This window comes from Plectropomus leopardus, chromosome 18 (genome assembly GCF_026936395.1).
Source record: "Plectropomus leopardus strain MGB_pleo_1.0 chromosome 18, ASM2693639v1, whole genome shotgun sequence".
In the NCBI taxonomy this organism is placed as follows: Eukaryota; Metazoa; Chordata; class Actinopteri; order Perciformes; family Serranidae; genus Plectropomus; species Plectropomus leopardus.
Window position 1 is genome coordinate 13,359,149 of NC_142193.1, and position 234,949 is coordinate 13,594,097.

The 234,949-nt window shown below is 38.3% G+C and overlaps 2 protein-coding genes and 1 long non-coding RNA gene across 3 annotated transcripts; 2 read left to right on the forward strand and 1 right to left on the reverse strand.

The window, feature by feature from the left end:
* Positions 1–5,246: 5,246 nt before the first annotated feature.
* On the forward strand, positions 5,247–178,417 carry LOC148186448 (uncharacterized). The gene is made up of 4 exons (XR_015774836.1): positions 5,247–5,450; positions 68,136–68,209; positions 94,050–94,102; positions 178,291–178,417. It is a non-coding gene; the product is annotated as an uncharacterized LOC148186448 (long non-coding RNA).
* Positions 84,078–176,664, reverse strand: elfn1a (extracellular leucine-rich repeat and fibronectin type III domain containing 1a). The gene is made up of 3 exons (XM_088069242.1): positions 176,099–176,664; positions 116,941–117,034; positions 84,078–90,906 (listed from the first exon to the last, which is right to left on the reverse strand). Exon 3 carries the CDS (start codon positions 90,529–90,531, stop codon positions 88,162–88,164), a length of 2,370 nt encoding a protein of 789 aa, XP_087925368.1. The 5' UTR covers positions 90,532–90,906; positions 116,941–117,034; positions 176,099–176,664; the 3' UTR covers positions 84,078–88,161.
* Positions 178,418–231,263: 52,846 nt separating the features above from the next.
* psmg3 (proteasome (prosome, macropain) assembly chaperone 3) lies at positions 231,264–234,341 on the forward strand. The gene is made up of 3 exons (XM_042505608.2): positions 231,264–231,421; positions 232,355–232,583; positions 233,682–234,341. The coding sequence occupies exons 2-3, from the start codon at positions 232,365–232,367 to the stop codon at positions 233,832–233,834; spliced, it is 372 nt and encodes a 123-aa protein (XP_042361542.1). The 5' UTR covers positions 231,264–231,421; positions 232,355–232,364; the 3' UTR covers positions 233,835–234,341.
* The last annotated feature ends 608 nt before the right edge of the window (positions 234,342–234,949 follow it).

Below are 234,949 nucleotides of genomic sequence, written 5' to 3' on the forward strand. Positions count from 1 at the left end.
GTGGATATGTTCAACTTCTGCTTGTAAGATGCATTCAGTCTTTTTCAAAAGAACTTGTAAGGTTGGCAAAACACCTTGTTCCTTGTGCAACAAAAGCATGTGGTTAGGTTTCAAAAAAACATTATGGTTTGGCTCGACATTCATGCGGGAAGTGAACAGCGGGCTCCCAGGTGAAAGTCCGGGCTTTGTTGGAATAGATGTGTGGTTTTCGACTGTATGTAATTGGACAACACAACATTTTACTGGATGACATTGTGTTTCACTGCAGTAAAAGTTAAACCTGGTTCAATGTTTTTACCAGATGACCTTACATTTGTGAGGGGGTTTGTGAGCCCTCTGCATTGGCATCATAAAAGTTCATGAAAGTCCATCCAATAGTTGAGAAAATATTTCATTTTGGCCCAAATCTTGTGTAAAAATGAAATGATTGAATCAGTGTCATGGCTGCACAGCTCTCTTATTCTTGCTGAAATATTAAATGAAAAAACTTAAATTCTTGATGTGAGACACAAACCTTCCTCCTGGTGTACCTGGCATACCTGCCTATTTACTAAACCTGATATCCACACTTGTAGCTCCATCATGCTACATAAATGGCATACTACTTCTCCAGCTGGCTCCAAATGTTGGCACTCTAGGTAATTTGTGTACCGATTCATCCATTATGAATATACATTCATTTGTGGGGAAAATGGGCTGAATTCTTTCCTATTTCTCTTACCTCGTAGACAGACTGGAGACCAACAAACAAGTTCTCATCATGCAAAACCGTCCACTGAGTGTTCTCACAGTCTTAATGGCACAAGTCAGTACAACAGGCAGATCGACTGCAGGGCTGAACTTGAAAATAGCAGCATCTTCCACACGCAAATATTGGTTATCTATTGGAAAGAGCAAAATTATATCAAAATAAGTACCAAAAGTAACCCGTCTTCCCCTGCAGGATAGCGGCACATTTTTAACTTGATTCACAGCTGAATTGGCGGAACACACTGATTGATTATTCTTGGCCAAAGTCTTGTGTGTTTTCATGAGGCGGGAAATCTCCAAGCCAGCGGTGCATCGACGTTCAATGAAATCCTGTTTTCTGTGCGTTCATCCAAATGTGTGAGTCATGTAGCTGAAAGTTGTCTCTCATCACAGCATGTACAGCGGACCACCCAGGTGGTTACACACACACACACACACACACACACACACACACAATAGTGTAGTCCATCACTGCTGTTGATTATTTACAAATTTAAATAGTTGCACAGAAAGCAATTACAGGTTTAAAAAAAAAAATGAAATGCCACTATTAATCAATTCAATTGTGGACAGGAGCAGAAGAGGAGGATAGAAGTGATGATCTGGTGTAATGTGGGACTGATGGTGCTGAGCTGGAGTCAGTGCACTGCCAAGGTGCCGTGTGATTTCAGTGTGTATTTGTTTTTAAATACTCTGTCAGGGATGATTTATGTGGCTACTTTGATAGATATTTTGTTGAGATTCAGCAGCAGAAAATCAGGCGGCATTATCCATGACAAAATTTAAATTAGCTTATTCTCCATCATCACAGTGGATGTGCAGTCGAGGTGACAATGGATGAGTAACCTATCATCGGGAGGCCAGTCTTAAACTTGGAGACAAAAACAAATCGACTCTGGTTGAGCAGTTTTGAGTAACACCTTAATTGCATTTCTAAACATTGCGAGACAGCTGAAGTCTGCACTAATTCTAATGTTTTATTGAAGACAATTATTAGCATTTAAGCTGTGTAAATCATTTTTGTATTAAAGTATGAGGAACCAAGGACAGTAAATATAACTGGGTAATACATTAATATATGATTGACATGTATTTCTCTACTCCTCTTTCCAATTTGAAGACTGTTAAATCATGTTTTGGCACATTTTGAGGGCATATGAATGTGAGACAGCAGTTATATGATTGGTCTTTGGAAGCTGAAACTCAAAATGGGACATATATTTCATGTCAACACACTGATTTGTATCAGGAGTAATGTGAAACACCCCTCTTTTATGTCTCTCACTCAGTCTCAGCCATCTAGACTGTATTCATCCATTGTGTCTTCGGTCTTTAAAGATTCTCCTTTCATCCATACTCCAACTGAAGCAGGTGTTAAACTAGTTGTCCCTGTTAAAAGCACAGACTGTCCTGTCCCCATGGCACAGCCAAAGGCATCAAACAGCTAATTCAGGTCAGCAGTCAGGCACTCATCCCATGTATCTTTGGCAGTGATGATAAACGAGTGGAGCTTTGTGTGTTTAATGGCATGTTTAAAACTTTTACAGGTGGGTTACATCTGCAGATGACCTTTACCGAAAGTGCGTGGGCTGCAGACTGTCTGCTTGATCTTAAAATTCAATTTAAAAATTAAAGCTAAGCAATACATGCTGTTCCCCTCTACTGAATGTTTTAGCCTCTTTAACTGGCAACATGGGGCAGCTTTTTTTTTTAGCTTAAATGCTCTAAAAAATCCACTGTACACTACCTGCCCAGCACCAAACAGCAAACAGACACAGCTGGAAACTCATTTAGCAGCTAAAGTACCAGTTATTTCTCTCAGAGTTGATGGAGGCCAATTCAGGGTTTAAGAGGGAATTTTATGCTTACAGCTTGTTGGACTGCCCCCAAGTGGCCAAAACAAACTTTGATATATTTTTTTTATCAACAAAAGAATTGGTTAATGGTAGGTGCCCATTCATGGTCATGGTTTCATTTTCAATGTATACCTTTTCTACATCAATTTATGGTGTATTTGTCAGGTGTAAATGTCCTTTGCTCCTTTCATGGTTGAAGGAGAACATATTCGCCAGCTGGTCCACCTTAAATTCCACACCTATGTGTAAATTATCTAATTGCACACTGTGAAAGCCAAATGTCTGCAATATATCAAAAAATGTTATATTGTCATTTCAACATCCAAATGATAAAATGTAAAAATGCAGATTTGATGGCACAATAAAATGTATGGCTATAGGCAACTTTATCTATATAGCACAAATAACTGACAACGAGGTGCTTTACACACAAAGAATGAAAGGAATCAAAAACAAACTTTCAACGACTGAATAAAAAGTATACAAATTTGGTGGTATTACTGGCATAAATTATAAAATAATGACATAAAAGAACAAACAAATGTGATAAATACATCATATAAGGCTGCAGAGGATAACGGGGTTCAACATTATCTATGTTTTGATGTCCTGCTAGGTGAATCGGCAGTGTTGTGCTTCAGGCATAATTGAAACAAAAGATTTTCCTGCTTGCATATTTGTGGTTTTAAAATAAAAAATCTTTGGGAAGCTGCTGTGTTATCTGCTTTGGCTTGATTAACTTGAGCTTCTTCAATTTCTGCATTTAGAGGATATGAGAGTTGAGAAAGTCAGCACTGAGCCTCAATAACTTGGGCCTGAACAGATTCAAAGCTTTTTTCAATAAAGTCAGGAAACCTGTAACTCATCCTCAGGGCAATAGTCTCATTATATTAAAGTTAAAATAGTAATTTCATCCCTTTTTTATGTGATTTCTGCTGAGGTTTTTGACTGGAGGAGGCGCTGATGCTCATATTACAGAGATAGATTTGAATAACTGCCAAGTACAGTTATTACAGTGAATGTAATGGCCATGTTATCTCTGATGATAAAAACTGGAGGAATTCTTGCTGTCTTCAGCATGCCACAGACAGCTCCTTTGGTTGTGGCAAATTATGACTTTTATGTTTTACACCAAATCCAATAATGCTAGAGATTTATTTTTGCAATAACAGCACAATGCTGTGCCATTACAATGCATCCGTGTCTTCATGTGAAACGTTTAATTTTTGGCTAATTTGTGCCACAATTGAGGAGATATGAGCAGAAACAGTTACCCACAAAAAAAATGCAGGCATTAATAGTTCTTTGTGTTACAATTTTGTAAAACTGTGGCACCACTTTGAATTTAAGTTTTCACTAATTATCTCCACAAATAAAGGCTAATGCATATCATAATTGGTTAAAAACAAAGAGCAACCTAAACTCATCTGAAAGAGGGAAAACAATTGTCTTCAGGCTGAGCTTAAATGGGGAAAATTCCCCATTAAAATGCAAAATAATGAACAAACTTTGCTGCACATGAACTGAAGCCTTGGTTAAAACAATTATGAACCTAATTGCCTACCGCGTTTCTACCACATTACATCATCCATTTTCCATATTAGAAATGACACGCTAATCTAGTGCTCATTAAAAATAAAACCTAAGCAGGCTAGTTGGGGATTATTAAAAATATTATATAGAAGAATGTTGTAAATCTCACAGCAAACTGCAGATTAAGTCTTAAGGAGATTAAAGTTAATTAAAGAGATGCTGTTTACCTGTCATGTTGTGCTCCTGAATACGCTGTATTATACCTGCACATATTTTACACTACATTTATTGCAGGTACAGTCTCTTATTATTTCCATCATTTTTTTTGACTAAATTTGGAAATGATCTACTGTAATTCTTCATTTTAATTTTCTTTAAGCGCAGTTTAAGGCAATGTCATTGCTATAATTTCTCTGTTACTTCGGACCCATATGCAGTGATCACAATAAGGGGTGTTATGATACATTGATCTAGATCGATATATATTGAATTTATATCATTTCAATAATCGGTTTGTGGATATAATGACTAAGTGGGTAAAGGCAAATAATAGAAGAGCTGGAACAGCCTGATAAGTTAAGAAACTTACATGAATTCACTGTAATGCAGTTTGTACAAACATGACAAATACTATGATATCCAAAATCTGACACTATATCCTTTATTAAGATATCCATGTAATATCAATATATTGCCCTGCTCTTACAGTGCAGACATGTGACACACCATAAATGAAACTCACCCTTGGCAAAAAGGGCCTTTTTAACCCGTTGAAACGTGAGCATATCTGAATTATCTTAAAAACAGGGGGAGAAGGCAATGAGCAACATAACAAAACATGGCTAATAAAATAAATAAATACGTTTCTGATCTGTAACATAATTCTAAATATATAATTATAATGTAATATAATTAGAAACATTTGCCATTTTTTCCCGTTTTTAAAATTTAAGTTTAAATTAAAGATTTAAACTTTTTTTTTTCTTTTAATCAAACCAATTCCCCCAGGTTTTAAAGGGTTAAATTGCCTAACTTGTAAAAAAAACATCTGCAGGTGGCACAACTACACTAATGCCGATCCAGGGTTGAAGGGGTTAAGATGTCGAGGCCTCTCAGGCTGTGTGGTTGGCTGCAGCACGTGCAGCACTTCATATGGACGCTTTTTGAGGAAATATTTGTGGTGCTCCTTGCTATTCGGATTAGCTGCGGACCTCAAACTTTTTTTCACGCCTAAAACTGGACGTTTCTTCTGCTGTATTGGACATGTCCAAACTTCTCAGCAAGGTGGACAAGGTGCAACACGTCAGCAAGGTGAGCGCGTGTATCTAATGTCCTAAGCTAGTTGACAAAACGGCTACAATATTCACCCCTTTTTTTTTAAAACCTCTTGTAGGATTATTTCGACTGACAGCCACTGTTTGAAAGGTCAAGAGTTTACTCTCCATCTTATAGTAAGAAAATATTCATTTGCTACCATTTTTGCTGTTTGTTTCAGTGACTTCTGTGATGCTTGTTGTTGTTTTCTGGCCATTGTTTTAGCATCTGTTGGCTGCTAATTTCTACTCTTTCTGCGGTGTTGGTGCTAATTGTGTCATACTTTGTTGTGCTAGTTGAGCTTATTTTTCGTATCATTGTAGTTTGGTATGTCTGGGATGCTTTCACTGTGTTCATGCTAGTGTTAAAAGTGCTGGCTAAGTGACAGTATTTCCTGTGTTTGTTGTTGTTGTTGTGGGTTTCTTGCTGCAGACTTTGGGCTCCAGTAGAGGAAACACTGAGTGTTTGCTTCAAGGATGCAAACGTTGTTGTCTTGCACACAGCCTATTGACATATAATTATTTCTTCATCTTTTGGATAGGTGCTCATTTTTTCCCCTACACACTATGCAGCTAAGTATTAGAGAAAACATTTAATTCATTTTCAGTGGCTTTATATGACAGTTTGTTTACTCTTCATATCATAATAACATATAAACTGCTGAGCTTCTGTTTTATGGTGACACTGCTGATACATTCAGCTGCACTCTTTGCCAGCCTTGATCTGGCAGTCATTGGTGTACTGATGGTCATCTGCAGCTTATCATCGCTTCATAACATTTCATAAGACTATCTGCTACAAACTGTGAATATTGAGATACTGTGAACAATTATCTGCCTCATAGCCTGCGGCTGCATATCAGGTGGGATCTTTAGATTTATGCGCCCATCTCACATATATAAGACTCCATAAACTCGACTGTATTTAATGCAGCATTGTATCTAAAGCAGTATTGATGCAAAGTTTATTATTGATATTTTCCTGTCTCTGCTATGCAGAGCAAGGTGCATGTGGGTAGTGATGAGAGGGGAGAAAGCCTGAAAGCATAATGTCTTCAGTACTACTCTGTATTCACTAATTAATTCATTCCATGTAAGTTTGCTAGTGAAAGTACAATTAACTACCCATAGTTCATCATATGTGAATTCTAATACAGGTTTTATATTCTCATAACCCAATTAAAATCTTTTTATATTTTAATATTAATATATTTTTTATCTTTTCATCCTTCGTATTGATCTAAAAAACTTTGCAATGTTTAGTGCGGGGCTACAACGAACAAATATTGCCATTCTAGTGTAAACTGCTGATTATTGTCTTAATCAATCAGTTGTTTGGTCTCTAACTCATCCCATCAGGAAATAATGTAAAAATGCCCATTATGATTCCTCAGGGCCCAAGTTGAGATATTCAAATGACTTACAAGTACTGTGCAAAAGTCTTAGGCCACCTTAAACTTTGTCATTTTAGCAAGGTTGTAATGATCATAGATATTTATTTCTCTGTAGTTTTATTTTACTAAAATACAACCAATTGAAAATCTATTGACTAATCGATAAATTAGTTGTGTCACCTATTGTACCATCTGGTAAGTGCAATATAGTGGTGCCTTTGACTGAATAGGAGTAAATGAAGGACAGAGAAACACACCACAGTACAGTAGTTTGTTTAAGTACAGTAGAAGCAGTAGGTGTGTTTGTGGAGTGTCTCATGCCTGTGTGTCTCATGTCTTTATGATATGATACAGTATACAGTATTAATCAAATATGGTAAGAAATAAGTTCAGTACTGACGTTTGTTACATGTGTAGGTGAGTGGGTAAGCTATTCAACTTCATGTGCATCCAAATACCATAGAATCACATTTTTACACTCTATTTATTAAAATAAGGTTTTAAAATTCGCACAAACACATTTTTAGGCCTATGCATTAATGATAGCAGTGGCTGGGGGAATTGTGGTTTCAGGTTATTTGTCAGTCCGTCCTTCCATCCCATTCTCATGATTGCAAGGTCTCGAAAATGCCTTAAGGGAAATGTCCACTTGGACTCAAGGACAAACTGATTAGATTTAGGTGATCAAAGGTCACTGTGCACTTGTGTCTGTCACATTCTCCTGAATGCAATATCTTTAGACGGTCTTAAGGGAATATCCTCAATTTTGGCACAACTGTCTACTTGAACGCAATAATGATCTGATTATAATTTCATGGTGAAATGTCACTGTGGCCTCACAAAACATGCTTTGGGCCATAACTCAAGAATTCATACTCAAAATTTCACACAAATTTTACAAAGTTTACTGTGACATCTGAATGTTCTTCAGAAACACTGGGCATTATTCAACACCAAACCTTGTGAACAGAAGGGGAGACATTACTCTTGGGTGTCCACCTTTAAACTGTACTGATTGTATAGATGCTTTGTGCTGCCTGGTTAAAGATGTGTGTGTGAAGCATCCACGTTTCAGAATATGCAGATTCTTGGCAGCAACATCTAATGCATTGTCAATTGTCATGACTACAGATGAGTCTGGACAGACATGGCTGTAAACTGTTAGTGCAACTTAACTGGTTTGTAGAGGCATAACCGTAAGGGGCTTCAGCAGCAAAGCTTATCAGTGGACTGTATGTAAATACAATTTTATGTATAACTTTTGTTTCTATTATGTTAAATGAAGTCATCCTCATGCTTTCATCCTCGCCCCCTGATGCACCACTGAGAGCTGTCACAAAATTGTTCTCTTTGTTGCTTTGAAGAACAACAATAACTCATGAAATGTGAATGAAACAACTTTAAACTCTCCTCTACATTATAAAGGCATTCTCACACACTGGAAAATATAACATTGAAAAACTTATAAGTATATAGGATATTACAGTGAAGTGACTAAGATTTGTGTTTACCTTTAATCTTTAAGTTGCTTTATGGGGGACATTTGGGAAAAATGTTACAGAAATAAGTGCTTTTATGTATATAAAGTGAAAAACAACAAAGACAACAACAGCATTATGAATGTGTTGAATGTCTTTGCTTCTGATATTGCTTTCTGAAAGCATACTTTGAACTTTTTTCCCATAAACTTATTATGTATGCATTGACACCATGAAGAAGTATTGTGTATCAGAAAAAGAAAAAGCATAAAACCAACACAATTTTAATGAAGTACATTTTCAGTGATCTCAGGACATTTCCTTTCAAGCTTGGAGCATCTTTTGCATTTTTAAAAACTGGACTGAAGAGACTATCACGAATGGATCCAAGAGCAATATATACAGTATTCAGTACAGCTGCAGAAAACAGAGAACAGCCTGAAGGATTTGTTTCCATAATTGCCACCCAATTAATGAGCTAACTAAAACAGTGTGTCCTGCAGCAGTTTCCTTTGCTTTGTCCTCAAATTCGTGCCATATTAAGTTGTGCCTCAGTTCAAATGACACATGTCCTTTGGAAGATAAACATTCCCTTTATTAGTTTATGCTGCTGGCCCATTAATTCCTGCTTGTTGTGGTGTGAAACAATCCCCACTGTATTTCTCAGTCCAATTAGACAGCAACCATTTCATATTTTCAAATGCAAAATATGCAAAAGTCTTTAATATCACTTTTGCTGTTTAACCAAAAGGATTAATAAAGAATTTCCTCTTCCATATTCATTGAAGCTCCACTCTGGGGCTCTAAAAGTTAGAAAAGTAATGACAGAGTTGCTGGTTCAAATCTTCAGACAAGCTCGTAAAATTTAGGCTGGGAAGACGAGTGACAAATTCTTAATCCACTGAGCTGCTGCTGAGCTCAAGTCAGATTTGTTCCAAATTTATGTTATTATTAAGTATCTCCAAAAATCAAAATGTAGATACATTTTTGTAAAAACAACAGGATTACCCAATTTCTTTGTGATTCTTTTATTTCTTTTTGTTTTAAATATTGAGTGTTGATGTAGTTAAACATGCAAACACATTACAAAGATGAGGTTTGCTTGAACTATTCTACCGTCCAGTGGCGTTTAAGATGTAATGACAATTGCAATGTATGTTGGATTTCCCATCATCTTTTAAATGTTCTTAATGGGTACCAATTTGTGCAACACTGAAGCTGCAGCATGTTTTTTAAAATCTCTTACCATGGGTTTCAGACTTTTCTGTGGCATGAAAACATCACTCATAGGTGTGAAGTCTTTGCAAAGATGACTATAAACATTGTGACATTGTCACTTAAGTTAGAATATGTTGTGATTTTGTACCGTAAACCTTTTCTTTGTTTTAGATAATTTCTATAAGTCTATGGCATCCTTCATTGAGCTACCATGCTTTAGATAACAAGTGACAGACATCCAGGTCTTGATTTGTTCGTGGGCTCGATGGACGTGCTTTTTAAAAACATACTTGTAAACTGTCTGGATGTCGTATGTGCCAGCATCTTATCTGGTCATTAAGTTTCGTTGTTGGAGACATTGTTTTAAGTAAAGGTGACAGGGTATCAGATTATCAGTAGAGACAACTCAGATGCTAACAGTTGTTGTACGCCTTCCTACAGGAAAATGTGTTGTCCAGGTTGTACAAAAGAAAATGAAAAACATGTTTTTTTGCTTGTTATCTGCCTTTTAATGAGAGCACATGGATTTCTAATAGTCAGGCAAGGACACAGGCATTGCACATTATGATAGATCCTTGTCTCTCTGTAGTGTTTACTTCAAGTATGCTGTTATCAAGAGCAGGACAATATGTCCACAGCTTAGAGGACAGACACAGTATACAGGCCTGCTGCATGAAAAACAGATTACAGATATCTGCCACTACATTATAATGTAGCAGATCATATCAGAAAGTGTTGTTGTGTGTTGTGTGTAAAGAAGTGTTTTGAAAGTGTGTTAACCCTTTGAAACCTATATCAACATCAGTATTTTTCTACACATTTGACAAGCATGTAAATGTGAGCAAAGTGTATTGAGTTCTTTTAAAACATTAGAAAAAAAGCCATCAGCAACATGGCAAGAAATATCCTGAAAGGTACTTTAAAATTTTGTGACAAGAGATGACAAGAAAATGACCTGAAAATTAGTTTTAAAAGAGAGTTCTTGTTTTCCTCAGCAGCACATTGAGGAGTTTGAGATCACAGCGTGGATAACTGATCTGCTGATCAAATGGATGAGAGGAGCAGCTGCTGGGCGAGTGAAAACAAACGTTTACACCCAGCGCAAAAAAACGCTTAAGTTTCACTTACACCACGCCTGCCATTCTGCTGCCTCGTCTGTGCCTGCTCCACCTGTATGCTCCACGCTTGCTCTCAGAGAGAGGTGCAATCAAATTATGGTATATATAGTCTAGTAGCACACCTAATGATGGTCCACCTCAAAAAATATAAAATCATCCATGGTGGCGGATGTTTTAAATCTGTCAGACTGACACAAATAAATGAATATGTGGGAACCTCTGGTCACCTGACATAGTGACCACAATACCTATTTAATGCCAAATCATGATGTTTTTCTTAACCTAAAAGCTTTTTTTTGTTTCCTATTTAACATGGTAATTTTGGAGCCGATCTGTAACCATTTCATGATGTAGGGACGTGTTAAAATTGCAACAGTTAGGATGAAAATGTGAAATACGTTGCTTTGGGGACGGTCATTTGAGTTGCTTTGGAAGTCCGTGTAAGTCAACCTATTTTATTGTCAACGTATGAGGGAGCATTATTCCTTATAAAGTGGCTTCAGTGGGCTTTGGTTTATTTATAACAATAATAACAATAAGTACCGTGTGGTCTTGTTCATGAGTGAGGAAAGGATGGAGCAGGAGATCAACAGGCGCATCGTTGCGGTGTCTGCAGTAATGTGGACTCTGTCGTGGTTGGAGGGAGCTGAGCCGAAAGGCAAAGCTCTCGATTTACTGGTCGATCTTCTTTCCTACCCTCACCTATGGTCACAAGCCAGATGAGGTGGCTCGGGCATCTAATTATGATGCCTCCCGGACACCTCCCTGGTAAGGTGTTCAGGGCACATCCCACCGGTAGGAGACCCCAGGGAAGACCCAGGACACGCTGGAGAGACTATGTCTCCCAGCTGGCCTGTGAACACCTCGGGAACCCCCGGGAAGAGCTGGATGAAGTGGCAGGGGAGAGGGAAGTCTGGGCTTCCCTGCTTAGGCTGCTGCCCCCGCGACCTGACCCTAGATAAGTGGTAGAAAATGGATGGATGGATGGATGGATGGATGGATGGATGGATGGATAATAATAGATTTTATTTGTAATGCACTTTACGTTTGAAACAAAATCTCAAAGTGCTACAAGGTAAAAGCATTAGCATAAAGAATGGATAAAAACAACCAACATAAAAGCATATTTAAAGGTCATATAAAAATTATCAGCATAAAAGCAAGAAGAGCAACCAGCAAGAAGTTACTTAAAAGTCATAGGTTCTGTAAAAAAATACTATACTATATGTCATAAGTGTGCAGTGCTTGACTAGATCAATGACAAACGCAGGTGGAGGTGGATGAAAAGGAACCCTCCTGTTGTGTGACATTTGACTATTCTTGTTTATTTTCATTTGAGCTTGTTTTGTGAAAAATCTTTCATTTCTAAGTTCCTTGTAATTCATGACAAAGTTGAGTAAGCACCACATTCTCTGGGTGGAAAAAACATCTTGCAGGCATTTCTGACCAGAGCAAGAATCTACAGTAATCTCACGAGCTGGCAGTCTTGTCATGTTGCGTTCTTGATGGGATTCACTGTTAACTATTCATATTGAGTGTGCAACATCAAAGCTAAATGTCTGTTGGCTTCACCTCCCACATATCTATATAAGGGATTGTTCCATCCCTCAGTAAAGAAACTAAAACAGGCAAGCATCACCTTTCGCAAGCAGTTGTGGTTAACAACAGTGAAGAGGACAAAAGCATTAAATAACTTGAGGGATCTTTAATTGGATCGACTCAATTGTGCCTAAATACACTTCCTCAATTTATGACACCTTTAAAGTGCAATTGAGAAACACAAAAGTGATCAGATGAGAAAAGTTTTGGCTGATATAGAGCTCTGGGATGTAATTGACTTTGTCTAATTGCTGCATTTAGACACTCAGTGTGGTTGAATAGAGGAGAGCAATTGGAAAGAAGGCATGAGCTGCAGGTGCAGTGGGAGAAAGCTCAAGTGTGACATCTTATTTCCTTTGTAAGAAAAGTGCTACTGAAAGAAAATGTGTTGTTTCGTTTTCATTGTAGATAAAATTATATTATTGTTATCAAAGTATCTGAATATGTACTACAAATGCAGCTGCTGCTACTACTACTACTATGACTGGAGTTATTCCTGTTAAAACTCCATTTTTCCCCCTCAAATGATATAGACAAAATGGAAATGTCACCTTGTTACTGAAATTGTACATGATTTGTTAGAGATGCTGTCTGACAGTGTTGTAAATCTCTTGTCTTGTGTTTGTCTGAGGATAATGTGAACATCAGAGAAAATCCTCTCAGCTGGTTTTGTTGCTGGAAAATGTTTGTGCAGAATGTATCATGCACAGATGTAAGGAAAAATACATCATTTCAATGAAACAGTTATTTATATTCATGCAATCTTTGCGACACATTGACTGGCTAATATTAGCCTATTTGCTGTGAGCAGAAATACAACGAAAAACACAGACAGTCTTTTCTACAAACATCAATGCTGTCTGTCATTTCCAGCTTCCAATGTTTTCAGTGTACTGCAGCAGTTCACAAAATTACAGCAGGTATCAGTGAGCTGTTTAACCATTTAGATAAATGATTGAGTTGCTCTGACTGGACCCTTGAGGTTCAATTACGTAAATCTATTCATCGTCTAAATGGAAAGTATTGATTGAATTGACGTTAATGTGAGGATGTCCTCGAGAAGGTTGCTTGCAGAAAGCAATGATTCTTGAGCTGTTTACCACTAAGGTACCAATGATTTTCCCCACAACTTTCTAACTTTGTGAACATGAAGTGATAGAAATAAGCTGTTTTGTAAACTGACATAAAGCACCTCAGGGTTATATGATATCCTGACTGGCTAAAAGAACAAAAACAAAACAAAAAACAGTGTTGTAAATTTACATTTAACTTAAAAAGCAGACGTATTTAGGGCTGCAGAATATGTATCATTTTTTAAATGTTAACATTGCGAAAGACTGGGATTTTACACTCAGGCATTTTTTTTTTAAATTGTAAAGAGTATCAGTAGAAAACTGCACTTAAAAATGTCATTCTTTTATTTTCAAATATCAGTGCCTTTTGTGTTCAGTTCGATGTTCTAGCACAGTGCTCCCCAACTGGTCCAGCCACGGGTTCCAGATTTCTCTTTATTTATTAGTTCAGTGTCCACACCTAAGATAAATTACCCCATATTTAATTTTATTTCACAAAATGTAAACAACACTTGGACTTATAACATAATTAAATAAAAACATATTGCAATAATAAAGTGCTATTACCTAAAACTTAGTAACTAAATAGCACTGTAACCAAAAATCTGCATATTATTGCTTCAAGACCAGTGATGCTGCAAAGGCATAGCATGTCAATAGGCCAAATAATGCCAAGAACAGGGAGACAGAATTGTTGCTGTCCTGGAAAAAACAAGTCAGCTTGATGAATGAGTCCCTTAACAATGTCTGTAGGTCTGTACTTCAAAATTTGACATGTTCACAAGTCACTTTTGGTCCATTCAGAATGGACCTGTGACTCACAGGAATGAGACCTAAAACCAGAAATAAGCATTTTTGCACTCCAGGTTCCCCAGTCTGAAAGTCAATGGGCTTTTAGTTAGATGCCGGACAACCTTAACACAACCTTAAGAGACCTTCACATTTTGTTCTGCCACTCATGAATTTTGTAGCTTTTATGTGTCCTAAAAAAAAGATGGTTGCTAACAAGTGGCTAAATGAGACGACAGAACATCATTAAGCCAAATAGCCTTGTCGTGGTGGCAAAGTTTTACTGCTGCCAATTGCATTTAAGATTATGTTGCTCAACAAAATGTGTAAGTATCATAAACGTTTGTTTGCCACAGAGCTTATTTTCTGCAATAATCAATAATCCAATGGAAAAATCCCATCTGCTTTTTGTTGAGGGAACCAGGGCGACTCTAACTTTCCTGTTGGCTTGCAAAACAACATCATCCCTGCAGCACTATACTGACAGCAGAGGCAGAACTGAGTACACTTTGATATCCTTCATTTTTGTTTCTTCTGGATTTGTTGACTGAAAGCCGGAGAAGCTGCAGACACTTTGCAACTGGGTGTGTTTTAGGAGGGAACAAAGTTCTTTTTGAGGCTGTAGATGATATACATGCTGCATAATCTTCTCTGTTTATTGGATTTTTAGACATGAAAGAGAAAAGCACTTTGTTAGACTGCATAAATGTGCTTTGTCTCTGTAAGGTATCAGTAATGAACAGTAATTTTAGCTGAAGGAAAAGACGATGCTGACATTGTTTTGGGAAAAAAATAAACTTTTCAAGTCATCAGATTATTAGGAAACTATAAAATATAAGGGGATAAACACTGAAATAGAAGCCTTGCAAGTTCTTTTTCTTGTTTTAATCTGAATAAAGCCTGCACGCGTCAGATTTATCTGCTTTGTTCTCCACTTTTGATGCTTACATAATTGGAGTGAACTCAGCTCATTAAAGACATAAGCAGCCGCTTTAAGCTTGATGACTAAGTGGTTCTCAGCTTGTTAAATCAAAAACTGAAAAAAATCACAGCAATTTGGAGCTATATTTTGTCAGAGAGGAAAGGTTTTAGGTGAAACAGAGGCCATCAAAGATGTACAGTTTCAATAAGTCACGTTGGTGAAAAGTCAAAAGTTTAACATTGACAGGCTGAAATATACAGAATGAAAAGAAGTCAACATCCTAACAATATTTTTGACAAAGCAGTAGTATCATTAATATCAAAGCTAATACAGTTTCAGGTTAATATCCTTTCACTCTAAAAAATGTTATTTAAAAAGAAGAAAATCAGGGCAAACTGCAGAGCCAGATGATGAAAGTACAGTGCAGCCTTGAGCAGCTTAGCAGAGCTTAAAGGTATATTATGATTTTAGGATTTTCCCCAAAAAACAATGTATAAAAAGTCAACCCACTAAATCGTCACTTATGACCCCCTAGAAGTGTGTGGTGGTGTATTTATCTACAAGGACTCTTTTTTTTCTCTTTTTTTGTTCTGTTTGTGATGTTTCAGGGCCCAGCGTGCATGTGAGGTCAGGGCTTTATAAAAAGGTGGTGGCCGACCATAAGCAGCACACATTTAGAGAGAGCTATGAAAATTGCAGACACAGTGCCAGAAAACTCTGAAAATATATAGCAAGGTGAAAGGGCTGTCGGACTGAGCTCGTTCCAAAACTAGTGAATCTTAGTTATGCTCTCGCTGGCGACGCCATTTACAAACAGCAACCTAAACCTGCTGCATAGTATTCATTTTAAAGAGAATGAGAATTGGACTTGTCAGGAGAGCAACAGCAAAGCTCCGTATGAATGATGATGTCGCTCTGTCACTGCTGCATGTTTAAATAATTAACTGTTTGCCAACAAAGGTAAAGGGGATAATATGTCACTGTTGTGTTGGCCCCACAGTGGCCCCAAAATCTGTTTTAGCAGCTTTAAAGTACAGCAACATCACCATTAGATTATTATATAAAAGCACCTACAATGAATGTGCATTAAGTGTGTGATGTAGAAAAGTAGTCTTCAGTGCAGTACATGAAAACAAACCTTATAGTGAATCCAGAGAAAGAGTTGCATAAGCTGCAGCCAAGTTTGTTCTCATTGCTGTTCCATAATTGTGTAGAGTTCATTGCTGAAGGAAGTAGAAAACACTAAACAAAACAGGATTTCACAGAAGTTTGAAGGGCTCCATTGTACCCGTATATATTTATATTTTGTTTTCGTGAATGGCTCAGTGTCAAGCATGTACCTCTAAAGGAATACAAGAAACTGTTCATGGACATGTGAACTTGAAAGAAATTGAGTACCAAATGGTGTTCTTGGAATAGGCATTTTTCCAGCGTCTGTAAAACCTTTTATACACAGAATCACAAGTGTATCATTAACTGGCAGCTCGCTCCAACATATTATCACACTGGTAGAGTGCTCTGAATAGATTATTCATAGTGGCTGATAACTGTGTGGGATGTCTGCGCAGGAGTGGGGATAGAGGAAGGATCCACGGAACGACGACCAGCAGCTGATGTCTTCATCACATTTACAGCAGGCGTTTATTTGAGCAATCATACATTTTAGCAGTTACCTCAGGTTTTTCCAATAGCGCGAGTTTAACAAGAGGAGAGTAAAATAATGGAAGCTCCTTCATCGTCCTCAGGGTAAAGTGACTAAAGTGGTCTGAATCCTCCGTCTTTGTTGAAAATCAATCATCTAACTGTCAACAAATCAACAAATCCATGCAAGTCAGAGTAGTTAGAAAAGCTGTGTGTGCCCTTGGAAATAGAGCAGCAACAATTATTTTCATTTTCAGTGAATCCAGGGCCCAAACTGCATGTTTGAATAATAAAACTCAAAAATATTCACTTTGCAATGACAGGAAATTGCCAGTTACATTGGTAATTGCTGTTTTCTAATGATGTATTTTCAACTAACCTCTAAAATCTTCAATATTGCAGTCTTTTGCAATGTATTTATCGCACAAGTGGACATCGTGATAACAACAACAACAACAACAACAACAACAACAACAACAAAGACATATTGTGCAGCCCTAATATTTATATTTGAGAATATTTTGAAGTTATTTTAATATTTTGTCTAGTTTTTTAAAGGGTCCTTTAAAGGGTCCAGTGTGTAGTATTTAGATAAGTAGATCTTTTTCATATTCATACTGTTTTTATTAGGGATGCACGATAACTGTTTTTTAAAACCGATACCGATAACCGATAACTTTCAGCTCCTAAAGGCCGATACCGATAACCGATAACACACACATATACCTAAGATCATCTGTACATTTTAAAGTCTGTATTTATCCACTGCGCGGTCAGACTCATCATGCTTACAGGGCTGACATCACAAGTCCATATATCCATGGTGAAGCTCATGTCTTTCACGTTGTTATCAATCAAAGTGTGAATACATTTGGCAATCGCATCATACTTAGCTGGGAGGCACACATCAGAAAAGTAGCGGTGGCTCGGCAATGTAAACCGTGGCTCCAAGTGATTAATCAGACGAGAAAAGCCTCTGTCCTCGACCAGGGTGAAGGGCTGGTCATCAAGCGCCATCATGTCCATGATTAAATCTTCAATAGCCTTAGCCCGTGGGTCATCTTTGGAAAACCTCTTGGATTTTTCGAAAGCCTCGCCGATGTGTCTAAGTCCCGGTGGCTTCTTTGCGGGTGGCTTTAAGTTGCTAACGTTAGCTTCTTTAGCAGCCCGGGCGTCCTCATACACCTCATACTACAAAACTCAGTCGAAGCGGTGGTTATGTTTCAGGTGGCTGATCAGGTTTGAAGTATTAAAGCTAGTGCTAGTTCTCCCTCCTCGTGGAACTCGCTTGAAACATTTGTTACAAGTAACCAGCGAACTGTCTTCTTCGGAAACTTTGAAGAAGTCCCACACAATCGACGCCATGTTCTTTGTTTTCGTAAGCACGCTGCTGCATGCTGCATTCAAGGTGTAACGTAAATTCCCCCGTTCCCTCGTTTGCTAGTCGTTCTTTCGACCTTTTTAAGTTCATGTTTCTATTTTTTATGTGTAACGTAGAAAAATAGTGTGGATATCAATTTAAGTCAGCAACTACCAAAATTATGACCGAGTTAACAAGTTGTTTTCTGACATGAGGGGGTATTCTTGATTTTTCCCAGTGAGAGAGAGATTTTCTGATTATGCCGACATCACGTGAACGCAGCATTCACTGCAGGCCATTCGGGTCTCATAGTGGGAGCAAGGCACTGCCGTGCTGACAAAAATATTCATGATATCGGACTTATCGGAATTACGTCATAATTTCCTGTTATCGGCCCGATAATTATCGGCCCGATAGTTATCGTGCACCCCTAGTTTTTATTAGTTTACAATCACCTGAAAACAGGAATTGTGTTTTTGTTACTTTAGAATGAGCTGTCTATATCGACATCGACATATCGTGTGGGTTGTTTTCCATAGAGTTCACCATGTTGTTTCTACGTCAGCTTTTTTGTGTTGGCCACCGTAGTTCTCTTACATGCTTTTGGTACACCGGGGAAGTTTCAGGAGATGCGACTACATCTTACACACAAGACCCTTAAATTTGTTTGTAAAAGAATGTTGACCAATTAATATTGTGGGGCAGTTGACTCTTGTAAAAAAACAACACTAAAAGTCCATAGTCATGCTGGCAGAGGAGGTCTCAGCGGACATATGTGCTAAATGCTAACATCAGCATGGTAACATGCTCACAGTGACAATGCTAACATGCAGATGTTTAGCAGATATAATGTTTACCAACATACTAGCATGCTAACATTGGCTTAGTAGCATAAAAGCTCAGTGTACTAATGTCATTAGTTTTGCAGGTATTTGATCATAAACCAAAGCATAGGACAAATTAATATTTGAGTCATATAAAAGTCATATAATCACCATAGTCAGAGGGATTCATTGTCTGGAAACCACAAATGTGTGTAGGATTTTTTTAATGTTTATTCATATTTAGATATTTTACAGGATAAGTGAAAACTTTGGCCTGCTGGTGGCACCAGACAAAAAGTCCAAAAAGTTACACAATTACTGATACTTAGCTGGCAATGTGACCAAAAAGGCTAATGCATTTTATCTTGTTACACTGTTACATTTCATCTTCAGCGTTTTCCTCATTTTTTAACTTTTCTAAATGGATATGTTAGCGAAATTGTCTTAGCGATATCATACCTTTAATTCCCCCTGATTGAGTCAAATAAAAGGAACATTTTCTGCTTCAACATGCAACAGCACTGCTCATCAGTATTCGTAAAGCATTTGGAGGGGCTAAAGGCTTTGTTTGAGATGTAATCACGTCTCAAATGAACGCGGCAAAAGGTTTAACTATGATGCTCATCGGAGGTCAAATGGAGACACTCCCTGAAGATGAAACAGACAGGTAAAGGTGGCGGGTGACACCAGGAAGACCATGTAGGTGCATTAAGCTCTATATCAGGAATACTAATGCTGAACAGCGCCCTGAAATTCTAATTGTGTTCCTGTTAATCAACAAGACTGACAACAGTCAGGGCGAGCTCTAGAGGACTGGGAGGAAATCTATTAACATACAATATGTTGTTGTGCTTGTTAAAATAATGGAAAAGCTTTTGGGTGGGGGTGGCTGCAGTAGGTGCATTGTTCTCCTCACTGTTGCTTTAGTTAATTGCAAATCCGAAACCCTTTAAAGCCTTATGCAAGTTTTTGCAGTTTGACAAGCTCCATGAAGACTTGAACTCCACACTCCTGATGAATAGTGTCTCTGGGTAATCCTAATTGAACATATATTGGCCATGCAGCTTACGTTGTTTTGGCACTTATTAATAGCATGCCGAAGGAGAATTCTAATGTGGTTTCTACAATTGAAATAAGAGATAAACAAGAGTCTAGATCTCTTCGGCCTGCCGAGACCAGTAATGCTTGACTTGTCACTACAGCTCCTCTAATTGGGCCCTAGGTGAAGACAGAATGGGGCTTTAGGGACTGACTGGCTTTATTTTTCAGATCTATTCTTATAAAGCAATAGTGCATTAGATTTGAATGTCTTTGCTCTCTAATAAAAAGTACTATGGATTGCAGTCTGCTATGGAAATGAGTTTTAACAGGGTATGAGCAGGTTTGAAAAAGTCTTGTTTTACTACTTTTCTTGCCTGCTGTAGACAGTATTATTAGTTACTATTTTTTTTTGTATGTGCTTGCGGACTGTCATAAGACATTAAACTTCAGCAGTATAAACTACAATTGAGACTAGTGTGACTAGTGTGATTGTGCATCCAGGAGGCTTCTCAGCCTTTTTGTGGACTTTGAGCCAGCACAATCACACCTGTAGTAAACACTGCTGCTACTGCTAGGCAAAGTAACTGGGAACCTCATCACCTTTTACAATGTCAGTTTTTGCAAAAATTTAATAATTTTGTCGTTGGCTAATCCATCCATCAATCCTCTGCTGTTAATCTTGGCCCAACTCATGTTAACTGATGAATTATATTACTATGAATTATTGGTATATACAACTAAGACGTACTGACAAAATGTGATATAAGTCAAGAGATGTATATAATTAAATTATTGTAGGCCCAATTGTCTGTTATGGTATTAAACAGCATTCTATGCGGTATTAAAAGGTCTTGAAAGACTTTGACTTAATTTGGTGAACACACTGTAGAAACACTGGATAAAGACTATTACTACTACTAGTAACATACTATGCATGTAGGTTTTGGAAAAAATGTCGAAATTGATCCAAATAACGTATGTCCTGTTTCTTTTAAAGGAACAGTTCCTTGCCCAAATGAAAAAAAAAACCAAAACCTCTTACCTGTAGTGCTTTTTTAAAATTTAGGTTGTTTTGGGTGTTAGTTGCTGAGTGTTGAAGATATCGGCCGTAAAGACGTCTGACTTCTCTTGAATATAATGGAACTAGATGGCACTGTAGGTAAACTTAACAGCAATGTCACAGTACAGAAGGAAGCATGCATCTACTCATCGCTCACCTAGAACCACTGAGCAACATTACATCTCATCTGAAGAGGATCCCAATGATATGTATTTTTCGTGCTGTCTCAAGTGTCTCTTGAGTAGATGGGCATATTCGACAGAGGACAGACATTTCTATGCGCCATATCTCCAACACACTTGGTGCAACTTACACCAAAACAATCTAGATTGTAAAATAGCATCACAGTTTAGAAAAAAAAAATTTGGGTTGAACTGTCGCTTTAAAATGGTAGGAGGGAGATTAATGAAAATAGACAGCAATATGTGATTAATTCCTCCTGTTTAAACTGAAACATACAGACTCATTAAATCCTCTGCTGGAGTATATGTAACAGAGCAAACTGTGCCTGACGTGGGTGCTCACTGCTTTTGACAGAACGTTCACAAGCCTGGGTCCCAGGGGTGCTGTGCAGAGAGGCTTCACCACCGTGCCTCATCCTCTCAGTAGACAAAGACAGCAGAGAGTGGCAGCCCCGAGGGAGGGCCACTCAGTCCTGTCTGCTCACTGGCCAAGGCACAGACATGTACTGTCAGATACGCCTTTCCACTGGGTAGCCAAACTTTTGTGGTTACATGAGACTACATGACCCCTTTACCCCTTGTCTTTGTAGACTTTTGGCAGGTTTTGAAATTTTACCATTTCTGTACCCTCAGGTTCAAACTTGGGACAGAGAAAGTGTGAAACTGTCACAAAGGTTGATTTGAGGCCAAGATAAAAGGTGTGACCATGTCCTCTCCTGGCAAACACAGAAACCTCCTTTAGTGGGCGTTGGAAGCAAAAATAGCTAAAGATATATGAAAAAAAGAAAACTCAGCAGGCTTTGTGGTGTGGGTGTATTGCTGCAGGTACCGGTAAAAAGATGAAAATCAATCCAGAAGAATCAGTTCTGTGAATTTTAAGGCTTAACAAGTGACAAAACAGCAATTACTGTTATTATGAGACAAGATTTAAAAACTGTTTTAGAGTCCTTTCAAATCCCTCATATACAGTATTCATTGCCTGTACCCTGAGACACTACTGGTTCACACAAATATGAAAACAATCTGTGTTAATGTGATATTCAAAGAACTCATGTTTTGCAAGATGAACTAACAACTGGATGTCTTTATTTTCTGATAAATACTGGCTGCACAGCTATATGATGGGGAAATGTACATTGCTATTTTAAAGTAATAAATATTTATTAGAGTCAGAGCTGAACAAATCAGGGTCCAAACTGAAACTGGCAACAGAACTCACCGTTCTCACTAGGGATGTGTGTGATTAATAGACTAGTTAATTAAATGTTACTACCTCCTCCTGCACCAAAAACACTATTTGGCTAGTGTTGTCATTAAAATTATTGTAATTTATGAGATTGTGTTTACCCATCGAAAATGCCATATAATATTCAAGCACTTTTCCTAAAGATTCAGGGTTTCCCACACATTCATTTATTGTGGCGGCCTGCCACAGTTAAAACATCTGCTGCTAGAGAGGGGACACAGAATGATACAAGGGGACATACACTCATTTAAAAAAGAGAGAAAAAAAGAAAGTTTGCTGTTATCGCTCCCCCACCTCCCCCCAGTTCTAGTCCACTAATCTAAGTTTAAATGTCAGGGAAATAAGTCATTAGGAACAGTCCTAGTCACTCGTGTGTGCCTCCCCCATGCATTGCATTTTTGGGCCACTACCCTGGAAAAGTTCAAGCTGAACATTTCAGCAATGTCATGCATTTCAATAATGTTACTCTGGTCAATTGCGCTGCTCCACTGACAGGTAAAAACAGTGCACAGCATCTGTAGTGGCTGTCTTAAGTGCTGTAAAAAGTAAGTCAAAGGCCTGAGGAGGCTAAGTGTTTCATTAGGGTTATAAAGTTGGCACCTCTATTCAGAGCTGGTTTACTGACATGGGCCCACAAGCGTCCTGGAGGCTCAGCATTTAATTCTGCAACCTTCATACCAACTCTGGACACTCATTGGAGCTACAGCATGCTGTATTTACTGCCGTGTATTCCTTAAGGTTCAGAATTATCCCACACTATATTAAAACTAATAATCCTCAAATGTTACATCAGTGTCAGCAACAGTAGGTTGATGGGCAATGGACTAATGACCCTGCTGCTTAAAGGGTCCAGTCAGCCATTTAAGTTTACTGTTTAAAATTGTTGCTCCAGCTGTCATTGGTTAGAGGGATGGCTTACATTTATAGGTTGAAATGGCTTGTCCAGCAGTTCAAAAATTGCACGTCATAAGCAAGCAATAGGATTAACAATGCAGAGAGACTAAAACAGGGGCTGTGGCCTACTTCAGTTCTTGCCTTTACAACTGTTCCATCGAGACTGTTTTCCTGAGAAGAACAGCAACATCATGTGTCCTCTTGTTGCCGTATGAATAATGATTGCACAATGGAGGAAGTCAGGTGAAATTATTATAGTGATGAAGTCAGTTTAGGGAGGTTGTGGGAGTGGATTAAAATAGTATTTCACGGATATAAAGAGGATCGTCACATAAAACTCGGGTGTCCATGCAGTGGAAAGATGAAGATTCTTTTGAAATTGTTTCTACATGACCAGAGAAAACAGAGAAAAGGGCCTGTTGTACTGGCTTTGGCTTTCAAGAGGTAGAAAACCTACAGCTACCAGAATGCACTGCACCGTACCAGACCAATAAACCTTTCCGCTGGTGGGTAAGTCAAACTCATCTGTTTAACACAATAGTGGCCGCCTGGAAACCAACAATGTCATATTTCAGTTAATCAGTGAGCTAAAACATGCAAATATTTGTGGCAAGAAATAGCCAACAAAATCTCAGTTTATCTATAATCAGTGCTGCTTTACCATTTGATCTCAGTTTTGTTTCAGCCTCAGTTTTCACTGCGCAGAAAGCAGTATGGCACCCACTTTCTGTTCACAAACTCTCGCTAATACAGTTAAACAGGGCATTATAATATTTTTTTCTGGAAAACATTTAGGCAAGAAAAAGGCAGTGCAGTTTTTCCACATCATACAGTTTTGTTGGCGGGGATGGGGGATTATCTAGGCACCTGTTAAATCGAATTTATAAAATGAGTAAAATATACCTATAAGGGTTCAATACAACAGCAGACATTCAGACATTAACATAGGAGACAGCTGTTTCCTGTTTTTAACTGACAGTCTTCATTGTGTTTTTAAAAGCATAATCATGTTGTTCACTAACCTTAACCATATGTTTATACTTAAATCACGATGGTGAAGGTGTAATTTTAATGAAGGGATGGTTTTAATCAAAACCATAACTTTCCCTAAGGCAAACCAAACCTAACAATAGCGTTGTTTTGAACGACAGATTATTTATGTCCTGCTGCTTGATAGGAGCATCAGATCAGTTAACATGTATGTGTCATCCTAGAGGACATGGATAAACAATGTATTTTGTAGTTTAATTTGAAGGACTTGTTGGTAACATAAAGTTAAAGCATCTATCTTTAACTGTGACATGTATTTCCACATTTTTGGCCCCAAACTGTCCAACTTTGGGTCCAGACACATCAAAGCTGACCCTGATCAAAGCTTTGATGTCGTGCTAAGAAATGCTTGTAAAGTTATAGATAGACATTCTGAGAAGTTACTGCTCATACATTAGTTAAATGCACGCTGTGAGTGGCAGGTTCATAACCCATGCAGAGCAATGTTGTCGCAGAGTGTGCAGTTTCAGCATTTTCAGCCTTTCAGACTTTTGTTTCTTGATGTCAGTTAAACATCTCTGATATGTAATCTTGCCAAAACCAATTAGGCTACAGCAAATCTGTGTCTTGAATTCCCACATCAAAACGGAAGCACTCTTCCGAGACACATGCCAGGACTGCAGAGTTAATTAATCCCAGCAATCAGAGGTCTGATGAAATAAGAGCTGAATGTTGCCCCTCCCAAGACAACTGTTAACAAAGCTGTTCTGCTCTTATTAGTTCTGCAAACTGCTTATCAGACAGCTCCAAATCTAAATCCCAACACACCATTTTTTTTCCATCAAGTGTTGCTCTTAGGAACTGAACTGAAAAGTATGATTGTTTACCTCAGGATCACACATCCCTGTGGGAGCTGCATTTATGGCAGAACATGCAGCGTCTATGTAGCATCAGATCTTTTATTGCAACAGCCTGTTGCGCACATTGGAGTACAATTCGATATTGATTCAGATATGTGTGTTGATGTCAGAAATACCCAGATAATTCATTAGAATACCTTCTGATATATGTTCAATAAAGTGTGCATTAACTGTACTGATTTAGAACAAACTGACACCAAAACTTAATTTATCATTACATTATTCCTTAACAAAAAATAAAAATAAAATACATTTAAAGTACAGAAAAGTACACATTTTTATGTGAGCCAAACTTAACAAAAGTAATTAAAATATATGCAGGATTTGTCAACCTGCATTCGTTTGTGATCCACAGCTTTAGCGCGACTCAACGAATCGGTAATTTTATTCTTTGCCAACACATTTAATAATCAATTATAATCGATTTTATCGATTCGTTGTTGCAGCCCTACTCTGTTATATTTCATTTTATTGAAAATATTTAGTCTGAAATCCAATTTTTCTTAAATTTTTTGTTCATTTCTAATTTTTTATTTTGCAGTTTTCTTTTTCCCTAAAAATGTTTTGCAGATTTTTTAAAATCTTTTAAAATGTTTGGTTATGTTTTTAAAAACATGCCTTCTAAACTTGTGGGTCACCACGAAAAAGACACTTTTGATCACAGCCAGAAACTGTAAAATGAAAATTATTATTGAATCGTCAAATTTCCAGTGGTCCCTGAACACATCATGTGGGACCAACACTTCATGCATTTTCCCCGAGTCATTCAGGAAGGCTCAAGGAGGACATTTTTAGCTTTGGGGATGTTAAAAAAACCGAAAACAAAACAGCCAACCCCCCTAGTTGTTAGTTGTTAGTTGTTGAGATATTGGTTTCCTGCAGCTTTAACTTGGCCGAATGTGTCGCCTGCAGTCTGTGGAGCTGAGCAGTGAGGGTGGACTCCTGCCATTGGAGCTGTTTGCTGTTGAGTAAGGACTGAGCCTCCTTAAGAGCAATCGCAAGTTGGTTCTTGTCTTTTTTGTCTTTGTCCAACTGCGCCTGAGAGGCCTCTTTTTTCGTCCTCCACCTGCTCCAACCGATCTTGAAGGAGCTTGAGGAGGGAGGACTGCAGCTCATGATTTTTCTGAGCTTGACTTTGCTCCACTTCCCTGAGGCTCTCCAGGTCAAGCTCTGCATTGGTCCTGGCTGTTGCACAAAACTGCAGTATCTAAGCAATCTCCAACTTCGCTGCCTCCAGCTGTCTCAGAAGGGCGCATTTTTCTTCCTCAGCCTGTGCCGATTTGTGCTGAAGGAGCCTTATGATGTGGGCCTGGTGCTCAAGGAATATTTGAGCTTCAACACTCAGTGTTGTTATGAGCATCTGCGAGAAATCTCATGTTGGTCTGGAGCTGCGACCTCTTGGTGTCCAGTTCCCTGTCAAGTGTTTCTTTTTCTTTCTTCGTCATCTCCAGTTGGCTGTGGAGGTTGCTGAGGGTGGTGAGTGTCTCCTGTTAGTGAGTTTGAGCTGGAGCCAAATGCTGCTGGGCTCTCAGGCCACAAATCTCCTTCAGGAGCTTTTGTTTCTCTTGGCTCCAGTCGGCACTCTCCCTCTTGTCTTGGAGCAGATCCAAAGTATGCGCGAGGATGTCCTCCTGGACGTCCAGGAGGACTCTCCCCTCAGTTGAGCTTTGGGTGAGTGTGGCCTCGTAGTCACAGAGTTCACACCGCACCTGCTCCTCCAATGTGCTGAGGTAAAAATTCATTGGACTTTCCATCTCGCTTCTATGAAGTGAATGTGTTGACTTTTGTGACATCTGTGTTGTCTTGTCAAGTGTCTTCTCTGAAACTGATCTCGCTCTGGATCTCTTCTCTCAACTGTACTCAAGCTAAAAATGTGAGCTTAATCGCCCATATACATGTTGCTGTGGCAACATGTTTTTGTTTATGTCAGTGAAGTTGTTTGATATTACATATTAAATATGCAGATGACAAATATGCAGATTCTACATTATACTAATCTAGTCCATTCTTTCAATACTATGAAATACCATACACTACATTACAGTTGTGTACAATTTAATGTCACACATTTCTTATTTTGGGAATATTATATATTATTATATTATTATAAGCCCCTATCAAACATGCACCTATATATTTAAATAAGATGGCAATTGAACATGTTGCTTTCATGTCTGAGTGCCACTTTTACGTTAAAGTCCGAATGGCAGTCTTACTAGGTTGGCCCTAATAACATTTCTGTTTCACATTCGACAGCGCAAGTCTGAACACAATTTGAATGCCATCACATTAACATAAAGACAGCAGCACAAGGTTAACCATGCAGAGAGAGAGAATGAATATGCATCATCAGCGCAATAAATGTAATATTTCAATCAGTGCCTCTTATGCACAAAGAAAATAAAAACAGTTTGCAGTCTCATCGCAGTTCACATCAGTCGACTGTATTAAAAAGTATTTTTATATTCATTCCTACTGTGCAGCTGAATAAATGAATATGCAGCACAATGCTTTACATACAGCATGAGAGCCAATGGAAATTAGATTACAGCCCTAACATAACAGCCTTTCATTCAGTGCATGTGCACTTTCGAATATTATAAAATCATGTGAGTATGGACTCTTTCCGTGAATGTGCTGTCATGTGTAAATGAAGACATTAGGAACATTAAGGTAAAAGTCACCTGTGACTGAATGATAAAAATTGACTGCACCCTAACAGGGAAATGAAGCCAGTAATGCTACACGTGTCTGGAAAGGGCTATAGCTAGAAACTTAATTTTCTGTATCTTGAACGAGCCATTTTAATAAATTGTTGCTCATGCGAGCGTGCATTGCACATTTCTTTTAAGGCAATACAAATTTTAACCAATTTGCAGAGAAGACTGTTCCTAAACTCAGCTTTTTTGAAAGCCACCTTTCTAAAGCTTTTCTTTGTTTTTGTCAGGTTTCTTTTGGCCTCGTTTGAAATTTCGGCTTCAATCAGTTTTTTGTCTGCATTGCCAGATAGTACTGAGCCATTGTACATTAAAAAAAAAAGGAAAACAGTTTGGCAACAATGAGACTACTCATATTGAGAAAAAGAGTGGTTATGCTGTGAAGCTGCAACAAATACTTTGAGAAATTGTGATCCAAATGGTAATTGTTTTCAGATCTATAATAAATCACTTTTACATCAGTATTAAATACATTTGGAAGCAGTGTTAATGTGATTGTAACTGCAGGCAGTGTAGATGTAGCCTGTAAACTTAATTTATTACATTTTGCAAGTGAAGCGCTTCCTGATGTTTAGTGTCATGTGAGTAAATTCACCGGTGCTCACTGTTTGGTGGAACAGGCAGCTGTGTCTCTCACTCCATATAGTTTATTTCATACAGATAAAACATAAACATTTTATGTTTTATCTGTATGCTTTATTTTTTTAATGTCACACTTCAGACTGTTTTCTTTCCAAAGTGTTGTGAGCCTAATTTATCAGACAAATTCAGTTTTTGATAAAGATGGCCACTTGATTTTGGTTCAAGCTAATCTGCTTATTTCTTAACGTTTATATAAAATTTTGAGGCATAACGGGTGAGAGAAAACACACTGACACTTAAAATTAACGTAATTCCAATTCAAACACTTCAACAAATGTGGGTCTTAATGGGTTGAATGACAATTAACAGCATTTGTCAGCTGTAAAATCTGGAGATTAGCGCTTTGATATGAGTCTTCAAAGCATGATGAGCCGACTAACCATGCTTCAAAGAGGCCAAATCCTTTGTGTCAATTGCAGGTGCATTTGTTAAAATCCTGCTGAATCGTTTAATGTGTTAAAAGGAAAAGTCTTGAAAAAAATGATGAAACGAGAATGAATGCCTTTATGGTTGTATATCTTTGTGAACCAAAGTTTCAGTTACAGTTTACATCCATGTCTGACTCATATATAGCCATGATTGTGGACATTACTTCAAATTAAATCTGGATGTTGCTGCAGAGAAGCTACATATTTTGGAAACATGGATGCTTCACACACATCTTCAACCTAGAAGAACAGAAGATCTATACAGTCAGCACAGTTTTAAGAAAGAGCAACCAAGATTAGTGTCACCAATTCAGTATCTGACCAAATTTCTCCCCTTCTGTTCCTGAGTTAAAAAGTGTGGAATAATGGCCAGAAAACATTATTACGTCACAATAAAGTTGATCTATGACCTTTTGGTTATTTGGACGTTTGTGCCAAATTTGAGGAAATGCTCTGAAGGCCTTCTTGAGATATTGTGTTCTCGAGAATAAGACGAAGAAGGTGAAAGTGACCTTAATCTGTGACCACCAAAATCAAATCAGGTTTTCCCTGAGTCCAAGTAGATGTTTTAGATATCGCATTCTCAAGGATGAGACAGACGGACAAACTATGAAACATAATGCCCCTGGCTATGGCTGTTGCCAGCAGAGGCATAACTAGAAGGGCAATTGAAGAGTGCGGACCTCCACCAAGGAAAACACTCCAGTCCTTTATGACATGCTTCACCTTTCATTTTACAAAACAAAACATGGCCAGCATTCCCTCAGATATCGTGGTGTACAGATATGAAATTATAAAGTTCACATTATCAAGTGCTCATCATCTTTCAGAAATTTTGCTTTCTGAATGAAGTTTGAGCAACTACATAAGTAGACTACCCCAGAGGATTACTTGCACTCATGAATGTGGATTGCGATTTGAAGTCATCATATTTCTACAATTAGTTATATTTTGTCGAACTTTTCTGTTATCAACTGGATTTTAAGATGTATGGCATTTAATATGCCATGGTGGAAAAAAAGACGTCAAGAAAAGTTTTAAAAAAATGTGTGTATCCATTCTGTGATTCAGATCTGCTTCAAATTTGAGTGGGTTCTCCCTTGGCCCATGCTTAACCCGTACACCAAGCTTCATGAAAAATGGGGCAGTAGTTTTTGTGTTTACCTGTTGACAAACTAACAAACAACATCAAAAACATTACCTATTTGGGGTAAACTAAAGCCAGACAATCAGCATCCTTAAAGATGAACAGGAAGCTAGAAATTACTCTCAGAGATGTGAAACTGGATCCTGTGTATCAGTTTGAAGCTCTGCACGTCCCTGAGTGAAGCGATGTTATGTGGATTCAATCAGTGATTCTGATGTCTGAAATTGGCGTAGTTGAGAGCTGACACTTGCATCCATGGCAACATAGGTCTGGTGTGTTACAAGTATATGAATTTATATCATAGAGTAAATAATTCATTCTGATTAACCTTAAAAAGCCACACATATCGCCTCATTTTAACGCACTTACCCAATAATCACATACATTTTTCTTGATAGAAACCCAATCATTGCTATTTTACATAAAATAGCTACTTTTCCCAGTCTCAGCAATGGACCTTTCAACTTAATTATGTTTTATTTTCATCTTTACCTGAAAAGTGCTGTCTTTTTTTTTTTTACTGCAGTATCTTTGATGAACAGTTCTGGTGTTATCAAGATTACTCTTCTCAAGTCTAGTGAGTTATCTTTAAATAAAAACAGCTAAATGATTAGTTTATATGAAAATACAGAGTAGATGGAGTTCAGAGTTTCAGCCCTATGTGACATCTCCCTCATAAGCTGCATACAGCCCAAAAAAATCTGAACCAAGACTGTGAGACAGCTTGTATGTATGCAGCGCTTGCAATGGTGATTTAATAGGTCTTTATGTGAATTTCTCTTCTACCGACAGAACAGTTTGAGATCTGTTTGTGTGATGCTCAAAGGCACCTTGACAGTACTTATTAAGAGCAGAAACCGGTGTCCCTTTCACTTTCATCACACACATTTTGCCATTTGGGATTTGTTGCCAATGCATAAAGCAAACAAAAAATATTGCGAAAGCAAATAGCTGCCAGTGGTGCAGATAAAAAAAGCCTACCATTTGTAAATGACTGTGCACTTCCATCTCCTCGCACAGCAATACAAATCGTAGTTGTGAATTATAGGCCCCAAGAAGATCATAATGAAAGCTCCTGAAGACTATGTTTAGTATCGTGCTCCCATAAGGCCATGCTTTTCACATGTCAGCAGGCTATTATTCTGAACGTAATTGGGATAAAGGTGGATAGTGATATCAATATTGGGCGTACAGGCTGAGAGGCGGCAATAAAGCTCAATGAGCAACATGTCATTGATAATTGTGTCTTTTATCACTCTGCCGCTGTAACATGTTTTGATGTATTAAACCAGAGTTTTCCCTCTATTGTAATCATAGTGTGATTATGGGATCAAATGAAAGAGATATAGCTTAAAGCAGTCCTTCAGTCACCATTCCCATTGTGTGATGCAGGAAAACTTGGGAAAGTAAAAACACAAAGAACAGTCTCTAGTTTGTGCTCGGGTTCTCTCTGGTGTATATGTGTACCTGTCAGGGTTTTTCCCTTTTTCCCACCGACTTTCATCGTTCATGACATGACGCACCGGGGGCTAAAGACAGGTTTTTGTGTCCTGAGTACAGTTCGACAAGGGAATAGTTTTTTAGGCTGCAACACTAGAGCAGACGAGAGTGGGTGTTTCATTTTACAGAGTGGTAAAATTTCTACAGAACAGCCTGAGATAAAACACTTGAGAGCAGATAAAAGTGTTTTTGATCTGAAGTGAAATGGCACATCAAAATATAGTAAACACCTACTGCTTAACGCGTTTGCTTTGCCGTGCATATCCACACTTATTATACAAATAGTGCCTTCACCTCAAAAATTCAGCATTAAAATGAAGGTCAGTGAGGAATTTCTATGTAATGTTGTAAATCATCATTCATCACACCGTATGTAGTTGTGATATGCCCACGAAAAGATGTAAATGATATACATTTATTATTAGCTTATACAATGCCATAAAAGAAATAAAGTGCATGAGAAAATGAGTTATAATGATGTGTTCAAACAGGTTTGTTGCCATTTGATGCAAGAGAAGCAAAAGAAAAGCCATGCTACTGTCTCTACGACACTTTATTTGTTTACCTGTGTAATGTTTACACTCCTTAATTTAACATGTTGGCTTGCTAACATAATAATAAACACTAGACACAGAACAGCTGACACTGACGGGAATGTCATTATTTTTGCAGGTATTTGGTCATAAACCCAAGTATTGGGCTAATTGGCATTACCCGATGAAGGCGCTAGAAAAGTCAGAGATCACCAAAAGTATTAAAATTCATCCTCTTGGGGACATGAATGTGTAATGATTTTTATAGCAATCTACTAAATACCTGCTGCAGGCACAGATTCAGAATGCAAAGGTTCCTGGGCCAAAAAATACTTTGTCTGTCTTTGACACATGCTCTACTGTTTGGCCAAAATAAATGTATTCTAGGGTTTTTCCACTCATTCATTTATTTCTGGCAGCCCACCATGATCAAAACATCTGCCACCAATTGACTGACTATTTTTGGAGCTGCACCTTTCATTAGGAGCTAACCCTAACCCTTAGTATACTGTTAGGTTATTTATTGCACCACACTGCCAGAGTGCAGAGTGTACTCTGGGCACAGACAGAGCAGTAGAATGTTAGACGCAGTGAAAGTGAAGCAAAGCCATAAGTTGCACTGGGTCTAAAAGTTTGCTGTCAGTCACCTCACTGCAGGGGGTGCTCCTCTCATCCATCGATCTGATCAGTTCTGACCAGATAGGCAGATCAATTATCCAGCCTGTGAAGAACTCATAAAGGGTTTCACAAAGTTTCAAGTTTCACCAAGTTTACTGAAGTTTCAAGGGTTTTTTTTTTTTTTATTGTGAGCAGTTTCACATTATAAAACAGTGTGACTCTTTGACTCCTTAACTGGCATCAATCCAACCATAACTTCTGTGAACCATTGCAGCCCTAATTAAGAAGTGATCAATGTGTATAGGAACTGACAAATAATGGTAACACTAAAAATGTATTATTGTGGCACCAAAATGTGTGGTAAAAAATTTGAGGTGCACTTAATGTGTGTGCTGGTGCACCTAAATGAAAAAGTTGGACGCACCAGCACAACCAATGTAAAAGCCTGGAGCCCTGAGTGAGACTCAGATCTCTCTTGTCAGAACGATACTTGTGATGAATTTGAACAATGGGCAATTAATGTATCATGATACAATTCCCAGAATAAAACTGCTTCCTGTGAGTGTTTCACAGTGTATCTGTGACTGGAAAATTAGACAAATGTTCTCTCCACTACACCATGATGTTAGTGTTGTCAGTGCTGTTTGTTTGCTTGTCCTTTGCTCAGTCATAGATCCATTTATTCTGTTGTTAATTTAACTACTGGCTCAGCTGCTCAATCATTTTGACAGGAAGCTGTCACTCAGGAGGTGCTTGGACCCTCATTCATCCAAGTACGGTGCGGGTATTAAATTATCTTGAACCTGGAAGAGCTCATTTGTCATCTCTATTTAGTTTTGACGTGGCATGACAACCATGACAGAACATTATTTGTCCTGTAAATTAGCAGCCAAATGCTTCAGAAACAACAACAGTTTAACGAAAAGAGTTCTACAAATACTAATCAAGCAGCTATTTGTCCAGAATGAGATCAGGATTGAAATGCGGCTGTAGGGTTTGGATGGAAAAGGAGAGAAAACAAAGTTAAAATTAGGACATGGATTAAAACTTTGGTTTTTGAAATCATTTTGATGTGCACTTTCACCCAGTGTTGCATTTTTCTGTAATTATCTTCATTAAATATTTATGTATAGTTATTTATGAAATGTAAAGCCTGCCACATAGCTGTTCTTTCTGTCTTGTCATTTTCTTGCCACTGGCAGCGTGAAGCCCCAGTAGGGGAGAAGAATCAAATCCAGCAGTCCTACCTACGCTTCAAGAAGGATGAAAATCAGGCACTAAAGGCTGCCTCTAATGCCTAGCCTGTTTTTCAATAATCATCCATTTACACCACAATCTGTTTAAATATTCTCTGTTTGACTGGAGCCTGCTATATAATGTCATAAAGATATTGTAAGCTTGATTCACACCAATATGAATAGGAAAGGATAAGGCTCTCTCCTGGTCTGTGTGCACTGCCTTTCTCTGTGCAGGTTTCTGTGGTTTGGAGAGTGTATATATACTAAAATCAAATTGCCCATTACCTTGTGCAACACAAAAAATGATTACACATGAACAAAGAAAAAAAATCCAAAAAATAAACAAACAAAGAAAAATAGCTGATGTCAAGATGTTTTGCTTGTTTCCTGAAGCAGAAAGAACAGTAGGAAAATGGCAAATGCACCTTGCTGTAAGTATTAATATCTCATCAATGAAGCAATACTTTAAGCTACCATGCTAGCTGCCTGGTTCTATGAATGACAATGCCGATCGGGTGGATTGTGTACCACTTTGGTTCAGACTGAAATATTTCAACTAGGGATGTTTTTTGGCCTTCATCCTGCTCTGTGTACTTTAGTATTATGTTCCTGCTGATAAAGAGTCCAATCAGATCTGTTTATTATGGCAAATATGTATCTGACACATTGAAATAACAGCTGTAGCCTTCAAAAGTAGGCCTACCGCTGAGGAAACAGTACTTAAGTTTCAGCTTCTGAAATGATTGATGAAATCACATTTATGTGTGTATGTGTGCAGGACATCTTCCTTCATGAGGAGTCAGACAGCAGCTCTACTCTGCTCACCGCTATGTTAACATTTAAGAGAATGTAATTAATATTCTTCTCATTAATAATGTATTATTTTACCCCCTTGCAGCCCATCTGCAAGTCCCTGTGTGTAACTAGCTGAGTGTATGCATGTTGTGAACCCGTCTTTGTAGGCGCATCTTGCTACCTGAGTAATGTGCCCTTTAAATAACAGGAAAACCCTGCGCCATTCTGACTTTAGACCAGATTTTTGTTGGACAATGGAATAAACGTTTTCTGCTGCCTCAAATCGCAATGATGTGACTGACCACACGTCATTTTAAGACCTACACGCCTATGGGTGCACAGATGGCCGCAAGTACATCTTGCACAAACTTGGGAACTGGCCGTAATTATGACAATTGTGTCAGTTAAGCAATAGCTGCTGCACGCACCGCTTACCGCCAGGTGTATGATGGGGCCTTCAGTCTTATGGATGTACAGTGATTGTTGCTGAGAGATGCTTTTTCTTATGTCATAGACAGTTTTCGGCTGAGTATAGACACTGGGCTGCAGAGAGCACAAAAACCCTACAACAGCCAAGTTTTATTCAAGTTACTCACTGAATTAATGCTGATTAGTGACGGCTGACCTGCCGCCCACAACATTAGTAATTTTAACTAGTTAAAATGATTGTTAGTGCTGGCTAAGCTACACAATGCATTACATTACTTTGGGGTGAAAAGGTGCAAGTTGTTAAAGGGTATGCATGTGTTTAATTCTAAACTAATTTGGTTTAAATTTCATTTGCCATTTATTTCTTTTGCTTTGCAGTTTCAGAGTTTAGAGAATTGTGTTTGCACCATTTTTTTCATGCATTCTCTTCAAATGACTTCTTATAGTTTCCCTTGTGATGTGTTTATTCTAAATTAAAAGCAATAAAAGTCACAGGTTAAGACGTTCATTGACTCTGAAAGCCTTGTGAGCCACGATTTCTGGTCTGACATGATAACCAGCAGAGCTGATTGAGGGGGATGACCTTCACAAATGCTTATCCAGGGCTGGTGCTCAGGGCAACCTAATATTGGCATTGGATTATTCCTACATTCCTAATTAGTGCGCTTGGGCTTTGGATCAGGCAACCTCCTTCAAGGAGCATCCATGCAATTATATTTATCACAAATCTAAATCTAAACAGGCTGATGGACAAAAAAGGCTGTTTGTTAAGAAGGGATTGGAAATGGTATTGATCTATGTGGTGAAAATCTTGCTAGCAGGTTGCTGCACATATTAAAACATAATCCAGCTTCCGACCTGGACCCCATTTCCCCATTTTTTATTTTTTTAACATAGTACAGTTCATTTTAGAGCTACTGCAACTTCAGTTTCTTTGAAAGAGTGCACAGCTCTCAGCACTCTCCTCAAGGGCCCGCATCTCGGAAAGCAAAGACAAGTGGCTCTATAGTGGAGTGATGGTGAGATTTGGCCAGAATTGCTCTGCATGATTAGTGCAGGCTGGAAACTGAGCGTTATCCCAGACTCTTTTGTTGCATGATACAGTAAATGAAGGAACTGCATGGGTGAGTGATCAGCAGCAAGTTAAGATATCAATAAAAGTGTTCAGCGTGATTCTTGCAAGGATTAGAACAGGATTTACTTCAATAAAAGCTCTGCTCCTGCCACATGTACAGGCAGTTTACACCATTATGTACTTTCAATGAGTTGGAGGGCTAAATCTGACAGGATCCTTCCCTGTGGATAAGAAGTCTAATGAGAGAGGCCTAACTCATACAGTGAACAGAGGAGAATCACATATACTTGACCTTGTGGGGCCTTTTTAATGAGGGAAACCTTTGAAGAAGTAGACTAGCACTCCAGTACTTCATTAAACTTAATGATTTCCTTTAATTGCACTTAAAGGCTGAGCAATAACCCTTTTAATCAATGGGATATCTTATTTTTCACCTATTGACAGTGAGACTGGGAAGAACGTGTTGAATGTACTTCTTAAAAAAACGGAATACCAAACATAAAGTGGATGATAATGATCATATATTACTAAAATTGTTTCTGCCAAGTCATATGAGACACTAAGATAATTAAGCTGTCTACCAATGACTTCCTTTTAAAGGTTCAATTTGTAGGATTTTGAGGGATATATTGGTGGAAATAGAATAAAAAAATCTAAGTATGTTTTCTTTAGTGTATACTCACACAAAAATAAGAATCGTCATGTTTTTGTTTACAACAGAAGAAGCCGTTTATATTTACATATGGAGTAGGTCCTCATCTATGGAGTCCATCTATGGAGTGCACTGCCATATTTCTAGTAGTAGCCTGGAACGGACAGGCCAAACACTGACACTAAATAGGGCTTTTTGTGTTGTTAATGTAAGTAACAGCTTCTCTGCAATGAGCAGCATCAGAAAAAACACAGATGTTAACGTGAAACTGGTTTATTTAGTGTTTTTACCGGCTTAACTCACAGAGTCTGTATGTTTTGGAGAGGAGGAGACCTCTGCAGATACTTTGGCTCCCAGTAAAAACCACTTTAATGGATCTTAAGTTAACGGAGACAAAGGTGTGAGTACACAGTAGCAGGGGCTGCGTCAGAGAAACACCTATTTGCAACGTGAGACTGCTTTATTAGTGTTTTTACTGGTTTTAATCGCTTGGTCTGTTTGTTTTGAAGAGAAAGAAACCTCTGGGGACACTCGAGGTCATGTTTTCTGTGGTTGCAATCTGCAATTCTCACCGCTTGGTGCAGCTAAATTCTATGAAGGCCACATTCTGCTCCATCAGGCATATTCTGAAATGTTATCGTAGATTTGTTCATTCTCTTTACTTTGGTCCACAGCACTGAGCAGCCACAGAGCTTGCATTTGACAAGGAATTTGTCAAAATGATGCTACTACCAATAAATCTTAGGCTCTATGTAACAGTATCGAAAGTGGTATGTTTGATTTACAATGGCAACGCTAGGTTCTTTTTTGGATTAATTTTCATCTTTGAGTAGTTTTCTCACTTGGTTAACCTTCTGACAGATAAACCTCTACATCCAAAGAGAAGCAGCGTTGTATTGGATCAGAGCAACACTTCTCTGAGTCTGAGTTGATCAATCTTTGTCAGATTGACTGAGTTAACAGTAGCCTGGAGTGTGCACCTGCGACCAGGCTGCAGAGATTACCCAAATGTCGCTGTTCATCAAGGCAGAACTGTTAAAACCAGCAGGACTTGTTTTGTGTGAGTCTGCCTGGTTGATGAGAGGATTTCCAACTTATCGTTTCCTTCATGTATTTAGTGCATCTTGTGCAACACACAGGAACTTCACATTGAGATTACATTGTTCAACTCAGACGAGAGGCGTGAATGACTTGGAAAGGTTCTAAAACGTGGAGGTTGAAGGAAATTTAGCTCCTCGCATGTTCTCACCATGTTTGCAAGGGCTTCCTTGGAGTGCTTCAGTTTTCTTTCCTTTTGTATCAGCCCACTCTAGCTTTTGACTGTGTTGCTGGCAGAGTTCAACAGAGCTGTGATTTGGCTCCGTAATGCTCCTGAATAGGCAGGTTGGTCAACTGCAGAGCAGAAATTTTCCCACAAGGATCAATGAAGTAACATTATGCAGGCTGAGCTTTGCAATTCAAAGAAATGATTAAGAAGTGACTTGGCCAAAATGTAGTTGTATTGATATAGTAGGTTTTATATGGAAAGCCTAGATTTCTGTTAACACAAATTAAAAATGCTTTACATAATGTAATAGGTACTTGGTGAAGTTTTGAGATATGGAATTGGCTCATAGACTCAAACAGCATTTACTCCAGTGTGGCTGGTAAATAATATCAGTTTTATATATAATAGCTTAACAAAATTCTCATAAAGCAACATAATTGAATATTTTTTTTAATGACATGAGATAACAATAATTTAATTCACTGGTTCGGTCACCCAGAGAGTATCAGATGACAAAACATACATAAATTAGACAGCAGACAACAGATGTGAAGTTAAAAAAGTGTATTTTTATATATATTTTTATTTGACTGTTGCATGATGTCCCCAATCTTCGTTCACTTACTTCACTTACTTGAATTTTTACTACATTTATTAATGTCTTGCTCTGAGATGTACAATTAATGGCCCACACTTGTACGCATGTCTTTTATCAGACCACCGTCTGTTACATCCCCCCGAATTATTTCAACTGCATTTGTTTTAACATTTTTAAATATCCTCAATGCCTTAAATAACTCTTTGTCTCTTATACTTTAAATACTCACGAACATCCAGCTCCTCTCTCTTTGTCTCTAAGAAATTTGGGACACAAAATGCAATAATTGGGACACTTATGCTACCGGTGAACTCTTAAGCTTAATTACAGTTTGCTGGATTTTAAAAGGCATTTCCTGAGTATTTGCTGCTGTTTATTGAAGAATATCTGCTTAATGAAAGGGTTCTTTAATTGTGAAGGTTTTGCAGATGAGCTACATATTTTATTATGCGATAACTGCCAAGAGACTGCCACCATCTATTGTCTAGCATCTTTGACTGTTCACCATAGGATCTAGCTGTCTTTATTTCCATTAATTTAAAACCTAGGGTCATTATTTAAACACCATCTAATGTGGATTATACCTTATATTAGCCAGGGCTCCAGAATAACTTTTTTACATTGATTGCATTGGTGCACCAGCACAAAATTAGGGTGCACCAGAAAATTTTGGGAACATAGCAGTATCTTTAAATGCTAAGCAAACACTAGCACTTGGCAGATTTTGTTACTAGTTGCACTCTGACGCCCTGTTAGCACTCCTGCAGTGTATTGTACTGCAGGAACTGAACTGAATAAAATATTAATTAATTCAGATAAGGCTAATACTGGCATAAAACTAGTAATTTAATCTCCAAAACATTTTTATTATGGAAGCAAATAATAAAACATGCTCTAATGCCCACATCATTTATTACTTATGGAGGGCATTGTTTAATTGTGCATCAATTACTGAGTGAAAAACAAGTGAAAACATTTTAACTGAGCCTGGTGCAGTAGCACAGTGAGTGAAAATAACAATGGAGCTAAAGCACCACTGTGCTCCTCTCTTAGTATGCATCTATCGAGGCTTCTCTCTAACATTGTTCACAGAGTAGTGTCTATTTGTCTATCCCCTACATCAGACTTATTTCACTTGAGCACCGTGTGCTCCCTTTGATTTGTAGAACTCCAACAAACTGTCAAACACATCTTGGCGTTATCTCTTTCCATTTCACAGAGCTCCCTCCTGTTGTGCCCGTTGCAGTAAACATCTCTGAGCAGTAACTTCGAGTCTCTGCTGTTGTAATGTGCAACTAGGGAGCAACTCCGAATTGCAAAGCGCACTGTTGTTTGTGTTCTTTTAATGTGATTTTGAAACATTCTTTACTAAGGGTCTGCGAGACCAATAAATGCAATGTCAACAAGAGTAATGGTGTTATAATGTGTCTATAAATATATAAAGAGATGTTTGCCTTTGATTTATTCAATTAATTGTCTTGAGCTGTTCAACGTTAGATTACATGGGAGGAAATAAAAGTCAGAGCACAGATATGTCCTTGCTCCCAGAGGGGCTCTCATAGTTGGTCTGACTTTAAATGCACCACAGAGATTGCAATGAATATCGGCTCTGTTGGAGCTAAAATCTTAAGCGCATGCCTCTGCTGCTGTTGGAAATATATCATGAGCCATATATTGTGTGACCTTAAACCTGTTGAAGCAGCAGAGGCTGTGCAATGAATAGATGAGGGGTAGCTGCTTAGCATATGCTGTTTGCCTGTGCTCTGGACTATGATGTCCAGAGGCCTTGTTCCAAAAGATTCGAGTACCAGACAGCCGTAGCCCCTCCGGCTGTGTTTGCTTTTGGACCTAACTCATGTGAAATTGATGCGTGGAGGACACTGATCCATGCTGAAATGGGACAACACCCGAAACAAATGTCAAAAACATTCTCATCCGTGCCTTCCTCTAAGCGCCACCATTTTTCTTATCCACATCTCTGGCAGCTACGAGAGGTCAGGCATTCAAATTAAAGGGGCACATGAAGAGTAAAGGGCCCAGTTGTAGCAAGCCACGCATGCTTCATGAATCACGGGTAAGCCAAGCACGCAGATGAAAGGAGTTAGCTTCCTCCCTTCAGGGATATCTGGCACGGATAAGAATGTGCAGCCATATAATTCCTCCCAGAGGACCCTCTCAGCTCCTACATGAGTATTACAGTACAGCTCAACAACAACATGACATGTTATTTCTTAATCTAGCAGATCACGTCTGTGCTTGTGTGGTTTCTTTTCACAGAAAGTCATATGTGTATTTTGTTATTTGTAAGGATTTTGGTTTCAAATTAAGGCAAGCTAGCAGCACTGACATGGTCTCAGGTGTTACTCTACATTCATTCTTTCTCACGTGCAGACTGTTTGTTAGTTATTCATCATCAGAAATGTTCTCTCGTATCAACTGTTTATAGCACCTGCAGATGAATGAAATCTCCAATGTGTAACTTACGATAGGTCCATTAAATAGCATTTAGTAATAATATGTGAATGCAAACCCATTGCAAATTTTTTTTGCTCATTTGAAGCATGCTGTTTTTAAGGTTTGGGAAAATATATAGACCAACACTTATTTTGAAAACTACTTTTAGCCAGCAATGTTGCTCTATGGAGGGCAATGTTTGTTGGCCAAGCTTTAACCTAAACATCGATGTTAAATAAATGCCCCTATAGAGTGCTGCAGGAATTACTTAATTTGTAGGTTAACACAGAAGCTAGCTTAGTGCTGGTTCCCCAAAAAAGCCAATAGGATTCCACTGGATTTTGGATAACAACAGAAAATATGCTCTGTGGCAATAATAGTGATATATGTTTTGTTTTGCAAGATAATCTTCACAAATGACCACTTTTAGAAACACAAACAAAGTAACTGATTGAGGCAGCAGTAGACCAACAGCTCCCATGTTCAAAGAGGTAAATTTACTGTTTTGTCAATGGAGTGTGGCTTTGAAGAGAGGAGAGAAACGTTTCACTTTTAGTTCACTTACCTGTTGGAAAGGGCTGTGTGTTTGGGAAGTACTGATAATATGACCAGTTAAATAAGACTTGGATTATACTGCACGAGTTGAGTTGAGTTTACTGCTGTTAAGTGCAGACCCCTTTTACTTTGAGAATGCTCTAAATTTCCAGATTCTTAGTTCACTGTAGCCATTTGAGAAATATGTTTTCTTCACAAAAATGGCCATTTTGGGTACGAAGTATTCCTTTAAAATGGTATTCAACCATCTCCCTACAGTTTCCTTAGTCTTTATTGTCTAACTTTTCAGCCTCCACAGTGTAACACTGTTTAGACCCAGTGACCCATTGCGGTCCTCTCATCTCTGTATCTGAACTGATGCTTTACCACCTGACAGCTATTGTTTAACCCAGTCTCAATTTCATCTGTGCAAGTAATTGATACTCAGTCTGCGAGCGCCCAGTGGATCAGAGCATATAGCAAAAGAAATGACTTAGATTATCAGATCTTGGAAAGTGTGTTTTTTTCCCCAAAGAGGTCAGAGGCCATGATCAGAGTCAGTACAAAAATCCTGGACCTGACAGAGATTCACTGCCTTGGGTGGCCCAGTAGATAAACAGACTTACACTGTGCAGTGTTGGACCTCCAGGAAAGTCTTTCAAAATACTTTTTATCCTACAAAGATCATGCACATGAAGAAACACTAAGCAGTTGTGTTGTGAAATAATATCTTTCTATGTATTATGTATTATATGCTAATGAAAATAATGACATTGATATTTGAGACCGGCTGTACAAAGCCAATGCTACGTTGTTGTGAGAGAGAGAAAGTAGTCTTTCCAAAATTTGGCCTGCTGTGTGGAAGCATTATCACCAGCCATCTCAGTGCATGGCTGAGTTTCCTGATGAAGCTGCCATTGCCTGAGAGCAATGATGCAGTTTGCTGGCAAGCAAGCTTTTATGTGATGGCCGCTGTATCAGCGGGCAGCAGATGACAATCTTGCCTAGTCAACGCTGAAAAGGATAATCAACTCGCTTATGGCCATTACGAGAGGGAACAATGCAAGAGGAGAGACGCAGAGCCTTTTTAATTATTAATACTCTGGCAGAAGCCTTTTCCATGTGGGCAGTGTTAACCTGCTGCTCGGCCATTCTCAGACAGAAAGTCACCACAGGAGGTTCTCCTTCCCTAATGTGCTCTGTAAAGTGGCACTGCTCAGACCACAGAGAAAACCCATTTTCTTCATCATTGTGACGGGATTCATGTAAATCCTTACTGCCCCAGACACTTGTAAACTGCCGTCTGCCACCAACACAGAGAGGAACTCATTTTGATTTCCTGTTTTCTTTGTTGTGCTCTCTTTGTTGTGTTTTGAAGCTTTTGACATATCATCTTAGCGAGAATATATATTAACATAATAATGACAATATTTACATAACCGAGCTTTGGTGAGATATACGGCATTTGATATTTTAGTAAGAAGAGCTTTGTTTAACCCCAAAATGGTGCTAAAGGAGCGACATCAAACAAATCTCCATGTGTAAAAAAAAAACCATTTTATTCAATAGGGACAAAAAAAAACCCAAATTGGATAGAATAAAAGCTATTTAAAAGCAGCAAAACCAAAGGGGGACTTGTGGGTTATTAAGATGAAGTGTAAAGAGCCTAAACACAACATTCACGTCATGAACCAGACTGACTGAAGCTGGTGAAGACCAAAGCGCTAAAGCCCACAAAAGGTCAATGCAGTATGCACATGTGCCAATTCAAAATTAATGTGCGCAGTGCAGATGCAGCCAACTGCATACCTAAGCTTGCAGTGGAAGAGGGTGGACTGGTCACCTTAGTTCCCACCCGGATAGGACCCTGTCTGAGAACAATAAAGAGAAGAGGCAGGTTTGACAGATGGCTGGGTCTGCATATAAACACGTCAGCAAAACAGCTAAAAACCTCTAAAACCAAAGAAAAGCTAAAGGTGGATATAAAAGACACTGGCTAAACAGCAGTTACTGCGAAAGGAAGAAAAGAGCATAGGTTACAGGGTACCAGCCAACTACAGTAAATACCTGCAGTGGGATAAATTAACTGTGTCTGTTACTTTCGCTGATCACCAAACAGTACTCTTATCACATCCCTCTGTCTATAAAATAGCATGTTTATACATGTGTGACACAAAACCGGATAAGATACTTGAAGGGATAACTCAGCATCTTGGGATATATGCCTACTTGGTTTCTGGCTGGGAGTTAGATGAAAAGATGTGTAGCTGGAGCCAGCGGACGGTTAACTTAGTTCAACATAAAGACATAAAGAGGTAACTGCTAGCCAAGCTCTGACCAAAGGTAACAAAGTCTGCCTACCAACACCCCTAAAACTCACCAATTAACATGTTATAGTTTATCTTAAAATTTGTACACAAAATCAATAGTTCCTCTTGTCAGCATTAACTACCTGGAGTCTCCAGTGATCGCCTGGCCACTGCTGAGAGCCAAGACATGGAGTGGCACATAACCTGCTCTTAAAAGCACAAAGTTTATTTTAATATTTCGGATACGTGATTATTAGTGATTGGTTTTCATCACCCTTGGACAGAGCAGGCTAGCTGTTTCCAGTCTTTATGCTTAGCCAAGATAAACTACTGCTGGCCCCAGCTATACATTTACATATCACACTACTCTCACTTAACTATTGAGGAAAAAAAGCTTATTTATAAAAAGGTCTAACTTCGTTACTATTTTGTTTTTGGCATCATTGTAATGGCTGTGTGTCCAATTTATATCATTCTGTGTCCTCTCTAAATTCAGTTGGGTTTTTTTTCTGGCCCTTGAATGCAGCACAGGCAGAGATCTCTGTGACTTCTTTTTTTTTTTCCTCAGCAGCAGTTTGTCATTTGCAGGGTGGATAATTTGTTCACAGCTGATCAGATCACATCAATGGATGAGAGAAGCAGCTGATTATAAGTTAAGTGAACTTTTAGACCCAGCAGAATGAACGGTTAAGTTTCACTTTCAGTGCGCCTGCTGCACCATCTCTGCCCCAGGTGAAATAACTGAATGGTACACTGTTTACATCCCAATAGTGCTCCTGATGAACAATCCAGCTCCAAAAATCTATTTGTTACGGCAGCATTTTTATTTGCGGCGGCTGCAGGAATGTGTGGGAAACCCTGAATGATTGATGTTTAACAACTGTTTGGACAAAGAAAAAGTTTACAATAGAAGATGTGAAATGCAAGTGGTGCATCAAAAGTTTGTAATTTGCACCACCATATCAAAAGATGATTGTCTTACCAATGCTGCTCAGTACTAGACAAAAAATTGTCACTATAATGTCAGTATTCTACATATTCGTGGCTCTTAATGCAGACATATGCCCATTTAGCACAAACCTTTTGGCAATTAAAAGTCATTCTCAAAAAATCAAATTGTGGATATGTTTTAGAATTGATCCCCTCAGGTAATACTGGAGATATCTGGAGGTGACCACTGATATGTATAAAACTGTTTATTAAATTTTATTTCAGAATCAGCAAATTGTGATTGAAAATATTTACAATGTATATATTAAAAACAAAACACATCCTAAATTAAAGTACTCCTTACAGCTTGTGAACATAACACAAAAAATGATAACTTCAAGATCATAGCTATAGTTGTGAGTAACGTAAGAGCCAGAGAGGAGCCTGTAACTACGTGATGTCAGATGAAGCAGCTGCCTCACCGGCTGACCCTGCAGGGTAGCAGGAGGCTCGGCCCCCGAGGTTAATTAGCCAGGACAGGCTAGTGGTCTATCATGCCCTGTGCAGGAGTTAGCATCTCTCTGTCTCCCTGACAGCAGTCTGGCAGAATATTGACATAAATACACATCAGGATGTCCTTTGTTGTAAATGGTGTTAAAGTAAAATACAATACAATTACTAAAGTCTGGAGCAAGCTAGAGGAGAAACATGAAAACCCTAGTGACAGCTCAATTATCCGCACATCAATCAGCAGGGGATGTGATTGGTTCTGTAAATGGAGCTGGAGTGATGTGGTGTGGTAGATCGATGGCCCAGCGGTCCACTTCTCAGACAAGTCCACTGCCGTCATCGTCACCTCTACCCCCCACAGAGCTGCTTGCATCCTGTTTCGTAACATGCTGATGACTTAAAAATAATGCAGATTGTGCAGAGTGTAAATCTTTGATCGCATCGTTTTGTGTCAAAATTAGATGTGTACACAGATTTTTTTTTTTTTTTTAAACAAGGAATCTGCAGATCTGTGCATCATCCTGAAATTCAAAGTAAAGGGCTGGTTTGCTGCACAATTTACATGCAATAATTTTTGTTTAAATCATCTTGCGATGTAAATACACATAATTCATGCTGAAAATACAAGCATAATTTCAATCGGTTTCTGATTCAAGTCAGTTTGAAAGGGAAAAATGTGTTCAACTGATAAATCAAAGCCAGCAGAAAGGTAACAATTGAAGCAGCGTACTATAAATCAGGAATGGGGCTTTAAATTAAGTGGAGCTTTCCATTAAATCTCACAGTTAGGTTAAAACTTGCAAGAACTGATTTTTGTTATTGCAGCTAGACAGAAAAAAAGTTAGGGATATTAACATATCATCACCTTTAAAGTTGATATGGCAGACTTGTTAGGAAACATTTGCTTATTTACATATCCAGTACACCCGGGGAAACATTGTTATTCATTCGGAGGCTTTGTGGTCACCTTGTGTATGCAAGTCCAGTATTCATTATTCTTTATTTCTTTCTCTGTCTTTGGTCTCTACCGACTCCTGAGGGAAATATCTGGCTTGTTAGCTGCATAATGCTCCACTACATTCACCAGCTAGTCTCTAACTGTGCCTGTCTGCCGTTTGGTGCTGGGCAGGAAGTGTACAGTGGGTCTTTATTGCATTTTCACTGATGGTGCCAAAAGTGATGCTATTAGAGTGATATAAGTGAACCAAAACAGATAAAAAAAAACAAACAAACTGTACATCATTCAAGCTGATTGTCTCCTTCTTTTATTTGGAACTCCCTAGGGTGTCCCACACATTAATTTTTTGTTGTGGCAGCCTGCCACATGTCAGCATTCACAACCACACATTGATTTTCTATTTTTGGAGCAGTCTCTTCCTTTCTCTTTCTCTTTCTCTTTCTCTTTCTCTTTCTCTTTCTCTTTCTCTTTCTCTTTCTCTTTCTCTTTCTCTATCTCTTTCACTCGTGTACGCACGCACACAAGGCGTGGGCAATATGGCCGTAAAATATTGTCACAGTATTTGAGGGTATTTTCACGATAACAATATTCTGGACAATATGACAAAAATACTGTAAATATTTTGCTTTTAATTTCAAGAACAAATAATTGCAACAAATTATGTGTTATAGATGTATATGTGTGAAAAACTGGAAAAAGAAAAGCTGTTTTCACATTGTCATGTGATATTGTATTATAAAATAATCTGCTGCTTTATAGCAAAAATCTTCTACAGTTGTGTACAGAAACAAGTTACACATTATTATACATTATTTGTAATCATATTTCAGCCCATTTATGGCCGCTGAATGTGTGAACTACTGTCTGACTGTTTGGGCGTAAAAGGCTGGTGCACCAATTGTTAATTGTGAGGTCCAGGATGACATCCGTACAAGATCAATGTTATGTAGTTCGATTTCATAATTGCCAAACTAATTGCCAGTGGTTACTAATCAGTTGACTTGTCTGCCACAGTGTCATAAAAATCCATGAACTCTACGTGATATGAATAGTCCTCTTATCTTTATGATATAATTTTCTTGTGCATACTTTTAATGATGTTTACAGAGGCCCATTTCTTATATCTCATTGCGTGTTTTCTTGCTTTGCCATGGTTTTTTTTTTTGGAGTGTTTACGGCTTTGCGGAAAGGTTTTCAGTCAGCATTAATGTGATGGTAAGTATCATATAAAAGCTGTAAAATCCTGAAAGGGCATCCTTGAGGGAGCCCATGAGTGGGATGTAATGGTTTAGGTAAGAGGCAGAGCTATACATACTAGTTATGGGAGGTTGTGTTGAAATGCCATTATCTATCATGGCTGGGAATGGAGAGCTTTCACACCCATTTCTAATATTATCACCCCGGTCCTCTCTGAGTTTTCAACATCTCTCTGATGTTCTCTTCTCTTGTACATCACAGAGAAGACAAGGGTGCTTTTAAGGAGTAATTTGTCCTACACTTCTTCTTTTTTTCTTATTTCATTTTGGACAGTGACCCCAGGCCCACTGCTCCTGTCATCCGAATTGTCTTTCTGTTCATGATCATCTCTTATAATAGGATACGCTGGATTTTTAATCTGCAGTTGAACAAATAATTCTCGTCTTCCCGCATTAGTCATCATACTCTTGCTTTAAATGCAACTCCTCCCAGTTAATCAACCTTGTTCACGCATGACGCTCCATCACTCAGCTGCTGCAATAAGATAGGATGTGTAGAAAATGGCCTCATTAAATTTTACAAAAGTCTCCATCACTGAAACAAAAACAACACATCCACAACCAATTTGAAAGCGTTATTCTCGCCTCCTCCATCAGAGAAAAACAAACTTCTACTTAAATAATGGAAAATGTTTGGACAAAAGTGTCTCAGCTTTCTGGATTTGTCACACATAATGTACCTGTTTGAAAAGTTTTCAAATTAGGATTCTGAAGTTTAGGATGGTGTTTCCGCCTTTCTGTGGGTGATAATCAAATGCAGCAGGTGGTGAGGAAATGTGCATCTTAGCAATCATCTCCATTGATATGTGTTAATAGCTCATCAGGCTAAATTGTACTAATAACTGCTTTCAGGAATCATGATTGCACATACTTCAAAGTCTCGATGCCTAATAAGGCTGTGTTTAATTCCTGAGCCGTGCATCTATAAAATGTTTTCAGAACCTATGCTGATGTGTGAGAGATAATTGAAATGTAATCATATAGAGTGAAAAGTGAAATTGGTGCTATTTTTGTTTAATAGTTATATATCCTAGTCTTTGGCTTGCTCACAATTACATCGTGGCAGATGCAGATTAATGCTCTCTCACTTCCCAGCAGTCATCTACTGTATTTTTCATTGAATTTAGTGGCTGCTGCACCTAAATCTGAATTTAGCCTCAAGCTGCCAATCCTTGTTGGCTGCATGCTTGCGGCTATGAGCCTCACACACCTGTGTCATGGACCAGAGCTGAAGCTCTGCCACATCCTGTCATTCAGAATTATTCTGTGGCTTCTTTCAGTCGGAATAGAGTGTTAGAGACAGACTATCTTGATGTTAATGTACATACACAGCATGCAGGTTTGATAAAAGGCTTTATTTAGCGTTCTGTGGGTGTAAAGAACACAGAGGGCTTCAAAGCAAAGCACAATGTCTGAGTGAGGACTGCAAATCTTAGAAAGATTTCCTCTAGACACATTTTAAGACATCAGAATACTTTGCTCAATATTATGCTAAATCAACAATTACTATCCGATATGGTCTTTACACAGAAATGTATAGCTATTTAAACATTCTAAGAGGTACAGTTTTCACTGTTTTTAGGAAAATCCGGCATAGAGTCATACAACAGTAAGTTTTGTCAATCATCAACAAGGCCCCACCAGAAGCATGAGGCAATGTGAAAATATATGCAGAATCTACCAGAGATTCTGCATGTATTTTCTTATTTTGCTCTGTTTGGGACATTCCTGTGCACAGCAAACAAGCAAGGTCAGGACTTTATAGAAAGGTATCCACCAAGTGGCAGACTGTAAGCAGCACCTATCAAAGAGGCGCCTACGGAAAATTAAACAAAAGAAAACCTTGCAAATGTAGTGAAGTGAAACACCACAGATAAAACAGATAAAACTCTTTCCAAAATGCAGGTGATTTGGGTTTGGCTGTCACTTTCACTTCACTAGCTATGCCGTTTACCAACAGTAACTGACAATTCCTGCATTGTATACCTTACACATGCAATAAATCGTGTTTTTTTTTGGCCACTTGGGGGCAGCAGAAATAAGTTGTGAATACCAGGGTTTCCCCACAATCATATACCACCACAATATTAGCATTTGTTAAAACACGTGATCTTCTAGTTTTGAAAATTGGCCTCTCTCTCTCTCTCTCTGTCTCTCTCTGTCTCTTACCCTCTCTCGGAAAGAGCGTACTCTAGGCACAGACGGGCACCCAAAGTGAAACTTGACCGTTTGTTAATTAGCATAAAAAATCTACCACTTTTTTGCTTAAAACAACAATTCTTTCTTTTTAGTGGTTGTCGTCTTGCCAACATACTTCAGATGAGACCAGCTGTGTTCCCATGGGAACAGTGCAACCTGCAGTTCAGTGCTGGCTCTAACCTGTGTAACGGCAGCTACAGAAAGATTTCGTGCCATCAGCTTTCATCACACATATAATCTATTTCTATGGAAAACAGTGGAGTAAAAAGGCTGCCTTACATTTATCAGATTTTTTTTAACACAGAATAAGCTAAACATTAAATTAATCCACTAATATAATATACAGAGTTATTATTCTCATTAAATACGTGAGCCTTGTATAGCTCACCTTCGGCCCTTTCTTTTTAAATAAGATGAAAACACTTTTTGTTGACACTGTAATCACAGTTTTATTTGCCGCAGTAGCTGCACATGCACAATTTCCACCAGAAGCTAGTCTCTCACTTCCTCAACAACACCGCCTGTTATATCTGCAACAGAAGCAAAGTGTTCAACTCTTCAGTCCATCTGCTTTCATTAAGACAGAGTGGTGCTCTCACCTTCCACAGTAATTGACATGTTGGTGAGCAATGACTTACAGTGGAGAGTATAACAGACAGGCCAGCTGAAGGGAATATCAAGAAGTAATCAATATCGATAGCAAACATCCCAAATTAGAAGAGCAGACCGTTGGGGGGTGTCCTGTTTAACAGTCTGCAGACGAGGGCTTGGAGACTTAGTGGGTAGCACTGGGAGTTTTAATAACACAGAATCAATGAGCGCTGCCCGCAAACCTTTCACAGTGAAGTTATTAATTGGAGAATGAACAACACAAAACTGTCACCGCAGAGTTGTGGGCTTCCAGCAATTTAAACAGGGTCCATTTACCAAGGCAGGAAAGATCCCTGGCTGCTTTGTGTTAATGTTTCATAGCGCTTAGCCAAGCTGCCAGAAGACTCTCTGTTCTGTCTTTAGTTAACGCTCATGGATTTGGAAGCAGTGGAAAAATTCAATCCACGGTCTCCTGTGTAAAATGTTGTTGTGAGAAGTATCCAGCAGCATCTTGTTAGTGCTTTACATGATGTAGAGGTTACAGAGTATGGGAGCTTTGTCCTCTGTTATGCTGTCAGCCCAACATTACTCACCAAACAAAGCTATGTGATTTATCTCAAAATCTATTATCAAAATGAGGAAGCAGAAACCAGGGCTCATAATTCAATTGATGCTTTATGACATTTGTTATTGGGAGCTGAGGGCTGGGAACACATATACAGATGCTGAAATATGGCTGCTGACAGAGTTGCTAATAGAGCTACTGGCCTATAAAGTTAAAACACACACAGAGTGCCCTTACTTTCAAAGTAGCCAGCTGAGCGTGGATGAAAGTGACAAAGTAAATGAGCTGCTCGGTGTGTTGTTTAACAAAGCTCAGCCGGCGCACATGCATGATGGACAGGCACTTGTGGATGTAAATATGGGAAGATGATATTTGGAGCAGCACCTCCATTCTGTGCACGTCAGCTTGTGATGCGGCTCAGCATTGTAGCAAAGAAAAATTATTAGCCCGAGGCATGTTATCATCACATTCTTTATAGTCGAGTAATCTGAAATCCTTTTAACAGTTGACCATCTTTGAACCACCGTGATTCTTCTCATTTCATTTGTCACTTTGGATTTAAAGGGGCTCTCTCACAGTCTGCAGAGTAGAGCACGTTCACTGTAAAACATCCCAAGAGAGTGTGAGTTCCCCCCATGAATGCTGCTAAAGCCAAGGTTAGACTCTGTTTAACCCTGCTTGTTGAGGACGGGTGAAAATAAATAGCTTTGTGCTTGAGATGCTGTTAACACAAAGACACAAGAGAGACAGACAATAAGAGGTGTAATACAATACTTCTGTCCTCATTCATTCAGGGGTTTTTTTTTTTTCAAAAACCTGTCCTTTGATTGTAAAATAAATTTGAGGCTATAGATGAAAAACGGATTCTAGTCAATGTATACATCCCTGGCCAATTAAACTAACAAGCAAAAAAATAAACAAAGCTGCTCTGTCTTTGAGCAACTAGTCTGCAGATTACTAAAAGTTGATCAAGGGCAGCTGAGTTTTGTTGATGGAGCACAGGGGCTGGGCAATGGCAGGAACGGCTATTGCTGGTTGTTTTTTTTTGGGCAATTTTGGTCATTTAATTACATTTTTAAATTTAATGGTCGGCCTCTTAAGAACAACTGTGAGCTGTTGCTCAGCAGGCAGAGTGACAGCAGAGAGAAACAGCAGGGAAACCATAATAATTTCACACTCAATTCTGTTTTATTTAACTAAACCAGAGTTGATGATGGTTGGAAAAGTGGAAAAATTAACCAAGCTGGCTCTGATGAATTTTGTTTGTGATAAGTTGAAAGTTTTTGACATTTAATCACGTTTTATGACAAGGCATTTAAAGTTGACTCGGTAAAAGAGAGAAACCTGAATTCAGAAGTTGCACAGTTGTAATTTTCTGTTTGATAAGGAAAACAGCTGTAAGAATTTCCCTTTGTGACTTTGCTTATGCATTAGACTGGTGTGTGAGTCCCCCATACACACCTGTGAGGATGTGTCAGCACTAGCAATGGTGCTGATGGTTGCTTGTTTCAACATTTTGAACATATTGCCCAACCGTAGGGGATACATATGCATTACCATCACACTGTGGGTTTCGTCTGATTCTTGTACCACTGACATCACGTACTGACATTTGTCGACCTTAAATCAATTTTACGCAATAATACGCAATAATTGACTATGTTGGTAATCTGGTCTCTTTTATGTAAAACAAATGACCCACAAAGCCCCCCTTTTGATTAAAATGAATAAAAAATCGATATCTGGCAAATTCCATTATTTTCAATAAAAGAATCTGCATCAATAGAATCTTCAGCTCATTATTATTGTTGGCATATCTTGACATAAAATGCATATGAACTTTAGGGCTGCAGCTATTTTTATTCAGTATTTTCATTCGATTGATCAGTTGATTATTTTCTTGATGAATCATTTCGTCAATGAAATGTCAAAAAAAACAAAACAAAAGTCCAATACAATTTCCCCAAACCCAAAGTGACATCTTCAAATTGCTTGTTTTTGTTTGGGTTCAAAACTTATTTAATCATTTTTTTTAATCATATAAGACAACAAAAAGTGACAAATCTTCACATTTAAGAATCTGGAACAAAAGAAGTGTCTACGTTAAATAAAATATCAGTAGGCGTCAGTCTGCACACATAAATCCATTGGCCAAGTGGAGCCTTCTGTGATATTACAGTCTTGTTTAGTTGCGGTCTTTGGTGTCACAACAGTGTGTAAATAAATGAAGCAGACTCCTCTGTAAATGGAGCAGACACTCCCATCTCTGTAATTTCAAAGACTGATTAGAAATCTGTTATCTCCTGTGAATTGGCCATTAACATTACAGATGTCCTGTAATAGAAATTACTTTGAGGACAATCTCTCTGAAGACCCAGGCTGTGTTGAGAGAGCTTCACAGCGTTATGAAGAGTCGTGTCAAACTCGTGTGTTTATGTTGTTGTGTGCTTGTTTTGTTTCCACACTGAGGCTGCGTGCACCATCATGGCTGAAGCCATTAATCTTCCTGAGTGTGGTAATGAATGCAGCCTAGCCGGTCTTAACTGTTTGATGTTCAAATAATTAGAGGGTGACGATGCCTGAAGTTCATAAGGCTCATTAGAATTGTAATGTCGAGTACAGACGAACCAATGCACTTCATTGTTTTTTTTTTTATGAACGCTGACACTTTGTCATACATTCCAGCGTGGTTAGGGCAGTTGTTGCCGGTGTGACATACACCTCACCCCCGTCAGCTGCAGAAGAAAGCCCGATGAACTAAATGGGCCTCAGGCTTCTGTCACTCGGCTGATCTGTTGTTGAGACTGAAAAGTAGTAGAGGTGAGAGGGCTTTCAACGAGTGACACCGAGTTCAAATACAGAGCTCAGAATATAGTTTCAGCATGAATTAATGCCACTGTGCTTGAGGGAATATATATAAATGGTTTTTATGAGGGCCGAAAAGGTCATTGCAGCAAAATGTGGGCCAGCTGTGTGATGTTGAAACAACCCGGAGTGGTAATTTCCTGAGAGACGATGTACTTAAATGCAATGTCAATGTTCGGATAGTAAACATAATCGTATTGGCAGATTTGAAAGGACTCCTATGTAACTGAGATGGCTTAAAGGTCCCTGAAAATGAAAAATGTCTTTTCCAAAGTGTTACCCTGTGCCCCTGGGTGTATTGCTCTGCTGTCAAGAAAAAATGTCAAGAAAATACATGTATTTTTTTATTTTTTCTTTTTTTTATGTCAAATGTTTTGTCTTTTAAATGACTGATTCTGCACTCCTGGCATGTGACAGATTTTGGGGTGAATGAAACCTGCAGGTCTACCTTCGTTGTAAAGTCCTTGAAAAAGTAGCAGTAATTCAAGTTGGAGCTTTACTGGATCAGTTCAAAAAAAATTCTCATATTTAAAGCGGATATAAACAATATTTTGCAATAACAGTGTATGAAACAGGCTTTACATTACCCGACATTTGCCAGCGTTTTGCCAAGTGTAACTGTCCGGCAGATGAAAGTGTCAGTGACCGAAATGTCTGGTGGAAAATATAACAAGTAAATAAATGAAATCCTTAATACCATAGTAAATAGCCTCATATTGTGTGACTTATAAGATATGTTGCCATGACAAGTAAACAAATAAACATATAGTCTATTATGCAGACCAGATTTTAGGATTTTCATGACCGAGTGATCTATTTAACCCTATAAGCCACGCAGAGTGAGTCCCTCCCTCTTCAGAGCATACATCACATCTGTGGCATCCATGTTTTTCCTCTTGGTGTGTTCAGTGTAGTTAGGCGACGACATCATGTATCACGCTCTTCGGGAAGACCTTTAGCTCATTGCAGCTTTCCCCGTAGATCAGACAGGAGATACACTTCACTTCACCACGGCGAAGCCAGACGATGGATAGCTGTGATTTCCCGGATGTGTTCACGGAGGACTTCACAATGATGTAGGGTTGAAACAGAACGAGATTTTCAACCGTCCTAGAAATGATTGATTAAAATATGTGTAAACAGTCAACTAAAATAAAGGTGAGACTCTCAAAACTTTAGATAAGCAGATTGATAGGATAACTATCAATTTTCAGACCATATTATGCGTTGGAACCAGTGTACCACTGCAACCCTACGATAAGTCCTTTTTCTCCTGTGTGTGTCACTAACTATATTTCTGATAAGTCACTCTGTTAAATAGACCGCTTCTTCATCTAGCTTATTTCAAGTTGTTTAATTTGATGTGTTTTATTGCTGTTTTATTTTAGGCTATTATACGGCTATTTAAATACACGTCTGTTCCGTTAGTTGTTGTAAATGCTGATCATAAACTCTGGTATCAAATGGAAATAATTAAAATCAATTTGAAAATAGTATCTGCAGAGAATTGTTACCCAAATCTGCCCATGTGTCTTAGGTGTCATATAGTCAATTTGACAGACAGTCAAATATTTGATGTCTTATATATATGGCTATATTCTGTTATTTAATGTAGTTCTATATATATTGTCATGAAGTGGAATCCAGTAAGATGCGTCAGTTTGATGTCCATCAGAAGCCACAGAGCTAGTTTATTCTATGGTTGTAATAATGTTTGACATAAATATAGTAACTTTGAGATATTGAAGTGGATTGTAGTTTTCTTTTTTTTTAAACCCAAAGGAGAGGGTCCAAAGAGAATATTAATAACACAAGGGTGGGTGTTGCTTTTTTTTTTATAAAATGAAATGTAGGTTAGCCTTTCCCTACCCCAATAATTTCCACAGTGCCTTATGCACATTGTGTGATCATTGTGTCAGTGCATTTCTTTTTGTGCCATACATCAATTTTCAGTTTTTTGAACACAGTGTTTGTTTAAATTTTCTATAAAGAGTGAGCTTGCGTGCCCGTTCTTCAAGTTTTTGTTTTCTTTTCTTTGTGTGTGGCTTTTTTTTGCCTTTATTTGACAGGACAGCCTAAGTGTGAAAGGGGAAGAGGATGATATGCAGCAAAGGGCCCTAGGTTGGATTTTAACCTGTGGCCGCTGCAGTAAGCATAGCTTAAGTGCATGTGGTGCACGCTTTATTGGGCGCCCCTGCATCCCTATTCTTTAACAGCATTTAGCGTAATATTCACACAGTTACATATATCCACATCTGGAAGTTGCCTGGGAGAGCTACTGTTTTCTTGTGTCTACTACAGACTAATTTTTTTACTCGGCGGTGTGGGGATTCAAAGTTGTAACCTTCAGAGCAGTGTATGTTTACTTTTTGTTTAGAGGGTGAGCTTGCATGCTTGTTCTTTATTCGCATTGAGCTCAATATTCACATGTACAAATATCCACATCTGGGAGCTGCCCAGGAGAACTATTGTTTTCTTGTGTCTACTTCAGACCAATTAGCAGCTCCACTGGAGCAGTTAGGGATGTTAATACTCTGCTCAAGGGCACTTTGACAGTTGTCACTGAGGAAGAAGAGAGCGTGTCTGGTTGAGTTTTTCTTTTTTTTTTTAACCAGGCGGTGTAGGGATTCAAATTTGTAACCTTCTCTAGCCTGTAGCTTCATACTGCTTCCTGCTGCCTTCATATTAACCGTAGAATATTTGGGACATTTGGGGAAAAATTGAGCATGCAAAAAATGTGTTTATTATAATGCTTCAAGACATACAATACTTCCCAAATTCACATAGAAATTATTTTAGGCCTGCTGGGGAAAGAATATATTAGGTTTTTTTCTTAAATTTTTCAAAGAAATTCCTAATATCATACTTTTCAGATAACAATAAGGGAAAAAACAAAATAAGGTTAAATGTGTGCTAAATGTGACACTAATCTTGAAGCTTCGCTGACTGTATGAATCCTCTGTGCTGCCCGTGTGAAGATGTGTGTGACGCATAACCTTTTTAAATTTTTAGCATTTTTGCAGCAACATCCATATTGGAAGTATTCTCAACTGTGATGGCGAAATATGAGTTGGGACAAACACAGATGTAAACTGCACCTTGAGTGGTTCGTGGAGGCATACAACCATGAGGCAGTAATTTTAGCTTAAAATATCTCTTTCATGCCAGTACAGTTTCTGAAAATGCAGAAAATATGATCTGCAGCGTGCAGTTTTTGTGGTTTATCATCACACCTTGCTTCCACCTTTGCCTTTAAACAGAAACATGTGGTTTTCAGAAATAATCAATACTGTTGTTTTTCTGGAACACAAGAGGTTACTTGTCAGGACAGCATAACCTTAAGTCAGTTTAAACAAACACCACATGTTTTAAAAAAGACAATCTCCATCTACACAAAGATCTATAAGATATGCCGTATTCATTAAAAAAGGCCAGATGTAATTTTCTATGTGCCGCTTAGTGAAAGCATTGCAGAGTAGAGTGAGTCTGTGGTTCTTGTATTCTTCGGAGCTCGGATCTCTGAGGTGGAGACCTGAGGTCATAAGCTCAAATATAAGAATCAGACAACCTTGTAATTTTTACTCCCCAGTCAGTTTTTATTCCTCAAACTGGAGCTGCCAAGCCTGAGAAGGTTAAAACTGATTCAGTAAAACAAGGTCATCATTTCAGCACACACGCTTAAGCAGTTTATTTTGTGCAGAGAAAAATAAACACTGCCGGCCTTATCAGAGATCTGCCCCGGTATTTGTCTCTAAGCAAGTCCTGTTCACAGCCACATCCACCACTGCTCCCATATATCCACCAATTCAATATCCTGGCCTTTTATTATAGTGGGTGTTAGATTATGGTACACGAGCACAAGGGAGACGTGGGAAGTGACCACAAAGAAAAAGTGAGAGCTGGTTCATGTCAGGAGTCAGATAACTACTGTGAATCTTTAAAACTGCCTGTAAATGTCATGGGGAGAGAAATAATATAATGCCTCTTCTTTGAACAATTGCCTTTTTAGTCAAGATTTGTCCGACACATTGACTTTATCAAAGGCCACCCAACATATTGACAGTCACGGTTTAATCCCTCACGAACAACATTCTCACAAGTGCAGTTTTAGACAGTGGGTGGACGTGCTCAATGTTGTGAAAAATGTGCTTTAATGTTTCTAATGGCCTTTCATTATAAAGTCATGAGTACTTTGACCATCTTGTTAGGCAACATGCTGTGCGATACCAGGCAGTGTATGAACCCCCTGTTGATCAGAGCCAAATGAAGTGATGCATTTTCATGTAATTGCGTTCTCATTTGCAATAAAAAAAAAGACTTGCATATTTGTCGGTATCCACACATGCTTTGAGCACCAAGCTCTTCACAAGAAATCTTTCAACAGTTTTTCAACTTTTATCATAAAAGCAACAACATATTATTTATACGTTACTTTTACTACTGACAAAGAGATTTGTTTCCAAACTGGCAGTATTTATGATTAAGCCACTTTTCCCCCTATACATTTAAATACTTTGAGGACACATTAAATTATTTTGTGATTGTAGGCAGGCTTACTATTTCAGTTTGATATGACAACAAATTCTCACTCCCAACTCATCAAATACCGATATGTGATCAGTGGCCCATCAAGTCTGAATATGATGCTTTAGGTACCCCTCCTGCTCAGTTTTGGATGTTCGATCTAAGTGCGTCATCATTAAAATAACTGTGTTGGCTATTACGGGACACGTAAAGCTGTCCCCAAGGTGAAAGTCCAGAGTTTGTTTGATCCATTCACCTCCATTTCTAGTTAAGTCCAAATATGCTAATAATTAATAAAATTAATCTAACAAGCTGAGAAGACATTGGGAGACGTTCCAGACAAGCATTTACATTGGCCCAATCCCAGTGTCCACACTTGCAGATTCAAGGACTTTGAGGTCCTGCGAAATCCTTGAGGGCTTTGGGCTGTCCTGCCGCAAATGGTCCACTGCATGAGGGTTAACTCACAGACATTTTAAGCCCTTTATACACACTATCCGTAATTTTGCATTCATGCTGACTTTGCCTTAAGGAATAACCCACAATTAATAGTGTTGTGATGTTAAAACATGGGGTTACCAGGGAAAGCCCAGAAGCATAAAAAAAGGAAAAAAGCAGGTAAACAGAAGATGGGCTCATGGGTGTTTAGCGTGGCATATTGGGTGCGCTGGTATGCCTAAATGTACAAAGAAACACTTCATTAAAAATGATTCAAGATGGTACAACTTTTACAAAGTTTCGAGCACTTGCTCTGCCCTCAGCCTTTTTTCAGAGCAACAGCTAGGTGTTGCTTTGGCTGAATGGCTGTTGCACCCACTAGTAGTATATCCAGACATTTTTTTCTTTGAACACAAATTCTTGCTCGCTTGCTGCGTGTTTGGAAAAGGTATCAAGGTTTGAGATTGGGAGTTTGTCTTAGCCTTAGCCTGAAGCTCTAAAAAATGGCTGGCACATTGCTCCACCATTACTAAACAATAAAGAACAAAACAGTTGTTATGCCCCACCCCCACCCCGTTGCTGTAAGCTTGTTTATGAGTGCCCACCAGGGCTTGAAATTAGCACCTGTCAACCCTCCAAATATGTTTAAAAATTGATCGTAGTGAGTAGTGTCATCAGGTTACCAGCCAGCTTGGCAGGTGATGAATATAAAAACTGATACTTCTGCAAAGGTGCAACAACAGTGGACAAAACAAAGTGCACTATGCACAAAACAGGGGAAGTGAAATATAGATTGCAGAGGGTACACGTTGGTTATCTTATAAAGAGAGTTTACATCTGAATGTGTAAGTTTGATAACTGGCTGATGATTACCAATAATGCCATCCACACCTGCATGTGGAATGTAAGAAACTCAGTGAGAACTTTTAGGGCTGCAAATAACGATTTTTTTCATTATTTATTAACTAATACCAGAAATGCCAGAAAATAGTGAAAAAAGACAGCTCTTGTTTTCCTGAGTCCAAGGTGACATTCTAGGTGTCTTGTTTTGTCCGACCAACAATCTGTAACACAAAGATATCAGGTTTTCAATTATACAGATGGTATAAATTGTCCCCTCATCTTGGCGTCAGCTTTAGAGTTACCTTAAACTACTTTATATTCTGCTATGTGTGTTGGAGAATTTAAAAGCAGGATTAAGGACTGTTTGTGCACTGAATGTACATGTCGGGTTATTAAACACTGCAACGTTTGTTGTAAATTGGCTGTTTATGTTTGTTTTTCTTTGCAAAAATGTTATGCTGTTAGTTTTAAAGATTTGCTGATTTCATTGGGCCTATTCCTAGTTAAATAAAGGTTAAATACATGAAAAAAAAAATAAAAGAAGAAAAGTAGCAAATCCTAACATTAGAGAAGCTGGAAGCAGAGAAGGATTAGCAGAAAATAGCTAAATCCATAAATTGATTCTCAAAATAATAATTACAGATTACATTTTCTAAAGAACTATGAACTTTAATGGCTTCAGCTGTAGGACCTTAAAATAGGTCTCGTAAAACAACAAAGGGATCTAGCAATAAAAATACATGACATTTCTTTTGCATATCAGACCTGAGAGTAAACATGCATCTTGTATTAGCTTATACATCACTTGAAAGCATTCAGGATGTGCCTTCAAGAAATTCATGAACCACAGCACTGAATACAAGATATGATGGATTTGTGAAATAATATTTTTCTTTTGAGTAAACAGAAAAATTACTCAGACTCTGCACTTACATTATTGTCCGCAGGTAAATATACTGCCTGCCCCTCAACCTCAACTTTCAACATAAAAACATTGCTATAATAGACCTAAAAGGAGAAGGCAGCTGTTATATCTTTTCTATTCATTGCAACCTGAGCAGATTCTCTTATTGGAAGAAACGTGATTATTTTCTCGATTCATACATGTCAGTTCACAGTTCTGTGCATTGGCCTGATGGCTTCACAGCATGCTCACATCGTGGTTGTGCAATATGAAACAGTGATAAGACAACTCCATCAAAGCTATATGCTGTTATCTGAAATTAATCAACAGCCCTTGAGTCATTCAGAATCAAGTATTCGTGGCGACCGTGGTATGAAAGTGTAATGAAATTTATTAGATCTAAAATGGGTGTGACCCTCAAAGAATAACACCATAGTTATTGGTTTTTTTTTTCACATCTCAGAGGATGGAAATGGCTTTTTATCCTCCACAGACATTTTTAGTTCTATTCACTGCTGCGCCTGAGGCTTTCATCTGAGATGTATTTACCTAATATCTTTCCAGTGCCTACACGGTGCATTTGAAACATTTAGGAAATTTAGGTTCCTCAGAAGTTTGTCAGAGTCTGCAGATATGAGCATGAAGTGAGTTTTGCTATTTTAGTGTCTGCAAGTGGACTGTGCTGAGGTTGAAAATGCATTTTAATAGTTGCATTTAACCTGCTTAAGAAGGCAACGCAGTGGATAAATACAGAAGCTGAAAACATCGCAAGAGTAATTACCACATTTTGAACCTCAGTCCACCTACACTTTCTTAAAAAGATGGTTGCCAGGATCCAAAATATGAAACTGTTCTGTTCAGAGAGCTGACAGACACAACAAATCTGTCAGACTCAAAGCTCCTTAGTGACTGACGCACTGACCTGAACAATAAATTAAAGGCAAATTAGTTTTCCATGGCTCTGTTTGGGTGACAGTTGACATTAATAAGGAGGATTTAGTCAATAACTGTGCATCATATTAGCAGAAGTTCCAACTCTCTGTGTCACTGTTGTTAATTAGTGCGAGCAGTACATTGGCCTGAGCTGTGCTCGGGTGTTTCAGTTATTTTCATGATGCACTCTGTGATGCATCTTGTTAACATGCAGCACAGTGTTTGATCTGTAACTTTGCTTAAGGGTTTTAGATATAAAATATTTTGCACATCTGAGTAAAAACTGATATTGTGAAAACACTATTCCCCATGCTAATTACCCATCCTAATTACTGTAAACGGTTGGGATAATAAATGTGAGTTTTAATTATGTTGAACACGAAAGTCTGAAAAAGTTTCCAGGTGAAGTTTGCAGGTTCGGCTCGTGTTTGTGTTAGCTTCCTCTCAGTAGACCTGTGAGTCAGAGTTGCAGACTCCAATCCATCTTCTTGCCCACAGATGTAAAGGCGGAGGATTTGTCTTTGTTAGCCCTGTCACACACTGACAGTGTGTGCAAAGTGTTTCCTGCCTTTTGCCCACTTTGTAGCAGTTGTAGGTACAGACTTCTGTCAACCTGAATACAGGTGGGAAGAAATATTTTGAATTATTGTTTGGCCTTTTGACATTTTTTTTTCAATCTGTGTATCTGTATTTGATTTTTGACTGTATTTGAGGCCAAAAAGAACATTTGTTTTACTTTTCAATAGAGATACATCAATTGCAATTTTCTTTGCTGATTATAAGGTTTTAATTTCTTTTTGCTTTGCTGATTAAGATGTTGCACAATTCCAATTTTCTTTCTAAGAACTATAATTAACACCAATAGGGCTGCCCCTTTAAAGTGTAAGATTTTTTTATTTCTACTTGGTCAGTAAGCAGTGTACTTCTGAGGATGTTTTGATATAGCAGCAGTGCAGAGTTAGCCTTCTGCTTCTTAATGGTAAATTTACAGCTCACAGCGATTTAATACAATACAGTCTCTGGCTTTTGTTTGATATCTGCTGTATGCAAAATATGTTGTTGCACATTTCCGAATCATCTCGCTGAACCCTGTTTAGACTATCAAACTTTATGTGAAAAAAAAGGAAAGAATAGTTGAATATTTGTATCAAAACAGCCAAATCTGATTTGACTGAGATTAGTTTTAGTCGTGTACAATCCAAAACAGCACTTTTTTTTTTTAAATGATAATTCAGTTGTGTGCTCTTAATGAAACTATCATACAATTAAATAACTTTTTTAATTTTTTTTTTTTCCAAAACTGCACATTGCATGTACTTTAACTCTCACACAAACAAATCTCAAAATAAAAAAGTGCACCAGGTTACTGGACAGATTTTTTTGTATGAAAATGAGTTGCAGTATATCCCACTTGAAAGCCAGTATATGTCACTTAATCTGACATGTTTTGCTTTCCCAAAAGCAATTAGGGGCAACAGATCTATATATGCTTAAATTATATATTATTGTTCACATATCAGGGAAGAATAATCAATTAAAATAATATTCCAAACTCTATATGTAGGTCTAGTATAGTGACTCAACTATTTGTTATTTATCTAAACTGTGTGTTTATTTATTTATTCAAGGAAATCTATTAATGATTCAGTATCTATTTATAACGTAAAGGTGTGTGTACAGTATATATTAACTTCCACTCCTGTGGCGAGTGGTGTCTTCCTGCCTGCTCCACATAATGTGCATGGAGGAGAGGAGAGACTCCTCGCTGCAGAGGAACAAGTCGATGCAATTCCTCTGAGCAGCGTGCATGGGAATGAATTAGAACTTTTTCCCTGTTGGTTTGATAAGTCCCTTTATTTATCACTGGGTGCTTTTTAGAAACAAAGTCACCAAGAGGGTCTGAAAACTTGTTAACAAGGGGGGCGTGTCAAAGCTTCTGTATCTGACAACCTGGGAAAGATAGAAGATTGCAGCAGCTGTGAGAATAGTCCATTAATGTGGCATGTACAATTGACCAGGATTGACTGTATCTGAGGTCACTGGTCATGGCTGACAAATCTGAAAACTGACTGATTGTGGTCACCACCTACTTTAATGCAGGGTACACACCTGTTATTTATTAAACCCTGAAGAAAAACATGTTAAGGGGAATATATCTTAACAAAGTCAAGGTTAAAACGTACAGATTGCCAGACATGCTCGATAAGTATCACTTCTGTTTATTTTGGATGGTACAAGGGGTAGAACAAGTATCTTTCATGCTGTTACATCTTTTAGCAGGTAGTCTCTGGGGAAAACAGAGTGGCTTTGACTGTAATGACTCCTGACAATTTATCCACTGCTCTTCATTTGCTTTACTAATAAGCGTATGTCAGCTGTTTGTGAGTCTCATAATGGTTGAAAATCTAGCAAGGGCAGCGTTTATTTGTACCATATCAATGAATATTCATCTTTAAAACACATAAATGTGATATTACAGCTGTTTTTCAATCCCTTTTACCGCCACAAACAGCACATTAAAAACACTTTTTTCACTTTTTCGTATTATTAAGTCAAATAAGGCTTGAGGTAGAGAAAAAGATATTCAAGACACATAATGATGTTCAGGACCAATGGCCTAATTTTCATAGAACTGCAGTGATTGTGGCATTCAAGCAGGGTTGGGAACATTTGACGTGTTATTTAAAATGATGGATTATGATAGAGAGGCAGCTGTGTACGATTTTTAACGACTCTATGAAAACAACAGGACCTGCAGGCCGTGGTGCCTGAAAGCCATACTTAAGTAAAAGTAAAAATATCCTACCAGAAAATGGCTTTGGTAAAATTTAAAGTCACCAATTATTATAAAGTCTTAAGGTAGCTGATATGTACTGTGCTTAAAGTATTATATTGAATTTACCTAAATATTGAAAGTAAAAGTAAAAGTAAATGCTACAAATAAACAAGGAAGCGGTTAGAATTTTGACAATTATAAAGTTTATATCTGCATAACATGTACACCACTTTAAACACAGAGCTTGGATTACACTTGAAGAAAAACAGTTTTTTTCCAGTTTTTCCTTCCCTCCCATTCCTTCATTCATTTTATTTAAGAAATCTAGTGAACTAAAATGGAAAATTAACAAAAATATAAAAACTCAATACTACTACTCCCAAAAAATATTTAAGTACTCTAACAAAGTATTATTACTGCTTTACAATCCTCACTGCCTGGAGGTAATGTGCAGCAGATAAAACACTACTAGCTTCTGTTTCCTGCAGACTGGAACACATCGGAATTTCTTTCATTCATTTGTGCATTCATTCATTCAAACCCTTCTTTCAGACCTAGAAAATCAATTGAGGAAGACCTGCTACTGTCAAAAAACAATGTATAAAAGCTGAAAGTAAAAATACAGGATAATAAACATGCTCGATGTGTAGTTCAAAGCATTTACAGTCAATTTAAACAAGATCCAAAATTGGGCATTGTTGTCATGTTTAAGGTCTGTTTCAGATTATACCATTCATAAATTGCACTGTAAGAGAAAGACATGATTCAGGACCTGTTGAACAACAACCCTTTCTGTGAGTGAGTACCAGGTTTATGTTAGCTCAGTGTTAAAAGGAATGACATATAGTGTGGAAGCATCTGTATTAAAGCGTTATAGATGAATGCGAACAAGTGCAAATAAAGAACAAAAAGCAGTTCTTAGCTCAGTGTCTGATACTGATTTTGCAAAAGATGCCAGTATTTTGCAACATTGAAAGTACGCATGAAAAATTCAAATAGCCTAGTGCAAAGTTAACAGACCCTGCTGAACAAGACAGATTAACCACTGGAAAATATGTAAGAGCCTCTAGTCAAAGCAGGTCATTGAAAAATGTGTAACCCTGAGACGGATGATCTGCTGTCGTGAGTGCAGCTACTGTGAAGGAGTTTTAATACGTACTGCACACAGACCAAATCTGTGTGCACAATTGACCAAGAGTCCAGTGGTAGGAGTAGAGGGGGCTGTGAATGAGGTGGTCATTTCTTAACTTGTGTGCATCACACTTTGTCTAACGAATCGGACACTTTCAGATTGCTTTATTGATAATTGCTGTAAAATTATATTGTTTTTAACTATCTAAATTTAATTTGGCGTACTTGTTAAAGCTGGTATTAAGACAGCTGTGCTCATGTAAACACATGCCACAGGATACCAACAGTGTGCTTGAGGTCATGCTTAAAGCATAACCATTTAAATCATATGTGAGTACTGGCGGTCTTTCTACGTTTGTGCTTTTTGAATAGAAATCACACTTTTTATATTGTGATATTTATTGTAAATGACATAATAACCAATAGTCAGCAGGTTGTTATTAGCTAACTGTCATGACCAGAAACTCTCAGCTCTGGTTTGCAGGTTTGTGGGTCGGGTTTAGGACATTGATTAACACATATGCATGGCAGAGTGGAGTGGTTTTCATATTGGTTGGGTTTAGTGCAAAAACTCTGATCCATGCTAGTGGCTAGTAGTTTTTGTTCTGACAAAAGAATAAAACTCAAATGTGTTCCATTTTATACTATATAAAACAGAAGAAAACAGAAAACACTGAAATAGTAAAAGCTTGAACCAGTATATGTTTGTCATTTTTGCTTGAATGATGACTTAAATCCCTGTTTCTAAAATGGGGGTTAGTGGAGTACTCCAGGGGGTAGGTGAGATTTAAAAAAAAAATATTTTTCAAAAAATAGCAGTCATGAATAACTCCTAAAAAATAATTATATTATATAAAGTTCAGTAAAACATAAATCTAAGTTCATACGTACTTATGTTCATACATAAGTTATACTCAATATTCAATTTCAATATCCTTAAAAACCCCCCGATTCAAAACAGGACAGTTTGACCCAACCTGTTAAATGCCAAGACACAAACAATGGAGTCGTGGTTGAAGCGTAGCAGCAATGCTGCTGAAAACACGGAGAGACAAGTGACAAAGAAGGTGAAACCAGAACTGACGAAATACCATCAGTATGCAGAGGATTATGTTTTAATGGGATTTACATCCACGTGTTGCAAACCCCAAATTTGAAAGTGTTTTTCAGTTACAATGTTGTTTAATAAATCAGACACTGATTGTGCAGTGCTGTGTTATACCCCCTCTTTTTTTTCTTCCAAAAATGTTTTGCGCTGGTACGGGGGTACTTGGCTGAATAAAAGGGGGTACATCACAGAAAAAAGTTTGCGAACCACTGACATAAATGAGTGATCACTTATCAGAATTGTTTGGTATACTTTCTGTGGACTAATCAATGAATTGCTTAATCATTGCAGCACGACATTATGTGCTCAAGTAATCGATCCTAAGGGTAGTGCTCGAGGGAAAGCTTATTGATTATCCAAATCATAGCTTAAATAAGCTCAGTACATTTCATGACAAGTGACGGTTTTGGATAGTGGTGTTTATGGAAAGGCCAACAGTTATTCAGGGCAAAAATTAACCAAACAGAACAGATTTTTTTCCACTTGGTTCCTCTCTGCTGCTCTCCCCGACCTGTCGTCTGGCTCTGTCCAGCTGTTTTTGAGCAGTACGCAAATTAAGATCAACCAGCTGGGCACACTATACTGTCTGCACTGTTTTACAATAAAGTAATACTGGAATGCTCTCAGTGAAAATATCCCACTACGGCTGGATAACTGACCCAGTCACTCAGATCCCATCTATAGTGGATTAGTCTGAAAAAGAATAGAGGACTGGGATCAATCACTTGGACTGAACAAACACATATCTAGACTTTTTTTTTTGTTTTTGTTTTTTTAAAAAGAGAGTAGTCTCCTGTTCAGTTAGTAGGCTAATGGCAAAACAGTCTCTGAGTGTAGTTGGGGAACATTAGGGACACAGGGGACAGCAGAGAACAGGTGGATCTAATTGTCTTAATCACATCCTGCGCTATCTTGGCACTGATGACATTGACTTGTGTTTACATTGTTATTCTAACTTACTTTTTTATGTGACATAAATGCTGAAAGGAGCGATGTTTGTCATCAACTGACCTTGTTTGATACTTTTCTCACAACCAGCCCTTTCTTAAATAGCTGAAACAAGAAAAGCACAGGTGTAACTAATAATATTAACAATGGATCTGTTACATTTCAGTGCTCCAGTCTTCCATGCCCTTGAGCCAGCACGCACAATTACTGGAAATTGGAACTAGAGCACGTACATGGAATTGAGCCATGATTAATGCCATTAGTTAGTGTATGGAAATGTCTAGAAAGGTATATTTTGGATCATTGTCAGTATTATATGTGGAATTGCAATACTAGTGCATTTTGTATGGTGGCCCTGGGGTGTAAATAACATCGACATTACAGAAAACACAATGATATTTAAAAGAATATCTTTGGGAGTTGTTGTCAACTTCTCCTTGGAACCGTTTGGACGAGTTGTGCCTTCAACTTGTTATCAAAGAGCCAGATAACACTAACCCATAATTGTTCATCTTGCAGACTGACGATCCAACCCAGGCAGAGAGCCAGCATTCACACTATCAGGACCCGAAAACCAGAGCGGCTAAATGGAGGTCAGCATTAATTTTGTTATTTACACTTGTTCTTTTCCCACTGTGACTTGCCAAAATGTCTTTGATGAAAAAGGCAGTGAGGCAGTGATCCTGCTGCAAATGTTTACAGAGATTTTGAAGAGCCGCTGACTCGTTAGCATCAAGCAGTCCCAAGAAACGTTTCTGAGACTGCTGCTACTAACAGTATTATATTATATTGCAGTTGAGTTAATGTAAACTATAATTATAATATTAATAAATGTTCCACTTCTCCCCAAACAAAACAGCTAAACATAGCTCTGTGTTTAGCTCTAAGACGCCACGATAAATGCCATCAGGACTTTAAACATTGACACTATTTTTACAGCATTCAGTAACTCCGCAAGCACTCCCATCAATGACCTTGTGCTCATGATTTTTTACACATAGTGAACCTTCCTGTGTAGAGTAGCTCTTTTTCTAGTAAATTGTGGAGAATGTTCCCAAACAAAAACACATAGACAAACAAAGACACAAAGCTACAGAGCCCGGCAGTGGCGATAGAAAGAAAAAATAAATACATCCAGGCCACGTTTTACTAGTCCCTGCTCAAGAGATATAGTTTGTTGCCTTAATTAAATCAAATTATTGTGACATTTTGGTTAATTGTGTGCATGAGACAAGTGTGTGTACATAGAGCCTTCTTAGCACACCCAGTGCTACTCTGCCTGACTCCCCTCTGTAGTAAACTTCAACATCATGGGTTACAGCAGGCAGATGACCAGTGGCTGCACTGAGTCTAACCCGTGTAACAGCAGCAACAGAAAGTTTGCGAATCTGGTGAGGAGTTTGGGTGGTTTGGGATCAGTCGCCAAGCATCAGAGTGAACTTTCTGTTGCTGCCATTACACAGTTTGACGAAGCGCATAGTGGCCAGGCTCCCTTGATCAAAGGGGATTAGAAATGGGATGGTGGGATCAGAAAAAAAACATTATTATAAATGGGTGCATGAGACGCTGTGGCAATCATAGCTTATCATATTCAACACCCTATTTAATCACAAAGTCACAACCAGACATCTACCTTTAGGCTATAGTAATTAAAAATATTGAGCTCCAGGCCATATTAAGAAAACCTCATTAAAAAAATATGATGTATGCAGCTGTTACCCTGGTTACCCAGTGTTCAGGATTGGGCCCCTGAGTGGAAAACTGGCAAGAATGGACACTCCCAAGAGAGTTATAAGCAGAGTGAGAAGCTTCAAGTGATTCACCATTTTTTATTTATTGTTATCGAGCTGTGTGAACAGTTTTAAATCATCAACACACCTGTTGATGTGCAGAAAAAACTGTAGAACAATTATTCAAAACATCATGTGGGATGGGTAACTAAACTCGGGGTGATCTGTGGTTATTTATTTGATGGTTGCTGCACAAAATGTAACCATTAGATCTGCAGTGTAATTCTGGTTTGACAGAGCGAAATATAACTTCACTCAAGCAGCCTAAATTTTGTTGGAGTTGGACTTTTTGTTCTGTTTCTTTGCATATACACTACTTTTTTGTGCATAGATTGCATAGAGAAGTCATGAATTCATCTCATACAAGCAAATTAACTAAAATATGGCCATGATTAATTTGTTGTTGCTCTTTAGCCATTCTCGGACTCCAAACAAAGCTGCAGAGGTTCACGACCTGGTTTATTGTCATCTGACTTGTAAAGCCATGGGAGGCAGATACCCTCATACCTTCATGAAATTTCACTGGTGTAAACAGTATATGATGGTTAAAGTGTGCGGCGCTAACCTCTCCTGCCTGATGGCGAATGTGCTACTTACATTTGAATTTCAGACTAATAACAGGCTACGCAATAAAACCCCACAAAATGTTAAGAGACTAATATTCTGACACCTATTTTCCTCATAGGTCAGCCTCTCGGTCACAGAAGACTGAGCAGACTTAATTGCCTCGTTAACTCATAAAACACACTTCAATCAAACACAACAGAAACGAAATAAAATTCCCCCAAAACGTCTTGGTTACTCTTGCTAGTAATTTAGTTAGTAAGTCTACTATTCCAGTAATCACCAGCTCCAGTTAGGTTGAAATAAATCTTTAATTCACCAAGTAAAATGTAAAAAACATGCTGTTATTCCCCGCGCTCTCTCTTTTTGCTGTGTTGGCCGCCGGCTGTTTACAGCCCTGTAACTTATCCATCCACCACTGTCACGGTGTCTTTCAGCTCAGTTGCCTGCTCCATGAGTAGAGACTGGAGACTTAGCTCTGGTGGTATGTGCTGTTCACTACATACAGTGAGTTTAATAGAAAGAGGAATGCCTGTTTTTATGACAGTATTGAAAAAAATGTCTTTGGGATTTCTAAATATGATAAATATTGGTAAACCGTTACACTGCAATACTGCCCAAACCAAGCTGATAGATATACTGGATGAGAGATTGTTGATTAACTTATTACTTTCTGGATCCATGAGGTGTGAAATTTAAAAGGTTTTTCACAACATACTAAGTGCATTATTTATACATATTTCCCCTTTTTGGCTTTTAAATCTCTCTTGAACCTCTTTGAGCTATACTTGTTTTGAACTGGCACCACTTTGTCACTGTCTTTTTAATTATACAATTAGACGATACTTTGTATGGTAGTTGAGCTCGTTCTCATTTTCAACCTTAAAAAAACAAAATCAGTATTGAGACTGAAGCTAACAGTACTTTTTCTGTGGTAAGGGAACAAATGAATATAAAATGGCAAATCTTATGAATATATCAGTGTGAAATCTTCACAATGCACTTACTGTAGCTCACACATTTTCATATATTTTAGATGGCTCTCACGCTCCATACCAATGTATTTGACTGAGGATCATGGGGGGCTGGAGTCTATCCCAGCATGCATTGCGTGAGAAGCAAGGTATACTGCTGGAGAGGTCGCCAGTCTATCGCAGGGCTAATACATACAGACAGACAAACACATTCACACTCACATTCACACCTACAGGCAATTTAGAGTTTATTTCACCTGACCTGCATGTCTTTGGACTGTGGGAGGGAACCACAACACCCGCAGGATAAACATGCAGACACGCTGAGAACATACAAACACCCTGGCTCACACTGAGATAGACACAATAAAACAAATTCTTATTCTGTTAAACTTTTGTACCAATCCAAAAAAGGGTGAAAAGGTAAAAGTCCTTAATAATCCTTACATTTTTCTGCTTTAATTTCACATTAGCACCATTTTTTAACTCATCAGATAGAATCCTAGAGCACGTAAAACCTGAACAAAATGTCTTTTAACGCTTTTATTAGAAGTAATGAATTCATGCACAGCCACCTACAAAAGCTATTTCCGTAGAATTCAGATTTCTCTGCATGCCAAGGGTGTAAAATGAAGAACAAGCTTAATTTCAGCCACAATGCATACTAACACACCATTCCCTGCTCTGATGCATCTAATTCTCTATTCAGCAAGAGTGTTGTTGTTAAGTAGAATGCAGAGGAGGAGGTTCAGTCCAAATTATCACTTGTTTTTTTTTTCACACTTTATCCTTCAAACCAGTTTCTGATGCAGTGACAAAGCACATTCTGTAGACCAAACATGCAAATATACAAAGTGCAAAGTCTTAAATGTTATAACTACAGTAAAATTTGAATGTTTGCTCATTTTATGTGTTGGAATATTTGGCTCAGTGTAAGTGCAGTTTGCATATACAGTATTTGCATACAAAGACATATAAAACAACCACAAAGAGATGTAAACACCGCTGAGATGTAAAGAAACTATAAGCGGATGCAAAAACAAACAAACAAACAAACAAACAAACAAACAAAAACTACCAAGATGTGCATAACAACCACGACAAGATGTAAACTAAGCACAGAAATGTAAAACAACCACAAAGTGACACAAAATGGCCACAAAATGTCCACTGAGAGATACAAAACAACTACCAAGATGCATAAAATGAGCACAGAGAGATACAAATGACTTGAGAAGCAACACAATACTGAAATTATGCAAAACAATCACAAATTTTCAACAAAAAGACACATATGACTACTTTAAGTCTTGGCATCTTGCTCCCCTATTGTTGTTCAAGGGCTCATTGTATTACAATCTGTTCATGTCTGTAGGCTATTTAGGTTACACACACACACACACACACACACACACACACACACACACACACACACACACATATATATAAGTAGATGGGTATGGTCCGAGCAAGCAGGCTCTGTAGTGGGCTAGAAAGTAGAAGAGGTTATTTGTTTCCCTATTTTATTTCTCTGGCTGACATTAGCTTTGAGTTTTGGATCGCTTTATCCCCCCCTTCCCCGAATGTGAATTAGGGTTACTTTGTGTTTCTGTAATTGTCCAACCTTCTGATGGGCTTGAAACTTGTCCAGAGTGTTTCTGGGCCTTCAGCCCATGGATGCTGAGATAGCTGTTAACCCCCATTTAACCTGTGGGCATGGAACATTAATGAGTGAATGAAAATGTATTAATATCAATACAAACAGTTGCATCATACTTGATACAAATAGTAAGTCTCTCTCATTTTGATTCTGTGCAGATGTTCCATTCATGTTCATCAGCTCCTTCACTTCCTAATGTCTCTGTTTTTGTTGCCATCGCACTCTGATTAATGCTCGGATTCATACGTTAAGAAAGAAAGAAGGATAAACAGGAGTAGTTAGTGTTTGTGCAAAATATGCAGCAGTGTGAGAGCCCCTGCTAATGAAAATCATGGCGCTTCCTTCCTTTTCTGTGTGATTAAACAGTGAGTAGAATTGGGATAATAGAGAATTGTTTCTCACTAAAGGGAGAAAATAATGCACCAAAGCGTCAAGTATTCAGAGAATTCTTAAAATGCTTTTAGCGTATGATGAGAAACGCCACTTCTTAATGGATTGCAATCTTAGCTATTTAAAAATCATGAAGCCTCTGACTGATTGCATTCTCTTCTGCACCACAAAGTTATTTCTCATGCCAAAAGCTCCAAATTTTAGAATTGATAATGATAAAAAAAAATTCAGAACAGATTATAAAGGTTAACATGTAAATACTTCCAACAAAAACTTCAGCTCAGTACTAATTAGCATTAGTAAATGCTGTAATAACCATTAACTAACACAGTTATCACAAGTCAGCAACTGATGGTGCTCATGTTAATATAAATGTTAATTCATACATTATTTAATAGTATATAAGTTCACGTTAATTAACAATCATTTTTGAAGTAATAACCATTAACTAAAAGTTAACTAATGTGTGAAGGGACCACTTCCTAATAGTCATTCTGTTAGATAAAAAAATTATTTTAGAATAAACTACCTGCTGTATAAATGTAATTAAATGTGGAGTAGGTCATTCTGTCAGGTAAAATATCAATTAGAATAGACCACTCAGTTAACTGTCAAATAATGGCTGGTACTACATTAATGGATGTTAATTAATGTGTCGTTGTTATGGCTGTTTAAATAAACTATTTGGTAATGTATGAATTACCACCTTAATTTACATGAATACTATTAGGAAGTGATCATTTGACACAATAGTTAACTGTTAGTTAATGGTTATTACTCCATTAATTAATGTTAATTAAAGTGAACTTGTTATTATTGTAACAGCTAATAGTCTGTTTATATACTATTGAATAATGTATGAATTTACACCTTAATGAACATGAACACCATTAATTAATGATTAGTTGACATGGCAGTTAAATTAATAGTTATTACAACATTTACTGATGGTAATTAATGTACCCTTATTGTAAAGTGTTACCTTGTGCTTTTATTTCCATCTGTCTTCAACAGCACTCATGTAGATATGTGATTTTTCCTTTTAAATACATGAGATGTTGTTGGACATCACATTGATAGTGGTTATAAGCGCCTTTCATTGACAGTGAGTGACTCATTTCATTTCTTAGGCATCTTCTGAAATAAAGTCCCTATCAGGGCAATCAGTGACAGCTTCCACAGACTTTATGATTGCTGGACAGATTAGAGGACTGTAGTATGCATCAGAGCCTCATCCAGGAAATAACAAGTGCCTCAGCAATCAGAAACACATTCCCTAGGAAAGGGGAAAAAAAGTCACTGTGATTGCAACGTTTTGAGATTAAAAGGCATCACACGGAGGACATAGCTATGGTGAATTCCCAGCTGAGACAAAAGTACCAACAAAGTGTGACAGAAAGAAATCTCATTTTGTGACATCATTGCTCAGGATCTGACATTCACCACATGGCGAAGCAGCAGGACGTCAATTCACTCAACCTAGTGGATTGTTGCTCATGATGAAAATGCATGGAAGCTGCAGCTCTGCACACATGGCCCTGAAACAAAATGATTTAGTCCCTCAGTGAAATGTTCCCTCATTGGGTTTCATCAAAATCTTTGATGCATTTTTGCATAAAGTTGTATGGGTCTTTGATAAGAATTTTTGCATTCTTTTATACTGGAGAATATAAAATAGTTTATTCATTAATTGAGTCCTTTTTCACAGCAGACCCTTTGACCTATTATCTCAGGAAAAGCAAAGGGGTAACAACTGACAATAAGATACGTAGCAGTGTTCTATTCAAGTTTTCCAATAAGATGTGTAACAGTGAGTCAGCATGCATGGTACCAGGACCCTGAAGCTAAACTGAAATGTAAAATGTCAAATTGTCTGTTATAAAAATGGCCTATGGTTTCATTCAGTCATTATTTATACATAGACCAGTACAAACACAATATCTACACTTGCTAGTTTACTGAATTGCCAGTAAGCTTTAAAGCCACAGTTGGGGAATATTTTTTGTGATATTTGCTGAAACTGTCACTATATTTACACAGTATTACATGAGACTGATAATCATTGAAAAAAAAAAATCATCTTCTCCTCTCACTGCTTCTAGTAGCATTTGCTAGAAACTACCATGGTGCACAGAAAACAACCAATCATAGCTGAAAAGTCTCTAACACAGCCGTCAATCATGTCATTCACTACTCATGAACTGCGGTCAAACTGTCAAACTAGGCAAATCATATATGAATCAAGATTCTGTTACTGTATTGCCTTTTTCTGACCTCAGTTTGTGTTTTCAGAAACAGATTTTAGTGTATTGTAATATGAGAATTTTTACTCTAGACGGTAAGCGTCATGTCTCCACTATCAATATACTCATGGGACGCATATTGTGGGACACACACAATATTTGAGCGTCACATCACATACTATCATAGAGTGCATTTAGTAATTTTATACCTATCACTGTTGTAATTTTTCCTTAGGCAATGTGAGGGTCTAAGGACAGAGGAATGTCGTATGCTGTAAAGCCCTCCGAGGCAAACTGTTTTGTGATAATGGGCTTTATATATAAAATTGACTTGACTAGACAGTGTTTTGTTTCAATTTGACTGTAACCAGCATGGTGGCAGGTCACAAACTTTCATTTTACAGCTGCAGTTAACTAAAATATGTTCTGAAAACATTTGAGGTGAGAAATAGGATGTGCAGTTATAGAATCTTGATTCGTATTTGATCAGCACTGCCTAGTTGGACAGTTTGACCGCAGTTCATAATCAGTGATTGACATGACACCTGTCAGACCAGATAATTAGTCATAGTCATAAACATAGTCTGTTTTTGTGTTTGTTGTGGCCTGAAATGCCTGATTTCCAGCAGCTTTTCTAAAAGCAAGTTGTGATATTTTTGGGCTTTTTTTTTAATCGTAAGAGTTTGTATTTTTGTAAAGTTACATAGAATCACATCATGATATGATGTACTTTCAGAGCCAATGTTGGTATAAAATAAAAGAAACATTAAAAAAAATCTAAACTAGTGCAAAGTTTTATTTGTCATATAAATTAAAAAGCAGTGAGGAAGATTAAGAAACAGTGAGGCAGACAAAAATTAAAGAGACTGATCTGATTATAAAGAGAGGGATCGACATGAAGAATAGGCTACATTACAGAAAGCTGACACGGATAAGAGAGAGACAGCTTCACCGTCAGGTGAGGAGGAGTCAGAGTTGTGGTGATTGGACAAAATTGCAAGGCTGTGCAGAATTCACAGGGATTGCCATATTTCCCAATAAAAGGGACTGGGTAATGCCGTTAGAAGCACTATGAGGGCAATAAAGTAGGCGGAAGAATATGATTTTGTTCTCAGATTATCTAATGACAGTTTCAGAAAATATGACAAGAAGTTGTTTTTTTAAATAAAAATTACCAATGTTTTTCTTTGACTGAATATGACTTGTCTTGAGTCAATAACATTTAAATCCATAAGTCCCCATGTTTTTTGCACTTCCAACAGGTAAAAGAAGTTTACCTGTTAGAAGTGAGCTGTTTGCAGAGGTGCAGTTAGAGCCTGTTGTTTGCAGCTCTTTATCTGACATCTCATTGTGGCTGTTTCTGCTTTTACTTTCCTCCCTGCAGTAGGAAAACTGACTAAGAAAGTCCTGCTGAATTGGTAACTAACACATTTCAGTTCCATTCAAATTCTTCACATTAAAAGACCCCTTTTCTTTTGTTATATAAAAAATAAAAATAAAGTGAAATTCAGCAGATATCTAATGCTGAGAACTTAACACGGAGACTTTTAAAAACACGTTTTTCTCTAGTGTCCTGCACAGGCAGGAGATGAGTATCGCAACACACTCTTGTTTCACAGGGACAAAGGGGACATGTCTTCTCAATATCGCCCGACAATCTAATTTGCTATTACTTTGCTTCACTCTTAACACCCCAGCAAAAAAATGACATTGGATCTAGGCAAATACATTGGTCTCTAGTGATTGGTAAGGGAAAATCGAATCCCCCTCCCCTATGGAAAATGAGTTAGAGTGAATGCATTATGAGTGAATGCGATGTCAGACTGAAGATGGAGATGGAGTGTAACGAGTTGACAGATTGTTGTCTGCCTGATATCCGGCAAAAAGCCAATAGCTCATGTTTATAAATATTGACTGAACTTTCTGGGGCCATGGTTATGACACACTGGAATTCTAGATTTAGGTGTAATTTTCCTTGAACTAATGTTTTGTGAAAATGTTCATTTTAACAAATTAGTTACTAATCAATTCCATGTTTTTAAAGCAAAAAAAAAAGCAAATGGCCTTCGTTTGAGCCACATTGAGTTTCAAAAGCTCTCTTTATTTTTTCTATGTAATTATAAGTTTATGGCCAAGTAGACTCCCAGCCTTTAATACGGGCCAATAATTAACATGCGCCTTTTAAATGTGGTGAAAGGAAATGAACTGATCCAGCCTATTGAAAGTGTGTTCAAGGGAGTCCTCACCTCTGAATTGAGTGGTAAGCAAATTCATAAAGCTACAAGGAGGAAATAATTAAAGCCTAAAAGCTTTTTATCTTCCAAAAGAATGGAACCATTGATTTTTTTTCCCTTTTTGCTCAGCCTCTTCTCGTTTGTACTTCACTGTGATCAGAGCAGTCTTTGTTTGGCAGGGAAAAAAAACAGAAGAGGACCAAAGATGTGGGGAAGAGACAGGCAGGCTCATTATTATCGCCAGAAGCAAAAGTTCCAGGAACAAAAGTCATGTGACCCATGTGGGCACACATCTTATATTTTCTAGTGTGTGAAGACTCTTTGATTCGCTCTCACTTTCATATCATAATGAGCCGTTCGGTCTCTCCTGCTCCAACATGTATTGTGCTCAGCGGTTCCTCTTCTCTCCTCCAGTTGTGTTGACTGGTGGTCCCTGTGACCTGCCTGTGCACAGCGCTCATTTGAAGGATCATTCACTTGGTTCTGCTGGGCGATCGCTGGATTTCTCGTCTTGAGCTGCTGTGCGGCGTATTAATGAGCAGGTCCTGGGTTTGCCTGGCACATCGGAATCATCCATCAGCATAAATCTCCTTTAACAAGAATGAGGAATTTCAGCCCATCAACATGAAACCACTCATAGATCACAGGCTTCAATGCCCCTTGGTAGACACATGAAAGATTCATTCACAATGTTCTTTCTTGGGGGATATACGCTACAGAAGTACATTACATCACACACTGAGCCACATGTGAAAACGTAATCATCATATGTTATTAATTTTCAAAGTCTATTTGAATTTGAAACACGAGTATATGAATACGGGGCATTTCCCCCTGAGTCCATGCAGGTCACAGTCAGTGCTGAAAATGCTATTATCTCATTTGATCACCCTCCAAAGTGGCTTTATGTGAGTTCGATCTGTTAATTACACCAGCTATTTGAGCTTTGATCTCTGTGCAGATCTCATTTTATAGCCCACTGTAGATCCTCTGTTCTTCACAGATGATCACCTCTGTCCAATTAGACATTGAACTTGACAAGCGCAGAGAAACTTTTGGTGTTTCCTCCCCTCAAATACTTTAAACTCGGTGCTTTAGTCACGCTCTGCTGACAGCTGATTAATGCACTGTGTGTGCCACGTCCAGGGATAGAGGGTCTCCTTTGCTAAACTTCACTGAAAGGATGACAGGCAGGGTGTTTATGTGCAAAAAGCAATCTTTCTTACAGGGAAGAAAGGTTTTGGAAAATGTCATGAAATGAAAGGATTTTTTTTTGTGGCTTGTACTCCACCCCAGCTATGGACATGATTATTTGTCTTTTCACAATGTTGCTCTTCTGGGGAAGAAAACCAGAAACAACATCAACGAATGCGTTTGGGGATTAGGTTGATCTTTTTTTTTTCTCATTATTATCTAGCTGTTATGCTGGTGCCCCTAAAACTATTTGTTAGTCGGGGATCAGCATAAACCCTTTGGGTAAACCCCCAGTTCTGTGATCAGCATACTGCGCCCTGTTTTCTCAACTGTGACATGTTGGAGTACATGTGCCGTGTCTGAAATTACTCACTGGTTCTCTCATTCTTTATTCCCTACTACATAAACTCTCAGTAGGTTATTTGATGGAGAGCAGATAATGTTGCACATTTATGAATCATCTTAAGCTTCCATTCAAGAAATTATACTCAACACAGTCCTACATCAGCTGGGTGTGGTCAGAGGAGCTGAAACTTCATAACAAGGCACCCTGTAAGGCTCATGATTCATAATTCATGTTGTGTGTTGACTGAGTTGCTGTTTACAGAGACAGCAGTGCTGCCCAACCAGGTGGCAAGCATTGGTTATGCTTTGGGACTACAAGTCAGGTCTTGTCTTAGAAGTTTGGAGGGATTCAAAGGTCAAAGGCATCTCTGCTGACCCTTCTACAAAGTAGACCATTTTCTATGCTGTACCCAACTCAGAATTATGTCACTCAAATCTGATTTTGCTTTTCAACAGGAGTATTGGACTATTCATTCCTTTTTTTTGCATGCAGAATTCTACAATTGTAATAAGGTTTGGTGGGATGTTCACAATGACAGCAACATTCATATTATAATGTAAACAATCCAAGTTAGCCCTCTGAGCTAATGCATGCTAACTAGGCTGACAACAGACTGGAAATGTGCAATGTGTGTACTTTTTTTTCAACACCAGATATCAAAGGCTAGAGACTGTATCGTATTAAATTGCTGTGAGCTGTAAATTCGCCACTTGCAAGCAGCAGGCAGAAAATAATGTTATCTCAGTGCCTGACTGTGCAAAGCCTCTCTTTCTCAGGGCAGCCCCCTCCGTCCCATTCATACTCACCCTGACTCTGGGTCCGCAGCTGCCTCTAACAGAGAGCAGTGTGAGGAGTGAGGCACCCACCAGAAAACCACAGCAGGGTTTCCCACACATTCATTTATTTGTGGCAGCCTGACACAAATAAATCATCTGCTGCCACCAATAGATTTTTGGAGCTGGACTGCTAATCAGGAGTGCTATTTTAATCTATATTTTTTTGGCTTATTTAAAGCACACTTGTTCTTTGTGCTGGGTCTAAAACTTTGCTTTCACTTACATACCTTCACAAACAGCTCCTCTTATCCCTTGGTGTGATCTGATTAGCTGTGAAGGAATCTACAGATCAGTTATTCACCCTGCATGAGACACACTGCTGTGGAGGAAAAAATAAGTCACGGAAACTTTGCCTGCTGTGCTGCATTTGTGGACCTGCAAAAACATACATATGATAATATGACAATAATTTAAAAAGTCCCCCTTGTCATCAGCTACCACCACACATACACTGTCATTCTGTGGGAAACAATGGACAGCTCAACTTAAAGAATCTAAGTTGACTAAAGGATTGGTGACTGATAAATCAAATTTCAACTTTGGGGGGCCTTAACACTTACTGCTAACTGACAAATGTAAGAATGCTCATACACTAAACTACTGTTGATGTTAGCATTAAGTTCAAAGTACTGTTGTGCCCAGCCTCACAGAGCTGCATATCTTGCCTTGTTAAATTAAAGAACACTGCTGTGACAGTCAGCAGGAAATGTAGAGCTCGGACACTTGATCGTCACTGACTGAGTTGCACAATGGAAATTTTTTGCATCTATAATATGAGACATTGTCAGATTGTTAACATAAAGAAATGTCAACAGAACTTTATTCATTCCATTCAGTGCACTAATGCACAAGTCATTGGTTTCCATAGAAAAACTGACATGACACTTTTAACTTGATCGAGAAAGGAAATGCCATAACAGTGAATGGCATTTCTGCATTTTGTTTAAGCTCATCATTATCAATAGTTGAATTATAATCATAAACTGGCAAATAACAAGTTCTGTATAGCTGTAAAACTTTCCTCTCCTAGAGGTCCATCCAGCTCTGCTCCTGTCATACAGAGATTAAGTGAGAAGTTACGAGTTGAGTCTGTGTGTAATTTCTGCCTTAATGCTAACCTCTGTTGTTCAGTGATGTGAGTAACAACAAATCAAAGTTGACGCCTTCCACAGTCTCTCCCCTTCATTTCCCTCCAGGCAAGACGAACAAGCAAATTGCAATAGAAAGGCAGCAAAAACAGCACTGTAAACACACCATCGATGGCTGAGGTGAGTGAAGCAAAGTAAAGCAATATGGTTATTGCTTTGTTGTAGAAGTTCATTGCATTTTAGAAAGGAGAGACTGCTTTTAGCTTCAGGTCGTGAACTGTTGTTCTTTTTCGGGAGAATTAGAATTGGCTGAAGTTTGTTGAGGACAGAAAATGTATGTGAAGTAAGTGAGACAGTTGGACTTCCAAACAACTTAAAAAACATGGCCTTGACCTGCTCCTGTGATTTTGGATGCAGCCTGGATGTGCACCTTGGCTTGTTTACTTGGTTCGACTAATCAGCAATCCCTGCAGATGTTTACTACTCCTATTATGCTTCCAGAAAGCAGAAACAGGACGGAGAAACACATAGAATCTTTAATATTGTGATTTTGACGCTGTGAAGGGGCCTGAACTTTTGCTTTTAGTCAAAGGTGGTATAAGGACACAGAAAAAGCTTTCAAAAGAAACCTTTTACCTTCTGCCATAGTCGCAACTGTGAATTCATGACAATGGCTGAGCCCCTGCTACATGCTGCTACATTGTGTCATGGTCTATTGAGGCTATTCTGAGTGGAGAAAAGGGTATTTGTGCTCCTTTTCTCCCTGCGTGATTGGTGTAAAATGGCAAGGACAGACACTTTGATTTGAAAGCATGATATTCACACCTTACATTTTGTGTTAATGTTTTCAATACCTGATAATAATGTACTGTCAAAGATTTTATCACAGGAAATATCAAAAGCAAACTTCACCATGCTGTCTTAGAAAGAAAAATACTTCCCAAAACAACATGGGTTCAAAAAATACTAGGTAGTTTTGTGAGAATGAGGTCTTAATCCAGTTGTTTAGTACGGTCATTATTACCCTAATCACATTAAAATAGGACGAGGTAGTAATGGAAACATGTCTGCTGGTTGAAGAGTTTATATTAAAATAAAAATGAGGCTGACAGGCAAAACATATATGAATGGAGATTATGTGATTTTTGGGGAGGTCTATATTGGTGCGCCATCACCAGTTTACCTGATTTGTGTTCAAACTCATGCTTCCAGGCCCTTTATAGCATGTGATGACATGATGAGCCATAAAATTACAAATGTATAGGGTAAAAAAAATCTCTCAGCAGAGTCACACTGTTAATGTGTGCAGCAGAGAGCAGGGTCTAATTACTCTAGAACAGGTTCATATTTAAGTCAAAGGGTCGATGTGTAGTGTAGATGATTTGATTGGATTGTGAGGCACCTTACTGCATAAATTTGTGCATTTATGGGGAAAAATGGCAGTGCAGGTCTGGGCATGTTTTGCTTAACTGTGTTAAAGCATACGTTTCTCATGAAATAATGGAGGGGTTTGATTCATTATATTTGAATAGAAATCATACAAAATACCTACATGATGTGTATAGTGCCAACTCATGCTCTATGTTCACTGGATGCAGCTCTGTCATGTTCTAGTTGTTCTTTGGCTCAAATTTCATACTTGTTCTCTTATATGAAAACAGAAACAGAGAAAAATCTTTAAATTAACAGCTATGCTATGTTGTGAATTCAGCTCAATTCAGTTCTCCATTAAAAGACTGTGTTTGTAGCTCAGCATTGCTGTAATAGCATTTTCGATCTATCAACAACCACTGATCAAAATGTCTCTGGATGCAGCAGTTTAGACCTACAACCAATCAGAGCAACAAAAGATGAGACGCAGTGCTGAGCGACTGACAAATAGAAACAGTCTGCAGCATCCAGAGGTATGCTGTGATGGTGTCAAAATGTCTGCGACTGAGTGTTGCCTTTTTTGCAAATTGAAAATAGTGCTTCAACAGAAAGTCTATTAAATTCTTAATTCTTAATTCTTATTCTTAATTGTTCTTAAATAGTGCTCCTCTTTACTTCCTGCTTCCTGTAGTGTCCACGGTGCAAAGGAGCGGGAGTAAAAAATCACGTCATCACTAGGAGTGTAAATGGCAAGTTTGATTACAATATGTTATTATATCGATTATTTGGGCAACGATACAATATGCTGATGTAACAAAGTCTGTCATGATACACTTTCAGGTCAGTTCAGTTCAGGGGCCTACAACTGGTATCAGGCGATATCAGTAAATATCCTTATTTTTCTCAACTTGGTTGCTTGTCATTTTCTGCCTGTTGCCAGGGCACCAGCACTATTTGAATGCTTAGGAGTGGTGCAATTAGATGAAAATGGGCAAAAAAAATAAAAAGATACGTCATAGGAATGTCAAAACAAAGATGTATCTTAAAGATGATGATATATAGTGATGTTTTCACTTTACATCAGCAGTATCATTGATCATTGATTATTGAATTGATAAATGGATCAACATTTATAAATGATTAAATCCCCAGTCATCACGTATTGTGTGTAAAGCGTGAGTTCCCTGCAAGTCGTCAGTCTTTGTGTCAAGCACGCCCTGTATTCTACAAGTTAATATGTTTAAATACAAAACAAAAAAAAAACAGGCATGCAGTACAGAAATGACAGACAAGGTTTGACTTAATTTGGAATGAGTAGTTTCATAGTTTGTCCACCACAGAGCGCTGACAAAACGATTTGTCCGATAAAGATTGCCTTGCTTAGCTTGTATCTTAGTCAAAATTTTAAAAAAAAAAAAATCACCGTTCTCATGGATCTGTCTCATAATTGCATAATTGTGAAAAAATATTATCAATTGATATATTATTGTTTTTTTCTTTAAACAATAATCAATATTAGTATTTGCCTCAGAAATCCACTTTTAGTAGGGCAAGCATAGACCTGGCTCACAGATAGCAGAGTTTAGAAAACTGATGAGCGCAAGATGTTCATGTCCTGGAGCCGATGAACATTCATGCTCCAGCTAGATGGCAGCACATTGTGTCCGGCAGCTGCGACAGAGCCTGAAGGCGACGCAGCCAGATCCATGGTCAATGGCCGTTAGCCTTAAAGGTGATTCTGGCCAGAAGTCATAATAAAGATGCTGGTGTATTCTGTATGTGCACCCTTAACTTTATTTCACAGTACTTTGTCTGAAAGCAGATAACATAGTATTAAGAAATAAAATAAAAAAAACACATTTTTGTGCTCTTGTTTGTTTTGATGCACTTGAACAACAACTGTTGATCTTTCTAAAGGTTTTTATCAACACTCTTATTAGACACAGAAGTGCTACAATATGCAGTATAAAAACATGTTGCTAAATAGCTAAATAAACTAGAAACCTGACAGCTCTCAGAAGATACTGAAATGCTTTTATAAAAATAACAACAAATGGAGACTTGCCAACAGTATCAACATTGAAATGAAACAAAAGGAAATTTACACTTGTACACATATCCCAAAATCTTAAGGCGGTTGAAATATTAAGTCAGACAACCAAGTTAACACTTTATAAGGTGCTTACATAACACATTCACATCAGGCTCATGAATGCTTCATTTCACATCAATGAATAATATCAGCGTCATAACACACTTACATGAAGTGGACGCAGCATTATGACACAAAAATGATAGAAATGGGCTAACCAATGCCTGCAGTAATACTTATATACTCAGTGTCTAATGGGACAAAAAAGAGTTGATGAAAAAAATGTAACCATATAAATTCGGTCCCTCAGGTTCTGCTCTCAGATTGCAAATTCTGATCGTCACATCAACACAGTTCATAGAGTAAGTCTGTCCTGCTTTTTATTCACATCAAAGCGATTCATATTTTTTTCCATGCAAAAGGCTGTTGTTGCAGCTTTTTAAGCATGCAAAATATGCTATTTGACCAAAACTAAATTTATTTGGAAAAATACAACAAGAAACTAAATTTACAAGAATGGTTTGCTCAATTCTGAAAAATGTGAGCTACAAAAAAAATGGATTATCATCTGACACCTAGACATACTGGTTGTGTTTTCTTGGCAAAGTTAAATCAGAATTGTGGCTCCATTAATCATAACAAAGTGCAAATTGGTTTTGTTTGAATTTATTAAGAACCACTTTGTTTCTGTCCACTTGTTTTTAAATGCATCCTCAATATGGACATTAAAAAGAACCTGAGGGGGAATGCCGCAAATGCTTTTTTAATCACGTCATCGTGTTGCGCCCTCTTCTCTTATGCAATGGTTTAATGCAGGGGTGTCTAATTCATCTTAGTTCATGGGCCACATACAGCCCAATTTGATCTCAAGTGGGCTGGACCAGTAAATCCATTGCATAATAACCTATAAATAACAACACCTCCAAATTGTTCCATTTCTTTCAGCTTAAAGAAGAACAAGTACATTCTGATAATGTTTCCATTTCAACAGTATGTCTCAGTTTTTCCCCACTCAGTCAGCCTACTACTCACTGTCATCACATATGCATTGTCCATATATTTCCACTCCTGTTTAGTAATTCTGGCATCATCACACCAAACTTATGTGGCAGTTACTAGAGGGCAGGTTAACTGTTCCCCTGCCTAACAAACCATTAACAAATCTACAGTTTTGGCAGTGCCCTAGCAATGTTGTTTTAAGATAGAAGTCTGATAGAGTTTCTTTTGTCCTGAAGATGTTGATTGACAATATTCTGCACAATGTACAGTATATTTAAATACGGTTCTGTGTTTAGAGATGTGGTATGGTAAGGGTGCTCTGAGGCGACATTTTACCTGAATTAGGTTTCTCACTGTTGAACTTTCTCCTGAAACATTACACCACTTACAATCCTTTCTCACTGGACGTGATGCGTCAGTGAGCAACCATCAGATTGTTTCAGTGTTTTCCAATGAAGATGTCAAACTGCTCCGTGCATCAACGAACAGGCTAAGTGACATTTCGCTTGTTTGAAAAACCACTCGCCCTGTTTATGTTTTGCAAAAGCTTTGCACACCTTCAAGCTTTTTTAAGAGCTGTACCAAGCTATTCCTTAGGCTCGCTCTGGGCTCAATGGGCTTGCTGAATGTTGTTGTCACTCGTAGTATGTTAGTTTTCGTGCTCAATCCGCCAGAGTTCACTCACTCACTGTATATCAGTAAGAGATGTCAACCCTTACATTTGCACCAATATTAGGTATACAAAGTCATCCAATGAGCTGGATTGGACCCTTTGGTGTGCCATATGTTTGGCACTTCTGGTTTAATGGCACCTGTCTGCAGAATTTGTGCCACCACCTGTTGTTGGGACCAAATAATTGCACCAAAGTCATGGATAAATGCACACGTTAAATAGCATTTTCTTTTGCTGTTTTTTTTTTCTGTGAATTTGGTTATTTTCACTAAATTAGAATGGAAACTTGATTAATGAGAGCAGAAGAGGAAAATTTAAAGAAACCTGCTGTGGCTTAGGGAAAAAGTTAGCTTTGCTTTCTAAAATTGTGAAGTTACAATTCAGGAATATTTATAATATTAGAAGTTGAGACTTTTTAAATTTCTCTGCAGACCCAGAAATTACTGACGTGAGACTGAACTGAGTAACCTCAAAGAGCTGTTTTTCTGCTTATTGATGATACATCTGGACCTACATTATTACAATTCTTCAAATGAGTGGGAGAGTTGAAATACAAACTTATTTCTCATTCGTGAATATGCAATGAGTCATCATGAGCCCGTCTGGAACAAGTTATACCAACATCTTACAAAGAAAAAGCGTTAATAATTACTCAAAAAATTTCATGATATACAAATTCACAGCCAGTAAGTCAGAGGATTCAGTTTCACATTCTCAAATTTTACTCTAGCACGTTGATATTCGTCTGGTACGTAGCTTTCATAATATACAAAAAGATTCAACAGCCTAGCAGTTAAAAAATCAAATGAAACCTCTCAGCAAGCAACAAGGCCCATCCGAACAACAAACTACTTTCCTGCATTTATCGGGTCAGACATTATGCAATATAATACACTGGAAGAAATATTGAAGCAAAGGAAAAAAACAAAACACAGTTAATAGCATTAAATAAATATTTCCGTACATAAAAGCTGCCATAGACAGATCAGAATATGTATCTGTTACATTCATCCATCGGGCTCTCCTGCAGGGATGAGCAGCTGTCTTTACCTTAACAAGCGGTGACAAAGTACAGCTGCCTTCCCTTTTAAATGTTAGTGATTAATAGTAGGCTTTCAATACTATATCCTGTATGTGGATATTATTGTTCCCCAATGTTTTCACTTAGTAACCGATACAATAAAAAAAGGAAAGAAAGTCAGCATGGACCTACTGCTGTATGTTTGTACGATTCCCAGACCGTGCAGAAATATTGTAAACATTTCAGCTTTTTCTACTTTGGTACTAAAGATACAAATGATGGTTTGTGAAACTGATGATTGAGACTTTTATTACAGCATGTAATATACTGCATCTTTCCTGCATGAAATCTGTCAGATTCCATCCAGTGAGTACTGCGTTGTGTGATAAAGGGGACATAAAAACTGAAGTTGTCTGTATGTTTTAAATGCATGTAAAAGCTTTTTAAAAAAGAAGAGAATAAAAAAGCAGGCGGTGACGGTTAAAATGACAAATAAAGTGGCCGTTCTTCAGCAACAAGTTATTCTAAATGAACAGCGCTCCTTTTGATAAACCTGATTCATCCACTAATACTTATCCATTTACACAGCAAACATTGCAAATATAGATACCCATATCTGTACATAGTGTTGTTGAATTAAATATATGCAGGGAGGGAAGAAAACAAAAGTTCTTTTTGAATGAAGGGTCCAGATAATTCCTCAAAAAAAAAAAATTGAGGCTTCAGTAGACATATCTTCATATAGTAGTTTCATATTACACAACAGCAAATCCACTGTCACAGGACTTGGCCATGCGATACCCAAAAACCTATAATCCATTGTAACATATATATTATTAATTTGCAATATATTTTCTCTTTAATAGATAAAAGTTTTCCCGATGAATGCTTTACATAATATGACAAATTTAAAGACTCTTTACCCCATTTTCCTCATAGTCAAAAGAGAATGTGATACACGTGAGTGAGTAGTTGATTATAATATGGAAGTATCCATTGATTTAATTGTCAGATGAGGTTCTTGTGTCATTTCTGCAATGTATGGTCCATTTTAAAAACACCTAGAGAGGTTATGATTTCTGTTGGGATGATACGCCTTTCCAGTAGTCTAAAATATCATGCAGGTCCTCATCCTTTGCAAACTGGACTTTCTTACGCAGTGCGTGGCCCGCTGCCATGTATTCCTCATCTTTGTGCCGCTTCCGGTGGAGTTTGAATCTCTCCCAGATGCTGTGTGAGGGTTTGCAGTAGTATTCAGGACTGGAGGAGTAGCTTAGATTGTGATACTGAGATGACAGCTGGGAATACGCTAAGTCTCTGGAGCGGGAGTGAGTGAGAGGCTCCAACATGGAGGACTTGTGGCTGTCAGGTCCTTCAAGCTCCTCTATCTGAGCATCGGGATATGAGTGCCGGTGGTCACTGTACTGACGGATCTTCTCTGCCTCGGCCCTCAGGATGGCGGCAGCTGGTGTTACAGTGAGGATGGTCTCTCCTGTTGGGGAGGTTTTCTCTATGTACTTGGATTCAGAGCGATAAGGCCTGGGGCTTCGCATGGGCCCTCCTGTGGCAGTGCTGGGCCTCTTTGGCGAGGCATCAGAGGTCCGATGCCTTTGCAGAGAGTGGTGATAGCTGTCCTTATACACTGGGGACAGAAGGCCAGATTTACTCTGCGGGTGTTCTGATATCAGAACGAGCTGGGGCTCTGCAGTGGACACTGCTCCAGATTTCCCTTGAAAAGAGGTGGATTCAGACTTCAGAGCATCTATACAGTTGTTAATTATCTGATTGACTTTATCCACCTCTTTTGCAATGGTGGAAATCTCTGCCACTGACCCCTGGCTATTCCCAGCCATCCCCATGTCACACTCCCTGCGTTCATGGTGATCCACGCTGCGCACCTCCATGTAATTCCCTTTCATCATTTTAGGAGTATCGCTTATCTCTTGAAATTTGTACTGCTCCATTTCAGCTGCAGATGGCAGGTATGGCATACGTGCCATGCTCTCACCGGCCAACAACTGCTTCTGCGACATTCGCGATATAGTCCCTCCCTCCAGTTCTTGTCCATATTTGAGTTCTATTATATTTTTCTTCAGGCTACCTGCTTTTTTGTGCTTCTCATCTTGTTGTCGCTTTCTTCGCAAGCAATAGTAGACCACACCCAGAAAAATGACCATGCTAAAGAGGCAGCCCAAAATTGTCATAATGTAGTGAGTAGCAGTTGCATTGTTTACAGCTCTATCTTTTCCATTCCAAGGGCCAGTAGTGATTGTCAGACAAGTGTGGTTGTGTCTAAGAGAATTTCGTATCGAAGCGACACAGTAAGTGTAGTTAGTGTGGGGTTTAAGGTTTTTTATTTCAATGTCCTCTTTTATATCCTTCAGGTTTTGAATATCTGTGAAAAAGCTGTTGTTGTACAGAACCAGGATGTACATCTTCTTGTAGGGGTAAGGAATCTGAACTGTGATGGTGGCAGCTGTATTGGATACTTGCTTTAGTTTCATGAAAGGGTTTACTTCCACGTCGTTGTAGGTTGTACTGATGGTAATGTCTTCTGGTTCTGTGCCTGAGGGACAATCTTCCAGCCCACAGAGTGTCGAGTCCGGTGGGGGCGTTGTAGGCTCAGTGGGCATAGGAATAAATGGTGTCACATAGTCATCTGTACACACAGTGGTGAGCATATGAAGGGCATTTCGATATGTTGGGTTGTTTGGATTCTGGCTCAATAAACTATAGCCAGAGACGCCAGGTGGGGAGTCGCAGACCATCCGCTCATTTGTCCTGTTGGGGAAAACTGAGAGCCATTTGACAAAACCAAGTAGTTCACACGAGCAGTTGAAAGGGTTGGTGTACAGCTCACAGGTTGTCAGTTTAGACAAACTGGTGAACGTGGACCCATCTAACTGCTGAATCCGGTTCATGGAGAGGTCGATGTTCTCAATGTTGGGGCATTCCCAAAAGGCATTGGGTGTCACAGTCTCAATCAGGTTTGCCTGGAGGTAGAGGTACTGCAGCTTTCCTAAACCCCTGAGGATCCCCTCTGTCAGGTTCCGCAACTTGTTGAAGCCCATTTGAAGGACTTGTAAGTTAAACTGAGCTGAAAAGGCCCCGTCCTCTATGTAGGAGATTTCATTCTTTGTCAGGTTCAGGTAGGTCAAGTTGGCAAAGCGACTAAGGGCAGAATAATGGATACTCTTGATTTTGTTTTCATTCAGACGAAGGTCCACAATGGTGCTGTTGATATGCTGTGGGATGGCCTCATAAGGTGGTTGGTTTTGGCTACAAATCGCAAGCCATACAAAGCCCTTTTCACCCTCAATTAACCAGCAGTCTCCATTGACTCTGCCAATGTGAGTCAAATATACAATGGCTACAGACCAAAACAAGGCACTCATCACCATGCCTAAGCTGCAGGCCATTGGTGCTTCTCTGAGAGTCATGTGCAGGGCCAAAAAAATGAGGAGGGGTGATACCGTTGTGGTTTCAGTGCAGCTGAGACGATATTGTTGGAAAATCAGCTGGACGTTCAACTGTTCTCCGGGCCAGAAACAATCCTTTTATTTGTCTCCTCCTCATTGATGGATGGTATTGTCCCCATGTACCAATCAGAAAAATGTGGAGAATCTGCCCTTACACTGAGTTTCTTTCATTGAGGTTTGCCTGCAGTGAACTTGTGGTGAAGCTTATGAGATTCCACTGCCTCAGGTTGGCTTGTGCTTTTCTCCTTAGAGGTTACCATCATTAAATGGTCTCATCTTTTTGTTTCTGCCACTGTCTTCCTTTCTGGGTCTCTCTCATGTGTACAGAGACAAAACCTGCAAAAGACAAGAACACATAGTTGACGTTAATTACGTTCTATCAGAATAAGAAATACACAGCCTTTTTAAAGTTTGGAATCACCTGTCACAAAAGCTTTATTCAGTACAGTCAGACGTTTGATCGGAGTACTCTATATTTTTGAGTGGTCTTTGAAGAAAGTCCTCTTTACAAATAGATGTTATTTTGCATGATGGTTGTGTTCGGTACATGGAGACTGACAATCCAAAGGGCTTTAATAATCTGGATTTAACAGGTGTGTTGCTTTTGCAAAGCTATTCTTAAAACCTAAGAATACAAACAGAAGGTATGTCAAGGATTAGCATATGAACAGGAAATATCAACTGAGCTTGCTATGGACCAAAAAAAAAACCAAAAAAACCCCCCACAGTTTAAACCTATTAAATCCAACCCCTGAGTTAACTGCAGAAGGCCCGAAGAAAAATGGCTTCCTTAAAATTCAGAGCCCAATTGCATTTTAGTGGTTCGGTATTGATTGAGGGTCACTTATAGTTTTCTGGACTGGAAAACAAATTCATACTCTTAGTTCCAATAGTGTTCTCCCTTTTCACTCAACACTGGGGCAACCTTGACTGACTGCTAAGTTTTAATTATTTAAGTCTTCTTCTTATTTTTGAGCCCAAACTATTTCAAATGCAATCAATACATTTGGTCTCTCAATACACTGTTTTTGAAAGCAGCAATCATTTAAAGGGAGAAGAGTGTCAGTTTCGCATATGTTGATATTAAAATTTGAATGAATGGATTCATGTTTACCGCATGCTCTCCTTGTTCATTCCCCAACAATTATTTTGTACACAATTTAAGAGGTGTTTGCAGTCCCTGTGGCAGATTGCAATTTCAGGAAACTGTTGGCCAATTACCACTTGACAGGTTGGGGAAAGCAGGGTCCCTGTTTTCACACCATTAACCCGAGGACTGTCAGACACAACTGAGGCAAGCCAATGTTAAGAAGCTGCATTAAATCAATTTTACAACACCACATAAAATGACGCTTTGGATCAATGTATTTAGGATTTTCCTCCGAAAACCCTCGTGTGTAAATTAAAATCCATTTGAGCACTGATTCTACAAAAGAATAGAGGGAAATTGAGCATGAGGTGTGTTTACTAGATGATCCCAAATTAAATTAAGATCTTTTGCAATGGTTGTAAAAATTGTTCTCTAATTTGCAGAAAAGAAAAGACTCCCCAAATGATATAGTCTTTTTTTATGCTTTTCATTAATCTTGCTTTTTAAGTAAAAAAAAGGCATTTGCCATCCTGTTTATCTAATCAGTGTATATAGTTGCAGTTACAGGTAAATGGCATGGGTAGGCTGACAATGATTTTCTTCCCTTATTATTAGACTTAAGGCAATCCAATATAATTATTATTTTTATATTTTTATATTATTGTTTATATTTTTTCTGAACAGCAGCCAATGTTGCTACAAGTTGGCAAACTGACCCTTTAATTTCAGTTTCACAGGAAAATATCTATCAAAAGTTTGCTAACATTAGCCACTGTAAGCTCCTGGTCATACTAGACCTAGTAAAGTTACAGAAGAAAACACCTGAGTAGTGTTTCCCTTATATACATTTGGAACATCTCACCTTATGCAATTAACTTGCAATTAACTTGCAATTATCCCTTCTCTAAGCAGAGAAGCCAGAGTCAGTTACAAGCGAGAATTTTAAATCAAACAACCACAGATAAGGGTGCTCTGATCGATTGACTACCATCGGAATTGGCAAATATTTGTTCACAGAAGTTTGACGGCCGATCAGACGAGCTGATCAAATGGCACAACAAGCAACACAATGTCTCTACGTGCCACTAAAATGACTTCACTGGTTTGGCTGCTCTGACAAACAGTAGCTCACTGAACTTTCACTGTTACATGCATGGTTTACTAATAACCTGAAAATTACCTCACCTGCCTGTCCCAAGTGCATACAAGTTGTCGCTCTCTCCTCGCTTGTCACACACACATACACAGACACACACACTACACTGAACGCCTCTGTTGAAGCTATGATACACTCAGCTGTTTTCTGACAGAATTTACATTTAGCTTTATTTTATTCTGTATTGTACCCACATGACCGACATGGCATCTTTATGCATCCCAATTCTTTATCTTCTGTATTTCTGCAGGTTTCAACTTCTACTAGTCTTTCTACTTCTATATCAATTGTTTATACATGCACTGTCACAATACTGACTGAAACACTAGATGTCAAACGATACATCTGTCCCAACGTGCAGAAGCAACTGTGACGACATATTTGGGTATGAGAAGCGTTTTATTAAACATAATTCAATATCTGCAGCTGGGTACAAATATGTGTCTAAAGTCGGTCTTGGTATGTGATAATTTTTGAAAGACTGCACTAACCAATAATGATGTGTTTTGAAGCAATTTGTGGGATCGATTTTTAAAATACAGCAAGGGGATATTTATACTAAATTGCAGGTTGAATGATGTTCTTGTAAAAGAGTAGTTTGTTAACTGTTGTGATTGTTAGAGGAAGGATTTTATGCACAGAGTATTTAAGAGATGCATTGTTATCAGTTGAGCAGTCATTATTTCTAAAGACAAATTAGACCGTAGCAAAATGAACATTTCTTTTTTCATAGATAAAATACAATAACATATGTAAACACTACCCTTCCCTAGGGGGAGATTTCAGTTATTTCCTTATTTCCTGTTCAATGTCATTTCCACCACATTTACATATCTAATGTAGTTTAGCTTAAAGAAATGACAATATCAGTAAGTCTAATTCATGAAAAAGATCAAAGAGAACATAATTAGTTTAAGTACATGCATAGTTAGACATCCTCAGGACAGGGGATGAGAAGGTACTATTGTGTGTTAGAGTACATGGCTCTTCACAACAGGGATAATCACTGTTAGAATAGAATAAATGTGACAGTTTGTGGCAGAGAGAATATACTTCAAGTTGAAAAGCCCACCTGCCATCATGGACCTAAAGGCCAGTCCTGCTGTCATTTGACCTTTTTCCAAGTTTAGTTTTTAACATTACAGTCACACGAGTGTTGTGGTTTTCCCCATCAAACATTAAGTTGGGAAATAAAATTACTAATTTGTCCTCTTTGTTTGACCCTTTTAACAGGATAGGTGTCAACTGAGAATTAACGTCAGTTCTGAGGACAGTGACGTGAGGTGGTGAGTCCATTCTCAATGTATACGATTCCTTGAGGGTAGTGCTTTCCAAGTGGTCCAAATACGGGGTCTGGATTAAATTACCATATATTCAATTTGATTTTACAAAATGCAAACAACACATTGGCTTAGAACACAAAGAAATAAAACAAATTGTAAGAAAAGGCAGAAATGGCACTTCAAAATAAAAGCTTTGTGGCGTATATTCACTGTACTTCTTATAGTGTAGTTTTTTTTTCTTTGTTTTTTAATACAAATTTTACCAGCTCATAAGTCAATTATGGTCCATTCAGACCTGCCACCCACCTTTGGACTGCAACCCACCAGTTGGGAAACACTTCTTTAGACATACTAAGCTAGGTTTGGTGTTGGTTTTGAGTTTCCACTGTCCATCTTATTGGGGTTCAGTCCCAGGATCTTCTTGCTGTGAGGCAACACTGCTATCAACAACTGTACATCCCAATGAGAAATCTGTATTTTCAACTGTTTTATATTCCTAAACAAACTAACAATTTGACAAAAACCTATATTATCAGAATAGGGATGCTTCATGTTACATTAGAAATACAATTAACAGAAAAAAAATAGCTAATAACACAATAAATCTTGCTATTAGGGGAAAAAGGCATTCGAGCTCTGAATCATCTCTAACAGTAAACACTGTGCTGTATGCTGATAAACTGATATATGGGACATGAGAGTGTAAGCTGAAGCTTTGCATATTTCACTTAGATTTGAGTTGGCCCACAGGGTGAGGTTATACATGTGAATCTATAGCTTAGCCTATTTGTGATTTATATTCCACACATTTAGTGTAAATGGAAAAGCTGGTATATCTTCAGTGCCAATTCACTATGTCTGCCTTCCAATTCCCACTCTTGCCAAATGTGGTGAATGAATGAATAACACAACACACTGTTTTCCTATACAGTGCATGTATGGAATAAGCTCTGATATTTTGTTCAGTGGCAGTTGGCATTTAGATTTTATTGAGAATATAAATGTCACAAAGTTTCACAACTAAGGGCAGACTCTGTCACTTAATGTCAGTGGTGTGCAGCTAACTTCAGGGCTGCGTCCATTGCAGAGGGTTGGTAAATATCAAAAAATTCCAAGGAAAGTAAAAGAGATACTTTGCCAATTTTCAGCCAGCTTCATATCAAAACAATGTGGATAGTATTTAAGTGCACTGTTTAGCTGTAATATGAGAATTTGTTAACAGGAAGTGGGTACCTTACTGTTTCCTGCACTGTCAAAATGGAGACTGAAAATACTGCTACAAGCCGGCCGCTATATTCATTCCTGTGTCAAAATTATGGATGTGTAAAGAGAACTGGATACAGCGTTGTTGGAGGGGCCCCATTGATTTGTATGATGGTTGCTCAGTGGCACATGAACCCAAAATCGTTTGACGTACAAATATTACCCAGATGATTGGCAATGCTTCCACAACATCGGACCCGCTGAGCAGGTGCACTAGAGACTTTTGCTGGCCAAGCCAGCTAACTTCAAATTTAGTGCTCAGCTAACTTGAATGGGCAAAAAATTGATCCAATTGTAAGGCTGTTGTAGATGTTCTAATTGTTTCTGGACTGAATGGATCAGATTCTAACACTAAAGTAAGTTATTTTGCAGGGGGTTGTGAAGCCCAAAAATTAATTTATTCACCAGTTTACAGACATCGCTTTCACAGTGCAAGTATATGGAAAAAGTGTTTTGGGGCCCAATGGCATCACGTAACAGACTCAGAAGTCATAATTCTACATTTCAGCCACTCTGAATATTGGATTTAATGCCCGGCACACTTCATGGGGGCCTGGTCAAAATGGAAAAGCTCTACTTCATCTCTTGTCTCAGCTTTAGCGTTTGTTGGTTTGGTGTGGCGCAGCGCATTCTGGTAGTTGTAAGTTCTCTACCTCTTGAGCAAACATGAATGCCACAGTCTGTTTTCTGTTTTCTCTTTTCATGTAGCATTAATGTCAGAATTTGTTGTGTGTTTCTACTATGAAGACAGTTTTATTAAAGGACCATCTTCCTAGCTGCGATTTGGGAACATTTAAACATAGTGAACTTATTTGGGAGGAAAATACATATAAAAAAAGCAATACTAGGTCTTATGGTAAGTTTTGGTTAAATGTATGCCCATTTAATTGAACTGTAACAATGGACTGCATTCAGCAGCACACTTCATAATGTGCGTGACATCATATTAAGTTGGATTTCAGCTAAATTTCAATCCTCTGCATGCAAAGAGCATTCTTCCATCAAGTGCAAAAGCTCCTATTTGTCTTAAATTTTCAAAGTACCCTTACGCTTTGCAAATTTGTGTTTTCTTAGAATAGCAAAGTAACTGCCCACCTTACTTAATATTACTCTGCCTCTGATTTGCTTACCCTGACATTCTTACCCTAACCCTAACCAATCCCACTCTTTTTTGCCTAAACCCAACCCATCCAACCAAGGAAGGCAAAGAGTACTAGCCAATCAGAGGGAGAGTAGGGTGAGTCATTCTAGGGAACACAAAATTGTATCCCCAATAGTGAAATTGCTAGCTAACTTACTCGCCACAAGGCATATTTCACACTGTACATATATGACAGAGTAATGGATTTATTTGGCAAATTACTGGATTTTTGTCTTAAAAACATTTTGTTCATGAACAAAGGGTTTATTCTTTAGAGGGTTAATGGATTGATGAGTTGATTTTCTTTTCTTTTTAGTGAGAAGGATTCACATGTCTATGCTTGACTTGGTAAAATGTGTGTTTCTATCTGCATATGACATGGTAAATACAGTTGAAGCAAATGCCCCCTTTATTTCCATTTTAGTCCTGTTACTACCCTTAAATACCCATTGCCCCCAATGTGAATATCCGTGGAATCTTGCAACCCTTGTTTGCATGCACACTTTAAAAGTGGCCCTAGTTTCATTCAAAGGCACATAAAAGGCAGCATTTTAAGATACAATTGAAGGGCGATTTTGCTGCAAAGAAACTGTTTTTTCTAATTGCCATTATCCTTGGTTCACATTGTGCTAACAAATTATCTGCAATTGGGCTGAAATGATCAAGTAAAAACACTGGTCAGCTGTTCAAGTGCAGATAAAGAGGAGAAATAATGCTGTTTTGGAGGACACTGCAACAGAATGCCAAAGGCTGCCATTACAAAACCACCTCAATGACGACAAAAGAGCAGCAGCAGAGGAGCATTGAAGAAAAGAACACTCTCAAAGCCCCTGAGAGGAATGAGCTTCCAAATCAAATGTTCCATGAAATGAATATGAAAAAATACAGCTCTGCAGAATATCTGGCAAGGCAGAGGATCTCTTAAAAGAAAAACGGTGACTTGTTATTATTCCCCAGTCTCTGACCTTTATCGCAAATACCGCATGGCAGAAGCCGAGCTCATCTGACCCGATCTCCACCCGCTCACAGCGTGCTGCTGGTACAAGATCCTTCAGCGGTTAAATGGGAGTTTAAGTTAAACCGGAGAAGTCTCCTCTCATTTACAATGCACTGGCTGTGTTTTGTTTGTCCACAGTGACTCACTCTAGTGAGCCTCCAACTGATTCACTGCCTTGCAACTGAAAGCCATGCATAAATTACAGCCAGGCTAGTTTCCTGTGTTAGGGTAAACACAAATACACAAGTATGCTCACAATGATAGGTGATACTGTAGTTCTGGCATGCCAGTTTTGAATTCAAACGCTGTATCTTCACTGTTGCGCACGCGTCTCAATGAATCCGCAGCTTATGCCAACAACAACAACAACAACGCCTGTGGTGTTGAACCGTTAGGGGAAAAAACAAAGCAACCAACTACATTAAAATAAATTTTTAGTGCTTTGCTTTCATGCAAATCACCTCATACTGTATATGCAGATCTTCAAATGAGCCTAAGGCATCCAGTGGGGTATGTTGCCTTATGAGAGCTTAGGTCTATTTGCCACCACAGACCCACTTTCCATAATGGCAGCAATCTGTATGGTCCAGTGCTAGCCCTGAGTGCAGCAGGCCAGAACACCCAAGGCATCAGAGCTGAGTATATTCCCCTATCAGACACAGGCAGCCATTCCACAGTCTCTTTTCCATTTAGGCTTTATGCGCTTGGTAATGAAGGCTTTTCTTTTTCTTTTCCTCTTCTGTGGATAACCTATTGAAACCCTGCTCTTGAAGAATGATTCAAACACTGCCTTGTAAATTTTTGTTCCAGCTGCTCTGGGCCTGTTCATACTTCACTTATACTCTGTAAATCACTGGGTTCACTTTTTATGAAAAAGGGCTGCAAAACATCACAGAGACTGTAAATGTTTAGAGACCGAGGTCTGTCTTTAACGCAGGGGGGGTTCAGGCGGCATGTAAAGGAACTATTTGAGCAAAGAGTCTTACTTTTTTAGAGTTGTTTACTGAAAAAGAGTTTGAATGTTGACATGGCCTTAAAAGAGAGGGTTGAAGTAGGCGTTGTGATAGTGACAGATTGGATTTAAGGGGAATCTTTCAGATGCAGTGGCTCTCGGTGTCTGGCTGAAGTCTTTAAACGTGAAGCAGAAGAGTCGCCCTTGCTCACACAGGGCCTCAGGGGTGTGTCTTCACCACAAGAGCCAGTGCTTCAAGGCAAACTTTGACAGGAGCTGCAGGTGCCACATTGAGAAAAACGATCTTGAAACTACTTTGTCTCCCTCTCCCCATAAACAGTCATATATTGTATGCAAACCGACAAGACTGCACCTTAACACCCTGTCTGGCTATCTCTGCCTCTCAGTCCCCCTCTGTTTGTCAGGGTGTTCGTCCAAACAATTTTGCCGTGCATACTAAATGACTATTTTTCTGTTCTATCTCCAAGTGTCTACAGAAGTGTAATATCAAAGGATCAGTTTTTTTTTACAGTTTGAGGCCCTGCTTTTTCTTGTTTCCCCTCGTGCTTCCTATCTTGTTCTTTGTCACGGTGAAGGTGCCTCAATCTCCGTGGACCCTCCTCATCCATACCAATGACTGCCCTTTATTTGATGTCATTGAAAATGCATGCACTTCTTGCTGGGAAGAATGAAAAAGAAGTTAGGATTGGAAACCAGAAGTAGAGAATCAATTGAGTTTAAATGGAACTTCTTCTCTTGGGGAAGGAAAACACTGTGCTCATTGAGGTACTGAATTGCTTTGGAGGGAAGGAGAACGAGGGCACATATGCTTGAGTTATATCAGAGGATATTAAACTCATACATTAATTACTCTCAGAATATTGCCTGGAATAGAATAGATGGTCTCTTCATTGAGTACTTTTTTGCTGAAAGTTCTGCACTTTTTATGCCATCAGTGATATACTTGTTGGACTTGGTGTGTATTTTTCTGTAGACTGGCGCTCAGCAATTGGAATTTAAGTAGGTATTACCTAACTTCTGAGTGTTGGATATTGCATGCCACCTTGATTCTCTGAATTCATTTGTTTTTCGGACAAAGCCTTTCATTCCTGTATGACAACTGGAGTTGCTTTCTCATATAAAACAGAGTCAGAGGAAGCTTTCAGCACAGTTTTCATCTCAACATGACCTCCCGAGGCTGAAATAAAGTGGTAAATGTAGCGATAAGGCACTGCATTTGGAGTTACATAATAAAGGTGATTTGAGAACATTTGAGAACGCGCATTTCCTTTGCAATGTTTGATTTAAGAGCATTGGCCTGATTCCCCACAGTATAGTGAGAGCCTTTCTCCGAATTTCACCGGAATTGAAACCTGCAATAAAGGATTTTTTGGCCACCTGGGGGCAGTAAAAACAAACCAGTATGGCAAATACTGCTTATTTGCACATCCAGCAGTTACTTAGCAACTGTGTTATTCACGTAGAGTCATGTTTCTGTCCATATGACAAATGTTATTCCAATTTTCATTCTTTGTGTGGTTCTGTTTTGGGTCTCTACTAACCTCTAGAAAATATTCTTCATATGTATGCAGAATCTATATGATTTGAATAAGAAGTTTTCTGGTTTTTATTTGTAATCTGAGTACTTACCATTCATTTTTGAACCGCAGGTGAACGGTCTATGTGGAGTAGCGGGACAGTTGGCTGAAATGCAATCAAAGAATCTATCTTCTGATGAGGAGTTTAATTGCTCAAATGCATACGCACATATTAGTAGAGATTAGTCAGAATGAATGCGACACAGAGGAAGAAATCTTTTCCCAGATACTGGCTAACTGCATTCCTCCTGAATTATTGGCCAGCTGCTATAGAGGCGAGTAAACAAAAACTTTTAGACTTAGTGCAATGAAGAGTTAAGTTCAATTTTCACTGGCCCGATTTTCTGCATCTCAATCTGAGCCCATTACACCTCTTGCTCAGAAATTGTGGTGCACTGAATGATCAAATGGTAAATATTCCAACAGTGCTCCTAATTAATGATCCAGATCGAAAAATAGAAAATGAATAAGTAGCAGCAGAGGTTGTCATCATGGTGGGCCGCCACAAAAAAAAATGACTGCTCGGGAAACCCTGATCTGCCTTTTTGTGTATAAAACAGCTATTGTGGTACATTTTATCTCATCACAACATCTTTTTTAAGAACATTTAAGACTGTTTTGATGTTGTTTTATAGAAATTTGATGACGAGAAATTACTTGCCTACTGCAGTGGAGTCTTGCTAGCTCTCGTCTGTACACAGTTAGGCAAAATGGTGGCCTTATTCTCAGTGTTTTTTATTTATCATCACTGTATTTTAGCTCCTTGACATTTGTACCTTAATACAACAGTTTACCAAAGGTTTGTGTAAATGCAAAAAGAAAAAGCATGTTTGAGTGAGTGAGTTACGTTATTAATTTATAGTCATTTTAATGTTTACAGTAGGGACGTTTCACTGCAGTTGTGTTTGGTTGCTGTTCAATGACCAAAGATAACATAATGCATGTATTGTTGTTAATAGTTCATGTATGTGTTTATGTGAACAGCAAAATGGCAAGTGGTCAACAGCCTGGCTTATTAACAGTGTTAAAGTTTCTGATAGCAATTTTGTTTGGTGAAGTTGCAATACACATCACAACCTTAATGAACAAGACTCCAGCAAACAGACATGTATTCCAAAGCTGCAAGTCATTACTCATCTAATTAGTTTAATATGTGAACACCTGGTGTGTTGCTAATATTTATACTCTATCAGAAACCAATCTAAAACAATGCATATACACTTTTTGTTTTTGTAATTTTGCTCTGTAATCAAACATCCTAGATTTATTGAAGTTTTACCAAGATAAACAAAGGACAAATAACATCCTCTCGCTTCCAATTAGCACTAGTCCCTGCTAATTAGCTGCAAATTAGCATCAGGATAATAAGTATTGCTGAGGAGTGGATTGATCTCAATTAATGCTGATGATACATTTGTGCCAAATGTCAAATAACCGATCCTTTTTGGATAATTAAGGCCTTGAGTGCAAAGGTTGGGCTGATACAGATATGCACAGGCTGAATTTGAAACTGGTCTATCGGAAAGTTACATTCAGCCCACTTACTACTTGGTATTCCACACAGGTGTCATACTTTGTAAAACTTTAAATGACTTACTGCCCTGCCATCTCTTGTAAATTCCCAATATCTCACTCTATTGTTCTTCAGTGTATCAAGAGTCCTTCAGCAGGCTCATGACCTAGTATGATTCAAGCTTAGACGAGAGCAAAAAATCTCATTACAAACTAAAAGCTCTACTTTGGGTGACACCTCTTATAAAGATGATAAGCCATGGAGAATGGCGTGGAATCACACCGCACTGATGGAGACAGTTGCATCACTGAAACCCTGCAGAAGAATTAAAGCAGCCTGGCGCATTAGTTAGCAGAACACAAGGAAGAAGAAAAGTGCATCCTGCTCAGTCTTTCACAGTTCTTTCTTAAAAATGAATGCTGTGATCTCTGCACTGTACCTAATTCTATAACAAAACCATCACAGTCCAGCACCACGGGATGCATACTGAAAAGGAGAAAAGGCAACTGGGCTATAGAGAGCATTTATCAAAGGGACAGGAGCAAAGTAGAGTTTAATTTAATTCGCTACGTTTTAGAGTTAAGATACAACTTGGAATAACACCTGAAGGTTTAAATGCAATTTTCCAGGCCATCAACTGACCATCAACTCGGCACGTTATTTTGGCCTCCAAGCCAAAGCATCTGGCAGCAATGTCTCTAGCTGCTGACTCATGACATGTCCAACTTAAGTGGGGGATTCTGTGCAGCTCTGAGCGTGACAGAATTTATGGAAAACTCACTACTCTGGTGAATTTAACTGGATTTCTGGATGTCAACTTCTTTACGTTTTCATTAATATCGTATATTTAGAGAATTGATAAAAGTTCACACATGCTGATAAGATCTGCGATAAGACTCGCTCTCCTTATCTTTGTCAATTACCTTGCCATGCTGAGCCAAGGTTTCCCCACCAATTAACCTTCAGTAAGGGACTGCAGCTAATTCAATTATGCTGTACTGCAGGACCGAGCTGCTGACTGACAGGTCAACTTGCCTCACTGTTCTGATTGGCAGGCTGTGAACAGTGAAGCAGCCATTCCCTCTGCTGAATGTTTATATGTGTCTGACAGGACAGGATATCTGACACATATGAGTACAGGCCATTATTACTTTGAGATTATCTCCACAAAGAGTCTAACTCAAATGATCTACATTATGAAGAGTTAACTTGGCTTCAAGGGAATTTTACATTTTTATCTTCCTACCCAGAATATGCGTTTTAATTCGGTAGCATGGTTCTGCTCGTGTGATGCTTTGGAACAAATCTGAGCTGGAATTGCAAAAAAGAATTGGTTGGAATGGGTGCTGTGCCTGTGGGCCTGCCAGCCCTTACAAGTGCACTTAAGTTACCACCAACTCAGTTTGACTGTAGCTGCATGTGGCCATTAAGTCTGAATATTGTCAATTGGACTGTTTTCGCAATGAGTCTCATTTGTAGAGATGCAACTTTCTTGGCCGATTCAGAGTATTTCAAAGTCTGATCTGACAGTTTTGATTTTTGATTTCCTGATATGGCGCTAATTGTTTTAGTATTTTCCTTTCACTTACATCAAACAGTTAGCATTTGCTTTTCTGTGTTATTCTTTTGAGCAACTTATCAGTTCCATGATTAATACAGATTTGAGCGGTCGAATCCAGTCTGCTGGTTAGCTGAACAGTGTGGCTTTCAAACCATGAGCAGCACACAATGAATTACATCTAGTTTCCTGATGGTCTCAGTAAGATAGAAAATGTGTCTCGCTAGTTGCTTTTTAGAAATGAAGTCTCAAGAGGGTCTGAAAAGTCGCTAATAAGGGAGCGCAGTGAAGCATCTGCATGTGACGAGTCATGGCTGATCAAGCTGAAAATCGGCCAATTCAGGCATATGCCAATCATAAGACATATAGAAATGGGCCAATTTTACGCCAGATGTATGCATTTTTGTTCATATAAACACATGCAAAAAACACAGAAACAACTTTACTTTACCGTGTAACAAGTTTACTTGCAGGGTAGCGCAAGTAAACTTGCAGTTAGGGGTGCATTTCCCCATTTGCAGGTGCTTAGAGAATTACACAGATTCTTTTTGTCTTTTTTGGGCAAGTGTTGTGGCTTCAAAAACAGCTCAATTGTTTTTTGAACTTGCCAAAGACTGTCTCTCCGCTCACACCCCCTGACAGAGATACACAGTTAAAATTTACTAAACTGGCAGTAATCAGTAATCCATCTATGGGTGGTGCATTAAGCTTGTGGTGGGGAGTGACAGCAGATAGAAGCAGGAGCAACATGTTCATAAAGCAAGAGTTAGATACATGAGTTTGTTAAATGAATGTGTGTGTGTGTAGGTGTGTTGTGCTCAGAGAGATATCATCTGATTTGGGGGGGAATAATGACTTTATCTTCCTCTCTGAACCTACAGTATGAGCTCCTTTTACAGAAGCCAAAACGAGTATTAGAGTTGGACAAGGTGACAGGAAAAAAATCAATTGGTGCTAGCAAGGATTTTAAGTCCAATTTTCCTGGTGCTCCAATTTGATCCATCTACGATGAGTGCTAGAATGAAAGGAAACAAGGGGGAGGCAAATGGAAACAACCATCTTGTGTGATGGCCATGTTGAGAAATAAAACTGTCTCTGCCTTTGAAAGGGAAGTTATTGTTTCTGACAGGGCAAATTCTCTCAGGCTCAATAAGGGGCAGAGAATGCAACAGAGAGCTTCGGCTTTACTATCACAGGAGTGAAAGGTTTTTTGGTATGCCACAGAAAGCAAACTGTAGACTTGAAGGAGATCTCATGCAAGATGACAGGTACACCACTGGGAGGAATTTTATTTCAGTTAGGTCGGAGAAAGGAACAAATAAATGCTTTAAATGCTAATAGACATTAGCGGAAATAAACAGACACAAAATGCTTTGATGACTCTGTGTCAGAATTTGCATTTTTATTGCTGTTGTCCATTTGAATTTACCTCCATAAATCCACATGGGGGACAAAGGAAGCTTTGCTGATTTTGAAGAAAAGAACAACAACCTTTTTTCACAAAGGAAATATATTGTAGTGTGCATGCTGTAAACAGCAGTTAAAAAGAAACCACCTTGTGCTTGAGTAGCTCTCATATGTGATGCTATAGTTGTCACAGCCATAACAATGCCATTCACGTTTTTTCACACATCTTTCCTCACTGGCAGAGATTTTATGAGAATACATCATTCCCTATTTAAAGGAGCAGAAGCTTTAATGAGGGTTTTAACAGCAGGTTCCATCTCCAGCATGGATAATACAAGACCTTCGTAAAAAAACAACCTTTTCTGTTTCACAGATGCTCCTCATCTGCATTTCCTTTTTGCACACTTGTTGTAAAATACTTGTACCAGCGTGTCTAGTCAATAAATGTCAAATGTGTCATAACCCACTAAGGATATGAGGCAGAGGCAATTAACATTCTACAACAAAGTCGAAAGGTCATATGACAAGATATATTACATAGTGGACAGATGCCTTATGTGATGTGATTAATCATTTTGGTGATGAAAGCCTTCTACTTCTATCAAGCCCCGTTGAAAGGCTACACAGTTTTTTTTTTCACTCTGACACATTCAGACTTTACTGTGCTGTTAAATAGATGCATCGTTTTGTAAAAAGTGAAAGTCTGAAAGAAATAACTGTTTAACCATGACTTTTATCAAACTATTTAATCCATTTATGCATAAAATTTAGCCTACTGTCAAGCCTTTGCTCACTAACTGGTATTTAAATGCTGTCAATTGCAATACATAATGTCCAGGTGTTATGACTGACTCAATATAAGGACAAAAAAAGCATCATAATATCTGTTTTACTGAAATAGTTAGGTACCCTACAACATTTCCATATCCATCCTTGTAACTACACAATTAGCCTAACCCTCTGTGGTATGACGGGTATGAGGGGACAAGTACCCCCTGGGGTCAGGCTGTTCTCATTAACTGTTCATACATTTTTCTATGAAAAGTACAATGCACCCAAATTTGTATATATCCCACGTAATTTGAAAGGCTGCGATCACTTTACAAATGTGCTAATGGGAGTAAACAAGGAGTACTCCCAAACAGCCTTGTGAGAAGGCAGATTAGGGTGTTGAATGGGTCACACACGCTGACTTTCTCCTGGGACTTTCTCCTGGAGGAAAGTGTTCAGAACCATGTGAACTTTGAGACATTTTGATTATTTCCTAAGCCTAATCGCAGTCCGTGGGGCATTAACTTGCAGGATATCATAAAAACCATTCTTTGAGGATACGTTTCTGAGGTACGCGGGTATAAGTACAACTCTAGGGTACAAGATTCACTTATTGAGAGTTACTGTTAAAAATGTTAAATGTTTTTAAAAAATGGTTCAAATTATGTATAATTAAGGGTCTGGATGCTTTAAGTGACAAACTGTCTGCTGATAGTATGCTCGAGATCTCAGGCAGATCCAACCTTCACTCCTCCATAGCTCCAAACTTGTCAAAATGAGGTCTCTTCTGACTCTAAAAATCGAAGATGGCAACAGGCTTTAGAATTCTACAAATCAGTGGGTGACGTCATGGTGGCTACATCCATTATTTTTATGCAGTCCTTGCTTGTGGCTATAGACTTTACATACAGAGGATTCATGGCTCAAACAGTACTTTGCGGCTTGCCCAGGTGACATATCATCCACCATTACCCCCACCTATAGACACATTCATAAAATACATATGAAACATTGAAAAATGTACGTATTCCTGCTTTGTAGAAACATACGATGCAAACATTTTCTTCCAGCCTCTGGGCTGCTCTGTACTCCCACTCCCTGGGATTTCTGTATTTGCTATTGTTCAGGTTTTGTTGTTTTTGTGAACACAGCTGTCATCACATCACTTCAGCATCAGTTACTCTTTCTAAGGCCATTTCCAATAGCCTTACCACCTACATGCGATGTCAGACCCCTTTCATTGATAAGTACGCCATTTATCAAGATGTCACCACAAAATATTCACTAATTAAAATGTACTTATGGCTAAAGCAATCGTTTTGTTTCTGTATATCAGTCAGTCTGTTTTTGTTAGTCAAAGAAACCTTGTCCTTGTAGAAATAATGTCACTATACTTTGTAGTCAGTGGTCTTTAGTCATGAACACCCACAGCTGTGTGTATTCGGGTATTACAACTAGTACATCTGTTGATTTAATCGCTTCGTTCCCTCTCACTTGCTGAAGGTGAATTAATAAGTAAATGCAGCTGCTGTACAGCAAAACTTGATACACATGAATCTTGATCTCACACAGTCGGAGACGACTGATGTCAGTGATGTGGATAAATGATACTTAAACAGCATTCCTGACTCATTTACCGACATCACTAATATACTGTTCTGCTGAAGTAGATTTATTACACCTTCAACCAAGTTTTCAAAGCACAGTGGATGAGTGATTCTTTGTCGAGACTGTGCCACAGTCCTGACGCATTACCGCCCAACTTGGACAGTCAGACACTGATACTAATCTATAATCCATTTGAGGTGCAATTTTCAGCTGTAGTGCTATCTTTTGAAAGGGATAAGCGAATAAAGAAGCACAGTGGCGATGACAAACACATAAATCAATCCTGCAACTGTGAGGTCACTTCCTGTTAAATTGAAACATCCAAACACAGCAACATTGTGAGAATTATAGATAATGACTTGTTTACTGTCATTAAAAAGTGATGGGTGAAATAACTTTGTAACAGAGGATGCGAGGCAGAGAGATTAAAAGCTAATAAAATGAGTACCTGCAAATGGTTTATCGAAAAATACTGTGACAAAATGATGCTCTAACAGTTTTCTCATTTGAGCTTCTTGCCTCCTGCAATCCTGTTATCTTTCAGACCAAAGAAAACTTCCTAAAAGAATCACTATACAAGATTCAAAGTGGCATAGGCAGCATCCATACCTGAGACACTTCAGTGTGAGCTCTTTTTAAAAAACAGTTAGTCGCTTAACATTTACTTAATGCAAGAAGGTAAACGGTTTGCTGATCAAATGTATTTAAAGACTTATTTACCATCTTTGTTCTGCTATATTAACAATCTTTATGAAATCTAATACTCGTTTATAGGCTTAAGAACAAAATGCTTTGGATAATGTCTTACAGAAGAAATAAAAAAGTAAATATCAAAGACTTGACAAAAATGAAGGACAGCGTTTGAAAAGAAGAAACAAAAGCAGATGGCCAGAGATCCTTCTTTAAAGGTGCATGGCCTCAGGTTTTTAATCCCTCTCTGTAGGCGATAAACCAAAGCCTCAATTATCTCCTCATGTCTCACTCAGGAACATGCCTAAATTCGTGTTTTGAACCGTCTGCGTTAAACAGAGTTTTTTCTTTGTTTATTGCATTCATTTTACATTTTTACGATACAGAGTGGATAGAGGCTTTCTGCTGAATGAATGTCATGCAATAAGAGGGAAGAATTGAGGTGTCATGATTTGAGAAAAGTCCCCTGTCAGGCCGAGAAAGGTGCTGCAGCACTTTATCAGTGATGTGGAAAAAATCATTAGGGAGTGTGTAATGAATGGCTGACAGCTGTCAGTCAAATCTGCGTAGCCCTTGTTTAACTTACATTCATTTTCTCCATGATTGCCTTTCTCATCACTGAGTCACAGCCTGGCTGCCCGTGCATGTCTTTGTTAACAAAAAAAAAACAAAAAATGATAGGATTCGAATACAGTAATGGAGATTACATCAAAATAACTTACTCAGTGTTGTCTAGCTTTATGGGTTTAATAAGACAATTACTGGAGTTTCATTTTGGCTTCCTTTACTTGTATTTGTTGCATACATGTCATACAATTGTTTTTAACTGAACTCTATTGGGGTTCTGTAGACCCACTTTAACTGCTAAAGACACCACGCCTAGTACTGTTGTGTCACCTTGATACTTTATCAGTACATTGGATGTTAATATGCACTGATTGGTGTTGAAAGCAAAACATCCAAAAATACAAAATTTGTATTATTTTGTCAGAATTTGTCCAGAACGTTAGTAAGGTAGGTGCAAGCCTAGTTTTTCGTAAGCGGAAGGGTTACCACTTATACTTATACATACTTTTCCTGCCCAAATAGCAAAAATATGTTAATTATTTCCACACAAACATTAGTGTGTTGGTTATGGGCAGGTGTTGGCTCAACCTACCTAATGTGTGTCTTGCCCATTTAGTTATTTAATACATTTTACATTTTCTACAATTACTTATTGAGGTAAATGTTAAAATTCACTTATCTTAATGTAGAAATAAAAAAAAAAATCTTTGTTTAACCTCATTCTGTTCAGCATAGGTCTACTTATTCTTAGACCAACTGATGGCAATTTTTTGGAAGGAGGAAGGATAGTATTGGGAGCACCAGGGTGTCATGTGTAACCTTGATTTAGGTCAAGTAGGAGGGCCCCTTGGCAGAATTTTACAATATACTGTGAGTATATACTGTAGTAGCTACATTGAAGTTTAAATATGGGCTGATATGTTTCTTATCCATGACTCTGAGAACTCCCCGGCTTCCAGCTGTCATTTTGCCAGGTATTTTTCTAGGGATTCGATCCTGCGACCATCGTTTTACTCTTCAGCTTCTCTAACCTTCGAGCTTCATACCACCCGAGCTACACTTCTGATATTTTTACCAGCCCACTTTCAACTTTGGCGGTTGATCAATGTTGGGTTATCTGTGAGCATCTGTCACTGTAGTTTTTGCACTGTATCCCACAGTGTTAGCCCTTGTATACTTTTTTTTCTTTGGCTGGTTTAACCTGGTCAGTTGTGTTAGAGCCAGCGGAGCCCCTCTTTCTAACTGGCAGTTCATCTCAGTGCACGACTTAAGTCAATAGGGAGTGAGATCAAAACACACTTGTGATATTAGAAAAGATTAGGTTTTTAGTCACTGAGCTCTTTGGGAGAAACGGTTCATATTTGTGTTATTGCTGCTAGTGCTTGCTTGACATGGTAAATATCATTTTTTCTTCCAACATCGGGTTGTGTTGTTAATGTGCTAGCTTGCTAACCTGTGTCTTAAATCTGACCTGTCAGTCTTCCAGTTTCCCTTTATGAATGACATATACACTACCACCGCCTGCTTGGATGAAAAGTAATTTCTTCTCACACAAGTGAAGAGTGTACAAGTTACTCAATGGCTGTAGACTTTGGGACGTATTCAAGTGTGGCTTTTTGGCAGAGGCACAGACAATGGGGGGGCGCAGCAGTCGGCCTTCATCACCACCAGGTCCTTGATGTCAGTTTGGTGTGTCTGGGCCTTGATATAGCAGCCTAAAGTTGGCCTTGTCTATGAGACTCCAAACAACATAAACCAAAGAAAAAGGGTTAAGCATTTAACCACAAAAAAGTTTATCACGCAAACACCAGAAGTGTTAAGTTTTCTTGGATTAAAGAACAAATAACACTGAGGTTTTAACACTGACTTACAGGAATAGGCTTGAACATGCACAGGATGTTTATTGAAGACAATTTTTGTCCTGATTTGGATCCACTCATCTTCTACAGGGCAAAGCCTTTAATGTTATGGCTGCTATATTTGTGATAGATGTAGCCCTCATCACAGAATTAATGGACTGAGGGTGCATCAAGTGAGTAAAGTGATCACTAAAAATTACAGTACATTAGGACTGATGACAGTCCAATTGGATGAGTTCAATTTTGGGAAACACACCAACACAGAACCACAACAGAACAACTGAGGGGGCATTATGCCGGCTTTTCTTTTATTGAGATTAAGCACCACAATAATAATGTAATCACATGAATCGTTAATCAACAAGTGTAAAGCAGCTATTTAGTCTTTTAAAAATGACTTGTGCTGCCATAGAGGGTGTGGTATGTGGCACTGATCTTCCTTAAAATGACAGGCTGGTTTTAGTCACCATGTGTTACCAGCTTGATGTCCCAGTAACTAAGCTGTCAATGCAACTCCGGAAAAAATTGCTATATTTACAACCAGTTGTTTTCCCACCCGGAGGGCATTGATCATTGCAGTGCTTGGGCACCAACAAACATCACTGCAGCCTACAAGAGCTACAACAGGCCAGAGTCAAATCGATGCATTGAGCGAACGCGGAGGAAGGGTTAAATTCCTTTGATGAGGAGGGAGCCCAATAATTGCCAACCATACGGATGTTTTATAATCACTTTATGTGACCAATTTAAGGCTCCCTCGGGATCCATGTCCCTCTCAGGCTAATCCATGATGCTCTTTACGGTAATCCATTCAAATAACTCTTCTCTAGTGCCATCAATTAGGAATCCAGGTTGACGGAGGAGCTGGCACTACAGAGCTTGATAGCGATAAAGCTGCTGTGACCTGGGCAGGAGAATACTCATCACAGTGATCAATGACTTTGTGATATTCTGAATCCCATGACAACTTTCAGCTAATTTGAAAGGCAAAACTGAAGTGATGGAGGGATGAAAATCAGACATACCATCAGACCAAAATCAGAGTACTCAAATGCTAAAACATTAGTGGCATACAGTAGTGATTATTTTAACTGGGCCTCATGCAGCAACATACATGTGATTTAAGAGAATTTGTGAAGTTCTCTAATTTGTTGTCGTAAATGAGTCATATGCATGCCTTTTCCCACAGAATTGGATATGCAACCCTTTCTTCTAAAAATTGTATATAAGTTTCTAAACTCTTTTATTTAAAATGATGTTATTGTGCCACTGTAATTGCTGCCTGGATTATGTTTAAAGACATTGATTCTTTCAGGTAACAAAACAATGCATTCAGGTACTGTGTAGGTTTTGAAAGGAGGTGGTTGTGGAGGATAGTGGGCGTAAAAGGTGCAGGGCCTTGACACCAGAACTGTGGGTTTGCATCCAGACTCTTGTCTCAGGTTTGGGCAACAAAGGTCCTTTGGTTAAGGTTAGAGAACGATCACAATTTTGGTTAAATGTCAATAAATAAAGTAATTTCAAAAAAAGCTATAATCACTACAAGTGAATAATGTATTGCAAGGTTGCCCATTTTGGCAAAAAAAATACTGAAATATATTTTCAGATAAAATTTTGCTGATATGTTCAGCATCAACACTTTATTAACAACATTTCCTTATTATGTTAACAGAAACCTAATTCGCTAGACATGACTTTTCCCTCAAAACATATTTTCCGTTTCAAAGTACTTGTATTTCATCGTAATTTCTAGGAGACAGGGCTGAAATATGATACTGAAATTAAAGTGTCTCATGGCTTGCCAAAAGTATTTTTTTTTGGGTTTTTATCATTTTTATTCCATTTTCGCTCAGAAACTTGCAGAGGTCAGTTGTCACAAGAAAAATTTTCTTGTGCCAGCAGCTTCTTCAGTGTCTTAATGCAGTTCACTGTCCAGTATCCAGCAGTGTAACATCACCTACTGTAGGCTATAACACCATCTTGATATCTGGGCCAAGAGTTCCTCTACTGTGCACTGTCTCTTGGCTAATCTCTAAGTGAATATGAATCCTGGTAAATTTATAAAAAAAGCTCATATAAAGCTAAGCTGTCATCAGACAGTAGCCAATAGCTACCAAGGTCTCCGCATGGACGGTTTACCTGCCACTCAAAGGTGATTACTCAATACTTCTGAGACTACAAACAGAGTTTTGGCTCACCAAGGTCTCTTTCCCTTGGCTGCAGATTATTCATACATATCCAGATATCTGTAGAGATTAATATCTCTGCGACTGTAACAACTTGATGACCGCCTCTCATATTTTTCATGTAACAGTTTGCTAGTGAAAGATGTTTTTTAGCATCTAAAATCATGCCATACTCTTTGCTCCTGTCACAGTGCAGCGCTGCTCTGATGATGACTTCTTGGCAGCTGTATTACTGATGTTTGTTTAAATAGTTTCTGGCCTTCTAACACCTTTACGGACACTGCAACACTTTTTATGGTTCTGTCTGCTTATTTCTTACAGCAGGACCTGAAACTTTTCTGTGGAAGTCTTCTTTTTACTGTTAACATTGAAAATGTAGCCTTATTTGGTCATTCTTGGGTGCATTGATTACGGCAATGATAAAATCTTAGGAAAATACATGTCCTCATGAACAGGTGGAACTCATCAGTGTACATGAAGTTTGTGTAGCTAATACAGGGAGAACAGGGCACGACTATTTAGCAATTTCATTGTCGCAGACAAGGGTTTACTTCAGTTGATACGAACATAATCTCCATCATTTGGTGCAAGGTGGTCATAAAACTTAGTCGAAGCTGTCTCGAGTCAGTCTTTGTTATTTCTTCGCAGTTCTGACAAAAATCAACCACTTTAATATTATAGCAAGTTTTTAGTCATGACTCAGACTTTGAAGAATAGGTGTGCTCTCTCCAATACAAAAGCAAGAGACTTCGGAGAGATGCAAGAATCTTAACAAGTCTTGGTTCTCTTGTACTGCAGAAAGGAAAGAAAAATAGCTGGTGTTGTGAAGTGAATGAGTGCATGTTTAATTATGCATGTTTTTAAACCACCAACCAGCACTTATTTGACTGAAAAATTTCTGAAAATTTTTTTAAACGTCTTATTCCCTGAGTTCTCCCACAAAAATTGCAACCAAAAAAATCTAAATGTAACCTTTGCATGGAAATACAATTTATCTTTATGGATTGCATTGATGCTGAATTGATGAGTATTCGACATATCGCACCCTTTATTTTGTGTTTCTAGAGTGAATTTGTTAATATAGTGTGTCGTGTTTCTCGAGTTTTGCGTAATATTTTCCGCAAGGAGCAGGATGGCAAAAAATCTCAAAAGAATAGTCATAGTCTTTGCAAAATTTTATAGTTTGTGCCTGAAAGAGTCACATTTTATTTTGGTGTGAGAGGGTGTCAGACTTTAGTCTTTTTAAAGTATTTTCAAATTCGTGTAGTGTATGGTAGGCATAAGAGTGTCTGGTTAATCTGACTTGGAACAAACAAACCTAGCAGAAAAAGTAGAAAAGAATAATAAAAGAGATGTAAGATAAGAATATGAAAATATTCCTGCTTGAGACCCTATTTTTCTTACAGGGGGCCGGAGTTTTCCTCCTGTAGCGCATATTGCCCATCCTGTATGAATCAGTGAAATAAAAGCGCATATCTCTGCAGGGAAACTAGGAATTATGGGCTCCCTTAAAGGATATTGGTCTGGACACACTTTTTAAAAATGAAATAATTAAACTGGGAGTTTTTAGGTCCCTCTCCAGCTCTGGGCTCACAGACTCGTCACTAACTTCCACCAGCAGCAGCAGCAGAAGCAGCAGTACATCTTCCGTTTTAATGACAGTAGTTAAAGCCGCTGCTCTTTCATGGATTGCCAAACTTGTTTTAGGATGGCAATAAATAGAATGTATATATCGGCTTGTTGTGCTTCTTATGCATAATGTGGTTTTATATTTACCCCCTAAGAATTGGTGTTGCAGAAATATTTCTGGACAGTTCGACATGAGAAAAATCCCTTTGGCTGTGCTTGAAAGGCAGTGAGGATTAAATCAAAGTCATTCAATTGATCCAGCACTCAAACACATATTTGATGTGTCCAATTGGGGATTTTATTTTTGAAGTCTGTCCAAACCTGCCTTTCCTTATGTTATGGACAAGAATATATACAAAGGCTTATTGTCTCTCAACTTCTAGTTTAAATAAAAGTGCCCCGAATAGCCGCTCCCTTTTGAAACTAAAACTGAAAATTATGTAAAAAGGATTTCTCTTCATTTTGTTAGTGATGGTACTAAAACAGCATATTCAATATCCATTTAAGTGCTTTCTGATAGATCTCATACACTAAATGTCTTGTTGCAAACTGTTTTAGATGATGATATACTTTAGAAGCACTAAATCCATTATCTGCAGTGTGAGAAATAGTTGTCAGACTAAGTCTTCATTATTTCTACGTAGCTTTGTTTCTACAGCACAATCGTTATTATCATTCTTCTCTGGGGGCCTCTCCAGTTTGAGATTGCATCTGTCTTTTTGGTGTAGTTTAATTTTTCTTTAATGGGCAATGGGACTTCAGCTGAATGAAGTATGAACACGCTTTTTTTTTTGGTTTGTTTTTTTGTTTTTATACCAGAGGTTTATAGCTACACTTTCAGCCTCGTGAGGTTGGATTGCTTATTTCACGCCAAAATGAAGTTGTTGGATGAATTAAAAAAAAGATACTTTTTGCTCTTTAGTTCTATACGCCAGCTAAAAGAAAATAGCATTATTCTTTTAGCCCCTCAGGCTCAGCCGTGATTTAAACCTAATTCTACTAACATGGTAACTGTAATGGAGCCAAGAGGACAAGTGGACATATTTACCTTCCGTGTGTTTTATTTAAATACATCCAGGACACAGAGGGCTGTAGGACTAAATTTTCAAAGCTTACACTTTATTTTTTAATTTTCTTCTTCTGCTACAATGAAATCACAAGAGGAAAGTGTTAAATTTAGAACAAACTCTACTGCTGCTGACATGTGCCTTAATGAGGCCAAGGGGCAGTCCCCATCTGCTCTGATTTACATGACAGACTAGCTGAGTAACTAGTGAGTCAGTTAAATGGAAACTTTGTGCAGGTTATGAAAATGTATTCCGAAAAGTGAGTCGCTGATGATTAAAATTCTAACACCGCGACCTTTTTGAATGGCCTTTTAATCAGCACTAATTGTTTAGTGTGCACATACTCTTCGTGTCACTGTACAACCTCACCAATTAAGTGCTCATTTGTTGTTCACCGATGGAAAGAAAAAATGGATAGAACAAAGCAGAATAAAAAGTCCATATTTTTGAAAATACACTTTAAAGGATCATATGTTGGGTGGTATGTGAAAGCTGACATATACTTAATATGCCCATATGCAGATGTAGAAACTCTGCCAAAAGGGTGGTGTTAAACTTTGCAATTTGGTGGGTTTTTTTTGCTGCAGCTTTGCTCTTCTGTCCCGGTAATATTGCAGAGGCATTAAAGGATTACTTCAGCCCCCAAATGATCATTTGTATACCTGCTATTCACCCTGTGTTGTGTTGAACTTGTGACAAAAAGATTATTTTGCTTGCATGCCTCCACTGTGAACAAAGAATCCAAAAACAGAGAAAGTTTTTAATGAATTGAAGTCATAGGGGTCTGCCTTTGGCAGCAATTAAACTATATTAAGACATAAGTTTGCAAACACTCATAGAACCATGAGTTCTTGAATTGAAGTCTACTTTAGTCACATGCTTGGTACCTTCCAAACATATAGACCTTTGTGATGAGGAACAGAAGTGAAAGTGAAACTTATCTATGCTCTCATCAAAGCCAGACTTATTCATTTAACCACTCTGAACACGGGAGCTACTAGTCTACCACTAGTTTGATTGATAGTTTGCTTGTGTTATTGTATGACTTTGCTGAATCCAAACTAATCCTTTCAAACACCAAAGTCACACAATAACACAAGAAAACTACGACCCAGTGGTAGACCAGCAGCTCTCATGTTCAACAAGGTAAAATTAATATTTTTGTCACTGGAGTTTGCTTTGAAGAGATTATAGGAAAGTTTTACTTTTAGTGTAATTTCCCGTTAGAAAGCGCTGTCTATTTGGGAAGTACTGAGCCTACGACTGGATAAATGTGACTCGGATTATTCTTCAGGAGTTATGTGACAGTTTTGTAGTCTATGTTTTCATGTACTTTTGCTTTTGTTTAACATGGACCCCATGTCATAAATTAATCTAGAATTCTCTCTATTTTTACATTGTTTTCTTACTGAAGGGATATGAAAAAAACAATGTTTTCTTCACACATTCACAATAACTCAGGTGAGTAACTGATGCACAAATGGCGAATTTGGGTTGAAGTGTTCCTTTAATTTTTGGTGTTTTTTTTTAATTATTTCAGCAATTCATGTTTAGTTAGTGAATAGATTACTTCAAAGAAAGATTACAGCTGCCACGGGAGCAAAAGGATTTTTAAGTCAGTTTAATCAGTTGGTTAGAGAGGGGTTGTGAAAATCTAGAAAACAAACTAGATATTTATTGACATTTTAGTCTTATGCTCCCATTAAGATTTCATAAATAAAAAATGCATTACAGAAAGCATTTAAAAAGACTCCACCTTCTAAGTCTTATAATAAACATTTAGCTTTTAGCGCTGACATGCTAATGTAAATGAAAAAAGCAGAGTTAGAAAGGGGAAACCTGAACACAACACAAATCCACAGACTGTCCACTCTGAGTATGACATGTCCTTTTGAGTGACTTGTCTTTGACACTGTTCTCGTCATGTGTATTGACCAGTGGATTAGCGATGGATTCTCTGTGATCCTCTTAGGGGGCGTTTGCTCATGCAGAGCTGCAGTTGACTCAAGCTATAAGCAAAAATACCTTCACTTACCTCTAGAATCTAGTTTGAAGTCCTCAGTGTGAGAAAGCATCCCTGGCGTCCTCCTATAGCAGTGCAGATGTTTACTGATTTCTCTTTCTGAACTCTGAAAAGAAAAAAGCGGAAGATATTATACACCATTTGCTATCAAGGGGTTTGTTTTTCAGCAACATGGTGCGAGTGAATGGATTTCTGTATGCTGACAACATACAGGTATTTAAGCCAACATGTTGCATCCAATCCATGGAGGCCAGTCTTAATGGGGCATGTAATAAAAAGCTTCTTCCTTAGAGGATAACCTTCTTTTGGCATTGCAGTCTCCAAAATGAATTCAGCAGCATAAACGTTGCTTCCTTTTTTTCATCCTTTTTTTTTTTTTTTTTGAAGAATCGGAACCACCTCATTAACCTTATCTAGCAAGCAAAAACTAATGAAATTCTCTGTTTCAGTGTCCAGTCTTGCCAAAGTTAGTTTTACTAATTAATCAAACATCAGTCCCCTCCTCTCCCCCCACTATCATCTTAATGACTCCCCGGAAAGTGAATGAGAATGTGCTGCACACATTGCCCGTAGGGAGGCTGCAATGCATGGGCACATCTTCATGCATTTTTATTGGAAGTTAAAATAAAGTTGGAAGAGAAGCTTTGTGCTAAAGAGAGATGGATGTTTTGTATTCACCACAATAAGTGATACAGAAATGAAACATGATTTCTTCATTTTTTTTACCCATGTTTCATTCCCTGCTTTCTGATTTTGTTTACTGAATCTCTGCAGCAGGCAGCGATGCAAAGCTGCAATTTTCCCACCTACATACATATTAATATCTGCCTAAGACAAGCTCAGGATTACGGCACAATCAGTATTCACATTACTCCTCTTGCTCTAATGAAACAATTCTGTCTCCTCATCCCTTGTGATTCAGAGTGTATGACATGCTGTATCAGATAAAAAGCACTGGCGAAAATTCAATCTCCGACAATCAGTAATGGAAATCTGCAAAATGGCTAGATTTTCAGTAAATGAGAGGACAATAGATAATGCAATTCAATTAGCTGCTAAGGCTGCTATTTGCATCCCAGTGAAAGGGGTGATAGTTTAAGTGGCCCAAGGCAGCTGCCTTTCAGCAAAGCCCCCGTGACAACACAAAAAGCAGCGGAACCAAGAGAAAAGGCGAGTTTGGGAGTCTTTAGCAGTATTCTTTTAATTGCTCATCATAATGACTCCATTTAGCTGTTCAATGACCCATTTTACGCCATTGAACAGGCATGGGAAGCTCTCTGTCCTTGGCAGGGTCAGTCCTGCAGCTGCCCCTGCCTGCCATGCTTTAACCAAGAGGGAACATTTCTTCCCCCAACCATCGTGGATTTAACAGACAGGTTGCTAAGAATTTTTCCTCAAATTCATTCTCTCATGTTAAAATTTGAGAGAATTTGATACAAAGAAGAGTTAATCTAATTAATTTTCATGAAAGTTTTTGTGCATCAGATAAAGATAGGTTTGTTATATTGGCACAATAAACTGTAAAATTAAGATGGACAATGTGTCTCCACTTCCTCCTGCTGTACTAAAATGAAGCCAAAATATCCCGCACCCAGCCGCTGCCATCCTGCACTTATGACGTCATTTGGATGCAGAGCCTGCCCAGTAGATATCTCCTTGGTATCTAGTTTCCGCTGATACACCCGTCCACCCAAATGTGAGGAGCGCCATTGATCGTAAGCACGCCGATTGGCACACACAGCTGTCAATCATGATGTCAAACCCCCTTTTATACCATCAAATAACTCATTAAAACCAAACTTATCAGAAAAACAAACCCTTGAACATACATCTTCTCTTTGAAGGATCATTTATACTCCCTTTACATGGTAAAAGAGATATGTCCATTTCAAACGTAAATGTCATTGCCCTCATACTTTTCTGCACGCCCTTTTGTTGGCACAGATAGAGCCAATAGATGTCACAAGCAGGTGGAGTCCAAACTTTCATAGAATGAGAAACAAGGCAACAGTGGAGGAGGTCGTAAAAGTAATGTACCTTTAAACGGATGTCGTATTGTAGATGGCGGTGGTCAGTGAGGCTAGAAATACAGAGAATTCTTTTCACTATATATCAATTTGTTTCACCTTTTTTAAAAATGTCTTCCGCTTGTCCTGCGGTCCTATATGCCTTCAACCACTCTCCATTGCCCCCAGGATCTCTACTAGTGCTGTCCTGTTTCGCCGCATCCATAAGCTTTTACAAGACATGCACAAATCCTGACAAAGTGAATGCACAGTATTGACAGAAGGCTCCATCTGTGTCCCTATACGTATCTAACGTTGAGCACAAAGGAGCCCTTAGGGAGGTTTCATGTTATTCATCCTTATATAAAGTCTATTACTGGCACCCACCATGAAGTTAGCACAAGCTTCAGGGTATAAGATGTGTGATATGCACAGTAAAATACTAGTAATGGTTATGAAGTTGTTGCTACAGAAGAAACCTTGTCCAGGTCACAGTTAGAGGAAGTCTATGATAATGTGAATTTACCTTATCACTGTGTAGAATCACAACTTAATTTCACATAATTATAATATATTTTCTTGCGATAATCTTTTACTGACACTAGCTATTAATGTACAGTGATTCTTTAATATTCCCTCTTTGAAGTATTCACTGTTTAATATGGAGACATGGCACCGTATCGCTTCTGAAGAGAAACAGCCTCACTGTCCAAAGACTCTCCTTCTCTGTGTTGCTTTTCATAAGGCATGATGTATTTGAGTATGGGTCAGGGTGCAGCCCTGGAGTAATGGGTGCAGGAAGGGAAGAGTGGAGGTGCTGTGGAGAAACGGACCCCATATGGTCCTGAGAAGCTGGAGTTTCTGGCGCATCTCCAGGATGCTGACCCAGAGCATTGAAAGGTTGAGCACTGGCACCGATCTGACTGATTCTGCCCAGCTGCTGACGTGCAGAGGAGCGCACATGGATATGAGGACAAAAATAGCTTGCTGGGATCCACAGCTTGATGTAACTGTTCGGAATTTAAATCATCGTCAAGTTATTCTGTCCCACGTCAAATGTCTTTGAAATGACTGCCGTCACTGTGTAGCAATGTTTACTTATTGTGCATAAAGGGTGTTTGAGTTAATTTAATCTGTGCCATTACTGTCCAAAGTGGATGTTTTAGAGTCCTTTCAGGGCTGGCAGTGTGTAATCTACTTGAATAAAGAAAGCAGTTAAGATATTCAGAAAAGAAGTGACCCCAAGTCAATTTATGTGTGCCCTCCTCATCTTCTTGTGTAAAAAAGGCAAACCATCTTGTTGTGCCCCCTCATTAATTGAAGAGATTAGTGTGCTTAAGTGGTTTGCAGAGTAAAGGCCTTCACATGTAAACCAAAGATTGGAGAGAGTGAGATTTTCTTAATGAACACATTTAAGTGTCAAGAAAACAATAAGGAAGTTACATTCTCCCATTACCATGCTTTATCATATACGCAGTGTGCGCATCCTTAATTTGCCATTTGATGCATTTTATAATATTGAGCTCATTAACAGCAGCACACATAATTTATGTAACTTGTAATAGCTATAATTGTTAGGGAGATATTTAATGGACTCAACAGACGCACTTGTGGCATTTTGACCTTTGTTAACACAAACCAATTATATGATTTGTTATATTCTTTGTAGGGCTGCAACCTATAATTATTTTCATTATTGATGAGACCAGTAATTATTTTCTCAATTAATTTAGTAATGCTTTAATCTAATTAATGTCAGAGAACCATGAAAAATGCCCATCACATTTTTTTTTTAAAACTCATAGTAAAGTCTTCAGATGCCTTTGTTTTGTCTTTTGTCTTTTGAGTCCGAAAAACAAATACATTTAATTTGCTATATTGTAAAAAAAGGAGAAGCAGATTCTTATGTTTAAGAGGCTGGAACCAATATTTGACATAGTGTCTTGAAAACTAACTTCAACAATAAATTGCTTGTCAAAAAAAATGCTGATTAATTATCTGTTGATTGACCACATCTATTAAATATCTACCACACCTGTTAAGTATTGGAGTTTACATCAGCGATTCGATCTCATATCCCTGATACAGCATTAGGAAATAATTGCAAAAATGGCCTTTCTTGACATCCTAGTTTATGTTTTATAAAAATAATTTGTTATTATTAGTCTGAAAATATTTAGTCCTGTCTCATCCAGTGAAAACAAAGCATACATTTCATCATAGTTTTCATTATCAAATATTTATTTTTAGCTTGTCAACATCTTGTCTTTGTCATGGAAAAAAAAGGTCATTGGTGAAATTATTTCTTAATGTCTTTTTTTAAAATTTCTATCCCTCCATAGCCGTGGCCTAAAGCATGTTTTGAGTTTTTTTTTTCTGTCGACCCCATTCTTGTGAAGGCAATAGCTCAAGAACACCTTGAAAGAACTAATTCAAAGTTGACACAAACGCCCACTTGGACTCCACAACAAACATATCAGATTTTGGTGGTCAAAGGTCAAGGTCACTGTGACCTGGTGTTTCTCATTCTAATGACTGTGATTTTTTAATTTAGCACAGACTTTCACTTTGACACAAGGATGAACAGATTAGATTTTGTATTCAGAGGTCAAGGTCACTGTGACTTTGTGTGCTGCTCATTTTCGTGAATCACTTGGACGTAAGGAATTATTGATTAGAATTTGGAGGTCCAAGGTCAAAGGCCAAGGTCACTGTGACCCCATAAATTCAGTTTGTTATAGTGTTCAGTAACAAATTAACACTGCTTGTTACATGTAACCAATAAGAATGAGCTGTTAGCCAGACATTATGTGAGGCTACAGAGTGGTGACTGCAGATAGAGGAGCTGCATCAGAGCCAAGGCAGCATACTTTTTTTAATGAATTTATGGCTAAAAATAATATATACATACATACATCACTACATACATATGTAGTGATGACCCCATCACAACCATAGTGTCAATTGACCACTGTAATGCAGTTATCATCACAGCCCAAGCACAGATGCACATTTGAATTATCTTCTGAAGAGGGAAGCAGCCACACTCACACATTTCTTCGGAGAGAGGTGAAGAAAAGTTAAATGCAACATTTTGAGCCTAGCTTTGAGGGAACTATTTTGAAAATGAAAGCGGTTTGAATTTACTGGTTGCAGCTGTGAAGCTGATGCAAAGTGTTTACATAAAGACATGATTGCTGCTCTCCCTCTACTTCTGGTGGGAGTCATCTCAAGTGTTGTACTCCTGGGTGAACCCAGTGGGCACCAGGTGCTACCATCAACCATCAGCAATTTAGAGAAAATGTCCTTAAAAATGTATTGACCTTGGCACCACAGGCTATTTTATGCTGTACACAGCATGCTGTGGTGTTTTGCTTTAAAATGTTTCTAAATTCAAACCACTATTTTCTGAATGTAAGAGAAAAGAAAACATAGCATCGCAAGAATGTGCGTTGAACATTGATGTCAAACACATCATTTAACTCAATTTCTTATCGCAATCTCTCATGATTACAAAATCAAGTTGTATAAGCTGAAAATACACTGACAGGGTTATGTTATCTTGTAATATCATATATTAACTTCAGCTGGCCAGTGACCAAATGACAGAAATAAATCTCAGTGTTAAAAGTAACAGAAGTGTTGATTTTACACATGGTTTGCTCTTTGCCTGGCACACTTCAGTCAGAGTAACTTGTATGAGATGATTCTGACACGATGACGACGATTCATTGGTGAATACACCTCCCGTTTTGCACTTCACTGATCCTGAGCTGCCAATCAACGAGTAGCTCACTTTGCAGCCCTTAAAATCGTAGCAGCTGGGGTGGAGGAGGGTGTACAAAAGCGCAACCAATCTTTGTAGCACACTGAACATAGTCACAAGCAACAGACTGCACAGCAGACTGGCAAAAAGTATCGCTCCTCTTTGAAAGGTCCACTCTGATGTGGAATCACAGAATCATAATTACCAACAATACGTAATAAAAACAAAGCAGCGTCTCTTCAAGACAGTGAAGGGAGACTAAGGTTGTTTGAGATAGAATCTAACGTAGGTGGTTCTAGCTTACTATGAAATAACCAAACCAGGGGGTAAAGTTATTAGATTTACATTTTATTTGCTAATACTCAGTATGTGAAGTTCCTGGTTTTACATCTGAGTGACTCAGTCTCAGTTAAGCTTGAAGGTATGGAAGTGGAAAGCAACACAGCTTGTTTCCCTTGTGGAGAATAAGAGAATATAAGAGAATATGCGCTGCCTGTTGAACCCACAAACAACAAGCCTTGAGCACAGCAACACACACACATACACACATACACACATACACACACACACACACACACTAAAGAACACTTCCATTTAAACAGTTGGCCATGTGCATGCGTATGCACATGGTAAACTTTGAAATTGCCTTTCTAAAAATAGCCATGCAGCAATACTTACTCTAGCCTCAACCATAGCAAATGCTATCTACAGTAAAAAACACATTTGGAGTCAGAATGGGTTTCCTGATAGCTTCATGAAAGCAAGATACTGGTGTGCTATTCCTTCACTCATTCAATATTTAAGTAGCATGCCATGCTTTCTAGAGCACACATAATGATGTTGTAATGGCTCAACAGGAAAATAGAACATGGCTCGTCGTAGGCTTTGCTGCTAAAGTACAAAATGATCGCACTGCTCCAAGCCTGTGCTGAAAGCTTCCGGTCTGCAGAAAGCCAAATAAAATGAAACATGACACATTTTGAGACATTATTGTTCTGCTGAGATTTGCTTTACTTTAAATGTTAAAATGGCGCACATCTCAAGTTAAATTGTGCATGCTACCTTATCTAAAACGAAGGAAATATCTGAAATATTCTGTTAAATGGCACATTGCATGTGATTCAATAATCCTACAAGATCTTATAAGAGTTGATGTACAAATGATTTGTCATTTAAATTGTATAATCCTGCCAGTAAGACACCTAATTATCATTTACTGTGTATATTGTATGCATGCACAGTGGCATCAAACACTGCTGGATTATTATTAGTTTATTGTTTAGGCCCATACTATTGTTAGATGCCATCTCTATTTTTCCAAATTATAAATATTGAAGGGACTGTATGACAGTTATTGGGGATGAATCTTATAATTTATTTAACAAAAAAGGAAGATTCTCCCTATTGTTACTGATATTTTCTTTTGACCCCTCTACATGTAGAGAAAAAATTCAATACCTTCCCCCTAATATCACTAAATAATGCATTCACAGGGAAAATGGTGATAAACAGGCAACAGCGCTGTTCTGAAATGGTCATTAACTGCAATATTTTCATCCCAGCCTTGGAGTGGGTGATATAGGCAAAATCATCTATCACTGTATTTTTAATTTTATATCATGGTAACGATACGCTATATATAGATACAATCACAAAACAGTAATTGTTATAAATCAAATTAAGAAATCGTTTATTATGACCATGACCTGTACTTCATAACATTTTATTACTTTTTCAACTTCCATACAAACAAAACAATCTTGAATTGATAAACAAAATAATCAACATTAAAACTAAAATTCTTTCAAAATGGAAGCTTCAAGATTCCTGAGAACAATTACTTTGAGTGTTACTGGTTTCTGTATTTACGACAGCACTCTGAATCGCTTTACTTTGCAAGACAGCTGGATTCATGATATCACCAGATCAGCCCTGATTTCCTACATATCAAATAAATGGTATATTGCCAAATCTGTACTGGTGGACACATTTCACCCAACCCCACCACCCGTTATATTCTTTTGCATGTGCTAAAACACAAATTTACATACATAAAATATCACAAAAATGAAACAGTCTTCAAATATTGGGTAAGAAATAAATTAACGATGCATGGAGCTACCATATTGGATTTCGCAGTCAGGAGTGGTGAAATTCCTCAAGCTTTGTGAATGCAAAATCTGATTTGGGGGGCGCTGTAGCTGATTTTTCCGACTGGAAACTCAAAAAATTCTGACTTTCCATTGGACTGCTCTCCCTTCAGCAAAAATAAAAATGATAGTATTTTCCCACTTTTGTACTCCCCCCCCCACCACCACCCACAAACACACACACACACAATAATTTTTGCAGGGTCCTTACATTTACTCTGTAGATGACCAGTAAACTGCATTTTTTTTTTCGCCTGCTCACACTGTATTTCCGAACTGAGTTACTTCACATCCAATATGTTTTTTATATTTCCTTGATTATTTTTAAAGGGAAAAAAACATTCAACTCCAGTGAACAGTGATTTTAAGATATGCAGCATTTCAGATTCTCAGTGGTGAGAAGTAAACCTGATTTTGCAGATAGAGACCCTGAACTCTTGAGCAACTCAATAAGGAAATATGGATAGCAACCAATATCTCCCTTCAAGACAGCTTAAATTAATTTGACAACACATTCCTGCTAGATGATGGTGTGTTTATTATCATTTTAAAGCAGTATTTCCTGTCAGTATTTTTTATTATGTAATAATCTTTTTAAGAACCTGACACTCTCAAGTGTGCTACCTCTGGTGTTGTTTTAACATATAAAAGCTGGGCACTTAACCTTTTGCACCACGGAAGGAAACTCTGCTGTTGACACTCCATTTCAGAGTTGCATTCATAATCTTTTGTTCAAGCCATTTCTGTGCTCTGTGAACAGACTGGACCCGGGGGTACAAAGGCAGGAAAGCTATTAAGTGGCGCAAACTCTGGGGCTGTGTTGCTTTGCCTGGGGAATCATTCATTTAATGTCGGATCTTTGCCTCGTACCATAGTTTCTTCTTTGCTTCCAGGCGAGCTCTGAATAGTAATGAATAGTAACAGAATGGCACTCTGTGACGAAGAGTGGCCTTACACACATGCATGTGACACAGGCATTAATGTACTCCCATGTCTGTTTTTGCTCTCCAGGATTGTTCATCAGGAACATCTTGTGAAGCACCGTAATGACTTTTATTCTCGGTCAAAGTGAGATCTCTTGAGTGACGCAGGGAGTAATTTGTTATTATCTGGAATAAGTGGGGTGGAATGATAAGGATGACAAGTATAACAGGGCCTCTGCGTGGTTTTACTCCACTGCCTTCATTGCTTTTAGCAGATTTTCTTGGGGGCAGGACCAGCTGAAGAAGGCATTGTGCGCTGGTATTCTAGGATTGACTGAGAAGAACATATGAACACGCAAAAAGCAGACTAATGCACAGAGGCTCTTTTCAGGAAGAGAAAGGATTCATGCTACATTGTGCACTTTCATTGTGGAGATGTATGAGGTCATGTAAAGCGCATACTGTTTTTCTTGTCAGCACTAATAACGCTCAGTATCTCTGAATGTTCAAAACATTTGGAATGACTTGTGGCAACACTCTATGGGCCCTTTGCTAATAAAATAATTGGTCGGTGCGTGTGCAGACTGCGCCGAGGTTGCTTCGTGTGAAGTGCTTTCTCTAATATTCTCATGAGTGAGTGTTGAGGGCATCTGGGAAAACATATGGTGCCAGAAAACACTGATGTTGCAGTGGCACTCCTGTCCAGCGGCTTTCTCTTAATTCCAAATAAAGATCATATCAAGAAGCAGAGGCTGAATTTTTCCGGCACGGCTGCCACGGTTAAATTAAGACCTACAGCAGAGCAAAATCTCACCAGCTAACTCCGGCATTAATTTAAAAAGAGTCCTGTCATCAGTGCCATCATGAGAGCTGAATTCAAACTGTGATGCTGAGACTTACAAAGGAAGTCCATGAAGCATCCCATGGTTCACTCTGTGCATTTTATAGCCATAGCCATCATTAGAAAATTATAATTTTACCCTGAGTAAAAATGGTCTAAAATATCAGTTTTCTTCTTCAAACTGGGTTATTTCGGCAGTTTAATGGAACGCACTCTTTGCTTTTAATGCATTTGTTTTCAGTTCATTTGATATGCTTGTGGCCATATACTGTAAACTGTAAATAGATACTCTCATTTCAGTTTGCTGAGATTGACTGAGTTACTGTCAGGTTATATGGATAGCTTTAAAGGCAGGCTTTATCGTGTAAAGGACAGAAGGTATAAGTAGGTCATAAAGAGGAGCTTGCAGTTTAATTGATGGGATCAGAGGAGACTTAGAGGACTGTGTGATGTAAAAGCCTGGAAATGCTGCATCCCTGGTGAGCACCCTTAAGGCCTGAGAGTTGTTTGCAGAGGTTGTCAAGATGACAGAGTGCTTTAAAATCCCTCTGTTTGAGTTTATTATTATCCCTAAACCAGTCCAGATTGAAATTTTTGCCGTGTAGAACTGAGTGCCTGCATTATGTCAAAAATCCAAGCATGAGATGGGGAACACACCCTACATTTACTGGTAGGTGATGCATATCTGGGATATGATATGACATGAAAAATGGCACGAGTCATCTCGCCCTGTTTAGCTCACGAAGCTCGGCGTACACAGGGGAGAAGGAGTGTCGGAGTGTCCCAAGGAGCTGTGCTGTACATATGTTAACACGGAAACCTGCAAGGCCACATACCAGGGAAGATGCAGCGAGCAGAGTGCCCTTCGCACCGAGATTGTGTTCAAATAGTTCACAGGGGCACATCGCAGCCACTCAACTGCATGTGCAGGAGAGAGATAGACTGTCTTCTGTACACATTCCCTCTGTGTTCATTATTTAGAGAAAGTGGTCAGCGCTTCAACCTCCTGCACACTTGCTCTTGTCCATTCATATATTCAAGACTGCAAAATGTTAAGAATCAATTTGGCTCTGCAGACACGATTCCTGCGACTGTTCATTCATCCACTCATGAATATGGAACCATTCAGACCTCATTGGCTCTTTTTACAGTAATATGAGTAGCAGAGCCTCGGAAAAAAAATCTCTCCTGACCACAGCGAGCCTCACTTTCCAGGTGAGAGCACTTTATTCTCCCTGCTTCCCTCTGCAGTAGGCCCACTCAATAAATCACAGTGCAACGCTCCGCCTTTACTCTGCAGCCGCTAAGACACCAATGTCAGTGGCTGTGAGGATGAATTGTCATGACTCAGCAAACTCTTGGCTGAAAGACGCCTGCTTTCGCTTTCTATTACAAGAATTCTCAAACAAATATGTACAATACATCAAAGTTAAAATCAATGTGACCGCAGATGGACATTTCGACCACCAATTCCTGCAAAATGAATGTTATGTAACTGCCTCCTTGGACTGAATTGAATAATTAAAAAGGGAAAATGAACAGACATCATCTATAATACAGAGAGTCGTAAGTAACTTGAGATACGAGCATGTACAGGTATTGTTGTCTGTGAGAGACCTAGTCGAAAAAACTGGTGTAACATTTCATGGTTCATTTTACACTCTACTATAAAAAAGAAAGCCTTATATTAGGGTATGAGTATTGAAAAAGCATTTTGTGTTACACTATTACAATGACCACACATCACATGAATCAAACAAATTCCATTAATCATAAATGCATTTTATGTTGACACCATAAATGAGTCCAACCTGTGCACTGCAGCTATTTCCCCCGTTTCACCAATCAGCACTTATAGAATGGATAGGGTAACAAGCTAAGTGTCCGCACTGAAGGTATTATTCAGTGTCTTCATATTGATGGGCCTTGCCAGAGTTGATTCATTAAAGGGGTTGAGTGCAGCTGGTAATGCACTTTGGGGTCTGATGAAGCTATAGTGTCAATGCTGAGGCCAAGCCGTCTGTTCAGGCCTTTGCATTGTGCATTCTTCTGTGCAGTAGAGAATGTTTAAAGAAATGAATTTATTGAAAAGCTTAAAAAGTTACCTCATATCTAAATAGAAACAACCTGTAAATGAACAAAAAATGCTCTTAATGATATCCTATATTTAACTGAACACAGTATGTAAAGAAAGTGCATAGTGTACAGTAATAAAACAAAAATAGTTCTTGCTTAAATTACCTACAGTATGAGTCATCCAAAGAGTGAAAGTATTAAATTCTGAGCAGCAGCCAACTCATTGCCCAAAATTATTCACTTAGTTATTCAAGCAGAATTTATTCGGCAACTAAAACTTTTTTGTAAGTGCTTATTATAGCACATTAAGTTCATACTTACTTTGTATTGTTGCACCATTAAAATACAGCCTACGTGCTGTTTTTTTTTTATCGTAGTGATTGCCATTAAGTGCTCATTATTAATTTAGCTGCACTCTAACTTGGTTACTGTGAGCTTAATATGCATGTAATTAAATCTTACCAAGCCTGATTTAGTGACCAGACTGATTGTCTCAAACCAAGTGTAACATGTTGTACTACCTGCAGGATATCTGAAATACAAACAGCAGAAAATGTTTATATATATGACATAGACCAACATGAACCAAACCTCCAGTTTTTTTACGCTGATGACGCTCTTATTTATTTCTCTATGTAAAAAACTCATACTTTTATTTTAAGTAAGTCTTAATATAGTTCAGCAAACTTAACGCCAGTTGCAACTTCTGCTGAGTGCTGATTAAACTAAACTTTTGGTGTTTTCTAATTCTGGAAATAGGGCACCAAATGTTTCATGTATTCTATTCTCAGTATAATATAATTGAGTCTGTTCCACAGTACAATTATATTAAAGGCCCCCTGCAGTGAAAATCAAGTTTTTAACCTTGTTAACATGTCCATATGGTGTTTTTATATGGTATAAGATTATCATGAGTGGAATAAGCTGTCAACGCCATGGCTGGGCATTTCTGCCTTGAAACTGCTGTGTACCTATGACAATCTCAGAAACGCAGATAAAGACAGCAAGGGTTTCATACATCACGAATCTACAAAAACCAGTGTCGTCTCTAATGGGTTTGGTATTTTGCAAGCTAAATTTCACTTGCAGTTTTAGTTGTCAGAGCGGACGACTGGGAATGAGGTTTATCTGATGTCTGAAGAAGGGCTATAGCCCGAAAAGTGACACATGTTGAGGCACTTTAAAAAATGTTCATGGAAGCATTTACTAGTGTGCAGACTTACTTATTTTTTTTTTGAATGAGGTTTATCTAACATTGGCAACACGTCAGCTGTTTGATAACCTAGTCAAGCTGAAGACTCATGTCGATTTCTGTTTGCAAGAGGTTTTTTGTTTTTGATGAGCAGTTGAAGATGTACGTTTGCAGTGTTGAGACCAGGGTCAGCATATTTAATAGCTCTGCACATACTAAATGAGGCAAAGGTGTAGAATAACATTTAAGTACTTTATTGGCATAAAGGATTTTTTCAATTGAAAAAATGCTTCTAAATATGTTATTTCAATGAACATTGATGAGTTTTTGGGGGGTTTAATCAATGATTGGAGAGAAACTTTAAATTATTATGGTCTGTCTTCTGAATTGTATATTTAGTAGCTCATCAAAAAGCTGCAGTTGGGTTTTTAACTTTAGAAACAAGTATTTTCACACATCAATTGTCTTGTCTGCATAATTGTGTTATATTTTAATTGTTTGCTCTATTAAGGTTAAAATTAAAATGGGTGAAGCTCTGTAAAACATTTTCAGTGGCATATAAAGACAAAAGAGGATTGCTTTAAATTCATAACCACCATTTGTACTAGAACCATGTCCATTATGTTGTGTTTTAACAAACCAATGAAGCCAAAGGCAAATTTTTCACATTTGTGGGCAATTAAGATTATTACTATTATTGTAATGATTATTAAAAGCCATAATCCTAGTTTATGAATGGAATTACTGCTGATGTGTCAAGTTCATTAGCATGCAAGAACAACATTACCATGACATAAATAAAAGACGACATGCTGGTCGCTGTGATGGATTACCTACCTCAAGTAACATAAACACAAACAAAGACAAATTCACCTGGGGGCTCTCGGAAAGATGATTAAAATCACTGAATTTAAATTGGTAGGCAGACAACATTCACTCCCTGTCTTAAGGCATAACGTTCAATGTTGCTTTGTGTGGATTTAATCATTAACTTAAGTTCAGATATTACCAAACACCCATTTTAAATTCTTACATTTGGAAAGGAAGCTTTTGTTACATGTTTTATATTCAGTGATGTCTTTCATTAATCATGTTGACATCACAAGTGTATTGAAAAACAGGATGACATTAAACATATTATGTGCAATAAATCAAGGAACATTTATCCCTCTAAATTTAAAGTAAAATATCAATAATAGGAAATGTATGCACCAAAGCTACACCTGAATCACCTTTACAATATGTTGTCAGGTTTGATTTCTCACCAGCACGTAGATGGTTAGAATATTTGACATTAAAGGTGTTAGACATATATGACATCTATAATTCATCTCCCCTGTTACTTACTAGGGTTATCTGAGGGCTCCACGTACATTGAGGCTAATGTCTCATCACTAATGCTGAGGCACAGAAGCAGACCCAGTTTCCTCCCGCTTGCCTCTTTCTTTCTCATCTCTTCCTGATTTTGTTTTCCCTCAAGAGGGTTCACTACCTAATAGGACTTGAGTCGTAGTGAGAAACGAAAACAAAAGTGTGATATTTTGTGGCATACCTTGACTTTGGACACCCTACAAAGCCAAGTTAGCACTGATTTTAGTGGGTAGTTTTAACAATTAAGACTTCATTTAGCATCTAAGGTGCAGTGAATATAGCAGACTGATTTGTTAAAGAAACCTGCATCTGTCAAACTAAGCTGCTTTTGTGATTATCAACACCGTGACACCCACAAGCGTAGGTAAGCTTTTTGTTTACCAGCATTTTGATTTACTCCTCTTGATATCAGCCTTTTTTTCTGTGCACTAATCGCACAAGTTCACATCACAGTGATAATAAAAATACCACATGTCATGCAGCATCATCGAGCAGCTTGCACTCTAGGCTGCTTTAATGCAGTGGGATTTGCCAAAATCCACTAGCTGCATCAAGGGATGAGATGACTGCTGCAGATAGCTGGGTGATGTCTGATGTCTCAGTGGGACACATTATGTGCTTCTTTTTCACTTATCATTCAGCTTCTTTAGTCAGACATAACTTCTGGCAACCTCTTTCATCACACGAAACATCTGTGCGCACCAGTTCATCATTGGCTGTGTCGCTTTTCTTGTCACTTCATGATCCGTCGTTCTCTGTAATCCTCCATACATCTTTGGTAGTTGTGCATGATGTAGTTCCATTCCCTTTTCCAGATACACTGTATTTGAACACACTGAGCCTATACTGTGGAGCTCTAAACAAAACCTGCTTTACCGTCTTTTATAGTTCTTTCGTCGTATTCTCTACCAAAGCCCAGTCACCAGATTAAATGTTGGCACTGTATATTTCTGCAAGCCATGTATGTCAAATGTTTACATTTCATTTGTATCATAACTTTCTGAAGTGACGTAGTTCTGACTACATGTATACCAGCTGACTTGGTCATTGGTAGGTGGAGGGGATGGTGGATGTTGTGACACCTAGGTAAGATGCTGACGACTGTTCCCGACCAACAAACAGCAAAAAACAGTATTTTTTATCAAGACATCAACATTGATTCTAGCCAGGATTGTCCCATCAAAACTGTGTATTTAAGCCAAAACATAATCTTTTCCTGACTTAACCTAAAGGTCTGCGTGCCTAACCATAACCACACGTAAATCACAGCATTGTAGAAACTGAACAAACATAAGATTTCCACTTCATAATAGCAAACACATGTTACATATCTTGATTGAATAAATGGACAAAGACAGCATTTATTCTGTTGATAGGGTTTCTCTAAGGGCTTGAAATGCCAGTGTGACTCTTGAAATACAAGTATGCCTGTTGAAATACTGGCCTGACACCTCAGCTCTACGTGCACCAGTGCCATTGTGCCGGCGATAGCTGTCGCCAGAGAAATGTTTTCAGGTTGTCCATCAGTCCCATAATCATGAAAGTGTTATCTCTAGAACGCCTCAAGGGAATTTCTTCAATATGGGACAAATGTCCACTTGGGCTTGAAGATCACATATTAAATTTTGGTAGTCATAGGCCAAATTCTAGAGTCATAAGTCATTCTTATGACTGTAATAGCTCACCTTGAGGGAAGTTTTTCAAATTTGGCAAAAACACTCACTTGGAATAAAGGTTGAACTGATGAGAATTTGGTTGTCAAAGGTCACTGACAAAATTTCACACAGATGCCTACTAGGATATAATAAATAATGTGCTAACACTTAAAATCCAAGAGGTTAAAGGTCAACTTCACTGTGACATCATAATTTTCTGTAAAAACACTTTTCTGGCTATTACTCAACATCATATGTCAAGACAAGAAGGTGGCATTGGTAGCACTAATCTCAGGTGCCCACCTTGGAACTGTGCTTATTGTACAGAATCTGCTGGGGGAAAGACGTGTGTGAAGCATCTATGTTTTCATCGACATGGTTGTAAACTGCAAGTGCAACTTGAGTGAGCACAGAGACATGCAAAAGTGAGGCAGTGATTTTAGTTTTCTAGATTGCTAACTGTAAGCCCTTTTGATGCTGGGAACATACATTGTATTTTCCGCATGCAAACACTTGTAGAGACAAAATGTCCAATCAAACAACCACTCTAAACTGTCTGAGGGTATAATTCGCTCAACTCTTGGGCATTGTCTGCAAGATAATAGTTGCCTTTTATGTATTCTGAATTAAATTGACAGGCATCATGTTTTTTTCTTCATCTTTTATTCTCATTTTCTCAGAATGTCTCCATTCCTCTTTAGCCATGACTTGGTATATTTGACCTGCAGTGGCAGAATTTTTTCTCAGTGATCTCTGTCTACATTTCTTGCATTTTACGCTGCCATCCAGCACCTGGCTTTGTGCAGGATTTTTGGTACCTTTTCCAACATCTGTTTGTGCTGGCTGTCTTCCTGGGCTTTGCATTTCTCTCTGTACCTCCAGCACTCATCTGGGCTGCTCACCTATGAGACATTTCCTGTCGAACGATGCATGCATGTTTGTCCTTCTATTGACTATAGAAAGAAGTTGGCCCAATTTCTTAACCTCAACATGTAACTTTTTCTCAGTTTTGTACATTATTGAATGTGCTCTTTTTTTGCTCCCTCCGACTATAAGGTAATTTTGCTGTGTGATATAAAATTTAAAGGCTTGAAATGATAAGCTATCTCACTGGTGGTGCTTAAAGGTGGAATGAGTAATACTTTTCCACATGCTCCAAACTAATGGGGGACATAATTTTACCTCAAAGCCAACTACTAATTAACAGCAGCGCAAGAATAGGCACAATTTGACCAAATTGCTGAAACTTTAAGAGCCTGTCAAAATTACACTGCTGAATGGTAAACCTGCAAGCTAGCTTTGCCTAGCTACCATAACTTGGCCTTGTACCATCCTGAAGTGGCTGACCTCACTACACCACACTGGATTTCAGACCTCCAATTGTCTGATTGCCAATTATGAAGGAGGAAGTTAGAGACATAAAACAATTGCTTCGTGTCAGGAGAGATTGCAGCCATATAGAAAACAACAAAAAAAAAATAATACATATTACATATGTATGTAACTTAAAAAAAATTGACATTGATTTTAGGTTACACATGGGACACAGACTGTGGTCTCCTAGGTCAGAGTTCTATGTTTGGTGACCCATCCACCCTGACCTCCTCCATACACTGTCAGGGATACTACGACACCTGATTTCCCTTATTCATTCCTGTCATGATCTCTACAGCTACTAGAGGTCGACGCCTATGTTAAATGTAAATATTTGTTGTATCAAGATGCTTCTATAAGCAACCTATTTTTCTATCAGCTTCTTGATCTGAGTGATGTTGATCTGCATTAACAGAATATAATATAACAGCCAAAAACTTCATGTTGTTTCCCATGAGAGATTGCTTTTCTTGCTGGTTTGGAAAACAAATAATAAAAAAGATCTTTTTTTTTCTGGATCTGCTGATTTCATATTTAACATATTTATCAGTGCATGTCACGTCATAAATGATTTCATTTGGTTGTTTGGCAGATGAAACTGTGCAGAGAAATACAGCATGCTAAATCAACATGTTGAAAGGCAGCCAAAAATATGATAAACTGTTTCATGTCTTTGGGCTATGAAGGTCAAAGCAGAGCTAAGAACAAAAAAAATCTCCATGGAGGAATAGGCGGTACTGGAGATGTGTTCACGGGAGAGATTAAAGTATCAGGTCTGTGGACCTAACGTTGCCCATGGCTGCTCTAAAGCTACACTTCATAACAGCCTCTCAGTGCTGCAGCTGCCTCTTCTCTACCAGGATTAACGGTTTTGGAAGCACCACTAACAGTACCTACAATGTAAACCTCTCAGAGCTCTCCTGAATAGCGCCGGCGCTCGATATTACTCCACGGCCGCATTAGTAAAGTATGATAATAAATGAAACATTCTCCTGAACACCCCATTAGTAAACCTTATCTTTTCACAGCCTCCTACAGCCACCAGCAATCACACAAAAGCCCACATGCTGTCCGAGGCAGAAAAGCTTCCTTCTTATTTTTCTGTCTCTTTCCTCATTTGCCTCTCTCCCCCCTGCTTTCCACTTTTGCTCTCATTTATTCATTGACTTTTTTTTCCAATGCTACAGTGTGAGTGTTTGCAGTATGTTACCCGAAAAAACCCAATACTTTTAATTCAGACTCAGAGTTAAGATGTGACAACTACATAGTCCTGAAAGCGATACTGATGATTATACAGCAAAAAAGTCGGTAGTGCTTATTCATCTGATTTCTTTGATTCCTCATGTTCCCAAACTACTTTGTTGTACAGGGGCTGTTTTTTTCTTGTCTCTGTTTGGGTTGTTTTTTATTTTTTGGATTGTTGCTTGTATTTGTTGACCTCATATCTCTGCTGTTGTGACCTGCTCGTGTCATACCTGGGTTCTTTCAGTGTCACTGTCCTTTAAAGTCAGCTTTCTGCACTGAAGTCAGGCCGGAGGAAGGATAAGATTTGGAGGCATTTGAGGCATCAATACTTATGTAGGTTGTCTCTTCTGGCACATTCCTTTCAAGTCTTAAGTGTGTTTATTTGTCATTTCCATATACAGAATACATAGAAATGAAATGTCTTTTCCCACGGCCTAAGGTGCTAACACAAAACAGCATAGTCGCAAAGACACACACAGGAAAATAAGAAAAGTGAAATAACAAACAAAAAGAATAAATGTCAGATTAAAACAATAAGATTATTTGTCTGTGTGTGTGTGTGTGTGTGTGTGTGTGTGTGTGTGTGTGTGTGTTATTGCAATTATATTAATGTACAAATATAAATAATACTTCGCAACTGCATTATAGGAATATTGATTCTCTTGTAGTGTGGGGAGTTTTTTTTCGTGGCACATGTTAAAAACAAGTTTAAAACCTACTTCACCAGCAAAATGACCATTTCTACATCAATTACTTACAGCGTTTCATAAAGAAATACTTGCATGCCTCCACAGTGGAGAGACAATTAAAAAAAAAAAGGCTTGCATTCTGCATGAATTGAGGTCATTGGATTCCAAATTTAACAACAGTGAAACTGTATCAAAACATTTATTTACAAACTGCTACATAACTCCTTCAGTATAATTCAAGTCTCTTTTATTCAGTAGTATGCTTAATACTTACCAGACACATACATCTAAAAAAAAAAATTACAATGTTAGACACTTCTGCCTATGTGTAGCACCACCCTAAGCACACCTGAGCACACATGTTCAAACAGACAAGGCTGTTTCTACTGATGTGTTTTAAATTGAAATGTTTTAGAGAAAATACATGTGTTAAGTTCTGACTATATAACTGACTATATGAGACTTGGATTAAACTGGAGGAGATGTGTGAAAGTTTGTAACTGTATTGGAGTCTCCAAAACCCAGTTTTAAGTAAAAGGGTATAGTACATGGTATCTTGCTCTTTAAAATTCATAAGAATTACTTGCTTTCTAACAATAATTAAAATCCAGACACTGAATATTTTTACACACTTTCACACTGTTTTTCACACTATTCTATCACATTAAACTCAGTATACATTTCCTGAAACATTAGCAGGATAATCAGTATAGACTGTGACTAATTATTATTTTTAACAAATTCTCAATGGAGAGTTGGTTTTAAATAGAGATGCACTGCTCCACTTTTTTCAAATTCTTATCTTATACCTGAATTAGGAGAGCTGTTTTTGCATGAAATTTGCAATGCATTGCAACTGCACTGCACATTGTGAATGAATCTGGCTCCATCGACAGTCTGTCTGAACTCTGACCACCTGGACAGACCTGACAGAGCCACTCTGCTCCAATCCCAGACCTGCCTGGGTTGGATTTATGTCGTGTTTTAAAACAGACAAGTGTTTTTCAGGTCAAAGTTGAACAGTCAAGTGGCATTTTAAGACTACTCTGGCTATAAATGTTTGGACCCTTGAATCCTCCACTGTGGTCTAGTGACAAAGAAGCTTAGCCTCAGTTGATAAGAATATCATGCCTTTTGCTTTTTTGTTTTTTTTTAAACAAGTGCACTTAAAAGTGGAATTTAAAAGGTATTTGTCTTTGCTCCTGGGGAATCCAAATGTTTTCCTTTGCCTGTACTGCATTATTTATAATACGTGAAAGTAAAGGCAGAGATTGTGTTCACCTAAGTGTGATTTGCAGCACATTGCTCATGCCTCCTTGCTATATGTCATTCTACCTGGCTGCACACCAGCCACCTAAAAGCCTGCGTGCTTACATCACCGACCTACTGGGAAGAGATGTGTGGCAAAATGTCCAGAGCCATTTGATCCAGAGGACCTCAATAGGGCTGAGAAACACAGGGTATTTCACTGCAGACTGCAGCCCAAAGCACAGACTCATTATCTACTATCTGACAAGTATATAAAGGATACACCTTACACTCTGTCAATTAAACACCTGTAAAAACTTCAGGGCTACCAATATGGATTTAATGTGATGTAGTGCAAAGTGTGGCATTCTTCAGGTGGTATCAAAGCTGTTAGCCTTTCAGTCTTATGACAACAACGATTCCAGGATCATCCAAGCAATAAAAAACATGATGTAATGTGCTTTCTTTCCTCGCTTGGGGGCTGTAAAGAATCCATTGTTCAGTTTACAGAATGATACCGTAAAACCTCAATTTCAGCAATGTTACATGAGAGGGTAATCTGTAAAACTGTAGTCTTTAAAACACTAACAAACATTAATACTGGTAAAACACTCTTGAGTAAAATATCGCTTTGAAACATTACATCTTATATTGTAAATACTCTTTATTCTTTATGGAGGAAACTTAGGAAAATTTTTCTTTAGGTACCAACCAGAGACCAAAGTAAATCCTAGAAGCTACAATTTCATACTGCTTAACTCAGCACAAACTATTTCCAATCTATTCTCTTTATTAGTTACACAAGCTAAAAACATTTAAGAAACAGTACACTTGTTACCCATCCTGCTACAGAAAGATCAGTTATATGTTTGTTTAGCACAAAGATTGAAAGCAGGACAAAAGAGAAGCTCCATCATCCGTTTAAGACAAATTGCCTCTTTTCAACAATTTATTTATTGCATAATAAATAGGTGTTTTAGGGACTGGAGGAATTTTCATAGTTGTAAGAGCCACAATTTTTCTTGTGTCTGCACCGCAAGAACAAGGAATGATAGTAGTTCTTAGAATGCTGTTTTGAGGGACTCCAACATCAGAGTTGGTACTCCCAGCACAAGAGGAACCATGAGTGACACAAGTGTCCGGGTATTAGTTCAGACCAAGTATATGTTTAAGCACAGCCAATCCAGCACTGGCAACTTACATTAAAAAAAAAACAAAAACTCGTAACACATGGACAAATAAACCAACTGACATCCAGTCTTTACTGAACAAGTACGTTACGGTGGAAATACAACACAATTTTGACTCATCAAAGTCAAAATGTGCTATACCAATTGCCAACTGACTTACGTCACTTCAGCATTCCTAATTGCCACACAAGTGCAAACAGGAAAAAGCTCTTAAAGGTATGTCGTTCTTGGGGGAGCTCCCTAATGTCTCACTGAGGTGCTTGAAGTGACTATGGACCCCTGCCTTATTAGAGCTCTTTTTGGAGTACCCTTTGACATCCACTCTTTGAGCAAGTTCCAGCGAGACTTCTTATTCTGAACACTGCTTGCTAAGAAGTCAACCTTTTTAACCTCACTGTGAGCTTCATCAGGCAAATTCTGTGGGGTGTGGCGACCCTTTCTGAGATATGTAGAAGATGAGCTAAAGTTGCATGAGAACCCTCGATGCAAATATGATTAAAGGATAACATTATTGGTTAAATATTTCATTCTGACAGTCCCTGACAGTTAAGAAGTCTGTCCTGAGTTTAATCTCTTTTTTTCTCTCTATTTTATTTGGTGAAAACCAGTTCCATTTTCTCATTATCAATCATACCAAAGTTTTTACCAGTACAGTAAAATGAAGTCAACTTGTATTATTTGAGTTTGATGCATTTGGTACTTTATTTTTTATTTTATGTGTCTTATCTGTTTATTTACTTATTTCCTTCCTGCGATTGGCTTTATGTCTTGTGTAATTAATAAAGACATCATACGGTTCTAAATAGTTATGTGGGTGGAATTAGATTTGACTCATCTGCACAGCATCTCCGGCGACAGCAGGTGTTGACAGGTGCAATTGGTGACATGTAAAAACAAGGTACTTGATTGACTAAAACATTAGAAAAACAAAGCCATGTGTTGCCAGTATCTTGTAAAAATGAGGAATTCTCTGTAGAGGCTGTGTCTGTGTGTTTCCTGCACAGTGGGGCTCCTGATCATCATGCGAAGAGTTACGTCAGACCTCCCATCAACTTCCTAACAAAAGTGGGATGTGTTGGATTGTTCCTGCCTGACTTGTTTGGCAGTTGTCTATTGTCTATCAGGCTTGATACAGGCCATGTTTTTGGTTGCCTCCCCTGCCTTGTGGGGTAGATGGGGAGTGGCAGAGCTTTCCTGCTGACCTGTTACACAAGGGTTAAAATAAGAGTTGCTTTGGGCCAACTTCAGAGATAATTATGTTGCTGTGTCAGTGTCAGGGCACAGGGCACAGTAATTACACTTTACCACACAAGCTTACTGTAAGAGAAGTGGTGTTGCTGTTCCCATAGGACTGAGTTGAACCATCGTGAGTGGCTGAAAATATGCAAATTTCACTGAAGAGAGTTACAGGGATAAGTGGCATAGAGCCCTATTAAAGGATTTAGACTGTGATTGTAGAACTAGAGCTACGATTCGTAACTGTCGTCGCCATAGCAACGTATAATTGGGTTATTCAATCTATAGAGTTGTACTTAAAGGACACTTTTGAACAATGAATCCACAAGTGCTGTCAAAGCCAGCAGGACACATGCTTCCACAAATGGCTTGCCTCCCTAACGGCCGCCCATTTGGTGGCTTTCATTTCATGATGTCTTGTTTGTGCAGTCAGTAAACAAGACTGGAGTTTAACCAACGAAGCTAATGATGAGCACTTAATGTCCCCTGAACACTGAGTATTATTGACGTTAGCTTTAGATCATGACTGTGAGTGTTAAGGATAAAAGTCTGCAAGAAGACAATGTCAACACAACAGAAAGGACTTTAAATCTGGACTTATTTGCAGTAACAAACACAATTATATAAGTAGTACTCAAGTCTCACATTTTGAGTATTGTTACTGTGATAGAATATTGTATATTATATCAGGTTTTTATACATAATGTATATTTTGTGTATCCATTGTAAATGCTTTTGAAAATCAATTGGATAAACCATCAATGGATAAAATAGAATAAATGCTTCAGTAATGCTTAAAAAGCAGAAGATTCCAACTTACCAAGGCACCTTTTGGCATCTTGAAGAGTGTCATTTTTTGACACTCTAGGTTTTTTTAAAACTGAAAATATTCTTCTGTTGGTTTACGACCAAGGGACGTAAAATCTAAAACCGAAGTAAACCTATGTTCAGATTTTATTTTAAAACAAGACTGTGTGCCTTTAATGCACAGAAATTCTACATTTTCTGTGATCATTGAAGTTTATTTTGAAAAAACACTACGCATGTATTAAATGGGAATGAACACACTGCCCTTAGTAACTATCGGTATTTGACAAGTTAGGAGTGAAAATATGTTGTCTATATTGATGCACAAATCCTTTAAATAAATTATTTAAAAAAAAATTGAGTGTAAAATGTTCACAGATATGCAACATTTCTTCAGTGTAAACAACCAGAAATATACCATCACCTGTGCAACATGGCTGGTAAAACTTCTGTTTGGCTTTGCCTTTCGCCAACACAACCTTGCCTGAGACCAAAACCGTGGTGCAGTGTGGGATTGTACTGAATGACAGCACAAATTGTCAGAACACTTGTTTTCTCTGTGCTAGTTAAAAAAGGCGTCTTCTCTACAAACCAACAGGAAAAAAAGCATCCCTCATACCAAACAGGCAACATACTCAGAGGAATATTGTACAAGAAACACTGTTTCAAAAATGGAACATTTTCACACCAGCCAGACGCAGACTAGAGGTTCTTTGAGGAAGAAAAGGACTGACTGTCAGTTCAGTGAGTATAACAGCTGATCTGTAGGAAGAGGTCTGTCTTCTCCAAGAGAACTGAGCAACACTTTGCTTCTGTCTATCTTTCCTTTTACATGGACCCGTTAAACTGCCAAGCTGTAAGGCAGCAAATGATTGGTGTAAGTCGCTTGACTTTTTCTCACCACCTGACACACGTCCATCACTGTAATGTATTGAAGGAGCTCAGGGGAGATAGGACATGCAGAGATGTCTTGTGCTTAGAGTTGTGATTGACTCATGCCTCAATGCTCAGCAAGGTACGTCACTGTCTGTCAGGGGCTCCTTTGTGTGACACTTTGCTGCTGCTTTCCCCCCCCTTAGTCCTTCTTCCTTAACTCTGTGTGCCCAAGTAAGCATCAGAGAACAAGCGTGTTATCTCTGTATGCAGGTCGTAGCTTAACATGTAGGAGTTTAAAGGCCTGTAAAATTATATTGTAAAAACTGAAGGAGAATAAGTTCCCTCTGAGCCTCAGGGGAGGTGTGCTGCTTAATGTAATTCTCAGGTGAAATTTACATAAAATAAAAATAAAAGATTCCTAGTAATGTCACCAAGCTCAAAAAAATTGGTTCACCCATTGTCTTCTGTCTACCGCAAAGTTAAGCACACTCACTTGTACAATTAAAGTATGTAAGACTTTCATGACCGTGTAAGACTGAACGACTAATTGGATAATTATTAAAGTGAAAACAATGCTTGTCACTGCATAAAGTAAAACATAGAGCTTTTATTCCACTTGCAGAAGATAGTTCTTGATTTTATTGCATCTGTAGTAGACAATGTCATAGTTTTTAGGTTATTTGCCACTGTATAGATAGACCACAGTCGTCAGGGTTAGCAAAGCTGCAGAGTAGCTCGAGCACTCTAGCAGGCTGTGCCATCACCTTTCTCTCTTTCTTCACTTGCAGGACCTCTCTTACATCATTCAAGTAGCTTCCACAACTTCTTCAATTAATCATTTCGTTTGGGGAGACTGACAACACATTAGGATCCGAAGGGGAATTTGGTAGTTGTAACTCTAACTCAGTAGAAAATTAAAAAGCATCTGTCGTTTTAGCAGATTCCCCCAAAATAACACATTTATTTTAGAGTGACAAAACCCTGCAGTGGTTGTAGTAGTTACGGCACCTGTCTGTGGGAACCAAAGCAGGAATTTGAGGGACTTTATAATTCAGTGACAAAGTTGGCATAGAAAGGAGGGCTAGATGGATGGATGGGTCGCCAAAATGTTGGACAGCTGTTTGTTAGCTATTTCCTTCTGACAGTCAGTGCTGACGTATTTTTAATTACTAGCTGTCTCGTGCAATTAATTCATTCAAACGTCAGTATATTTTTTGGAAATGATGTTTTTTTTTTATGAGTATTTTTACACCGAATGCAAATAATATGTGATGAAGAGGCGCAATGTTGTGTAGAACAAATGTCACATCACAATACATGACACGGATGTACGAGTTGCAACTTTTGCAAAAAATATTCAAAGGCAAATATCAAGCAGCAACCTCCAGGGATGAAATATAAAGCCAAAGCGGAAGCACCCAAAATGGCAGTTTCTTAAACAGCCTCATGAGGCTGGTTCCAGAAGCGAGTGAATCCCATACCTCCATGTTAAAATGTCAAACTTTACATTTTATCAAGGCTTAGAACTACACACGTAATTAATGGCGGGGCCACTTGAGTGACAGGTTGTCTGCGAGGCATCACTACAGTCTGAGTCAGATCCATCTCACACTCCCCCACAGCTCCACCCTCCCATCCAAATATGGTTACTTCTGCCTCCAAAAAAAAAAAAAACCCAGAAATGCAACAATCAAATGCTGAACTCAAGGCTTCAAGACAGGAGTCCAAAAACCAATGAGTGACGTAATTGTCGCTTTATCTATTATTTACACCCTATGGCAAATATTTACCCTGAAGTAAGAGTTTTAGTTGTCTTAGAATTACCATACCTCACCATTGGGCCAGCAGTTTAGAAAATGCCTGTGAGTCATTTTTGCAACACTTATGTGGAACTTGTCATATTATGGCATATTTATTGCTACTTTTATCATAATATGTTATATATGTATATTTGGATTGACATTTGTTGTTTGAAAAATCCTGTTCTCACCTACTATGCTGCCTTTTTCACCTCAACAAAATGTGCAGTCTTTTTAAATTGCTTGTCTCTCACTGCCAAATTTCAGCTGTGTTATGATTTCCAAGCGCTCATTCAAGAAACAAACCTGAACAACAAGAACAAGCAGTAGACTGCCCAGAGACACTGTAAACAGTCAGTGTGAGGAGGCTGAAATAGAAAATTCCTACAACAACGAGCAAACTGTTTTTCTTAAGAGGCTCCAGCTCCATGCGAGTAACAGACTATTAAGCACTCTCTCAGTCGGTGGTGGTCAGTGCTTCGCTCTCTGTGGAGGGAATCTGTGGAGGCAGGCATAAACAAACTGTGAGAGAGAGCAGCTATGTTGTAGGGCTGAGGCTGGGCAGCCTGGAGGCAGCAGCAGAGAGGAGACTGAGTTCTAAACTGCATCTTAGACAACACCTGGCGAGCTTACGCAGCTACAGAGCACCTTCAGCCTCTGGCTCAGCACCTCAATGTGCTATACAGAGCTCTTTAGGGGCTCAGCAAGCAGCAGTCTTTATGGGAGTGCTTTATTATAATACTTGGCTCTTTTTCTAACTTTGGGTGAAAGTTCTGCATGTAAAGAAATCCCAAGCTGGTGAAGATCGTGAAGACACAATACAGAGATTGAGCTCTGCTTTGCTGCGGATTTTCTCCCTAATCCTCTACACAAGACACAGTATAAAGAATTTGCCACAGAATCCCAGTGTTGCATGTTATTCTAACTAACATCCTAAGAATTCATTTGTATTATTCAGAGCCAAAAAGGACCTGTTTATTCTGCCCATCCCCAATCTGTTAGAATAATTTGCACATAAGTAAGATCCAGAAAAGACCAATTCATCTGTTAAAGCAAAAGTTCAACATTTTGGGAATACACTTATATATACACTTATATTCATATCTGAATTTAGGCAAAGAGCTATGTTGAAAGTTGATATCACTTTCACATATGTTCAGTAAATATGAAACTACAGCCAGCAGCTGGTGAGTCGTGACTGGAATTAAGCTACATAACCCTTAAAATATGTATCGGGATAAATAGAATGAAGTAATTAGATCATCATGAGTTAAATGATTAAGAGTTAACCTGGTTAAGTTTATGGTATGCTGAGAAGTGTCTCACCACAGAAAAGCTGTCTAGCTGTCTATGCCGGAGAAAAAAAAGAGACAAAAATTACCGGCTGATAACTGTCAATCTCAAATTATAGTTATCAGTAAGATAAAATGTTTCTGAAATATTTTAGTCAAGAAATAGACAATGCACTAACAAAGCCTTGGGTCATATTTGATCAGTGCTGCTTAGTTTCACCGTTTTACCTCAGTATTCTTAGCTTCCATTTTTAGAAAACAGAAAACAGTACGGCACCCACTTCACAAATTCTCATATTACAGTCGAACAGTGCACTAAAATGTGTCTTTGAGGCGAGAAATAGGTGATACAGTAACAGAGTTTATATTTGATCAGCACATCCTAGTTTTACAGTTTGATCTGAGATTGAGAGAGAGAGGGCAGGTCTCCCTCTTGTTCCGCTTATATACTCTTTGTGCTTGTGGTGGCGAGCATTTGATTTGTTAGAAAATTGGCAAAGTATCCTTTTAATATGGAATAGCCTGTGGAAAAGTAAACTGCTGTACAGTAAAAGCTAATGTAACCACTTGACTATTTAGTGGCCAATAAGAGTTGAGCATCTTGGTGTTCCCTGCTGCAGTAAAACTGCACGATATTTCCCCTCTGGACACTTGGCTCATATGTGGGCCCTCAGAGTGAGCCTGGACGTATTAGATCAGTGATGGCACTAAGGAGATGATGTCAACCTCGGGGTGGGATGTGCCCAGAGCGGCGTTGACTCTCATCTGATAACAAAAGCTGCTGCGGCCTTGAGTCCTTTTCTCCACCAGTATCACTCGATCCTACTGAACTTCAAATACAGCAAGCATATTCTGAGCTTGGAAAATAATAGATTAGGGGGATTAGAGGCAAGCAAACATGAAAAGAATCATACTTTTTGAATCTCTGAACGACCTAGATGTATGCTCGCACAGGAGGAGATAAAGTGTGCAGCATGACACAAAGTGAGAGAAAAGGTGTGCTGGACCGAGTGTCTTTATGTGCATGTGTTTGATGTGAAACTCCGTGTGTGGCAGAAATCAATTTACAGAAGATAATTGTTCATTTCCAAGGGGAGAGGAGGAGGCGATGAAAGATTGAGTCCACAACACTGTACACAAATGGCACTAATGGGGACAATGATCACCTCCAAATGAATCCAATTATGGGGCTGTTATTCCCACTCCTCACCAGTCTGCATTTCATAGGGGCGCAGTTATTCAGCTAGCGAAAGCCGATGAGAAGTTGTTGACCACTTTGCACCTCACTAATAAACTCATATCTGTCCCAACAGTTTGTCAGTTGAATAGAAACAGATGACAGCTGTCCAGGAAAGCTCAAACGGGGAGGTTGTGGCTGCAGTGAAGTCGATGGGATTACCTGGGGGATTAGGAACTGTAAGTACAATAACAAAATGGTTTGACGAAGACACAATTACCCTGCCATGTTTGAGACCAGCTGATAAAGGCTCGCAATGTGAGCACGAGGGCCTGAGTCACTGTCACATTCGGAAATGGGCTCCTGCAGCCTGCTGACTAGAAGGTGGAACCTGAACCCAAAATATGATCATTTAACCCAGCATCATGCTAAAAATGTACAGTTTTACCTTAAAAGGATCACAGATGTGAACACTCAAAACCGTAAATGATACATATATTATTATCAAACAGTGAAAACTATGCAGTTTGAAAGGACAATTCTTCCAAAATCAAAAATGCATGTTTCGTCCTACCTGTAGTGCTATTTACCAATCTAGATTGTTTTGGTGTACGTTGCCGAGTGTTGAAGATATCGGCCATAGAGGTGTCTGCCTTCTCTTCAACATAATGGAACTAGATGGCACTCAGCTTGTGATGCTCAAAGTGCAAAAAAAAAAAATAGTTTGAAAAACTCAACAGCAATGTTTCTTTCTAGACATCATGACCCAGTTACTCAAGATAATCCACCAAGATAATCACCTTGTTGTGAGCAGTTTCATGGAACTATTTTCTTTCCAACAAACTATACTTGCAGACGAGTGGCTTGTGCTTCAAGTATGAGATGTAAACATGAACAGCGTCCTCAGCTGAGCTGTAATATAAGCTAACTCAGTGGTGCTAGGTGAGCCAGCACTAGATGTGTTCTTCCTTCTTGTGACACAGTTGGCAAATGTAGCTCAGCAGAAAGAAAACGTTTCCTACATGAAACTGCTCACAACAAGGTCTGTGAATTATCTTGAGTGACTAGGTAATGATTTCTCACACCAAAACAATCTAGACTAATAAATAGCACTACAGGTAAGAGGAACAAAAAAGTATTTTCTATTTGAGGGTGAACTGTCTCTTTAAATTTAAAAAGACAGAGATTAATAATACTAATACTAGGTTAAAACAACTTTCAAATTTTGACCTCGTAATTTTTAGTTTGATGTTCAAAAGCATCCATGAGACACTTTACCAAGTTAACACGTAGTTAAAAATACACTACCCAGTATTTTTGTAAAAAAGAAACCCCCATAAATCATCACTTATGACCCACTGAAAGTGTGTGGCGATGTACTTTTCTTCATAGACTCTGTCCTCTGCCTATATTTTCTTAGTTTCTTCTTATCTGTGTTTTGGACATTTATGGGCGTTTACTCCCATATAGTGTGCCCACATGGCATGTCTGGGCTTCATAAAAAGGAAGCCACCAGGTGCCAGACCGTGAGCAGCAGGCATCCAAGAGACAGAGCCAAAAAATGCAAATACAGCGAGGCACAAGGCCAAACGAGACAGAGTCTGGATTGGACTTTTGCTTTCACTTTTGCTGGTGAGCATGTATACAAACAGTAACCAGTATACCTTTAATCTTTGGCATTACATGCAATTAAAAATCAGCTTGTTTCGCCATATGAAAAGGTTATTTATGACAACAGCACAAAGCCACATCTTATTTCTCCTGCCATTGAAAACCCCTATCATTATTTGTAAAATTGAAATCCCTCAGAAGAAACCTAAAAATATATTTTCCCAGTATCTACTTAACTCAACATATTGAAAAGTCTGCACCCCATTTAGAGTGTAATCAGCCCGCTGCTGAAATTATATTAGATCCCAGACTCCCTTCCATGAGACTCTCATCAACTTAACATTAGGCTTGAAGCTGTGCAAATTATAAAAAGCGTTCGTTTAAGGACCAGCCCTCTCTCTCCTGATGAAAGCTTTTGCAGTGGTTTAGGGAACACCACAAAGTCACATATCATTTTCGCAGGGCATTAGAAAGTCCAATCAGAATCTATAAAGATGAAAAACTTCCTCTCAAAGCCAGAGGACCAGTACTTAACTGCAGTGCCATATTGATGCACGGCCTAGAGCTCTTTCATTGATAATGAATAGGAAACGGAGTTGGATGACTCATAAATAGTTTGTCAGAACTAAAGCTCAGGGAGCTTTACATTATTCCACCAGTAAGAAAAGAGAAAATTGATCCATGTGCTAAGAATAGAACATTTTCTTTTATGCCATGGTCATTTTTTCCATCTTTTAATCAATTTATTTCCCTATCAAACTACAATGAAACACGCTGTGTGATAGATAAGAGGTCCGATAAATCTCTTTTCCGGCTGGCATTGATAATAGAAAATATTAGCAGGTCAAAGTCCTCTAAATCAGGAATAATTTTTGAAGCTGCACTCTGATCTTTGGCAGTTTCAACCAGAGATATCTGTTTGAATATCTGAAACGTTATCATGCGTACATGTTAATAGGAGATAACCTATAAAGCCTGAGGCACAATTCTCTTTTCATTTTGAGCAATGACTTAAATATGCTTTGCCGTGGTGCTGATACAGAGGTTAGGGGCTGTCGAGCTTTTATTTGATTATTTTCCTCTGCCAAAGATCATACTACATGCATGGCTGTAAAATGTGGCTTGTAATTCATTCTCTATGCAGAATAAGTGTTAAGTTGTGGTGTGAGAAGTACTCTGATCTTATACTGAGGTTACAGTACCACAGTGTAGAGGTTCTCTGTTACAAGGTTAAAAGCATGAGATAAAATTTACTTAAGTATAACAGCATTAGCATCAAAATATACACAAAGTACAAACGTAAAAGTACATTTTGGAATAATATATTATTTGATCAAAATTATTGATACATTAATGTGTTCATCATTTTAATGTTGCAGCTGGCAGAGCTCATTTTAACTACTTCATATATACTTCTGTATAGGGATGGGAATTGATACAATTTTACTGATACCATTACCATATCGGTTCTGCTTGTCAGTCCGATTCTTAATGAGTGCTGTTATTGATTACTGATCAATTTTCTATGAGAAAAAAAGTAGGCCCATACAGGTTTTCAGTGTCAATGCAACTGTTATATCATCTCGCTGTGATGTCACGTATGGGTTTGTCGACTTCCGACTTGAATCTGGAGTTTAGCATTTCAGACGTCACCATCTTGGTGTTTTGGAGTCATAAGTGACTGTGTTTGGATGCAAGGGGGGTCCTGACACATAGACCCCTCACAGGCAGCCCATCACTCAACCAGCCCCACCCTTAAATATGTGTAACTTTGAACCTTTACAAATGTCAGTGCATTATAAAAATTATAACATGGGAGTTTATGGAGATTTACTCTGTTTTGGAGCCAGCGTCAAGTGGCTATTAGAGGAACTGCAGATTTTGGCACTTCACATTTGCTTCCCTTTTTTAACCTCGGAGATTGCCACTTGGTCTGAACACAGTGTAGAAGGAGAATAAGAAAAAAAAGGCATGGATGTCATCATCTAAAATGGATAAAATAGGAGAATTTTTGTACATCATTCGTTTTTTACTTCATCAAAGAAGAAAATCTGCTTAACCTGACTGCATTGTGTTAATGTGACCAAAAATATTTTCCCTCAGTAACAGACATGCTGCTCAGATGTAGAGCAGTGGCAGTCATGCATTGAGCGTGAGTTACATTGCATTCCTGGAAGTTATGGCCATGTTGGGCAGACAGATGTTTCAGCATATTGCTGGTGTTTCCAGCCTTCCTTGAAATTAGAATTTTACAGACATTACAAGCAGCACTCTAATCTTACTTATAAAATGAAGCCTCAGTTTCTTCCTCTCCAGAGGGACTTGTTGCAAGTTCCCAGCAGCGTAGATGTATGGCATGAGTTTGATGTCATTGTTTTGCAATGGGCAGGTGACAGAAAAAACACACCAGCATTGATAGAAGGAACTGATAAGTGCGGAGACAAAAGATTTGTAAGAAGAATTTACAATCGACAATTTTGAACCAGTTCTTAATTTCCATCCCTACTTTTATATATATCTGCTGGGTAGCTTGTAAATTTACCCCTGGGATCAATTAAGTCTAATCTTAATTAATGGTATTACACCAGTGTTTTTTAAGTTTGTTTTGTATCATAAATCCAAATCCTCAAAGAAAGAACCATGTACATTTATCAAATAATTGTAGTGGAGAAAAAGTACAATATCAGCTTCTGAGTTGTGGTGAAGTAAAAGAATAATGTAGCACAAAATGAAAATACTTAAGTGAATTACAAGTACCTCAAGATTTTTACTTAAGTAAAGTACTTGAGTAAATGTATCTAGTTTCTTTCCACCACTGGCTTAAATTCATGTTGCTTTAAATAGATTTTAATATTTACTGCACTAAAAATAATCAAAACATTCATAAAATTTCCTGAAGCACAGAGACTCTTGTCAGTCAACCACAGACAGGAGCAACTGCAGATGATGTCTTTTGTCATTTCATTTGGAGGACTCGGTGATCCAAATGCACAATGTGTAATAAGTATTATGTTGCCAAAAACGTGGATGCATCAACTAGTAGTTAAAATCTGACTGACTGGAACCAGCAGGGTTGTTATGAACATTTTAAACCTTCTTTTCTGCCTTGACAGCTTATCACATACGATATCCATCCTAACAAACATGAGCAGCCACCATTACAGTCGATACAGGATGAGTATTAGGTAATTAAAAGACTTGAAGTGCAGTATCACTTTAGAGTTGAACAGATTAATATTGTTTACATACAAGTAGTAATGTATTGTTGTCTTAAGGAGTGGTAGAAAGAATCGTGCCCCCCAAATATTGGGAAATGGCCTATTCAAATTTATATATTTCCAATTCTACGAACTAAATGAGCAGACTGTTTTATTTCTGCTTGGATAACAGCAGAAATAGGACATTCTCTTTGGAATTCGCTGTCAATGAGGTGTGTCGACAGAGATGAGGTTGAATAAAAGCAGACAGATAGCTTTGCAGAAGGGGTTAGTGCAGAGAGAGGAAAAACAGGGACTGAAAACAAAGAGACGTTGAACGCGGGTGATGGGGAGAAATGAACAGATGAGGACAGTGAGTGCTGGCAGCTCGGCGTGAGTGCATGTGTGTGGAGCTGGGGGATAATATGGCCACAGCGGCAGAACACACATTTCACATCACACTCAACAGGTGGGTCAACAAGGGGCATCTCAAACAGGCAGGCAGGAGCTTATCTTAATTCTGAGGGAGAGAAAATCCAAGATCCTATCCACACTGACTCCCTGTAATCGATGCTGACAGGTAATTCAGAGCAGTCCATGGGAGAGCTTACAGCTCTCGGGAGTGGCAGGACATTTGTGTGGCCTTGGTTTGCTATACACTCCATGCAATCAAAGTGCTTGGCAGTTCTAATACATGTCAAGATAAACACCTATTTTATAAAAACTAAAAAACAATTCAGCAGAGCACTAATTGTGATTGACAAGACAAGAGAGTAAATCTTGAAATTCACAGAAAGTCGTTCGTCCTTCTCTCAGTGACTCTACGACTAAAGGCTTTCTTATTCTTACAGTATTATCATAAAATGATAAAGAAGTGTCTTTGCCAGGCATGCCATGTATTGTTATTTTTGGGAATGCTATCACTTTGTATTTGAGTTATATTTTTCTATGAAAAAAATCCCCCAAAACAAAACAAAAAAAAGCTTTGTGTTGTTACTTTTGTCTGTAGGCAAATATCTGTGTGTGCATGTATGCAGGACAGTGTCATGCTGAGTCCACATGTACACAGACATATTTGAAATCTATGATTTTGGCCTTATGTCTACATGCAATCTGTGTTTTAAGTCATAGTAAACTGATATTTTGCAAAATTCCATCCTGGGTGAAGGATTTTTTAGAAAGTCTGTTTTCAGTGTTCACGTGATGACGTAACGATTTTTGCTTGTGATGTAGTGATGGAGTGTGCACTGTTATTTCCTTTGTGAAGAAACATTTCATGCAGTGGCAGACTTGGCCTAAATAGTGCTGACTCTAACTTTGCTAACAGGACTTTTTACATATTTGCACATACTCTTCTTCTATTGAGGAACAGAGGTGTCAGATTGTGCTCCAGAGGTGATTGCTCCAGGTTGTCTTCTGGTAAATTTACCAGGTGTCTGATTGGCCAACATCTTCTTCTTTTTCTTTGCTAATTTTAGGGTTACGGTCATAGCGCTGCCTCTTGGTTTGGCATGTTCTCAACAGTGCTGCAGTTGTGTTTTATATCAGTGCTTGTGTGGACGAGATCTTTTTGGGAGTGAAAGAGAGAAAAACCCCTGACTATAGGCCTCCGTGTTGCAGCAATGTAAGTACTTAGTTGATGAGACATTCTGAGCTTTAGTAATTTGAAAACTGTATTGATAGGTTTCATAACTATTTTGCCATTTTTATGTATTTTTGAAACTACAGATGCCATAATGATTTGGGGGGCATAAATAGAAAGTTTTAGCAAATTAGCACCACTGAAAGTATGCTTATTAGCTTTTAGTAATTCTTGTCTGGAAATACTCATGGACAAAGAACTAAGAGAACTGTCATTGGATTATTTTAATAATGTAGAAAACTTAAAAAATAAAATAAAACAAAAATGTGATTATTCGCAGTCAATTTATAGAATTATACGGAGTGTCAATCTTTAAGCAAATTTATGGATGTTTTTTCACGGCATCAGAGTTAATGATATCCACTGAAAGTGGAAGTCATGCGGAATCTGAAAATATGTTTATCGTGCCTTTGTTTAGATTGAGATCTATTTATGAAGTTTGTGACAAACTTAGGCAATCTCACACAATTATGTTGTCCAAAAATTTTAAATAATTTATTTTACATGTTTTGTTATGCAATATAGTTGACAAACATACAGTGGTTACAGTATGTATTTTTTATTAGAATACTTTTCTGGAATCTTTTGCCTGCAGTTAGATGGTACATATAGCCTAGACTTGAAGGAGGGAGAGAGGTGAGGACAGGAAGCAACGGACTGTGGGTCGAAATAACTGCCAAGGACTCACATGAGGCAAGCTCTCTACCAGATGAGGTACTGGGGTATCCCTGTCACCGTATCTATTGACAAGCCTCAGATAAAGTACTTCCAGTACTATATCTGACACCTCTGCCTCTGTTTCCTCTCCAAGTCTCTCACTCTGTGCTTTACAACTGTCTGAGTCAATAAAAACAATATAAGGAGGAGAGTGGTTCTCCCACTTGCCCATTTAAAACCATTTCTGGTGTTTTGGGTTAGAGTCAGACACTGCATGGATTTCGAGGCCAGACCCAGAGGACAAAAAAATGGAGGAGAGTGTATGTAGACTACCCGGGGAAGTGTGATGGCTTATGGCTGTGTATCCAGAGCACATTAAAAAGAGAAGAGAAGCCCAGTTCAGCTGGTCCCTCAAAGCTGCCACTGGCATCTCTCCAGCTTTGTGAGAGTACTTGTTATGTAATTCCACAAGAGCCGGTTTTCTCATACTTAACTATTGCTAAAAACCAACATGACTGGCAATTTACAAAAAGCCACACGTTGAGTGACAAAATAAAACAAAAATTTTTAAAAAAGTTGTGAATGGGAACTTGTTGAGTGAGATGTAAATCCACACAAATCTTCAGCGTCTTCTTTGCAAACACAAGCAGTGATATGCATGAATAATATTACAAAAACACAACGAAGCATTGTTTTGAATGTGGGCCACATATGCATTGTAAGGAAAGCTATCACTCAACAGCTAAGCTGAGATTGTGAACCATGCATAAAATCTTCTGCATGTACTGTATTTCACGATGAGCATAAATTCCAAGACTCAAGAAAAAATAAACACTACAGCACAGTGTTATGTGTTCTTACACATCCACCACTGGCTGTGTGTCCAGATATAAATGGTTTAGGTCATTCATATGTAGGAGTAATGGAATTTAAAGCTCCAACTTGACACAGATAATTACTGGATACAATGTAATGACCGGATACGCGGGACAATAGCGCTTTTTGCATATGCAGCCAGGGTTCCTTGAAGGCACTGAATTAATCACAAAATAAGGTCTTAAGTGGTATTGGGGGTCTTAAATCATCTGTTCATAAGTTTTGCTTACTAAAGTTAACTATACTTGGGAAGTAGGTTTTTTGTGAATCTTTTTTTTTTCTGCGTTACATTGTAAAATCTCAAAATAATTGATAACATCTATTTTTTTTTTAAACTAACTCACCAAATTCCTTTTGCATTAACATTCACGTATTATCTTCCCTCAACCGAAGTAATTGATGTCAATTGATGTTCTTTTCATTCAATTTTTGTGGCATTTAAAAAGTCTTAAAATGTCATTAATCGGGTTGGTAATCATCAGAGACCCCACGACACACTATTATCGCAATACTTAAGTCACAATACAATATTATTGTGATTATAAACTTGTTGTAGTTGAGTGTAGCAATGAAATATATAGCAATATATTGTGATTTATTACCTTTTTTTTAAACTGCAAACATTTCCCCAAAGGAAACAGTGGTCAACATTTGTTTTATCTAGATTAAGTTTTCAGTCCGTTAATTTCACTTGTATCATTTTTATTGCAGGAAATACATCAAGTGGATTTAAAAAAGGTACTGATTTTTTATTCCAGTAGGCTACCAAAAGTTTACTTGGTATTTGTCATATCAGTGATTTATATAGGCCCTAATTAAAAAAATCAGTATCTTTGGTCCCTGTATTGATACAATATTGCCATGCAAGAACATTTCAATGCTTTGTTCTATCAGTTTTTCCTCTCCCCTATTTTTTTTTATCTTACTTGACTTAAGCCTTAGGAATCTTGGCAGCTGAAACTATAAAAAATGTCTATAAACTGCAGCAATATAAATTGTGTTATTTGGATTAAAATGTAATCATTATGTTATATTATTTTGTGACATTTTGCTTTATTTTGTGACAGTTACACAAAACCAAGTCATGACACGTGACAAAGGCCCTCAGCCAGAATCAGACTGAGGACATTGCGGCTACATAGTATATGTATTACACCAGGAGGCTTCATATGGTCAGGGCTTGCATGGTTTCTGATGCATATAAATGCAAATGAGTCATGGCAGGGCAGCTCAGGCCACAGCAGACCCAGAAAGCAGGCTTTGTATAGAAAAAATACAAGAACGAAAAACAGATTTGTTTGTTATTATAATAATATAATATGCTTAAGTGGTTTTAAAGCATATTCCAACTGTTCATATTGAAAGGATTTTGAAAATAAAAGGAGATAAAACTAAAGATAATACACAGACAGAGATAATGATAAGAAAATACATTGCAGAGGTTACCACTTGCAATGTTTAAGGAGATTAATGGTTTGATGGAAAATGTTTGTACAAATAATAAGATTATGAGAAACTAAAGGTTGTAATGAGCTCAAGCTAGTTTAACCAGTGCTTTAATCACATTACAATTTCTTTCACAGGGATTACTGAAACCTTTAATTACATCATGTTAAATATATGAGACAAAAAAAAGATGAAAACATTAAAATAATCAAAACATCACATTGGCCTCTGCAATGCTACATTTTTACATGACCACAAAAAAACCAATGACACGTGAAGCTGAATCTTTAATCTTTTCTCTTCAGCCTAACGGGTCCATTAAGCCCACTAAGTCCTGTTCAGTTTTCTATAATAAGTGTCTGACGTAAAGAGGGGACCTGACCTCTTCAGTCCCATTAAGAAAGTCTTTGCAGTGAAATTCTTAAAAATGATTGCCCTTTATCTTTTGCACATGCTTCGTTGTTAACACTTCACAGGTGAAGATAATCATGAAGCCCCTACTTTGGTGAGGCTCTATTCAGTGTTATGCAAGGTTACACCTCACAGGAGCTCAAAGTTCTATTCACACAAAGAAAAATGAACTAGTTCCCATTCATAGCTCACAATTTGATTTTTTTTTACTAATTTTACAAACCTCCTAATTTATGTCCATTTTTTAGCTTCAAACTATTCTTAATGGGTAGAACCTCCTCCTACCAGTCCATTCCCATTCCCCAATCATTGCCACTGCCGACTTCTCAGACTAAATTAATTACTGTATACTACTAAAGTACTATATCACAGGCACAAATTACTTTTAAAAGCCAAGTAAGACCTTGTGAGTATGTTTTTCCACTTAAACAATGTATCATATTATGCAGATGCAATGGAAATTCAATTTAGCCTGCAAGAAACAAATTACGCAGCAGTTAGAAAACATAAAATATAAAATTTATATGCTTCCAAGTGAGCTGGTACAGGCTCCAACCCTGGCTTCATTATTTGCTATGGCTGAAATATGAGATATAATCTAAGTTCTGCAGAGCAAATGATTCAGAGAAAGCAATTCTTAAGAATATTCCAATTTTGGAATCAGAATATGGAAATGAATATTAACATATGTTTTAAGAACGTAATCAACACGTGTTCATATATACAAGAAAAAGAAAATATATTATCATAGTACCTTTGTAGGACTAGTAGCCCAAAATTACTTTGACTTAATACAAAATTTGGCAAACAAAAACAAAACGAGGTGATGTCTCATGGAACTAAAAGAGAAGCTTAGCAACACTAAGCAAATGGCAATGTTACTTCCAAAATCCGGCCGGTGTGCTGCTAGGATATGATGGCCTTGTTGCTGTTGTTGGAAGGAACAAATGAGGGACTTTTTTTTGGCTCGTTGCCAGGGTTTGGCAAGCTAACAACTATCAGTACTGTGCCTCTTCCACTTTGAAAGTGCAACTGCAGGCTACCAGTAAGCGACGCTGTGTCGTCTTTTAATGTTGCATTCTTTTGCTCATTGCATGGCCACATTGAAATTATTCTTCTGACTCTAGCATGTTTATGAGCTTTGAGTCATAATGTGGAAACAACTTAAATGCTATAAAGATTTATCGCAGTTGTGTTGCATTTTGCAATTTGAAATAATGTTTTTGTTCCAGACTTGTTGCTGCACCTGCACATCCCCTGAAACCAAAGCATTGCTTTACCTGATTAAGTCTAATAAATATATTTTCTAACTAATCTAGGTCACTCTACGTGGGCAACAACTAACAGTGACAACCTAATGCCATATTTCACATTACATGTGAGCAAAAATTGACATGCAGTATATATGAATTAAGTTTATTAACGTGAATCAAACTTTTATTTTTGTCCATCATGATTCAATAAGATGTCAACTCGGCAATTATGTACATTTTTGCAGACTGTTGTTGTTTGTACTTGAGATGTTAATGTGAATTTTCCCAGTTGGAAACGAATGTTTCCCATTATTCTGACAACACATGAACGCGGGATAAGTGTTGTTTTTTTTTTTTATATTTAATTTTTTTTTTTCAGATTTGCGCAAGTAGTTGAGGGGTGGAGAGCGATTAAATAGAAAGTCACTGCGCCCAAGTGTTTTAATGATCATAACTTGCAAATGGATGTGTTCAGTTCACAGTTCATGCATAACACTGACTCCAGCTTATAGTCTTTAGTCACTCCTCTAGGCTGTTGGACAAAACTGCAAGTTTTCACTCTTTGGTGTGCTGGGAATTATTCTGGGGGAAAAAAAACTAAAACCTCTAATGAAATCTCCGACAACAAAGTCACCTCGTATCAGGGATTTAATTCCCACAGCAAACTCAGCTTTTAATCAAAGAAACAGAATTGCAGCTAAAGGTCAAATGTCGCTCTCTTACGGGAGGTCCCTTCAAACTTTTGTGCCCCGCCTCGGTCGACACCCTGGCTGTAGTCCGAGTTGCAGGGATGACAGCCAAGACCGCCTGCAGGGTCCATCTCGAATCTATCAGCTTTTACTCACTGATGTATTCAGATACAAAAAAAACTTTAAAAGCTTTGATGTACATGCTGGCCACCAGTGAATGACATACTTTTAGTCTGTGTTTCATTTTTAACGACATCCTGTGCTCTTTGTATGATGGAAGCAGCACAGTGTCATCGCTTTGAATAGTGTCCACATGAAAGATTTATGCTTCATGACACATTTCTTTTTCTCATTTATGTTGCAAGTTTTACGCAGGCAATTAATGTGGAAAAGATAAGATGCTTTGAACTATATATGTGTTCTTTAATTAAGTCCTATAAGTTAGTCCACTTCAGTTTTATAGTAGCACTGTCACTTATGCAATATTAGAAATATGTTGCACAATTATGGATGAAATTGTATATACTAATTATCAACGTCGCTAATTATTAATAGCACAGTGCTTGTGATGAAGTTGTATGCAGTAGGCAATATCTCCCCAGTCCAGCCACAGCCATTCACACTGTATATCTTTGTAATGAGATCAGATCAGCCGAATGGGAATACTGAAAATCCCTAAATAGCAAGAATAATGAAAAGTGAAAGACCCAACATTTTTAATTATAAGTACAGTGACACTGGCACGTAGCACTAGGCATAAGCATTTAGCTGTGCAAATCAGATTAGACAGAAAAGGATACAGTTAGTCAAGCTTGAACCTCTAATAACAGAGTGCAAAGCGCAACGTTCACCACAGTGTGCACTTTTCCTCATGGACATATCCACTTCCTCTGATGTGGATTTATACGCTGGTCAAAATGGATTACACTTTTTAATCAGGCTCATATCTTTGAAGACTATCAAGGAAAATTAATTGAAATTTCAACCTCTTTTATGCTGTCATTATCGTAATTATAATAAACCTAATTTTTGCACTACATCGCTATATTGAAGGGTTGTCTCCCACACATTTCCAGGAATATGTTTTTTTTACCCATTACAGAAATGACTTATACTCTCACTAAAATGCATAATTAATGCTGGCATGCTGAATTTATTATTGATTAACGGGAAAACCTTGTAGCTCCCATATGAATAAGACTGCTCAACTCACATTCATATTAAGTATAATTATTGACTAATCATCATAGTAATGGTTTGATGTGTAAGATTTGGTCAGCTGAGAAAATGCTTTTGATATTTCGCTAAGAAAAAACACAACAAGTTCATCATCATGTTAGGACTGGGGTCACTGTGACATAACAGATGTACTTCTTTGAAAACTTCCCTGGAGGAGGGACCGGAGGCACAACACAGAGGATTTGACAGAGGGACTGTGCCTGCGGCAGATAGGATTGAAGTCTGAGCAGGCACACCCGCAGGGCTAATAGGCACTCTGGCCCTCGAGGGAGGCCCTGTCCTCGAATAAAACATACAGTATACACTAGTAATATTCACTGCGCAGGCTCCTTCCTGCAGTTCATCCAGCACTCCATGGAAGATATTGAAGGGACGATGTGGTGGTCTTCTATTTTGATGGGACAGGGAGTTATATTTGCAGTCTTTGCATTCAGACTGTAAAATCAATCTGTAAAACTATTAGCTGAAGCCCAACTGGCTACCGAGGAGATATCTCTTACTTATATTTCCATACACACTTCTCATTTTCCCTGAAGGGGAGCTGATCTAGTACTTTATCTGCTTTTAGAAAGTTTTCTCCTTTCGGAGAGCATCAATAGTACTTGCAGTGTTTTCCTACTGTGAGGTGTCCTCTGGAGGGAGGTGCTATTCATCACTCGCAGGTCATAAGTTGCCTTCTTCTTCTGCATCAAATCAGTGACAAGAGGCCCAAGTTCCAAGCCAAGGGAGGAAGAAAAAATGGCATTCTATTTCTTGTTCTGTATGTGCACCACTACATACAGTACAGTATCTTTTTGTCGCTGTGTGTAAGGAAACTGCATTTAATATGCCTCTGCGCTGGCAATAGCTGTGGATGGAGGCATTATGTTTCCAGGTTGCCCGTCCCATTCTTGTGAGTGTAAAATCTCAAGAACGCCAAGGGGGAATTTCTTCAAATTTGGTACAAATATAAACTTGAATTCAAGTGTGAACTTATGCTCTGCAAAATCACTTTTCTTTACATTACTCAATCTCATAATTTAGGAACAGAAGGGGTGACACTAATCTTGGATGCCCAACTTCAAACTGCTGTTTGTGTAGATCTTCAGTGCTGGCAGTTGGAAGATGCGTGTGAAACATCCATGTTTTCACAGACATGGATGTAAGCTGTAACTGCAACTTGATGGGTTCACGGGGGCATACAGTCACAAGGCAGTAATTCTGGTTCGGTGTATCTCGAATGAAAATCTTTCACACTTAGTGCAAGTAGAGAGCAGATATTTAAGAACATTAAGTCAAACTCTGCTCCACCCCTCAGTTGCAGGTTGTTTCCTGTGCAGACATAAAAAGGTTTTGATATTCATTAGCTCTCTGAATAGTAATTTGACCACTAGAGAACTATGATTTTCTCCGCTGTTTTTGGCTCTGGTGTTGAGCAACTGAAGAAGGGCACTATAAAACTATAAAAGCCTATGAATTTAGAGTTGTCCGATCCTTTTTTTTCCTACAGTAGCTTACCTATTGCTTTTCCAAATACCGTGACTTGGTATATATTGAGCCTATACATAGACTACAGTTTGAATATTTACCTGCTATGCACTTAAATGCACATCAACAATACACACACATCAGTAAAAGCAGAAGAAAATGTTTAAGATCGCATCGCTGTCAAGGTCTTTCTGTGATCTCTTTTTATAATTTTTCTAGTTTTGTAGGGCGTCAAGATTTTAGTGGTTCTCTGCTACATAATGACAGATGCAAGCATGCGTAAATGTTTTTTTTTTTTTGTATTTTCTTTCAGGTTTATGTGGAATTCAGACAAGTTACAGAGAGAAGCCAAATTAAGCTTTTGTGTTTAAATGGACACTTCCAAGCTAAAAAGACCAAATCTAACAATCCATCTTTAATGTGCAAATGAAGATTATACAGATACAATATACATTTTTACACGTTTTTTATCCTTCTACACACTCTGTCATTAAAATTCTTCTTTTCCTATTGAGATTGATGTTTTACTGAGATTGTATGTGCAATACAATATCATTCTTCCCTGCCGTGCTGCTCCAACATTTGAACTTTGTTCAGTTTGTCTTGTGAAATAAAATTTATATAGCAGTTATCTTATCTTTTGCAAGGGCAGAAATCCATTTATTGAAACTGCTAACGTTGGAAGCACCTCTATTATTATTTAGCTGCGGCAAATTACTGAGTACAGGGTGGCTGATGATAATAATTTGGTTCCAGCAGTCCCTGCTTCAGCTTTTGATCAATCTTCCTGAATTTTACAGGCTAGAACTGTGCTTTGCTTTTTGTGTAGGGAGATTTTACAACAAGACATACAGGACTGTAAGGTCTAAATGTAGTGGACACTGAGGCTGTAACGGGGGGGCGGGGGGTGGATAGCACTTTGAAATACAGGGCTAAAGCTCACTGAGTCAGTGGAGCGCCGGACTAAAAAAAAAAGCCCTCTTATATTTTTATTATCACAATGTGCTTTTGTTCTTATTAGACCAGTTCTAATGTTAGACCAGTTCGTTACCAGTTAGTAGGTGTTCTTTTGCTAATGCTAAACTCTCCTTTAAACATTACCTTTTAGTATCATTTCTGCTTATTTCTGGTGGTTGAATTTCTCACCTGGACTTAGTGATAAAATGCACTCTGAGTGTGGTAAATACATCTTCACATTGTTAACTTACAACTCCCTTTTCTCCAGCTCCTGCCCATTCTATATTGCACATATTCATTAAATCGCAAGAGACCCTGACAGCACATTGTATTCATGGTGCATAGCTTCACACAGATTCCAAGTGGTCTCACTAAAGAAGTGGGAAAGCATAATTGGCACACAGGCTTTACACATAATCTCCATATTTATTTGAGGAATAACACCTCACAGGCCTGACAATCTGGCACCCCAGATCCGTTCTCTCTCTGTGCTCTGGTCTCACAGTGGGTGATCACCAGGCTGAGCTGATTCGGCCTGAAAGACAGCGCTGTTTAATGAGCAATGGAGGGCGTGAGCGAAGAGACAACAGGTGGAGCGTCAGATTGATGCTCTGCAGCTGGGAATGGACCACTTTGCTTGCCAGCTGTCAGCCTGGATAATAATCATTAAAAAAGTATGTTCGCAAAAGTGTTCCTGCTACTAGGACGTTTTCTCATGAGCTGCTGGGAGAAATAAGTTATATTCACAAGATGTTCATATTCATCTGGCTGTTGTTCAGAGGCATCAGCTCTCAGCATGGCACTTATCCAGGTAAATATTGATATGTTTCTGATTCGCTGCTGTAAGCAGCAAGTAAGCTGCCAAGAAAGGTCCTGCATCCGATCTGAATCATGATCTGTAGTATTTGGTAACAGCACTCTCAAAACTTGGCACAGTGCAACACTGACTTCATTGCTCTGGGCACACCGAATATAGTGATTTTTTACAGTTGATGTGGCTTGGTTCAGTTATTGCTTTGAAAGTCCAGCGTTCTGCCTCGCTTTGTTGCTCTGCAATCAATCTTTTCTGTAAAGGACATTTTTTTTTTCTCCAAACAACTGCATTGTTTAATCAGCCGCAAAGCTAGAAACATGAGCGACTCAGTGGGATTCTTTACAAACACTGAGTCTTAATTAATTTATCATGTTAGTTGTTTCAAGGTCCCTTCTGCAAGTCACTGTGTAAAGCACTTCCACTGAGGCCTTTTCAAGACTTCATTTCGATGACTGTGTGGAAATCAGGCTCTTTGAATAATTTGCATCATATTAAAAGGCTCGGATAGTGTCAATGAACACTATGTCAAGTATGCAGCGACGCTCTCCAATATGAGTGTTATGGTACACTGTGGCCTGCTAATGGTGTGAATACTGGCACATTTTTTATAAGTGGATGCTAGTATGTTTGCTCCAAGTTTGGAAGCAGTTTCTATGGTAACACTGTCCTATCTTCACTTTCTCACTGACAATCTGTAGATTTAGTCAACTGATTCACTGATTAAAAATGAAGTAACTCTATTCAAGCCTGTGAACAGTCATCGCGTTGACACTCTGGAAACACGCTGCGCTCTTTAATCACGATAAGACACGTGCTAAGGTAAGCAAAGTTGCACTCTTGCCAGCACTTAAAAGCTATACACCATCTTGACAGAGGTGCTTAAAGGCTTTTAAGTATGTAGAGATGCATTAGAGGTATTCTGGCAGCTCACACGCTGGAAGTCAATAGCAATCAAAAGACGTTTTAACTTAATTATTTCCTCACAAGACTGACCCTTGATCTCTAGAGTACAAACTAACAAGGTCATCCTCAGGTTGCAAAGGCTAGACATACTGTAAGACTGATGAAATTATTGATGAGTCAGTCACCCTATCATTTACAACCTTTGTTTCTCAGCTGGTCTTTAAAGCAGACATCTTCTCCTTGAACAAAGTTTGACTTTGTGAATCCATACACTGATATTATAAGCTACTATTATAAGCCCTGCGAGAAGCTCAGTTGAGGCACTGATGCCTCATTTTTGCTCAAACCTCATAAGATATATTTGTGATTGTTGTAAAGTAATAGAACCATTATAAGTCCCCAAAACACAAAAGTTTAGATCTGTTCTGCTGCCGTCTTTCAGGCAGAGCAGTTACAGAACTTCAATAATTAAACAGATGCCAGGATTGTTGTGTGATAAAAGCCGTCTGTCACAACAGCTGCACATTGAGTCAAGAGACTTTTATTGCAGGAAGTGGAAATTCACATGCACGTGTGGCATTATTCTTCGTTATGCATGAGAATTAAATCTATATGCCATAATTTTGTCTCTGATACAATGAGTAAAAGCACTCATAATTCCAAAATGTGTGTATTTACAATACTTAACTCTGATATGTATTTGAGTAGATTTCTAATAGCAGAACTGAAAATGCTTAAAAAAAAATAGAAGTACAAGTGCCTCAAATTTGCACTTAAAGGGATACTTTGCTGATTTTGAACCAGCTTTGTATCCTAAAAATGTGGGTAATTTGTGTAAATGAACTGTGACCCTCCATTTTATCAGCAACCAGATCTCCCTGCTCATCTCTCAGCTTAAATTTGGTGGATGACTTATTTTCTGCATTTTTCCTATATTTTCTCTGGTCTTGTAGTAGCAATTTCAGAGGTATTTGCATTTTCTACTGCAAAGACCAGAGCCCAGTTTTACGTAAAGCAGAGAAATACTCACTTATATAATAGTACTTGAGTCACAGTCCCTTTCAAATACTGGATGATTTGAAATAGCGAAGACATGAATAGTATTTTAAGTGTATACTTATTTTTGAAACGTGCTGATATTATCACGATAACCTAAAATTATGCAACTGTCGGAAAAGTTACAAGCAGCATGCAAACAAACATTTAACAGCTTCTCTTTTTTTCTTAGACCATCTCTAGACTTATGTGAAAGCCTCTTTGGTTGATTGATTTCTAAGACAAGTGGTAATGGTAACCATCTAAACAAAGTTAACAATGTTAGTAAGTCATACATTTGGCCACAGAGGTCCCTGCATTTCTGTGATCAGAGGAACACTGTCTGATGCTGACCAAGGTAACCTTGTTATTTGGGTCAGCTGGATATTTGTGGGGGTTGCCCATTAGCCATCAAGCACTCAGGAGCATTGCAGTCTGTCCCCTATATGGCTTCTATAGGACTATCTCAACGGGAAGCAATCGGCTTGCTCAAATCATCCATCAGACGTCTCTGCGACAATGCAGTTGGCAGTGGTGTGAAGAAAGATTAAGGGATGACCTTCACACAACATCAATGTGTAGATGCATCCTGGACTGATCATCTGATTGCTCCTTGTCTTCTTGGCTTTCACTTCAGATGATTGTACAACTTAATGTTTGTTCAGTCACTGAGGTGCAATTGGGTGCACAGAGGAGAAAAAAAAAAAAAACAGCCCCACAATCAACCCCTTGAGTTAAAAACTAGAGGCATTAACCAGCAATTGTGTGAGTTGACTCTGAGTTCTGAGAGGTCTTTGAGTTTGTTTATGAACAGTGAAAGGACAATGCTGACATCATTCTGATCTTACCATTTTACTGCAAAGTGTTTTCAGTTTTTGTGATTCATTACGGTGCTTTTTTCAGAGAAGATTGTTGAAACAATCTTTAGATAAGAGGCAAGGCCAGAGGGGTGGTAATGACGGGTGCCCTCCCACCAGAGTCAAAAGGTCACACCGTAGGTTGGCTTGTTAGTAGTAGAACCTCCGTCAGAGGTGATTGTTAACATTTCTTGGAAAACAACAACAAAGAGATGAAAAACAACCACAAAGAGACACATAATGTTTTGTGTCAGTTCTGGGAGTGTTGTGCTTTGTATGGGGGGGGGGGGGTTTCTACATTTGGGTTTCCAAACAATTTCCCACATTCTGTCCATATTTGTAGTATTTCATATTAGAATATTTATAGTTTGGCTTTTTAATAATATGAGATTTGATATCATCTTACAATATAAAATCTGAAAAGCCAATCTTAATAATATTGAAAAACAATTCTTTACTTTGTATCTAAGTTTTAAGTTTACTTGCGCCTAGTGGCTCAGTTGGTAGGGCAGGCACCCCATTCACAGAGGCACTGTCCCCGCCACAGCAGCCAGGGGTTCGGCCTTGGCCGTTTTCTGCATATCATCCCTTCTCTCTCCCCATTTCACGCTATGTCTATCCTGTCCAATAACGGCAAAATGCCCCTAAAATTATCTCAAACAAACAAACCAAAAACAGTGTTAAGTTTATTGAAATGTAGCTGTATTTACTTAATTTTGTGAAGCTTAAAAATGACAAGTGGAATTAGCTTGTTCTTTCTAAGAGTTAGCAACTTCAGTTAACTAAGTTACCCTGACCTAACTTGATCATGACAAAGAAGATTTAAAAAAAAAAAAGAAGTAAAATCAGATTTTATGGTGCAGGTTTTGGATTTGTTTTTCTGGTTTAAAAGCTACAGTTGGTAACTTTCATAAAAATAACTTTATGTTATATTTACTGAAACTGTAACTAGCCTTTATTCATGCAGTGGTACACGGGACAGAAAATTTGTGAAAGAAAAATCATATCTCTCCTTCTCCTCATTTTTCTCCTTTTGATCATTTGAAAGAATCGACATGAAAAAAAAAACAACCAAACAGAGCCAAAGACTCTCTAAAGCCTCCACCAGTCACATCAATCACTGCACTGCAGGAACTTCAGTCAAACTGTCAAACTAGTCAGTGCTGATCAGATATGAATTTTACTGCATTGCCTGTTTTGGTTTTTAACAATGGCAGCTGGGTCACAAGTTTCCTTATTTTACAGCTAAACAGTACACTAAAATCTGTTTCTGAAAACATTTGAAGAGACAAACAGGCAATGCAGTAACAGAATCTTAATTCATATTTGATCAGTGCTGCCTAGTTTGACAGTTTGACTGCAGTTTACAAGCCATGACTGACATGACTGACAGCTGCGTGAAAGACTCCTCAGCTCTGCATGGTTGTTTTTGATTACATGCTGTAATGCCATTAGACGATCTACAAGGACGCCGGGTAACATGATTTTCTCATATTATCTGTCTGGTGTTCTGTGTAGATTTATTGACAGTTTCAGCTATTATTAAAAAAGTTTGTTTGTTCTTTTACAGAAGTTACTAACTGTAAGGCTTCATTACAGTAGAGTAATGTCATTTTTGGAACTTATCAGACTGTTTTAGCTGCTCTATTATTTGCCTTTACCCACTTAGTCCTTATATCCACATCAATTTATTATATTGTGTAAATAATTTGTGAAAGCACCAATAGTCTAAGCTACAATATTGTAAAAGTATTGTTATTGAGGTATTTGGTAAAAAAAAATATGGTGATATTTGATTTTCCCATATCGCCCAGCCCTAATTGCAACTATTTATATTGTACAAACTGCAAAGTATCTCCTTCATTGAATCTGTGTCCTGGTCTGCCCCCCAAATTCAAAACTTTTTAAACCCACCCCTGCTCCAGATTTTAAGAGTTACTTCTTAAGAAAAGTGCAGCAATTATAGTCTGTGATTGTATAAACCAGGCCATATTCAGTGCTTAGTTGTGCAGACTGTAGAAGGCGAAATAGTCTAACAAACTAAAAAGTTAGTGCATTGTTTTGGACTTGAAGAGATTGTGATTGACAGGCAGCCTTTCTAACATAATCACAAAAAACTGTAGCTGTACGATTTATTTTGGAGACAAAGACACAGAAATGGGACACATACCTGGAAGCAGTGTGACTGTTTACAAGCAGAAAACAGAAGTAAAACGCCCCCTCCTGTCTCGTCTTTGCTCTCATACTGTGCGTGAATTAAATTTGAAATGGTAAACAGTGTGAGCTTCTTACTTATAGAGATGAGTTACCTTGACTAACTGGATTAGAGGTCCCCAGAGTTGTTTTCTTTGCATTAAGAGTCGAATGAATGACTCTGAGAGGGTGGGTAAAATCGATCAGAAAAAAAGATCTCGAAGTGGTGCATGTAAGGATAAACTATGAATTTACATTAAAATGATGAGAAACTGTTACAGAAAGAGAATTCTATTTAACAGTATTTAGAGATATTGAACATTTTTGCAGTGCAGCGTCAGAGGGGAATAGAAACACTGCGGGTCAAAGCATTTAAGTGCGGCATGCTGGCGATGCTAAAGAGAAACAACATATTTAGTGCTTCATATTTGCAGATGTTTGCAGAAGTCATTGAACAGGTTAATTTTCTCAGTGCATCATTAGTGTCAGCTGTGTACAAGCGCCGACTGGGGTTACTTAACGCTCACAGGGAGGAGGGCCACGTTGTGATTACTGTGACGTGACTTTTGGCACCTATTGACCTCAAATCTTACTGTTTGATGAAAAGCATTTTGCCTTCAGTGTGGCATGTGGGACCGACTTTATTCATAGAGCATCTGTCATTTTTAAAGGCTGTTGGTTTAAATTTCATAATTGGTAGGAAACTGCAAACTGCCTCATCATACTGCATTACCAATCAGGGGTCTAATCAGCTGCATTTTCTGACACAATTTGTAACTGTGCTAAAATCTAATATAATTATCTAAACAAAAGACGAGCAGCTCACAGTGAAACACAAGATCCAAAGTCTGCAGTAAAAAATGAGTAATTTGATTGACTGACTGCTGAGATATATTTTCTTATTTGGTGGACCTTGAGTGCCTTGGACTTTGCAGACCTATTCCATGGGTTTTATATTTCCCCAAGGAACCAATTAATGTGATCGGTGTCCTGTCTTTTCAGTGAGCGAGTGTGTGTGTATTAGATAGATTGCAAGGGTATGTTTGTGAGTTTTGCACATGTGTGCCAGTTTGTGCATCCTTTCACAGATGGAGTACCAGGACTTCCCTAAAGTAGTTGTCAGCCATTAATATGATGGATAGTAAATGGAGTACTACACTGTCTGATCATTTTTATGATCCTAAAGATGACCAACTCTGATCTGTATTATACTATAAAAACAGCATTGCCACTCAAGATAATAAGCTACATCCAATAAATGAAAAATACATCATTATGGCACATTGGCATCTTTGTTCATTCACACTTGACAGCACGTTCACACTGAGCCTGTAAGAGTTTGGTTTGATTGTTTCCTGACTTGTTATTTATTATTCAAATAATCAAGCACCAGAAACTTGGTAAAAATAATCTTCAAAATGAATATAAATCTTTTAAATGCAGCTATAAATCAGAACTTAAACAGGAATCAAAATTCTATTATAAAGCAATACAATTGTAGAAAATGACAACAAAATGTAAACATTAAAGCTGGGGTAGGCAGTTTCATTTTGCCATCATAGGGCAGTAATCCCATAATTAACTTTCAGCATATTGTAATTGAAGTGGACTTAGAGTACAATAGACTTCGGCACCTCCTCCTGGCTTTGTTTTCAGGCTTTAGAAAATGTAGCTTCAGATAGGAAACTCTGGCCAATCACAGGCCATTTCAGAGAAAGGGTGTTTCTGTTGGCTGTTCTACAAATGCAGATTGGGTGCACGTCCCTTCAGTGAGTCTGATTTAATTATGGAGAATCTTGCAGAGAAACTTTAGATTTCAGTGTTGGCAACAACTGCCCACACTGCAAACCAATCCAAAAAAGGGAGGTGGACTTGTCAAAAAGAGAGTCCAAAAGATAATAAACAAAATCATTTCCAAGCATTATTTGCAAAGTGTTTCAAAGATGGACAGAAAATGTTGCTGACAGTTTAGTCTTCTGTTAACTGGAGCCAAAGGCTCACTGCGGTGCTTAGAGTTCACGTTTATGTAGCTAACTTTAGCAAGAGCTTCAAATCACAGTGTGACCTCCACCTTACTCTCCACTGCTACAGAGCACCTAATGGGAGGAGAGTTGACAGCAGCTCCAGACACTGAACCCCCGTCGAGGAACCAATGGCCCTGACTCCCTGCCAGGTCAGCAAACTTTCTCTTGCTGTCGTTACACAGGTTGGACCTGTTGATGCTGCTGGTGGTTGGGGGCAATGCAGAGGGACAGTGTGGAAGTTAATTCATGTCTCATTTGTGCCCTAACAAACAGAGAGAGAGCAGGACAAGGGGGGGGCTAAACAAATGTGCTGTGGGCGACTGCAATGAAATAAGATTAAATAAATAACTGAGCTGGAAGCGCTGGGTTAATGAAGCCTGTGCATATGCCCATAGTTGTATTATGGGAGGGGCTAAAGGCGGGGAAGGGAGAGCTTGGGGAGGAGGTTGTAGTGTCAAATTCTGCATTTTTTTAAAAAACATGTTAAATCCAAAATAAGTCAAAAATTAGTGCAAACAAAATTGATACTAAACATTCAAAATAGTCAGGAATTCAAATTCTTAGTAAAGGTTTTGCGCAAATAGGAATTCAAATTCCCATATAAAAATACATAGCCGTGGAAACCACAAACAAAGAACAGATCTCCCCCACTGATAACTGTTTCAGCAATTCCAGTCAGTATTGGCCTGATACCTGATATATCAGTATTGGATCGTGCATCCCTTAAAAAAAATACAGGCCTCAGACCATTCAAGTGCAGCAATCTTGCATTGGTAACTCAGGGCACTGTATCATAATGCATCATTTTCCTCATCACGCTGCGGTAAAATATTAGTTGGGGCTTTATTTTAATAACTTCTGCTCTGTGATGGATGAGGCGCAGTTGCCGTCTGGACCATACAGTGTATGAGATAAATTCTCATATCCAGTTATTCATTCATCCTCTCTTTGTTTGTCTTGGCTGCCACATAAGGTAAAGCCTCTGAACACAGATCACACTTTGTTTTGATCGTTTCCTGGCATGATGTGAACCAAAGAAAATTAATAACAGACATAATCACACCTGTATCTGCAACCCACATAAATACCTTAATGAGAGGTAAATATGGCCTTTGTTCCAGCTATTACTTTATGATTGACACCCGACAGTATGGAACTCTGTACAGAATGCAGAGTCAGTATAAAGTATAATCTATTCATGTGGGCGTGCTTTGACATGTATTTACCTGATATTATGTATTTTGTTGTGTTTGGGCATTAAGATGTCATAATTTGGAGTCAAATGTAACTGATCAGTTGTGCATATTCACTCCCAGTAGAAATGTTTTGATAATTTTGTGTTGTAGGTGAAGGAGAAACATTACAAAGTAATAGCTATTGCTTTTTAAAGAATTTGGCCATAGCAATTAATTATTAAAACTATTGAAACTAATATGACGATTAAAAAGAGTTCAGTATCATAAAAAAAACAGGGGCACAGAAATAACTTTCATCATATATATATGTTTATCTATATATATAGATATATTTATGTGTGTGTGTGTATGAGTTTGTGTTTATGTACAATGTATTGGTTTGTGTTATGTTCAATGCACAGAGGAGATATGTTGCATACTGGCCTCACAAAGCTCCAAAAGTGATGCATATTGTGAACCAGCTCTGTTTGTGTAGAGTATCTACAAACTCCACTTTGTTTGTGAGAGTTAATATTTAAAGTCCCCCAAAAAAGTGAACCACACACCGTAAGGCATAGCGCATTCTGCTATACTCATCAACATATGCATAATCGGATGTTACAAAAAGCAGGAATTTAGCGGAGGCGATCAGGGACGTCCCCTGACACACTAAAAAATAAAAAACCCTGCTTCTGAAGTGAGCTTTGACAGAACTGTTATGTATCGCCAGCTTTAATGGGCTCTCATGTACAGGGTATTCATCAAGCAGAGCAGGTGCCTGCAGATACACTGCCATGGTATTTTGCATCCCAGCATCTAATTACTTTGCCGAGAAGATGGCAAAGAAGAGACAGAGCAATGTTCAATATGCCTCACTCTGCCATTTTGTGATGCTTGTTTACTAAAGGGTTTCATCTATCATAAGGCAGCCAGCAGGTGGCTGGAGAAACTACACAGAAACGTTTCTGGCACTCTTGGGTGGATTAATTTTTGTGCACTCCTAAATTAATTATGACTGATTCACACCCTCCAGTGAATCCCTACATCTCCGGGTTGATGCCCATAATCTGTCAATGGCACAGCAGCTCTTTCCAACATTCCCGTCTCTAGCCTTCTCCTCATGTGCATATATTCTCCTTAGCTCATGGGAGCTGATTGGTTGACAAGGAATATGTAAAACTCACCAAATGGCAGTCATCTTATTTTCTCCTAAAGTGTAATCAGCACATAAGATGCTCCTTAGTAGAATATATAAAAGTACTGTGCCATAGTGTTACACCTGCCATGTGTTTTCTTCTTGAAATGCACCTGGAATCCAAAGAGCCACCGCTGCCACTTCCAATAATCTCCCCTAAGTAAACTCAAATACATTCTTTCCTGAGATGAGACCAGGCCACAGCTCTGTGAACACAATGTGCAGTTAATGACTCAAGCTGCTGAATTAAGGTGAAGTTTGCTAATGTTTTTTTTCATCTAACGAAGGTACATCTTTGTTTTGCACAGACTGTGTAAAATGTACAAGGCAGCTGCATTTAAGGGGCAGCAGGTTTTGTAATTTCAGCCTTATCTACTAGTTACAGCCTTTATTAGATATTGGAAATCCTCAACCAATTGCCTTCCCTTCCTGAATGTTAAGTTACTGTCAATAGCATTTCCTTTTCATGTCTTTTCTCCTGAGGCACAAGTCAGACAGTGTCATTGATGATGCTGTCCTTCACCATAAAGAACACTTCACAAGTCCGTCCGCTGCAGGAACTGAATTGAAATGCTGAGAAATAAAGATTCAAAGCCAAGTACCTTTCTACAGTTATAAAGCATTCATGGCCATATGTTTTCAAAACTAAGACACTAAGTGGCTGATAGCTCTGGTTATCCACTACGTCATCTTACAAAATCAATGAAGGTTAACATTTTGTATTTTAGGAGCCAAAATACTGTCTTATAAAGTGAAATCATAGACTATAGCAGTCCTGTAAAATATTACATGATTTAACTTTTTTTTAAATACAAATTTTAATCTTTTAACATTTCAGTCCTGGTCAATTTGATGACATTTCTGGTTACTTGTGGCATCCATAAGTGCTTTCACAAAACTTTTCACAAATTTGAGTTTTGATTAATAATCATCAGTGATGTGGATATAATGCAGTCCTGTCTCCTATAATTTATGTTTATATACAACTAATTTTAAACAGCAAATAAGTGTGAGGGAAATGGAATGCTGAGAAAGTTATGAATTCTATCAACATAATGAGGAAAGGTTGCTAATTAACGTCTCTGGTAAGTCGTAAAAATATTAATACTGAATGTATCAGCAAAATGATCACTGACAATGTATTTCAGTTTTTCTTCCAAAATATTCAATCTTGCATATATAAATTAATATTTAACCGAAATCACAACATTTCCTGAACCTTAACCAAAGTGCTTGTGTTGCTTTAACCTATGAAAAGAGTCTGGACACAAACCTAGGTTGTCAAGGTCCAGTACCTTGCACGACAGTGTAACTGTGAAAGCAGTTTACTAACATACAGATGTAATTTCTAGGGGACAAGGTTGTCAAATGAGAGGCAATAGAACAGCTAGAACAGTGAAAGTTCAGATTAAGATTCAGGTTCAGAAATTGCACGACCAGATAATAAACTGAAAAAAATGAACTATAATAAAAGAACAACATATGTATGTGTTTACAGTGCAGCCAAACAATTGTTTTTATATTTTCAGCCTCGTGTTTCATGTGAGTGCTTCACATTAAAAACCACCTTGTGTTTTACCAGTTCAAATCTTTTTAACAGTGAGGCTGATGTTGATGAGATAACACTGAAAACAGTGACGCTGGATTACATGCATGCAGAGTTTCCGGTAAATCCCCTGTGTGTGTGAAGGCAGGGTACAAACACACTGAATGGCAATTGCTGAAAAAAATGAGGGCCATAAATAATAATAAAAACATGGTTGGATTTCATAAAAATCCCAAGGATTATAACGATAATGTGCTGTAATGTCCTGTTTGGTACAGTGTGACAACAAAAGAACTACTGTATATGAACCTTTCTCTTTTTAAAAATAACTATATCTGTTGCATTCAGTCCAGTTCAGTTCTTCCTTTCTTTTGTTTTCCCTCTGTGTCTAATTTCATGACCTTATCATTCTTCACCTCTCTGGAAAAACGAGCTCACTCTTACTTTTATAAAACAGCTGAGTGTCACATGGGACTCTCGAGACTGAGGTGGTGCAACAGCTCTTGTAAAATGGCACACACACACACACACACACTACAGGAAGCACAGGAAGTTGCTGTTTGAATTTTTATGGTTGCGGAGAGCTGTGGAGCTCCAACTGAAATATGACATGCTGTTGTACCATATGTTTCACAGCTCTGTCTGCAAACCCTGACTGGTCCCTTTGATTACACTTTACACATTGTTAGCCATATAACCAGAGCACCGCCTCTCAAACATGCGGTCGGCCAAGCCTGGGTAACTTTTATACAAAATGACATCAGTGTGTAAACATATTAGCAATTCATAAAAACTGAGTATGTGTTTCTCTCTCTCCTGTGACGTGTCCAGTTAGCAGCGTCTTTACCATCACAGTGGAGGGCACCATGAAACCCCAGCACACTCACAAACACCTACATCATCAGTGCTATATACTGACTCAGGATCAACAGCACAGGGGAGTTAAAATGATCATTATATGGCCTTTTCTGTCCCTTCACACATAATGGGAAACATGGAGAGATATAAAGGCTAATGACATCCAGTGACAGTCCCCAAACTCGGGGTGCCACACTTTCATGCAGGAGATTTTTATTCTCCATAACATTCCACAACTATGTGCACACTCACAGTACAATATAACTTGCCTCAAAAAATCTTTCTTAATTCTGAGAAATAGGTTTATATCAGACTAACTTGGTAACAAAGAGTTTTGGGTGCTTCAATTCAAGTCGTCCACAGCATAGAGCTGTGGAAAACTGTAATGTGCGCTGCCATTTCCATTTAGAAAGGTTGGTCTCATTTCCAAAACCGCTGCCCCCCTTAGGATATCTGTCTCTCTCAAACAGCAATTTATCGAACAGGGCAGCCTCGTCTTTTCCACTCCTCACCGTCATGAGAAGCTGTAATTCTCTCTCAGTATCCTCGGCACGATCTCTCTCCCTTTCTCTCTGTCTCTCTCTCTCTCTCTCTCACTCTCTCTCTCTCTCTTTCTCTCTCTTCCACAAAGAACCAAGCTAAGGCAACTTGCATACAAAATAGCTGACTCAATCATCCAGCTGCATAATCAAGATAAGGGAGACGGGGACAGGAAAAGGGAGATGCGGAGGCTAATGCGAGAGACAGCTTTAGCAACAGCAGCAAAACTAAGATGTTTTGAAACACTCATAACTCCAGACGTTAAAAGTTGGGAAGAAGTGGTTCACACTGACGGTAAAGAAGGCTCAGCCGAGGCTGATCTTCTGTATGAAATGACTGAAACAAGAGCAGCCACTGACAATTAATACAAAGCCTGCAGTTCAGTGGCATGAAACAAATTGCTTAGGCTTTAAAGGCTTCCCTGGCTTTAAATGTCACCAAGACACTAACATTATTTAACCAGAACAGAGATGATACAGCACTCCTACATCCATAGTGCAGCTGAGTGGAAAGCCAAAGAGTTGTTCCTATGGGCTTGTCATTTCTTTGGCTGTTGTGTGACCACAAGTGTATTATATTAAACTTGGCATCGTTTCAGCATTTTTTTTAACCCCTATGCTTTGGACTACAGCTCCCTCCCAATACCAGCAACACTTTCTCCCCCCTCCGATAGACAATTCAGGGAGTCTTCATTCAGAGCTGGCTAAAAATCTTTTGCAAATTAAGCCTTTGCTGACTTAAAAAAAAAAAAAAAAATCAATACATATAAATCTCTGTCCAATTCAAATAAATCAACACGTCTAGCATGCAGTTCATAGTACGCATTTCCCAGACAGATGGTACAGACGCAGCAAAATCCTCAGCTAATCTGAGTGAGACTGCACAGGGCTGTAAGTACAAGATTGTGTAATGACAACATAATAGGTTAAGGCCATGCAATGACCTGCTCCTTTTATTATTTCTGTTTTAAATTGCCAGGATCGTGCCGGCTCTGGTTTGTGGTTTAGGCTGAGTAGGCCTAATGCTGTGGCAGAGAGGGTTTTTATTTATCTGTTTTAAGTAATGATCAGACAAATTAAAAGACAATCTTCACATTAGCACGACTTCTTCGTGCAAATCTCTGGAATAAAGTTCAGCCTTTCCTGTTCGTCAGTAAAGCGGCCGCGGAGCTGTCCGTGGTGCTGAAGCGACATCTCAAGCGGGCGGTGTTAGTGGAGGTTTACAGTTGCAAAGTACTACTTTCCCTCTAGCTGTATCAGGTGAACGCTAATCTAGTGTGTGATAAAATGCACCAGTATTAAGATAAAGGAATACTCAGCATGATAAAACTTATAAAAGAAACTTAAAGAGACTATTTGCAACATACACGAATCGCAGTCGAAGCGAAAAAGTGCCCCGTTCACATTGTAAATATCGCAAAATGCACCGACCTCGGCGTGATGGTGCACAAGTTCAGCCGTGCATTTTGCACCGTGTGTATGCATTCAATAATAGAAGAGTTGGTGTTTTTGTTCTGCACACAACAGCCGAACAACATCAAAAACCAATTCTCTATCAAGCATTGCATTTTAAAGATTCGCCGCTACCCCGTGTGAATGCAAAACACATAAAGTACAGTATGTTGTCTGTTAAGTCTGCGATATGAAAATGTAGCAACACTGTAAAGGCTTACCTGCTTGACGATCGCGGAGCAAGAGCCTCTTCCCGAAGCTGGCAGCTTACTGTATGTCACCACGAACACAAGACATGGAGATATTTCTGTTAGATATATTTTTTAAAAATATCTTTTAAAAAAAAGAATCCCAGTTTTCTGTTTTCGGGTTGAAGACGCACAAAACAGCGACTGACTGCGTCAAGGGAGAGTCTCAAAGATCCATTTAGCGGTGAGTGATTTAATTCAGGGCTGAGCTCCTCTCACCGCTCGCCTTTATGTATGCTGAACAGACCCGGAGCCTTGCTTGGGTTTTTCTATTACACCGAGAGCTGACACCGGCGTTTAACCACAATCAGAGGAGGCGGGTATACTTAGTTAGGTATTACTGTATCAGTTGGGGAAACTGCGCGGAATAAGTGCGAGAGGAGCGCATGTTGATCCTCCAGTCTAGCCGAGGCAAAGTTTAAATCTCATAATAAGATTGTTTGTCACCGCGAGGCTATAAATGGTGGCGGGTTCATCACGGATGCCGGGAGGGTTATGGCAACTCCTCCGGTTGGAGTGAAAAACGCATGATAGCCCGGTGTATTATAAACACTGAATAGGTTTCAAGTTAATGAAGACGGTCGGAGTGAAAAGTGTCAGCTACGTCACATGAGCTTTAGGGATTGAACAGCCAATCTATGAGCAAACTTTTCCTCGTTTCCCCCCCTCCTCCCTCTGAGTACTGGGCTGCACCACCGCGCTGGAAATGGTTTTGAATTGCTCAATTTCACAGTCTGGTTGGGGGCATGTTTAATTTGGTATTGCAGGAAAGAAGATAATTTTTCCCCACACACATGTCCATTGGTCCTACCAGCAGGGGGCCCCTTAATAACTAAAAGAAGTGCTTTATATGTCCATTTAATACTATTTGGTGACTGTGTTTCCCTAAACAGGCAGTATTTCTCTTCCCTTTAATATCACCTGACCGCTTTTGTAATATTCACATGGACCTACTGTTATGTACTCATTTCTAAATGTAATGAAATTACCAGCTGTTTGTGTCATGACAGTGCACAGGCACCACTAATGTAAATGGACACCATTAAGGAGTCCCCTTAGACAAGTAAAAACTGTCACAATGTGATGGCAGTGGTCTGTAAATTTCAGGATTAAATGGAAGGGGCCAGAGAAAGGGAGGGGCTAGGGCAGCTATTGAAGTAAACCATACTTCACTGAAGAGGTCAAGCCTTGGTCTCTGTGATAGTAAATCAATATATATCAGTGATAAATTATTGAATACAAAAACCTGCAGAATACAAATTCCTAGCCATACAAACTTGCGCTCAGGCATTGTGATCAAGAAAATAAATGACATAAACGTGTTTAAGTGAAGGCATATTTTCTGTATTCTCTCTTTGGTGTCATGTATAGGATGATACACAGATGTGATAACAGCATGGTCAGACCTGCCATGGAAGTTATAGCCCTTCCTGACAGTGCAAAATGAGCTAAAAGATCACATTTGCCATACATTAAGGCTGTGACTAAAATCTGATCTGTGCTTCAAGGGTTAAACCCACATTCTCTGTCCCTGTGTAAATGCAGTCCCAGATTTAATTTATGGAGAGTGCAGCCTGATGTCCTCTGTAATGACGTAGTCTGGGGGATGACCCGAGCAAGTCGGGAAGCGGCAGCCAGGCTACAGATGCTCTTCTCTGAGAGGGAGCAAGTGGCTGCGCGAGGACTTGGCACAGACGCTGCAATGTCTTGTCTCATTGCAGCAGTCACATTGGAGCTGTGAAATGTGGATGTGGACAGGCCTGCCCAGGAAGTCACACAGCAGTACAGCTGCAGCTCTGAGAATGACAGACACGCTGTATCATGCTCCTTAATGTCCTCTTGACCCCGGGCCGAGCCTGATACATGACCCCATACAGATACTGTAGCCTTTGAGATCTGTTCTGCCACTGCACACAGCCCTGAATGGAAAAAAAATAAAAGTATAAAGCTATCAGGACCCACAGCTGGCAGAATAAGGGAGAACGGGTCACAGCTGAAGGTCTCATTCATCTTTTGAGCAAGCAAAGCTACATGTATTCATACAAATGCCAATGTGTCTGCATCAATTCTGAAGCATGGAACATATTTTTTTGAGAGGGCTCGTAAGTACAAGCTTCTGAAAACTGTTTTTTATTGCCTCTTTGTTCTGTTTATTTTTTATTCAGATACAGCAGGAGGACTCTATACCTTCCAGAGAGCAGCAGATGGGGTGGGCTTGATGGGCTTTCGTAATGAACCTTCCCAGCTGAATTTACCTTGAGGGCGCCATTGCTGTAACAGCGTTCAGGTATGAGCTTTGCTTCCTATTGGATAGGGCTGTCTCTGTTCATAGAGAGTTATAGTGTACAGTGGAGGGTAAGTATATATAAAGGAATACATTTGTAATGATAAATCTGAATGTGTAATGCCATGACATCCTCTCAGTGTCACAGGATTTATTGACATAGTAACTTTGTGTGTTTAAAGAAAATCTAGTGTCTGTTTTAATCCAGAGATACTATATTAAACAGATAGGTTTTACATATAATCCAAGGTGGCAGTAGGTTTGTTTACATTGCAGTTTTTAACCCTCTTGTTGTTCTGTCACTTTGCATTTGGTCGGCTTAACCGCATTTTCAGTTAAACAGATGCTTTCAGGGGTTTTAGCTTGAAGCTGCACATTATGTTTAACAAGATTGTCCTTTCAAAACAAGCAATGGATTTGTTATCGATGATAGTCTTTGCATGCTTTAAGCATTATCTTATGATGCCCCAGCAAATGGTAGAATCAGAAATTGGTCTCAATTATTGTGTTCATTTATTTTTGAATTTCTTTAATGAATGCCTAAACAAAGTTGGAATATCGCATTATACACACCCAGCAATCAGCATTTTATTTGTGCTCAAGATTTCTCAGAAGTTGTTTTTATTTATGCGTTGAATATATTTTATTTTATTATTATTAATTTGCATCATATGGATGAGTTCGTATTATGTCGCCCAACAGTGGGAACAGTTATTGGTCCATTGCAGTGCAGTGTATTCTGGTAATTGTAATTTTTCTCCTCCCTGAGCAAAAGTGAATGTCACAACCCTTTATCTCTGTTTTCTGTAGTCATATAGCAAGTGAGCAGTGAAATACTTCGATTTCTCACATATTTGTTATTAATGGATTGAATATATGTTTAATAACAAACAAAAATACTTTTGAACTACCTTAAAGCCTCTTAAAATACAATGTTTAATTGACTTAAGAAACAACGATGAGACTACATGCAGATGAAGAGGGAACTTAGCTACTGTAGCAAAATTAATGAAATGTTCATTTATTTTTTTTATTTTTGTATTCATTTAGTGCTAAAACACACTACTGTATTTTTGCTAAACCACAACTGCACATGAAATTCAAGCCTCTCTGGGCACATCAGGGTTTTTTTTTCGTCAACACTGGTTTGAGAGGAAGTATAACTAAGGACCAAAGAGAGCACCACTGCTTTGTACATGTTACTGAAATTTACATTTTCTTATGCTCAAATCTATTATAGAATTATGAAAGATAAAAATTACACCAATACTGCTTTCCATATGAGGCAATTTGACTTGTTTCATATCAGAGAGGGTGATAATGCTTCATGTAAATCTTGAGCAGCTGCTACAAATGAAAAGGTAATAATGTCGCTAAATGCAGTCCAGGCAGAAGAGAAGGAGGCAGATAGGTGAAATGTACTGTATTATTCAAATCCTTCATTTACTGGCTAAGCCATTTTGGTGCTGAGGCCAGTAACGGGGCTGGCAATAATTCAGGGGAGGAGACGGTGACTGCTGGTTGACATAATGGAATATCTGCTGTCAGTGAAGTGCAGGAGATCCATCTCACTGGCTAAGCAGTGTGGCAGACATCTACAGCTGCTTCACCAATGATAATGTTATGTGGGAGAAAGCAGAAGCTGCATTCAAAGGTGCTTGCTGACGTTTAATAGCCCTACTTACATACTTTGTTATTGTGCTCACAGCAACACACAAACACAGCAAACAGATGGAATTTTGCACCTTGGAAAGGTATGAAGTGATTGCACATGACATGGTGTTATTGTCTCGCTGCTATATTTCCTGTCTTCTCTGTCATCACCCCTGTTCACAGCTAACAAATACATGAAAAAAAGTAAAACCAAAGTAACAAGTAAAACAGATGTCAGTATAGTAATTCATAGACGATGCTGGCAAAATAACAATCACTGACCTAGTAACTAGGGCTGGGCCAAACGGGGAAAATCAAATATAAAAATATATATAATCTAATATTTTTAAGCAAATACCCTGACATCAATATTGATATTATATATATTATTATATATATATAATATATATATATATATATATATATATTATTATATAAAAATATTGTAGTATTGACTACTGGTGATTTCACAAAGTGATGTGGATATAATGACAAAGTAGGTAAAGGATAATAGAACAGCTAGAACAGTCTGGTAAGTTTAGAAAATTACATCGCTGTAATGCAGCTTTTAAAGACTGGGATGAGACAATATTTACAACTTTTCAGTGTCCAAAATGATGCTATTTAGTCTCATATCATGATGCTCATATAGTATAAATATATTGCCCAGTCCTCCCAATTACAATATTGGTAAAAAAAAATGCTGATTTATTTGTTTGTTTTAAATAAACCATGTTTATGATTCTAACCATATTTGTCTAATTTTAATCAGGAATTAGGATAAACAACTGAGCCAGTTTTCATGAAACTTCATGAAATATCTTAATGATGGGGCATATATGAAAATTATTTCTCATTTCCATGCAACATTGCAAGAAAGTACATTTTTTCAAGAACTGTTCATACCTATACCTAAAAATACCAATGCACCAAATTTGAATGTATCTCATGTAATCATGAGAAAGCACTTTGCGCATAACTCACATATTTTGGAAAGTTGCGATCAGGTATCCAGTGTGCTGAACGTAATAAAGACTAAGGTAATCAGTGTAAGGAGGCAGAGTCACAAATCACAGAACGTGATCGAGAACTTTGAATTATTTTAAGGTACGTCGTCAACATATTTCGTTTCATAAACCCAACCTACGTAACTTAATGTTGGGTAAAAAAAACATAACTTGTGGGCAGTTTCTTCATTAGATACCATATGAACCGTAGCACAATAATTCATTGCCATTACACAATCCACATTCATGAGCACCAGTAATCCTCTGGGGTAGCCTCCACATATAGTTGCTCAATCTTTACCCAGAAAAGCAGTTTTTATGGAGCACGCGGGGGCTGTGGTTTCATGGGAGAATCTAAGCATTTGATATTTGTACATAATACAGGTTTTTCTGGTTTTCACAGATGGATGGTAGACATATGGTGGTGGTTGTGTTTGTAGATTTGCATAACATAGATGACTGGACTGTTGGCCTTGGTAGAGGTGTTTGCTCTCTGAGTGCCCTTCTGGCTCAATTTGAAATGTGGTGAAGTAAAGGTATGAAGTGTCATGTAATGACTTATTTAATAAGCAGGTGCTCAAAAACGCATCAGCAGTTTGCTCTGACTGTGCCCATCCGAAATTCCTTCATTCCTGTCTCTATTCATGCTTTAAACACTAATAGCAGAAGGAGGTAACTGCTTTGGTTGTCCATTACCTGTGATGATAATGGCAGCATGGTGACAGTAACAGTACGTGCTGCATTGTAGTATGATGAAGTAAATTATGACAATGACAGGGTGACAGTAACAGTACACATTGTACTAGTAGTACTGATAGTGTTGATGACAATTATTGGATGCCAGTAGCTATATATATTGTAATTAGTAGTATTGATGACAACAATGTTGTTGTGAATGTGACAGTAACAGTACATAAAGTACTTTTGTTTTTATTGTTTGTTTGTTTTATTACAGCATCGGCCGTTATGGTAGTGGTCCTGATGCTGCATTATTGTGACTGTCATGACCTGTTGGTGCTCTATACTACATTGGAAATGGTTTACGTTATTAGGAGATGTTATCATTTTTACATCCACTGAATTATTACAGGCCCTATGGAGTTATGGTGGACACTTACTAATCTGCTCCTGTGGAGCTTGAAAGTGCATAGCTGCAATTCACCCTGTGCACAGATTAATATCAACTGTTGTATGTTTCTGTGTTTTGTGTGCTTTTACTATGTTTTTACACTTGCTGCAACACACATTGCCCTCTGGGACAAATAATAAAAATGGAGTTGAACTGAATGGATTTCCTGAAGCAAAGTATTGTCCTCTCAGATATGCACAGGAGTACAGTACTTGAGTACATGTACTTTGCTACATTTCACCACTGAATATTAATACAGCGATATAAAATTCCACAATAAACTGTGAATGCTTTTGCATTAAATGGCTTAATCTAAAATTCTATTGAGCAAACAGTAACAAGCAGCGACAGATTGTCAGATCAGAGTGATAAAAGGAAGGAGGAATATGTATGTAGGCACCAGTTTAACCTGCTCTGCACTAACCAAAGAAATGTAATGAGCAAACTAACTCTGGAAAATGATTTGCATAAACACTAGGTAGAGCACTGAGTGGGACTACTGTAGGTTACGCCACAGATCCCAAGCCACAGACCTTTGTGGGAGTACCATTTGCATTAATTTAAATATTTATTCAGTACAGATAAACTGCTTGAGGTAATAATTGATCTCATGTTTCCCACTGTAGGTTTCCAAAAAGTTTTAAATTGCAGCTGGAAGGGACCCTTAATCGTCACTGAGCGAGGGATTGGTTTTCATTTCACCCAGCTGCACGCAGGTTTTGGTCGAGCTGGTTGGACACTTCTTTTGTTCTGCTGAAATATCAATCACCCGTCGCCAAAGACAAGGAGACCAATTTGAGATTTTATCCTCTTATCAGTGGCTCTGCAGAGGTAGAGAAATGTCGCTTAAGCCAACGTATTACCCTCGGTGAAGTTTATTGTCCCTCTGCTTTGCCTATGTCTACGCTCATTATGGAGCAGTCAAGGTGTCAGACTTACCTCATAATTTCCCCAAGAGCCAGAAAAAGAATTAGCATGAGGGTCATACTTGCTCTGTAATTTAGTGAAAATTATGTCCCCTCTCCGCGTCCCTCCTCCTGTATGTTTCCTGTGAAGATATTTGACAGCTTGGGTAGCGGGAGAGACAGACAGCTCACAGTGGAGAGCAGAGCGTGGGCAAACTCAGCCAACACTCAGCGAGGAGGGCTGAGGCCCCATGGTGGCTGCCTCAGCGTGACCGGTGGGATAAACACACCACCTACACTAAAAGCCTTACAAAAGAGACACGGCTATTCCAACAGCTGTGACATGCAGCCTGTACCCTGCGACTCTGAAATGAACAAGGTTTATTTATGGTTTAGATGGAAGAAAGGCTGAAAATACCTGATGTTGGTACTTTCAGCTCTCCCAGCTGAGCTACTCTTGTTTAGGTTTAGGGTTGGCTGCCCTCCCTTCAACCAAGGGAATGGAGCTCTATGTCTGTAAATAGTGTCCAGCTCATATTGATACACTTACAGGGAATGTGCAGTGGGATTATTTTGACGGGGAAGCAAGACATATATAATTAAAAATGGCTAAGTGCCTGTGTGCCTGCTTTGGACATTTTTTTACCTCCTTCTCCATCCATTAGTTTGGAAGCAGGAAAGGAAATAGGGTTATACCTATATTCTACTACACTGAACAAAATTGCACTACATACATGATTCAGAAGCTTGTTCAGCCTTGTGGGCTCAATTTATCCACGGTCAACAAGTTATATGACTTGACTCCGATTTGAGGTTGTATGACAGATTGATTTAATTTGAATATCACCACAATTTGACATTGTAGTCGAAAGAAAGTGTCTTCTTTGCGTGTCCTTTTCCATCAAGCTGATGACAATAACCATGCCTGAGATACTGACAGCCTCATTAAGAACCCTGCGACGGGGAGCATTTCCTTAGACTTCTCCCTAATACTGATTTTATTATGAACAGCAGCTCAGGGTGTAGTACCAACTTCCCAATACCTCTGTATTAGAATTATTCAAATTTGCAAGTCAGAATGCAGAGCAATCCCCTACTATGGCCTTTTATTAACAAGCTTGGCTGCGCGCCTGTGAAGCCACGCGATCCTCTGACTCAATGCCATCGTTTATACAGTCAGCAATCCTCTCACCTGTCTGCACACATACTGGCAGCCTCTTCATGCCCCAGGGGGGTAAAAATAACTAGTTAATTATTCATCTTGTGGAACTGATGCCGTCTTTCATCATCGCAAATGTCTTAAGAAACATCTCAAATAGATGACGCAGATATACGGATAGCGATAGAGATGTATCAGAGGGGAAACCCTCTCAGTCATGAAGGATATGCTGCCCATTCAAGTTATTTATCTTCTTTAGTTGTAATTACGTGAGCTAATATAAAAACCACTCAGCTAATATTAAATTATACTTTCTCAAAGTCAAGCAAGCTTCTTCCTACCGTGTCCAGTCTTTGTGCTAAGCTAAGCTAACCAGCTGCTGGCAGTAGATCTGAAAGTAGTATCAATCTTCTCATCTAAAGCCCCTTTCTCACTACACAAAAACCCCATTAACAGCCGCTAATATCCGCCTTTTTTTTCTCAATGGGAAAGGTTACAATCAGCATTCACTCCCGGATTAAATTACTCTGCAGCAGTCACAGATATTCACCAGCTTTAGCTCTGGTCTGCTTCTGTGGGCAGTGACTGGAATGCAACAACAGCGAAGGCTTGCAAATTTTACCTCCTATGCCAACGCAATAGCAATGACGGACCACCAGAAAATACCGTCCGTCTCCAGCAAAGCTTACATTTTTAAGTCAGCCGAGTCTTTATTATATGTGTGCACGCAGTTCTAAATTCGTTCAGACAAACGGAACAAATTCCGGTAAGAAAATATTGATGAATCCTAGATTTCTACAAAACATTCATATGTTTGTGTGTGCACACAAATGAGGCCAATTGCCATTTTCAGAATAAGGGAAAAATGTGTAATATTTTATGCATGTTAACCTACTTAGTGTCATCCATAACATCTTTCCAAATTCATAGACTATGGAGCAGCTCCAGACTTTGTACCCGATGACATCACAAATTTGAGTTTTAGCATTCTAGGTTTTAGATTTGGAAGACAGTTGATCATGTTTACGAATATCTTTGGACTGTTGGAGACCATAGGAAAACCATTTGAATTTTAAAATGGGTCTAGTTTCCCTTTAATGAAACTAAATTAGTACAAACAACAAACAAAACCATTATGGCAATAATTTATGCATAAATACTGATGAGACATTCCTCATCCTACGCAGCTTTTCTTCATTCACAACATCTGAGTCATCATAAAGGATGTAAACAGACTGATGGTGGGTCAGAGGCCAGGGAAGCGGACTCAGGCACACATGTGCTGTATATTCTCATCACTCTTGCAGTCATTTCAAACTGAGTGTCGGTACACCGTAGCCACTGCTTGTGTGTCTGTCTGCAGGCAGTTAGCAATGAGGCGCCCACCAGTCTGCATCTGTCTGACTGCAGCCTGGGAGCCTGGGCCTTCCAGTGCCCTATCCATAAGAGAGCTGAGCCCAGCAGGCAGCCCACACAGATGCTGTGCATACCGACAAAAGGACATCCGCCTACACTGTGTTGTCTAAATGATTCCCTAGCTCACGTAACGGTGAAAAAAGCAGAGCAGATTGTGAAGTGTATGATCAGTGGAGGTTGGAAAGTGTTTAGAGAAATACTTGCCTCAGTTCCTGTAAAACTTTTCATTACTGCACTGCAGAGTTTCTTGAATAAAAAGAAAAGGGTCAGAGGTTGTGAGCTGGCCTATGATTTCTGACAGATGGCGCAAGGAAAGGGATTGTTTTGATAAACTCTGGCTAAAAGTGTTTCATTCTTCTGAACGCTATTGCATCTGCGAAGGTGAGAGGAGGGCAAATGAAGTGCACTCACACACAGCAGGCGCATGTTCAGCTGTTATTGCAGGTGGTGTTGTTGAAGCTATAAAGCAATAAAAGCATGACACACAAACACACAGGAATGAACACATACACATACTGTATTTCTGTTAAGTTGACAGTCCTGCTCGGCTTCTGTCTCAGTGGAAATTTTCATTGAGGTTTTGACGCACCACAAAATCCCTCATAAGCTTATTAGCATGACATGTTAATTACTGCTCATTAACACGAGAATATATTCATGAACTCATATTAGATTGTAAATTATTTGTAATAACTTTGCTCATTTTAAATGACCAGTTTGCAAAATTGATACAGGAGTGCTGTTAAAAATATCTCACTACAGCAGAACATTGCTTATTAATAGTGTTTAAACCCACATGATTTATTGACTGGTAAACCATCAACACCCGCAGAAGCGAATGACTGGTTTTGATTGAATGTACCCAAGGTAAAAAGTAGTTACCAACACAGCAGCAAGCAAAACTCATTTGCATTCAGCTTTACGCTATACTGATGCACAACTCTCATATTGGCCAGTCATCCAAAATATTGAAATCAACCATTTGTTGTGCCTTCCACCTGGGTTGCCAAGTTATTTTACTAGAAAAACTTTGGAGAAATGGTTTCAGAAATCTCTATGCTGCCCTTTCTCTCTTTCTTTCTTTCTTTTCTTTAACAACAACAACAAAACTCTTTGTTTTAATTTAAAGGAATCAGATGGCTTCATGTTGCCAGGGCTGCTTAACTAAACAGCAAAATTAAATTATTGTGCGCTAAAATGGCTGTAGTGAATGTTAAAGGAATTCTATACAATATCCAGAGCAAGTCTATGATTTAGAGGTTGTTTGCACATGGATCTCAACATGGAGCTGGCTGAGCTGGTGGCTAGCAGCTAAAGGTGCCAACAACAGTGCAGACAGAGCAATTGGTTTTAATTGGCATTGGTGGGGTAAGCTGTCACGATTTCAGTGGTATCTGCTGCATGAGCCATAGACTGTTTAATAAACATATAATACATGAAAGCTTCCCAAAACATCTTGATCTCCCCCTTGTGGCTGGCTGCAGTATAGCTCATAAACCCTGTCCCAAAGTAAAAGTAAACATTTTTTTCCCCAAAGATGGTTTCTTCCATTTTCAAGTTTGGTTTTAATTAGATATTTGATGCTATAAAAAATGAGATTCAATGACTTGATTTACAGCTTTGTGAGTCAATCTGTATGCTAGAGATCAATGGCACTGCTCGCGATTGGTCAAATGGGTGTAGGGGTGGGGACTTGACTAAGATGCAGTGGCCGAATCGATGATATTTTGGCTTAATTTTTTTTATAGTGGGAGGAAGTGAGGATGTGATTTTAATCTTTATATACAGTCTACCACAGAGTGGTTTGCTTGTGCTGTGGGACAGCCAACCACAACACAAACAGAGAAGCTCAGATTACAACACACACAGAGGTAGCAAGACTTTATTCTCTGCACAGAATACTATAGTGAACCCTAGTAATAAGTACTAAAACTTGAAAATCCATTAGCATTTCAGCACCTCTGGTTCCCTCATCTCAAAATCAGCAGGCTTTTTGAATGGGTTTTTGGTTAGAAGCCTGAAATAAGTTCTGTGGTTAACACAAGCTTAAGAGACTTTCACATTTTGTTCTACAACATAAAATATGGCAGTAAATAACCCACTGTGAACTTTCAGTTTTTATGTGTCTCAAAAATGACAGTTATCAAGTGGCCAAATGGGAGTACAGAATGTCATCACGCCAAACTGCGCTGAAGCCTTATTGAAACAAGGGTTGGCCTACAGAAAAACGTCATCCCCGAAGCACTCTATTGCTCCACTATATCTTTACATAGCAAATAGTTGTTTTCTGCTGTCAATGCTCTGAATATTGTATAGACCTCCTTTAGCTTTTGCTGCACTGAAACCCCAACTAAGTTTTTCTCCATGTCCTGTTAGCAAATATGATGCTGCTTACAGTACATTCAAACAGTCATTATGAAATTAGTGAAGTCATGCATGAGCCTTGTACTCTGGCCTTAGTCACCACAATGTTATACAAATATTGAACTGGCACAGAAAGCTGTGCAGGGTTTTTAGATAGTTCCAGTTACTGATCTGTGACACAAGCATGAAGGCTGTTTCAGTCATACAGAACATTCAGTTTATGCAAAAGAGATTTGAGCAGCTGTTACATAATGTATCCAAATATGAGTCCAAAGCTCAGGAATTTCACTTACGTGAACCTTGTTGTAGCTATAAATGTTGGCTCATCTGTAAAGTTTCTCATACATCTAAAGAGACTCGACCTCTGCTGTAGTCATGGATTGACACAGAAGATGGTGTGTGTATGTTTGACTATAGTAGTCCCGCTGTGTTTACATTCTGTTGACGCTAGCATGAAATATTGATCACTCCTCAGGTCCCACTTGTTTAACTGTGGATTATTTTATGAGGTATTTACTGTCTGGCAAGTGCTGTCACTAATACTCTGTCGGTGTTTCTGAAAACCTGCACAGAGACACTGAGCAGTGTTAAAACACAGCAGTAGATGGACTCACTCCTATGTTGCTACTAAAACTTTAAATAAAATCCCAGAGAAGCACTCTCAGACCTTATACCCTGTATAAAATTTTAAATGTTTGCTTCACCTCTTGCACATCACAGTGTTTGTTCGTAGCAGAATAGCAGTAACACCTGATTCTTGCCATCTGTGCACCCCCCATAATGCTCTCACTGCGGCACGTCTGAACTTTATTTTGATTAGGATTGTGACAAGTGGAGATAATCACACATCACTTTCTGAAAGAGCTGCTCCCAGAGGAAAACACTTTGAATCAAGTGACTTTATCGCTGGGGGGTCCCTTAAAGGAGACTGTAAAGACGTCAGAGGAAAAATAAATCAGAAAGTCTCTTTGGGTTTTATGAAAGGCTTAATGTCATGGAATCGAAAAGCAGCTACTGTAAGCTTGCAAAAGCTTGTGTTTTTAATAATTACTGTACATTTAAAAAAAATTGCTGTAACTCCATGGTACTATTGAGTGTGTCAGGAAGAGCTATGAATACTTCCACATGCAGTATTTACAAAGGTGTCGGATACGCAAATCAGCAACTGTAAGGGCAGCAGCTGGTATTGCTACAATGATCCCAAGAATAATCTGCTGCTGGCAAAAGCTAGTTTCTTGCTACATCACAGTGATGTAGCATATTTTCCCCAAACACTTCTGAAAATTTGGTTTTTACTTATAGTTTCACAACATAATTAAGACATTCACTCATGATAAAGGCATTGTTAAGTTCTTAAAGTAGCTTGCATAGATGATTGTGTGAAACAGAGGAAGGGCTTTAATGGTGAATGAGTTCAGTATCACACATGCAAACCCAAGAGCCCCAGAGACAGAAGCAGCATGTAGAGAGGACCACTGAGAACGGCTCCTGCCTTGTTTCCGGCCTGCAGCTCTCACGTGTGAGGCATGAAACATATGGAGGCATTCGGTCGGAAAGCCCACCGGCTTTTCCAGCAAAGCAACATAAAGCAGTGTTTTGCTCAGCATGTATGGAACCATACCTTTCTACTTAGATCCTTATATAAGATGATTTAAAAGAAAAGTTTGACATTTTGAGAAATGCACTTATTTGCTTCTTGCAGAGAGTTAGATGAGGAGACTGATACTCCTCTCACGTCTGTAAGAGAAATATATAGCTGTAGTAGGCAGCTAAAGCATAAAGACTAGAAACAGGGGTAAACAGCTGGACTGGCCCGGTCCAAAGGTAATAAAATCCCAAACACTTTATATCTTTTTTTTTTTTTTAAATCTGAAATGTAAAAGCTTCACTTCAGGGGTTTTTCAAGGGTTTCTGTGTGTGTTTGTGATAGTTTCCTGCCTCCCAATAAACCTCATTTGTGTTCTATACAAAAACTGATATCAAACATATCACATGGAAGTGCTGGAGCGGTGCATTTGGACAGATCCAGGCTGTTTTCCCAGGTTTATAATGTATCCCACCACATTTCTTGGCAAGTCCCACCTTACCGTGCTGTGATTGGCTAGTATTAGCCCTTTCCATGACACCTTTAGCCCTATTCGCACAGGGAAGATATTACCAGGGGACCTCATGTGCATTGAAAATAACTATCCTGTAAAAAAGATTCCATCATAAAAGCTGGCGATAGCTGTCATCAATAGCCTTTGAGTGGCAGGGTATGATAAATTAAGATATCTATAGCTACCTAAAGCCCTGTTTGCACGAGACTAGTATTACCTGGGGACCTCATGTAATTTAGAAATTACCACCCTACGCCTGTGTTTCATGCGGTGCATTCCCACGGGATAAGCGATGTCTGTATTTCACTCGAATTTACTGACAACTTAGTATGTTAACATGCACAGTTTTATTTTTCCAATGTGTTTTACTTATTAATTATGTACTATAGTGTACTATAATTTTTTTTTCCTTCAGAGGGGCAACTCAGCCAAAGAGGACAAATGGGCTGTTGCTTGAGCAACTTCTGCACATTGTGCACATCCCTGCTTACTTACTTCTGTTGGTTGCTATATACAGTATTTACCATACAGACATAATAGTGGTAACAATATTCTCATCTTACTCGAGGCAAGAAAGCCAATAGGTATTTCAAAAAAAGGTCAAACCACACCTTTAATTTTCATCGTAATTTTCAGCACTGACCTGACTAGTTTTTTTAGATTCTGTTTTGAACAACCTGCATTCTGAACTCCTATAAAACCAAGTTTTAGATGTTTCAGATCTTTTTTCCACGTCATCTTTGACCTAAATATGATTAAAGTGAGATATTATCTCAAACCCTACACATGAAATTGCTTTTCAACTTGGATTATCAGGGGAGACAAAAAAATCTGAGATTACTTTTCTCTCTCTGCGGACTGCAGTTTTGTTTTGTAGGTTCGTTAAAATCCACGGTGGCTTCTTCAATCACAGACTTACGTGACCCTGCTGATGCCGCCACACAGACAGATATCACTGGAGCGGGACAGATGCAATCACAGTAATCCTTCCTCGTGTGTCTGAGGCTCTGTGCGATGAAACCATTAAAATGATTCAGGTGTCTCGGCCACTCGGCGCGGGTCAGAGCAGAACAATGACGACCCCGCTGACTCTGAGCATTGGAGATGAAGATGTCTGCTTGTTGCCCACCTAAAGCTAACACCTGCATGTGTTCCACCAGCACAGTGTGTGTGTGTGTGTGTGTGTGTGTGTTGCTACTGAATATTTCATTCAGGTCAAGGGCAAAAAACACTTGTTCGCCAACACACTGAATAACAGACCCGCTAATGGTAGACATATGGGCAGACAAAGTGAGTTTTTTAATTGATAAATTAGATGAGTGGTTTTTAGTCGGCTATTCAACATTTAGGTACATTTTCAATTTATTGTTTCCGCTGCTAGGATATCATCTCAGTTGTCCCCTGAGCAGAGAAAACCGACTGAGTACAGAAATAAGCCCATTTCATTCCTAAATAAATAGTGGCTGATGGGTAATGTTAGCCATTTGTGCTCTTTCCCATTAACGATTGTCGCTCCCACATATTTTACAGCTGCATCACTTGATGACACTCCAGGGGAACAGATGTGTTCAGATGAATTTGCAGAGAACTCTGATGTGAGAGAGATGGTTTTTCATTATTTTCCTGTCATTCTGCTCACTGCAGAGTCATCGGCTGTACAGGGAGAGGTTCAAAGCCCAGGAACAAACCGTTTCAAAGTCTTAGTGTAGTTTAACAGCATTCTCCGCGCTACACAATAACACATGAGTATTCATTTTTATGCAAATTAGTACGGTGTCTGTAGGGGCTCCATGACTTCATTTTCAATTATATAGTTTTCTCCGTCACCTTAAATTTTTTATTTCCTCGTTCATTGTTTTTTGAACATCAAATCCGTAACAGCCTTGGCATTAAATTAAAGTCCAAATGGAAGTTTCATAGGATGCCTTAGAGTATTTGGTTATGCTATGTCATGCCAAATTAAAAAAAAAAATCCCATTAAAAGGATTTATAAAACCTGAGTGTGAATGAGCATGCTGTTTTTTCTCACATGTGCTTCTCTCTGTTTTCTGGATTGTATTTACACTATTAAATGTTCCTTAACTCACAAGCACGTTCAATTTGCTAAATAATTCCCTTTGGGAACACAAATATACAATCAATAATATATTTAACAGTCACTATCATCACATTTGCATAAAATGTCTAACAAGCAGCACAAACATTATTAATGTCATGCAACCCAAGCCTGACAGTCACTGCGACTGACATTATCTGTGAATAAGGCTTGATATGAGGTAAACACAACTGTTTAGTTAGCTGACTATACAAAAAGTGCCAAGATACGTATTCAAAACAGATTGTTGGCTACATCGCCTGGCAAATGTGTTTGCAGCTTGCATTAATATTTATTGCGTTACTGTGTGTTGGACTACTAAGGCATGTGGGACAGCTTAACTTTACATAAAAACAGAGGAAATGAAATTAACTTTACTGCAGCTTGTAAAAATTTCCCATAGAGTTTTAATGTTGCATCAAATGTAACAAATCTTAAATCTTAGCGTGCATGTTGCTGCTATATAAAAATATTCTTCTTGTAATTGTGTGGACAAAAAGTCAAACAATCAGTATTAACTGTTAAGCTGAAGATGCATTCGATACCTCATCATTCACTTATTTCTGTCTACAAATGCAGGAATCAATGTATTACCACTGCGCTAAGGTTGGGGTCACCTTCACTTTAATATTCAATATAGTGATTTATGAGTCCTACAGTATGGTCTAGTAGAATTTGAACAACACAGCTAAGAGACATTATGCAGGTCTACTCAAGGTTGGCTACATATACAACATGTGCTGGTGTGAGTTCCCATTACTGGGATGTAAATGCAACACACCTCTGCACATTGCATTCAGCATGTCCCATTCACTTTCATTATAAACCATCATGCAATTATGATAAAGAGGAGTGATGTAGTTGTTAAAGTACAGTCCATCAGTATTTGCTGTTATGGAATGATCTCTTAAGTCTTAAGGATGTATGCAATGTTTTTTTTGCAGTGGCATGCACAAACAAGGAGGGTAAAAAAATGTACATAGTGTTCTGTAAATGCTGTGTGATTGTAAAGGATTTACTTCAAGTAACCAATAACAAAAGGAACAATAAATAGAGGTGTTAGTAAGAAAAATTAAAAGTCCCCCTCTAGACATTTTTCAAGTATGTCATAAATACTATGTTCTTAATATGTTGTTCAAGATGGTTTTCCCACATTATAATGAAACTCTAAAAAGGAGCTGTAACTACACCCACTATTTCTCCCTCATTGAGAAATTCTGAAACTGGCCTCACCCACCACATCTGCCAGTGCTAGGTTGAAAGCAGGGTCCCTGCGCATCCTTAAAAAGTCTTAAAAGGTATTGTATTTATGAATCTAAAACAAAAAGACCTTAATTGGCATTAAGTTGACTGAAATCAGTATTTTCAAAAGTCTTAAAAATCCTCAGACGTAGGAAGTAGGGTTTTATGAATCGTTTTTCTGATGTTGCATTGTAAGACCTCAAAATAATTGGTAACATCTATTTATATGTTTTTTTGGTTAAATTACAACAAAATAAATAAATCATTTTCCAATCCAAGTGGTGGAATCTTACATGCAGATTGCGAAACACAAAATCGTCCAGGAAGCAGGTCAGAAATGCCACATATTTCCCGCTTTCCCAAATAGATACTTTAATGATAATATATGGCTATTGCCTTTCATGTGTTCCACTCTAAAATGAGTAGTTTTTCCAACATTTGACATAGATAATCTAACTTTTTCACTGGATAAAAAAAAAACACACGTTTTTGTTGCAATACACATTTTTAAACAAGTGTCCACTGACAACTGTAGGAACCCTGGAAAGAGCAGTGAGCATTATAATCGCTAGCAATAGCTTTAGAGGAATCATCGGAAAGGTTACTGTATACGAACGCAAGCACACCTGTTGGCACACAAAGCTGTCAATCATGTCACCAAATCTCCTTTTTATAGCATCAAATAACTTATTACAAACTGTTTTATCAGAACTACATCAAATGACAGAGACCATCTTTAGGGAAAATGTATTTGATGTGTATTTTAGGTTTTTAGTTTGGCCTATATCTTATCTGCTAACATAGAGGGGGTGGGATTTATGACCTATACTGCTACCAGCCATCAGGGGGCGATGGAGATGTTTTGGCTTCACTTTTGGGGAGCTGTCGTGTTGTCTATCTTTATTATATGGTTTACGATTCAGCCATATATGTTTGAGCATCAGTTAAATCCAGAGTTTGATGAGGAGTCTGATGTGCACCAGTATTGGCGATTAGCAGACATATAAGATGTGTATGTCTTGTTAGCATCTTTTATATGCTATTTGTTAGCTTGTTGACAGTGTTAGTGGTTGTAAAACACACAATCTCTGCTACAATGTTACAGTGTGTTCATGTTGTCAAGTTGTTATCACATTATATGTATGAGAGGTCAAATCAAAGTGTGCAGAGAAAATTATTCCATGTGCCTGAGATTTTTATATTACATGTAATAAGTCCACTGTGCTGGGGGTTTTTGTGAGGTACCTTATCATGTGTTCCAGGGTTATGTTTATATCCAGGTTTTAGGAAAGTGCACAGACATCAACCCCTTTTGTTGAAGAATGTGAAAATGAGTGACAAACTTTGCACAGATACAAGTCAGTCTAGTTAAGGTCTGAGATTTTTGCAGACATAAAGCAACAATAAGTGTTAAGCATGAGCATTTTCACCAGGTAATTTGTTTCATTAACTTGAGTAACTAACATCAATAATTAGAAATATGGCTCTAAAAAAAACATGTCTGTGTTTCACATGTACAGCATGTGTAAATGACTCAATTTGCAACCAAATGGGGCCAACATATGCTGTAACAATTAATCACATTACAGGCTGTGAGCCTTCTGTGTCACATCTCCCAACCTACATCACTGCATGCAAACTGTGCGATCATGTTGCAATATTTATCGTGCTGTGGAAGAAAATTACCCATGAGTGCTTTTAATGGATTCTTTAAATTTATCTGATCTCACATGAAAACTTACTGAGGATGACAGTATGGTTTGGTGCACAATACCACAAGTGTCAAACTGATTTATGTGTTACATTTCAAAATCCAGAACATTTGAGCCAGTGCCAGAGATTATGCCAAACCTTTCTTTAGCTGTAAACAGATCATTTTTAGCCAAAGGTGCAGCATGGCTGTAATGTCTGTCTGTTGGTCAGTCAATTCACCACTACAGTTCAGACTGAAGTGTTAGATTGATTCTTATGAAATTTTGGGCAGACATTCACTGTCCACAGAAGATAAAACCTATGTCTATGGAATCTCCTCTTTATAATATTTGGTACACACATTCTTGTGCTTGTCAGGATGAGTTGCAATTTAGGGAGCTCCTGAATTTTTATTACACGCCATCAACTTTTAATATTTTCAGTGCTTTGGTTTATAAACAAATACCTGCAAATCTCAACTCTTGCAGCTTCAGCTGTTCAATGCTAATTAGCAATAGTTAGCATGCTAAACAAACATGTTGATAACAGTAGACATTATCATATATCTGCTAAAAATCAGCATATTCATAGTAAGCATATTAGTTTAATGACATTAGCATTTGTGCACTCTATTAAATAGGCGTTTGTAGTGGTTATTAGCCTTATAAATAGAGGTTAGCAGGCTTACTACACCAACTAGTTCAAAATGCCATTATCACCTATTAAATTGAAGTTGTCAAAACTCAGCGCTTCAAGAATGCTGTGATGACCTTTGTGGTTATGTTAAGGCGCAAAAAAGACTTGGTAATAATTAGGAAGAAGATCCTCTTTTAGCTTAAAATACACTTGTTTAGGGGCAGAAATGGCGCTGGAAAAGCAGCAACAACAGGCTTAGAAAAACACCCTCTTTTTGGGTCTGAAACAGTGCTGGAAATGCCGCAATGTCTTGCTAATAATCAACTGCTGTTATTAGTTGGTCTCCAACAGTGGTCTGCAGTGGTCTGAAGCCTGGCAGCGGTCTGGCCAAGATTTCACACCATCCACCGTCCCCTTCATCTCACAGTGACAGAGTAACCTCAAGCACACGTTGCCACGTAACAACACGTGCCTGTTTAAAAGCTGATAATGTCATCTAAACACGCCAATTGATGTAACAGGAGCCTTCTAACCTAAATCTATAATGATGATAACTACTGACGCCTATTTCATGGAGCAATAACTTTCAAACTGGGTGGTCATACAGGTCAAATGTATGACCACCCGGTATGAGCACCGTGCATGGCTGTCATTTCTCTTTGTTGAAATCATTTCTGCTCAAAATGTGTATGCGTTCACTTTCTGTTCATGGACTTCTTGACATTTTCATGTGAAACCTGAAGAATATATCAACCTCTAATGAGCACCATGCATATATTGATCCATGACACTTTTTTTAATGTTTACTCATTAAAATCAAACAAGGACTTAATTAGAACCTGGATATCTTTACTTTCAAATACAGCACAAGCTGAAGCAGTCTCATTAAATCAGCCATCAGCAATTCATTAATGCTACTGAGTGGCTATCATTCGATCTCAAAAGCACGATGCCAGAAGGCTCTTTTATTTAATACTCAGCAAGAATTGCAAGCTGACCACGTCTGCCTTCCTTTAGACTGGGAAAATAAAATACCTATTAACCTTTTATATTGCTTAGTGCATATCTAAGAGTTGGAGTCCCAGAAATCATTAATAAGTCCCACTCAAGTGGCAGATCCAAGACCCTGCGGTTATGCATGTGCACAAAAACTGACTTCATCAGGGCTCCCTCATCTGCATACAATCAAACTGTGCAGTGAGCCATTAAGGAGAATGAAGACAAGGTGGAAGGCTTATGAAGGGGTCTATATTGTCTTGACCAACAAAGGCAGGAAATTAATCAGTCAGTCTTGAGGAGTGAGTGAGCTGCCTGTTGGTGGTAAAAGCCTCCCTCTCTCTTTTCTTGCTGCTGGCAGAGTTAGGCGGGTTCAGACTGGATTTCTATCTCTAAACCTTTAGGCTGTAGCAGTAGAGTCAGGACACACTGCTTCAACTGAAAGACACGGAAACTGAGCCTGAGCTTTCTGTGTCTTAAGAAGATAGATAGTATTTTCACAAAAGAAAAACAGACTCATTATTTTGATGAGAAACAGCTGGTGTGCTGCCAATTAGACACTGAATTTACATTATTAGTGAAATTTGCTGCTGGCAGTGATGTTTTTTTATTTTTTATTTTTTATTTCTATGCATGAGAAAGAAAATTGGCTCTCGACAGAAAGGCTTCCCTGTCCACTCTGCACCACAGAAGGATTTTACTTTGGCAAAAGTTTGGAAATGCAAAACAACATGCACGCGGAAATAAAACAAGTCAGTGTATAAAAGCTGGCAAATCATCATGGCAGATGGAGTGAAAAATATGGGATGTGATTGCGCTCTTCAAAGGCTCAGGTCTGCGTTTTATCCAGTTTTTTAAATCAATAAATCATGAAAGTTTTGTTGCACAGATGGCATTTTCATTCCATTCAAATGAGATCATACATTTCAGTGAATACTTAAAACGACACCCAAAAGTTTAATGTCATCAAATGCATGTCGAGGCTCCTGCACTGAACTCCTACCAAAACCTTGGAAGTTGGTTTGCTAATAATAACATGGTAGTCAGTGACGGTCTCAAAGGCTAAATGAAAAATGAGACCTTATGACCCTTCCACAGCAAGGATCTTCATATTCCTGATTTTAAATTCAGAGGACATTTTCACTCTCTGGGGGAGGTCATGGAGGTGAGTGGGGTACTGAATAGAGAGGCATTTGAAATGATAATTTTATCTGCCAAAACATATTGTTGTCATTTAAATTCATCATCCTGATAAACTTTGCTAAATTAACATTCAGCCTTTGTTACAGAGAGATAAGCACATGTTTCATGTGTCAAACTGAGCTTTTCACTGTGTGGATTTCTTATCAGATTTTCAGTCAAACAAACATTCAGTGGAATTTGTTTGTTAGTCCTCAACCTTCTTTGTCAGTCTGTGACCTTTTGATGCTAAGCTGGGATACAGTGAGTATAAAATGTTAAAAAGATAAAAAAAAAAAATAGCTACTGTATCCGTATTACTTTACAATGGTTTCAATTATTTATTATGGTAAAAGAACCCCCTGTCCTATGGAATTTGCATCCATGTAATTAAATATTTTGATTTACTTACTTTTGCCTCTGGTTCTTAATGTGCTTTGGTTATTGTCCTTGTATCCTTAAGATGCACCACTGTGTGGACAAAAAAAGCAATTTTGCGGAAAGACAAACACATTCTCACTCCCAACATGTCAAACGCTGATGCTTGGTGAGTGGCCCTTCACATCAATCTATAATGTTCAAGGTACCTCACCAGCGTCAGTTGGATTACGTGGATTTTTTCTTTTCAAAATAGACTTACGTTTTCACAGGAAATGCACAGTTTCTGCTCGTTATGCATCCAATCTCTTTCAAAACTGACCTTAGAACATAAGTAAAACATTTTTCCTTTAGATTTACCTTCTTAAATTTTGGCACCAAAAGTACAAAGTTTAGAAAAAAAAGTAATATTTGGGTTAAAATAAGTATGTTTGTTACTAATGTAATGTAATGGCACGTGATGTGCATTACTTGCACAGTATGCTACACATATTAGCACAATGCATTGTTACTAAAATAACTCAAATGACTTTCACACAGGAAATAAATCAGCAGTAGTCCAAGTGAAAGTGTTGACTTCCCCTACCATCTGACCAGTGCTGATCTTCTCACTCTTTAGTTGCCCACAGCATCAGAAACTGCTGCTGCCGGGTGCGTCTCATACCACCGCTAAAGGGTTCATAGTGCATGGGTATCTGGCGCTGACGGCCACTGACCACGCCTCTATATTAGATGAACTGGGAGTGGGACCAAGTCGCAAAGACATGTAGGTCGTTAATTTGTCACTAATGTACAGTATCTTTAATAACCACTTGTTATCTTTGGCTATCTTCTATTGTCATACTGAAGACTTGTGCACAGTTGGCTTTTCATGGATATAGAAGAACTTATTTAAGGTTTAAGTGGGATATATTTATTTATATAGTCACGACACATGACTCTACAGTCTGAGTGTGGCTGGAAACTGTATCAATGAGCTACAAAAGTGTCTGCCACAGTGCTACAAAGTTAGCTCTTAAAGGAATAGCTTGACTTTTTGGAAAATTTTTTGCTTTTCTTACTGAGAGAAAGATGAGAAGACTAATGCCACGCTCAATATGTTAAATATGAGGGCACATCCAGCAGCCTGTTAGCTTAGCCTAGCATCAACACTGAAAACAGGGAAAAGCTTGCCTGGCTCCCATTCGACACCAACCAAAGTATAAAAATGACATGTTGTGATTTTGTGTTGTGGTATTTCTCCTGGACACAGTCACTTTCAAGAGTCCTATCATTACAATGAGTTTTCAGAGCAACAAGAAAATAAAGTGCATTTCCAAAAATGTCTAACTACTCCTTTAATTCTCAGGATTTTAGCACTGAACTTTAAATACCAGACTGTTTTTTTTTTTATTTTCTGGGTGATAACCATGAGGAGAATGCTATCAAAGCAAGAACCATTTTAGCTTTTGATGTTGATTAAATGTTGGTACATCAAAACTAAAATTGCTCCTTGTAACAGTATATTTTTACTGAGCCATAATATCACACTGTAAAATCGTTCCTCCTGCATGTTACTCACCACATTGTTGATGATTTTTTCCCCCCGCAGCAATACAACAACAAACACATTTTAAAATGTGTGCTTCTGATCTAGCCAGAATTGTGTTTTCCTCTCCACGTCTCTATTGGTGATAAATCACGTTACATGTGTCCCTGGCCACTACAATTGTTGAAACTTTACTTAAATTCAATTGCCATGTAGCTCTGTGTGTCTGCAAATCACACAATTGGACAAATATTTGTCTTTCTAAGGTGTAATTAGTGACATCAATGATGTCACTTGGTGCAATTTTGGGAGAAAAATATGACAAGCTTTGCAGCTGATTAACGGAAGAAAAGCCAATGCACTGGATAAAAGCATATGTCATTGAAATACATCTGTCATTGACCGTTTTGCAGGTTTCGAGCAGTGAAATCCTTTTGTGAGTCGTAATTTACAAAAAAAAGCCTTCCATGTTTTTATTGTGATTTTAAAATTGTGAATCAATGTTGAAGGTAGGCTGCATGTGCAAGCAGTTGACTGATTGGGTATCAATTAGGGCTGGATCACTTTTCCAAAGGACTCCCTCCTACCTCTTAGGAACTATTGTTATGTATAACCTCGCATCAGGGTTGTCCCTACTGTAATTAAGGTTTCCCCAGTAAATGTACAGAAAGATGATGTAATGGATTGTGAAGCCACACCTTAATTTTTATCCTGCATGTAACAGCCGAATCTGGATCTGAAGTGCTGTCGAGCTTTTGGCATTTGTTAGAACTGCCAAGATTCCTCCTTTTGCGTCACACATGTTAACGTTGCCAGCTTACACCTCATCTCGTAATGAAAGATATCCATCAACCCAGTTGATTTATTCTCTGTGCATTAAGTGCACATGTTGCATTTCCTTCTTTCCTTAAAACCTCTATAGAAGAGACTCAGTGCATTGTGACCACTATGCTGTTCTCTTTGAAGTATCTAATCAGGTGGCAGAATGCCCAAAACTGCGATCTGTACACTCTCTGACCCTGCATGAACACCGATCTCACCCCCCCTCTGCAGAGCTGACACTGATTTCTAGTCCAACACAACAGTGGTTACTGACTAGGGGTACTTCTGCTGTTGACAAGGGGTATGTGGAATTATTGTAAAGAAGCTTAACTATTTTGAAAGATAAAAATTGCGATTTGTTAAAAGAATATTTCCACATATTAAACCAGTTGTAAAACCTGAACACCATGTGTTGCAGTTATATAGAGTGTATAAAAAACAACTATCTAGCAAGCACAGCAACTTTAAAAGTTATGAAATATAGCCTACCCTTGAAGTAAACCTAGAGGCTAGAAACCTTTTTGGCATATATGCTGCAGGCGATTAGTTCGATTGGACTGAATAGAGGGCATCTTGGGTATCTAGTGTTTATTATAATTTTTGGGGATAAACACTTGTGACATGCTTTACTACAAGTAGTATTGTAGTACGATTGCTTACCAAACCAACCCAAATATAGCTTCTTTGCATATGATGGCAGACATCTGTGCAATGTCCAAATGATGGGAAGGCAACTGAAGGCAGAGACAACACCATAATTGATCAATACGAGATCAAACAATGGCCAATTTAAGTCCCAAATATAGTAGAACATAAAGGGGAGAAATACTTTTAAAAAACTCACTGAGAAACAGCAGCAGATGTTGATCAAAAACCTCTCTCTTTAGTCTGGAGGAAGGGAGTCAACTAATGTCAAACATTAATGTAAAAGTGCTACTTTAACATGCCTTGAGTTCGATGTAATTAAAAGGAGCTGTGATAACTTCTTCATGTTTTTTAACCAGGAACCAGATTTTTAACGGTGCTTCACCAGAACTGTGGTTGACCTAGTAGGTAGAAAATAGTAGCTTAAGTTAGCTAACGTCAGCAGTACATTGATGTACAAAGTGGAAATATAGGCAAAGGAAATATATAGACAGTTAGGCCTTCACTCAAGCACATTTATTTACCCTGTCAAAAATAAAATGGGACACAAAATTGTTATAGTCTACCAGACTCTTGTACACTTTCATTAACTAGCCATGAACATCAGGTTTGGAGGATAAGGTTATATGTAACAATGATTATCTTCATGACGCACATCTGTTAAGCTGTTGAAAAAACGGACTTCTCTTCATTGGATCACATCCAACATGAGTTTCACTCTGATGATACGTGCTGCCTGCAAGTTCATTTAACCCTTTAAAGTAGTCACTCTCCCCTATTTCCAAGTAATGCAATATATGGACTTATCACTTTCTGCACCCCATCTGACTTTCATGCGCCACAATAGTCACGTGATAGCAAACAAGTTATTGACAATTGAATTGTATGAAAAAAAGTACCCTACAATATCCACTATAAGCCTATACTATGAGATGTATTATGGATTTGGAATCGATGAAGGGTTGGGAGCCACTGCAACAAGGCATGCACGCTTCAACAAGATTTTCCAGGGTGTCTTTAAACCCTTCCATGGTCTTGGACTTTCCAGTTTCATTGACCTCATCCAACCCTACACACATCACTCCTCCCACACTCTCCTCCTCCCTGTCCTCCCTGATAAACTCTGCTCAGGTCTGGTCACAGGGCTTTTAAGGAATCTCACTCCAACACCTGCAGGGCCACAACCTTACTTACCTAATTTAGAGGCCCTTTTTTAAAGCTTGCATTCCACCACCTTTTAAAGCTTTCTGAGGAGATATTTATCCCACTCACCTTGCCATAGTACATATTTAAGCCTTTTGTTGCAGAGACAGCTACTAATGCTGTTTTTGGGGGGACATGTCCATATCAAGTCCCTTATTTTGCATTTTAATTCTGTTTCCAGTACTGGTTTTAGCTCTACAGGTGAACTGTGCTAGTTTGCAGCAAGTACTTGGTTGCAGTATGAGGGTCTATGTTTGATCTGTGTTTGTTTTGTAAACAACAATTACCCTTAAAAAGAAATACCTTAGAAAAAATAGTGGGATTTTACAGAAATGCATTTTTTGACATTACAAAAGTTGATCTCAAACTAAATATTTCAAGAAATGTTAAATGTTAAGTTTTCCTGAATTAATATTTAACTAAATCCTACACAGCGTTTGCCGAACTAAATATTTAACTAAATCCTAAATTAAGGGTTTGCTAAACTAAAATATTTAACTGAAGTTAAATGTTGAAATTGCCAAACTAAATTTTTCACAAACTGTTAAATGCAGACATCTCTCTCTCTGTCTCTCTCACTCACACATGCTGTTCGCCTGCATTACAGTATTTTCTACCAGAGGCAGGAACCTCAGCAGGAGTCATATAAGTTTTTACTCTCCAAGAAAAGTAAAACAGATTGAAATAGAAAAGTGTTTAGTAAGTGAAGCAAGCCTGAGTAAAGGATTTGAACAGCAGTTAACATAAAAAGCTCCACCGAGTTCCTCTTTTCAGCATTACAGATATCAGACTGCTTCAGACAAAATATTTTTCTCACATCTAAGGCAAAAAAAAACCAAATTGAAAACATGAAAAAGCGACACCCATTCTGCAGGTCTTTGATTCTGATAGGAACCAGAGAATTTAATTTTGACCTGAAAATAATATATCCCTGTTCTCAACAACATGCTGCTTTGAGATTAGAGGCTGCTTTAGGCATTTCTAAGCAAGAGACTTTAATTAAAAAACACTTATGTGCAGTTTTTCCCCTGATGATTATATTCAGTGGCAGTCAAAGGAACTAAGCTGCTTTAGTAACCAAACTAGACCCCATAAGAAATATCCAATATAATGAATACAGTACATTTACAAACACCACTTGCATATTCACAACACAGAACGCTAAACATGAAACACTATTTAATATCAAAACGGAAAGGCAATGCGAGTCTTGTATTTTAGCTGACATTACATTAACATTTAGTAATGTTTCTTGTTTTGAGATGTAGGGATGGTGTTTTTATTTTCATATGATGTTTATCTGTTGAGCCTCCATGTCAGGGATCATTTAGAAAATAATATCTGCTCATAGTAAATGCAAGACTGACCCTTTTTTAATCTCCATTCTACCTTTCTACATTATGCAAATCATCCTTTTTAAAATTTCTAGTGTACGATGCACTTTTGAAAATGTCAGTGTTGTTGATGCTCAACAAACAATATTATAATTCTTACACAAGAAGGAGTGGCATAAAAGCTTTTGTTTTATGAAATGAATGAACAAAGATTAATGCGAGCAAATGCAGCACTCCCACTTATCGCCTTTTAATCGAATCCAAAAAAGAAAGAGAGAAAGAATGAAGACTGGCTCAGATGTTCTGTCCAATCTGACAGCGTCACCTTTTCTAGCAGTTACATAATCTTGAACACAGCACAGAGGCTGGATACAGTGACTCCTGCATTGAAAAGAGTGAAGGCCACCTTTTCCTAATATCTGGTTTTCTGTATAGCTGTAACCTGGATGTTCATGTGCTGTTCTTTGGCAGGAAATGAGAAACATTTTAGAGGAAGGTTACAAGCGAGCAGGCGGAGAAACACAGCAATGCTTTCCCCACAGGCCTTCAAGAGAACATGTTCATCTTTCTTGGATATTTATTTGGATATTTGAATGTGTTGATTTATAGACATCTCTTTCACAATCTAAGTTTATGGAAATAAAGCGTCTTTTGGTGCAATGGCATCACGACGGCAGAAATGAACTGCTCGGCTGCACTTGGCCACATTTGGCAGCTGTAAGTCTCTAATGCGTTTGGTCTATGGGCCCCACAATGCAAAAAAACTGGGTTATTTCATACCGCAGAAATTTAGCTTTTGGGCACCATTTACCAATAAACAACTTTAGTTGGAATGAGTATGGGCCTGTCATCAATCCCTGGAATTACAATCTTTGCAAAGTATACCTTTAAAATGAAAAGCACTAGTTTAGACAACACAAAGGGTATATCCGCACTTAAAAGAAAACTTAGTGTTGAACTGACAATGCAAATTTAAAAAAATCATCAATCAATCCATTCAAATACAACCTGTAAATTCCAAAAATGTGTCTGCATAGTCTTTTGAATTTAGAAACAAATGCTTAATATTGAACAGTATAATAAATTGCAGTGATTCTTGAGCTACAGTTAGCCAATCCTGCAGTGAGCTCTGTAGATGATCCACAGACACCAGCAGGTTATAGGTCCTCTGAAGGGTCTGATCCAACTTTAACTTTATTAGTAACTGTACTTCAGCTGCCAAAAAAAACTCCATAAAGTGGATATTGGATGTGTCTCTCTACATGACCTCTATCTGGGTACTGCGCCAACAACTGTAACGTAACTTAAACATTAAATTAGATGCTTTGATGGTGTTAAACCAATAACTATGGCTGTCATTGAAAGTTTGGCACAAATGAAGTCTTGACAGCCAACAGTCTTATGTTTTGTGGATTTTTTTTTCTGTAACAACATCCAAGTCTGTTTCAAATTTTGAAATAAACCTGAACGATCAGAGAAAAAAAAAATATTCAGATGCCATACAGTGTTGAATTGAATGTTGCATTTTGTGGCTCTAATATGGAGCTCTAGTTATTCACAGTGACAAAGACTGTGTATGTGAAGTACCACAGGTGAAATAGTAATATTTATACATTAATTTTCTGCTGCTTTTTTGCAGTGATGGATCACCTTTCCTTGTGCACTGGAGGTACTGTAGGTAGTTGTTTTTATTAGTTTTTGTTACACAGTGGGAGACTGGGGACTGCAGACACAGACAGCGACTTTGTGTACATTAAAGTCATTGGTGTTTTCTCTGCTAGTGTGAAACAACGCTGGTAATAAGCCAAAAATAAAGCTCTACAGTTTCCATCCTCCAACTGTTATATTATGAATATTATTGGTCTACATTTTCTCTGGACATTGTGTGAATGTGGCCTTGCAATTCTTTCAAACCAAAGAGCCAAACCATAAACCATTTAAATCATTTTTTTGCAATTATAGACATACTGTATAATACATATTTTTTTGAGATGTACATGCCTAAAAATATTTCTGAATATAAATTACTTACTTACCTAAATTACTAAAATGACACACATTAACTGGGAACCTTGAAAAGTAATCTGTTAAGTCATTATTACATGTGCGGTTTTGCTCTTAAAGGTGATGATGACTGAGAGGTGTTCAATTACCTAAAGTAGAAGGTTTGTTCAAGGATTTCAGCCAAAGTGAACATCACTTTAAACCATCAATAAACAATATAAACAAAAAATGCACCCACATGCCATTTGAGTGCTGTCATTGCCATGTTTTTTTTAGCAATCTAATGTGATAAACCAGATAATGATACTGCACAATAATAAAAATATAACTGTAGTAACCCAAATAACACATTATTCTCACCTCTTTTAAACAGCAAAATTAGTGTGCTCTTTATAAATGTACTCAAATCAAATCAAGAACCCGCTGTTATTATGTCATGATGAATTTCTGTACATCAGCCCACACAGTGTACGTTTCACTATTCATAAACACACAGTATGTAGCCACATACCTTAGAAGAATGTTTACACTGTGACAGGCTGCCCTGTTTTAGCCGGAGAGAGGTAATTTAGGATATGCATGCGGCAAATGAACAAAGCCCACATGTGTGGGAGGCATTTCTTTTCAGCAACACAATGTTTCTTAGGCTTTCATTGATGGAATGGGCATCTTGACAACTTAATGTGCCTTCAGTAATTCTCTTAAATTGTCCTTTTGGAATCCAGCCCAATACTGAAGCCCAGTAATGCCTGAACTACATTAAAACTGGGCTTTAACCCTTTGGCGCCGTTTCAGGTTATGCAATAGCTAATCATTCTGAGTGCTTAAGAGTTTATTAGGATGCTTCCATACTTAAAACAACATGACGGGGCCACGCTGATGCGTACGGCTGGTTTACCAGCAATTCCTGCTTTTTATATGGTTGTTAATGTTTAGCGCCTTTTTGTACACGTGAACTCTATAAAATCTGATTAAGACGCACTAATCATGTCAGAACATGCATACAACAGCTAAATGGTCATTAAATGAATGAAATCCTTGTTACAGAGGTAGAGTGGGTTGTAATTTGAGGGTTAATTTAATTTTCAGCACATGAAGTAAATTAACAGAAGAAATGTGTTTTATCTTAACCCAAACCATGATCTTTTACATAAAACTTTAGGGTTATCTGGCTTTAAGCACAGAAGGTAAACTTTTCCTAAAAACCATAAAACATGGATTGACAGCAACATAATTTGACAAAGTCTAAATTTATGCTCAATAATAACTGTCAAGGTTCATAGACAAAACAATTGTTTTTGCTAGCCACCCATTATTAGTGTAAGCACTTTTGCACTGAATAAATTAGCTTAGTGGCTAGCAGACTTTTCCATTACAAATAGCTACTAATTATATGTATTTTTTATACTTTTCTCCTCTGACTGGTTTAAGTCACTGCATCTACCAACAGAACAGCACAGTTAAATTTCAGCCTGCATGCACTTTAATTTTTTTTTCTAACCTAACTGGTTGAAACAGAGCAGCTGATGTTTCTCTAACAAAATCCAGTGAGATGTCCATCCAGGCATGTACGACATAAATTTGAGTACTTTCAAAACTTTCAAAATAAAGTTGTATCCTAAAGATGATATGATCTATGTATGTTTTACTTTGCATCAATGATATTGGATCATTGATGATTAAATATATATATTGACTAAGATCAATCCATCGTAACACCCCTAGCAATATCTCACATTCAATGAAAGCTATATTGAGATAAGTCGACAATGTAGCAAGGCAGCGTTTCAAAGCAACAGCACACTGATGAATAGACATTTCATACTGAAAAAGGTATATGAGTAAAGTAATGACTCTGGATAGTGACAGGAGTTCAAAAGCAGGTGAATTTTGTTTTTAATTTAGACCACGTCAAGATCTTATCAGACTTTGAGGGACAGCAGCAGCTGCATGCAGAGAGAGAGAGGCAGTATGAGGAACAAGTGCTATCACTTCTGTTTGCTGTAGGCAGCAGAAAATCAATTAAAGTGAGAGGATATTGTGCTGCAATGTAGCCACCTTTTATGCAATGTACTTTTGTAATTGCACACATATGTTCACATATGCTCACACTTCTATATTTTCTCCCCAACCAACACTGAAGCACTGGCTTCATTCCTACGTTCTAGACAGGACAGCCCACAGCATATGCCCTGCAACACATAATTTATACTTAATATTATGTAATAATAATACACTATATTTAATACTCATCTCACATACACAAGAATCTAAGGCACAGTACAATGAATTATATCTAATCGTAAAGGGTAGATGCATAATATAAGGAACAAAAAACACTCTCACTAAATATGCATTCTTTTTGTAGAGCAGTAAGATAGACTGTTACCATTTATTTAGTCAAATAGCAAATAATTTTCATCACTTTACAGTAGACCAGTGCAATTTTCATTTTTCAAACATTTTCCTTAATCTTATTTACAACTCTTTTTTTTGCATCACATCCTTTCTTTGAATTTCTGTTCTGCATCAACCAAACTGTTGAATTCAGCCAGAAGAGTCAGCTGAGTCCAGATATCTGGTGGGTACATTCTCAGGTACCAGCTCTTAAAAGTATTATTTGCAAGCACACAGAGTTTTGAGGCAGAGAGGGCAAACAATTTGTGAACCGAGTTGGTTCACATTTTCCTTTGAAAGTTGTTTGGATGAGACTTTTTTGTACACATGCTGTATATAATCCAGTACGTTCAACCCACTGGGTTACCTTTCTGAAGAAAACAAGGGAGGCTGAACTGTGTGTGTATTCATGCTGTTTGTATGTGTGTATGTGTGTGCATGTCTGTGTTTGTGTTTGTGTGTGTGTGTGTGTGTGTGTGTGTGTGTGTGTGTGTGTGTGTGTGTGTGTGTGTGTGTGTGTGTGTGTTGTAGCCTTTGCTTTTGCTTACCAGAGATAAACTATGAGAGTTATGTTGCTCACTTCAGGTGCCTGCAGAAGTCAGAAAGTATTATGATCATATATATATATATATATATATATATATATATATATATATACCTCAGATGATGTGCTTCCCGAATATATTAACTAAATAATCATTTTATTTTCTGTAATTGTGATTTCTCTTGCTGTTTCTGTATTCCCCGACTCTGATTTGGCAGCTCTTAGTCTTGAAAGCCACATGGGGATTTTTTAGCAGAAAAACTTCCAGGTTGCAGCTTTGACAAGAGCTTTGAATTCAAATGTCAGTTTGTACTCAGACACAAGGATTTCTGCGAGGGATAAATTGTTTAGCAAAATTTGGATCTCATTTGTTTACTTGCAGCTGAGATCCTCATTGCATACAATGTTCAACAGAAGACAAGATTTCTGTCATTTGCTACTTTGTGAATGATGTATTCACAATAAACAAAACTACAATTGATAATATTCTGCCATTTTTTTCCATTTTATAGTTAAACTGACAAAGTTAAGCATTCCTGGTCTACTGGTCTACTGGTCTGCACTGGTCTACTAGTTATTGCCTCTATGAAGGACTGTTGTCAAAATGGGCAGTCATATCAGTGGTAATGCGGAAGAGAAAATTAAACCTCAAACACAAATCTGTTGCAGAAAACTGAGCTACTGCAATTAATTGGAAGCCCATTTATGCCAGTGTGATGGGAATATAGATCCTGATAGTCAAGTATCTTAAAATAATGGATTAAGGCTCATACCAACAGGTTCTTATCTCAAGTTGTCACATATTGTGGCTTTGTCAGTGGACAAAGTCTATACATTACACTGTATTTTTCATCCTACATCTGCTGTTAATGTTCCAGGATGCTGCAACTAACACCAGCATGTCAACAAAAGCACATAGTTAGAATTATGCAGTACAAGAACGTAATTAGGTTTAGGGAAAAACACCATGGTTTGGCTATACATTTACATGGGAAGCAAACACTGGGCACCAAGGTGAAAGTCTGCAGTTTGCTTTTACTGCCTCGAAAACACTAGGTTGTGCATTGGGTGCTACTCGTGCCAACTTTTAAGGACAAGGAAGCAGGTTGTGCCTGACATTGCGAAGCAGCTTATCCTAGCCTACATACCAGAAATCATAGTTTGGATCTTATCTTCTCCCAGGCATTTTTTTTTAAATTTCTTTTTTAACATTTTTGGCTTTATTGGCTTTAATTGACAGGATAGTTTCAGCATGAAAGGGGTAGAGAGAGGAGTGAGGTACAGCAAAGGCCCATGGTCAGAATCAAACCCGTGGGTGCTATGGCAAGTACGTAGCCTCTTTCGATGCTCTCTCTACAAGGTGAGCTACAGGGCGCCCACCAGATATTATTTTTTAAGTATGTATTCAAATATTGTGTGTGGGACAGATGGTAAAGCTCTGGGTAGCTCTGCACGGAAAGGATTAACTTTTCCTCAATATTTACCATGGACTGAAGAAAGGAGAGGTGTCTACTGGCTGTGATTAGTTGTTTCTTGTCACATGGCATGGCATGTCTTGTCACATGAGGTGCACATGTTGTTGCATTCCAAAAGTTATTTTCCTTTGGGCTCACCATGCCCTGAAAAATAGTTTGTGTGCTGTGACAGCATTGTTCCCACTTTGTCTGCCATGTCTGCATTGACAACAATGGATTGAGGGAGCAAAAAATGCAGAATGTGTCCAGGCACTTAGTACCTCAAAATAATGAGCAACAATACTAGCTCATTACTTCAAGAAAGTGTCTCATTATAATGTCTTACAGACTTCTTGGTCATCATGGCAGAAATGGGCTTCGATAGATTTCATTGCATTTTTACTGCAACTCTATAACAGTTAACGTGTTCAAATGAGTCAGCAATAATAAAAGTTAAACTGGATGACATAGATTTCAGGCTACATGAACATTTGATACAGGTTTCAACTGTGGGAAGGTCCTTTTATTGATTGTATACCTGTCGTTATTTTTGCAGAACCATTTTCCTTTTGTGTTTTTATTGCACTTTCTTCAAGTGAGACACTTAGCTTCCTTTTTTGTCAGGTGAAGGCCTTGTTAAAATTACAAATCATATAATTTTTCCACGGTTTATTACTGTACCTTAGTTTTTGTTAAAAAGAAATATTGATTTAGACTCAATTTCACCATTTTGTTACTGCCAACACCATTCTGATTTCTCCTGAGACATTAAATTTGACATCAAACACAGCACAGAGAAATGTGACTTGTGCTTGGAGGTCAGATGGATGACAACTGCACAGACTTTGCCCACGCAAGTCTGATGTCTTGAAACATAAAGAGTACTTTCAAGTCCAACACCATAGCAACACTTCTGCCTCTGCGTACCTGCTCTACCCACACATGACTCAGCCCCTCTAATCCACAACAGTAATCCTTCCTGTGATGTTAATATGAAAACACTCCATGATGCTGTAAAATTGTTAAAGAGATGCAAAAAGTTTAAGTGTCAGTTAGGAATTATTCTATTCAATGCTTTACCCAAACAATATCAGCAACCATTGACTCAAGTCCTCTTGTGATAATTGTGATAATGAACCTACAATCCAAAGATAGGAAAACAGACCAGGATAATTGTTCACCAATCAAGAGAGTATCAAGAGATGAAAATGGAGAAAAGCAGGTTTTATCATTCCTCCCTGATTGCTAATGACAAGAAAATGTTGGCTAAACTGTTTATTTATGCACGGCTTGAGACTTGAAATCAGCCGAATGCAAACAGATTTTATCAGAGGGTAGATAGCAAAAGTTAATATGCATTGGATGCAAAATAAATAAATGAAATAAGAATGATAATAATTGCAATAAGCCTGCTTGTTGATCTCCCTCAAGGCTTTGCTAACTCCTGTGGTTTGAGACATGGATTATTCATAACTATGGTTCCATCATTAGAAATCTCTAATTAATTGTTGAAGAGCTCCGGGGCCTGAACTCACTTACAGCCGGAGCAAAGTTAACATTTTTCTACAGCTTCCTGGTGATGAAGTGTTGTAAAAATGAGTTACAGAAATTGTTGCCACTTGCTTTTGGTGATTCTAAAGCCATTTTGTTGGAGGTATTCAGAGGAGACTTTTAATAGGTAATATTATGCACTGTAACAATAATGATGAACACTGGCTTTATTGTGATGGGAGATGTCAACCCTCCCATCAGATAGGTTAGTAATGATGATAGTTGTGCAAAATGTTGATAGATATTTAATGGAAACTTTTGTTATAATAAATATAGACACAAGTGGCACTGATCAGGGTCCAAGTAGAGGAATTAAGACTCAAGGGCGTTTTTGCACTAACTGTGTAAAAAATTATTACATCATCATGTTTATGGCCAGTGAGTGTCATAACGTGTGCCTTAGTTGGTGGAGTTTACAACCTAACTACCAATTTGATGTTTCTCATGGTTTTTGCGCACACAAAAATTTCTACTGGTTTCAGGTTTATTTTGCTTTGTTTGAAGTTTGATTAAACATTTGGTTTATTAGAAAATTTGGTGCATACAGTAGAGTTGATTTTTGTTTTTGACAGTCAGGTCGAAGCAGTACGCACTTAATTTGGTTTGATTTTATGCAAACTGGCTGAACTGGCGTTTTTCATTATGACATGTTCTGGTAAACTAAAAAAGGGCCAACATAAGCAACCTGTGCAGATGGTGTCACAGCTCTAAATTTCAACTTGTATTCCAACTTGTACTGCATTATTAATAAGTTTGCGAGTTCATAGTAGTAGGAAGTTTATATTGTTTTGTCATTGTTGTTGTTGTTTTGATGAGACATGGCAGTTAGCCTTTCAAGAAAACTAAAACTGAACCAATGACATAAATGTCTTAAATGGCTGCAAGCAACATATTGTGTAGTTTTGAGCGAAACTTTTGGCAAACACCATGTTATATTTATTCCTTCATTCGCCTTGAGAGCACCACAATGGACGAGACAGGGCTGATTTCTGAAGTTGAAATGAGGAATGATCTGTATGATACCTTCTTATTTCACAACAAAAACCTAAATACGGAAGCAGCTGACAGGAGGGAGATGGCTGGAGAGCTGAAAGATCCTGTTAAATGACCATCACTAAAAACAACCTACTTGTTGTCAGCTATGTTGTATGTCATTCACAGTAAATGCACAATATAAAACCTATGTCTCCTGTTTTAAAAAGTATCGTGACAAATGGGAAGATAGTAAGTAGGCTACTCAGATTTTTGCATGGCTGAGTCCTGACTCAAGCTGACGCACAGCTGATAGGTAGCACACATGGTTCGTTTACATGATGACACAGAAGTGCATATTTAATGGATTCACTGTAGACAGGGTGCTCCGATGTTACGTGATGCAACACAATAATCGGATGCTTGCTTGCTTTAAGGACATGGTGTCATTATGTTCTTCTGGGATGTGGCTGCTATGTAAAACATCCAGTGTAAAATCCAATACACTGGTCTGGTCTTTGGCTTGATATCAAACTGGTTTGAAGACTTTTACGCCAGCACAACTCTAGCATACAATGCAAATTACAGCAAGTAATTGAATATCACCAATAAGTTCGGTTCCTTTTTGTCTTACAGTTTTTTCTGTAATAACACTTTTAGTGCAGAAAAATACAAAAGAAATAATAATGAGAACAAAATAAATAGGGTTACAGCAGTAAGTGCCACTGCTTTGACCTGTAATTATTCTTACAGTATTTGCATGTAGTAAGTGCAATTAATTAAAGTGTGTTTTTTCGGAAGGTAACTGTAGGAAGATCTGTGCAGCTTCAGTAAAATATTGTCTTCATGAGTAAAACAGGTCAACACGAATTGCTAGTCTATGAGAGGACAAACTTTGATCCTTGGTTTAAAACTTGAAGGTGTTGCATCCATCCACCAGCTTCTACACTCTTAGTCATCCAGTGTGGGACTGAGATGAAGAATTTCATGTTTTCACAATGCAGATCCAGTAACTTAGTTCATCAGGGTTGTTTCATCAGTCTGACTGGCTAAAATAATCTCTTTTTGCACAGCACAGATGTTGCAGCAACCTGTCAAAATGTCTGCTTTGTTGTCACGCTTTTATGTTTTTGGCTCACAGCACTAGCTAACTTCACAGATCCAAATGACAGCAACAGGTAACAGTTCAAAAACCTGAAGTGAGATACCTGCAAATATATGATGTGAAGGTCTGTCAAATCATTTTCCACAAAAGGAATGTAACTCACTTGGTTGGCCTGACCCACTTGCTAGTGTCAGGCAACCCAAATGCTTTTGTTGTAGTACAGCTGATAAACTCCCATAATTATGAAAATTGTGCACTTTTTGAGAAAAGCATGAAATATATAACATAGATAGGGTAAACCATTCTGTTTATTTTCAGATGTGGAGGGACATCTGAATATGTTTTTTTTGGGGTTTTTTTTTTCCAAAAACACACATTTTGGACATTCTTTTGCTAATACATTGATTTTAGTTTGGACACTGGATTTGACAAATGTAGTATTGTGAAACTTTGCTTCCATTTTGACACTACAGGATAGCAGTATAGCAGTTTGTTCACTTTTAGGCAAGTTAAAAATGGCATTTTATGTATTGCATTGGCCCTTTAAAGGTAAATACATGGTTAAAAATGACTGGAGTGAATGCAAGTGGTCAAATACAAACCCTAAGAATTAAATCTAGTAATTTTGAGACAGAAACAACCTTTCATGGACAAGACAGCAGCTGCAATCACTTTTTGGCAAGTTGAAAATTTCATTTTATTTGTTGCATTGGTCCTGGGTGACTGGGTGAGTTACATTGTTTCAAATATATTCACTATGAATGAAATCAAGTCATGTTGAGTTTTTAGTTTTTAGTCCACGTTCCTGGTAGTCTCCTTTGTGATGTGAATGCTGAATTTCTACTATTTCCTTCTCAATTGTTGCAACAATGTTTTTCTTTTTTTTTCTTTTTTTTCTGTAATATCTTACCAGAGTTTCATAATTCTTTGTCAAAGTATGATAGAGGGTAGAAGGTGCAAGAAGATAGAAGGTAGATTTATTAGTAATTTTAAAACGAAATTACATTTGTCCTTGATCCTGCTACATCTTTGGAGTTAAAGGATGAGTTGATTAGAAACAGCAGTTGTGTTATTCAGTGTTTTGGCATCTGTAAAGCCTTCAGATGAACAGAAACTGGGTTTACTGGATCATATTTCTTGCCCCATGTCTTACCCAGGTCAGACATGGGGCAAACTGAAAGATCAAAGTACACGTCAAATAAATGTTTGCCAAAGGTAGTTTCTCGCATTTTAGGTAGTTCATATCATGTCAATGTATGTTTGTATGTTCTAGTGATCATTTATCTTATTAGTTTGGTTTGAATAAGTTATTTTATGCTATAAAAAGGGGGTATGACGCATAATTGACAGCTGTGTGTGCCAAGCGCTGTATTTATGGCCAATACTGTGGCTTGTAATGGGTCAGATCGCTGTTGAGCAGTTTCTGGCTCTAAATGACATTATCAGCTTAACATGGCAGCGGCTGTAGATTTTGGCTTAATGTTTGTACTATTTTTGTACTGTTTGTACTGTTTTGTACTGTCATCCATCTTTTTGTACAGTCTATGGTCTGAAGTGCTCAGTGGCAAAACATCAGGGGGACAGTTTCTTCATCACCAAGAGAGCCAGTTTATGAATCAAGCTTTTGCCAAATCCAGTCAGAAAAACAGCAAAGAAGTATTTTCCTCCAAGAAACTCCACAAGTGCATGCTCATGCTCTGATATATTGTTGTTACCGACCCTGTTCCAAATTTAACTTTACTTATTGATGTGTTTACTCTACTGATGTTAGAGTTAGTGCTTGTTGCTGTGGAAGCCGTCATTACTGTTTTGCAAGCAGCGGCCTGCATGTCATGTCTTCAACTACAGCACAGTCCCTGATTGGCTGCTTATGTTGTCTACTACAGTGTGGCTCTCTGATTGGCCAGACTGGAATATAATTTCTGGAAAGTGTTTGGTGCGGCAGCGAGTCCAGCATAGTGAAAAGTCCAGTGAGAGACATCGAATGTTGAGCTCACATCATCAGGCTGGTCTCACCAGACTAATATATTAACCTACATTAGTAGTAATATGGAGAAAAATATCATTTACACGAGTGTTATCTCACCCCTCTTGAGTAATTTTGTCAAATATCCAATGTTTTCCATGGACAGTTTAATTTTGAATTCATGAGTTCCTGCTGTGTGGAGAAAAAACACCCGAATGGATCTGATTGCTTTTTTTCTTTTCTTCATGGATTGAGGGCTATTGGTTTAAGTCATTTTCTTTTTGGAAAGCAGCAAGAAACCATTATTGCCTAAAGTGGAATCTTAACCCATTCTCTTTAAGTTTATTTCATATACTGTGGCAGTCTTCATTTGAATAATTTAATAACAAAAATGCCTTTCAGTGGAAAGCAAATTAGAATGTGAGAAGGATACCACCAAGGGGCAGATAAGAACAGCCGAAGTCAAACACAATGTTCCTGTTCAGTGAGCACATTAAACTGGCATATTTCTGCTCCGTGTGCCTGACGAGCCCTGGACATTGGGTACGCTCGCCGGAAACGCAGCCTTGAACATTTGAGGCTTTGCTGGGAGTCATTTCAAAGGAGATTGTAAACCAAAGCAAACACCACAGAGACCCACAGAGGTTCACACTCCCTAACCTCATCAGGCACAACCCTCTCACTCTTTACACTTCCAATCACACATATGTACAACACACACACACACACACACACAAACACACAGTGCTCCATTGATGCTCTGATGCCTTTGTGAATGATGACAGGTATCACACTCCCACTCTGAATTGCTCCTGCCATGTTGTTGATTTAGTGGTTCCCTAAAGGAGAATCAAAAATCAGGCTAGTGAGAAGTTTGATTTGCCTAGTAACAAAATCACAGTTTCCTAAAGGATACCTTGAGTGTAGGTTAGTGCTTATTCAACATGATCATGAATGGGGAAGTGCCAGTGGCTTCCTGTGGTAACTGTATTTCATTAACTATTGTGCATAAAACATTTAGTGTTTTATGTGAAAGTTAAAAAGACACAGAGTAATCATTGACCTTGGAGTGCTAAAGAGGAGTGTGGAGTATCTAGAAAGTCCGGAAGGCAGGCATAACTGGCTGAAAAGTGTTTTTGAAAAGCAGAAAATCTTTTAACTTGTGGGAAAATGACTTGTTATTAGTTTTTCCAACTATATAACTGATGAAACCAAATGCAACACATTTTGGTAAAACAATATTGGTGACATGCATGATCGACAAGTCATTTGTATTTAAGTGCCAGAAATATACAGCCCTGTCTACTAATTATTAAATTTATACACAACTAATTTGAAATAGCAAATATGTCCTATAGAAAATTTAATGATGGCTGCATTATGTTTTTTTTGAAAAGTATGAGAAATACTGTTAACTAGAAAGTAAAGTCAGTAGGGTGTAGATCTTCCACAGGTTTTAGGGCTGTCCTGCGGAGCATGATGATTCCTTTTGCTAACAGGGACTGCATGGCACTGTGCCATGTCATTATCAGGATACATGCATTTGTTTAACTAAAACACACTAAATCTTTGATATATGTTGTTTGTTACAAGACTTTTAACGGTTCTAACTTTTTTTGTAGGCTATAGCACAGGAAAGTAGGAATCGCCTCATCCAGCTCCTTCACAGTCAAGATGGTGGCAAAAATAATTAAAAACTGGGGATTTAGTGATGTCATATCGTGCCTAACTTTAATGGATTAAAAGCAATATGGAATCAATCTGCACTTGCGCCACTTCAAATTAGACCTTGATGAAATCCAACGCGTGGCCCTTTGCTTCGTGTCATCCCCATTCTCTCTCCCTTTCCTGCCACCCTGCAACAAAAAAGGGAATAAATAAAGGAAAACCAGCCCAAAAAATAGCCTTTAAAAAAAATAAAACAACCCTGATCTTAAAATTAGAGCTGTGAGGGTTCGTTGATTAATCGATTAGGCAATTAGCAGTTGATCAAAAATTAATCTGATAATGACCACCATCAATGCGTTGAGTGACGTCAGGTTTTTAACTGTCTATACAGAAACAAAGTAACAAAACCAGGTAATACAAACATGTAGTGACCTGAACCACAGAAGACGAATTAAGACTTTTTTCTTTATTTCATACAAACTGCATCTTTGGCAAAATTCATCAGTTTGTTATTAATTATAAATATAAATGTTAATGTGGGTTGTGTCATGAAGAGATATAGTCCCCATTCACAGGCCAGATGTATGACTGTGAGTCACAAACCTCAGGGATGAATAAGGAGACATATTCATCTTTGCAATTGCAAAATCTTGTGAATCATTTATAACACTTATTTCTATTCCATCAAGGACTTCCGCATTATTCTTAAGCAAAAACAGTCAACTCCAGTAGTAATTGCTTATCTGAAAAGCAAAAAGCAACTTTAAGGCTTCTTGAGTTATATTCATAAATCTCACTTCAAACATCATAAATCATCTTTAATTATCAATATAGTCGATGTTAGGTAACCACAAAATCAAATATTAAACGACTTATAATAAATAATTTTCTTTTTATTAGCCCAAATTCCCCTGAGGAAGTAAAAAAAAGAATTTGTTGACAAGTGGAAAACACCCAGAGCAGATTAATGTATCACAGTCAAAGTTCTCGGCTTAAATCAGAGCCCATAGTTCACATCAGCCCTCCAGTGTGGCAGACTGGGTAACATATTGTGGTAACAATGATCAGTAATGGGATGGAGAGGCAATTTGCCGCTGTTCTCTATTTTTCTCTGTGACCTTTTCTCAGGTGTGTGAAATGTATCTGTGTACCTCCTGCTATTCTAAATAATGCCAGCGCAGAATCACAGACCTGCCACCATACCTGCACTCAGTCTTCACAAAATGCCACCCAGTCATCAAACACAGAGAGCCAGATTGATGAATTAATTTGGGGCGGTCCGCCTACAAAGACATTGCCATGTCACTGTAAAATATTGTGCCCATTATGTCTCATGAAAACAATACCCAAATGGTCTCATGTATTCATCAGACAACAAACTGAGTAGCAGCCAAATTTGAGATGAATACTGCCGCTGAAATGTACGGTGGTGGCAAAACGTAAAAAAAGGCTGGTATTTCAAAATGAGGATCTTCATTTCAAATTAGCATAAATGTCACATATTGAAGAAGTAAGCCCATTTCAGTTCATTTTTCTTTTGGATTTTCTTTACTCAAGTCCTGACACCATTCGCACTGTGTGTGAGCAAGCTCTTCTCACTGGTATAAATCATGCAAAATGACACACAACAGCAACACCGACACACCCACCACAACTACAAAAATGGAAACCAGCTCTGAAAAGAAAATCTAAAATGAAGAATGGTTGTTGGGACTGCTTGTAGATTACAAATTTAATTTCCCTTGCTCAGCCCAAAATCTATTCACAATGTTTTCCACCTTTAAGAATATTAGATGAGGACCTGCTGCGACCTGAACATTATGAAACCGCTGCTACTTCTCTCTTCTGAGACCACATCTGTGATTAAAAGGTTTCTTTGTCTGCTGACAAAAATCCTTCCTCAGTTGCACTCCCATCATACACAAAGACAGGCGACCGACAACAGAGCTGCCTGTGACAAGCCCCCTCCCAGGCTGCAATACTGATACTGGAAAACAGTACTGTGCAGAGGCTGATCTGGGCAGGAAAATTAAAAGCCCCCATTCTCACAGAAGCCACGAGTGTTGTTTTATTCATTGATTGTTTTGAGGTTCAACTCATGGCAGCTGAACCTCGGGCTGCATCGAGCCAAATGTACAGCAGACTCCCAAATGGGATCGCTTCGTCACATGAAGTATTCAGATGTGCCTCTCAACTGTAATGCATGAGCGAGAACTTTCAGCTCTCTAAAATATGCATATCACTATATGTTTCGATCCACCATACAGTAACACTCCTTCCCTTGCCTGGATGTGAGATCTTAATTACAGTATCTTGTTTTATGTACTTAATTAGCCTGCGTAGTTGTTCTTTTTTTCCCTGTTTGTTTGTTTGCAGTGTGTTAAGTGAATTAATCACAGCGAATTATCCTATTCTATTGTTAGAGGAGAAAGTACGCTACACGACAATTTAAATCTCCCCATTTCCTTGCTCTTTAGGGAATGTGAAAATGTCTCAGTATGCTCATTGAATGACCAAGTCATTAAATATGTTGTCACCTTTGTACCGCTCCATAGTGAGCTGCTTTGGATTCGCCTGGTGTTCCTGTACATAAATCAAAGCACATAGCTCCTTAATTGTACAGATTCTAAAATAGTTAATTAAGCCTTTAGACAATTGTGCCTGTGCTTAGAAAATGCAAACCGATTAGGACATTATACCAGTTACAATCAAATAAACAGCAACAAAATTAGAATTAAATGCGTTTTTTTGTTTCTCCGTGCTGGCAATAGCTTTGGTTGAAAGTCATTATATTTTTTTTTTTGACTCAAGAACATCTTGAGGCTGATTAAATGTTGGTGGTCAAAGTTAATGTGACCTCGTCCTTCTCATTTTCGTTAACACAATATCTAGAGGGCATCACTTAAATTTGGCACAAACGACAGCACCATTAATGGATATTATATCATATTCCAATATTTAAAGCTGTTTATTTGGTGTTTATTTATTACACTGAATAAACAGTGTAACTATTAATCATTTATGTACAGTTTATTATTGCCAAGAACCAAGGCTTTATATTTAAGTCTTAGCACATATTTTAAATAAGCCCCCTTCTTCGAATCTGTGCCCCAACTGGGCCCTACAAATGTTTCGAAACAAGACCGTGGTACTGAAGCTCCATGTATTTCGCCAATGTAATGTCAAAATGTCTCAGTAATAAGTGGCCATAAAGGAATCATCATAAAACCAGGGCTTTCTCACTCCTGGCTCATCAAATATGGCAGCCTAACAATGGCCCTTCACTTCAAACTATGACGCTCTACATTGCCATAGTGCTCTGCATGATATGGTCAGCTGTGTGTTGTTGCTGAATGCTGCATACATAAGTATTTGTGCTAAAAAGCTTTATGTTGTTAAATCATGTTGCATGCATGGCTACGTTGTGCTTAGACCCTGTGTGTTGTTGCTGTGGTATTGTTTTGTACTGTTCTTCTGCTTCTTGTTGCTTCACGTGGCTTACTTAACTAGAATTAAGTACACATTATATCAAATTATGTGACAGACATACTTATTTTAACCCAATTCCACGACCCTCTAAACCTAACCAAGTAGTTTTGTTGCCTAAACCTAACCAAAAGACATTGTGTGCATGTAATAAGCAGAAACTGACATGCAAAACTGACACTATGCCAGGTTATAGAACTTTAGAGTTTGAAGTGTAGGGCCACTAACCAAGCTGTTGTATTCAACAAGTCAAGAGTGAGAGCATGTTAGTAATACAAGATACATTTCTGCTATGTACTTTTTTTGTTTATTAAATAAATCTAATTCAGCTTTATGTCCAAACACAAATCACAACCAGTCCAGAGCAGTACAGACATTGGTGGCATAATCTATAAAATGTTAGGGGTTTCATTTGAAACAGTTTTAACCTGCAGTTAGTTTTAGATTCTGTTTTACCTAATTGTCACATTACTCCATTTTTAACAAACTAGTGGACTTACCGGCTGTATTCACATGATCATACACCCATCTCTGATTGAAAGAAAACACTTTACGTCCATACCCTCAGAGCTGCTGGAAGTCATCCAAGGAAATGTTTATCATTTGGTACACCAAAAAAATAAAGAAATGAAGAAACAATTTAACTAGAAATCAACCTTTCGGAATCTACAAACCATAACAGACTGATAATATCTCGGAGAAAATAAATATAAGTGTATGTGCTTTCTTGAACATGCACAACTTGTTTGCCTTTCAATTAGAATATTGAGTCGACACCTTGTGAGTGAAACAGTGATATTATTGTTCATGCTTCACACGTCTTAAAAACACTGTCACCCAGAAATTCCTTTAAAACAAACATTGCAATAAAATACTTTCCATTATGTCCGTAAAACTAAATTTCTATTAGATATTTTCTTCTCCTGACTTACTGCCCTCTCAAGCTGTGTAGAGTTTGCAGCAGTGTACACATTCCCACAAGCAGAGTTTGTTTTTTAATCCGCAGACGTGATCTGAAAAATGTACTCCATTGTTTGCATACTGTTTTTCCAGGAGGCCTTGAGTGCCCTGGTATCAGTGGAGTTTGAAGGTGTCGGGTGAATTCTCTTTGGGAATACTCAGCGACAGTGTAGAAAATGAATAGATGCCATTTGAGTCCAGTTCCTGAGGCGTCAAGGAAAAAATAACTCTTCCGCATTACCATCTGTAAAAATACATAGGATGGACTTTTAGTTTCTCCTCTGCAATTTTGCTGTTGTCCCCCAGAATAAGTAAACTGCACTGTATTAATCCAGCTTTGATGGCAGGAGTGTGTTGCTGCTGTAAAATGATACCTTAAATTTTTCTTCACAACTTCACTGTTTTCATTCAAGAAGCAATGTATCCTGATTCGACAGTCCATGTATTTTATAAAAATGCACATCCAATGGTTGGTATGATATCTATGAAGTAAAGATCAGGACAGCGATTGGGAATGTATATAGGCTACACTGCCAATACACACACTGAAGAAGGGCAAAATTAAACTTTGAATTATAGTCCTGTCCTGATCCCTACTTAATTTTTACTTGCGTTGAGGATCCAGCAGCCTAGTCTAAGCAGGTGGCGGCGTGGTTAGCACTGTTGCCTCACAGCAAGAGGGTGAAACCGGGTTGGAACCAGGTTGAAACGGGGTTCGGTCCATGGGCAGGGGCCCCTCTGTGCGGAGTTCGCATGTTCTCCCCACGTCTGCGTGGGTTTTCTCGGGAGTCTCCGGCTTCCTCCCACAGTCCAAAGACATGCAGTTCAGGTTGATAGGTGACTCTAAATTGCCCTTAGGTGTGACTGTGAGCATGAAAGGTTGTCTGTCTATATGTGTCGGCCCTGTGATAGTCTGGCGACCTGTCCAGGGTGTACCTCGCCTTCCGCCCGATGACAGCTGGGATTGGCTCCAGCCCCCCCGCGACCCTTACGAGGACAAGCGGTGATGGAAAATGAATGAATGTGAAAGGGGCTATGGCTGGGCATAGTCACATTACAAACTTTATGTAAAGTTAGGCAGTTTAGGTAAAGAAACATGGTGGTGACAACATACCTTGAAATGACCCAACATTCTTTTGGTTTCATAGTCCCAAACACCAGTGTCGTTGGAAAAAGTAGGTTTGTTTGACTGATCCACCACCCCGACCTGTCTCCTGACACGGCCTTTTGTTCACATCATAGGCTACTACTTCCTTCCTTACTCTCATCATCGCACTTGTACAGTGATTGCAGCTGTCATGAATTTTTTTAATTCTGGCACATTACTTTTAATAGCTATACTACATGTGAACAGTGCATGAGAACAGAAGTGCACTGAAGTTTCAAATATGTTCCAGTGCCCACTTAATAATTCAATTAGGAATTATGTTTCTGCACATCATGCTGCTGAATATCAATATTAGTTTGGAATATATCATTTCTCTGCTCGACTGCTATGAATGCCTTCTGGCTGTCCTGATCTAATGAGGTGCTGCATCACAGACCAGGCAGATAATCAGTGGCACAAATTAACAAAGTTATTTAAATTAATCAGGTGATACATTTGTGTGTAAATTTAAACAACACTAAAGGGCACGCTACTTATGTTTCATTTACATGCACGTGTCAAGAGGCAGTTGAAACTGATTACCGTTAATGAACTCATCAACCAAATATGCTCAGCTGTTTAGACGGTGTTGGTGAAACCCATCAATTTCTCCTGACTCATGTGACATTCATTTTATTTTGTATTAACTTTTATATTTTCATAATTGGCCAAGTCTGGCTCTCAGCCTGCACAGCAAACATGCATGGACATAGACAGACTAAGCTAAGACCTAATGAAGGTCGTTAGTAATGATTAATGATCACAAATACAAGATTAAGGACCTGATTCTGCTGCCTAATGTGTGAGAACAGTGAAAATGTGAGGCACTTAATATCTTAAGTATGCCTGCGATGAGAGCAATTTGTTAAAAGCAAGTCTTCTTTGCTGCTAATTATTCAGATATTCTTGCAGGAAAGGTGCAAATAGGATTTTTTCCACTCTGACAAGGATGTTTCCAGTGTAATCTACAAACAAGGACAAGCAATGTTTACATCCACTCCTGACCTGAATACTCAGGTATCTGAAGGTGCTGAAGGGTTATCACTTATATAACACCTAGCAACTTGCAACCAAAGGGCATGGTTTCACTTTCAACATAATGCAAATATTAAAAGTGCTCAGAGATTCCACCTCACTGTTGTCATACAATTAGTTCTCACTCAAATATAAGAAAATAAAGTCTGAATTACTAATTATTTAGTTAATTATCATTTAGAATTCGTTATTTTATAAACATGCAAATGAGTAGTTCTTAGTGTATTTAAATTCCCTGTTAATTACACAAGGCATTTACTCCGTACGAAGTATACAGTACTTAAACGGTATAGTAACCCATATGTTGTACAGTATGCACCCTGACGTACAGGAAGGGCCCTGACACACCAAGTCGAGTAGTCGGCCATTTGCCAATGTCGAGCCGTCAGTGAGTGTTTGTCACACTAGTCTTTGCAGTGTGTTCTGTATGGTTGGCACAAGTTGGCCCTTGTATGCTGATTCAGCATGTTGAATCGGCTTAGAAACCGATCTGTGAGTAAAGTCACTGATTGGCAGTTCAGCTAAGAGCACAAAGAGAAATAAAAGGGAGGTAAGCAAACAGATGGCTAAACATGAGAGTTTGTGAAATTGAAACAAACTTTTGATACTGGATAAGATTGTTTTTCTAGCTATTGAGCTCTTAAGCAGAAACTGTTTGCAATTGTTCATTATTTTTTGCTAATGCATAGTTAATATCCTGTGTTCTTTTGGCATTGGGTTGTGTTATGTGCTAACCTGCTAACTAGCGTCTTAAATTTGTCCTGTCGGTCTTCCAGTTTCCTCTTTTAATAACAAATACAGACTACCACTGCCTACTGCTATGGAGTTATTTCTTTTTGCGCAGTTGCAGAACATAAGTGTTAGTTGGGTCTTAGCTGTAGTTTTTGTGGTGTGTTCAAGTTCAGCTGAGATACAGGTGACGTGAGGTGATGCATCAACTGGCCTTCTTTGCCACAAGTGCTTTGCTTTTGGTTTGGTGTGTTTGGGCCAAAACAGTTTATTTTACAGGTCTCATCATTTCCCAGTAATCTTCCATAAAGGAACTGTTATGTAGTTGTCATTTAATATGAAGGTTCCTAGAAAAGACAATGCACTTTGGCACTAAGTATACCTTAAGAGCATTTAGTTATGCAAATTAACATTTCTTGTTTTCTTTAACGTGGTTTAAGAAGAAATGAAATTATAGTTGACCCTAAATCCTGCTACATCTTTTTGGCATCAAAGGAGGAGTTGAGGAGTCTCACAGCATAGGGAAAGAAGCTGCTCCGTAGTCTGGTGGTTCTGCAGTGGATACCTCTGTATCTTTTTACAGATGGCAGCAGAGTGAACAGACTGTGGCTGCTGTCTTTCAGTATCTTTTGGGCTCTGTGCAGACACCTCACTTCACCAAGGTCACCACTGCTCTGCAAATGGGAACCACTGATTTTATGGGCAGTTTTAATCACGTGCTATAGAGCCTTCCTGTCCTGGACCGTACACAAGCCATGCCAGTTTGTGATGTTTCCAGTCAATATGCTTTCTATTCCTCCTCTGTAGAAGTTAACCAGGGTCTTGCTCTGGAATTTAGCCTTCCTAAATTTCCATAGAGAGCATAGCCTTTTCTGTGTTTTTTTAACCTGGGTGGTCATGTGTGATGACCAAGATAGGTTCTCAGTTATGGTAATTCCAAGGAATCTATAGCTGTTTACCTGCTCCACCTCAGCTCCACTGATGTAGACAGGAGTGTGTGTCTTGCCGCCGTCTTTCTAGTTTTGTTATGAGAAGGGTAGCTTAATTGGATCATAGTTGGATTAAAAGATTACCTCAACATGTAACTTTGTTTCTTCCAAAGTATCAACTTTATAACACCTTGAGGTATTAATGGCTGCCTCTATTTCACCTTTCGAGGAAGCTTTTATAAGCTACTGGTTTGTGGATTCACAGATGCAGGGCTACTGTCTTTTGCGATAAAACAAGTAGAACATCTTCTTCCAAGATCTTTACGTTTACTAAGTACATGGAATGAAAATGAAAAAACGAAATTTCTGACTCTTGTAGAGACGGACATCAGCAATGCAAGGACACGTAAATCAGCCGTGACAAAATGTAGTTATGCAGCTGTTAGAAATCTTTCTCTATTATTAGAAGTTATGTCTTATGTTCTTATGTCTCTGCTTTTGTGTGATATGATTTGAGGAGCATGATGTCATTTAACAAAGTATTCAGACAGTAAGCCAAAAACCTTTACTGTCTGAAAGATCAGCCAGTCATGATTTAATGTGTACATTTCTGGAACGCAGGGAAGAGCTCAGATGAGACGGGGTGGGATGTGTCTTTGCTGCTTCTCTGATTTCTGTTTTCCACTCTGAAGAATTTGAATCTGCCTTCCGTCAGTCACAATGCCAGCAGATCTATACTATAGAACTATAGAAACACCGTTCCTTAGACTAAGGTTTGTGAAATATAAGAAATTGGTAATCTGTTTCATGGTGCAAGATACATTATTGGAATAAAAGGGCTTTTTCATGTGCATGTTTGGCTTGAGAGAATGAAATGTCTTGCATTGTTCAACACTTGTGTTTGATGTCCTCCATTGCTGAGAAGTTTGAAATAAATTGAAAGTGCAGGGAGCATGGGAGCATAGGATTTCAGAATGCTGGGATTTTTTGTTACAGTAGGAAGTGATTTTTCAAATTCACAAACCTCTGATGGTGAGGCAATTTTTTTTTTTTTCAAATAAGAGCGCACAACATACCAAACTGAAATAACTCATAACACCAGACTTAAACCAAGACTCTTGTCATCGGGTGGTCTGAAGGCATAAAAGGTAAATCACAGTCTGCTCAGGCTTTTCTAACAGATGCCCCGAACATGTATTTTTCCCCTTTGGTTTGTCTTTGCCTGTATTTGAAAAACACTTAATGGAAACTAACCCCAGGGGTTAATCCCACGTGGCATGAGAGCAACTTTCAAATGTCATGGTAAAGTCGCTTTTGAGCTCAATCTTTAATACAGCACAGCACTCTAGTGGCCACAAGGGTAATAATTGTCTTTGTGTGTGTATGTGTATGTGTGTGAGAGAGAATTTGCGGCTAAGGCATGAAGGTGCCTTTTTGCCCCCAATCCACCTTTCCTCTGATTTTACAAAGCAGGTGTGAGGAAGATGTTTCAAATCCTCTTTGGTTGGTTATTGACATCACTGATTAACTGATATCGAGGTAGTTATTATTCAAAAGGTATATTCAAAATGTATTTGGTGTGTGCCAGAGAGACATGGGCAGACAAACAAATTCAGCTTTTTGTGGATGAATTGTGAGGGGGGTGATGGGAGCTGCTTCATCCAGCAAATAAGATATTTTCATATGGGATGGCATTATGACACCGAGGGTCTCTGTGTGAAACAGACAGAAACGAAGAAAATGCTTGACTAGTCACACAGACTCAGATAGGATGTATTTGTAAAATTGAGAGCCCTTAAGCGCCATCAACTCTTTTGGAAACGTGTGACAGCAGACGTTTCTTTTTTTCTGTGTGACGCCAGCGCTCAACTTTTAGGATACAGCTGGCATTTGTTGTATGTTTATTGCCCAAAGAAAGATCACGAAGCACCTCTCAAGGATGTCTTCCAAGACAGTTTAAAAGTGCATCAGGCTCCTAAATTTGAAATGTCGAGGTGTCATCCAAAGTACATGTTGATGAATACAAACACATTTACATAAGCAATAACTAAACTCCTGCCCTTCTTTGATATGCAGTCCACAGCCTTGATGTCAAGGCTCTCCAGTGCATGTGCATTTACTGTAGCTTCAAGGCCAAAATTATTAACATGTCTAATGATTTGGAAAAGGTTGAGGTAGCAAGAAGAGGAGTGGACAGAGGGAGGAGTAAAAAGAAAGCCGAATATAAAGCCTGTGATTTGAAAGACATTTGAATAATTATTCTCATTCTATCGTCATATGAATCACATTATAATGAATTAAACTACTCCTCTTTTTTCCAGGTGACAGCTCAAAGGACCCTTGAACCCCTAAAACAGCCATTGTAACCATTAATAATAGTCTACTGTAATTTAGTATGCAAAACAAAGTCTTAGAAATTCACAAAGAAATTTTACAAAGAAATAGTAATATGAAACTTACATCATAAAAACCTATTCATGACCCACTGGATAAACCTGGCATGAGCTTTTTTGCGGCAACTCAGTTGCCAGAAAAATGTTTGCATTGTGTTTTCTGCAAACTACACATACATAACGTTTGTACATTAGCACGTAGGAGATGCGATGAAACATTTGGTGATGGTAAGTGGGGATGCACAACAATATCGACACATCTTCGGTATTGGCAGATATTGGCTTTAAAATGAAATATCAGAATGGGTCAACATGCTGATTTCTGCCAATATAAAAAATCTATTTTTTTTATTGGCAAAGTGGTCACGTACAAAACATTAACCTTAAGTTAAACAAGATGTTATTATCAATAAAATTAGGCAGGGAAAAAAGCGGATACATCAATATTGGTATCGGTTATCAGACAAATGAGTTGTTATGTATCAGCGTATTGGATGTTGGAAAAAAATCCATTATCATGCATCCCTAATGGTTAGGAATAGATCATGTTTTGGCTTAAAACACCCATGTTTGGTAGCACAAAAGCCACTGGAAAAGCTGTGACGGGTCTGTGAAAAACACCCACATTCTATGGCTCAAATACTGCTGGGGATTGCTGCAATGTCCAGCTAATAGCAGACAGATTTTGTGGCTCAAACGCTGCTGGGAAACACTGCGATGTCCAGCTAAAACACCCAGGTTTGGTATTACAAACACTAGTTTTGTTTGTTCATTTGAACAGTGGTCTACAGCCTTGTTGACACGGCATCCATAAAGACGCCATCTACCATCTCTGCCACCTTCTGATTACAGAGTCAACTTATTTAAATATGATTCATGTGAAACAAAATGTAGTGAGGTTGTGGTGTACAAAAACATTCAATGCAAACATTTTCTTCTTGCAACTGGGATGTTGCTAAGATCCTGAACAGAAGCTGACATTTGTGAATTAGGCAATGTTCAACCAAAAGCAATAGAAAATGTTGGAAGGCATAGTACAGTGTAACCATTATCTCCATTACCTCACTGTTGCCTTTCAAAAACATTTTATTTGCTGGTTCACACATATTTGCATACTATCACAGTTTGCCCAGACAGTGCATTACACAGGCAATGCTGAAATGTTATATATTGACATTTGCATTACAATTTTGTTTCGATCAAAATGATCATTCAAGGACACAGATGGTCAGCCAGGGAGTATAGGGAGCGGTCCAACCAATTTCATACCTACTGCTGCCTACTCAGAGTGCATAACAATTCCGCTGAGCCGGCTCTATTTGACATTGTGAGTGTGCCATGTTCATAGGGATGGCTCCTTGGATTAGCCTGATGCAGCACTCACAGACTTCAGTGGAGCCTCACATCCACCTGAAGAAAAAAAAAAAAGATGTCATGCAAGCATTTTTGCTAACAGTGACAGTTCCTCCACTGCTCGCCTTTCCTGTGGCTGTAAATGCAGATGTGACTGCTTGGTTGGCCGATGTGTAGCCTAAATGGAAATGTCCTACTAAACCATGATACAGCCTACATGTAGCATTTGGATGCAGTTCAAATGTCACGTCAGTACCACTGTTGGGCCCTGAAAACAGTTTATCAGTTGGTTTTTACTATACTTTCTATATATTAATATATTAATTAATGAGCTATCTATACTTCCATTTTGTATGTAAGTCATAAAATTTGCACCATACAAGCTGTGAAGACAAGTTTCTTCTTCATGTAATAGTGCCAAAGACATTTTACATTTCTCCCAGTAAACAACAAGTTTATCCAGCCACTGTTTAATAAAACTCACCGCTAAAAATTAAAGAAAAAATAATAAATATAAAAAACAAGCCTCAAATTAAAGCTCTCTTGACAGTTAATTAAAAACATCTTGCCTCTGTGGTTTCTTGCTTTGGACGAGTTGTTTCTGTTGCTTAATATTGATTGAAATGTACCAGGGCAGAAGATCGGCTTAATTTTAAAACTTAAAGAAATTCACTCTTGATAATACTTTGTTAAAGTTCAGTTGAATTATCCTCACTTCACAGTCATTTCTGAGAAAATAACTATGCAGATTAAGTGTAAGCATGCATTGTGAACAATGCTGGAAACCTTGAATATTATTTATGAGAAAAACAAAGAGAAACACAAAGTGCCCTGAAGTGTTTTAATCGTCAAGTCTCCAGCAAACTTCAGGCAAACGTAGAAAATTCCACTCCTAATTTATGTTGTTACTGTGAATTTGTTGTGAACCTGCAAGGAAGGTTTATTTTGAGGACAATACCAAGGACAAAAAAACAACTGTGAAAAAATTATGGAAAAATACCAGGAGCAATACCTCAAGGTACAATTTTGCTTTTTTTTCCAACTTAACAGACATTTGTGATATCTCTTATGGGACAGTATTTACCCACTCTGCTGCAGGTTGCCCGGGGATTTATTTATTAATTTTTTGGCAGCGCTTTTAAAATAGTGATTAAAAAAATTGATTAAAAAAATAAAAGAAAAAAAATCTATGGTTACAGTTGTCCTGTGATTTTGAAAGGCCAACAACCTACAGGTAGACAAAAAATAACTGTGTAGCCTATTTGCTTTTTATTTAAATGTATAGACTTTAACTCTGTCTTCCTTTTTTTCAGTTTCATTAATAAATCTGTCTTATCTCTTATTTCTTACCTGGGGTGTTCTGATTAAAAGAGCCATAGTGTGATAAAAGTAGATGTTCCACTTCACAGTTGTCAGAAATAATGATTGCAAAATCAGTTGTCACATATGTAAAATTAATGCAAAATAAGTATGATATAGTCAGAAACAAACATTTCTATCAAACATAATTTTATCATGGATATATTATTCGACAAAAGACAAACCACTGAAATGCCTCCTGGGATTTTTTTTTTTTTTTTTTTTACAGTTATGACTACACATAAAGCCCAAATGGCTTGTTTAAGCTATTAATTATGACAAAATCCTCTGATTTATATTGAGGCAGAAGCTACCCCCGGAAGTCGGGAGTGACTTCATACTACGTCATCACGCAAATCGAGCTGTGCTTACGCTCAGCCACATGTTTATTTCTAGTTAATGACAGAACGCTGCTGCAGTTGGTGAAAGTGTCTCTGTGCAGAAGACGTTTCACTCGTTGCACAGACTGACAAACGGGGTGAGTGTTTTGTATTTAACTTTCACACAGACGCTGAAAAACTCTGTTCATTGTCAGTTTAACTGTAAGATTACAGCTGGAGCTAACTGTTAGCTGTTTAGCTAATGTTAGCATCTACAGTACTTCCCCGCAGCCGAGCATCACCTCTGCGGAGCTTTTCTCTGTCGTCTCCGCTTTAAAACAACACTACGCGATCTTAGCATTTCTTTGCATTTGTTGGGATGTCGATTTGTGAACACCTAAATACCGTAACTTTGGTCGTTCGCCTTCTTCCTGGGGCTAATACTGAGGCTAATCCCAATTGTTTTGTTAGTTTCATATTTGGCGACTATTTCCACGTATTTTGCAAATAAGTGACAGATTATATGCGTTAAGGTAGTGTATTTGAATTCTGAAAATGCACAACAGACTTACATAAAGGCTTCAAAGTAAGGTATACACTTTAATATTGAAAATTTGATGTGTGACTGACTTTCTTAGCACACATGCAGTATTTGTTATGTTTACTGTAGGACACTATACACAAACCAGTTAATCGTTGTAGCCAATGTATAGTGTAATAAATATGGATGTGGTGTTAATAATCTAGAACTGAAATGATAACTCATTTTTGATTAGTCCTTCAGCAGTAAAGTATTTTGCAACTACCATTTCACAAGCAACATTTGCTGTACTAGCTTCTCAGATATGTGGTTTTAATGCTTTGTCATATGTAATAGTAAAGTCATATGATAGTACATTTTGCATTTTGTTTTTCACACTTGGCTTTTGGAAATTAAAATGGCAATTTTCTCCCGTTTTCTGAGTTTTACTAGTAAGATATATTATTAATCAAGAAAATAATTGGAAGAACAATCAATATTGCAAATACTGTCAGCTGCAGCCCTACAAAGAGTCTTAATGTACCATTTCCTGTTTCATTTTCTTCCCTAGGATTAGCAAAATGTCTTCCACGGAGCCCATCATCAGATCAAGACAGACAGAGAAAGAAGTCAACGGAATTTCGACGCAGGTCGTCTGTACAGAGTTCAGCAATTACATATTTGTAGTTCTCACTCAGTACGGCAAAATGGGGACACTGATATCAGTCACACCTGACTCCAGATCTAATGATATCAGCACCCCAACGTTCTCCACCAAAGTACTGCTGGGCAAAGACGAGGTACGCTGGATGAAATTGGTCAGATTATTATCGTATCAGTGTGATATAGACTTGTTCACAGGACATCAGACAGACTTGTTGCAACACAGGGGAACTCATTTCATGCTGTGAAAGGGCAGATAAGATTGGTTCTGAATTGCTGTGGTGGATGGGGAGAAATGAGATGTGTGCAGGCATGGAGTTCAGCGGGCTGTTAAAGTTTGCACAAGAAAACCTATTTCAGCTCTGCATTAGCAAGTAATTTTCTAACTGGCATACAGCGCTAGACATGGATCATCAATAGACAAATGGATTATAATTATGTTTGTTTCTGGGGTCTACAGATGTACAGTTTTTGTTTGATTTTTCACTCTTGTGGTCATTTTTAAAACATAACACATGCACTTTTTGTGAAGTGTGTGGTTTTAGAGTCAGGGAGGGATATAGTGTTAAAGCACTGTTACACTGACCTTGGTTGAAGTATATTATGCAACTGAGCATTATGTCAAAAACCGAGGCTTCATCTCAGTTATTGTTAAAATAACTAGATTATACAGCAGCCAGATAACCTGCTAGAGCCATATCTGAAGTTTCATTAAAATAGAATCAAGTCATATTGTAAGACGCGCAAACGGTGCTTACTTTGGGAGAACTTCACAAAAAGAAATTACTTTTCTCACGCTGTTTGTGGAATATAGCCCAATCAATAATGGTGCATGACAGTTAAGGCAAGTTCTAACAATATACCATATATGAAGTGGCAACAGCACAGAATGTGAGTCGAAAAGTGTTTTTTTTTTGGACAACTTTTCACATTGTTAAATGATATTTGAAGATATGGAAAAAGTATTTACCATTTAAGTGGTGAAAAGTGGATTGTATATTAGATAGAAAAGACATTCATTTATGTCTATGATATCAAACAAAGTAAAATGATAGGGATATGTGCAAGTAAAGTGCTACAGATACAGACAAACCTTCATTTTATCAGTTTCACAGGTCAGGCCTTTGTAGGAGTCATTCATATTAATTTATTTGTTTTCTTCTAACATAAACCTATTACATCACAGCATTTCTGTATGTATAAATCTAACACCTGATTTGTTTTTCTCTTTTCAGCCACTGACACATGTCTGTGCCAAAAACCTGGTAACTTTTGTGTCACAAGAAGCTGGCAACAGGCCTGTCTTGCTGGGACTAGCACTCAAGGATTCCTCCATAGATGCTATCAAACAAATGAAAGAAATCATAAGAAGTTGTCAGGTCTGGTAGGAAGTCAACATAATAGACATGAAGCCTGAGGGCTTGATGAAGTGCAGGCCTTCTGGACATCCCCAATGTCACATTTTTCTGCTGCATTTTTTAAAGTGAAAGGGTTTTACTGTTTACTAAATGCCAATCTGTGATTAAAAAAACCCGGAGGCTTGTGCTGCGAGACAGAAATGTATGAATCCAATTTCAGTGACTCTGATCTTTTGATTTGTTGAGACAGTGAAGAATGTCTTCTGGAAAACATAATTTAGAGTTTATCTGGTTGTAAAGGAGGGGATTGTGCAAGTCGCTGCTGTCTCAAATACTGAAGACATGTGCACTGATCAAGTTTGCAAAATGACTGATGTCCAGGAGCTCCAGTTTCATCACTGTATAAACTACGTATTGACCTTACTGTTTGTTTTGAATTTGCAATATTTTACACTTTGTTATTTTTGTATTTTAGAATGACGATATTCTAAATTGTTTCATGAAGATAGCCTAGAAATAAAACAGTTCATTCTTAAACCTTGTCTTTTTTCTGTCTTTGTAACAAATGTACCTTAAATCATGAGCCCCAGTGAAGGATAGTTTAGATCTGCTTATGGATGTGACAAAAAATGTAGTAAAGGAGTCATTTAGTTATTGTCAACACATTTCAAAGCAGTGCATTCTGTGCTAGCAGTGCTTCACTGGTGTTCACGACAAAAGCAGAATTACACAATAAATACTTTCTTAAGAGATTCTCTATTATTTCATATACTCTGACTTTGATTAATATTTGTTTGCATTCTTGTAGTTTATATTTTTATGTTATAAAATGACTAATATAACTACTAATTTGTGATATGAGACTCATTTGGAATTTGTATTAACTTGTGAGTTTGGTTGTAAAAAGAACTTCAGTGTTGCTTTTCAGATGTACTTGGTTACAGATGACCAGTAACTGTCAAAAATGTTATGAGTAATTCAATTATTTTAATAACTTCATTTAAGTAATGTAACTTATTCAATCAAGCAGATTAGTCAGACTTAATTTGTAAAGCACTATCATACAATAAAACTGGAAGTCCCCCCTCCCCTTCACACGCACACACAAACACACACGCATGCACTCACTAGGGTGTTAATTAACT

Excerpts from the sequence above, each read along its gene's own strand:
- elfn1a (XM_088069242.1), bottom strand. The coding sequence starts at position 90,531 with ATGACTCTCAGAGAAGCACCAATGGCCTGCAGCTTAGGCATGGTGATG.
- psmg3 (XM_042505608.2), top strand. The coding sequence starts at position 232,365 with ATGTCTTCCACGGAGCCCATCATCAGATCAAGACAGACAGAGAAAGAA. Across the intron at positions 232,584-233,681 it reads TACTGCTGGGCAAAGACGAG|CCACTGACACATGTCTGTGC; the intron begins GTACGCTGGATG and ends TTCTCTTTTCAG.